The following is a 288,358-nucleotide window of genomic DNA, read 5'->3' on the forward strand; positions in this document are numbered from 1 at the left end:
CTTCATTAAGAGCAGCTTTCATTTGATCTGTGGCTGTCTCCATGTTTTTATCTTTTCCTTTTATATAGTAGTGCTCAGTTTTATTTTCATTACTAGTACATAACAAGCTTAACACGCAAATGATAACTGTTGTCTTGAGCAATATTAAGCATTATTATGTTTTTTTTAATTGCTCACTATTTGCCTACTTCCTGGTTTTTAGTTCCATAAAGTTTAGCTATTTTTTTTCATTGAAAATAGATTCTTTTTCCATACATCCAGACCACAGTTTCCCCACCTCCAGTCCTCCAGCTATGCATTACCTCACCTCTCTTCTAGATCCTCTCCCCAAGTGTTTCCCTTGAGAAAAGAGCAGGCCTCCAAGAGTTAATAACCAAACATAACAGAATAAGATACAATAAAGCAAGGCAACCCAATATATGGAAAAGAGTCCAAAGAGTAGTCAGCAACAAACCTGCTTCCACTTTTAGGAATCCCACAAAAAAAAAAAAATCAAGTTAACAATTATAATATCTACACAGAGGACCTGGTACAGACCAACGCAGGCACTGTGCTTGCTTCTCCAGTCTCTGTGAACAAATAATAATCCCTGCCATTTGATTCAGTGCGCTACATTATTCTGCTGTCCTTGAACCCTCTTAACTCTCTCTCAGTGTAATGTATGACTGTGGGTCTATGCATCTGCTCCCAACAGTTGCTGGGTGATGCCTCTCTGATGACGACTGGATAAGGCACTAGTATTTTTCCTTCCTTTTTCCTTTTGTTGCCAGTTGTGTTTGGATCATTGGGGGCCCCTTGCTGTGGACAACATCCACACAGCTCATTGCATGCAGAGAAGAAGAGCTGGTGCCTATGTGGAGGTTTCACACCTGAGTTCTAGTCTCTTTGGTGCAAGTAAGTTCTCTGCAGGCTACAGAAAGAAATGCGAATACCAACCGGGGCACAAAAGCCTCTGTCCTGTCTGCAAGATGTTCTGAAGCAAGGGTAGCACAGAAATTGTGGGAGTGCCCAGCAATATGTGGTAAAACTTGAGGCCCTTGTCACCAGAGAAAGAGAGACCATGCCCAGCACTGATTGAACCACCAAGCTATAACCATTCTATTGTGACTGAAACAAAAACTTTGGACTGGCTGTTGCATGCTACATATTATTTACATGATTTAACATGATTTTTTTTAAGGGATGACATTTTGGGACTCAATAATCAGTTGGTGTGCCCATTCCTGCGGAAGCCCGTTTCTATCTCTTGGTGGCCATTATTCAACTGTAGTTCTTTGTAGAGGGCTGAGATCTCATGAAATCTCCCCTGTCCATATTACCATGGTTTTGGTGCTGTTCTGGTTTTGGTCATGGTTAGGCATGGTTCGATTACACTTCTTTGTCAGGTGTGGGACTTTGTATCCACTTCCCCTCTTCCATATTGAGGTCATGTCTGACTTGGGTTTGTGCAGGCCCTGTGCATGCTGTCATAGTCCCTGAGAGTTTATATGCCCATGCTCCCCGATGTTCCCGCGTATTGCTGTTTCCTTGGAGTTATCTGTCACCTCTGGATATAATAGTCTTTCTATAAGACTATTATAGTCTATATAAGTCTATTATAGTCTATATAAGACTATAAGAACTATCTATCCCAGGCCAACCACTCCAAATTTCTCAGTCTGCATAATGTCCAGCTACAAATCTCTGTGTTAAGTATCATCTGCTGCAGTTTTCAAAGTCTACATTTATTAAAGAAATGTGCCTGATAATTACACATGTGACAATATTTGATTCATTTTTACTTATAATACAAAACTATACTTTTTGCTGTTTTGTGAGTACACATGTGTAATTAACAATGTTTAAATTACATTTTATATCATCCAATTATGGCATACATTTTTACTATTATATTGTTTTAACCACAACATTAAATCAATTTTTGCCTTTATCAGTATGGTTTGAAAATCAGTGCTTGTTCATTTCACTGCATGAGAAAATTACAAGTTAAAGACAAAAATATGTCTTTGCTAAGTAATAGTATCATTAATGATTAATAAAAATGGAATAGTTTAAAAATGCATGAGTCAATGTCAACTCTTCTGATGGAAAAAGTATTTGATGGAATTTGTGTGTGTGTGTGTGTGTGTGTGTGTGTGTTATTCTCAATGAGATCCTTTTACTAGGTCTTTTAAAATTGCGTGTAGCATAAAATGCAATAAAAATGATAAGTGTTTGAATTACCTTTAAGGTAATTTTTCACTACTCTTGTAAACCATTCTGGAATTTTCTCACTGATGCATCAAAGGTTTTAGATGATTCTAAAACCTGTGGGCATGAGAATCAAGATGAACAATCATCACATATGCAATATATGTGCCTTGTAGGTTTTTATTTTAAGTAGCAATAATAATGAAGAGAGTGTATGTTATTAATTGTATAGAAAAGAAAAGCTAATCATTATTTTAGAATAGTTTCAAAGTTCTATAAAATTATTCTACTTTACCCATCTAATTCACATCAAGGTAAATTCTACTGCATGGACTGTCTTTGTGGGAGCCTGGTTTGTTTGGATGCTCACCTTTATAGACCTGGATGGAGGGGGGAGGACCTTGGAATTCCCATGGGGCAGGGAAACATGACTGCTCTTAGGACTAGAGAGCGAGAGGGAGTTGGGGAGGGGGAGGTGGGGAGAGGGAGGGAAAAGGGAGGCAGGGAATAGGTGGAAATTTTTAATAAATAAAAAAAATGAGAAACACAAAAAATTATTAAAGATAAGGCTCATATAAACAAGCTACATTAAGTAAGTATATATTACTTCTCAGACAGACACACACATATTCAAACACATGTGAGAGAAAAATACATGCAAACACTTGAGGAGTACAAGAATAAGAAAATAAAAATGCAGATTTCATAAATAAGATTGTAAAAATAAAGAAATATGAAGTTCTAAGTCTAGGAGAATAAGAACAGACTGTCAGCAGCTTTCTCAGTAGATCAAGGATCAATCATTCACAGTAAGCTATTTTCTCAGACAATTAGGAAGTCTCCATCATCCTATGTCATTTCATTTTACAATTGGTTGTTCTATTTATAAGGCCAGAACTTCTCTGCAAATTGAGAGTAGTATCCTGGCCATCCTTGATAAATGACAGTTATAAACTTAGTTAACCCTTAAGAGACAGATATGCATGACCTCTAGGTTAGGCACTGTCTCTGTTATGGGAAACTGGCACCATTAAAGGGGAGGCATGAGGCTTCAGTAAACATTGCCTGGAGGTACCAGGAGAAACAGTGAACATGGTGCAAACATCTGGATTGGCTAATGAGCTCTGACAATGGAGGTTATACAGTATGGCAGTCCCTGTATCTGAGTTTTATCTTGAGATAGTGTGAACAACTTTCTTCTGTCTTTTAAGTTCCCAGCCTAAGAACCAATTAATTCTAATGTACTGACCTCCTGGTATTATTAGCAGTCCCTATTCTGACTAATTGCTAAAGACACCTGTTTTCTTGCAATTAGTAACTGTTGCTGTAATCTCCTCTGAAACATATTTCATGATAGCTGCCTAGTTTTCCATTGACATTAGAACTCATTCCCCTCCTTAGGTCGGGAGCAAGATTGTAAAAATTCCTTTGTTTAGACCTAATGCTTGGTGCCTTAACCACAAAAGGTGGTTCAGAAACTAGCCTGTTGCCACAGCCTAACAAATACCGTCTCTGGCTGTGGTCTCACCTAGCTGATAAGCTTCTGTGCCCCACAGTGTATATATATATTTACACACACACACACACACACACACACACACACACACATATATATATATTTAAGTTTGTATCTGGTTTTCCTGGGTCTGGTTTCTGGAATACAGTTTGCTTCAGGTTTATTAGATTTGGTGGTGTTCTCATCTTTGCTGTACCCCCCTGGACCCAACATACTCAAGAGATTGAATGGTCAGTTTATGTTTAAGACCAGAAAGTAGAAGATGAAAATTGGTGTGGGAAGTCCTTTTGTACATGTGTTGCTTATATATAAAAAAAACTATCTTTTTTTTTCATTATATATACCCAATCCAAGTTCCCACTACATCCCCTCCTCCTATTCTCTCTACTTATCCTCCCACTCCACTCCAATCCACGTATCAGTGAAGGTTAAAACACATTGCCTTGGGGAAGGTCCAAGCCCCTCCTCACCGTATCTAGGCTGAGCAAGGTATCCATACAAGGAGAACAGGTTCCCAGAAATCCAGCACAAGCAGTAGGGATAAACCCTGGTGCCAATTCCAGTGGCCCCTCAGTCTGTTCTAGCCATGCAACTGTCAACCACATTCAGAAGTACTAGTTTCATCTCCTGCTTGTTTCTTGCCAGTCTGGCTGGTGTTGTTGAGCTCACATTAGCTCAGGTAGACTGTTTCAGTGGGTGTATCCATTCTGGTTTTGACCAGTTTGCTCATATTCTCATTTGTCCTACTTTTCAACTGGACTTTGAAACTCAGTCCAGTGCTCCAATGTGGCTCTCTGCCTGTTTCCATTAGTTGCTAGATAAAGGTTCTATGATAATATTTAAGATATTTATCAGTCCTACTACAGGGAAAGGCTAGTTTGGGCACCCTCTCCTCCATGGCTTAGGGTTTTAGCTTGGATCATCCTGTGAATTCCTGGGAATTTCTCTAGAGCCAGGTTTCTTGTTACTCCCATAATAGCTTTTTCAGTCAAGATATTTTTTTTCTTGCTTTTATCTCTGTCCTTCCTCCATCTCAACTGTCCCATTCCCTCATGTTCCTCGTCCCATTCCTTCTCCCCTCCCATTCCCATTATACCCTCTCTTCTCCCCACTACCCCTATGTTCCCAATTTTGTCAGGTGTTCATCTCTATTTCAACTTTTCTGGTGGATCTATTTCTGTTTGTCTTAGGGTTCACCTAGTTACTTAGCTTCTCTAGGGATCATGAACTATAGGTTCAACAAGCTTTGTTTATAGCTATTATCCACTTATGAGTTAATACATACCATATTCATCTTTTTGGGTCTGGGTTACCTCATTCAAGATGGTGTTTTCTAGTTCTATCCATTTGCATGAAAAATTCAAGATGTCATTTTTTTTCCACCGAGTAGTACTCTGTGTAGATGTGCCACATTTTCTTTATCCATTCTTCAGTTGAGGGGCGTCTAGATTGTTTCCAGGTTCAGGCTATTACAAACAATGATGCTCTGAACATAGTTGAACATATGTATATCTTTGTAGGTCAGAGAATCTGAAGAGGAGATACAAACTGGGTGAACTACTGGATAGACAAACAGACACACAAGGACTATCCTGAGGGCCAAAGCTTAGTTCTCCATTTTATTATTCCTTCTGTTGCTTCTGGTACTCTACTTGTTTTCTGTTCTCCTCTTCTACCCTGATGCTTCCCTTTCTCTTCCTTTTTTCCCTTATAACTTAAATACCCCAGAAAATTCTTTCAAGCAATATAAAAATTTCAGTGTGGCTACATTCTATTTTTCAAATGAATGATCATAATGAATATAGGTGAAAAACAACATGTTTCTCATTTTCTAACATAATTACCTTCAAAGTAATAATTTTCCTTACCTGATTAAACATTTTATTTATTAAGGTGAAAAGCAAATTATTCTCAAAGATATGCATGCGTTCATGCTTAAGCAACTTGTTATAGACAAAAATGTGCAAACAAGCAAGGTGTTTTTCTCGGCCATTTCTTTTATCGCCAGAGTGCATTTTGCAGTTACAAAGAAAAGATCAGGCATTTTATCATTTCTCTCCAAAGGCAATTATTTTCAAGTTAATCTTATAAAAATCTTAAACTGATCAGAAATATGAAATTTTGTACATGGAAAACAATCAGTTACATCTATTTCAAATCCACAGAGTCCTCACCCACTCCACAGTTTTTTCTTAGATTAACCTGAAGACTTCCAGAAATAGGTACAAGGAATTAATCATTGCCTTTGTTCACCAACCCTTGAAAGTCTCATATGCTTTTGTCAAAATAAATGATGCTTCAGTAACCTTGAGTCAAAATATAAATATCAAATATATCCTTGCTTGTTTTACTGTTGTTATGATAGTATAACATAACCCAAAACAACATGAAAAGGAAAGCCTTGATTTGCCTGGCAAGTTACTGTCTATCATCAAAGAATGTCAAATCAGGAATTTAAGACAGGAGCTTCAAGCAGAGTCATGGGGGAAAGCTGCTTCCTGGCATGTTCCTGTTGGCCACTCAGTTACTTTCTTACTTAGCCCAGGACTACTTCCACTGGCATGGCATTAACAATGGCCACCTGGTGCCCCTTATATCAATGACCAATCAAGGAAATGTCCTACACACATTTTCTAAACCAAGATAAACAAGAGAATTCTTCAGGTGAGGATCCCTTTCCTTACTATGTCAGTGAAAAAAAAAAACTAACCAGAACAACGCTTATAGCCTATTATCATATGCCTTTAAATATTCCACATGCTAAGTTCACTATGATTATGAGGATGTATCCTAAGATATTTCATTTCGGAAAACTGCGATTCTTGCAGAAAATAATCAATATGTAAAGCAGAAATATAGTTATGTTAGACACTATATTTATAATTTTATATTTATATATTTTTGTACACTTGAATAATAGCTGTAAGTTTGTAAATAGCTGAAATTAATCTTTATTAATTGTTAAAAGTAAATCACAATATGTTTTTATTTTTCTATGGGAAAAGAGAAAATTTAAAAGATATAAAACCATTTAAAATGATTTTAGTGTGTGCTCATAGGCTATGGAGTATATTGAAGTTGTTTGAACTCATAATGTTGGAGACTCATCTTGAAGATGCTTGCTTTTCTAGACTGCACCCTTCTGGCATCTATTTAGTGGCATGCTTGAATGCCTGACAAAGCCAAACCTTTTTATAACTGTCTGCTAGACTGTTTAGTTTTAAATTAGGTAGAGAAAGAGAAAAGGGAAAGGGGAAATTACACAATTTTTTTTAATGTTAAGAGGAATAATGAATAGAAAACAGTTGCTGTGTGAATTCGATTGTCTTTGAGTAGAAGTTGCTGTTGGTAAGAGAAAGCACATAAAATGACATTCATCTCTTGGAAATAGTTTTCCTTAAATGTAGCTTAACTTATTATAATGTATGAAATTTTGTTGTTTTTCAAAGTTACTAGCACAGTTAGAATTTTAGGTTGTTTACTGGTGATGAATTACATGTTACAATCTGCTTAGCTTTTTCGGAGGTGACTTTTTTCTGTGATGTATAGATTTGTCTGGAACTGGTAGGCTGAAGTGGCCCTCTTACTTTGGACTATCTAGTCAATGAGAATACAGCTTTGTCATGATTGTTTTCTTCCTATGTTTTAAATTACTACTGGTCCACATTGTCAGTTTAGTACATTGGATAATGCTTAAGTGAAGTAAAGACAACAACATGAAATCATGTTGACAATAAAAAATAATTAACGCAAACCATGCTTTCTTTATTAAAATTTTCATTAAAAAGTCAACTGTTCTTTCAGCATAGCTGATTAATGTTCATATTATGCAATACAAATAAAAACCATTAACCTTTTTTATTTAAATACATCATAAAAACTTGCCATCATGAATGGATTTTGGTGGACTGTACATGTTTGTTATCTTTCCTCATAAATCTGATTATTTCTCCACATATGATTTATACACATAATTTTTGAATGTGGAAAATATTTTAATTATTTTCAGTTGGTTGAAGGAACTTTGAATTGTTGAGTAACAGCTATTAAAAGGTCTTCATCAAACCATAATATTAGAGATGATTAAAGAATTATCTACAAATTTAGGCTATTTCACTGATTCTTGAAAGCTTTTAATTATCTAGGTCATGTGTGATGATTTGTATAAGAATGACTGCAATAGGCTTACATATTTAAACCATTAGCCAGTGACGTCTTTTGTTGGAGTAGGTGTGGTCTAATTGGAGGAAGTAGTGTCACTGGGTAAGCTTTGGAGTTTCAAAGCCCAATCGAGAGGTCCAGTAGCTTTATCTCTTCCTGCTGCATGTTGATCCATATGTAGAACTGTCAGCTCCTTCTCCAGCTCCTCATCTGCCTCTGTGCTTTCTTTCTACTATGATGATAGTGGAGTAAACCTCTGAAATTATAAGCAAATCCAATTAATGGCTTTCCCTTATAAGAGGTACTGTTGTCATGGTGGCTTTTCTCAGCAATAGAAGACTAAGAACAAAATTTATCAAGCATAATACAAACTCTAGTAGACATTTAACTATTCTATCTTTTCTATTTTTTGTTTTCTTTTTTTACTCAAAATAAATTATTCTCTCATACAATGCATCCAGACCACAGTTTCCCATCCCTCTACTCCTCTCAGCTCCCTCCTGCCTCCCCTCTCCTCCAGATCCAATACCCCTCTTTTTACCTACAGAAAGAAGCAGGCCTCCAAGAAAGAACCAATCACAACAAACAGGATGCCAAAAGATAAGGCGAAAGCCCTCCTATCCAAGGTGGACACGGAAAAAGAGTCAGAAACACACCCACTCCCACTGTTAGGAGTCCCACAGAAACACTAATCTAACAACTATAACACACATACACACACACAGAAGACCTACTACAGACCCATGTAGGCTATGTGCTTGCCACTTCAGTATCTGTTGGCCCACATGAGCCCTGTTTAGTTAATTAAGTGGACTACGTTGTATTAATGTCCTCCATCTCCCCTGCCTCTCGCAACCTTTTCTAGACATCTGTGTAGTTTCTTATTCTCCATGGGAAGGGTCCCTGTGAATACCTCCAGTTTATATTCCTTCTTCTTCACATAATGTTTGGCTGTGGTTTTCTGCATCCACTCCAGTTGGCAGCCAGATGAAGCCTTTCTGATGATGATTAGACAAATCACTGATCTATGGATATAGCAGAATATCACAAAGAATCATTTCATCAATTCTTTATTTTATCAGTTCTTTTTGGTTCTGCCCTAGGTCTGGGGTCGCTCCAGTCTCCTGTTCTTGGCAATCCAGGCAGTGTTGGGCATAATCTCCCTCTAGTCACATGGACTTCAAGTTCAACCAGATACTGATTGACCCCTCCCACAAATTTTGTGCCACCATAATCCAGCACCTCTTGCAGTCATGGAAGGTTTTAGATTGAAGGTTCTGCCTGGATTGTGTCCATATTTCTCTTTAGGATAATGATTCTGCAGGCACCAGCTCAATCTCTCTTCATTCAGTGAGCTGTGGAATGTTGTCCATGGCATTGGGACCCTCCAGGTTTTGGAGATCTATACTCTGTCTTAATATCAACCCAATTTGGGGGATATCGCCAAGATACTCAATTGGCCAACACCTCTACTGAATGCAACACATATCTACCACTGGAAGCCTTTCCTGACTATGAGAGATGGCCAGTTCAGAATCCATAACTTTCATTACTAGGAATCCTCACTAGGGTTACTCTCAAAGGTTCCAGGAAGTTTCTACTGCACTAGGTGTTCACACTATCTCTGAAATCTCCCTCAATTCAAGTTTACTTTCTCTGTCAAGGCCACATCTGATCTCTCCATCTCTATGCCCCAGACCCTCTGCAAAATCTATCTCTTCCAAGGGAAATCAGTTCATCCCCCACTAGAGTCCTCTCTTTACCTAAGGACTCTGGGTTTGTGGATTGTAGTTTGATCATTGTTTACTTAACTGCTACAAATGAATACATACCCTATTTGTCTTTCTCTGTCATGTTTCCATTTTTTGGCTAATCCTTTTGCATGCAAATTTCATATCATTTTTAAAGGAAATTAATACTCCATTATGTAAATGTACCACATTTTCTTTTTTTATATATAGTTTGGTTGAGGGACATCTAGGCTGTTTTAACTTTCTGGGTATTATGATTGGAACTGCTTTGAACATAGCTAAGCAGGTGCCCTTGTAGTAGGACTGGATGTACTTTGGTTGTATATCCAAGTGTGGTACAGCTGAATTTTGAGGTAGATTGTTTTGCAGCTTCTGAGGAAACACTTGAAGCTTGTTCCTAATTAGTCTTACTAATAAAAACCTGGAGTCAGTTATCAGGGGGAAAAACTGGAAGATTAAAGAAGCAGGAGCAGCCTCCTGCTGCTTCCTTCCTTTTCATTCCTCAACCCCAAAGGGCCTGAGCTCCTGTCTGCCCTGACCTTATCACCTCAGCTCTCCACCTTCTAAGTGTTGGGATTAAAGGCCTGAGCTTCCCAAGTGTCGGGATTAAAAGTGTGAGTTCTTCCACCCGGTTTTTGTGGTTAACTGTTGGCTAGCTCTGCTCTCTGATCTCCAGGCCAGTTTTGTTTTTCAGAACACAAACAAATTGTCACACAATTCCCATGCTGATTTCCATAGTTGTAAGAGGTCGCTCTCTTTACTACCCATTTTCAAATAATGACACAGAGCCTTTTTATTAATTATGAGAGTTTAGCCTTAGATTAGACTTGTTCCAAACTAAGTCTTAAAACCTAAACAAACCTGTTTATATTAGTCTCTGTTCTGCCATGTGACTTTTACTTCTTCTCATTACCATACATCCAAATTCCTTCACATCGCACTGGCGAATCTCTTTCCTCAGATTCTTTGTCAGAGTTCCTATCTTTCCCTGTAACTCCCCCCTATCCTTTCCTGCCTAGCTATTGGCTGTTCAGCTATTTATTAAACCAATAGGAAGGTGCCTTAGAAGATTAGGTTAAACAGAGACTCATCTTTATACAGTTTATAGAAAGACTGTCCCAGCACATAGTGGCAGTACAAGTTTGCATTCCCATTAATAGTGGAGGAGAGTTCCTGTTCCGCAGCCTCACCAGCATGAGCTGCTACCTGTGTTATTGATTTTATCCAATCTGACAGGTATAAGAGGTTTTTATTTACATTTTTCTGATGGCTAAAGATATTGAACATTTCTTTCTTTTTTGTTTTTAATCTCTTGTAAAACACTTCCAGAACCCTGCAGCTTTCCTTCCATCAATCTCTCCCAGTCCCTCCTCCCTACTCCCCTTCTCCCCCTCTTATCTCACTGCTGCACTATTTCCATTCAGAGAAGAGTGGGCTTCTGCTTCAGGTTTAAGTAAGACTAGGCACAAATTCTCATATCAAGACTGGGCAAGGCAACGCACACTAGGAGAAAACATATCCCAGGTTCAGGCCAAAGAGTCAGATAAACACCCCATTTCCACTCCTGAGCGTCTAACAAGAGCACCAAGCTACTTGAACATAACATATATATGCAGAAGGCCTAGCTCAGACTCATACAGGGTTCTTCTTTGTTGATTTAGACTCTGTGAGCCCCTATGAGCCCTGCTGAGTTGATTCTGTGGACTGTGATATCATGGAGTCCTTTAACTTTCCAAACATTAAGAATCATGTCATTGATATTTGTTCTGACCATGTTTGGTTCTATTCTAGAACTTTGAGCATTCCAGACTCTGATTTCTGGCTATTTAGGTAGTGTCAGAGGTGGTCTTCTCATGGCATGGGCTTCAAGCTGGACCAATCATTAGGTGGCCACTTCTATAAGTTCTGCACTACCATATGCCATTTCACCGATTCCTGAACAGCTTACCTGAAAGATTGCAGGTCATAAGTTTTGTGGCTGGGTTGATGTCCCAGACTCTCTGCGAGGAGTCTTGCCTGCTTATAGTTTTTCCCAGCCATTTGAAATTCCTCTATTGAGAATTCTTTGTTTATATTTTCTTCTCATTTTTAATTGGATCATAGGATTTTTATATCTTCCTCTAATTTTTTTGTATTTATACATGTTTTATAATAATATACATTATTTTGTAATGATACTAGGGAAGGAGAGAATTGGAGAGAGTAATAAAAATAGTAAATGAAGTATTTATATAAATATAAATTATTATTTTGGTTAATATCTATAAAGTTAAAAACTAAAAAAAAAACCTATTTATATATATTCAGACTTCATCACTTAAGTAAGCAAATCATGAGTAAATGTAGTAAAATAAACATTTAAAATAATTGTGTTGAAATTTAACAAAATTTTCTAAGCTAATACAGGATATAAAAATACTATATTGTTCATAATACTCATTGAATATTTCCTTACCTTTCTTACTATGGAAGGCCTAGAAAGAAGGAAGGCAAATTATTATGGACAGAAGTTCAGAAACCATGACCCAAAAATAGACATTTCATTCTAAAAGTTGTTTTTTATACTATTTTGATAAAATATCTCAGATAAAAATCTTACAAGGAGGAATCTTTCACATGAGTTTATTGTCTTAGAAGTTGTAAACAATTTTCACTTAGCCATTTTCTGTGGGTCTGGGCCACAGTGCATGGCTTTCCAGCATCTTCTGGATTGTGGCTTCAGTGATTGTCAGTCTTTTGTAGATGGTTTAGACAGCGCAGCACATGAAAACCTAAGAGTAGCAGGAAGGTTACACCACTAAGACCTTTCCTTATTAGCTCCTTGGGCTATTTACTGTACAGAGCCCATTGAACCCAGTAGCCAAACTAAGTTTTTCAGGCTAAATTTGATTCTCTTAAGTATTTTGTTACACTAACCAAAACCAACACCAAATTTGTGTGCATGTTTATACAAGGCAACATAAAGCAATTGACATGGATGTGATCTCCTTTGCTTTCACATCCATGAGTTAAAAAGCAGCTTGAAAGGACAATGCACACACTATTTTTGTTGACCATCCAAAGTAAGGTTTGGGTTTTTTTTTTTTTCAAATTTAGTTAAAATAAATTTTCATCACCTCCCTAGAGGGAACTTTACTATGGAAGTATGTATATTATATGTGTATGCATGTCAAAACAGTGATACCATTTGGGCTTTGAGATGTAACAAGTGTTCAGTATTTATCAAGTAAAAACAACAGACTTCCTAGATATAACAAGATTGACAAATTGTAAATTTTCAAATATCATTCTAATTTATTATGATTCTTTTATTCCTTTATACTCTTTTTTTTTCTTATTCATCTTTGTTTGTTTGTTTGTTTGATTTTTAAGACAGGATTTCTCTGTAGCTTTGGAGCCTGTCCTGAAACTAGCTCTTGTAGACCAGACTGGCCTCAATACCACAGAGCTCTGCCTGCCTCTGCTTCCTGAGTGTTCAGATCAAAGGCGTGTGCCACCACCACTTGGCTCCATATTTATCTTTTTAATTATAACTTCATCAGTTTTCTTACTCCGCTTTAGAGTCACATTTAAAGTACTTTCCACAGACAACTTTTATTTTACACGAATTGTTCTTATTGGATAAAACATGTCCATATGTTTTTAATAGAATTTTCACCAACTAATTTTCAAATAATAAATTTATTTATTCAGTTTCATACGATATGCTACGCATATCCCCTTACCATCTTTTTTCCCACCTTTTCTAGCAGTCTCTTTTACCCTCCTAGGACGATTTACTTCTGCTTTAATGTCATGTACTCAATACATGATTTTACATGTATCTTTATAAATTGCTAGAACAACAATATTCATTTATATCTTTTTGAGATTGAAATAATTTGGTAAATATTATGATTTCAATATGCACACTTTATTAATGTTTACCTTAAAAATTATTAACTTAATCTCTAGCCCTTATCCTAGCAATAATGGTGAGGATTAACAATGACTTTCAATCCCATGACAAATTTATGTAATCTATAATTCCAATCCGTGGAAAAAGAGCAATCATTTTTTCTTATCTCTAACAAATAGACACAACTAGTTACTTTGAGAGAGTAAGTTACTTTCCTACCTATTTTAATTCACTCTTCTTTTGCCAGAGTCCATTGTCTAGCATAGTGAAAAAAGACAAAATTGCTATGTATAATGGACTCATGGTACTTCTAATATATGTCTGAAGGTATCTGAAAACTACAGTTAACTACAGCCTAAGTTTTTATTTATTACTCATAAATGTCAAGAAACCAATCTTTTGTAGTATCATTTAAAAAAAACTATCTATGAGTTAAACTATTTAAATGAACAATCATTTACGGTGCATCCCAATTAGTGAAACTGCTTCCCAGAGGCAATCTTTCACTTATCTTTCTCCATTTTGTGCTGTAATATATGTCCCTTAGGAACCATGTTTTTAATATTTAGGCTATTTAATATTTAACTCTGAGCTATTGTTCAATCAGGCAGAAATGTAGATACTGAGGACTTGCAGCTAAAATTCTTTTAAGAAGCCAGAGAATCTACTTAGCTTTCAGAATGTTCATCTTTGCCAGTTGCCAATTAAGTGAGGTAGAAAATGTGTTTTAGATGTTTCTATAGTAGATATGATGGAAGTACTTTACTTAAATATAGATTAATAATTTAAAATGTTTTATATGCTTACTATACTCTTTAAGGTCAGTAGTATGCAATCCTTATTTCTGTACTTTTAATATAATGGTAAATACTGGGCACCTACAACCTCATTTCACAGAAATATTTCCCTGTGTTTTACTCACCACTGTCCTTAAGACAGTTGTGAATCTGCTGCTGCTGTATCAGTCTGTGCTATGACAGATCTCACTTCTGCCGTTCTTCCAGGAGAACTTGGTTAATCTACTATCTCACTTTGTCACCCCTTGCATGTTGCTCATGCTACCAGCTCAACGAAACTTCCTGGTGATGTAAATACAACTAGTTTTCATTCATATACAAAAACAAGGGAACTAAAGAAAAGTAGGAAAATTTTGTCTTGAGAAATATTTCAAGAATTATTATCAAATTAAAAGTTCAAATGTAAGGATTTGTCAAAAGATCATACTTGGATGGCATTTTTTCACGCTAGTTGAAGCTTCACTTAGCTTTGTGATATATTAGACTTTAGGGATATTGTGTACAATTTATATTTCCAGTGAAGTCACAGAATTGCACATTCATCACGACATATTAAGGTTGCAGCATTTTCATCTGTTCAAACAGAAACCCCATGTATGCTTGCTGAAACTATTTAACTTGACCACATGACAACCATTATGGACACAAATTTCCCATGGCCTAGAATACATCTCCTCTTTAAAGTTCAATAGATTTGCCTGATATGAATATTAGCTATAAATGTAATTTTATAGTAAGTGGTCTTTTGTGATTATATTATTTTAAATAACAAAAAATTTTCAACTTTATTCTTTTCTAGCTCTAATCAGCCACCACATTGCTTTTACTGTTGATATTATTATATCACACCGAAACTATATATGATTTTTATTCTTTTAGTCCTGGGTATTAATGATATTTCTACTAAAAGGCTCTGGATACAATATTGGCTATATTTTTATCCACAAACTTTCCTTTGATTCCACAGTAGATTTTTGTATTATATGTCTAATCCACTTTCCCCTATTTTGAAGAACCTAATTTCCTAAAACTGTGGAAACCTTTTATTTATTCCTGGTAATTCCATACTATCAGGAATGTTTCTTTTGTTTTTCTTTTCAAATTTATTTATTTATTTGTTTATAAAAATATCCACTTCCTCCCCTCCTCCCCATACCCTCTCATTCCCCCTACTCCCTCTCCTCCTCCCCCACACTCCCTATCCTCCTCCTTCTCCACTACAAAGAGCAATCAGGGTTTCCTGCCCTGTGGGAAGTTCAAGTTCCTCCCCTCTCTCTCCAGGTCTAGGAAGGTGAGCATCCAACCAGACTAGGATCCCAAAAAGCCAGTACATATAGACAAAACAAGACCCAGTGCCATTGTCAATGGCTTCTCAGTCAGTTCCCATGTCAGCATCATTCAGAGACTCTGGTTTGATCACATGCTCATTCAGTCCCAGTCCAACTGGCCTTGGTGAGCTCTCATTCGATCAGTCCCCTTGTTTCAGAGGGTGAACGCACCCCTCGCGGTCCTGATTTCCTTTTTCATGGTCTCCCTCCTTCTACTCCTCATTTGGACCTTGGGGGACTCAGTCCAGTGTTCCAATGCGGGTCTGCGTCTCTATATCTATCGTCAGATAAAGGTTCCCTCTGGTCCTGCCTTTCTTGCTCACGTTCTCCCTCCTTCTGCTTCTCATTTGGACCTAGGGAGTTAAGTCCAGTATTCCAATGTGTGTCTCTGTCTCTATCTCCATCCATCGCCAGATGAAGGTTCTATGATGATATGCAAAATATTCATCAGTATGGTTATGGGCCAAGGCCAGTTCAGGCACCCTCTTCTCTGCTGCCCAGAGAACAATCTGGGGACCTCTCCTTAGGCCTGGGAACCCCTCAAGTCTCTTGCAAACCGTAAAATGGCTCCCTTAGTTGAGATATATACTTCCCTGCTTCCATATCCATTCTTCCTCCCTCCCCACAATCCATTCCCCGAAGCTATCGCCAATCCTCCCCTTCTCCCTTCTCTCTAACCATCTCCCCTTACTTCCACGCCCCCCCCCCCCGTGCACCCAAGTTTGCCTGGCAATCTTGTTTACTTCCAATATCCAGGAGGATAACCATATGATTTTCTTCAGGTTCACCTTCTTATTTAGCTTTTCTAGGATCACGAATTATAGGCTCAAAGACCTTTAACTATGGCTAGAATCCACTTATGAGTGAGTACATACCATATTCCTCTTTTTGGGTCTGGGTTACTTCACTCAGTAAAGCATTTTCTATGTCCATCCATTTGCATGCAAATTCAAGATGTCATTATTTTTAACCGCTGAGTAAAACTCTAATGCGTATATGTTCCAAACATTTTTAAACCATTCTTCTATTGAGTGGCACCTAGGTTGTTTCCATGTTCTGGCTATTACAAATAGTGCTGCTTTGAACATGCTTGAACAAATGTTTTTGTAGTATGATAGGGCATCTCTTGGGTATATTCCCAAAAGTGGAATTGCTGGGTCCTGAGGGAAGTTGACTCCCAGTTTCCTGAGAAACCACCACACTGATTTTCACAGTGGCTGCACAAGTTTGCATTCCCACCAACAATGGATGAGTGTTCCCCTCTCTCCACATCCTCTCCAGCATAGGCTATCATTGGTATTTTTGAGTTTGGCTATTCTGACAGGTGTAAGATGGAATCTCAAAGTTGTTTTGATCCGCATTTCCCTGATCGCTAAGGAGGTTGAGCATAACTTTAAGTGCCTTTTGGCCATTCGAAGTTTATCTGTTGTGAATTCTCTGTTCAGTTCAGTACCCCATTTTTAATTGGGTTAATTAGAGTTTTAGTGTCTAGTTTCTTGAGTTCTTTGTATATTTTGGAGATCAGACCTTTGTCTGATGAGGGATTGGTGAAGATCTTCTCCCAGTCAGAAGGTATCCTTTTTGTCTTACTGACAGTGTCCTTTGCTTTACAGAAGCTTCTCAGTTTCAGGAGGTCCCATTTATTCATTGATTCTCTTATTTTCTGTGCTACTGGGGTTCTACTTAGGAAGTGGTCTCCTGTGCCTATATCTTGTAGACTACTTCCCACTTTCTCTTCTATCAGGTTCAAAGTGGTCGGATTAATGTTGATGTCCTTAATCCATTTGGAGTTGAGTTTTGTGCATTGTGATAGATTTGGATCTACTTTCATTCTTGTACAGGTTGACATCCAGTTATGCCAGCACCATTTGTTAAAGATGCTTTCCCTCTTCCATTGTATACCTTTAGCTCCCTTGTCGAAAATCAGGTGTTCATAGGTTTGTGGGTTAATATCCGGGTCTTCTATTCGATACCATAGGTCGACTTCTCTGATCTTAAGCCAATACCAAGCTGTTTTCAATACTGTTGCTCTATAATAGACCTGTCAGTTGTGAAGAATTAGAAGCTGTTATAAAAAAATCTCCCTACCAAAAAAGCCTAAGACCAGATGGTTTCAATGCAGAATTCTACCAGAATTTCCAGGAAGAGCTAATACCTATACTCCTCAATATACTTCACAATATAGAAACAGAAGAGTCATTGCCAAACTCTTTTTATGAAGTTACAGTTACCCTGATACCAAAACCACACAAAGACACAACCAAGAAAGAGAATTGCAGGCCGATCTCACTAATGAACATTGACGCAAAAATTCTCAATAAAATACTTGCAAACCAAATCCAAGAACACATTAGAAAATTTATCCATTGTCAACCTGTAGAAGGATGAAAGTAGATCCATATCTATCACCATGCACAAAACTCAGGTCCAAATGGATTAAAGACATCAACATTAATTCATCCACTTTGAACCTGATAGAAGAGAAAGTGGGAAGTAATCTACAAGATATAGGCACAGGAGGCCTCTTCCTAAGTAGGACCCCAGTAGCACAGACAATAAGAGAAACAATGAATAAATGGGACCTGCTGAAACTGAGAAGCTTCTGTAAAGCAAAGGACACTGTCAGTAAGACAAAAAGGATACCTTCTGACTGGGAGAAGATCTTCACCAACCCCTCATCAGACAAAGGTCTGTTCTCCAAAATATACAAAGAACTCAAGAAACTAGACACTAAAACTCTAATTAACCCAATTAAAAAATGGGGTACTGAACTGAACAGAGAATTCACAACAGATGAATTTCGAATGGCCAGAAGACACTAAGGTCGTGCTCAACCTCCTTAGCGATCAGGGAAATGCAAATCAAAACCACTTTGAGATACCATCTTTCACCTGTCAGAATAGCTAAATTCAAAAACACCAACAATAGCCTATGCTGGAGAGGATGTGGAGAGAGGGGAACTCTCATCCATTGTTGGTGGGAATGCAAACTTGTGCAGCCACTGTGGTAATCAGTGTGGCGGTTTCTCAGGAAACAGGGAGTCAACCTCCCTCAGGATCCAGCAATTCCACTCTTGGGAATATACCCTAGAGATTCCCTAGCATACTACAAAAGCATTTTTTCAACTATGTTCATAGCAGCACTATTTGTAATAGCCAGAACCTGGAAACAGCCTAGGTGCCCCTCAATAGAAGAATGGTTAAAAAAGGTGTGGAACATATACACATTACAGTTTTACTTAGCGGTAAAAAACAATGACATTTGAATTTTGCATGCAAATGGATGGAAATAGAAAACGCTTTACTGAGTGAGGTAAGCCAGACCCAAAAAGAGGAACACGGTATGTATTCACTCATAAGTGGATTCTAACCATAATTAAAGGTCTTTGAGCCTATTATTCGTGATCCTAGAGAAGCTAAATAAGAAGATGAACCTGATGAAGATTATTTAGCTATCTGCCAGGAGGCAGGAAATAGACAAGAGTCCCAGGTAACCTCGGGTGCATGGCGGGGGTGGGAGGGTTGTTGGAAGGGAGAGGGTTAGAGAGAAGGGAATAGGGGAGGAATGGGGAAAGATCGGTGGACCGGGATGGGGGGGAGGGAGGAAGGATGGATATGGGATCAGGGAAGAATATATTTCAATTAAGGGAGTCATTTTAGGGTTTACAGGAGACTTGATTATATATGGGATCCCAGGTCCAAGGAGAGATCCCCAGATTGTTCTCTGGACAGAGGAGAGGGTGCCTGAAAGGCCCTTGGCCCATAACCATACTGATGAATATTTTGCTTATCACCATAGATCCTTCATCTGGCGATGGATGGCGATACAGACGGAGACCCACATTGGATCACCAGACTGAGCCCCCCAAGGTCCAAACGAGGAGCAGAAGGACGAAGAAAATGAAAAAGGAAATAAGGACTGCGAGGGATGCTATCACCCACTGATTCAAGGGGAGGGATCTAATGAGAGTTTACCACGGCCAGTTGGACTGCGACTGAACAAGGACGCGATCCAACCAGATTCTCTGAATGTGGCCAGATTTTCTGAATGTGGCTGGTCCGGAGTCTTTCTGAAAAGCCATTGACAATGACACTGGGACTAGTTTCCTCTGCATATACTGGATTTTGGGGATCCAGTCTGTTTGGATACTCACCTTCCTGGACCTGGATGGAGGGGGGAGGAACTTGAACTTCCCACAGGGCAGGAAACCCTGACTGCCCTTAGGGATGAAGAGGGAGAGGGGGGAGTGGGAGGGTGTTGGGAAGAAGGGCGTAAATGGAAACTTTTATAATTTAATAAAATTACTTTCAAAAAAAAAGAAAGAAAATTTATCCATTATGATAAAGTGGGCTTCATCCCAGAGATGCAGGGCTGGTTCAACATATGCAAATCTATCAATGTAATCCATCATAAAAATAAACTGAAAGAAAAAAACTATATGATCATTTCATTGGATGCTGAAAAAGCATTTGACAAAATTCAACACCCATTTATGATAAAGGTGTTGGAGAGACTGGGGATACAAGGATCATACCTAAATATAATAAAAGCAATATACAGCAAGCCGACAGCTAACATCAAATTGAATGGAGAGAAACTCAAACCCTTTCCACTAAAATCAGGAACACGACAAGGCTGTCCACTCTCTCCATACCTCTTCAATATAGTGCTTGAAGTTCTAGCAACAGCAATAAGACAACATAAGGAGATCAAGGGGATTCGAATTGGAAAGGATGAAGTTAAACTCTCGTTATTTGCTGACGATATGATAGTGTACATAAGCGACCCCAAAAACTCTACCAAAGAACTCCTACAGCTGATAAACACCTTTAGTAATGTGGCAGGATACAAGATCAACTCCAAAATATTGGTTGCCCTCCTATACACAAAGGATAAAGAAGCAGAGAGGGAAATCAGAGAAACATCACCTTTCATGATAGCCACAAATAGCATAAAATATCTTGGGGTAACTCTAACCACGGAAGTGAAAGACCTATTTGACAAGAATTTTAAATCCTTGAAGAAAGAAATTGAGGAGGATACCAGAAAATGGAAAGACCTCCCCTGCTCTTGGATTGGGTGAATCAACATAGTAAAAATGGCAATTCTACCAAAAGCAATCTATAGATTCAATGCAATCCCCATCAAAATCCCATCAAACTTCTTCACAGACCTTGAGAGAACAATAATCAAGTTTATATGGCAAAACAATAAACCAAAACAGTAGCCAAAGGATATCCAATAGGATAGCCAAAACAATCTTATACAATAAAGAAACTTCTGGAGGCATTACCATCCCTGACACGAGCAATGTTTCTTATCTTTCTTTTTTTTTTGAGCTTATTCTACTAAGTTAGATGTGGCATTTTTTTATAGTATCATTCCATTCTTTGATGACTAAAAACAGTAAGTTAATTTTTATTTATATATTTGCTATTTCAATGAAAGTACTTTGAAAAGAATCTCTTAACATATATTTTTTATTTTAAATTATGTCTCTATCTTTTTTAAATTAGATAATTCTTGTATTTCTCAGAAGGATCACTCTAGAAAGGCTTTTAGAGTGACTCAGTCTTCTAGCTTTTTATCAACTGAGGATCACATACCTTAGAATATCTTAGAATTTTACATTTGTCTTTTGCACTGCTCATTGATATTAAAGCAAATATTATATTTTGCTTTTCTATATAAATAATCTTTGTCTTCAGTTATATATTGAGGTTCTTTCTCATTTACAAGCTTTCAAATACAAAACCACACACTTAATGTTTCTATACAAGTTTGTGCTTATTCATCAGGTTATTGCTTTTGTGTTATAAACACCGAGGAAGGTGCAAGATATCAAATATATTTATATCTACTTATTTAGTATTTTACTTCACAAAGACAAGATTTTCAGTGGAAAATTAACATCATAACAATTTGGATTACATCAGGCCATACACATGTAAGGAAGTTATCTGAACTCTAAAACCCTATAAGCTGTTTAAAAATTTAAGAACATTAACTAAGAATTAGTTAAAGAGAATTCCAACAGCTTAATAACTCCCATAACCAATGGGATTGGAATGAATGAATTAAATTGCCATGTCACTCTGAAACATTTGTGCTCACAGAACCACTACTGTACCTGGAATTTCCAATATAAGTCAGTTTCCTCTTTGCTGAAATTTACTCTCAGTCTTATATCTTCAACTGTAAAACTATCTGTAGAATGGTAAACATATTCACCTGATTCCAAATTTTATCCCTCCCTTGTCCTTGTATGATTTATTTCTGAGGGCCCATCATCTTGACATCCTTCTTTAATTGTCTTTATAAATCCCAAGCCAGTTGAAAATTCTATTTTCCTTTACTTCTGCTCATCACAAGTTCCGTTCTCTTTTATAGAAAACTGCCATGTTTGTGTAACAGTTATTTCTGTGAATTTACTATCAATATCCAAATGGTAACACAGGGCAACTCACACTGATTTTCTTCACACATAACTATTTTCACATTTAACTCTAAAATCTCCACATTTATTTAACTTGATCATTGGGACTTTGAGAGATTCTTAAACTCAGTATGCTCAAAATGTATTATTTCTTGTGAGTAGATATTTGATTTAAAATATTAAATGTCATGTTATAAAAACTTATGAACAGCAGATTTAAAATGTTCAATATATGGGAAAGAGCTTGAATGTAAAATAACTGGCAAAATCTTTCTCCATTGTTAGACCAATTAGCAAAATCATGCATAATTTCTATAATTGCATATCTCATTTTATTTTCAATTTGAGAACTCATTATATGTGCATAAATGACAAAAACAGTTCTAATAACTTCTGTCTCTAATGTAGCCATCTTGCAGCTAAAGCATGGATATGTGCCTTAGCCTTTTCCATTTCTATAGAATAAAATACTGTGTCATTTAATACTTTTAATTTAGAAACGTACATAATCTCATTTAGAAGCACATTATTTCTCTGCCTGTACTATAGTTTTACAGAAGTGTGCGTTAAGTTCAGCAGCACAGGCTTTTGGAGTGACTGTGGAAAGACCTTTGGAACAATTGAAATGAAAAATGAAAATTCTTCAGGCATATTCCTTTAGCGTGATGTGACTAATTGAACAGAGATTCTTTAAATGTAACCCATTTGCAATGTCTCAGACAACTATATCCATAAAAATGTAAACTTTTTCTCCATGTAGGAACAGTAAGATCACAGTCATACAAGACCCCTTGGTTAAAAATATATTAATAAACTACCTACTTGCTTATATTTAGCCTGTGCTATCCTCAAAATATTAAATTGTCTATGATGTGCTAATTGTTAAAATAGCAATGACTTCAGTTAAATATTTTCTGGATATGTAAGAATAATTTTACTAGAGTTTAAAATAAGAATGGTAGGACTTGCAACCTGTACACCTCAGTAACTTTCTAGTAGAGAAAAATTGGAGAAAACCAGGAAAACAAATCTATAAGTGAAGCCAGCATAATGTTCAGCCATATGGTGGCAGGCAATGACACAGCTAAGACAGGGCTTTATAGAAAGATTAAGAAAGCCAGGAGGCTAGAGGAAGAGTTAATAATTTCTCCAACATGAAATGTTGACTGTCCTTGATGCATGCCAGAGCTTCTATTAAAGTCTTATATTCTTACTCTAAGATCTCTATATTTGATGAGATAACCCTAAGACCATTTAGGATATGTGCTGAAACTGATGATAGTTACAACCTTTTTGTTTGTTTGTTTGTTGTTTGGTTCTTTTCGTGTGTGTTTTTTCATTTATTTTTTGCTTTTGTTTCTATTTTGGTTTTTTTGTGAAAGAGTTTCTCTGTAGCTTTGGAGCCTGTCCTGAAACTGACTCTTGTATATCAGGCTGCCCTCAAACTCTCAGAGACCTACCTGCCTCTGCCTCCTGAGTTTTGAAATTAAAGGTGTGTGCCATCAACACCCAGGGACATAACCTGTGTTAAATCAAAATTTAGATATTCCAATTCAAAATTGTTCACTTTGTGGCATTAATGTCTGAGATGTAGTTTGATTTCTGCCCCTCATATATAGCCCCCAGTTAAGGGTGTATATGTTAAATACATAAGAAACCAGGACTCCTTTCTGGAACTCTTTTCCAGAGTAATTGACAATGTCGGGGACTAGTGCTCAGAGCCTTCACTCATAGTCGACAGGTCCCACAGGAGGAAGTAAGAAGTGTGTGGGGGAGTGAGCGAGCCAGGCCATGATGATCTGGAGAATCTTGCAGTCAGACTGACTAGCAGGCAGAGTACTTCTTTATTTGCACAAATTTGAGTAAGCTGAGATACATTCATATTGCTCCAGAACATAGATCATATCATTTTGGGGGACATGTATTTCACTTCTTTTGCTCATCTTTTCCTCATCATTAGTAAACTATGAGAGAACAGAGTTACCATCTCCACTCATTTTCCCTCAAGTTTTGACATCATTGATAAACAGAGTTATCACTTTCACTCATTAACCCCATAACCCATTTTTTTAGAAATCTAGAGGCATATGACAAACAGGCTGGTTACTCTTTAACTACTAGGGCATTTGATCAAAACAATCTTCAAGCCATCCTAGGTATACCGCCATGTCTCAAGCAGAGTATTATTAACTCTTAACAGTCAGAGTGCCCAAGAAATGTCCTCAGACACATGCTGCTACAGTTGTTATTCAAAATTTGTCCTAATATAATATTTATATTTTATATCTTTATTGAGTACTTTTAACATCTTTTCATATCATTCTTTGCCCATCAGTATAAGTCTCTGTGTAGCACAGAGGTAGCTTCAGCTAGTCTAAATTTGTGGCTCTATATGTTATGTAATTTCCTGGGTGCATAGTGGGAAAAGCTTTTAATCTAAACTGTGCCAAGGTCCTACAGCACATCGAATCTTGTTGAGCTTTTTAAGTTTACTTTGTTTTGGTTATCTCGTTCATGAGTAAGTATAGGGACAGCATTTTCAAGGATGTCTCATAGCCTCATAAGGAGATCTCTGGCTTCTTTATATGTGTCTCACAACCTCCAAGGCATAAAGAAGACCTTCAAGTAGATAAAGATCTCTCCCTAAACTGGGAGAAATAGTATGTATGTTCATGACTGTCTTCAAAAAGCTTGGAAATAGCCTTTCTGGAAGAAAGCATGAATGACCCATAAGAAATTTTCCATCAATCCAATATTCCCAAATTGTACAAATATTAAAAGTCTCTCAAGTATGAGATGAAAAGCAGAAGCATCATGGCAGCCATCGTGTGGCTCAGTTTTGCTGTATTTGATCAAACAGCTGTGCTGACATCATGGCGTTGCATCAGGAATGGCTGCGCCAGACTAGTAATTTGGTAATCTGATCCCTCGGTTGTCTCAACTTTGTCTCTTCTGATGCCATTGTTTTCCCCTGCAAAGTCAGAACTCTGCAGTTTGAGAATAACCAATCCAAATTACTTGTCCTGAGTGGAAGCATTCTGTTTAGTGTTTAGGGAGCACCTACAGGATGACTGTCTAAAACAGCGGCCCTCAAACTTCCTAATACTGCGACACGCAAGCACAGTTTGACAAGTTTTGGTGACCACCATTAATAAAATATTTTCCTTCCTACTGCATAATAGTACTTTTTTGTGTTATGGCATTTGATACAAACAGTTGTGTTTTGTGATGATCTTCACAGCTAACACATTGAGAACTGTTGCCCTAGAACACAAAATTTATCCATTGTTTGTTAGTATAATCTCCATTTGTATCGAGGAAAGGAAGTCGTTGACTAATGCTTGGAAAGAGATGTGAGGGGAAAGTTAAGCCACAGGTTATGAACCCTAAGTCTAACTGAGACAAGCCAGAACTGAGGATATTTCTAAAATGCTTACATCAAAGTCATTTGAACTAACAACATCATCCAACCTTTGGATTCCCCTTCATTTGTTCTTTCACTTCCAAGACTGAACCAGAATGATGGAAAAACGATCAGTTCAGACAGTCCATATTTCTAAGAGTGTCTAAAATCAAAGTGTATGGTTTTTCCCACATTTGTCTTCCTGATAGGGACAAGAAGGGAGTTGGAGAACAAGATAGAAAGAAGGAGGAAGGAGAGAGGAATGGAGATAGATATAGAAATAGAGAGAGAGCAAGAATAAAAATGTAAGTTTATTTTTAGTTTAAAATAGTACTTGCATTCACAGTTAGGTACAATTATTAATTGCTTTTTGTTTCAATAGAGTTCACATCACATTTATGTGCTATAAAGATTACCTCAATTGGAATATTTTCATGTTGACTTACTCATATTGACCAGATATACATTTTGGTTAATTTCATTGCAATATTTAATTTGTTATTAATTCATAAGCTAGGATATAACAATTTCTTTAAAATTCTAAAATAAATGCTTTCAAAAGTCAGCGATGCCTCTGTCATGTGTAACTTGAGCTGCATTTGCCTCAAGTTGTCATCTGGAGTCCAGCTACATGGCTGTGTACTCTATGAACTGTGCAGAATGTTTCTCATTCAGCCAGTCTAGGGACTCACACTCTGTGCCATATGGTAGTCATTGGGAAAGTGAAAAAAAATGGAATCATGGGCCATCTTCAAAAGGAAAAGGAAAAGGAAAAGGAAATTGGACACATCAAACCTCAGTAGTCAGAATACAGATGATATACCTTGATACATGTAGGTGATGTCTTGAGAATATCATATATATTCTGGCTACTAATGTACATTATTAGATAAAAGAACCCACTGTAAGAAGGTAATATCAAACATTTATACATAACTAGCAAAATTTCAAATTGAAAAATGATGAGGATAAGTCAAGTACAAAAGAATACTTATATGAAAAGTTGTTTTTCTTGGAATAATTGTAAATATGTGTTAATGAGATTTTGATATTCTCTTGGGCTCTACTAAGCCCCATCTGAAAAAAATACAGAGTGTGATATCTAATGTACTTCTGAAAAAACAAAAATTCCTTTAATCAGATTATTAATGTTAGAGTGTTATACAGTTATTAAAAGGAACATATAATTATAAAAATAGATGATTTTCAAATGAACTGTAATGTACAAATTTGAAAATAATCTACTGTTATGCTTTATCATTGAATAAATCAGTTCAATTTATTGTAGAATTACAAAGTCTCCAGCTTTCTCTGTTCTCAATCCTAAAAGAAATTTTGGATGACAAGGTGTTGTGTTGAAGATAGAGGACAATATGAACAATTAGGTCCACTCCTTCCACCATGTGGGTCCATAAGATTGAACTCAGGTCATTATTTGGTAGCAATGATTTTCCCCTTTTGAGCCATCTAATTGATACAAATGAATATTTTTTTAACAGTAAGATTAAATAACAGAGGATAGAAAGGAAGAACATGTTTTATACCTATATACTATATAGTATAAGGAAAATATAAGACTATAAAAGTCTCATCCATAGTGACATTATTTATGAATTAAGATATTTATCAAATTGACTACAGGGTAAGGCCATTTTATACACACTCTCCTTTATTGCATAGAGCCTCAGCTGGGGTCATCCTTGTGGATTACTGGGAATTTCTCTAAGGCCAGGTTTCTTGTTAGCCCCATAATGGCTCCCTCAAACAAAATATCTCTTTCCTTGCTCTGATCTCTGTTCTTCCTCCATCTTGACTATCCCATTTCCTCAAGTTCTCCTGCCCCCTTCCCTCCTCCCCTCCTCCTTAGAACCTTCATCCAGCAAGTAATGGAAACAGAGGCAGAGATCTGTAGCAGAGCACTAGGCTAAGATCCCAAAGTCCAGTTCAAGAGTGGGAGGAGTGAGAATATGAGCAAAGAGACCAAAACCCTGACGGGTACTGCTGTAGAAAGCCTCACTGCCAGTGGTTACCCACTCACTGGGGCATGACCTCTTATACTATATATGCCAATATAGAGCATCCAGCCTTTCTGTTTCAGTTGCGTATTTCAGTTTCTGATCTTCATCCAAGCAGAGGATTCTGATTTGTGAGTCTGCCCTAAATAAATAGCCATCTATTTTTCAATTCTGAGCTAGTGTGGGATTTCTTTTAAGCGTCCTTCTTTGGGGTACACCTACTGAAACAGTTTACCTGAGCTAATGGGAGCTCATCAACTCCAGCAAGACAGGACAGAAACTAGCATAGGTCCAAAAAATGTTCCTCTGAATGTGGATGACAGTTGTATGGCTGGGGTACACTGTGGGGTCACTGGCAGTGGCACCAGGATTTATTCCTACTACTTGTACTAACATTTGGGGAACCTATTCTTTTTAGATGGGATACTTTGCTCATCTTGGATATAGTAGGGAGAACCTTGGAAGTTCATCAAGCAATGTGCCTTACCCTCTCTGAGGAGTGGGTGGGGGGTGAAGTAGGGTAGTAGGCAGAGGGGGTGGGAGGAGGGAGAGAAGAGGAACTGGGATTCGTGTGTAAAAAAGGTATTGTTTGTTTTCTTTTTAAAAAATATAATAGAAAGGAAATTATATATATTTGATTAAATTTATTAATAAATTTAATATATATTTAATTAAATTTATTAATAAATTTAATATATATATTAAAAAATCTCTTCCAGTATAGCAACATGAAGGTGTTCGAGGAAATAAAGTCATCCTGTGTCATTAAGTTTCTTTTAGTTTTCTTTCTTTTGATATAATGGACTCGACCATTCTAGTTTTGCTACTTACATGTTTTATGACTTTCATGATATCCCATGGTCAGTTTCCTTTCCAGTAGAGTGAGAATACCATGTTACTCATTCCATAAGGTTATAGAGGGTAAAATTAAATTAATGTTCTTAAAGTTTTAAAGGGCATTATCAGTGTTGCATGAAAATGGGGCAAACGTGTACTTTTAGAACTGAAGAATGATAACCTATTACTTGAGGAGCTTACTCTGCAATCCGTGTAAGAAGAAATGACAGCTCAGGACTCCTACTCTTCTGCTCCTTTCATACTATTTTGGAAACTTGAATTTTGTCTCTAAGCGGAGCCTTTCTGCAATATAAAGATGCAAATGTGGTTGTAGATCTTATGTCCACAAATGAAATTGTTTATGGAAGCCTTGCTTTGTTTTTACGCTAAATCGGAACTTATCACACTATCTGCCTGCAGGAAGTAACATTCCCCCTACCACTTGTCCACAGAGAACCTATTTGTGGTTACCAATCATTAAAAAAATGTTAAATTGAAAAGGATAAAAAAAAAGATTCACGAAGCAGCATGATTCAAAATTCAGTAGTTATTTCATTTTGAAATTGCAACTTATGCTATAGAGGATGCAGTATAAAAGGAACACTCCTCCATTGCTGATAAGAGTGCAAACCTGTACAGCCACTATGGAAATCCATATGCTGGTTTCTCAAAGAAATGGGAATCAATCTACCTCAAGATCCAGCAATATCACTCTTGGGCATATACCCAAAGGATGCAGAGCCATACCACAAAGACTTTTGCTTGACTATGTTCATAGCAGAATTATTCATAATAGCTAGAACCTGGATACAACCTAGATGCCCTTCAACCAAAGAATGGATAAAGAACATGTGGTAAATTTGCACAATGAAATACTATTCAGTGGTCAAAAACAATGACATATTAAAATTTTCAGGCAAATGGGTGGGAATAGGAAAAAAAAATCCCAGACACAGAAAGACAAACATGGTATATCCTCACTCAGGTGTGGGTAGTAGACAAAAAGCAAAGTATAAAGCCCACAATCCCAGAGAAGACAGAAAACAAGGGGACTCCTAAAAGAACCATACATGGATGTCCATGGGAAGGGGTCATAGACAAGAACTCCTTAGTTAATTAGCAGCATGAGGGATGGGAGGGAGGATGGTAAGGGCGTTGAGAGGGGAAAACGGAAGTGGGGAGGAGGACATGAGGACTTGGGAAGATTGAGTTGGGTAAAGGAAACAGAGGGAGAGCAAGGAAAGAGGTACCTTGCAAGAGGGAGACATTTGGAGTTAGTGAGAAGCCAAGCACTAGGGAAACTACCAGGAAACCACAAGGATGACCCAAGTTAAGAATCTAAGTAATAATGGTGAGGGTTCCTAAGCTGCCCTTCCCCTGTAATAAGATTGATGACTACCTTAATTGTCGTAGAATCTTCATCTAGTAACTGACAATTGTATGAACTGGTCCTGTGGAGCTCATTCCCTATCTATATTGATATAGAAAGAAACAAATATCTTTCTCAGCCTAGATACAGGGGGGCATCCCTAGGTCCTGCTTCAAGTGATGTGAGAGACTTTGTTGATTCCCATGGGAGGCCTCACCCTAACTGAGGAGTAGATGGGGAGGTAGGCAGAAAGTGGGGGCTGTGGTAGGAAGGGAGGGAGAAGGGACTGGAATTGATATACAAAATAAGATTGTTTTAAAGATAAAAAAGGAACTGTATACAAAACCAGAAACTTTTAAATTATTTCATTCTTAATATTGTTAGTCCATTGATAAATTTTTTTAATGATATGAACTACAAATTAAGTAGAATACATCTCCAGGTATATTATTCTGAATCTAGTATGAATGATAAAGATTATTCTGTAATATAGGTTAAAACTGCATTACATGTATATATGATATGTATATAAATATTATATAGTTAACTGTGTATTGTGTGTTTATAGATGTATTTGCTATAAATTCACATGCTCTCCCCCAAACTTTCTAATTTGCTTAGCCTTGGAATTCTTCCCCAAGTGAACGTTGTTACAAGACAGGACTTTCCTCTTCTACAACTACCCGTTCACTCATCAACAACAGCAACAAAACTTCAGAGCAGAATCTTAGACTGCAAAGAATGAATCTCACATTAATATTGAGAAGAAAAATGATATGATCTTCCTTTGTCTACTTGTGAAGAAAAACCTTATAATATCCATGACTTGAATTTTTGTAATGCATCCAAGAAGCTTATCTCTCTATCAGGTTACCAGGGTCTGCAAAGCATTGTACCTTCTGAATCAAGGAAAAATGGCTTCCTTCTCCTTATTTTCTGAGTTATAATGTTATTTAAAGGTTAAACTTAAGAAATCTATTAGAAATCAGTGTGTGAGCTAGATATTATGTTCTTTACTGCTGCCTGAATAGTCAAGATGTTCCTAAAGTTTTAGATAACATGAATGCAGAAAAATTATTTTGCCTTACGCTCTCCCATATCCCAAATGGCCTTCCTAAATAACTGCCAAACATGCTTCAAGTCCTCTTCCAACAGTCTGGATTGCTTTGCAATCATTTATTATAATTTAATTTACCATGCAATGTAGTGATATCAATTAAAATATAAAATCATAGGAAATCTCATAAACTGTATTTTAAAATATATAAGAGCAATATTTCACAACTGTTTAATTACCTTATCTACTCTTTATAAATGTCAATATATTTTGTATTTGAAAGACTTAGATCTAGCACAGCATATTTAGTAATGTTTGGATTTTGGCATGAAATAAAATATTACTTTTAATTATCTTACTTTACAAAATTGGCACTAATAAAATCATTGCTCATCTTTACCGTAAATAAGTAAATGTTATCTTCTCTATTTGAACCACAAAATTTCTGTGTAATAAGAGCAAGTTGAAATTTTATGTAATAATAAAATTGCTTTAAATATATTCTATATTTTCTTTTTTATGTAATGATTATTTTTATTTCTATTTTTCCATTCAATTATTTACATTACCTCCCAATCCCCTCCTGCTCTCCCCTACATCCAGGTCTAGGGAGCTGTCTATTTAGACTAGGGTCCCAAAAAGCCAGAACATGCCATAAAAACAATTCTCAGTGCCTTTATCAATGACTTCTTAGTTAGCCCCCATTGTCAGCCACAATCAGAGTCCAGTTTGATCACATGCCCATTCAGACCCGGTCCAGCTGGATTTGGTGAGCTCCCATTAGAACAGTTGGGACCAACTGCCTCAGTTGGTGGACCAAACCCTAGCAATCCTTATTTTCATAAGTACAAATATTGAACATTATTGGCCAGATATGCAGTGATAAAATTTTAGTGGATAAGTTTTACTATCACTTAAACATTAGTATTTAGTTAGCTGTGTTTGAAATCATTCCCTTTCTTAATATTAACCATGTAAATATTTCTACTTTTGAGATGTTTATTTGATAATTTTAAAGGAAAATTGCTTAAACACAAGCTTTCATTAAAGCACCGAGATTTAGAAATTAACAATTTCAATGTTTTAGCTTAGTGAAAAAAATTAAAAACAACATCTAGGAGTTGAATAGATAATAATTGCTCTTGGTTTTCTTTGCACGCAGGAAGGAAAATTATCTCAGCAAAAAAATCAAGAATATTATATGACTAAAATTAAGAAACAAGCCATTCCATAAAATACATCTTAATAAGTTATAAGTGAATTTGTTTTTATTCATTTTATCCATTCAGCAATAGCCATATCACATTTACAGCATTCTTCTGACAGTACCTCATGTAGAAAGATATTAATTTCTCTTTCAGTTCTCAAATTGTGCTTACTGCTCTATCATAAAGGCCTCTCTTTCTGAATTTTTAAAGATCTCATTCTGCATATACACCAGTTATGTCTAATGTCAACAAGATTGCTATGACTATTTCCAATTAATGTTACAAAACTGCAATGCCTTTCTATCTTAAAAATGTAAACTTTAGTCAGGCATAGGTGGCACATTCGTTTAATCCCAGCACTTGGCAGGCAGAGTCAGGTGGATCTCTGTGAATTCAATGGTAGCCTACAGAGAGAGTTCCAGAACAGCCAGGATACAACACACAGAGAAACCCTGACTTGGAAAACCTAAAACTAAAAGCTAAAAATTAAAGTTTACTTCATAAGAAAGAAAATATGTGTCTTTTTGCTAGTCTCCTTTATGTCTGAATTTTTATGTCTAATCCCTAAACGTTTGTAGTATTTAACCTTCCTCAAGCAGTTGACTAACGTATCTATAGAAATACAAGCTCCTTTTATGATTTTTGAGGTTAGCTCGTGTGTTGTAAAAGCTCTGTTAACCTACACACCTATTTTAAAGAGAATTATTCATGCTTTCTGCAAAAGCTTTCAGTAACCCAGATTTTAGATTTTTATTTCTGTATAAGACAGATATGTGTGAGCTCCTGAAGAGGCCAGAAGAGTGCACTGGTTCTTGTCTTAGTTTAAATGTTTATTGCTGTGTAACACATCATAGCCAAAAACAGCCTGGGGAGAAAACAGTTTATTTCAAGTTTAACTTGCTGTTCAAAAATCCAGAAAAATCAGGATAAAGTCCCAAAGGAGAAAGTTGAATGCAGGAAGTAATAGTGAGACCATGAAATAGTTCCACTTACTGCCTTGCTAGCCATGGCTTGCCTATCCTGTTTTTTCATACTATTCAGGGCTCTCTGCAGAGCTGTGTCATGAGAGGAACAAGGCCCACCTAAGTCAGAAATAAGACAGTGCCCAACAGGCTTGCCCATGGGAAGATCTGGTGTGACCACTTTGAAACTGAGATTCCACTTTTCCAAAAGACTGTGACTGTATCAAGGTGGCATAAAAGCATCAACAGAGTTATTTTCAGAATGCAGTTACAGGTGGAGCTGAGAGACCTAAAGCAGGAGTTGGGAACCATATGGTGTACCCTGGAAGAAGAGCGACAGCTTTGACCCTTTAGTTCTGGATTTATTCCATTGGTCTGTATATTTTAATAACAATAATAGGCTTTATTAAGAGATGAGTGAATAATTAGAATTTGCAGTGTAAAGACAATAGAATATTATACAGCTGTAAAGAAACATAAAACTTGCAGAGAAATGGACAATCTGGAAAGAACAATGTTAATCAATTCGAAATGAATATTATTTAAAATACTCTAATTAATAGTATAATAACTTCCATTCTGTTCACATAAAATAGATAATATATGCATCAATAAGCACAGGAACATATAAGACACTATTATCACCTTAAAAGTACTACGTTGGCAAATAAGTACTTAAATCAATTTTTTCAAAAGCTCAAAATATAGTAAAATTCTTTAATAATAAATTGTTATAGTGTCATTAAGTTTTCTAAAATAGTAGAATACTGAAGTGGGAAGTTCTTTTGTCTATGTGTTGCTTTTATTAGTTAGTAAATAAATCTGTTTCAGTCAGTGGCTTAACAGAATATAACTAGGCAGGAAAACTAAAATAAATACAGGGAGAATGAAGGCAGAATTGGAGAGATGCCATGTAGCCGCCAGAGGGGAAAAACACAAGCTGCCAGCTGGAACCTTGCCAGTAGGTCACGAACCTCATAGTTAAATACAAAATAATGGAAATGGGTTAATTCTAGATGTAGGAGCTAGCTATCAGTACACTTAAGCTATTGGCTAGAGTACTGCAAATAATATAGTTTCTGTGTGATTATTTTGGGGCTGAGCAGCCATAAACAAACTGGCAGTCTCACTCAGCAGATTGATGGTCCATAGGTCAAACTAAATCCACTTAAACCCTGAGAAACTTTGGGAAGGGATTCTAAGCAGGCAGAAAGACAGACAGACAGACAGACACACATACACACACACACAAACAAACAAGCAAAAACAGAGCTTAATGCATTTTCTTTCTGTGTTTGCTGTCTCTATTTTCTGGTGGCTTCTTTAAGAGGTTTCCTGATTCAGTTTTAGTGGTAAGAATTTTGGAGTTTATTTAAGAGAAAGCTTTCTGATTCACGCTAGTTACAGAAACAGCTCTGGCTCTCTTTTGGGGGGTTGATGTCCACCACCCTCTTTAGGTCTCGATGATTATGTGCCTATCTTGGGTCAGGAGAAAAGTAGCTGAGAACATGGCCAGGGCTCAGCACTCCCCACTGGGCAGGCAGGCATCAGGATTGAGTCTGCTAAGCTTACACAGGCAGGAAAGCATAGCATTTTCAGGTTTCGCACTGCACTGCATGGCATATTTAGCTATTACTCAGATAAAAAGGGTTTATGTGTTGTACACTCCTCAGAGTTAAAGTGCTGAACATGGCTACTACCTGGAAAACCCAGAGCTGGCGGTAATGGTACCTCCGCCATTTTTAAAGTGAAGAGAGACAAAGCCAGAACCCAGGGCCACTGCAACCACGATGCTTATCATGTTACAGGTTTTCCAGGACAGAAAAGGACTACAGATACACAACAGAACAGATTCAGACATGAAAGACCTCTAAATGAGACACAGGGTGTTAAAAAAAAATTTTACTTAGTCTTGGGAGAGAGAATAAAAGGAGTATAGAGTTATAAAAAAAGTAAATAGCTTATAAAAAACAAAGTCTTTAAAGAGAAGATAATAAAATAAATATTAAACATTAATCTATTAAAAACAAGTCATGTAAAGGTGGAATACACAGAGTGTCTGGATTATATATATATTATTGTGTTTTCTTTGACTTTTTTGACTGTGCAGGAGCTAAGTATGGAAAGGCATTTCATTGTATGGGTTGCTAAGCTAAGACAATCTATATATTTTAAAGATAATTTGGCTCCAAAATTTGGTTCTAAAGATTTGTTGCTTTGAAAAGAGGTTCTTCTTTTGTTTCCACAGGAGATGAGAAACTATGGATTAATTCCAGACTAATGTGGTTTGATGGGCCAAGAACCCACAAAAAGTTACTTTTATTGGTTAAGGAATAAATTTGTTTCAGCCAGTGGTTTAGCAGAAGAGAGCTAGGTGGGAAAACTAATTGAATGCTAGGGGAAAGTAGACTGAGTGGGGGGATGCCATGGAACCACCAGAGGAGAAAGACACAAGCTCCAAGCTGGAACCTTTCCAGTAGCCCGTGAGCCTCATGGTAAAAAAAGAAAAAAAAAAAGGAAATGGTTAATTCTATTTTTTTTTTTGTTTTTTGGAAATGGTTAATTCTAGACGTAAGAGCTAGCAAATAAAATGCTTAAGCTATTGGCCAAACAGTATTACAAATAATATAGGTTCTGTGTCAATATTTTGGTTCTGGGCATCCTGTAACAAACAAACAGCCTCCTAATACAGAATACAATGTTTTCAAAGTAATAAAAAATGTAAGCAGAGGTACAAACCAAGATAATTCATCTAATTTTTGTTCTCATGAAAGGAGTATCACTGTGGTAGTGCTCACTGCTTCAATTCTTGAGCTAGTGTGGATCTATAAAAACAGTATGCCATGCAAAGATCCTTAGAAATATCCTGCCACACTGCTTTAAACCTTTAATTCAACACGCTGAGTTTGTTGAGATGAAAAATTAGTGGATTATAGATAATAATAGCATGTCATTAAAATGTCCAAAACATTCTGTATAAGGAAATGCATATTTTATACTTTCTTTGGACATAAAGAATATCAACAATACTTGTTATAATTACAGCTACTTTGGAAATCAGTACTATGATTTCTGAGAAAATAAGGAAAAAACTTATCTCAAGACCCAGCAATACTACTTTTGGATATATAGCCAAAGGATGCTGAATCAGGGCACAAGGACATGTGCTCAACTATGTTCATAACAGAACCTGGAAATAACCTAAATGCTCCTTGACTGAAGAATGAATAAGGAAAATGTGGTGCATTTACACAATGGAGTACTATACAGCAAAAAAAATGACATCTTAAAGTTTTCAGGCAAATTATTGATCCAGAAAACATCAAATTGAGTGACAAAATTCAGACCCAAAAAGACAAATATAATATGTACTCACTCATAAGAGGCTTTTAGACATGAAGCAAAGAAAAACCAGCCTATAATTCAAAACCCAGAGAACCTAGACAGCAAAAAGGTCCTTAAGAGTGACATACATGGATCTAATCTACATGGGAAGTAGAAAAAGGCAAGTACTCCTGAGTAAATTGGGAGCATGAGAATCATGGGAGAGGCTAGAAAAGGATTTGGGAGGAAGAGAGGGGAGCAGAAAAAATTATAACTCAAAAAAATCAATAAAAAATTACATTCCATACTGCAACATAATGCCTAAGAAAATATGATATAATAGGATTCTAAAAACTAACCGGGGAAACAAATGGCTAAACTAATTAGTTTCTTGGATAAATCATTGAAAATAATTAGGATTTTTTATCCTAAGAATATTTACATAGAAATTTTTATAAAAGTCAAACATATGAATAAATAATCTGAAATTTCAAGCTATTTAAATGTTTCCTTAGATATTTTACAATTGCAAGTATCCCTGGAAAGATTTCCAAACATGTCCTTTTCAGATGACCTTTCCCTAAAGCTTGTTCAATTTTTTTTTTATTGACCTTCCCTCTCCCCACAAGAATATTGCCACCTTAATTTTCCTATTCAGAGTTAGTGCAAAAGTCCCCATATGGATCTTCTAAATCCTATTCAAATCTCTGTAAATATCCCTTTTATTAAACTTTCTTCCAATTACTCTCCAGTTTGAATTTGCCATCTGTTTTGTACTGGGAAGTTTACCAATTCAAAGTTGAATCCTGGTAGACATCACAGTCTTAGTCTCCCAAAAGGAATTCTAAAATTTAATTGTTTGCATATTTGAGGCAAGAGTGACTACTTCTTGCTGTATGAAGACACTGTTGATCTATGATGATAGAAATTAATGCTAGAGAGGAGAAACTGATGGCTACAAATATGCAATTCCTTGATGGTATTTTTAAAAGTCCCTTCATCTCCTATAAATAAATAAAAAAAATGTATCTATCCAAAAGGCTTTGGATGGTTTCAAAGAAGTTATATTTTAAATATAGTCTTCTCCATCATGTCTTATGCTACTACAAGTAAAAAGGAAGGAAAATAATGGGCTTTGAAACACTGTTTAATAAAATTTGTAATGAATCAGTTGAGGCTGAAATCAGACTTCCAGATATGTCAAACTCCTTTACTGACATTATTTCTGTGCCAATGTAAAGGGGATTACTGTGGAGAGAAGATTATACACTACTTGGCTTGTAGGCAGTATTACTCAAATATCCAAGAAGCATCATTGCTGAATACATACACACACATGCACTGAAAAGAAAACACATTGTCATGCATGCAGATTACTTAACCAAGACTGCCAGGGTCTGAAGGAAAAATTATTCTGAGCTTTTCCTGGCATTTGCAAGCTACAGGTCTTATAATTTACACTGTTGTGAAACAGAAGCTTACAAAATAGTCTTTTTCATTTTAGTTTACATTTTTACACTTATTCTTTCCTCATACAATGATTCCCAACTACAGTTTCTCATCCCTCCCACAGGATCCACACCTCTATTTCCCATCAGAAAAGAGCAGGCCTCCGAGGGCTATCTGTTGAACGCGGCATAACAAACTACAATAAAACTAGGCACAAACACTCATACCAAGGTAGGAAGAGACAACTCTATAGAAGGAATGGGTCTCAATATCAGGAAAAAGAGTCAGAGGCACCTCACTCTTACTTTTAGGATACTCACAAGAACACCTACCTACGCAATCATAACATAGATGCAGATGAGCAAACTCATGTTAGGCTTTGTGATTGCTGCTTCAGTTTATGTGAGCCCCTGAGTCCTGCATAGTTGACTATGTGGGCCATGTTCCTCTGATGTCCTTGACTGAATGGTTCCTACAACCCTTACTCCCCTTCTTCTATGGGGTTCCTTGAGCCCTATCTAATAAGTCCCTGAATCTGTTTCCTTCAGTTGCTGGATTAATCTTCTCTGATATCAGTTGGGACAGACAATAATCTATGAGCACAGCAGAATATCATTTGGAGCTATTTCATTGACTTTATCGTGTTTGTTTTTGGTTCTGTCTCAGGTCTCTAGGCTATACAGCCTCTGGTTATTGGTCCTCCAGACAGTGTCAAACATGGTCTCCTTCTCATGGTCTGGGCCTCAAATAGGACCAGTCATTGTTGGTCAAGCCCACAAGTTCTGAATTGCCATAACTCAACACATATTGAAGGTAGGGCAACTGACTTTTTAAATGATAACAACTCTTATAGAGAGATGTAAATGTGTAGATTTAATAAGGAAGTTATTGTCAGTGTGTGGCACTTGTCACACCACTTGAGGAAGTGGTTCACCCTGGGAAAAATGGTTTTCATTGTACCTGGGAAAAAATGTGCCGTTGATAATTTGGAGCATCCATATGGTTTCAAGATAGACGATGGTGCTGCTTATACCTCTTGTTCTCATCAGAAGATAACATTCCATAAAAGGCAAAATGACTGACTATAGCAAAATAACTCCCCAATGTTTCAAAAAAAGGAACACCCTAACAATTAGAAACAAAAGGGGAATAAATCTCTATGCCAAAAATTCTATACACAAGACATTATTTATAATACTCTTTTTAAAAGTCCTACAAAAATTGACCTCACTATCAAAATTAGACCTTTGATGTGGTGAGGTCAATTGGTAATTAATAATCCGCCAGACTAGCTTAATACAAAATATACAGTTTTAATAAGCAGAAGAAAGACTTTCACCAGAATCCCAACTGTTCGTCCGGAACGTAGGAGCCAAGCGAGAGAGCGAGGGGAAGCACACCCGCCAGGTTTATAGGTAAATTTTTGCCTTAGGACAACATGCCCTATGGACAGAATGTGATTGGCTGAACTCCCCTATCATATCTTTAATAAAGGACAAGGTAGGAAAACCTAAAGTTTTTATGAAACATGTCATGGCTAATAATTAGTTTGACTCATGCTTGTGTTCCTTTTTAATGATAAGCCAATATGTGTGCATGTAGGCATCTTCCCAAAAAGCGGAGAAGAGTCACTTTTGGTCTAGTAAATAGCCTGATATCAAGCATGAATAAGACTGGGATTTGGATATAATTCAGCTCCTGTATTTCTGAGATGTCTAGTAATCATATACATTCAGATAAGTTTCAGCAGTAGTACTAATAGTGCCCTTAATTTGAGGTCTACTGCTTGGATGCACAGAGTCTCAATGACCTTTAAACTATTTGAGATTGGCTTTGACCCTGCAATTTAAATAGGATTTAACATGACATGAGTTACCAAGACTTATGTGTGACAGCAGCTCCTTAAAATGAGAGCAAATATAATTGGGAATTGATTGTGGTCTAATTCCTCTCTGTTTGGAAACAATAATGATAGTGAGGTCAGACCCAATTTTGCTAGCATGTAGAAAAAAATGCCACGAAACTTGTGATCAGATGATTTATCAAGTTATTATCACAAAACTGACCTTGATGGACTTCACAACTTTAATTAAGTTTGCTGAGCCTTTCTTTTTCATCTGGCTGTGTATAGACTGCTATTTTCTTTCTTCTCATCATCTTTGCAGTCTAGAGTCAAGCACTGCTGTGAAAAGTCTAAGTATGAGATTACATTCTGAGCATCTGAGAAGTAAGAATTCATGCTCTCCACCTGCCCCTATGTGGAGGATGTTCCTGGTCCTGGAGGACTGACCTTATCTCAAAGCTTTCTCTATAACTGGATGCTTGATTTATCTCTAGCGATAACCTTGGCACAGTTTCCTGCTAGAAACCTCCCCTGTTGCACATGTGGTAACTGAGATTTATACTAGGAGCTTTGCTATAAGATCCTGTTGCCACACAGGAAGTCTTGTAATAGGACTGTGCCACTTAATACAAATTAGGGTATGTCCCCGGGTTTCCCAATCCTATATATTTATTTCCTACACTGTGAAATATAGCTGAGTTGATTCGCTGAAGTTATCCCTTAGAGGGATTTCTATGTTGTACCTACATCAACCAAACACTTTTGCTTGATTCTGCTCCCTCCAACCTTGTGGGCCAATGCACCAATGATCTAAAAAAAAAAAAAAAAAAACAAAAAAAAAAACAGAACTATAGGAGATAATTTGGAGACAATTTTTTTTCTCATGGTAAATTAAAAATCGTGAAATTTTTTTAGGAGATGAAGTAGTAGTTTTTATAGATGATTGATTACTCTATACTCGAAAGATTAGGGACTATGGGTTTATCTTCCTGGATTTCTACAGGCTCAGAGGTCAGCCTCCTGTGGAAATTAGCTGAACCCTGACCCTGAAACACACAGAGGTTTCAGATTATGGTGGTAGTATTAGTTAGAGAAGCCCACCTAACCCATTTTCTGAAGACATAACTGTTTGGGAAGTGACATTCTACCTTCTACCCATAGGAATTTCCAAGGACTAAACCTATTCAGGATCCCAAGAAATGTAGAGGTGATTCATGCTTTTCAAACACGCAAAAAGCAATGTGTAGAAAGCTATGAAATTTCACTACCTCCAGGCTACAATGAGACTTAGATTCTTACCCATTCTATACACAGATTAATGATGTGGAATTTCCCTCTGTATGCTGTGATTATCATTGGTTAATAAAGGAAATGCTTTGGGCCTATAGCAGAGCTATAGGGGTACAGAGCTCTGTGGGGAAAACTAAACTGAATTCTGGGAAAAAGAAGGGCAGAGTCAGAGAGAAGCCACGTAGCCCCAGAGTTAGATGGAGCTTTACCTGGTAAGTCACAGTCACATGGTAATACACAGAATACTAGAAATGGGTTAAATTAAAATATGTAACAGCCAATAAGAAGCTAGAACTAATGGGCCAAACAGTGTTGTAAATAACATAGTTTCTGTTTAATAATTTCAGTTCTGGGCAGTAGGAACAAACAAGTGACTCTCTCCTCCTACAGATTAAAATATATTGGGAATTTTGTTGACATAGGTTTCTGTCCTGCCTGCTTCTACAGCCATTCAGTCTCAAAGACACACTCAGAAGTCTACATTAATTTTAAACTGGTTGGCCTATTAGCTCAGACTTTTTATTAACTAATTCTTATATCTTACATTAACCCATTTTCTTATCTATGTTAGCCACGTGGCTTGGTACCTTCCATCAGTGAGGCATTCTCATGCATCTGAGAATTTTGCTTTCTCTGCATCTGGCTTCCTCTGTGATGACTACAAACTGACTTTTCCTTCTCCCCAGAATTCTCCTGTTCTCATCTCCCAGCATCCACTTCTGTCTGGTTGCCCCGCCTATACTTTCTGCCTGTCTACTGGCCAATTAGCATTTTATTAAAATACAAGTGACAGGGTACAGTCCATTGTCCCACAGTATTCTCCTCCCCCCTTTTTTTTCAGAAAAAGCACTCTGAATTAAATCTCCTTTGTTTAGCTTTTCTCCTTTTGTTTAATTTTCTCCATAAAATTTGTAACAAGATTCTAAACAAAGGCAAACATTCACAGTCCACTTTTAGGAATGTGGGCATAATTTTCTAGGCTTCTTTCTGCTGACTGGGGACACTAATAATCTTAATGGGACGTAAAGAAAATTTTGAATTATGATAAAGTCCTGAATAAAATATTCTGTGAGGTTTTATCATCACAGCCTGCAGTCTTGAAACTGTTCTGTATGCAGCACACAGAGGTAACTCCAACAGAGGTTCTCTGAAATGTTGGATTATCTGGACCATCTGCTCCAATTAGAAAGTCAGAGGTTCTTTCTTGATTAAACCTGTGGACCTTAGGCTGTCTTGGAACTCATTCTATAGCCCAGGCTGTCCTTGAACTCAGAGAGGTCTGCCTGCCTCTGCCTCCCAAGTGTTGGGATTAAAGATATGTGTCACCACACCTAACTAATCTCTTTCTTTCTTTGATTTTAAGGACTTTATTCTTTATCATCTCTCTCTCAAACCTACATATATTTTTAAACACACTGTAAACCATTTAGAAGTTTTCTTCATCTGAATCTATCTTTACTGTATATCATTTTCTGACCACATGAGTCTTTAATTTGCTAAGTGATATGGATAGAATTAAAGCCATAGCTTTGGCAGCTGGATCCAGTCCATTTCTTGGTTTTCTGAGAGTCTAACCTCATGGTCATGTTCATTGCCACAATTCTGTGGAGTTTCAAGGTCCTGCCACCACCAAGAAGATTTCTGTTGGTTATTCATAAACACCATTTACATGTTTGATGGTGGAGCCTCTTAGTAGTGCTGCAAAAGGTGAGTCAGGAAGCCTCTCTTAAATGAGGTGAACTTGTCTCTAGCAAACAGAACCCACCTGAGAAAATGCTACCATGAAGCCATGCTTAACTCTGTTCTTTTTGTGTTTAGAATTTCTTCTCAAAATCTCTCAGGTTTTATGTGGATACATTTATCCACATTGGCTCCTATATCATATTTTTTCTTTCTTATTTATTCTTCTCTCACACAGTACATACCAACTACATTTTACCCTCTCTCCAATCCTCACAGCACTTCCCTACATCCTCCCCTCTTTCCCAGATTCATTGATCCCTGTATCCTTTCAGAAAATATATCAGAATTTTCAGGGGAGGCCTTCATTATTTTTTAAGGCATTGCTAAGCTTCTCAACAAATGAAACAGGATAATTTAAGGATAGTTTAATGCAGTAAATATGTTCAAAAGCTCTCCGGTAGTCTGGAAAAGATTCTGTCACTTCTGGAATTACTGCCTGGATGAGACATACATAACCTTGACCGATGCAATAACCTGAGTGTTCTAACACTTATTGGACATAAGTAATGATGCCCCAGAATACTTGAACCAACAAAATGTTGGATTTTGTTTCTACATCTATTGTTCCGTATAAGAAATAAAGTAAACTCAGAGATTTGCTTTGCATGGTATTTGAAAATAATAAAAAATTAATTTTAATTACAAAACCATGGTGTGAAAAGCCCTCCTATATATGTGTTGCTTTTATTGGTTAATATAGCTGTTTCATCCTATGGCAGGACAGAAAGAGTAAGGGAAGAATTCTAAGCAGATAGAGGAGGAAAGAAGGTGGAGTCAAGAAGATACCATGTTGCTGCCAAAAGAGAAAGATGCCTGCCTCAGAACATTACCTGTAAACCATGAGCCTCATGGTAAAATATAAAATAATAGAAATGGGTTAATTTAAGATGTGAGATTTACTTAATAAGAAGTCTAAGCTATTGTAATGCAGTGTTGTAATTAATATAGTTTTTGTGTAATTATATCGGGTCTGGACAGATGGGAAACAAACAAGCAGCTTCTGCATACAAATTGGCATGCCAACGTGGGCTGAATACATCCACATAAAGCCTGAGAGACCTCTGTTTGCTGGCAGTGAGCAGGGGTATCACAGCTCCTTTAAGAGAGGTCTTCCTGACTCAGAATTGGCAGTAAAGTCTGTCTGTCTTCTTTAGGGGAGGGCTTCAAGGTTCGTGCTAATTGCACAAACAGTTTTGACTCTTTCAGTGGGCCAAGCACTTAAATGGGGTCTGTTAGCAGTGAGTTACAAATTGCCTAATGGTGATATAGACTCATTGCAACCCTGAAGCTAGGGCAGACACATGGCTCTCAGAGCCAATGAAAATTTCTCTGCCATGTTGGGCTGGGTGAAGCAATAAGGCAGGGCTACAGAGTTGATCCTAGCCATGACAACTTAACATAAAAAAAAGGCACGCCTGGTCAGAAAATAGTTACAGATACACATAAAATAAAGACAGATTCAGATAAAAAAAACCTCTAAATGAGTCACAGAGTTGGATACATGTATATAGGCTTGGGAGAGAGAGGAAAAAGAGTATAGACAGTTATAATATAAAAGAGTGCAGGCAGTCATAGATTAAAGGAGAAAGAGAAACCCTGTCTCAAAAAAACCAAAAAAGGCAAAAAAGCAAAAAATAATAAATATTAAACTCATAAAAATAATAAAACAAAAATAGAATCCATGTAAAAATAAAATATACACAGAGTCTAGATTAGGTTTATTATTGTGTTTTCTTTAACTTTTTGACTGTGAATGAGCTAAGTGCAGAGAGACAGGACAGGCTGCTAAGGTTAAGCAACATTTGTCTTAAAGGTATTTTAACTTCAAAATTTAGTCTAAGGATATGTTACTTTGATTAAAAAGTTTGCTTTTGTTTCTACAGAGAATAGAAAGCTATGGATTTTTTACTGTATAATGTGGTTTAATTATACAAGACCCCTTAAGCAATGACCAAAATGATCCAACATCCATGATAATTTTAGGCCTGCTCACTAAAATGGACATAGCACACAAAATACTTCATGAAAGACCTAATTAACAGTGTTCCTAATCAGCAAAAAGTAGTCTCAAGAACAATACCCAAATTGCCTAAATGATTGTTCATAATTTTTTTCATTTAAAGGGGTGATAGTATAAAGATAAATACTTTGCGTTGGTATGATCTTTGGTCTATTGATAAAAATTTAAAAATATGCACTGTGTATATTGATTTCTGCTCTTGTTTAAGGTATTGTGTTTATGTAGCTCTTTTAAAAATGTATAGTTAAAAATACAGATGAATAGTTTTCTATAATAAACAAATTTTTAATCATGTTAATTTTCTAGATATATAGAGATATATTTCAGTTAGATCAATAATCTTCAGCACATCAAAGACCTATGGAATACAGTGTTTAAGACATTTTAAGAATTTAAACTTTTCTTGACAGAGAGACATATCTGCTTCTATCAGCACCAATTACTTCAGAGAGGTTGATGGGCATTGAAAAAACTTGCAATAGAATTTGCCTTCAATGTGACAAGGCTAGTCATTTGGGCAAGTAACTGCTCTGCCTAGACTGCTTAATGATATACTGTATGACCTAGAGATGCAAGGCCCACACAAAAGTGAATTAAAAGTTGCTTACAATGTACTTCCTGTTTTCTTAGGTAATAGTACAACCTTCTGAGGTCTCTAAAGAGTTAAAGACATATAGTTATAGTTTTTCTTAGTTATGATATAAAATAAAGTAAATGTAAAACTTTAGATTCACAAAAATAAAATAGATGATTGAGTATTTTCCTTAATTTACTAAATGCAAGTGGGTTAAGTAATCTACATATAATTCTTGTTTGATAACTGTTTTTATATATAATTTTGCTATGTTAAAGTTAAAACATTCCTTTTTATTTGGACAGAAAAAGAGAAGTCCTTCTGTATATGTGTTGCTTTTATTGGTTAATGAATAAAGCTTCTTTGGCCAATGGCAGGGCAGAATAGAGTAAGGCAGGAATTCTAAGCAGATAGAAAAGAAAAGAAGGCAAAGTCACAGAGACAGTATGAAGCTGCCAAAGGAGAAAGATGTCTGCCCCGGAACCTTACTAATAAACCACGAACCTGTGGTATAATATAAAATAAAAGAAAAGGGTTAATTTAAGATGTTAAAGTTACTTAATAAAAAGCCTAAGTTATTGGTAAAGTCGTGTTGCAACTAATATAGTTTCTGTGTGATTATTTCCACTCTCGGTGGCCAGGAAATGAGCAAGCAGCCTCTGTCTACAAAACTATTTGCAAGATAAAAAAATTAAGTGATAAAACTTGGACCAACAGATTGGGTATCCTTGGCATCTTATCTACTCAAACCCTTAGTTAATGGACCAATCAAACATAGATAGGGTAAATTAAGAAGAAACTGAAAAGGTGGTCTATAACACTCTCATGTGGTAAACCAGGAAATTGTCCTGCATATTATGCTTTATAGAATAGAAGTACCCAGACCTTATAGTGGATATTGTGTGCCGTGGCTGAATGAACATTAATCTTCTGTGATTCAATAGCCAGCAGCTGCAACAGAAGCTAAAATCTTGAGATTATTTATTATGAATGTTGATAAGGCCATAACTTATAGTGTGTCCAGATGTAATTTAGGAGATCCAACATAAGCTATGTGCTATAAGCTATGGAGGTGGGATGATATACAAAATTGTAGTTTAAATAACAATTATATTGATTGGGTTCAACAAATACTTGTTGTTTTTTATCTAGTCTAAATATAAAGAGAACATCCAGGCATTTTTTTTGTATGTACAAGATAAAAATATTGATCCTTTACATAAGGCAAGCTATTATTATAATATAAGGTAGGTAGATATGAAATTTAATTCTACATGTGGGTTAGATCCCAGTGAATACAAGAATCTACAAAGCCATATAGTAGTCAGTTAACAAGTGCCCACATGTTTACTAGAAAAAAAACTAGTGCTCAATTAACTGACTTTCATAATTACACATCTTTATCCTCCATACTCAAAGCTACAATAGTGAAGACAGCAAATTAAAGCCCTCTGAAACACAATAAGCCAAAATAGTATTGCATTGAGGCAATAGCAGAATCACTTTACTATAATGCCCCCTTTCACACACAGGGATGCAAGAGTGCTGATACCTACAATTCTTCCAGATGATGCGCCAGCAATGTTTCTGAAAAATCTAGGATGATACTGATAGATGAGGTGGAGTCTTTAGTCCTCAATCAATTACTGTCTCTGAGCCAAAGGAATATTTTCTCGTTACAGCAAATTTAACAAGGTCTGCTTCCTCTGTGATATGCCTATTAATTTAGTTGAAAATCCTTTCCCACTTCTACATAATTATTTAGAGTCAATTTTTATTGGCATCTTGAAATGAATGCAAATTTATAGGAACAGACTTGGCTCAGAGCATTAACAAATCTTTCATTGATTGTCATGATAAGATAATGGACATCAGATTCAACTATGCAGACAGAAGAGCCCACTTTCAATGATAGAACTATTATTACAGGCATCAGAATGGTTGAGAAGTTTGTAAAGCATACTAAAGCCCGTGTCAGCTATCTATATGGCAAAGTTAGAGGAAAATCTGTGATGATGGAAGAAAAGTTTCACAGCAGTAGATACTTTAGGAATTTAGTTGTTCTAAGTTGCTCATAGAAAACTCTCCCATGTGGGTACACAGAAAAATGGTGTCTTGCAAATTATGTATAATTTAAAACAGAAAATATAAGTGATGATCATCAGGAAAAAGAAAACATGTGTGGTGGTATTTTAATATACTACTACAGTAGTCAGAAGCAAGAAACTTAAGACTTTTTTATTATGAATGTGGATAAAGCAATAACTTATAGTATATCCATAATCATACTATTTTTGAGTTCTCTAAGTATTGAAAATTGTTTTTAAGAACACACTTTAATTATGTGTTTTAGTGTGTGTGTTTGTGAATATTTGAGAGTCTTTGAAGGTGCCTGTGGCACCCAGTGGTGTCAATTCTCCTAGAGCTGAAGTTACAGGTTGAAGCAGGTGAATTGTGGTTTCCTGGAAATAGTAGCAGGTGTTCTTAATTACAAAGGCATCTCTCCAGCTTTGAACATAGGTTTAGTTTTTGGAAACTCTATGTTATTACTAGACTATATAAGAAGCCATATTAACTTGATACCTGTGAAGTTGTAACAGCATTTAATTCAATAATAAAATAAGGAATCTTGCCTTAAATGTACAATATGGTGAGGACCTTTAAACTAACTATAATATGTTGCTTACATGGTGGCTAGCTATTAAATACATATGCAGCAATCTTAATGTTTTATTAACTTGAAATGTTAATATACATATGTGTCATTATTTTTTAGTTTTGACAATGGATCTGATATATAATGGTAACAACAGTCATGAAGTACTTTATGTCCACAAAGCATGCCTTAGGTCAACATTCTTGATGTCAAACTGAAAAGAAAATAAGTTTTCAACTTATCAACATACCCTGCACGAATGATCCGATACCTATAGTTCCTCAGAACTTGCCTAGACTTTTTCATCCATGTCATTGTTTATTATTAGTGTAATTCTTTGATACTCATTGACTTCTTACATATTCCCAGATTCATGGAAGTATGGGACGGTTAACTACTATGTCATATCTATTTAACAACAAAAATGACATAGTTTCGCAAAATTATAGAGTACCTATTTTATGCCAATATGAAAATGAAGTAAGTTCAAAATCAGTACATTTTTTGTTGTATTTTTAAATTAGTTTTCTGTCTATAGAGAATGCTTACTTTTTTATTGTATTTTTTAAAAAATTTATAGGTTGGCTCAGGGATTTTGGACTAGGATATATTTGCACATAGGGTATAATTCTTCTTTCCATAAAATACTTCCATAAATCAAACTAGATATTTCCATTTCCCAGAATTCTACATTTGAGTTTAATCATTACAGCTTTAAACATATGATAAAATTTATGGTTCTTGAGAATTAGATAAATGTATAAAATGAAAATGAAACTCAGCTAATGTCTCCTGGGCCAATCTCCTGATTGATAGTCAGATACAACCTGTAGAAAATATCTCATGTAAGTCTATCTACAATACTTCTGTGTGTTATTATATTATGAATGTGCATAGGAAACAAAGTAAATTATTATAGGAAATATGGTAGATGAGCAAAAAATAGAAAATTAACTATTATGTCACCTACAGTTACAATATTTTGAAAATATTCACTGATTTATTAAATGAAAGTTATTTTTATCTGAATTAGCTTTCTTTAGAGAGCAGTCATGAAGATGATTTTCAAGAGTATAATCAGTTCTAAGACAGAATGGAGAATCATCTTTTCATATCCAGTGATTGAATTTCACGCACATATTAAGCACACTTAGCTTTGATACTGCAGCCTTAGCTGTTATTCTCTTTCCAGCACATTAACTCTGTTCATTGTTTTGATTACTTTATCCACCAGTCTCCTACAGTCATGTCTGGGTCTGTAACAGCCTGTGTCTATGTTGATATCCATGACTAATGTTGCTACCAAGGCCATGGGGACCTGATGTGTGGATTGCCACCTGTGGTCATTGTGATGTCCATGGGTTGCACCACCACAGGGTCTGTGATGGTCTGGATAGACTCTGCTGTCACCCAGCGAACATAAAGACAATGATATCCGTGACTCATGCTCCCATAAGCGGTCATAGCAACCAAGTGTGTTGAAATCCAAGTCCTTGCTGAGTTAGCCCTGTCCCTTAATGATCCCATGATAGTAGTGGACAATACAACCATGAGATCTGGTGCTGACCCCACACTCATGGAAGAGTTGATCCCACCACTCAGGAGAGATGGTTCTACCTTGTACCATGGGTGTGGGAGAACAGGTTCAGTACTACTTGAGGTTGTGGTCCCAAAGACCCAGACCAACCAGCTTCACTACCACTTAGACCCACATCCTGGGCCTTGGCTAGTGCCTCATTTTGGCCTATTGGAATACACAAATGCACTGATCCTACAGAACAATAATTGTGGAATCTCCATGACTGGGGGTAGCAACAGGATATCAGAGAGGAGTTTGAATGAGGACCCAGCCCAGTGATGATGGTGTACCAGAAACAAGAATCATTAAACCAGATAAATAACTCATTAAAATGAATAATTTCTAATGGGGCTGATTGGACGAAGGTATTGTGAGACACCACAGCTTCAGATCCTCTATTAGGATGAATGAAGAGATGTTGGAAAGATGAAAGAGCAAGTTAGTTTTTTTGTGTTTTTTTAAAATTAATTTGGAATGCATTCTGCAGGAGTGATGGTTTGAAATGGATGATGGGATTATAAGGTGAGCGGAATTGAGGTGCATGTTGTAAAATTTATAAAGAATCAATAAAGAATTAAATTTTAAAAATAAATTTAAGCTAATAAAATTAAAAGTAGGTTTAAAACAGTTATATTAGCATAACCAATAGCCAACCTAAGAAGAATAATCACAATGTTTAGCAAATTTGTTAATATATATTGCATACTTGATCATAAATATGTTTAATTATTAAATAATTAATTTTACATCATGGTCACAATTTCTTTTTTTTCTTCTTCTCCTAGTCTATCTTCTTGACCCTCCCTTTGTTAACACCTCCTAATTCATTCTTCTTCCATTTCAGTTTATGGACGGACAGGTCTTCCATGAATATCAACAAAACATGGCATATTAAATTGCAACAAGATTAAGCATCTCGCCATGAATTAAGACTGGGCAAGGTGACACAGTAAGAAGGGTATGGACTCAAAACCCAGTGAAAGAGTCAGGCACAGCCATTATTCCCACTGTAAGGAGTCCCACAAAAGGACCAAAATACATTACTGTAACATATGTGGCATGCTTAGGTCAGTCTCATGCAGGCTTCCTGGTTGTTGGTTCAGTCTCTGTGTGATACTATGAGCCCAGATTAGTTGCTTCTGTAAGTTTCCTTGTGGTGTCCTTGCTGCCTATGTCTCTTAGTACCCTTTCCTCCCTTATCTGCAGGATTTCCTAACTGCTGCCTAATGTCTGGCTTATGTCTGCATCTGTTTCCATCAGGTGTTGGATGAAGCCTTTCTAATAACAATTGAGCTGGGCACCAATCTACGAGTAGAGCAGGCTATAGTTAGGAATCATTACGTTGACCTTTTCCTTTTCCTCCAGGCATGTTTGGTTCTATTTTAGGTCTTTAGGTCATTCAGTCTGTGGGTCCCGGTGCTTCAGAAAGTGTCAGGGGTGGGCTTACTCTACTGACAAGCTTTAGGTTAGATTAATCATTGGTTGGCCACTCCCTCAATCTCTGGACCACTCTTGTGGGGATGGAGGGTGAGAGTAGTGAAAGAGACTATTGGAAGAGCTGGGGTGCATTGTAGGGTCAGGTCAGATAAAAACTGGTCAAAGGGACTCCTAGCAATTGTTCATATGTAGCCTGAATTGATCATCTCCTGTCATGAGGCAAACCTTCAAGTGGAGGGAAGGGGAAACCAGCCCCACCCACACAACCTTTGACCTAAAGTCTATTCTGTCTATGAAATATAAATATTTCAATCAATAAATTATCTGTCTATTCTTCACCACCTCCTCCCAGATCCTCTCCACCCTCTCACCCACCCCAAACGCAGCCCATTCATCTCTCTTTAGAAAACAAAGAGATGATTAAAACAAATGAAGTATAACTAAAATAATAACAAAAATAAAAATACAGTTCTAAAAAATAGAAATAAAGTAGAAGAAAATCATAAATATGACAGATAGTGCCACAAGTGTATGTGTTTCCTGTGTCTTGAAAATTTTTAAAATTTTGTCTCTGGGAACTGAATCCTCAAATACAGAGGTGTTTCTGTAAACGTGTCAGTGGATTTCTCAGTCGAAATTTCACAGGCTAGAAGGCAGTAAATGATATATCCAAAATTATGTTAGAAAAAAACACAGTTGTCAAACAAGAATAGCACATCTGGAAAAACTCACTTTCAGCACTGAAGGACTTAAGCTTTCCCAGATAAACAGAGAAGTCCAATATGTTAAATGTTTTTCACAAGTAATGCTTGATGCAGAAATTGCTTTTGGTTGAAATGATAGAAAGGTTAAAGGGAACACAAAAGGACAAAAAAAATGTAAGATAATGTGGGAAAAGGAAATGCATGGAGAATGTATCTGTTCTGCTGTAGAATATGGACACATAGAATTTTAATAGCAGAAAGTCATGACTAAGAAAATGTACTAATTTGCCTACTTTATATTATGACATAATTTAGATGTGAATAATGTAAAATTGAACAGTGCAGCTGTGATGGCTATTCTTTGTTACCAATTTGACTACATCTGGAATTAACTGAAACCCAAGTGACTAAGCATATCTGGAAGAATTTTTTTTTCTGAAGTAAATTCTTTGAATTAAAGTTTACTCTTAATTGAGTTTTTTGAAGAGGGTAGATATACTGTTAAGCTGGGCCACACCTTCTTCTGAATGTCTATGTAAAGAACATGAGGGAATGTAACTTGCTTTCTTTGCCTGCTTGCTCTGCTGTCATTCTCAATAGGAAACCCAGACCTTTACTGGTCTCAAAGACTAATCTTCAGAATTCTGGTATATATTGAAGACCAGTTGAGACATCCAGCACATAGACTAAACAACCAGTGGGCTCTTCTACCTTCTGTTCTTAGGCAGCCATTGTTGGATTAGCTGTACCACAGTCTGTATCTAATCTATAAATTCCATTTCCAATTGTGTGTATATAGATACACACACATAAATAAACACATATATGCATATATATAAATATGCATAAATGGAGATTTATTTTTTTATATTTATACTTCTCCAGAGAACTGGAATTAATACAACAAATACAATGAAAAATTAGAGTTACGATGTAACAAAAACCAAAATGTAATATTTATATAGTAAAGAAGATATCTTCAAATTATACATAAGAGAAAAATAAAGATTAATACATAGCACTAAAACATAAATAAAACAAAGGTGAATCTATCTGTTGTAGGAGGCTGCTTGTTCATCCCATCCACCTAAAACTGAAATAACCACAAAAATAAAATTGTATTAATTAAATCACTGCTTGGCCCATTAGCTCTAGCTTCTTATTGACTAGCTCTTACATATTCATTTAACCTATTTCTAGTAGTCTGTGTATCACCACATGACTGTGGCTTACCAGGTAAAATTTCAGCATCTGTCTTTATTGGGGCTATGTGGCTTCTCCCTGACTCTGCCCTTCTTTCTCCCAGCATTCAGTTTAGTTTCCCCCACTGAGCTCTGTTCTACCATATCAGGCCAATCCAGTCTTTATTACCAATGATGTTCACAGCATACAGAGTGGAATCCCAAATCATCTATCAAAAGTAGACAGGAAGGAGAAAATGTTTACAAAATTTAAAAAATGGCAAAACTAAGATTGTTTTCTAATAATTGTTAATTAAATTTAAGTAGTTTCATAAATCAAAAGATATTGTAAGTGCAAGTAAAAATTGAAGAAACCAAAATTTTGCAGGAGAGCATGATGTGATGGGATAACATACTTTTTTCATAACTGGTAAGAATTGAAAACTATAATAATTAGATCTCAACATCATAGTATATTATTATATTCACTTTATACTATCTTGTTTACATGACTGACTAGGAATTTTGCATACAGGCACTGCAAAAAATCTTCAATGAGTATTGTTTGACCAACAAAGCATCAAGAAATCATCATAATTCAATATTTTAAGTTGATTTCTATTGCATGAATGTTGGTATTTATTTTACCATTGTATACTAGAAAAACCCATAAGTCAAACCATTACTAATCTAAGAATAATAACATGCTATCTGTAAGATATTTGCTTATATTTCAGAGAAGTCTTATATTGACAAGTAAAAAGTTTTAATATCAGAAGATATAACCATAAAGTCTTACAAACATGCCCCCCCAAACATAAGCTGAACAAGGAAGATACAAAACCTCAGACAATTGTCCAGGGAAATAGCCTCTAAAGATGAAACCATACAAAAAGAACTATATTTATCTAAGTAGTCTGGAGATGGAAAATATGGCTATCTCCAATGAAAACCACAACTATTGGCTGTACCATGTCAAATGGTCAGTCCTAAACACACACACATAAGTAACCTTATGTGGATTCAACAAATTATATTTAGGAATATATGTGTCTAAATAAATACAAATTAATTGAAGTAAAAATTGATGAAAAACAGAGGCGATGACTTTGAAGAAGATCAGGGAGTATATATGGAAGGAGGAAAAGAGTAAGGAAGAGGAAAATGTGATTAAAATAATCTCAAAAAAGAAGAACTGATGTTGATAAAAGTTGATGTAAATGATATTCATGACATATCAGGACTACTATTCTTATATCATGCATTATAACCAAAATTCTGTTTTAAGAATCTGAATGTGGCTGACATGGGGGCTGTCTGAGAAGCCATTGATAATGGCACTGGGACTGCTTTCGTCTGCATGTACTGGCTTTTTGGGATCCTAGTCTGTTTGGATGCTCACCTTCCTAGACCTGGAGGGAAGGGGGAGGAACTTGAACTTCCCACAGGGCAGGAAACCCTGAGTGCTCTTAGGACTGGAGAGGGAGGAGGAGAGGGAGTGGGGGGAGTGGGAGGCTATTGGGAGAAGGGGAGGAAGTGGAAAATTTTATAAATTACTAATAAAAATATCATGAAGAACATTTTATAAAATTGTAAAAGGGTATTTCAAAAAGAATGTGTGTTTAATATGCAAACTTAATATTCAAAATTTATTGCTTCTATATATCTGAAAAAAAATTTGTGAAACAAAGTTTGCTTAATAAAGACAACAAAGACAAATAAAAGCTGATGCCAATACTTTATATTCATTAATAGACAAAAACAAGAAAAACTATTTTAATGTAAAAACTTTTATTCAAAGGGCAAATAAATCAGGACACAATAGATTAGTAGGATTTACTGATTGTCATCTTCTCTATAACACTGACATAAGCTAAAATCTACTATTCAGGATAAGCAATGGTGAGAGATACTACTCTTTCAGAAATATAAATTAAAATGAAACAAAACAAAATTGGGGAAGAAAAACAGAGACAAAGAAAGTGTTCTGCAGTTTGGAAGATTCAATAGCCTTACCCCGAGAGCAGCGGTTGGAGCAAGAGAAAGAACAGGGACATGAGAGAAAGCCTCTTTAGTCTCAGAAATGCATCTGCCCTGTGTAGTTCCGTCACACAAGGGACATTTCTGGTATCTGAAAACGTGATGCCATTCGAAAAGTCCACTCTTTCCCCTTCCATGATGATCTGTCAGGAGCCATATTGAGAAAGCTCCGTTTAAACTTTTACCTTTGAGAGAAAATACCAATGCAAAGTAAGGTCCTAAAATACATGTTTTCAGAAATAAAGGAAGCATGACTTGAAACTAAAAATATAAAAGCCAAGAAACATGCCACTATGAGAATGGGAGGATGGGTGAAGGCAGTAATGAGGGAGGGAATATAGAGAGGGAGAGTTAAAACTAAGGACCATTTGCAGAGTCGTATGATGGAGACCTAATACAGTAGAACTTTTCCAAAATATATACGTATATGACCATGATCCAAATGAAATCACAGAATAATCTAGAAGACAGAGCCCCAGTTGGGCATCTCTTTTAATGAACTGAATCACCTAATACTGAGACTGAGTTATATCTAATCTATTTGCTGGTCTAAGAGCCCTGAAAGAAATCTAAACACACCTCTCATTACCAAAATAAGAGCTACAATAAAAATACTTTGATACAAGTTTGTGTGCCTAGAATAAAAATGTAAGAGAGATAGACAATCTGAGTCAACTAATGCATAATATTTTACATTTATCTCTAGTAAAACCAATTGGAGAAAAAAAGTCTCTTTGGCAATCTTTCTGTAACTCATTCCTCTATATTACAGTATATACCTCTTATCATAGTCAAGACCAGACTAGCTGCCATGCATAGATACCTCTATCTGTTAAAGTTTTTGTTTGCTTCTTTTGTTCTTCATTACAGTCTATGTAATGTAGTACTACATTTGCTATTTTAATAATATATATTTTTAATAATAATATAAATAATATATAAATAATATATTTAATATTATTATATATTAAATTTATATATTAAATTATTATATATTAAATTTATTATATATTAAAATTTATATATTAAATATATAAATAATATATATTTAAACTGTACCCAAAAAGTGAAGAAAAGCTGATGATGGCACAAATTCGTCTAAAAAAGAAAAAAAATCCCTGACAAACATTAAAAGTCATAGTCTACAACCATTGTTTTCTGATGCATTTGACTGTGAGAATCTCACCGGATCTAATACTAAAACTACACTCAACTGTTAGAGAAGGATCCCAAAGATTAGCTGGTATAGGCTGCTCTGAGACCAACCGCCCTTAAATTTCCCTTTAGCATTTCTCCCCAGCCTTCCTTTAACAAGATGGATGGTATGTTGTGATTCTTTTCCAGTCCCCGAGTTTTAGCAGAAAGCTTGCTTGCATCTGGAATTTGTAATGCCGTGATGCATCCCAGAGTTTTCTGTGCTAACATGTGGCATTTCAAAGACTTTTCAAAGGGGCCAGCAGAAAGGATCTGGGGACAGCTTCAGAGTGGCATAGGAATCGACATGTGAGGTGCAGTCTTTGAAGAAACACATGGGGCTGCAGACGTCAGAACTTTGGTACATGTGGTATGTTTTACTGAAGAGTCAACTTAATATACAAACAGAAACCTGGGAAGAATTAGAGTTCTGGAGTGTCTGAGTTACTAAGATGGAAAATAAAGTTCTTCCTTATTTAAACATATACAGCAGAACCGAACCTATTCTGATATTTAAAATTGGTGAATGAAACAAAGAAAAAGGCAAAAGAGGAATGAATTCTGGAAAAATAATTGAGCATATATGCTATTTAATTCCCAATTTGCTGCTAAAATGTGTTTCAATAATAACCTTATTTTTATAAATGTAAAATAAAATATCATATTTATTTTCTACAGTTCCTAAGTCATTTCCTGGTACCTCTTTAGTTGCTGAAAATATGTATTAATCCTCTTAGAACACTAGCCAGTCTTCAATCACAAAAATATACTATACATCTGCATCTCATTGTTTGTTCCAATAATCAGTGCTTCCTGAGACACTAATCACTGTGTCTAGGGAGATCTGAATAAAAAGAACATTACAGAAGAGAGATATCAAATCAATGGTTTAAGTCCTTGAACGTAACTGCATTCCTTTATTCTCATCATGGTTAAAGCAGAAACAGGTGGACATTTTTAACTTGTAGAGCCATCTGGTCTACATAAATCATTTAAGGCAGCCAGGACTATATACCATTTATGATTCTGGGGGAGCGGACACAGAGACAAAGACAGAGACAGAGACAGAGAGGAGAGAGAGGAAGATATCATGGAATAAGAAAACAGATGATTGACAGTTGATGAATGATAAGATAGGTAGATACATCCCTGGTAAGTGAGAGTAGATGATAGAGAGACAGACAGACAGACAGACAGAAAGATGATCGATAGATAATATAGTTCTACAAACATTGATGATAGATGATTTTGAGTAGATGACAATGCAAGCTATAAAATCTTAGACTGGCATGCTAATGTAGTAGTAATATATTGTTGTGTCTGACCCTGAGGAAGCAATTCCACCTGCAAACCAGATGACTAAGTGTATAAAAGTGCTCTGTGTGCAAGACACAAATCCTGGCTTTTCTCCCTGGGACTAAGGGTAGAAAGAAAGAACTGACTCTGAGGAAGATGGGAAGGGTACCCTGCCCTCTCTTAAAACTGGAGAGGGAGGGAGGACAGTGAGTGGGGGAGCAGGAGGGGAATGGGAGGAGGTGAAAAGGTGGAAATTTTTGAATGGAAAAATAATTAATTAAAAAAAGAACTTAGACGTTTAACTCTGATCTCTACCTGTTTGGCATGTGTACAATTACATTTACATATGAATTGCGCAACATATATATTTGCCACACTATACTAATAAATAAAATTTTATTTCAAAAATTAATATCACCTAAATGAAGGGAACATATTAAATTGATCAACTGTATCAATCAGCAATTTTGAACACATCCTTCATGGAAAGATGTGGATGTGCTTCATAGCCTTGTCTTTAAAAGTTATTATTATCCATGCCAACATTTATTTCTTCAAATGTGGCATTTATAATGTGAATGTTGTATAGGTGGTAGCATGATTTCCCAACATTTATGAGGCCTGAATTCTAACGCCTTCATTGTATAAGAGAAGGCCTGGTATTATGTATTTGTCATCTGAGGACTCTGGTTGTGGAGAAAGAGGAATCAGAAGCTCCAGGACATTTTTACCTAACTAGATAGTTCAACACTAGTATGAATTACATGAAACTTTTCTAAAAGCTGGCATTTATTTCCATATATATTATATATAAGTACACATAAAATGCATTTTTAAAATAGAAGTATCAGAAAAATAAAAGCCTATGGATGTATAATAAAATATATTATGAAATAGGGTTCTGATTGAAAAAGTTTTATTGTTAAAAAGGCAAAAATACATTTTGGAATTTATTTTAGTTCCTGCTGACTTAAATTTTGAGAGTTAAGTTATTAGATCAAGTGAAACTCAAGTATATGCAATATGTATGTGAGCATGAGGTGGTCTACAGTTCTCTCTCTTTGTAGGTTCTTCCCTCCCTGTCACTTGGCCTGACTGTCTCTCTATGCAAACCTGGATAAATAAAGAGAAATACCACGGTTATTCATTTTATGCAATCAAATGAAAAGTTCGACTTCAATGCATGCATAACAAAACATCACTGCATATAGCCTGGTGTTCACTAAGCATTCAGTTTAGCTTACTATAGTGTCTACAAGCTTCTTTCTTTAATAGGCCATCCCTCCACAAATATTTTCAGTGGTCTTATCCTTAAAAGCCATGGTAAAGACGAAAAATTAGAGAAAAACTCAACCTCTTCCATGGCACAGCCAAACCACAGTTAAGTATTCATAATTTGTCCTCAAAATTCATGCAAATTATAAACAACACATCATATCCCCTTTTTATTAATGTTCAGTATTTTTCCAATCGAACCAGTATTACACACAATAGTCTTAAAAACTGGGTTATTGTGATGGGTTTACTGTGTATTATTAACATCAGCAAGATTTACAAGTCATGTTGTAAACAACTCAATGAAAGATATTGCAAAGAAATATGAAATGATGGAAATATTTTTGAGAAGATGGATATTAACCATAGGAAAAATAATACTACTGTGTGTAAATTTTGTATTAAGAAGGTACAGTAAATATATATTACAGCCAAGGTAGGGAAGACAAAGAACCATTTCTTTGTGATAATTAATTTTAATATTAATTTATGTGAGATGTTATAAAACACTTACAAACAACAAGTTTGTATGCACTTTAATAGTATGCACTTTAATAAACATAGCAATACTATTAAGCAAATTTTCTTTAATAAAAATTTCATGCACTCCAAGTACTCAATGATGTAAATTGTCTCTGGAAATAAAGAAGATTGATCCAGGCACAAGGAGAAATTTGCACACATACACAGACACACACATACATACACATACAAATCCTAAATATCTGAATGTTATCATTTTCCACTCAGCAAGCAGAATAACCACTTTTCAACATATTGAATTTTCTATGCAGAATTTGTTTGGCATGGCAAACTTCATTTTTAAAAAGCATTAAATAAAACAGTGGGAATCAACCCAACTTAAAACAAATCCTTTTTTCTTCAATCTCATTCAATCACACTCACACAGGATGGCAATTATGTCCCAGTGTACATTGCTATATCAAGGACATATTTTTCATGCCCCCAGCCGTGATATTGAAAAGGTTATCACAATGATCTCAAAATGCTGAGAAACACATAAATTAGTACATTCACTTTACCAGATCTTAAAGTAAATGATTTGCAGAAAAAACAGGAAACAATATATAAACAAATATTTACTACTTATTGCGTTCTAGTGTTCCCCCTAGAATACACATACATGTACATACAGCAGATACAAACAATACACAATCACACAACACACACATAACCCCATACATGTACAAACACAAATCTTACAAGTGTTTTCTAACTGTAGGGTGTAGGACGAGCTTTGTTTGTAAGAAATTTCAATTAAGATTGAGTGCTTTGGTTCATTGGTAGTAAGTGAAGGCAAATATGGCCACAAATAAAGCTAAATCTCATTTCACAATAATTCCCAACAACAGATGAATTTTAATCATCACCAAAATTAAATACTAATTTCTTCATATGTATCTTTAGACAAATTATTATACAAACCATAAATAGCAAACTTAAGTCACTAATTTCTTTTAATCCTTATAGAAAAAAATCCTTGCTTTCAAACTCATGGTATAAAGTTTAAACTTGGACTATTTAGGTAAATCTGCATTTGTTCATCAAAGATGGTAAAAGAATTTTCCTATCTACAATGGTCCATATAGATATAATTTTGGGTGTGTGCAGGTGGGAATTTCCATAATTGACCTTAGAACCAAGTAACATCCAGTTGAGGATATTTCACTCAGAAAGTTGTGGGTTAATATGTCTTTAGAACCTAATAACTAGATGTTTGATACATATTACAGGAAACTAGGTTCTTAAAAGCAACAATGAAACCTGTGTTGGGGATATTATAAATGTTAAGATGCATTTGTATATTTGAACAGAAACGTGTTAGCATGCATGTATGTGAATATGAGAATATGTATACACCATTCTGCTGTATAACTATTTCCTCCACAATAGGAACATTCCATACAGCAGGGAAGCTTCTTAAACAGGAAGGTAAACAACTCAAAATAGGTTTAGGAAGTCCCTGAAACAGACCAGAATCTCTAGGTCCCTCCCTCTTGGAATAATCAAGGAAGTCCCTTGGGAGTCTCCCTTAGACAAGCTAGGCAAGCAAAAATGAAGTCTTAGATGAGCCAATCTCAAAGAAGACTCTGAGACCAGATCAGCTGTATAAAGGTGGCAGAAATCAGCTGAGCTGCCTAGTGGAGGTTTGGAGGAAGTGAGTCACTTGGATTAGAATGGGAGACAGCAGTATAAGCTCAGGTAGGCTTTTATAGACACAGGTCAATCAGAAAAAAAATGCACTTCTCATGTTTTTTAGAGATTATAAAGCACATATGTTTTGCTGCTCTGCTGGCTGAAAGTACATATAGGAAACAAAATATTATCCAGTTATGATTTCCTACTACCATTATTAAATAAAATAAACCACTGACGTACAGAAAAAAAAAAGGTTTATCCCAGTGATAGGCCATGGACTCTATCAATGAACCCCATGTCCTGACGAAGAAGCAGCAATGGCAAAATAAAATTGATAGCGTCATTTCATCAGCACAGAAGATCTAATCAGGGGTTATAATGAATAAATGTATAACTATTTTAACAGATAGACAATGGTTTGCAAACTAAAACAGAAACAACTATCTATCCATTGTTAGCATAATAAGTAAATTACTTAAGAAATGGTTATAAAAAGGGATAAAGCACCCAATTTTTCTTCACTGAAGCATTTCAAAATACTTGTTAATATCCCTTGCTCCGTGACTGGATTCACAGTTACCTGTAATTTCTTTACAAATAGTAAAGCAGAAAAAGCACATCTAACTTAGGGTCGGCCTATCCCCAATTGTATGCCTTTCCCAGGGCATGCAGCCAGCAGCTGATCACCACCATGTGTGCCTATCTGAGTGCACAACAGGCTGTTTCTATTATTTAATTTTACTGAAATAGAATTTTTAAATCTGATACATCCTGATTATTGTTTCATCTTCCTCTACTCCTCATAATTATATAAGCAGCCTTCAAAACTTCCTGGAAGCTGTGAAGGTGATCCTAATGAGAAATTCTCGTAATGGGGGATAGAGAGTCTCAACCGTCTAAAATGGATGTCTCTCTTAGCCAGGTGAGGCTTTTACTGGCAGGACTTGGTGCATTCAATTCAATTGTTGGTCAAGGGGGTTCCATGAAAATCCCCAAACAATTCAGACTGTTGCTGTGACAAAGGGTTCTTCTCCAAAAAATTGGCAGCTGGGCCCCATTGCTGAGGATGACACCCACAAAACTATATTATTCTTTTAATAGGATGTTGAAACAATAGTGATTACTACTAAAATTCTTGATGCATTACAATGTGTGTTTAGAAAATGAACAGAAGCTACTTTTTATGCTTCAAATAATTAATACAAAGCTTTCCTTCACATATAATTCATTATATTTATAGCTGGTCAGAGGAGTTAATATTTTATTCACTAGTTTATTTATTTAACAAATATTTATTCAGTCCTTGGTTTAATTTATATTTTTAGAAATTCTCAGCAACCATCTAAAAGATAGTCAGTGTTGTAAAATTCATGTTCTAGTGCAAAAGTAATTAGAAGTACCATAAAAAGTAGGGCACTGAGTACAGTGATGTGGAATTTCAGGAGTCAGGAAGATCTGTTGTAAAGGGTAGATGAAGGAAAGCAGAGAATGCTGTGGAAGTAGTAACATAGGGTTTGATGACTGGCCTGATGTAGAATATGAAATTGGAAGAAATCTCACCTACTGTTTCTTAGTCTGATATTGTGGCAAGGCTCTTGACCTATTGTCAGTAGAAGGCTTGGTGTTTTTACTACTCAGAGCACTGCTTAGCTTCATTATTTAAGTGTGTTAGTGGCCGTTGAGTTTGTCCTGAATTGTGGTAGCAACGCTGTGATCACTGTTATTGGGGAAGAGCAATGGGATGCAGTACCCAAAGCAAAAACTCATTTTCACCTTAGACTTGCATGTTCATCATTCTGATGTGAAAAGGAATAACCAGTGAATCATGAATTGTGATTGGCATAAATCACTTAACAGCCTATGGTGTCATGAAGGGCACATATCACCCATGCTTTGCTGGATAGACATAATCCTTTAATTTTAAAAAATAAAACAACCCAACCAACCATATAACAACAACAAAAACTCTTTATCCAGGCATCATTACACTGTTTGCCTCAAACATAGGATCTAAGAGATAGGATTTTCTTCTCTTTCTTACAAAACATTCTCAACCTATAAAATTCTCAGGCAGAGTATGAGTTGTCTAAGTAGTGTAAAACAAGTTAGCCTTGGCTGGAATCAATTTTCTCATAATTCTGAAAACAGTGATCTGGAGTCCACAATTCCCATGTCTATTGGGGGATCAGCAGGAGTGAGTTCCTTGTTTCTCCCTGCTCTGTTGGTTACGCAGACATGCTCCTGTTTACAGCCTTATAAATCCCTGCCTCCAAATTCTCCTCTGCATAAAATTTCAAGTGCACTATCTGATGAGATTACTTAAAAAATACCAGCCAAATGCAAGACAATGATTTTGGTGTACTCATTAACACAGTCACACATAGACTGTGTATAGTAGTATTTAAATCCTCCACACATTTAAAATGCACGTCTTGGCAGCAATGGGTAAAATTGTCTGCTTAATGAAGTCAAATACTGATTTTTGTATTAAACTTAGGTGATGCTATTGAATGCAAAGTGGAAGTTTTGACAAAATAAAAGAAATTATTTCAAAATTATTTAATTAATCAAATCTCTCTACAGTTAAAAGTCACCTCCATACCTTCCTCTAGGTCCTACTTCTTCCTGCACAATGCAAAGATGATGAAAAATGATGGAAACCACTTTAGTCAAGAAAGTGCCAGCATCCAGTTTACCATTTCTTTTTCTGACTTCAGGATGCTATAATCTCCTTACAAACCTTTGGAATTTATTTATAGTCTTCTATAAACCTGGATTATTGAAGGCAAAAACTCAGACCATACAATTGCTAAATATATAAAAATGAAAACTGATATTCATCATCACAGAAATTTTTTTTGTTTAATAATTTTGTTGAACTCTACATTTTTCTCTGCTCCCCTCCCTGCCTCTCCCCGCCCTTTCAATCCTCTCCCAAAGTCACCATGCTCCCTATTTACTCAAGATATCACATCATTTTCTAATACCCATGTAGATTAGATCTATGTATGTCTCTCTTAGGGTACTCATTGTTGTTTCGGTTCTCTGGGATTGTGATTTATTATGGGCTTTTTTTTTGCTTTATATTTAAAAAATGCTTATGAGTGAGAACACGTGATAATTGTCTTTCTGGGTCTGGGTTACCTCACTCAAAATGATGTTTTCTAGCTCTATCAATTTGCCTGCAAAATTCAAGATGTCATACATTTTTAAAATACACATACATATATGTATGTATATTTTACTGGATGAATTGGGCTTATAATTTTATTTATTTTTATTTGTGTATGAGTGCTCTGTATGTATAACTGCAAGTCAGAAGAAGCAGCATATTCTATTATAGATGGTTCTATGCCACTATGGGGCTAGGAATTCAACTCATGATCCCTGGAAGAGCTGCCAGTGCTCTTAACCCCTGAGACATTTCTCCAGCACCCCTGTCACCATAACTTTGATATTGGGTAAAGTATTATTATTTTTGTGATATTCTCTCTCATTTCTTAACCCTCTGTGTGCAATTAGTGCTGCTCATATGCCTTTGGAATGGGTGGCCAACTAAGGAAGGCATGAACAACTTGTCAGTGACCAAATACTGAAGAAAAGTGGCTCTCTTCCCTTCACCTGCTAGTTCAACTGCTAGGGGTAGAGGCTCAGGAACCCCTCCTCTAAACATAGGAATTTTAAAAACTTGCTCATCTTGTGAAGCTCTTGGGCAGGTAACCACTTTTTCTGGAAGTTCATGCATGCAGCAGCTATGTTAAGCCCAGAAGACAGTATTTCAGTTTTCACCTCTCCTCCAGCTCTCCTACATTCATTCCACACCTTTGGCTGGTGGTTCCTTGTGCCTCATGTTGTGTGGGAGGCACAGGGAAATGTAGAGGTCCCATGTATGTCTGAGCACTATAGTCACTCTTATTGCTAGAACAAATGTGGTTACTGCTTTAATTTTACTATCCACAGCAGTTAGGAACTATGTGATCGAAGCTGTGAGCAGCCTAAGTCTAGACCTATGAACGTAAATGTTCAAGAGATAGCTTGGAAATGCTAAAAATAGTTTTAATAGCTTATGCTAATATATCTTGAGAATAATGCATTAAGTACTTTTATTCATATATTTATATATGAATTAGTTGAACCCTCCAACAATTGAACTGCTTAGCATATTTTGTCCCTATTTTACACATAAGAATAATGTAGAGATCCCAGAAGTTTGGAATGGTTTGGGTACCCTTATTTCAATTTGAAAATGTACTAGTGAATTTGTTATCACATAACATGTCTGACCACGCCCACTCAAGGACAACACTAGACTGGGGCTGATACTGAAAGATGAGTAAGTTGAGGCAATTTTAGTAAACAATATTTAGCTTATTAACTGGGTAAAATGTGGCTGTAAATATAGTATTATACCAAATGAACATGTGTTTTTTAAAGAAAAAGAAACCAACTAGCATATATTGTGTCTTTTGCATGATTCTCTGGATTTAATTTGATATTACAGTCTCATTTTTATTCATAAACCATTTTCTTCTACACGGAGCAGAATCCTGCTACCTCAGACAGTATTTTTGGTTTGTCACATCTTTCTCCCTCAGGCTTTTTCACCCCCAGCCTACCCCAGCTGCTGGGTCTCTTCCGTAGGCCTTATGGTACTGTTTACATCCATCTTCACGAGAGGTTTGCCAGCTCTTATTTGTTCAGAAAATATTGTTCTAGATCCAACTGACTGGGTTTCTCTCCCTGTGACTAGTTTTTAAGGTTAATTGTTTAAATGTCTAATGTATTTTATTGTACAGACATTGTTTTGCCAACATTGCCTATTCATTGGCACATCACACTCTAGTTTAAAAGAAAAAGAGAACATTTTAAATAAAAAAATAAGGCTGGTTTCTTAAGGAACAAAGACGGCAAATGACAGACATCAATACCTAAGACGATTGGGTGTATATCAGCTTCAGCAGAGGCAGAGGGTCTTGTTGCAACGCTGGTGGTTACAGTTCCCATAGCCAGAAGGAGCTGCCTTCAGAGATCCCCTACACTGAACTGTATAGACCAGAAGCTTATGCATGCGTACATAAGAAATCTCTATAATAACACGGCTCAGGGAGACATAGATGCCACCTTTAGGGATCACACTGTGTGGCTAGTCAGAAACCAAGACACTGACAAACTTAAAAGGTTTATTATGCAGAATTTGATGAGTTGGATTCACTGAAAGAGGCTCTGGCCTATGATGGTGCACTCTTGGGTGACTGATCACTGTGTGGACATTGCAGAAGACAGAAAAATTGCTTTTACCCCAAAACTTTTGTTTCCACGGTCTCAGTCAGGGAAGAAATCCAATTATGTTCCTTTATGTACAACTATATCATGAGTCTAAGATCATACATTGAGAAGGGGAGAAGAGGAAAAGTGAAAAGGATATAAATATGGGTGGAGAGAGAGAAAGAGAACGAGAGACAGAGACAGAGACAGAGAAAGACAGAGACAGAAAAAGAGATAGAGTAAATTTCTTCTTACTTAGAGAATCTGAACTGTGTTTTCAAAGCCATTGACTAATTGGATGCATGTGTCACGTATTAGTCAGGCTATGCTTTTTACATGCAAGCTCTATTGATTATAATGTTAATTTTTAAATGAAATTCCTCATCAAACATCCAGAATTGTGTGTGAGTGTAAACAATCATGCATTGTAAGTTCGCTTTGTAAATACATACTACAAACCTTACCGTATCATCTACTTTATAAAATTGGAAGGTATGTACTCCCTTAAAAATGTGTGTATTTTTTGTTTGTTTGTTTGTTTGTTTTCATTTTTGGTCAGGGGAAGAGGCAAAGATCTTGCATTTTGTGCTGAGAAACATTATACCATGTTCATGCATCTTTACATTCTTCCTCCTCTGTTGATTGTAATTGGAAGTCTGTTGCTTTGAAACATGCTTTCCTTATCGTATAACATTTAGGAATTGCCTACTGCCTTTGTTCAGCAAGGTTTAAACATGCAAAGACTTAATATGGGGTTGGTTCCCTAATGACTAATTTTAAGAATGAGCTGTAGGCGGGTTAAGTACAGGCACCAGCATGCCATTGTATGTAATCAGCAACAGTGGGTACAGTAAGAGCATGGAAAATAGCTGGGAGGTAGATTTATTATGAGCTTCTTGGCTTGAACAAAGCAAAGGAAAGAATGTTCTGTTTTGACTTATGGAACCTCTTTTTTAGAATGCCCTTGGAGATAAAAAGCTAAATTGGTTTCAATCCTGTCTGCATCATTAGTGATGCATTCATGCTGATTTAGAGCTTGCCACAATAGAAAAAATACAGCAGCAGTACTTTCTAAACGTTATGAATGAAGCTGTTTGTTTGTCAAATCATTATATGTTATGATTATTTAGAAATTATGACTTTGAAGCAGTTGCATTTGAAAGTCTTTATAACCAGTGATGATCATTCCCAGACTATATCCTGAGTTGTCTTTTCACTTGTTACAAAAGTATCCTGCCTTTTAAGTCTTGGGAACCTAGTAGACTCATAAGATTGAAAATTATAAGCTGGCTAATAAAATTTGCATATGATTTCTTATTTCTTTTCTTTAAAAGTATAGTGTGTGTGTGTGTGTGTGTGTGTGTGTGTGTGTGTGTGTGTGTATCAAGAGTAAACCTGCAGGAGTTGGTTCTTTCTTTCCACCATGTGGGTCTAGTGGGCTATATAGAACAGCAATAGATTGTTTACCCAGTATGTGTGAAAAACTGGATTCAATTCTCAATATCACTTTATTATGAAATGTATTGAGTACAAGCAACAACAATAGGATAGGTTGAGTCTGAAAGGAAAATGAATGGAGATTTGTTTTTCTAACACTTACACAGGGTAGGAATTCCTCTTCACATGTTCTATGTAATTCCTTAGGCACGCTCCCAAATCCTGCAGGGTTGGTTTCTTTCTGTTCTCTCACATTCAGTGAAAACATATTCATTGAATATCTATTGTCAGCTCAGCACGTATCTAGAAATGGAAACATGAATTAAATAGAGAAATTTCTAAAGAGGCTCATGTCACCCTCCACGGGGTTCACACATTCCATGGTAGGGGTATGTAGATTAGAAATATTATGTAGGAGGAAGAAAGATATGAAAAAAATACAGAGACATAAAATAGGAAAGAAATCCAGCGAATCTGGATGCACCTCCATTCATTTTCAATGTGTTCATATACCCCAATCTAAAAATGGGGGAGAAGAAAGCAAAAGCCTGCTTTAACATGACACAAAGAATAAATTGAGTCATTAATTGCTTCAGTACTTGAAAGATCAAGCCACAATATCCTGCAGAAAGAACCCTGTTATTTTAGGCAGTACGTGCAGTGACCACATCTTAGACCAAGTATCCTGTAGGCAACCACACTCTGGATCAAACCTCCTGTCATATTCTTGAAAGAGCAGGAATAGGCTTGAATTCTCTGACCTTTGGTCTGGATGGAATGGATTCAGATCTGTGGGCCTTCTTAATATCCCAAACACCAAGCAATCACACCCTAAGTCAAGATATCCCATTGATAACCTCATCTTGAGTTAAATCTTTTTGTCAATAAACTTGAAGGAGCAAGAATAGGCTTAAACTCTCTCTCTGACCTCCAGTCAAGGTGAAGTGGACCTGTGGGTCCCTGCATATTCAATCAAGATGGAGAAGACCCACAAGAGAGATGTTGTATTTGGATCCATCTCACTGTCCCCATCTTCACTGTTTCTATTTCAAAGAAAAATCGCAAGTTTAATACATCTTTCTATCCTCTTCTTCCTTCTGTCTTTGTCCCTGTCTCTCTCCCCATGTTTGTCTCTCTCTTCATTTGTATCTGTATCTGTCTGTCTCTGTCCCTCAGTCTCTATCTGTATCTGTCTCTCTGTGTCAGTCTCTCGCTCTCTCTCTCTCTCTCTCTCTCTCTCTCTCTCTCTCTCTCAACAAAAAAAAAAACAACAAACAAAACCCACTATGGCTTATTCCCATTACCTCACCACCACCAGGCCTGGTGCTTTTTATCACACTGAAAATACATTCAGATAGAGTCATATGAAAGCTTTTCCCTATAGCTTCAAGAATTGTCATACTTTAAACCACAGAAATATAAGTTTGTATTAGGAAATCTATTCAGAGAATTTATTTCATCATTATTGTAGGGGAGTGTGAATGTTACAGCTCTGGAGCTGCAAAGATATCCTGACTTGTTGGGAAGCCAGGCTATACCTAGAGCCACAGTAGGACAGCTCTGGAGGGATACCATCTCAATAGGAAAGCTCTGGATTGGTAGAACTGTAATAGACAGCTCTGGAGGCTGGAGTCACAGTTGGATAACTCAATCCTGTGGGAAAAAGTGTTCTGAATTGTTGGGAAGCCAGGCTACCTGAAGCTGGGGTGCTGTGAGTGATGGTGTCCCTGCAGTATAGAGCAATCCTGCTCCTCTCCTGGAGAGTCACTCTAGCTGAACTCTGCTCTGTTCCCCTAAGGATATGTCCTAGCAGAGCTGTCAGCTTCTTCACTCTCCCAATAGGTTTCTTCACTTGCTAACACTGCTAAAGGGAAAGCTTCTGAAGACGTGTAACAATCTTCTCCAGCTCCTGTGAATTTTCCCCGTGAATTACTTTATCTGGTAAACCTTGCCCAGCAACCTCAAAAAGAGTGTCCCAGAAGGGTTGTGCTATTTTCTACAGGGAATGAAGATGGCCATCCAAGACTCTTTTGAGGAAGAGATTTATTTAGGAAGAAGTAGTCCAGGAGAGTGACTTCATCTGGCAGGGTGGTAAAAGACAGCCTCCTACTGAACAGACAGAGAGGCATATATAAGACTTCTTAGGGCCAGCCCTTTCCCAGGGAGAAGGATTGGTCATTTTTTTCAGCTCAGGGATTGGCTAGTTTAGTTGGTCAGTGGCAGAGATGGCTCTAATTTTAAGACCAAACTGTGTTTCTTTCACTGGTCCTTTTACTCTAATATTAGGGCCATGACATATTTCTTTCACTGACTCTGATTCTAGGGATAAAGTGTGTTTCTCTGGCATTGGTTTCAGAATCAGGGCCTGTTTCTTTGGCCCTGGGTTCAGGGATAGAGCTGTTTCTTTCCCTGGCTCAGGTCTCACATCCAGGGTATGTTTATTTTACTGGCTCTGTGTTCACAGTCAAGGTGCTCAGTGATAGGTTGATTTCCTGCTCTGGGATTGGTTAGTCTCATTGGTCAGTTGGTTAGGGGGCAGAGATGACTCTGATTTCAAGGCAAAACTGTGTTTCTTTCATTAGTCACTTTTAGTCTTTTGGTCCCTAAAGCAGAAGTTTCTGTCCTGTCCAGTCCTGAAGTCTTTCAGTCCAAAAAATAAATAAATAAAATAAAAATACAACATTCAAAGCTTTATATTAATTGTATACTGCTTTGCCTATCAGAACCCAGACAGCAGCTGCTGAAGAAACAAGACATGTAGAAAATGAGGTAACAACACAGTCACATAGCAATACAAAGGCTAATAGAAATGGGTTAATTCAAGATGTAAAAGCTAGCTAGAAATAAGCTTGAGCCATTGGCCAAACAGCTATGTAAATAATATAGTTTCTATGAGATTATTTGGATAGGGTTGGCTGGGAAACAAGAGTGCAGTCTCTGTTTACAATTGGCTCTGTCTCTAGGGAGAAAGTGTGCATTTGTGGCACTGGTTTCAGAGTTAGGGAATGTTTCTTTGGTTCTGAGTTCATGACTTAAGCTGTTTCTTTCCCTGGCTCAGGTCTCATATCAGGGTGTGTTTCTTTCCCTGACTCTGGGTTTAGAGCAAGTGTGCTCTGGTATTGTTTGGTTTCCTTCTCCAGTTGGCTCTTTAACCCTACACTTACAGCACTAGACATAATAGTAAACTCCCTATTAATACAACCTTATAGATAAGGTTTTGAATGGAATCATAAAACTATAAGTAATAACTGCAACAAGAAGTTATGCAAATTAACAGGGATTACTGATTTCACTCATGCATTTCAACATAATGCATATTTACATATTGGAAACATTTGGTGATGTTTTATTATAATATATGTACCTTTTGGGGTTTATTTGGTGATGTGTAAGCTGTTTCTCCCAATGGTTTAGCCGAGTATAGCCAGGCAGGAACTCTAAACAGAGATATATAGAGAGAGTAGGGAGAGTCAGAGAGACACCATGTAGCTGCTGAAGGAGACAGATAACGGATACTTACTAGTAAGACACAGCCTCATATCAATACACAGATTAATAGAGATACGTTATATTATTTTAAATATAAGTGATATCTAGAAATATGCCTGAGTCATTGGCCAAACAGTGTTGTAATTAATATAGTTTCTGTGTGATTATTCATGTCTGAGCAGTCGGGAAATAAACAAGCAGTCTCGGCTTACAAATGGCATGTAAACATGGGGAAAGTACATCCACATAAAAACTAAGAGAGGTTGTTAAGAAGTTCTAGACACAAAAGAACAGAGTTAAGCACAACTTTGTTGCTGCATTTTTTTCCAATAGATTTTGTTTGCTGGCAGCAAGATCAAGCCAGTTTAAAATTTTATTACATACTAGGGAGGAGCTCCAAATTTCTCATATCCAAGCAAGAACATATTGGGAGTTGGTGGCTAGTAGGAAAAGGAGAATCACATTTCTTTGAAGGTATGATCCCCAACAGAGTCCTCATGCTTCAATAGATGGATATATGTCCATATGTATATGAGCAACAATCAACGGGTTAAACAATTTGACTGAATGTGTTAAATATAATATAAAAAGAAGAAATGAATTGGAAGGGAGATCCTAAGTGGGGTCCTGGGAAAAGTGGGAGGAATTTGAAAATGATCAATTTAGAAAGTTAGTATACATGCATGAAATATTCAGTGCATGAAAAAGAATGAAAATAGAAGTTTATTCTGGCTTTCGGTTTTCTAGGTTTCAGTCAATGACCATGTGAGCTAAATGATTATTAGCTTAAGGGCCAAATACTGGATGGGATCTGTGGTAATGATGAGGCTGTATAGGCAACCTATTAGTCAGGAAGAAAGTAAGAGATTGGTAAGATGGAAGTGCAAGAAGAGAAGCTTGGACAAGAAGAGGATCAGGGGGTGGAGGGGATTTGATGGAGGGAGAAGAGATGAGAAATGAAGATAAGCAAAGGGTCTGTGTCCTAATGTCCTTTGGTACATTCCCTCAAAGATTCTCAGAAAATCCCATTTCATCAAGGTCCAGAGCCCTGGCTACATTGACTATAAGACTAAATTTAGCTTTTGTCTATTTGAGAGACTCTTATTAAAGGCAGAAAAAAATAACTTATCAGAGGACTTAGAAATTCTAAATTTCCAATGTGGAACAATAGCACAGTGAATGAACTTTATTGATCATAATGACCCAAAAGGAGAGAACCTGCACAGTTTTGGAATTTCAGAACAAAACACATTCCAATAAATGGACTTTAATCCAACTCTAATCCTTTTCCTGTTGATATGAGAAATCCTTTTATTCTAAAGAAAAAATATTATAAAAATTTACTCTTAATTTATTTACCTTTACATTACATCATATAAAAGTCTAGTGCATATATTACCTTACTTTTGATTTTATGAAAAATAGATCTGACATGTTGCATCTCAACTGCATGGATGCTTTGCTTGAAAAAGATCCCATTTTAAAATCATAATATTTCCTAAACTTACATATTTCAGGATACTCTAGGAATATTATACTTAACATGTTTGACTTAGGCATGCATTCCCTAGATGTTGCTGGAGTGTAGGCATGCACTCCTTCAGGTGCTGCTGTACTATAGGCATGCATTCCTTCAGGAGGTACTATAGGGTAGGCATGCATTCCTTCATGCATTTCTCTGAAAGCAACTTATCTCTTAATTTACTTTCTGTCCTGCATGTCTGGTAAACTTACTCATTGTGGCAATATCAATATGCTGTAAGTATTAATAAAACTTGCCCTCAGGGTCAACATTAGGTTTCTGCTAAATGTACTAACTGTTAACATCCTCATTACCAACAATTCAGAGCACTGTGGCAGGAGCATGTGCTTATCCGAAAAGTTTTAATCTTGGTACTCATTTATGTAACGAGTGGAAAGACAATTAACAATGGGAAATTATAGTATTTATCAAACTTTTACTTTTATAACAAGCAAAAACAAACCTAGTTCCAAGGTCACATGCCTACAATGTTTTGAGACAGGGTTTCTCTGTGTAGCTTTGGCTGTCATAGAACTCATTCTTTAAACCAGACAGAATTTGAACTAAGAGATTTACATGTCTCTGCCTCCTGGGTGTTGGAATTGAAGGTGTGTTCCACCACTGCACAGCTTGCACCTAATCTAATCAAGTTTTGTCAGTCTATTAAATGTAACAGCAGGGTAAGGACTCATGGCATAAGATTTATCTCATTTGCTGTTATCATGTTATATACCAAAAACATAATTCATGTTCTAGAAAGACAAGAAGATAAGTTCTATGGTCTTTGTGTCTGGGAAGAAATATCAGTTATTATAGTGCTTGCTGCTTAAACCTAGGTCTTGAATGTGGATATCTAGCACCTATATTAAAATGTGAATGTGTCCACTCCAATCGTCCTGTTAAGGGGGCCTAGATACAGATCACCAGAGTGCCCAGCTGTCTTACTAAAGAGGTATATTTAAAGTTCAGCAAGTGACCCAGACTAAAAAATGTGGAGAGAAATTGAAGAATAGATTCAAATGAACATCTATTCAATTAGAACATCTACACACACACACACACACACACACACACACACACACGCACACACACACACAGTTTGCATCCATAGATGCACACAGAAAAATAAAATGTGGTATTTTCCTTAGATGATACTTAAGTTCATAATGGGGCAGTGGCTAGAGTGAGTCATAAAACAGGATCTGAGTAGGATTAGGTGCTTCAATTCACAGAAATTGCCATGTCTGTTCTTGTAGGTTTTGAGGTATTCTCAAAGACACAAGTTAATTTCCTGCTAACTGCTTCCATTAAGCCTCTTTGCAAAGTAGCTGTTATTAATTTGACAACAGTCTGGGTAGCCTATTTTCACACAATGCTTTACATATAAATGTATTGCATACACTTAAAATTTGTAAAATGCTTAGCTGTTACTGTTTCCAGTTTTCATAAAAATGGTAATGGAGTTGGAATGTATTCATTGCTCATCATAAAGACATATTCCACATTGCTTTTCACAACAGGCTAGACCAAAGTGTCCTGTAAACACTTATTATACAGCACCCTGCACAGAGCACTTCAATATAATAGCATCTCAAGAGTGAAGGACTGCATGTACTGATTTTTGTTTTAGAACTAGCTTGTGCAAAATGTTTTTTATTTGAATAAATATTCAGTCTAGAACACATTTTTTTTCTATTTGCCTGCAGCCAAGCTTCTTTGCAGTCAGCTAGGCACTTTTTTATATAAAAAAAAAAACATAAATGTTAAGAAATGTCTTATATAGAATTGAGGAAGAACCCATGAATTCATTTCTTTCCTTGGAGGGCTAGGTGGAAGGACCAGTCTGTAAACTATTGTCTTAGCATAACATAAAGGTCACTGGACTTCCCATGGGGCAGGGAACCCTGACGGCTCTTAGGACTAGAGAAGGAGGGTGAGGTGGGGAAGGGGAGAGAAAATAGAGGCGGGGAGGAGGTGGAAATTTTTATTAAATAATAAAAAAGGTCACCCATGAACCAATGTAAAAGCTTAAAAGACTAAACTGCCTTGAGTGCTTTTAGTCTAGTTATGGGAGGACAGAAACAGATGAATCCCTGGAATCCTATATAGCTGGCATGTTCCAGGACCATGGGCTACAGCATCTGAAATGAAGAAAGATAGAAAGTATTTTAGGATATGCCCTGAGATCATCTGAGTTCCTTACAACTGTGTGCAACATCACACAAGAACTAGTACACATCACTAAGAATGAATAAATAGATGAGCAGTATCTGAGAAATAACCTGAAAGCTTATCCTCTGGCATCTGCGTGCATTAGCGTGTGCCAGTGTACACTAGTACAAACTGTTTAGCCCTTTCCAGAGAATTCATAACAATACAATATCCCTAACACGGTCTGCTATATAGGAGCTCTGCTTAGAATTCAAACAATACAATATCCCTAACACGGCCTGCTATATAGGAGCTCTGCGTTTCTATTTCTTCATTTAGTCTCCAAATAGTTAAATAATATTTTCTAAAACTCAGGAAAAGAAAAAGATTTCCATTTACTTATAGAAAGCATTAATTTTATTATATATTAGTTATCTAGAAGAAATAAACGTGTGCATGTTGTATGCAAATACTAAGAACATTTTTTTCACAAGGTATTTTTAAAATCTTTTACTAATACATTTCTGTTATTTTTCCTTCTATTGTCTAGAACTAAAATTATATTCTTTAATTTCGATTTTAAGTTTTAAAGACTTGGCATATAACTGTATTCATACAGTATTTACCTACAAGTACCTCCACAATTTCCTTAAACAGTGTTCTTAGTCTCTTCCTTGCTGCTGTGATTATCAGAATTCCCTTCCACTTCATGAGTTCTTAATATTCCACTTAATCACACATTACATTTTTTGCATCAATGTATATATGTATATCTACTTAATTTGGGAAATGTATTTAGTTAGTTTCCCTTGTGACAAGATTTTCCAGTCATATTTATAATAAACAGCACTTCAATGATTAGGGAAAGATTATATCTTTTAAACCAGCTGATTTATTTTCTGCTGGAAAATTTTTAGATATGGAATAACTGGGCGATATATTACTTTCACCTTAAACATTAAGTAAAACTTTAATATTCTGTATTTTTTGCATACAGACATTATCTATGGGACTCAAGAAAATAATTGAAAGATCTATACATTAGATACATACAAAACTGAGTTTAAAAAATACAGAAACAAAATTACATATATTTCTGTAATTGAAATGAAAATTCTCATGTGGTTAAGGCATCTGTATTATGTGAAGGGACCAACAAATTTAGTCAAACATCCTTGAGGGTTAATATTGATTTCCAAGTACACTGGAAGCAGAGTCAACTAAAAGACATGACTCTGAGTACTTCTGTGAGGGTATTGTCTTGATGGTTTTGCTGAGGTGAGAATAACCTACTTCTAAGGGAACAGCAGATTCTCACAGTAATGAAATATTAAAAAAAATAATATGAGGTAAAAGCTGGGCTTCTAGTTTTGCTCCTTGCGGGTGAGTGCATCTCCACTTTCTCTCCCACTACTTCTGCTTTATCCTACACTGACACTAGAAGCCAGCATCTTTTGCCTTTCACTACTACTAGAAACCATTCATTATCAATTTAGGTAATTAACAGTTGATTTCCACTGGTGATGTATCCTTCCTTTTGGACTGAGTAACTACCAGATTTGTAGCCTCCTTAGCTTGTAAACAGATGATCCATCTCTGATTCTATAACTCATTCTAACAAATCACTCCTGTGGCTAAAATAAGAAATGTACTCCATTGGTTCAATTATGTGTTCATTCTTTACCCAGTTAGTTGTACTGTTTGAGAAGGTTTTTGAACCTTTGGAAGTAAGGTAAGGTCCTTGCTGAAAAAGTATGTCACAAATGGCAGGAAATGATGTCATATATTCATGCCATATTCATATTCTCTCTCTCTCTCTCTCTCTCTCTCTCTCTCTCTCTCTCTCTCTCTCTCTCTCCTGGGTATTAAGGAATGAGGTCAACCTGCTTCCTGAGTACCAAGTCATTTACAGGCCCCTTCTGCCACCATTCCATCTATAACATAATAGTCTGGAATTCTTCTGGGACCCTAAGTGAAAATAAACTATTTTATCTTTGAAGTTGCTTTTCATGAGGTATTATAATGCAGCACAAAAGCAAACAATGAAATCTCTTTATATTTGTTGAATTTATTAGTTTTCTCTTCTAGGCATCCATTTCTAATATTTTGAAAAAAAACAAACAAAGTCATAAGATTTCACTCCCAAGTTTAGATTTTATTTCAAAGTTGTAATATTCAAAATAAAATGGAGTATGGAAACAGGACAATTAGTAACAGATCATATGAGAAAACTTAGTAAAACACATATGTAAAGTATCCCAATTTTGGACAACAGTACTAATAATATATAATAAGAAAAAAATGTCTTCAATAAATAATCTAGAAAAGCCAGATATCCACATTTAATAAAAAAGAAATCATGTTCATGACTAATATTGTAAGCAAAATTTTTGAAATAGTTTAAGCCCTTATTGTACAAGTGCTATTCAAATATCAATAGGAAGAAAATGAGATTTATCCTTTCAATAACTTAATAAACTTCTACATATCATACCGTAGAATTCACTTCAATTAATAGGGATGACATTTCTAGTTGGACATTAGTTCAAGTTACCTATATTTCATGGCATGAGTAAATTGTGTCTTTAACAATCAGGTATTACCATCAAGCTGTGAACAACCAGTGTCTTTAGCAAAATCCTGTATGTTCAGTGTGTATAAGGCAAGATCTTTTTGGCCAACAATTAAATAAGATGCAACCCATTTTTGGCTTTACTTGGTAGATAGAATATCTACTTGGGGCATTGCATCCTTCATTCTATCATGATCTCATTTAATACAATTTCAAATAACCATTTAGGCAACTTCTAGTCTAGGAGCCTTCCATATGAATTTTCTTTTCTTTTTTTTTTTTAGATTCCATAATGCTTTATTAAACTTGAATTTTCTTTTTTTTGTTGTTTATTCAAGTATCCAAAATCACTCTTTCCACTTCCTCCCCTCCTCCCAATATCCTCCCGCTCTCCCCACTCCCTCTCCTCCTCCCTCACCATTCCCAAGAGCAGTCAGGGTTTCCTGTCCTGTGGGGAATCCAAGTTCCTCCCCCTCCCTCCGGGTACAGGAAGGTGAGCATCCAAACAGGCCAGGATCCCAAAAAGCCAGTTCATGCAGACGAAACAAGACCCAGTGCCATTGTCAATGGCTTCTCATTCTTCATTTGGACCTCGGGGGCTCAGTCAGCCCCTATGTCAGGACTATATAGATTGTTATCGCTCCTCGTACTCTCTCCCTTTCCTATCCTTCTATTTTTCACTTTACAGTGCTGTAAAAACACATAGAGTGAAAAATTCAGATTCAAACAGATATCAATTTGTCTTAAAAAGAAACTTTCTTCTACTTTTGTTAATTATTTCAATGTTCTTTGAAAATTTAACAAATCAGGAATACTCAATTTTCCTTATTTCATATCCTTTTAATTTTTTTCTTTTTTTAAATTTTCTTATTTATTTATTTATAAAAATTTCCACTTCCTCCCTTCCTCCCAATACCCTCCCTCTCCCCTCACTCCAGTCCTAAGAGCAGACAGGGTTTCCTACCCTGTGGGAAGTACAAGTTCCTCCTCCTCCCGCCAGGTCTAGGAAGGTGAGCATCCAAACAGACTAGGATCCCAAAAAGCCAGTACATGCAGACGAAACAAGACCCAGTGTCATTATCAATGGCTTCTCAGTCAGCCCCCATGTCAGCCACATTCAGAGACTCCGGTTTGATCACATGCTCGTTCAGTCCCAGTCCAGCTGGTCTTGGTGAGCTCTCATTAGATCAGTCTCCTTGTATCAGTGGGTGAACGCACCCCTCACGGTCCTGACTTCCTTTTTCATGTTCTCCCTCCTTCTGCTCCTCATTTGGACCTTGGGGGCTCAGTCCAGTGCTTCAGTGTGGGTCTCTGTCTCTATCTCCATCCATCGTCGGATGAAGGTTCCCTCTGACCTAGAGAGTTAAGTCCTAAACTCAAAAACGCCAATGATAGCCTGTGCTGGAGAGGATGTGGAGTGAGGGAAACACTCATCCATTGTTGGTGGGAATGCAAACTTGTGCAGCCACTGTGGAAATCAGTGTGGCGGTTTCTCAGGAAACTGGAAGTCAACCTCCCTCAGGAACCAGCAATTCCACTCTTGGGAATATGCCCAAGAGATGCCCTATCATACTACAAAAGCATTTGTTCAACTATGTTCATAGCTGCACTATTTGTAATAGTCAGAACCTGTAAACAACCTAGGTGCCCCTCAATAGAAGAATGGTTAAAGAAGGTGTGGAACATATACATATTAGAGATTTACTCAGCGGTAAAAAAACAATGACATCTTGAATTTTGCATGCAAATGGATGGAATAGAAAACGCTTTACTGAGTGAGGTAACCCAAACCCAAAAAGAGGAATATGGTATGTACTCACTCATAAGTGGATTATAGCCATAATTAAAGGTCTTCGAGCCTATAATTTGTGATCCTAGAGAAGCTAAATAAGAAGGTGAACCTGAAGAAAATCATATAGTTATCCTCCTGGATATTGGAAGTAGACAAGATTGCCAGGCAAACTTCGGTGCACGGTGGGGGGGTGGAAGTAAGGGGAGATGGTTAGAGAGAAGGGAGAAGGGGAGGATTGGGGTTAGCTTGGGGGAATGGGATGGGGGGAGGGAGGAAGGATGGATATGGGAGCAGGTAAGTTTATATCTCAACTAAGGGAGCCATTTTTGTATTTGCAAGAGTCTTGATTCTAGAGGGGTTCCCAGGTCCAAGGAGAGGTCCTCAGATTGTTCCCTGGGCAGCAGAGGAGAGGGTGCCTGAACTGGCCTTGGCCCATTACCATACTGATGAATATTTTGCATATCACCATAGAACCTTCATTTGGCGATGGATGAAGATAGAGACAGAGATATTCTTTTAAATTTAAATGACAGTGATTAATGAACATATCTGAAAGTAGCAGAACTTGAATACAGAAACAGCATCATTTTCACATTTTAGTTTTTTTTTTGAAATATCATAAATGGCAGAACAGAAGAAAGTAAGTAGGACAGGAATTGGAGATGCACAATAAATTTTGGGGTCAGATGTCAGCAAAGTAAACTACTGTAGTTATCTGACAGCATTGTGCTGACTTTGAGAGTTAATGTCTGAAACAGTACATCTTAGCATTATTTAAATTACTTCTCACCTCAAATATCAGTCAGACTATGTAATCATATTGTGAAAGTTATTCCAACTTTGTAATACATACAGGTTTTCTCTACATTGTGTCACCCTCTACACAGAATCCTGTACCTTCTATAAAGTGAGAATATAATCATAGGAAGCACCTATTTTGAAAATATTACTACAAGTAAGTGAATATATATTTTTCGACAGGCATAACATTTGAAGGAACTGAAATTGCTTCAAAGCTTACAAAGTTATTTTTCACGATTTCCTATGTTTGAGGAAGGAGGACCATAGAGAGTGGTTGTTTATCCCCAGCATAAGTGGGGACAGCACGAACAACGGAGTCTCTATATTTTATTGCATTTTCACTAACAAATGGAAACCTTGTGTGAAATGAGCTTCAGAGCAGCCTTTAAAGGGTCACTTGTTATTTTTTCAGTTAAATGGAGAAGAAGGATTCTAAACTCAAGTCCCAAATCACAAAGTCATATTCACTTTTTCTGTATCATATTCATTTGCATGCTTGTGTATGTACAAAACTTCAATATTTACATTTCACAAGCAACAGTCTTTGTTTTCCTGGGCGAAGTACTCGAACAAATGTATAATAGCTACATTTGAGCCAAAGCCAACTTGAGTATGTCCACTTAGTGGTCGCATTTAAGTAGAAGTTGATAAGAGGACTCAGATGCTTGTAAATCCGAAAATCACATGCAATTTTCTCAGATAAATAGATTAGACACTTTCCCAGAAGATAGTTAGCAGTATTTCTTGTATGCTGCGGGTGGTGTGTATTTCCAGCATAAATCTTAAACTGATCATTGAGCTTTCCTTTTCCCACAGAAGTGTGCTCCCTGACATAGTTTAAACTTTTCTACATAATTTCTTCTAAATTGTCTAGATACTTTTGTAATAAATTATAATTGACATGTATTCCAATACAATTATGCTATCTTTAAATCTTTTTGTAGTTTGTCATACAAAATGGTATGACAGGATGGTATGTAGTCATTCTTCCGAGGTTAGAGATGCAGTACTTCACTCTTATTCAATATGAATTTTTTTCATTCAAATCGATTACTTTTTAGCAGAATCATTTAAGTTAGAAAGGATTCAGGGTGCATAATGAAACATAATTAATATCAAGACCATTTTAACCTAAGTAAATAGTTCTTCGCTCTCAAAAAATATCTAAGCTAAACAATGCATTTTGAATTGAGCTAGATAGTGGTATTTCAAAATAAATATAACATACACAACAACATAAATAAAATGATTATTTAGAAGTTCTGGACTTTGACTGAGAGTAAAGAAAATATTAAAAGTAATTTTCATGTTTCTCTTCTGAAAACATATGCCTTTTCATTTTCATGCCTATTTGTCAGTCCTTGGCAATAGAATCCAACACATAACAGTGTTTTGCTTTTACAAGGGCTTAGCTATATTTTGATATAGAAAACCATCTTCCTTAAATAATCGTCTGACTCATAGTTTCAAATGTTACACTTACAGTTTCCTATCTACTATTCAGTCACTGGCACTATTCTTCCACCTTCCCTCTTTCACCTGTATTTATAAGATCCTGACTGTTTATGCTCATTGTCATGTATCTTGGTTAGTTAGGAATGACAAGAGTTGTTACAAATATATTTTGTCTGTGATAGGAAAAGGCATATAAATCCATGCATCACTCAAAATATCTAATTGATCACAATGATTTTAAAAATATTGCAGATTTCTAAAACTAAAAAGAAAATAAATATTTATAAATAAGTAACTTCTCAGCATTCTCTTCTTCCTTGTGGAATTTCTTAGTTACTGTAGGCATTTGTGTAGCTTAAGAATGCCTGGATAGCCTTTTAACTCACACATTCTATCTATCTTAGCATGTCCACTATTGTTGAATACAAACATGTTTGAAAAATAATTAATGAAAAAAGAAAACATGAATTTGAAAAAGAGCAAGGCATTGTGCAGAGGTAGAGAAGGAGATAAGAAATGATTAAATTATATTTAAAACTCAAAAACTAAAATAAATAAATTCAAACTTTAAAGCAAAAAATGAATTTTAATGACCTTTACTCATTTTGCTTGACCATTGTTAATATCCAAAAATATAACTCTCATAATAATTATAACATTAAGATATAAACATACTGAAAACAAAGCAATGGTCAATACTATGCAACATCTTATAGAGAAGATAGTGTCATAATTAGATATAAATGTATGAAAATTCTGTGTATTGGAAATAACAGTTTAAATAGATCACATAATAGAAAATAATCATTGAAATGTGCTTCTTTTTAAACGTCAATTAAAGTAAGCAAATTTAAAAGAAAACTTGAATAATGTATCAAATCGTTTATATTTACACACAGAGAAACTTTATATATGTATGTGCTATAACACATATTGAATATATTGTTAAACTATAATATTCAAAGAAAAATCAACAGTGCCTTGGTTTAAATTCACAGCTAAAAAATATGTTCCTTAAAATTTTACATGAGTAATTTTTCTTCAAAATACAAGACTACCTTCCTATAAATGCTGTTAAAACACAGTTGCATGCAAAAACAAATCTTCTCCTTCCATTCAATTAATGATTTATAATTGCAAACCCATTGTCTTAGCTACTGTTGTATTTCTTTGAAGAGACAACAAAACTAACACAATTCTTTTAAAAGAAAGCATTTAATTAAGAGCTTGCTACCAATTTTAGACATTTGGTTCATTATTATCATGGTGGGAAGGAAAGAAGCATAGTCTTAAAACAGTCTCTTGAGAATTTTATATCCTGATATATAGGCAGCAGGTAGAAAGGAAGACAAATGGGCTGGTTTTGACTTTTAAACCTTAAAGACTGCTCCCAGTGGCACACATCCTCCAAAACCATGTCAACTCTTCCTTTCTAAAGAGTTCATTAATTGGGAACTAAGTGTCAGAGTCAGCACTTTCCAATGGATACCCAGGCCCAACCCAGGCTGCATGCTTCCTGACCTCAGGGCCCACGAGAAGGGACGATTGTCCTGAGGGTTGAAAAAGAGACACACACAAAAGAGACTTGGCTCATTTACCAACTTTTTAATAAATGGCAACTTTATTAAACTCAAGTCAGGTATTTATACCAGTGGGCTAGAAGGACCGAAAATGCAAGGCCTCCTCCCAACCAGAAGCAGGAGGAGAAGATTAAAGCTTCCTGGCCCCTTGGGCAGGGTCAGCTAGGGGAGGCAGGCTATTGGCCCACTGCTAAGACCTTGAATACAAGTGGAATCACCATAACAAAGAGAACCAGGTTCTAGCTAGGTTATCCCCTCAAGCCAGAGCTAGTGCAGAGTCTCCAAGAGGCCGGAGGTCACACGACCCTGCGAAACGCCAGGAGAGAAGGGAAGAAACTTTGGTAGCTACAACTAAGCTTACAAATATTTGAGCCTTTGGAGTCCATTTTCAATCTTATCACTACATATACGTGAATTACTTTTCTGAAATATATAATATAATTAATGCTACCGTGAGCACTAGCCTCCAGTAGTGCTGGGGCTCAAAGGGGATCCATGGAGTAGGCATACTAAGAGGTTTTTATCTCAGGGACTAAGGGAGGTTTTTATCTCAGGGACTAAGGGAAAGTATACATACACACTCTTGATGGTCTCCCTCTTCTCTGTTCTAACTATCTTTTCCTCCACATCTTATATACTCCAATAAAATCTTTCAGGCAATATATAAATTACATTGTGGTGGCTACATTCTATTTTTCAAGTGAATGCTTACAATGAATACAAGTAAAAAACAGCATGTTGTCCATATTCCTTGCATGGTTAAATATGTTATGTATTACAGGTAAGAAAAAAACAAGTTGTCTGAAGAACCCACATGTATTCATGTCATAGCAGTTCATTATAGATTAATAGAGTATGAGCAAAAAAGGTATTTGCCAGCAGGCTGCATTATGTGGTTACAAAGTATGATGGCTATTTCTGATAGTCAACTTGACAATATTTGGAATGAACTGTAAACCAGAAATGGAGAGCACACCTGTAACCAGAATCTTGAGGGAGGAAGACAGCACACCATTGATCTGGATGTTGAGACTCGATGACACATGCCTTTAATCCAGACCTTAGGGATGGAAGGCACACATTTAATTTGGCCTACACCTTCTTTTGGAATATTATATAAGGACAATGGAAGAAGGGAGGGTGTTCTTCACCTGCTTGCTCTCACCTCTGTCATCCCATCCATTCAGCTTAGATACCCATATTTGTGTGGCTGAGCAGCTACTAGATTCTTGGACTTCCCATTATAAACTGATATTGTTGGGCTGCAGTCTTTAATTCATTCCAATAAATTTCCATCTCTCTCTCTCTCTCTCTCTCTCTCTCTATATATATATATATATATATATATATATATACACACACATATACGTATATGTATATCCCCCTTCTCCCTCTCTCTCTCTCTCTCTCTCTCTTATCTATTTATCTATCTATGTCTATGTATACATATATATTTATTAATAGATATATTTATTAGATATATGTATAGATAGATAAATATAGATATTTCTATAACACTACAGAATCCTGATAAATACTGATTTTGGAATCAGAAAAGGAATATTTCCATGACACATCTGACCATATTTTTGGGAGGATTGTGGAAGAATATTGGAACTTGGAACTAGAAAAACCAATGAGTTTTGAGACACGAGTGAGAAGTATGGACAATGGAGACATGACTTGCAAAATTTCCAAGGAAAGTTTAAATGCTCTATCAAGACCATTTGTCATTTTGAATTAAGATCCTGTGGTTCTGGTTAGCTGAGTCTGAAGAATCGGTTGTGATTAACAAGACACCAGCCTACTCTTGTAACATGAGAAGACTGGGCCAATGATGGGGGCTGGCTTGCTTGTGGGTTTCTGTCCATTCTGTAACATGAAGGGTGGCTACTTGTTTGTGTTTTCTGTCCTGCCTGGTACCCCACAGCCAGCTTGTTGGGGTTTTTTGTCCTGCCTGGCCCCCCCCAGCTATTTAGTCCCAGAGAAAATCACACAAAGAAATCTCTGTAAGTTATAATGCTGATTGGCCCTTTAGGTCAGGCTTCTTATTAGCTAATGCTCACATCTTGATTAACCCATTTTTCTGATCTATGTTAGCCATGAGGCTCAGTACCTTTTTCAGTGGGGCAGCTCACATCCTGCTGCTTGGGTGATTTGGGCAGGAGTGGGAGGAATCAACATCCTCCTCCCCAGAATTGCTCTCTTTGCATCATTTCCACTTCCTGTCTGGTTTTCCCGCCTACACCTCCTGCCTGGCCAATCAGCATTTATTTAAAACATGATTGACAGAATACAGACAATTCTCCCGCACCATACTCTAGTGAAACCTGTGAAATTCTAGGCCAATTGATACTGTGTAGCTGGAGCAATGAAATTAACACTAAGAAGAGACCAGAATAACCGAGGTAAATATCTTTTGGGAAATGTTTCCCAAGGGCACAGAGAATCTGTGTTCCAGAGGTGGCCAATGTTGTAACTCCAGCTGGCAGTCAGACTGAGCACTAAGGAAGAGTCACCAAGGTGGTATTGGTTTGGAATGCATGAGTGATTGATTAACAGCAGCTGAAGGTTGGCACTGTGAGAGGTCAGGAGAGGCCATCCATGAAGGTGCAGCTTTAGTGGTAGTCGAAGGTTCAGGACTGAAGGTTTCAATGAAAAAAAAGTTGAGACTTGACACCATGAAGAGAGCCTAAGAGAGGCTATTGGTGAAAGTGCAGCCCAGTTGCAGCAGAGGCCCCCAATGTTTTGGAGATGCCCGTATCATGGGGCAATCACCAAGAACACCAGTGGTAGTGGAGTGGAGTCAGCCAGAGCATAGAAACCCCCATCAGTTATTAATAATTAGGCTGTTTTGCTTTTGTTTCACTAACCTTTATGAGTCTGTCAGTCAACTATGTGCCCTTCTAAAATTGTAGATTGTCTTCCTACATTTTTCACTTCAAAGCTATTTGACAAATTATCTTAGCCTAACCTTCAGTTATTTTCAAAGCTTTGGTTCCATTTTTGTGCACCCAAAAACCTGTAAATATGTCTCACAACATTATGATCGAAAGAATTTAAGCTGGTTGGACTGCTTGGACTCATTTATTTTCTTAATCAATAACCTAAGTCAGAAACTATACAGTTCCTCAATAGAAACTCACATGTTCTAGCTGTATGACAATTCCTTGTTTGTTTTATTCTTTCCACTGCAGTCTCTGCTTTATCAGAATCAGGGGGCATCATGCATCATTTTATCCAAACTTCATATGTTATTTTTTTCTCATAAACAAACCTCTATCATAAACCCTTAACATATTTACTTAAAACCATCAATCATCAAAGTCCCATTCACATAAACACTACTATTGTATAAAAAAAATCACTGTCAGTTAAACATTACAACCTAGTAAGAAATCATTTTCATAATAATACATGGGTAAATGTGTCCCGTAGAATGGTGTTGAGTCTCATGAGGCCTGGGCATGAGGCCCAGTGTAACTTCCTGAGCATAGCTTGAGTTTGGAGACCTGTCTTTGGCCATGACTTCCACATGAGTCATTTCACATTTGAATGACTCAGCACAGCCTGACCTAAACCCACCTCTGGCTGCCACCCCAAATATGGCAAGATATTGGCCCTTATTTCTTACTCCACTCCACCCCATCCCAAGACTCCTACCCCCTGTCACAACCCTTTATAAGTTCCTGCCTAATACAGTTAAACAAGATCCTGCTTGGACAAGACTCCCGACTCAGTGTGTTTTTCCCAGGTGGCCAGGAGAGGTCTGGATCATCAACACTCACCCTTCTGCTCAGTTTCAGGGAAAGAGGGACCAGCTCTGCCTCAGCCCTATTTGCTGAGAGTCCAGTTGGATCAGATGAGATAATTTCAAGAGATGATAGTGCTACATTAAGGGCACTTGGTATCTTTCCACATCTATTCACAACATGCCAGATACCAGAGAAAAATGACAGCATACAGCAGTAGCAAAAAACATTCAGGGGTCAAGGCTCCTGGGGCTTTTGCCCCTCTAAGATTCAACCATCAAGGTTTTATTTCCTGGTTAGCTGATCCCCTGAAATAAATTGCCATCTTTCGCTCCTCTTACAATGCCATTGGAATATATGGAAAATATTTTATAATAATTAATATTCTAGTCAAAATGCAATCAGATGAATTAATGATAGCTATGCCTATGTGTTCGGGTGGTATAGCTCACCAAAAATCTCTTATCTAGTGTGTGAGACCATGATTTAGATGGTAATCACCAAAAATGTAAATAGATTTCATAAGAACAAGCACCTGTAAGTATAATGCACCTGTAAGTATAATGACTTATGAAAAGGCTGTTAAGGAAAGGAGGAGAGTTAAAAATGCTGTCTTCTGGACATGGTACCTTTTGCACACAACTCACAGCAGCTATCATCACCAGTAAACAAACAGACAAACGAAAAACAGCTCAAGTTAAAGCAGTCAGAGTTCTATGATGGGTGGAAGAAGAGATTCCAATACTCCTTCCCCAGGTGAAGAGTTATTGATGTTTATTAAAGGAGGGGAAGCCACTTTTCTAATGTAGACTATGGAAGTATACTCACACTCCAGGTTTGGAGAGCCAAAGAAATCTTGGGTGATGAATGTACCAGGAGAAGTCCTTAGTGAATGAGTATTGTTGATATGGGCATGGCCATTCCAAGAACCTATGTTTTAGACCTACAGAAATTTGGAAAAGCCTTCACGTTTGAGTGAGGCTAAGAGAGATGATAAAGTTTTCCTTACATCTGAGCACAAGTCTTGAAAAGTTTGTGCAGGTATTTATGAATGATTGACCAGAATGTTCAAACTACTAACTCCAGCATTTTCCCCTAGTATTTACAGTCTAGAGCTACTTGCCTTACAGATATCTCTTACTGAGACCATTTAACACCTCCCACTGTGCTCTGCATAACAAACACCCAGATATTAAGGATTATTTTATAGCTAAGTGTGTTCCACTAGAATAAGCAAAAGCCAATCAATCCCAGATTTTCCATATTTGTGTTTGAGCCTTTCTTTTCTTTATTGCCTCATCACTCAAGTCAGGCTTCTAGGACAAACTCTTGTAAGACATGACACCCACTTGCTATTCCCACACACATCTACATATACTTACCACTCATTAGATATGGATTGGGATAAAATAGCAATAATAGCAATAATAATGAAAGAAGACATGAAGTCAGTAGGGAACATGGTTGGTGGTCAGTGAAGGTATTCTGGTGGGAGATAACTGGAATATAATCAAAGTACATTGTTTACAGGTATAAAAATTTCCAAAACACATAAAAATATTATTTTAACAAGTTTTTCTCTGATAGAAAAAGTAAAATGCAGGTTTTTAATAAAAAGTTTGACGTTCTTGCCATCCTCACAAGTGATCACATAGTTAACACTTTTAAGTTTCACCTGATAGTTTTCTTCAAGGTCTTGGAGGGGTGGGACTATCACTGGGTAGGTTTTTAATATTCTTTGCATTATTGCACTATTACTGCTTGCATCTCACTGGTAAAATTTAATCATACCAAAAAACAAATGAACTAAAAAGTATAACGTATATGTTGGACTTGTATTGATTTAACACCTAGCAATATTTCATCAGCTAAAGGAAATTCAAATATTGATGAGGAATTGTTATATTTTGTGTCAAGAAAGTTGAAGCGAAAATTCAAATATTTGGATTCATATCAATTAGAAAGATTATTAAGTGAAATTGATGCCATCATTATTCACAAGTCCTAAGAAATTATTCATCAGCATGTAAAGAAATTAAATAGGATTTGTATTAAATAATATAAACATATCATCTGGATGTAAAAATTAAAACAACTCAAAATACCAATGAAGTTAGGATATCTTATATAGTAAGTTAAAATATCCATCTGCATTGATACCTTGCCTGTATGTATAATCTGAAATAGTAAAACTCATCCAAACAAGATAGAATGCAAAGCATGAACACCTGAAGAAAGGAATTATATGGCAATGGCAATGCTGATCAAAGGTTATTGAATTTCAAAAATGAAAAAAATGTAAGTTTCACAGATGAAAACATCACTGTAATTGTTATACTCCTTAAATTGGCTAGAGGAGCAAAATATATGTGTTTTTTTCAAATTAAATAGATCAAAACCAAGCAAATCTCTCTCTCAAAATTTAGATACAGAAAGACAAAGAAAAGAAAAAAAGGCAGAGGGAAGAGAAGAGGAAAATAGGTAGAGGGGAAAGCAGAGGAGGAAATGGGGAAAGGTAAATGATATTTATGAAATGATGAATATGTTAATTAAATGCCTTGATGACTGCATCTTCCATTATGTACCAAATCAAGATATACTCCATAATATAAAAAAAGAAGACTAAAAGCCATGGAATATGTATCAAATATATCCTATCTGTGCATATGTATATTTAAAATATTGACTCAATATACATAAACACATGTGTCCACACAAAAATATCAGCCTGCATGAGATAGTCCCATTAGTTTTCTGCAAATGAGAATAAAAAATCAGATTATAGAGTTACTATGCCAGCACAGCTTGGATGCCTATACTGGCGGAGGGGTGATGGGTGGGAAGTGCCGAGATTGAGACTTGGAGGCTTCTTTTTAGGTGGAAGAACAGCAACCTTATTTTCCCCTATCTAGAGCCTTTTCAACCTTTAGGCAGCTGGCCCAAAACATGCTCAGCAGCCAGAGGTCAAGATCAGGGCATTGTATACAGGGGAAAGCTCCTTTGCAAAACAACTTGCAAGAAAGAACACAAATGTCCGTGTAAATTACAGAGTACAAGGAAGTTCCGCTGTCAGTCAGGGAGAGCGAGGGCAGTCAGAACACAACAAAGAGTGATCATATTTTCAAACTTATTTTGGTCTTATTCTCTTTTGATTTAAGAATGACAGAAATACATATTGTGATGACACTTCTGAACTCAGAACATAGAGAAATTTCACATTCCTCTTTGTCAAAATGTTATGACATTATTATTAAGAATTTTATGTTAGCTATTTAATTAAGTGATCCTTATTTACTGTTAATATGAAAATTGCTTGTATGATTGCTGATTTCTAATTCCAGTTCCTATCAAAGTGAATTGCAAGAGAAATTTAGTATCAGAACTCTTTAATATATTTGAGAACTTACAGATCTCCTAGATAACAATAAAAAAAAACCCTGATGTTTTCTACTTGTTTTAACTCCAAGACATTTCAATGAATAAAACATCTTTCTAGGTGGTTTATTCTCTGGGAAAATTATTTTTTATGAGCATTCATCTTTCTTAAACCTGTTTACATTTCAGCTTGCTTGGGAGTTTTTTTTACAATGTGTTGTTTAGAAAGAAACTTCTCCAACCTTGGGGAGTTAAATTTTATATACTGTGACTTGCCCATGAGCGACATGGACAAGTGTCATTACCAAGGTGATTGTAAGAAGGCAGAGTTGAAAACAAATTATTAATCATAAGGGTGAATGGAATAATAGCTACAATCTCAGGTTTTAGAATCAGAAATATGGTATTCTGCATACAAAACACATTGCCTATGGGTTTGGAAGATCAACATTTGTGTTCCATCTGCAAGATATGCTTGGATAATGTTGACACAGAGCTTGTATGATTAACCCAACAGTAACTATTTGACTTAAGCAACAGTCTACAAGTTGGAACCCATGCCGATCATTCTTTGTTGAACTTGATGATAGATTGTCAAGGAACCTATTATAAAATCAAATGCTACTATTCTAACACAAATAAATAGAAAGATGAATAAATAGATGATGGGACACAGATAGATAGATAGATAGATAGATAGATAGATAGATAGATAGATAGATAGATAGATAGATAGGTGATGGATAAAAAAAATTTAAAAGTGCAGCAATAAAATGCCTCCCAACGATGTTCTGTTTTACTCATAGATCAATACTTTGCTCAGCCATCATCATCGGACCTTCTTCCTGAAGCCCTATCTGCTTCAAATGCAGACAAGAAAAACTGAATAATATACAGACAGTGAGAAACCTTAGAACAGCTAGCCCTAAACATATGTCTTTTTTTTTTTTGAAAGTAATTTTATTAAATTATAAAGAGTTTCCATTTACGCCCCTCCTCCCAACGCCCTCCCACTCCCCCCTCCCTCTTCTCCTCCCTCTTTGTCCCCAAGGGCAGTCAGGGTCTCCTGCCCTGTGGGAAGTCCAAGTTCCTCCCCCCTCCCTCCAGGTCCAGGAAGGTGAGCATCCAAACAGACTGGATCCCAAAAATCCAGTATATGCAGAGGAAACCAGTCCCAGTGTCATTGTCAATGGCTTCTCAGTAAGACTGCAGGCCAGCCACATTCAGAAAATCCGGCCACATTCAGAGAATCTGGTTGGATCACATGCTCGTTCAGTCACGGTCCATCTGGCCTTGGTAAACTCTCATTAGATCCGACCCCTTGTATCAGTGGGTGATAGTATCCCTCGCAGTCCTTCGTCATTTTCTTCCTTCCATGTCTTAATCAATTCCCTGTCCTCATGGATCAGAGAACCCAGTGGACGAGGAGGAAGAAAAAGTTTGAAAGCTAGAGGGGATGGAGAACACGAAGAAAAAAATCAGTAGACTCAAAATTAATATGAACTTATAGAAAGTGAAGCCAGATGTAAAGGGTATGAATTTGTCTGTGTCAAATATTGATTCTGGTTTCCAGTTTATAGTTTTTAATGATTTCCCAAGTGTGTGAATGAGTGGGTCTCTGTTCTTCTGCTTTCTCTTGGGCTTTTCATGCTGGTTGTTTCTGTAGTTCAGTTCTAGTGTGTTCATTTTTGTTTTATCTTATTATATTTTATTATTAAAAAGAGAAATAACTCCACAAGGTATGACAACTGCTTTTTAGATTCCCATGTGTCTTAGCTTCTTGTGACAATGATAAAATAGACTTACAGAAGTGATTTAAGAAAGAATGATTTATTTTGCTTCGTACTTCAAGATGATTCCATCATGGATAGAAGTCAAAGCAGTAGCAGCTTAAAACATCTGTTCACATCTTCTATGCAATAAGAAAACAGAGAGAAGTCAATGCGCACTGTTATTCCATTCCCAAACAGTACAGGAAATCTGCCAAGGGAAGAGTTCTATCCAAAATAAAATGGGTCAAAATTTACACTCATAGAAAAATATTCAGCAATGTCCTCTGTGCACCGCTATGACAATTAGTTCACTGCCTGATCTGGAACTTCATAAACTATAAAAGTCCTCTATTAGGAAGGCTTAACCAACCCCTATACTGTGGCAGACATGGTCGATTGATAATTAACCAGAACAATTCAATACAAAAGATTTAGCTTTTTTTTTTCTTTTTTTAAATATTTGTAATGGTCTATTTTATATGATTTTGTTTTTCTAATATACTTGTAATTTTTCTTTTTTACTTTTTTATTTTTTTATTTTTTTGAATAATTTTATTAAATTATAAAAGTTTCCATTTCCGCCTCTCCTCCCAACACCCTCCCACTCCCCCCACTCCCTCTCCTCCTCCCTCTCCATCCCTAAGAGCAGTCAGGGTTTCCTGCCCTGTGGGAAGTTCAAGTATTCCATTCTTGGGAATATACCCAAGAGATGCCCTAACATACTACAAAAGCATTTGTTCAACTATGTTCATAGCAGCACTATTTGTAATAGCCAGAACCTGGAAACAACCTAGGTGCCCCTCAATAGAAGAATGGTTAAAAAAGGTGTGGAACATATACACATTAGAGTTTTACTCAGCTGTAAAAAACAATGACATCTTGAATTTTGCATGCAAATGGATGGACATAGAAAACGCTTTACTGAGTGAGGTAAGCCAGACCCAAAAAGAGGAATATGGTATGTATTCACTCATAAGTGGATTCTAACCATAATTAAAGGTCTTTGAGCCTATTATTCGTGATCCAAAAGATTTAGCTTTTAATAAAAGGGGAAAAACTTACAACACCAGAGATCCCATGAACATCAGGTGAGCCAGGAACCAAAGAGAGAGGAAGTGGCAAGGCACTTCAATCTTTTATTTCTTTGTGCGGCCTGAGCGGGCCACACCTTAAGCAGAATGTGATTGGCTGAGATTTTCCATCACTATACTATCTGAAAACTTTTATAGCATTAATGTATGTTAGATAAATGTTGACACCTTATACATTTATTGGTCTTTCTCAATACTCTTATCTTATCTCAAAACAGGAAAATTGTCTATGAAGCGTCTTTATTTCATATACTCTAATCAATTTGACCTACAAAACATGTAAGTCTAACAATTAGTGTGTCTGCCTTATATGAATGCACTTGCTGGTAAATAGTCCATTATATCCTGTTAATAACAATGCACACATTTCTAGAGATACTTTCTTCCTTCAACTACATCAGTCATAAGTTATGTTCTAAAATGAAAATCTGGTTGTAAGTGTTTGTTCTGAAATGAAAATAAGGTTATGTTCTTTATTAAAACTGCTTCAAGTAAATGCAAATTTTTATTATAAATCACAAAGCACAGCATAAACTTTGCTCTTGGGAGGGAACAGAACACAAAACAACCAACTCAACAAATCCTATAATCATTTAACCTTGCAGATTTTCTTTCCTATGATAAAGAACCACCACAGCCGTTTCATGATATCTCACGTTTCTGCATGGTTTGCTTATCGAATGTGAAATTTTATATATATATAGTTGAATTTGGGTGATATCTTTTCACATTTCTAGACTTTAATTCTAATTTATAGCAACATATATGATAAGTTGGTTGAAACAACAATCAACCATTCCTGTTTGCTGCTCTGGGTTTAGGTTTATTTGCTGTCCACCCAAGTAGAACTCCAGATACCCAGGCCCTGTCCAATGCAATATTCACAAACTTCAGCTTAATGGGAAGGGAGATACAGCTTGACAACTGAAAGTGATTATAATTACCTTGTAGAGTTAGATTAGTTGAGTCTTCTGAATAAGATTTCATTCTGATATCTAAAATAACTGTATTTGAATGTTTGTGCAGATACATTTAAAAATAAAAGTACTGCCTCATTTCCTAGGTACTGAGAGAAAAAGCACTCAGTGTGCATTTGAAGGAGTATTTTTACATTCTAAGGATGAAAGGAAACAATTGTAAGCAGGCAAAACTACCTTAACAGATATTTGTGGTATGCAAATAAAAATTTATTTTCATAGTCAGAAGTGATGCAAATAAAACACTTAAAAATAAAGAGGCATGCTTTTCTTTAGTTAATTAAAATGCACAGAAGTAAAGAGGCAGGATTTATTTACTTAGGGAAACAGAAAGCATGCCTGAGATGGTGAAAATTTTTTGACTTTGTTGCTTGTTTTTTGCTCTCTTGGAAGTCACTATGAAGAACTTGAGCAGAGATCCACTTTCTCCTGCCTTCTGAGTGCTAGAGTTAAAGTTGTGCACAACCTTGTTTGGTTAGAGACACTTTGTTAAACAATAGTTTAGCTATTGGAGAAGGGGTTTTATATTTTCCTTTTTATTTGATATTTATAGGATTTAAGTCAACATGTTAGGTGATAACAACGTGCTTACCAAGTAATATTGAGAGGAAAGTCTGGGGAATGAGAGTTAGGAGAAAATTTAGAAAGCAGATGATGTATGAATATGGCAGGGCTTCTCTCAGAATTATTGCCACACGGCTTAGCCCCCAGCACCATGCCATGGTTTTCTTATCACTAAATTTAAGGGAAGTTTTGTCAATACAATCAAGACGTGAATCAGAAAGTTAATGTGTGCTGGTAAGCACTGTGAAAAGCATCAGGGAAGGCTAACACAGTTCATAAGACACATCCTGCAAGCTTCACAAAATTCACGGGAGATTTACAGCTGCTGAGTGACTAGTCAGCCCCTGGATAACAAGCTCGGCATGCATGACTAAGTACAGGGTAAGAATCTGTCTTGTGAGTTACCTGATGTAAGACTGTAATATTTAGAGTCTTGAGAGAACAGTACATTACTGTCACTTAAGGACTTTAAGAAAACAAGATCTGCAATTATCACAGACATTTAGATTACAGAAACCAATGCCAACTTCTTTTCTGTGACACAGAATACAAGAAACATTAGTAAACTGCTTTGCTTATTCTTAAAGCAATTTTTGTCAAATCAGGAGATTGTTTCTATTAAAATCAAATACTGTGTTTTAACACTTTTGCTTTTAATGTTGCTGGTTTTAGTTTAATGTCATGTTTTTTAAGATGAGTCTATCTTGTTTCCTGGTATCTTGGAGAATCCGTACATGAGAAGACATCTCTTCCAAAACTTGAGCAGCCGCATGTCCAGCAGCTGCCGTTCAGGGAAGATAGTAACACGTATCACGTGGGTCAGACATCCATTTGTGTTGCACAGACTTACTATTGAAATTGCTGCAACATTTAAGAAGAATATTGAGAGTGGGTCATTATCCATTACACAGGACCTTTTCTGTTTCTATGGCTCTTACTATTTTTGACCAAAAACACTCTGTGTCTATCGGTACATTGTTTCGACAGACAGGTCAAAGATCCCCCCTTGAATATCCAGGACATACCACAGTTCAGACACATTTCAAGACGCTTCTGGTATTCTCAGAAGAATTCAAATGGTTTGTGTTGCAAAAGATTACTCATGTGGATTCTAATATTTGCTAGTTTGCCACATTATCTTCAGAATAATTATACTAGGTTTTGTGTTAATACTCTATGTAAATCTGTGGAAGCTGTATTAATGAATCCTTATTTTTATTATTTGAGAGTTTCATACATTTATACAATGAATAATTGTTGTTTTCCCTTCATTAATCTTTCTAATCCACCTCCAATTCCATTAAAATCAGTCTCTTTCACCTTAAACACTATTTTTTTATATGTGTGACCCAGTGAGTTTAATTAATTTCTTGCCAGAGCATGAGTGGGAGGTAATTTACTGCAGCAGGAAAAATTTATCACTAAATTTTAAAACATAATTATATAGAATCCTTACGGACAGCAATATATATATATATATATATATATATATATGCAGATAATAAAAGATACAAATTGTACTGAAATAAAATAAGATTCATACAATAATTGAAAGCTAATACAAAAAGTTTTAATTTTGTATCTAGTTTCACAAAAGTCAAAACCATTATGTAAAAAAAATGAAGATTTTTAAAACATGGAAGAACATGAAATGCTCGAACTGCTCATTGTCAGTTTGATATATCATTCATTATTTTCTGCATTTTGAATTTGAACTTTTATTTACCTTAACATAGTTATCTGTACTTTATTTATCTGTGGTTTTTACTTCAGCATTAGAAGTCTGGCTTCAAATAGATTTATTTTTGTTCATTTTAATCTTCAAAACATGATATAAACATTAGCAGTTCATCATATACAGTTATTGATTTTAAGATAATTTGAAAGCCAGAAAAATGTTTTCTTGAAGTTTGACAGGTATCTTGCTAGATATCAAAGAGCATTTTCTAAAATGTCTATTATGTTTCTGAAATCCAGATTAACTTCACTGCTGTTAGTCATTTAGACAGTTAGGAATTTAATGAACTGAAAAGTTTTGAAGGCTTACTTCTTAATCTCAGGCCATTACTGTTAGTTTCAGTATCTGATGTCTTTCTATCACTATTATGTGAAAGACATTTTAGATAAAATGAGACAAGGAATGGCTTCATCCTTATTCTAAGACAGACAGGAACACACAAAATCTTCTAGGGATTTTCACTAAGAGCAATTTCTCTCTCGACCCCAAGGCATTTTGTACTTTAGCTGCAATCTCTTTGAAGTGTCTTCTTGCTGTAACTTTCCCGAAATCTCTATTTCTTCCCATTCTCTGTGTTTTGCACTTGTGATGTACCAGACTCTTCAACAGAAAGACGCCTAAGATTTATAGCTCTGAACAGGGCACTTTCTGCTCTCGAGATGTCGCTGCTAATGGATTTCATCCCAGCAAGTCTTTGGAACAACAAGTAGGCTCCTGCGAGAGATGAGCTGCTTTCCTGTTTTAGCTAAGTGTAGGACACCCTGACAGCAGGGCAAAGTGTGCTGCCAACGTATTTATGCAAAGACACTTTGGTGTATCGATACTCGCGTATGTTTTTGCCTGGAAGCATCAAATTACAGTGGAACATTTCAACTTGTTCTTTTCAAGTTGAAAAAATAGGCATAAAATGAAAGCTTTTCATCTATAAAAAGACCAGATCACACAAGCATGAATCCAAAGGAAAACACATTAAGATATAAGTTATTCATTACTGTGAATATAAAAATCCTATTTCAATTTATATGTGTCAAAGTGAAAAATATTTTCACCTAAAAGTTCACTTTCATTTTGTCATTTGAATAATGTCATCAATTTTCACTGTGTCAGATCTGAGGCTGCTTCAAACATGTTTAACCTACCTAATTCATTAGATGTTTCTTTAAATTTTTATATTATTTTGTATTAAACTTCATTATTCAATTATTTTTCTATATTATTTCTGTCACTTTCCTTTTCTTCTTTGTGTTCTATGTCATTAAAGCAATATGATTGTAAAAATGCTCTATCAACTCATTGTTTTCATGTACTATACATTTAATAAAGAGGTATAGATTGATGATTCAGACATTATATTTAATTTTCTTTTAGTGTTGTTTTGGGACAGGGTTCTTTAGGCAACCTGGAAGGAGGTGTTTAAGCTGATTGATGCATGGTGATTGGATAGGCTCACTGCTAATTTTACAATACACAAGAACTTTAAAAATAGTCCCATATAATATAAAATATCTTGAGGTAAATCTATACAAGCAAGTGAAATACTTTTATGATAAAAAAATCTTTAAATCTTTGACCAAAGAAATTGAGAAGATATCAGAAGATTGAAAGTTCTTCCATGTACATGAATCGGTATAATTAACAGAGTAAAATTGGTCATTTTACCTAAAGCAACTAAAAGCACTCGATGCAATCCTCACCAAAATTCCAACACAATTCTTTACAAACTTTGAATGGACAACACTCAGCTTCATATTGAAAAACAGAAATCCCAGAATAGCTAAAATTATCCTACACAATAACATTATATCCAGAAGTATCATCAGCCCTGATTTCAAGCTGTACCACAGAGCTATAGTAATAAAAATAGCAAGGAACTGGTATGAAAATAGACAGGTCAAACAATATAATAAAATCAAGGTCCGTGTGTAAATTAACATATGGACACCTAATTTTTGATTACATAACCAGAAATATGCATGAAAAAAAAAACATCTTCAACAAATGATTCTGGCCTTACTGGATGTCTGTATGTAGAAGAATGCATATAGGTTTTATTAACATGCACAAAATCAACTCCGAGTGGATCAGATTTCAACAAAAACCAGATACACTGAACCTGATAAAAGTAAAGGTGGGAATAGTAACAAACTCATTGACATTTCCTGAACAGAATACTGTTAGTACAAGCACTAAGATAGACAATAAATGGGATATCATGAAACTGAAAATCTTCTGTAAGGCAAGGGACACTACCAATTGCACACAAAACTGCTGAGAGAATGGGAAAATATTTTCATCACTTCACAACGATACATGCCCAATATTCAAAATATAAAGAACTCAAGAATCTAAGAATCAACAAAATAAATAATTCAATTTTAAAAATGTGGTACAGACATAAACAGAGAATCCTCAATAGAAGACTCTCAAAATGTTGTGCAACACTTATGGTAATGTTTATTTGTGTTTTGAAGTTCCTATCATTACTCCATTTTCCCTTATCCTTTTCTTGCTTCACATCCTCCAACATACACACCTAGATATCTTTCAATTTCATGGCAACTTTCACATTAATTGTTATAACCTGAGTGTGTATGTGTTTGTGTGTGTGAGTGTGTGTGTGTGTGTGTGTGTGTGTGTGTATTCTTAAATATATAAGAGAATCTGCTCACTCTTTATAATGTTACATCTAGGTGTATGTTTTAACTGCAGAGTTTGGAAAGCTTAGAAATTGACCTCAATCTTTAATCCATTCATTGGCAATGTTTTCCTGTTGTATTCAGAGATTTTTATTTTATTATTATTTGTAACATGACGGGGCTGGCTTGTTGGGGTTTCCGTCCTGCCCGGTACCCCACAGCTGGCAAATCCCAAAGAGAAATCACACACAGGACTCCATAAGGTTATAAACTGATTGGCCCATTAGGTCAGGTTTCTTGTTAGTCCTTATAACTTACGTTACCCCATTATCCTTATCTACATTAGCCACATGGCTCCGTACCTTTCTCAGCTGGGCAAGTTACATGCTACCTCTTCGGTGGTCTGCACAGGAGTGTCGGAGGGAGCTTCCTGTGTCCCAGACTACTCCCAGTCTCTTTGCTCCACACCTACTTCCTGTCTGGCTATCCCGCCTATACTGCCTGCCTGGTCAATCAGCATTTTATTAAAATATGATTGACAGATACAGACAATTCTCCCACACCAATTATTATTTAGTGTTTATTTTTTGCTTTTTAATGTTTATATTTTTATAAACATAATTTTCATCTTCATCGTAACCATCATCATCATTATTTTGTAGAGAGTGACATTATGTAGTGCTTATTGTACTTAATCACACTATGTGGACGAAACTGTCCTTGAATTTCCAATCATCCTCCTGCCAGTGCCTTCCAACTGTTAGTATTAAAGATCTGTGCCACTATTCCGTATTCTTAAGGTAATCTTGATTTTTGTTTCCCATCATGCATAACCTGTAAAATACTTAATATTGTTGTGGTTATTAGGGTTCTTCAAATTTTAATTGAATAGTTCACAAAGAAACTCGCAGTATAAACAATGGAATTGAAGAAAATCTGAAACATACCAATGTAGAAACTGCTACTTGGCTTCGTCAATGAAACACACACACACACACACACACACACACACACACACTTCACTAACAAGTTTGCTATGCACCTGGATTTCAGGATGATTTAAACAGTTGTTAACGCAAAGGAGAACATTCTTTTTTTTTGTTTTCTTTTTTTTTCCTTTTTGTTGAGCTCTACATTTTTTTTTTGTTGCCCTGCCTACACTTCAACCCAAGGTCCCCATGCTCCCAATTTACTCAGGAGATCTTGTCTTTTTTTACTTCCCATGCAAATTAGATCTATGTATGTCTCTCTTAGTTTCCTCATTGTTGTCTAGGTTCTCTGGAATTTTGATTTGTGGGCTGATTTTCTTTGCTTTATGTTTAAAAACCACTTATAAGTGAGTAAATGTGATAACAGTCCTTCTATATCTCAGTTACCTCACTCAAGGTGATATTTTTTAGCTCCATCCATTTGCCTGCAAAATTTAAGATGTCGATAATTTTTTTTGGCTGTGTAATACACCATTGTGTAAATGTACCACATCTTCCTTATCCATTCTTTGTTTGATGGGCATTTAGGTTGTTTCCAGCTTCTGGCTATGGCAAACAATGCTCTTATGAACATAGTTGAGCACATGTCTTTGTGGCATGAATGAGCATCCTTTGGATATATACCCAAAAGTGGTATTACTGCATCTTGAGGAAGGTTGTTTCCTAATTTTCTAAGAAATCGTCATACTGACATCCAAAGGGATTGTACCAGATTGCATTCCCACCAGCAATGCAGGAGTATTCTCTTTACCCCGCGACTTCTCCAGCATAACTTGTCATCAGTGTTTTTGATATTGGTCATTCTTGCAGGTGTAAGGTGGGATCTCAGAGTTGTTTTGATTTGCATTTCTCTGATGACTAAGGATGTTGAACATTTCCTAAAGTATCTTTCAGCTTTTTTAGATTCCTCTGTTGAGAGCTCTCTGTTTAGGTCTGTACTCCATTTTTTAAATTAAATTATGTATTCTTTTGATGACAAACTTCTTGAGTTCTTTGTATATTTTGGAGATCAGACCTCTCCTGATGCGGGATTAGTGAAGATCTTTTCCCATTCTGTAGGCTGTTGTTTTATCTTGTTGACTGTGTTTTTTGCTTTACAGAAGCTTTTCAGTTCCAAGAGGTATCATTTATTTTCTCTCAGAGTCTGTGCTTCTGGGGTTATATTTAGGAAGCAGTCTCCAGTGCCAAAGCATTCAAGTGTACACGCCACTTTCTCTTCTATAAGGTTCAGCATGGCTGGCTATATGTTGAGGTCTTTGATCCATTTGAACCTAAGTTTTGTGCATGGTGATAGATATGGGTCTATTTTCATTCTTCTACATGCTGATATCCAGTTATGCCAGCACCATTTGTGTAATATACTTTCTTTTATCCATTTGATATTTTTTGCTTCTTTGTCAACAAACAGTTGTTCAAAAGTGTGTGAATTAATATCTGGGTACTTGACTCGGTTCCATTGGTCCTCCTGTCTGTTCTTATGCCAATACCAGGCTGTTTTCAGTACTGTAGCTCTGTAGTAGAGATTGAAGTCAGGGATTGTGATGCCTCCAGAAGTTCTTTTATTGTACAGGATTGTTTTGGCTATCCTGGGTTTTCTGCTTTTCCATATGAAGTTGAGAACCGTTTTTTCAAGGTCTGTGAAGAATTTTTTCTGGGATTTTGATAGGCATTGCATTGAATCTGTAGATTAATTTTGGTAAGATTGCCATTTTTATGTTAATTCTATCTATCCAAGGGCATAGGAGGTCTTTCCACTTTCTGGTGTTCTTCATTTTCTTTCTTCAAAGATTTAAAGTTCTTGTCATATAAGTCTTCCACTTGTTCAGTTAGAGTTATTCCAAGATATGTTATGCTATTCGTGGCTATTGTGAAGGGTAATGTTTCTCTGATTTCTTTCTTAGCCCTTTTATCATTCTTTGCCTGAGACCGTGACAATATGATGAAAGTAAGATATAATGTTTCATTTGTAAGTTAGGGAATTCAATGAGTGGAATCTCTGCTCCGGGATGATTAATGACCAGGAACAGTCTAAAGGGATGCTGTGTGAATAAGAAATTTATCTCCTTACAAATGTTCTCGAAAACTGGCATAGGTATTATGTTCAAGTTAAAATTTATGATGTTTATGGAATAAGTATCAAAGCAACATTGTTTATTTCAAATAAGTGAGATAAATGTATTCATTCACAACATGTTATAATTATTTATGTGCTCAAGAAGTTATTTTTTCGTTATAACTTTATATTATTTAATATTCCACCTCTTGCTCATCACTGAGTTATTTTCTAAATCATGCTTGGTCTATATTACTTTACTTACTGTTAGAAACTTGCACATATGAATAAATATATGAGTCTACATACTGTTTCAATTAATATGCACAAAAAACAAAATAGGAGCTGATCACAAGTGAATATTGAGTACCCATCTCTCAGAAGATAAAAGTATCTGTAGCTATTTATGCAATTTGTGGTCTTATGATATTTCCCCCAACAATTGTTCAGCAGATATCAGGTTCTTTTGGCTCTTAGAATATTTCTTCCATCTCTATTTTGCAGTGTTTTATAAGACCTAGGTGTAAGGGTTGTGCTACAGATATATTAATTGTGTCTGGGAAAAACCTACTTAGTTGTTCTATTCATTCCTACACATTTAGGCAAGTTAGAGATGGCTGTAAAAAATGAAGTTTTAATACAGGTATACAAACACACAAACAAATACACAAGCACAAACACACACACAGATTAGATGCCCATTCCATGCCACAGCCCAAGTTAGTATGATAAACTAACAAAATAGCCAAGCATAATAAAATTATAACCAATCATGATTAAAATTTGTAACAAAGTCTAAGTTTGTCAAAAAATAAACACATTGTTCAGTTAAACTTGACAAGCGGTAATTTGCTATAGGCTGAGAACAAGGAGATTATATAACTAATATATTGTTTTTTATGAATCCCAAGATGATAGCATCAATAATTTTAGAAAACAATTAATAGTTTAGAATAAAAGGAAGCATGAATAAATTTTTCCATGAAAATATAGGCTGGATGATATTCAGACAATTTTAATTTTCTCATTGTTTTCATTGTAATTATCAACCTACCACTACATTAGCAGGCAAAGCAATGAAGAGTGAACACGTGCAGTCTTTATATCTGCAAAGGAGAAATAATTCATTAATCACACTTCATAAGAGTGTGTTCAACAACTTAGGGCAAAAGGCTGCTGCAGGGAAGGTTGTTGAAGACTTGAGTAGTGGGTGGGAGAGGATATTATCTCTTTTGGGGACAAGCAGTTTTAAGTTTTCACTAAGTTTCTTTGTAGGTAGTTTTATTGCATGAAATAGAGTCATATGGAACGAGAAATACCATACTGACCTTGATTAAAGTGCTAGGATATTAGAGTGAGGGACTATGCGTGCAATTCTCTGTTGGAAATCTCTGTCATTGATTATAGGGCCGAAAAAAATCTGAGTAATGTGCATAAGAGCAGTACTAGACGATCAAAAGTCTGTGTTAGTCAAAGGGTTTTGTCACTAGGGTCCTGGCTGAAGATCTGCTCTGACAGGTCACTGTTGTTTTGTCTTCAGTACAGTGGCTTTCCTTAGTCAACTGTAACTCAGCTGGCAGTTATAACTCTGCAGTTACTGCTTGCTTCTGGCACCTGCTCAGGCCAGTCTGGCAAGGTTTCGGTTCTCACGAGCAGTGGCCCTGTCACTGTTGCCAAAGGTAACTATAACTAAATCTCTATTTCTCTATTTATGAATAACACACGAGATTCAAACGCTGGCTCGAAAACCTGCGTGTTCACCGGGGCTGAGTAACAGCTAGCTAACCCTCTCTTCTTGCTGCAGTTCACGGAGGATGGGTCCTTTTGCTTCACCGAAAAGCCTGCACCTCTGAGAATCCCAGCCTTACCACTTCCCGAGTCTATCTCCACCCGGTGCCCTCTGAGACTCTATAATAACTTTCTATCAACTAGTTGCTAATGAAGCCTCCTGGCCAAATGTTAATTTTCTTTAATTAACGCAAGAGCAAACTCAGGGTTCAGAGTGTAGTCAAATATCCCCAAGGGTCAGTGTTTAGTAGATATCAACTTAAGAATCCTGACCCAAATTTGCTACAATTCCTATTATGACAAAAGATGCATTTTATGTTCTCTTATTAACTCTCCATCTACAAGTGTGTTTCTGTAAGAATAATAGTTCTCATTGCAATTATTTTCATGAATAGAAATGGGAAAAATGCACTTAAAACATTACCAATAAGGATGGACTAAGATGCTCTGGATTACAATACACGTATCCAATTCTACAACCATAATCTTATCCAATCACTGCACAAAATATTTATGGACTCTCTTGTCAAAATCAAGTAGACAAAGCTTTAGCTTTAGAGGTATAGTGTTCATGGTGAAAGTTTAAAAAACTTACCTTACAGAGCAAAGCTCCTTATTCCTCAAGAGATAAGAAAGATATTTTCTTGGGTTTAGGAAAAGAATTTAAGCTGCACACAAAAAGAGGGACATAGTAATATATTTTATGCTGAAACTAACTGAGTAAGTAATAGTCTTTATTTTTATTACTTATTTTTGTACTGGAATTACCTCAAAAATATATAAAAGATGGTAAAAGTTTATTAACAAGATCTTTGACTTGGTTAGAGCATGTGTTTTTTTTTTTTTTTTCAAATGTCTGTATGTACAGCAAGGAAAGGTCTTTTTTTTTAAAAAAAAAAAAAAAGTGGAAATCCAGGAATTACAAAGGAAAAGATAGCATGAGAAGATGACTTCTTTTTCAGAGAAATGCTGTGGAAGGTTACATGACACAGGAACAAGAAAGAAACTAGACAAAAACCTGCAGTTATAAAGAGAACCTGGGTATGGACAAGCTTAAAGAAAACAGTTTAGAAAGAGATAGTTCGCTCTTCAATTTCTCCTTTCAAATAAAGCTATGTGAAGACTCAAGTGATACAAAATTATTGAGTAGCACAAACCTAGATATACCATCCATACTTTACATTAATAACAGTCATACCACCTGACACTGTGATGTGTTATATTCATGATTTGTGTTTAAAATGGGATTAAATCTATTCAGTTTTGTATATGGTTATGTGTTTCTGTTACATCAATATTGCTGAATAAGAAATGTAAATCACAACTAAAGATAGTGATGAAAAAATGATGTTGTGTGATTGAATTTAAGCCACCGTATATATTAGTTTTATGTATGAGGATTTGATCAGTGGTACCAAGTGTTGTGTTTCCATTAAACCCACTATTTAATGGAGTGACTAAGGAAAGAGGAATGATAATAAAGAGATTTAGTTCAAATATGGCAGGGATGGAAGAATCCTAACAATAAAAAACTCAAAGTGTAGCATAGTGATCATAAATAGACAGGGCATTATTTTGAATCTCAGTTCAGCTTAGAAATATCACATAGGAAATTTCTCTTAATGGATGGAAGCAGTGATTTTGCAATGCAAAAGCATTCATTTTAAGAAGAGGTTTATTAGGGAAATAACACTAGAAAATTCTATCATGAAAATCCACTTTATCAATAAGTGCCCCAAGATAAGTTCAGAAATAGGGCTGGGTAGTGATGGTGCATGTCTTTAATTCCAGTACTTGGGAGGTAGAGTCAGGCACATCTCCATGATTCCAAGGCCAGCCTGTTCTACAAGAGTAGTTCCAGAACAGACTCCAAAACTATATAGACACCCTGTCTCGGAAAGTAAACAAAAAAAAATCCCAAAAATCAAACAAAAAGCAACAACAAAAAAAGTTGAGAAACTATCTCCTCAGGTTTCTACTACTTAATTAAGAAAATCATGACTTCAAAGTCAGGATGAATTTTGAAATATCTGACAGTATCAACCCGTAGGTCAGCCTCATATTGCTGTATGCAGGTGGTACTATTACTGGGAAAACTAAAAATAGAAAAATAGAGAATTTTTTCTGCTCTTCATTTTTCTTATATAAGTGAAAAATATTAGCATCCACATAGTAATTAAAATTTTAAAATTTGTCCATTTCCTATCTGGGTCACACCAGAGATCCATTACTAACAGCTTATCTTTTACCTAACCAAAGTACCTATTCAAGAAAATCATCTGAATAAAGAAACTGTGGTGTCTGTGACTTTGTGTTTGACTTAAAAACGAAAACACATTTTTATACATTTGCTTTAAAAGAAACTGTATTTCAATCTACTTATTGAAAAAATTAGAAAACAAAAGAAAGATAAGACTCTCTTCATAAGTGTTAATTACCACGTGAAAATCTAGGAGGTTTCTTTACAAGAGGTAATTAACACTTTTTCTTTACCAAAGGAGGATCATCTGCTGGAGCTTTCACAAAATGCCTTTTCAAGGTTCATAACCATTAGGCAGTCTGCTGTAGGCATCTACTCAAACTTTGCTTCACAATCAGCAATGAAAAATAATAAACCACTTATCATGTATTGATCATGTTAATCTAAAGTGGAATTAAAGACTGACAGTATTAAGATTGTTAAGTGTGTTCTCATTATTCTTCATATGATCAACACCATTTTACTGTGCTACAGTGATTGGCTGTATCACTCTTAGAGTTTGTGAAATTTTTCAAATGGTATCTGTCAAACTATTATAAATTATTCTTTTTTATTTTTGAGAATCATTCCATCTGATCTGATATAGTTTTAGCAACATTTTATAGTGAAATTAATTTCTTTTCCCTTTGTTTGATAGTGACTACACAGACCTTATGATTATACTTCCTATTCTAAAATTAATTATTATTTTTTATGTGTATGAGTATTTTCATTGCCTGTAACTCTGTGTGCTACATGATAGCCTGGTACACACAGAGGACAGAAAGGCTTCTTTCTGCAGATGGTCTTAAACACACAAGGATGCTGGGAATTGAACTCAGGTACTCTGGAAAAGGAGTCAATGCTCTCAACAGATGAGTCATTCAATTACCATTATACACTATTTTAGAAAACAGAAAAATGCAGAAGTCTTTTGGAGTAGAAATAAGATAAAATTTAAATGAAAAATAAACCTGTCGCTATTGTATAATTTGCATGTTTTATATATTCAAACTCTCATGAAACAATCTTGGATTTGGTCTAAGAGAAGATTTTATAGTAAAAAATGAAATAATTTGAACAATTTGTTTGAAATATTTTTTTTCCTTTTTTAAAATTAATTTATAAAAGTTACCACTTCCGCCCCTCCTCCCAACACCCTCCCACTAACCCCACTCCCTCTCCTCCTCCCTCTCCATCCCTAAGGGCAGTCAGGGTTTCATGCCCTGTGGGAAATCCAAGTTCTTCCCCTCTCCCTCTAGGTCTAGGAAGGTGAGCATCCAAACAGACTAGGATCCCAAAAAGCCAGTACATGCAGACTAAACAAGACCCAGTGCCATTGTCAATGGCTTCTCAGTCAACCCCCATGTCAGCCACATTCAAAGAATCAGGTTTGATCACATGCTCTTTCAGTCCCAATCCAGCTGGCCTTGGTGAGCTCTCATTCTATCAGTCACCTTGTATCAGTGGGTGAACTCACCCCTCGCAGTCCTGATTTCCTTTTTCATGTTCTCCCTCCTTCTGCTCCTCATTTGGACCTTGGAGGCTCAGTCCAGTGCTCCAATGTGGGTCTCTGTCTCTATCACATCCATCATCGGATGAAGTTTCCCTCTCGTCCTGCCTATCTTGCTCACGTTCTCTTTCCTTCTGCTTCTCATTTGGACCTAGGGAGTTAAGTCCAGTGTTCCACTGTGTCTCTGTCTCTATCTCCATCCATTGCCAGATGAAGGTTCTATGGTGATATGCAAAATATTCATCATTATAATTATGGGCCAAGGCCAGTTCAGGCACCCTCTCCTCTGCTGTCCAGGGAATAATCTGGGGACCTCTCCTTGGGCCTGAGAACCCCTCCAGAATCAAATCTCTGGCAAACCATAAAATGTCTCCCTTTGTTGAGATATATACTTGCCTGCTCCCATATTCATCCTTCCTCCCCCCTATCTCATTCCCCCAAGCCATCACCAATACTCCCCATCTCCCTTCTCCCTAACCATCTCCCCTTACTTCCACCACCCCAACCCCTGTGCACCCAAGTTTGCCTGGCAATTTTGTCTACTTCCAATGTCCAGGAGGATAACTATATGATTTTCTTCAGGTTCACCTTCTTATTTAGCTTCTCTAGGATCACAAATTATAGGCTCAAATACCTTTAAATATGACTAGATTCCACTTATGAGTGAGTACATGCCATATTCCTCTTTTTGGGTCTGGGTTACCTCACTCAGTAAAGCGTTTTCTATTTCCATCCATTTGCATGCAAAATTCAAGATGTCATTGTTTTTTACCGCTGAGTAAAACTCTAATGTGTATATGTTCCACACCTTTTTTAACCATTCTTCTATTGAGGGGCACCTAGGTTGTTTCCATGTTCTGGTTATTACAAATAGCACAGCTATGAACATAGTTGAACAAATGCTTTTGTAGTATGATAGGGCATCTCTTGGGTATATTCCCAAGATTGGAATTGCTGGTTCCTGAGGGAGGTTGACTCCCAGTTTCCTGAGAAACCGCCACACTGATTTCCACAGTGGCTGCACAAGTTTGCATTCCCACCAACAATGGATGAGTGTTCCCCTCCCTCCACATCCTCTCCAGCATAGGCTATCATTGCTGTTTTTAAGTTTAGCTATTCTGACAGGTGTAAGATTGTATCTCAATGTTGTTTTGATTTGCATTTCCCTGATCGCTAAGGAGGTTGAGCATGACCTTAAGTGCCTTTTGGCCATTTGAAGTTCATCTTATGTGAATTCTCTGTTCAGTTTAGTACCCCATTTTTAATTGGGTTAATTAGAGTTTTGTTGTCTAGTTTCTTGAGTTCTTTGTATATTTTTGAGATCAGACCTTTGTCTGTTGAGGGGTTGGTGAAGATCTTCTCCCAGTCAGAAGTTAGTCTTTTTGTCTTACTGACAGCGTCCTTTGCTTTACAGAAGCTTCTCAGTTTCAGCAGGTCCCATTTATTCATTGTTTCTCTTATTTTCTGTGCTACTGGGGTTCTACTTAGGAAGTGGTCTCCTGTGCCTATGTCTTGTAGACTACTTCCCACTTTCTCTTCTATCAGTTTCATAGTGGTCGGATTAATGTTGATTTCTCTAATCCATTTGGACTTGAGTTTTGTGCATGGTGATAGATATAGATCTACTTTCATTCTTCTACAGGTCTTTCACTTCCTTGGTTAGAGTTATCCCGGGATATTTTATGCTATTTGTGGCTATCGTGAAAGGTGATGTTTCTCTGATTTCCCTCTCTGCCTCCTTATCCTTTGTGTATAAGAGGGCAACCAATATTTTTGGAGTTGATCTTGTATCCTGCCACATTATTAAAGGTGTTTATCAGCTGTAGGAGTTCTTTGGTAGAGTTTTTGGGGTCGCTTATGTACACTATCATATCATCTGCAAATAACGAAAGTTTAACTTCATCCTTTCCAATTCTAATCCCCTTGATCACCTTATGTTGTCTTATTGCTATTGCTAGAACTTTAAGCACTATATTAAAGAGGTACTGAGAGAGTAGACAGCCTTGTTGTGTTCCTGATTTTAGTGGAATGGCTTTGACTTACACTCCATTCAGTTTGATGTTAGCTGTTGGCTTGCTGTATATTGCTTTTATTATATTTAGGTATGATCCTTGTATCCCCAGTCTCTCCAACACCTTTATCATAAAGGGATGTTGAATTTTGTCAAATGCTTTTTCAGCATCCAATGAAATGATCATATGGTTTTTTTCTTTCAGTTTATTTATATGATGGATTACATTGATAGATTTGCATATGTTGAACCAGCCCTGCATCTCTGGGATGAAGCCCACTTGATCAAAATGGATAATTTTTCTAATGTGTTCTTGGATTCGGTTTGCTTATATTTTGTTGAGAATTTTTACGGCGATGTTCATGAGTGAGATTGGCCTGTAATTCTCTTTCTTGGTTGTGTCTTTGTGTGATTTTGTTATCAGGGTAACTGTATCTTCATAAAAAGAGTTTGGCAATGCCTCTTCTGTTTCTATATTGTGACATACATTAAGGAGTGTAGGTATTAGCTTATCCTGTAAATTCTAGTGGAATTCTGCATTGAAACCATTTGGTCCTGCCCTTTTTTGCTAGGGAAGTTTTTAATAACAGCTTCTAATTCTTCACGACTGACAGGTCTATTTAGATTGTTCACCTGGTCTTGTTTCAACTTTGATATATGGTACTTATCTAAAAAATGTCCTTTTCTTTTACATTTTCCAATTTTGTGGCATACAGGCTTTTGTAGTAAGATCTAATGATTCTCTGAATTTCTGCTGTGTCTGTGGTTATGCCCTCCTTTTCATTTCTGATCGTATTAATTTGCATGTTCTCTCTCTGCCATTTGATTAGTTTGGATAGGGGTTTGTCAATCTTGTTGATTTTCTCCAAGACCCAGCTTTTTGTTTCATGGATTCTTTGGATTGTTTTCTGTATTTCTATTTTATTGATTTCAACACTCAGTTTGATTATTTCCAATCTTCTACTCCTCCTGGGTTAATCAGCTTCTTTTATTTCTAGAGCTTTCAAGTGTGCTGTTAATTCTCCAATGTGTGCTTTCTCCATTTTCTTTAATTGGGCACTTAGTGCTATGAACTTTCCTTTTAGCACTGCTTTCATAGAGTCCAGTAGGTTTGAGTATGTTGTGTCTTTATTTTCATTAAATTCAAGGAAGACTTTAATTTCTTTCTTTATATCTTCCTTTATCCAGGGGTGATTTAATATTTGACTGTTCAACTTCCATGAGTTTGTTGGCTTCCTGGGGGTATCACTGTTGTTGAATTCTAATTTTAATCCATGGTGATCTGACAAGACACAGGTGGTTACTAATATTTTTTTGTATCTGTGGAAGTTTGCCTTGTTACCGAGTATGTGGTCAATTTTTGAGAAGGTTCCATGGGCTGCAGAGAAGAAGGTATATTCTTTCCTATTTGGTTGGAAAGTTCTATAGATGTCTGTTAAGTCCATTTGATTCAATACCTCCAATAATTCTCTTATTTCTCTGTTAGGTTTCTGTCTGAATGACCTGTCCATTGGTGAGAGTGGTGTGTTGAAGTCTCCTACTATTAGTGTGTGTGGTTTGATAACTGCCTTGAGTTCTAGAAGTGTTTCTTTTACTTAAGTGGGTTCCTTTATATTAGGGGCATAGATATTCAGGATTGAGACTTCCTCCTGATGAATTGTTTCTGTTATGAGTATGAAATGTCCATCTTCATCTCTTCTGATTGATTTTAGTTTGAAGTCAATTTTGTTAGATATTAGAATGGCCACACCAGCTTGTTTCTTAGGTCCATTTGCTTGGAAAATCTTTTCCCAACTCTTTACTCTGAGTAGATGTCTATCTTTGTGGTGTAGGTGTGTTTCTTGTAAACAGCAGAATGTTGGATCCTGTTTTCATATTCATTCTCTTAGTCTGTGCCTTTTTATAGGTGAGTTGAGTCCATTAATATTAAGTGATATTAATGACCAGTGGTTGTTGACTCTGGTAATTTTTTGGGGGCTGGTAGAGTGTATTTGTTTCCCTTCTTTGAGTTGTGATTTTGAAGGGTCGCTAAATGTCTGATTTATGGTAGGCGGTGTTGGGAATTTGGATTTCTTGGGTTCTGATTTTCCTTCTATTACTTTCTGTAAGGCTGGATTTGTTTTTATCCTGGAATATTTTCTTTTCTCCATTGATAGTGAACGATTGCTTGACTGGGTATAGTAGTCTGGGCTTGCATCCATGGTCTCTTAGTTTCTGCAGTACCTCTATCCAGGACCTTCTGGCTTTCATGGTTTCCATAGAGAAGTCTGGTGTAAGTCTGATAGGTTTACCTTTATAAGTTACTTGACCTTTTTCCTTTGCAACTCTTAATATTCTTTCTTTAATCTCAATGTTTTGTGTTTTGATTATTATATGGTGAGGGGATTTTTTTTTGATCAAGTCTATTCGGTGTTCTGTATGCTTCTTGAACCTTCATAGGGATATCATTCTTTAGGTTGGGGAAGTTTTCTTCTATAATTTTGTTGAATATATTTTCTGGACCTTTGATCTGCAATTCTTCTCCTTCTTCTACCCCTATTATTCTTAGATTTTTTTTATTGTGTCCCACATTTCCTGAATGTTTTGTGATGAGAATTTGTTGGATTTGCTGTTTTCTTTGGTCAGGGCGTTTATTTTCTCTATGGTGTCTTCAGAGTCTGAAATTCTTTCTTCTATCTCTTGTATTCTGTTGGTTATGCTTGTTTCTGAAATCTCTGTTCATTTACCTAGATTTTCCATAGCCAGCCAGCCCTCGGTTGGTGTTTTCTTCATTGCCTCCATTTCAGTTTTCAAATCTTGAACTGTTTCCATTACCTTTTTAATTGTTTTTTCTTGGTTTCCCAGAATTTCATTTACAGATTTACTCATTTCTTCAAACTTTTTGTTATAATTCTCTTCCATTTCTTTACTCATTTCCTCAATCCTGTTGTTATACTTATCTTACAATTCTTTACGGCAGATTTTCACCTCCTGTTTTATTTCCTCTATTATTTTCATAAATATCTGCTTAGAGTCGATTTCTTCTGGAGTAGGGTGTTCAATTCTTCTAGTTTTGTGATCCCTGGATTCTGGTGATGTCATGTTGCCCTTCATGTTGTTGGAGGAATCTTGCACTGGCGCCTGCCCATCTCCTCCTCTCTGGATAAAACTCCTCAGCACTCTCTGGATAGAACTCCTCAGCACCCTCTGTATAGAAATCCTCAGCACTCAAATTCTAAGGTTTTGAATGTCCAAACAAATATTATTAATTTCAAATAGTCAAATATGCTCTCTAAAAATAAATCCCAGAATCTATAGAAAATTTGAAAGATTCAATATCAATGGCAAATATTGTTATGCATGAAAACTGCAGTTCAAAGACAAAAGCACTAGAAAAATGAAAAGGATATGTGTAAAGTAAAATGTGTACATTAGAATTAAATTAGTAACATTTTCTCTAAAGTAAAGGATTCTGGTTAATTAACATTGTTGAAAAGGGTTTGAATATGTTATTTCATTTTGATATATTTAGCAAGGAGCCTATTCAGAAATAAACAATATTCTCGTCCAATAATAATTGTGATAAATGTATTTGTAATATGTATACTGGCCAGAACAAAAATAATTCCTATTGCCATATTGATTCATTATAGAAGTTTAGTAAAATGATTAATAACTAAAAATGAGAAGAAAACTTCTATGGTTTCATATTTTTGTATTCTCATCTCAGCCCCGTCTCATTCTAAAATGACGCAGAGTGATGAGGAGTTTTGCACTACCCAAGGCTATATCATGGACTATCTCAATTGCTAAAACACAGAAGGCAGAGTAGGAAGTAAAGAAGGAAGAAGAATACAATGAAGAGGAGAAAATTAAAAGGAAGCAGAGAACTAGGGAAAAGTGTGTAGAGAAAAAAAAAAGATAAAGGAGAGGAGGAGAAAGATCAAGAAGTGGAGGTCCAGGAGAGTACAAGATGGAAGAACAGAGAAAAGCTCAAGAAATTAAAATTGTTTAGTTTTTTTTTAAGCTTTCACCTATTTTATTTAGGTTTCATTTCCCTCCCACCCCAAATTCCAACCAGAAGCTAAATACAAACGGAAACCAGTAAGCACTAGTTTTACTCCAATGGAGTAGGATCATTCTGATTTACTCCAATAAAAGTATGCAACCCTTAAGCAAAGCTTTTCTTCATTTAATAGAAAAACAAAAAAAATAAAAATAAAAAAGCTATACAGTAGTCTTTCCTTATGTAGAAGAATGAACATTGTTTAGTTTTTTGAAAATATTTAGAACTTCATGCTAGGTTTCATTGGATTAGGAAAAGCCAAGAAGAAAGAGCAATGACATTATATAGACATTGTGCCTACACAATGGTGAAATTTTATACTAAAAAATAAAACAGCATGGAGACAGACAATATGTGACTAATTGGTGATGTTCAAGCAAGATAAGAAAAATCACTTATTTTTCTCAGCTCAGAATTCTCTTTGCAGAAAACCCTATCTTGTGTCAAGCTGACAAAAATTGAACTGGGACATTATGTAATTATATTTGTGTTGAAACTGAGTGCTTGTGGGCACAAGGAAGTAAATAATAGTCATTGGTATGTGTTCTATTACTTCAAAGGTTATTTGATCTTTAGATCAATTGAATGTTAAATACTTTGGCTCCCTGGCCAATACTCATCCCTATAAATTAGGCATTTGAGAACTAACATATTCATTCAACAGTAATTTATACAATAACTTCCCTGCAAAGAATTTTATCTCAAGACATATATTCCTATTAAACCTCCTTGCTACTTCTCAAGATATAGAGGACTATGTGGTTGTGTGACATTCCCGAAACACACAAATACAGATGGGGGGCGGGTCAGGTTAATGAACTTTTTTTTTTTTGCTTCATTCATTTGGTTTTGTTTTTAGAATTTTCAAGGTAAATTATAAAATATCAGATTTCTTAAACCAAAGACTCACAGTTTAATAATTGCCAGGCATAAAATTTCTATAGCAACTACCACCATGATGTCCATGAACTTGTTTTCACTGGGGTCCATATTGTGTCAGTGACTTGCATAGCACTGGTGGAAGCTATCTATGCTCATGTTGCTGACCTGTGCAGCCAATGGGGACCATAAAGGAGTTGGTGGCCTATGCTTTGGCAGAGGGAACTGTTGACATTGGTGGTCTGTACTCTCAATGAAGACCATGAGATTTGTGGCACTTGCTGACACCTTAGACCATGGGGATGTTTGTGGTTCATGTTGTCTCCAGAAACCATACAGAAGTCCATGATCCATTGTCCTGCTATCTATAAAGGACAAGCTATAAGTACACTGGTCTCAATGACTACACATTCCCAGTTGAGAAAGAGGGATATAAAATGTTTCTGTGACATACCTCCACCCCCTATCTATGCTACACGCTGAACCCAAAAATGTAAGAGAAGGATGCTGAAGTGTAGATGACTACTGGCAGGGGTTCAAGTAGGGAATGACTCTGATTTCTTTAAGGGTCTACAATGAGTATATGGGCAACACTAACTGGATTTGAGTTTTATTCTTTATTCTTTTTGCGGGGTGGTTGGGAGAACTGGGAAGTGAGAGTAATCAAAATATATAATGTTAAATTCCCAAATAATCAATAAAAATTATTCTGCTGAAAGAAGTTTAAAAGAAAATAGATAAACTCAGGTAAACTTTTTTAGAGTAGAACCTCTTAAGCAGAACCGTAGATAACAGAGGAAGGAAGAATTATAAGATTCAGATGGGCAAATTACATCATAAGAAAACAAACAGAAACATGGTTATTTATTTAGGGGTAGACTCACAGATCACAATGGAAAATGACAACCAAATCCCATTGCTGGAAAAGAGAAGGCAGGACGCACACTTTACGGAGGCATATATAGTATAAGAGGCCATGCCCAAGTGGGCGGGTAACTTAAAGGCTACTGGTGGTAGGAATTTCTACAGTACCTCCCCCTTTTGTTTAATTAAGAGAGTTCTAAGCCTAATACAAAATTATATACAATAAGAACAACTATATCAAGCAAGAAACATGATAAATATTACAACAATATTCCTATCCTAATGTGTTTAAGTCTTGGATAAAAAATAAACTTGGCAAAATTATGGGAGAAAAGTAACTACAACTATCTAGTCTTCAACCCCATTGAAGATCCCAGAAAGGAAATAATATGACTTGAGTAACCAGGAAGTAAAATCAAGCAGCTTCCAAAACGTGCAACAAATGACGAAGACAACTGGTTACCTGGGTAATCACCCAAAGTCTCATTTTCAGTGTTGGAGCAACCAACTTTGGCTAAGACCTGAGTAACTGAAGGACCATTAACTTTCCAAAAACCACTTAATAGATCAGTATGTCATACAGGTTAAAGTAAAGTTTCATTGGATTGATTATATAATGTTTAAATGGTCTTCCTACTTCAGTTAAACATTTTATATTCTAAAACTAGTGTAGAAAATAATATTTAGAAAGTGATAGGAAATATGAACACTATTTTCTTTTAATTTAAAGTATTTCAAGTTCTATGTCTAGAAATAAAATAATTTGCATCATATTTGTGTGAGGTGACTCATAATTTACATTTTTCTCTTAAATGTGTTGAATTTCTAATCAACAGTATTTGAAAAGTATGAATATATGTATATGAATGCATATATATGGAAAGGCACTTTAATTAAGCATTCTAGAGTCAGCTGGTCTTTTAATATAATACAACCAGTGTCATTACAAAGAATTTGAGACACTTATCGAAGCATATTCACAGAAAAGGGAGTGTTGCAGGAATGTTATTAAACCACAAAATAAGAAAACATCAGGGATTTCTAGAAAATAAAAGAGGCTGGGCATGGGTACATGGTGTTTTTCAGTTTTTGATTTCAGGCTCTTAATCTTTAGAAGTTTGGGACAATAATTATACTACTTTGAGATAGGATTGTTGTGGTGGTTCATTACTGTCATTCTTCAAAGGAAATATATGGCATACATGCCATTCAATTCAAAGCCAACAATAAAAATAAAAATTGTTTATTTTGAGCCTCTCAGTAAGAATTGTGTGAAGAAATCCATGTGTATTCCATGCTCAAGCCCAGTGTGTTCATATTTAGAGAACTATATACTTGCCTTCTGTAAATGTATGTTTTCATAAAAATTTCAGGTTTATTCCCCTCAAATCCTCTTTGCTTATATACCCTAATTTCTCCAATGCCTTCAAATGTAACAAATTTATGCTGAATTTTGATAAGGTCTTTCTAGGTGCTAAAAAATGACTGCAGTCAGTTTCCTTGAAGACATCTTGTTTTTAAAACACTGATTTGAAAGCAGTGGTTTCCCGTGGAACTTATGAGCTACTTGCTTTTACATAGACAGGATTGGTTTCTGCAGGCATATAAGAATATTTTATTTTATATAACAATCTATGTTACAGAAACATGTATAAGTTAATAGGTGCCTGTATTTGTGTAAGTTTATATGTGGAAATGTGTAAATATCAATATACTATTTAACATGTTTATATTTTATAATACAATTTTAATTGAAACAATTTAAATTTTATATGACTATATCTGTTATGAGAAAGTACTATTCTACATGGATTATCTCCTCTCTTGTCTTCTGCTGGTGTGGTACAGTCTGTGACTATAAATTCCCCTACAGGGAGGATCATTGTTGAGGTATACTCAGTGTTGAGATGGGAGTAATTCACCATGACTACAGTAAAAACTTGGTATTACTTTGTGTTTTTCAATGATTAATTTATTGGTGACATGTTGGAGGTTAGAGTTCTATTGATAAGGCAATTTGGATATAATGGTGATTATTTCTTAGGGTCTAAGGTAGGAATACTGAACCATAAAATTTTCCAAGTTTGTTATAAGAATCACCATCTTAATTATAAGGGTTCTTTCTGTATCATAATGGTAATTCTGAGAATTTGTCTAATTATAAAATGGATTTAGAGAATATCAGATCTATAATTATACATGGATGAAAATTCATAATGCAGTTTTCCCAGGAAGATAGTAAAACAATCAGATTTTATTAATCCCTGTGAGTAACTGAGATTGCTGAATGTGTCTTTGAATTTCTTTAATACAAAATGTCCACATATGTTTGCAGTTAACTCTTTAAGCTGATAGGCGTTTCCATGGCAACTCATGCTCTATTGTTACCTTCACATTTAAAGATTTATATGCTGTTTTTCATTGAAAACTCCCCTTCAGTTTGGGTCCTTTAGTAAACGAGCTAGATGTCTTGGTAAAATTCTTTGATACAGTATGTTTTTTTTATATTTAAGGACTGGTGATCAAATGTTTAATTTTAATAGACTACGAAATATTCTCATGTCTGAACATACATAGAAGATATAACTGGAGAGGCTGAACCATTGCATATTATCTTCATTCTAGTCTATTAAGAAAAAAAATAAGACAATGTAATGGAACCTTTATTTTCATTTTGAAGCCGTACAAAAATATTATCATTTTATGAAAATATTATCATATTTGCAGTTTAAATTGGAGTAGAATTATCTTAATTCTCAGTAGCAAAAAGGCATGCTGAACACTTTAATAAATGAAATCAAACCCAAGAGACATGGTCTCTATGACACTGGCAATATTCAAGAATGCAAATGTTCAATTAGAAAAGTTGTCTGTTTCTTTTATTGAACTAGACCTCTTTGAAAGAATTTTGGACATTTTAATGTTTAAGCCGCCATGTCTATACTACCCTAAACATGCAAGCCTTTGACTTTATCATAGCAGGCTGACTATTTAATTTGAAAATATGTTATATACCACCTTGGCATGTAAGGTAAATTCATGAGACGACCAGTTAATTTATCTTCTCCTATCTACAACTTGTTCTAATTTTTGTTGTTGTTTTATGTTTTCTAATCCTGATGAACTCTAGGAATATAAACTCTCTAGCTCCACTTTTATCCACTGATCTTTATAGAATCCAAAAACAGAGGTGCCACAGAATTCATCACAATTGTTATATTGCATGTCTTCAAAGTCTTACTGTATTGCTCATACACAGCACCAAGACAGAAAACAAAATTACTGCTATGCACCTGTTTCTTTTATTAATATCACTATTCTTAGACTTTCAAGTTAAGATTAAGTCTGATGTAAAATCTCATCTTTGTTTTGTTTGTCTTGTTCCCATAATAATCTGCATCTATTCCAACTACAGACAGTCATTATCTTTTTGGCTGCTCAGACTTTGCTTATATAAAAGCTTCAAAAACCCATTTCATCCTTCTTTTCATCAGCTCATCTATTTGCATGATATCAGACAGTGTCGTGTCCTATTCCTGCGTTTGTTGTTTTAATGGAAGCAGTTCTTTCTTCTCAGCCATAAAACACATGTCTTTTAGCTATTGCTGGTTCGATTTCTGATCATCTGAAACTCTTTTACTTCTTCTTCTTTCTCTCATTTTTCCTTCACAGAGAAACTATCTGAGATTTTCACTTCAAAGTAAATCCCCAACTTTTCATACACATTTTTTGTTTGGAGGTTTGGTGGAAAACCCTGGCTTCTGCCTGTGCTCCAATCCTAAACCAAAAGCTTCTGAATCCTGCCTTGACTTTCACCTGGAAGGGTGCAATGACCAAGGAAAGGACTTTTTGCTCATTGACCTTGTACTGAAGCCATTTAAATCATAGGTGACCATGTTACTGAAACAAACAGTATTCATCACACTGCTTAGTTTCAGTTTTCCTCTGCCCTTTTACATAAGATTATACATTACCAAAAGGAAATCGAAAGACATAGAAAGATTAACTTTTAATTTAAATATGAACTTAAAATATTATGTCACTAGTAACAATACTTATTAGTGAAGACAGAAGTTTCTACCCTTCTCAGTCATATTAAACTGTTTGGCCTCTTGTTCAGGCTTATTACTAACTATGTCTTGCAACTTCAATTAACTCAAAATTCTTGTTTATGTTTAGGCATGTGGCTTGGTACCTTTTCTCAGTAAGGAATTCTCATCTCGTTTCCTCTGCCTCTGGATGATGACTGTGTTTCTGCCTTTCCTTTTCTCAGAATTCTCTTAGTCTGGTTGCCCCACCTATATTTCCTGTCTGAATATGAACCAGTCAGTGTCTATCTAATTAATTAATATGAATGACAAATCCTTACAGTGTACAAGAGTATTATCACACAGTATATTTTCCAAACAATTTTTCCAATATCCATGTCCATATATAAATCTATGGCTTTGATTTAGTTAATTATGTTATTCTAGCTATGTACCAGAAATGAGATATGATGTGTTAACTACTATTACAATTAAGAATATACCTTAAAATATTTTTTGAATTAATCTTTCCCATGTTATCAGTTATTACTTTATTCTAATGCCATTAATTTAGGAGAAATTATTTAAAGTTATCGTGTTTTGTAACTTGTGCTAAATTTTCTTGTGTTTTAATTTATTTTGTTTTACTCGTTTTTATGCTCACATTTTTATGTTCATAGATTTTAGTTGTATTAACTCTTGACATATTTATCATTATCATTAATTGCTAAGCTGTAAAGGAAGCTTATTAAATTTAATCTAAATTTGACATTGAAATACCATATATTTGCAAGAAAAAACATGATATATTTAACCAGAGTTAATGGAAAACTCATGCTAAACCCCACTCTATAAAGAAAGTGTTTATGTACAAATTAGACACCAGTCCGAAGATAACCAACACTGATTTAGAGTAGTTATGTAGCATAATTAAATTTGATTTGTTGTGAACTTTGGTAAATAGTTTGGCATGACTAAATTCAGCAACTTATTTCTGCAAGTATATTTAGAAAAAATACCTAAGAACTGCATGCATTAAAATATATTGCACAGAAATGTGCCTTTATTTCTCTGATATTCTTTCCCTGACTTTTGTAACCACAATGAGAATATTAGACAAACCCAAGATGAGACATACTAAACATGCCTGAAAAATATTCGTCTAACTTACTGAACGTCATGAATAAGGAGAACACAGCACTCATAATATTTGTTCCACATCAGTATTTTCAAGGATGACTGTCTCACCTATGTTAAGTTCTAGCTCCCCCATTGCCACTCACAGTAAATGTATTGTGCACAACAAATGGAGGGACAAATGTGGGATTCCAATAAGGAAAGTGGTGATGTTCTTGAAGATCTGACAGGGCAGGTTGGTTACAGCTCATTTTCAGAGAAATAAAGACACATTTCTGATACTACATTTGGGAACTTGGTATAGGTCAACTTCTTATTCACTTATTTTTGACATTATTACAGAGATAGTTTGCATCTGTATTCTGTACTGTGTTGATTTCTGGGTTTCTGTTTCTGTAACTAGAAAGTAGTAACTAAGCAAAAGTCATTTGCAAGGGAATGGACTGATGGTAAATTCACACATTATTTACAATTATCTTCTATTTGAGAGGTGGATCCTTACTCTTAAATGTTTCATCAGTCATTTTCAACTCTCTGCAACCTCAGCCACGCATTCCAACATAAACAGACAGAGGCACCCAAAACGAATGAGATTCCTACTTTCAAATACTATCCCATACCCATCCTACATACCCACAGTCAGAAACACTCTCACATTCACTGGTAGAAGGGATGACTTTTTTTCATTTTTGAACTGGATTATCTAAGTGGTGGGGACTTTCCATATAGACCAAGCTATGAGAGATTTTCTTGTTTATGTTTCTCTATTGAATGTATTAAGATTATATTTCACTGTGCCCTAACATCAAATGCACTGCTGTTGATAATTAAAGAATTTATTCCCTTGAAAAAGAATATTACACAAGCAATATATTTATATTTTATATAATTTAATTGCTTTCTTTATAAGTCAAGTTGTCAGGTATGTTTAGAACTCTTTGGATTTCCTTAATTTTCATTTTTCTCTCAGATCCATTTTTTCATGTCATTTGCTCTTCAAGAATCTGTCATCTATCAATTCCAGATTATAACTTCTTGTTTTAGTAATATGTATAGATTATGAACCAGAATATAATTTCCTAACCATTATCTTTCTACCTTGATTGACATTCTCTTCTGTATGATGGAACTCTTTGACCATAACAATTACCTCTGCATGTAACATTTGTTTTATTTGTTTGTTTGTTTCTTGATTTTTATTGAGCTCTACATTTTAGTCGGCTCCTCTCCCTGCCTCTCCCCTGCCCTTCAACCCTTCCCCGAGGTCTCCAATTTACTCAGGAGATCTTGTCTTTTTCTACTTCTCATGTAGGTTAGATCTATGTATGTCTCTCTTAATGTCCTCATTGTTGTCTTAGTTTTCTGGGATTGTGATTTGTAGGCTGGTGTTCTTTGCTTTAACTTTATATCTTACTGTTTTGTAAGATTCATCAATTGTTCTCAAGATATTTCCTTTTCTTTTTACGGAAAAATGATCTACCCTTCGAAATCAGTTTCGTTCATAAAATAAGATGCTACACAAACTTTTACTTTAAGTTAAATATAGTTATCTTTCATTTCATCTTTAATGGACATTTCATAATTCTATGTTTAGTTAATGTGATCAAAATAGTTTTCTGAGATCATGGATGTTCTCCCTTCCCATTATGGCTATTGCTTCAATCCATTCATCTGGCTGGCAAAGGACCACTGACTGAATATCATTTCTCTGCTGACCTCACATTATTGTGTTTAGCTGCTTGACCACTTACAATTCAATGACTCAATTTAATACAGCTTCAAAATTTTTGCTTTCATTTTTGCATAACTTTCCTACATGTTTTAAATCCTTTTCTTTGATTCTTAGTCACTCGGTGCTTGAAATAACCAAAAGTCTTTTCTTAGAGGGACTTTTTTTTTGTTAGTAAAAGGAAGGCTTTTGGTAAGGAATCCAGATTATATATGAAAAAATAAAAGAATCATGAAACAGGGTATTTACTAACACACACACACACACACACACACACACACAAATCCTCCTGGATAATACTATTAAAAGACTAATGCAAAAATAACTTTTTCACTGTCATTGCATTGGACTCATTCTTTTCCCTCGACTTGTGTCCATATCAGGATGCAGTTAATCCTTTTTCTGTACATTTGCATATGAGTTTATGTCAATAAGATTATTTTTTCATAATTTGGTATAGTCCTCTTTCTTTCTCCTTATTCCTAATAAAATATTCAAGTTACTTGTTAGAGGTCAACTTATTCAACTCCTTCAAATTAACATTATGAGTATGACAATATAAATGCCTAAAATATCCTTACCAATATTTTTGAGTTATAAACCTGAACAAAAGGTACCCGAACCTGACAACATACTGCCTACTAACCTATAGACATGAAGCTATGATTTGCCAGAGCTGATGTACTACTATTATGGAACTGAGATAATTGTTTTCTAGTGCCTACCCACCTCCCTTTGGGTTATGAGCCTTATCAGGATTGTTGTATGCTTGTTCCTTTTAAAGTAGAAACATAGTTATTTTAAGTAACAAGATGATGGAAGGATTATGTGACATCTCAGCCGGTGCTTGGCTTTGTAAGTGTGAGAACTTAAGTTTGCTCCAAAGAGCAAAATGAAAAGCCAGATTTTGTCGTTTCCAATGAAGCTCCTTGCTGGGAAGGCAGATATAAGGGAATTTGTTAGAATCTTTTGCCAGAGGACCAGGCCTACTTGGAAAATTCTAGGCCAATGAGAGACACTATGCCGGTAATCACAGTGGATAGTATCTGAGGAATAACACCTGGTCCTGGCTTTTGATCTCTACATGCAAGCAAGAACAAATGGGCACTTATAATTGAACATGTATATTTGTGTACACATGCATGTTCATATATACACAAATCTTGGACATGTGAATAAAATTTTAGAGCTTGTGAACAAAACTAAGTGTTCCATACATTTAAAATGTTACCAATTTAATTTCTGGCAATAAGCCTGCTGGTTATTCCTTCAGAAATATGATGAGGTCATATAGGAAATTATTACATTCAGAATATAATATTCCTTCTGAAAATATCAGATGTCTGTAGATAACAAAGTATTATAAGTATTGTGTCTTCATTTGGGAGATTACATTCATACTGTATCTTTTCTATGCGGAGAAATTTTCAATCATTTATAAAATTCAATCACAAATTCTTGTTCTGATTTGTTATATGCAAAGAAAATAAAAATGTTACTTGGTTATGTGTCTAAAACTTGGGGATTCAGTTGACCATTTCTGACAAACTTTCACAGAATAATTATGAATAAAATCAAATTTATTTCTTCAGTTTGTTGTTCAAAACAGCACATAGACTTTGGAATCAAAGTTTTGTTAATTAAATAGATTTTTCTTTAAAAATGGGGCAAGAATATTTCTGAATCTTTTGCCTGCCTTGGGGCTCTTTTATACCTATTGTGTTGCTCAGTCCACTTTCAATATGAGGAGTTTTGCTTTAATGTATCTTGTTTTGTCGGTTTGACTTTGAGGCCTGCTCTTTTCTGAAGGGAAAACAGGGAGAATGATGAGAGAGGTGAGGTAGGTGGAGGGAGGCGAATCTCTGGTTAGGAAATATTATATGAGAGAAGAAACAAGTTTCATATAAAAAATGAATAAGAATAAAAAGTAGATTGCTGCAAAATGGACTTTTATTGTATTTGATTATATTATTTTACAAAGTAATTTATTATATTTTAATGTTTTGATTGGATGTTAATGCTTTTAAAGATATATATAATGCTTTTAAAGATATATATCTATAACTTTTAGAATATGAAGAGACAAAAGAAAGAGATTAAGTAACTTACCTAGTTTTATACAGTTCCCAAAGTTAAAAAACACATATAAAAGAAGGTTTTAGTGTTTTGCTTCCTGATTTCCTAGGTTTTGATCATTGACCAAGTGCTGTGTTTCCTCAGCTTTTTTATAACTCATTATTTCACTTGGATAGAGAAAATAAAAGAAATCAGCCTTTTAATATTCTAAATGTTAACAGAATAAATATTATGTTGTAATTCTATCAAAAAAGAACATGAATATTTCTGGAACATCAAGGAACACAGGAGGAGATCTGCTCAATCAGAAACAAAGGTCTGTTAAGGACTGTACCCTGAATGACAAATAGGAAACTATTTACTACTAAAAATGAACTTGGAAGTCATGAACTGTTATAATTCAAGGGATGTGAACCTCCAATTTCAGAAAATAGGAAAGGCATTATAGTTGCATATGTGAATACACTTTGTGAGGAAAAATAAACATTTTATCCAACATTAAGCAATGGAAAAGCTATAATAAAGTTATGTTTATTTTAATGTATACTTTACATTTATTGGGTGTGCATATTTAAATTGTAAACGTAGAGTGAAATTAATAAGTATCTACACAAAACAATGTAAAAAAACTTGATAAAAATGAAATTTTTTAATCTGGAAAACTCATACTCTAAAACACTGAAATTAATTATTTAAGTAAATGGCCTACTATTCAATTTCAAACTCACTCCTGTATTTAGCAGGTAGAGTATGCTACATTAAATTTTTACACAGAACAACTTTTAGCACCAAGATGTCCTAAGGGAGTTTCAACTCGCTGAAGACAAGGCACTAGCTGATCCTTCATCCAGTGTTATAAATCAGGTGCAGTGAAGGACCCTTAGAGATGCCTACAAACTAAGAATATGTCAGAAGTTACAAATTGTCATAGTTGATTTCTTGTCACTAGTTTTGTTTATTGTCATACTATTTCATAAAGAACAACAAAGAGAGAAATCCCACACGCTTTTATTTATATGATTTTTAAAAGTAAACAAAAAGTTTGATCTTCCCTAATACTGAGAAACAAACATACAACTAGTAACTGTGTAATTTTGAGACTTAGAAGTTGATCCTTAACACTGAAATTCATATCTCTCCACTATGCCTGGTTCCCCAGAAAAGGAATCTCATGGGCCTGGCAAGTTTCTTTGATGTTTTGTTTACAGAATATTTGGTTCCATGCTTTGAAATAGTATTGACAACCAACTATATGATTAATAATTGCTGTTTGTGTTAAGTTCCACAAAGATCAAAAGTAATAGCAATTAAACTTCAAGTTTTATTTCATGTTATTTACCATATGAACTTTGTAGGAACCTGAAAGGTTTTCTTTTTTTTGATTAACAAACTTATATAGTATTTTGAGAGATGGTTCATGGATTAAATTAATGGAACTAATCTGATTGATGTGCACTGAAACCTATACGTCTCCAGAATTAACCTTCTCTATTGGCACAGTCATGAAAAATAATTAGCTGATTTTGAGGGGAGATTTCAAATAAACCAGTTTTTATTAGGAGAATGATCAGATATTTAACCTTTCCTTGACACTCTCAATTCTAACATCCCTTCAAATACAACTTTGAATTTGTATAACATAAATCCCTATAATCCAGATAGATTACACCTTCTACTTTTGTGAGTCCAGTGACTACATAATCTGTCAGAGCGCATGTTAGTGAATTCGCTTCTCTGTGTGTTGCTAAAAGCAACAATTGAAATAGTCACTACTACTATAATGTCGTTTTTACAATTGCTGTAGACTGCTTTTGTTAACTATAGTATATACTTATGTTTTAAAATGTACCGAGGGAGGGTGTCTTTAATATTAATTTTTGATGGTGTTGTTAAATTTCAGGTACTTTCTCCCTAAGAATTGTGATACAGAAGGAAAAGACTGCTGTGGTAAACATATTCACAGACTAAGCATTATGAGATAAAATATCTCTTCAAAAGTATCACTGTGATGCGCTTGCTGACCAGCAGGAATGGACGATCACAAAATCAAGAATCCTTCTCAATCACAATTTATTAGAGCTCCTTGATTGAAAGGGGGAATGGGGAACAGGGATGACCAGAGAGAGAGCGAAAAATCCAAAGACAGCCGCTTTTCTAGGGTGAGAGGCTCGAATGCTGATTGGTTGATGCCATTCTACTAGGACCCAAGGCCATGGGACAGGTCAGGAGACCGAGTCTCTTGAAATGCAAAACAAGGCTCCGAGCACACCTGCCTAAGGCGGCAACATCAAAGGATATGTATACCTCCAGGCTGTAGGACTGCTGGCACTATCTGGCCAAGGCCACATCCTGGCGGCTCCCTACATATCACTGAGGTCATTTTGAGTTGGCCACCTCTGGCTGGATATTGAGCTAAACTTTTAAGCATGGTTTTTGTCTCCAATGAGATTTCACAGGAGTAAACTAATTTTTTTTGACAAATGGTTATTGATTACAGATAATGTCTTTGTTAGTGATGGGAACTCATATTCCCTCTTACCCTCTCAGGGCTGTTGCTTGAACGTGTGCAGGCTCTATGAGTGCTGCCATCCTCTCTGGGATTTCAGATGTTTTAGTCCTGTTGTGGCTGGAAAGTATTGTTTTCATGGTGTCTTCCACCCCCTGGCTCTTACACTCTTTTGGTTTTACCTTTTGCAAATTACCTGGGCATTTGAAGGAAGGGGTTTGAGGGAAACATTACACTTAGGAGTAGGTGTTTTAGGTTGCTACCACTCTACACAATGCCTAGTTGTGGATCTCTGTATTTTCTTCCATCTACTGCAGGTATAAGCTTCTCTGATGCTATCTGAACAAAAGACTTATCTATGAGGGTAGCAAAATGTCATTATGAATGATTATTTCACAATCCTCCTTTAATGGAACAAAGTGCTTGGATTTCTTTGGGCCCATGGCTCATGTAGTCCCAGCTTCAAGGCAACCTGAGCAGTCAGGCATGGATTCCATCTCATATGGTATGTTTTAAAATAGTGCGTCTTGAAATACTGGCTAGTTATTCCCACAAATTTTGTGACTCTATTGCAGCTGTGTATCATGCTGCATTTGTATTTGTATTGTATTTGTATTGTATATACAAATGGATGACTGGTCTCCTTACCCCACATCCTCAACAGAATGAGATGTCACTTGTTTTATTGATTCTGACAGGTACAAGATGAAATCTCAAAGTAGTTTGATATGCATTTCCCTAGCAAATAAAGATGTTGAACATTTCTTTGTTTTTTGGGGGATTTGTGTTTCACCATCTGAGAACTTTCTGTTTTTATCTGTATTCCATTTTTAACTGTTCTATTTTTTGATATACATTTTTTAGTTCTTTATATACTTGAGATGAAAACGCTTCTACTGAATGTATAATTAGTAAAGATCTTTTCCCACTATGAAGTATGCTGCTTTGCTTGAATGTTGCTGTCTTTAGCCATTTAGCATCTTCTCTATGTCATGTGCCTCCATGCATCCTGTGCTATTATTTGTGTCGTTAGTGTCTTGTTCATAAAATTTTCCAACATAATGAGGTCAGTATGTTTCCCAGTTTGTTTTCTATCAGACTAAGGATATCTGGATTTATGCTTAGGTTCTTGATCCATTTGGAGTTCAGCATTGTACAAGGTGATAAATATGGTCACATTTTCAAAATGTTGCATCTATTCTTCCAGTTTGTCTACCACCCTATGTTGAAAGTAATTTCAATCACTTCTAACAATTGTTTACTCTCTCTGCCTCTGTTCTTAAGGAGTTTGTCCTTATTTTCTCTATACAACACTTTCAAAGTTACTCTTCCATAGACTATTTTTCACTAAACAAATATTTTATGATTATCAAGTGTTAACTTATGTTTCTTTTATACTCCTGGATTATTATCTTGAGTGAAATTTACTTTCTAATTTTTTGAGTAGTATTCTTAAACACAACTTCCCTAATGTCTCAAACCTGTGTTTTGGGGATGTCTTTAATCTCTTATTTTGCTAAACTATTTTTAGGGGAATTATTTTGAAAAAAATATGTACTTTGGTAATGTAAAATATTTATGTGTGCTGTTTGCAAAAAAAAGAGTTTAAATGTCTGTCAGAAGTATCATTAATAGTAATACAGAAAGATTGGGAAACATGAAGCACCATGAGTTTTGAATTCAGATTTACTTAATAAACTGAAAGGATTTGTGCCCATAATTTATATTATTATATTTACCCAGAATTTGGACAAATGGGTATAGTACACCAAAAAGCTAGTTATTGAAGACCAATCTAAGTCACTTTATGATTGATCTTTTACCTATGGTGATCATTTAGTTTAGTGTCCCTTCTGGGCTGCTGAGCTGATATGTATGCTGTGAATACCATTGATTTAAAAAGAAACTGTCTTGGCCGGTAATAGGGCAAAAGAGTAGAGTTAGTTGGTGAAAACTAAACTAATTTCTGGGAGAAGGAAGGCAAAGTTTAGTGATGCTATGTAGCCACCAGAGAAGAATGATGTGAGCTGCCAGCTAGAACCTTGCCAGCAGATCATGAGACTCGTGGTAAAATATAAAATAATGGAAATGGGTGAATTCTAGATGCAAGAGGTAGCTAATAATATGCTTAAGCTATTAGACAAACAGTATTGCAAATGATATAGTTTCTCTGTGATTATTTCAGAAGTCTGGGTGGTCAGGAAACAAGTGGTTTCTACAATTCCGAGCTAAAATTACCCTCATTAGTACCTATTAAAAATTATAAAAATATTGTAATTTTAAGGTGAAAAACTTGGGACCATTAAAGGTATTTACATTCTCAGAACAAATCAAAGAAAATGATCAATCAAGCTGGAAACAGCTGTTTTCTCCTAGATCCACAAGTGAGAAATTTTTTTTTTTTTACTAAGCAGAGAGAGGGTATACTGAAAACAAATGTGCATATCCAGACCTTTTAATGGACTTCTAAAACAGAATTTCCAATTTAAAAAATTTCTAGGTAGATAATATTTATATGATTATAGCACTAACAAGAGTGTTTCAGCAAATCAGTAGATGTGAGACTGTAACCTGAAGGTTTAGTTACAAATGACTAAATCCAGCCAAGTTTTGCTAAATGGTTTAAACAGCATACGTATGAGAACAAAGAGTCATATCAATTAAGCTTCAAAAACCATAATTCTGATTTTCAGAATATGTAGTAATTAGTTCCACATTTTAAAAGGAGAATTTTGCATAAATTGAAACTTTATTTAGGTAGGCTAACAAGGATTCACACTTAATTCTATTACAAAATTATATATTTATATTTGAAAATGCACACAAAATTCTCTGGTTAAAATAATATCAGGAAATAGTTGTTTGCAAAAATCAAATTATTACTATTTCTAGACTTCTGCATTTCATCCAAATCTTGAAAATATAGGTAAATGAGAGGTCAGTATTCAGAAAACTCTATTTTTAAGCATTATTGTCTTTTCTACTTACTTTATTATATCTTGCTTTGTTCCTCTTGAAAAAGAGACAAATGTATAAGAAGCAGTAATTAATTGATATCACTATAAGATCCCTTCTGTTTAATAGGATGAAATAATAAACCTTGGACATGTTTATTCCTTCTTATAGGATGACAAAATGATTGAAAACAAAACTCTTTTCAGGACTAAGTTACAAAAAAAATCAATATATTTTTAGATTGAGTTACACTTAGGAAGTACAATGTGAGTGTCTATTCATAGGTAGATTGATAGAGAAAGAGAGAGAGAGAAGAATGAGACAAGTAGAGTAAAGTGAATTCTAGCATAATCATTCCCATCCTAGACATGAGAGACTTTCATTCTTCACAATATGATATTGAGCCTAATCATTATTATCTAACTTTTTTTCACAATGTTGTTCAGACTCACAATACAAAGTATTCCTCAACATTTTCTTAGGATCATCCTCTGAAACTATGTACTTCTTGTTTCAGTAATTCACTCAATAAAAGTAAATTAAGGAGATACATATATTTAAAGATTTTCGAGATGATAAGGTGCTATGTTTAGAAATTTGAGTCTATCAATGCTCAAAGTAAATGAAAGGGAGTAGCAAAATATTTAATCGTGGCATCAATTTAAGGACGTCTTAAGTACTACAGCATCAACTATAGTTTTTATTTCACTGTCTTATTTTGCTCAGGGACTAGAATAATAATAATAATATTTACAGCATATAAATAAGAGTTAAATTTGATTTTATACGCATACAGACACATGAACATACATGTAGTAGGAGGCTACTAGTTAGTTTACAGCTTCTCAGCCCCGAAATAACCACACAGAATGTATATTAATTAAATCACTGCTTGGCCCACTAGCTCTAGCTTCTTATTGACTACTCTTACATCATAATATAACCCATTTCTATTAATCTGTGTAACTCGATGTGTCTGTGGCTTACCGGGTATAAGTCCATCTGTCATCTCTCTCTGGTGGGGCTACATGACTTCTCTTTGACTGCACCTTCTTTCTCCCAGCATTTAGTTTGGTTTTTACACACACACACACACAGAGCGAGAGAGACACAGAGAGAGAGAGAGAAAGAGAGAGAGAGAGAGAGAGAGAAAGTGAGTTTAATAATAAACTAAAATGTAAAGTAGAAATATTTTAAGTGTCTGAAACAAAATATTTCATTTGCAAACTATTATTCTCATTAGAACTTTTTTGAAAACTTAAAGTTCTTTATGTGACTAATACTGTTCATTTAACATGCATGAACACCGTCAATAAAAACAGTTTTATTGATTATAAAATGTTCTCCAAAAATTTCATGTGAAGCTATCAATCACACAAAAAAATATAAAGGAATATAAAGGAATTTTGTATGAATTCTATGAAAATAATTATTATATATCTCAGGCACAGTTTAAAGAGGGATATGCATTCATTTACATGTTCCAAGAACTACATTAAAATTAATATGCAAACTCTTACTATATAAGAAATATCAACATTCATTCTTTGGAAAATTTTATTTATGTTTCTTTTTTCAAAATGATCTCTGTGTAGTCCTGGCTGTTTTGGAACTTACTCTAGATCATGCTGCTATCCATCTGACAGAGTCTCCTTCTGTCTCTGCCTCCTGAGTACAGGGATAAAAGGCATGTGTCACCATGCCCAGTTTAACATTTATTTTTAAGAGAACATAAGCACTTCTTAAAATAACCTTTTCAAGAAGCAGATATCATGAAGAAAGTTCTTTTTTTTTCCCCGTGCTGGTGACTTAGTTACTGAACAACAAAGTGCAGTAGTTATTTAAATCTTAGACACACTTTTAGCAAATTGATAAAATGTTCCTCTATTTTAGAAATAGTTGTATGTATTTCTTTTTTTATAAAAGAATATTTGAAGAGTCATTTGCATTAATTAATCCTAGTAGCTCAATTAAGTATTTTTTAATATTTCTTAGTATATCATTTTTATATACTTTTTGAAGCAGATGGAAGTATGGAGTATTAAACAAAACAATGTTAAAAGATAAGAATAAAATATTATGCACAGTATATTTAAATATCTTTTATTTAATAAGTTAAGTCATAACAACGTTAGTTAGAAATATCAGTCATGTGTAGACATTTTCTTTTATATAAATATAATTAAATTGATATAACCAGTATAATTTGCATGTTTTCATGTGCATTTGACTTACACACTTTAATTTCTTTTTCTTTATGAATAAATTAAAAGTTCTTTCCGTGTTGTTCATGATTAATTCAGTCTCAGAATGTCTTCTTTGCTAGTCTTGAACTTGTCACCCAAATGAGAAGCGCCTAAGTACTGATGGTGTAGGTAGGTTCCACAATATTTACTTGGACTTACTGTGTTTTTCAAATATGAAGTTATAGAGGTCTGTACCTATGTCACAGAATATAAAAGTTCTTGATAGACAAGCCTGAAAACTTGTGTTCAAATGAATTAAATTCAAAACCTAGAGCCCACTGTGGAATATGAGAACCAATGTTCAAAAGCTATGTACTGACCTGGACAAAATGTCATGGCATGGTTTATAGCAGTACACACATATACAAACATGCGTGTTATAAACACACAATAATACTGGAACCATACCAAACTGAAGGAATCATGTTGAGATTTGCAGTTTCCTAATGGCTAGAGATATTTATATTTCTTTAACTCTTTCTCAGTCATTTCAGTTTTCTCTACTGAGAATTATTTGCTTATTCCTGTTCCCCATTTTTAGTGTGTTATACTGATTCAGATATCTTGTTTCTTGAGTTCTCTGTATATTTTGAATATTTGTCCTCTATAAGATGCAAAGTTGGCACACACACACACACACACACACACACACACACACACACACACACACAAACCTCTCAATCTGTAGGATCCCAGATTGTCCAAACAATGGTGACCTTTCCTTTATAGGAGCTTTTAAGTTACATGAGCTCACACTTATTAATTGTTAATCTTAGTATGTCATAAAAGTGTTCTCTTCAGAAGATCTTCTCCTGTGTAAATAAAATCCCTACTTTCTCTTCTATCAGTTTCAGTATATATAGTTTTATGTTGATGTCTTTGAACTTGAATTTTATACACTGTGTTTAGTATGTATCTACTTGCATGCTTCTAAATGCAGCCCTCCAGTAAGACCAGCACAATTTTTAATGGTTTGCCTTTTATTCCAGTATGCATTTATGGCTTCTTTATCAAAATCAACTGTTTTTGAGTGTCTGTATTTATGTCTTTGGCTTAAATTCAGTTCCATTTATGAATGGGTCTGCTTTTCTTTCCCCAATAGCTTTGTATTACAACTTGAAGCTGGAAATAGGCATACTTTACATTTCTTTTATTGTTCAAAATTGCTTTTGCAATCCTTTGTGGGTTTTTTTCTGTATTAAGCTGATAATGTCTATTCAGGATCTATGAAGAGTTGTGTTTTAATTTTGATGTAGATTACACTAAATCTGTATGATTTTTTTTGTATGATGGTCACTTTTATTATTTTAATCCTACTGTCCCATAATCATGGGAGAATTTTCGACCTATCAGAGTGGCTAAGATCAATAACACAAGTGACAGCTAATGCAGACAATGATGTGGAATAAGAGGTACATTCATTCATTGCTGGTGGGTGTGCAACCACTAGGGAAATCAGTCTGGCATTTCCTTAGAATGATGGGAAGCAATCTATTCCAAGATCCCACTACATCATTCTTGGGCATATAACCAAAATCAATTTTAGCCTATAACAAAGACACTTACTCAATTATACTCGCTGCTCTTCATTGATTATAGCCAAAAATTATAAAAGTGTAGCTGTCACTCAACAGGAGAATGGTGAAAGAGAATGAAGTATATTTAAATGAAATAATGTTAAACTACTATTAAAATAGTGACATCAAAAAATTGCAGGAAATTGATAGAACTATATAAAAATCATCTCGAGTGAAATTAATTTAGATCCATGAAGATCAATATTTTGTGTATTCATTTATCTATGCATATTAATCTTTAATAAATGTTAGCTAATCTACTATCCATAGACCAAAACATTTAGGTACAGACAAAGGGACTAGAGGGAACACATGTATCTCCCTGGGAAGATAAAAAAAACAGATTTCATAGATGGACATGGAATGTGGGATAGGGGACAGGAAGAGGAGGATTAGATGTGGAGGGAGATAAAAAATTGGTTTAGGAATGAAATGTGAGAAGACAAAGCTTGAATTGAATCTCAACTAGTCAACTCTTGTAACCAAATAAAGCCTTGAGTAATGAGACTGGGACAAATCCTATAGAGTTGTTGGTCAAAGAAAGCCATGAAAATCCCCAAACAACTCAGACTATTGATGAGACACATGTAGATTCCCACTGTCTGACAGCAAGCATTCATTGCTGAAGACAACACTCACACAACTCTTTCATCATGGAAAGACTGAGCTAGTTTATAAATAGAACCTTCACTCCATATCTTCTCGTTTCTTTGGTACAGGAAGATACTCTGAAGGCTGCCCCCGCAAAAATGGAACCACCTATCGAGCCACAAACCTTTTGATCAATAATGCTATCCTGTTCTCAAAATACGTTGGAACAATGGAGGCATAAAACTTGTGACAGTAACCAGTCAAATTATTATTGACTTAGGCTCATTCCATGAGATGTAAAATACCTTCCACTGTTTCTGTAACCAAGAATCAGAGACTGAACAGCCCAGAGGCCTAGAGTAAAATCACATATTACTGTCCTTTAAAAAGGCAGTAGAGATTCTTCTATACTTATAGATCAATGCCTTATTCAGCTATCATCAGAGAATCAGAGACTTTTCTTCTAGCAGATATGAACAAATACAGAGAATCACAAAAAATGACAGAGAGAGAGAGAGAGAGAGAGAGAGAGAGAGAGAGAGAGAGAGAGAGAGAAGTCTTGGAACCCTTTACATTAAATGGGATACTTTAATTAAATCCATCTCCTCAGGGCTCTGGGAACCCCACAGAAGAGGAGGTAGGAGAAGTGTGAGATCTGGAGAGGATGGAAAACTGGAGGAGAACCAGGCCCTCTAAATCAGCTGCCTAAAAATAATATGAAGTCATAGACTGAAGCAGCAAACACAGGCCCTACACAAGTCTGCACCAGATCCACTGCTTACATATTACAGCTGTCTGTTTAGCATTTTTAGGGTATTCCTGATTGTGTTAATGAGTGAGTCTCTGGTTCCTGGGCTCATTTCCTTCCATTGGTTTGTCATGTCCAACTTTAAAAAACAAATCTTATTCTATTTTGTTTTGTTATGTCTCATTGTTGTTCTTAAAATCCTACTATTATCTAATGAGAGACAGAAAGGGCATGAATTCATATGAAAGGAGAGGTAGAGAAAATTTGGGGGATCAAAAGGGTAGGGAGGAAAAAGTAAGGGAAATTGTTATCAAGTTATATTATTTGATTAAAGCATCTATTTTCAATACTAAGAAAAAAGAGTCATGTTCATCTTAATAGACCATCTACATTTATTTAATTGCTGTTTTATTTCTACTAGAAACAAATTTAAAAGCTATTAATATAAAAATGTATGCCAGTTATCACATGTCCTTAATATTATTCTCATTTTCAAGGTAAGCAGCAAAGAAATATAAATCATAGTTAGAGCTCACTGCATGGCACTCCATGAAACACAAACTTCATCATCAAACACTATTTGAGTATATTCGTGCTTTTTAATTAAATTTTTACCTCTTTTGAGTATGTTTCTTCATAAATTATTCTTTTTCATAAGCCTTAAGTTCATTCAGTGCAAACTGTAATGTCATGGGTGGACTATATGTCCCATTTGAACTTGGCAAGCTAAATTACCATATCCCAGAAGAAAAAATGTCTTCCCATACTTCAGTACCACCAAGTACTAGTAGCTCATTGGCTAGGCATTAGGACTCATGGGTCCCTTATTTTTTGTGCTGGAGCACGGACTGGCACAATCTTGGCTAGATCCTGAAACTTCAAATGCAGTTTCTGTGCATTCTTGATAGCAATACCCTTGTAAAGTCCAGAAGACTTTACTCTGCCCCTATCTTCTCTAATTGTGCTCTAATACTTACAACTCACTTCCTTCAGCTGATTTTTTGCAATAATAGGTGAAGTCAGATGAAGAGGATGTAACAAACATATTCACTTCAAGTCTGGGGAATTCAAAGCAACTTATCTGAGCATTTTGGTGAATTTCTGTTTCTTTTATTGACCACCATGTAATGCACAAAGATATTTCTCTGATAAGCAGTAAGAACTGTTATAGTCTAAGGGAATATGGATAATCATATAGAAGGCAATAAAATGTATTCCTTTAGCAAAATAATGCTAGAAGGGCTAATGATAGTTTTAGGCAGAAGAAAAAATCCCCCCTTTTAAATATCTTTATTTTTCATATGTGAACAAAAGGTTGACTTTAACATTTTCTTTCAAATCTTGTGCAGTTATGAGGAAGTGGTTCATTTTAAATAGTGAAAAACTACTAGAACATTTTAATAAAAATTAAAAATAAGATCAATAAACTTTAATTATGATGAGAAAAATACTATTCCATTAGAATCAAAACAATAGTTTTGCCTCTATCCATTACTCATTTTAAATAGTAGTAGTTAGTAAATAATCTTCACATTTAATCACATGACTTACCAGCAACATGCAAGAAGATAGAAAGCCAGCCTTTAAATCATTGCTGAAATCTTTACTTAAACTTATCTACCTGTTTAATGAGACATGCTAGGGAGAATGTGCCAGATGTCCAGACAGAAATTGCAGGGAGATTCAGCAATTTTGGCGCTAGTTACTCTGAAGCTAAGTATATAAGGCAAAGAGAGAATATGTGGATTTGGTCATCGCATGGATGAGGAGAAGTATTTGTCACTTTCTGTCCCAAAGTCAGATTTCATTTCCTGCATTAAAACAGAGTAAAAGAAAGGCAATCTTTAAAACATAAAGGAAATCCAAGAACATACAATAAAGTTGAGGCTTTCTTTTACTATCATAACAAAATAAATTGTTTTTCTGAGAGTGCACTCATTTTGAAGATTCTCATTTTTTCTTCCCATGCAGTAGAGAATTTTCATCTTTGTAACCTTATCATAAAATTATAATTAAAAACATTATTCAGAATTAGATGATAGATGGAAGAGACATGATGTATTGATTACCTGAACTGAAACTGAATCAAATGTCCTTTTACTAACTGTAGTGGACTTAATTGTGTATAGAAATGCACTTGTCATGGTAGGGCCTATAACTTGGCTTATGCTCTGCTTTAATCACAGAAACATACACTGTCTCTGAACTCTGTGAATGTTGCCCAGTGGAACAGTGACACGAACAGTGACACACACTTCCAAAGAGGAAAGGTGTGTGAGGTGAGTGTGTATGTGTGTGTGAAAGAGAGAGAGATTTCATATCTTTGCATTGTGTACCACATTCTCAACATTGCATATGTATATAATTGGGAGAGACTTTGCTCATGGGTGTTAAACAAGGCTACAGGCATGTGCAGAGTGAGTGTATTGCTTTTGCACTAAGTATTGTACTGTAGACTAACAGGCCACCTCACAGAAATTTTCATTGAATGTATCCTTCCTTGATGGTCCTTGAGTATGTTTAGAGTATAATCAATATTGATATACTTGGATCATATATGGTATACTGCCCAATGTTCCTATTCTCCATGCCCACACATTGCAAATCTCAGTTTGCATATCACCCATGTTCTGCTATCCTGATCTCTTTTAAGACTTCCCATACTCCAGTGGCTTTTCTTACTTCTATAAGTTTTATAGGTACTACTGGTAGAACACACTAAACAAAGCTATGAAGCAGTAGTCTACATATGAGAGAAAACAAGCACTACTTCCATTTCTGTGCCTCGGTTTCTTGTAACACAAATTTACTTGTGGATTTTAATATCTCTTTTTCCCTACAGCTGAAAATATTCAGATAAAAATGTGCTATATTTTTCATTGTCAATTAATCTGTCAATAGATATCTAGGCTGACTCCATTGTCTAGATATTGAAAGTCGAGCAACAATAATCATGGTTGAACAAATATCTATAAAAATAATTATTTATGTAGAACCATTTGATTATATGTCACAAAGCCATATACTTATTCTCACAGTTTCCATACTTGCCAAAAACATAGTAACATATAAGAATGACGTGAAAAAAGCTGAGTCTTATAAATACTAATTGCTATGCATTTGAGGAGCTAGATGAATAATGAACTATAAGGGACTTTCCTTAAAAATAAAAGAAGAGAAAAATTCTCTCCATAGTATATTAAAACCTCTAAGGAGATCGAAGCGTATCGTAATTATTCCCTTGCCTTCACTTGTCATCCAGTCAATCCTACCTGTAAGTTCTTTAAAAAAATACAAAAAAAAAAAAAAAGAAAACTGTGAGTCTTAGTGTTTTTATTGCCATGAAGAGACACTATGATCATAGGAACTCAAATAAACATTTAATCAGGGCTGGCTTACAGATCAGAGGTTCAGTCCATTATCTTCATGGCATAAAGCATGGTGTTTGACTGGCTGACATGGTGCTGGAAAAGGACCTGGATCTGCAGACAATACAAAAAAATGAGACCTCAGAGTCTGACCCCAGTGACATTTCTTTCAACAATATCATACCTTTCCCAAGAACGCTGCACTGCACAGTGGTGCCAGTTCCTCGGAGTCTATGGGGACATTATCATTCAAACCACCACAATGTGTCAGCAGGCTGTCACGGGAGGCTGTCTTCTGACCCATACCCAGAAAAGAGGAGATCCCTGCATCATTTAAAACATTTTATAATTTTTAAGTAATTTGATCCCAATCCCTACTAAAGAGCTCTGAATCATAAACTTTTAAATATCAGAAAAACATAACCAGATAACATTCTAATTAAAATTTTGAGGTACTTTTCAGACTTTCTAATTCAAGGAGAAAGCTCCCAGGTGAAGTTTTCGTATCCCCACTATCTTTAGCAATCGCCAGCATGTCCCAAACATTAAGCAGATACCCAGAGGCAGACTCAGAAATGGGAACAATCAATATTGTCTTTGAGAATCAGCTTTGCAAAGAGGAGAGGTGAGTTAGGTAAAACTTCATGCTTCTGGGAACAGGATTAAGAAAGTTATTTATTTTGTCCTGAAGAAATAAATCATTATGAAAACAAAAAAATAACTACTAGTATTAAATTGTATTATTGAATGAAAATGTAAACTTAGCACTCTTGAAAATTTGAATGAGTTTTATTACAAGAATTTAAAAACCGTCATTCTATTGTTTTCCTTGCAAATTAACTAAAAAAAAAAAAAGAGGTTATTGCAGTCACTAATTTAGGGTTCATGAGAAGACTGGAATCTGGAGGTCTAACTCAGTCTGTAAGATGAACATCACTTAAAGGCAGAAGGCTTTGTAGTTAGGTGTTTGCATTTCATCTCTTGTTTACTCATATACAGATACATGAAAGTATGTGCGCTTACACATGATACACATGCACAAAGATGTGAACATGTCCTTCTTCTCAAGTGTGTGTTTTTGTGTGTCTCTCTCTCTGTGTATAGAGAGAAAGAGACAGACAGACAGATAAACAGAAAAACAGAGATTTCTGGCTTATAAGAATACATATTTTTTATTTTTTTATTAATTTATTTTTTGTTTATAAAAATTGCCACTTCCTCCCCTCCTCCCCATAACCTCCCATTCCCCCCATTCCCTCTCCTCTCACCGCACTGCCTGTCCTCCTTCCTCTCCAGTCCTAAGAGCAGTCAGGGTTTCCTGCCCTGTGGGAAGTTCAAGTTCCTCCCTTCCCCCTCCAGGTCTAGGAAGGTGAGCATCCAAACAGACTAGGATCCCAGAAAGCCAGTACATGCAGAAGAAACAAGACCCAGTGCCATTGTCAATGGCTTCCCAGTCAGCCCCCATGTCAGTCACATTTAGAGAACACATATTTTAATTTAAAATTTTATTTTTTTTTCATACTAGAGGAAAGGCCATGATAAACAGGGCAAATAATTATATGAGTTGTGGATTCATTTGGAAAATAATAGTAAAGAGTGCAATATATACCATAAAGCACTATAGAAAAAGTACATTTTAAGGAAACAAGATTGAATACTATTGTAGTATGAAAACTGGGGCATAATTCAATACTCAAGTACTATGAATGAAAATGCACATTAGCTGAAGACACATATGATTTGCTTTGAGAAAAATAAAAAAAAATCACCTGGTACAGCTTTTTCTTCAAAATATTTTATACATTCTTTTTTACTTAAATAGTTACAAGTAATAAACAGGGTTTACAAAAACTGCGTTTTCTAAGTTCTGTCTATTCTAAGACTATCCAAACATATGTGACTTCGTTTGTTTGGCAGGAGAATAAAAAAAATACAGACTGTTTTAAAACACAATTTTGTGTTGGTATGAATCCAAGTTTTAGTTAAATTCCAGACACTTCAAATCAAGAGTCATTTAAACAACAACAGCACAAACAAAAATAACAAGGGAACAAAATTCCATATGGTCAGAATGGAGCAATAAAACACTTCCTTCAGCTCTGTTTGCTTTATAAATCCATTAGTTAAGTCCTTGCCACACAAGATGCACAGTGTCTTTTACATCCCTTTGAGCAAAGCAATGAAAGTAAAACTGAAAGATACACAATTCTTACACTGCATTCTTTCTTTGACATTTTCTACATTAATCTCAGATGAACATAAACAAAGACAGATGTCCACAGTTATAATGTCAAGTTATGTTTTCATAATTCTTCTCGAAGGGAAGCGACATTGCACATTTGAGTGTGGGGATGATAAAAACTGCACGTTCTTTGAAAGTGCCTGCTTACACTTAGAGGTTTCCAAAATTATCTCAGATGGAGTAAGGTCTTAATAATATAACCAAAATTAAATAGAATGACTAAGAAGCATACTTTCATAAGTAGATGACAAATTTGACCATAAAATAAAAAAATTTGACTAGTTACCAAACTACTAATATTCTCTTCAAAGTTAGGAAAATAAGACATTGGATTAAGAGCACTCCTCAATACATGTTCTTGAGTAAAATTTTTTGGTATACCATAATTTCACAACCCATATTAACCTAGAAATACTTTCTGATCTATGAATGGGCCTTATTGTCACTGAATGCTTCATATGTACTTATTAATTGGTTTTAATGGTGAAACTCCTTACTTTAAAATATTTATTTCTTGTCATATTTAACTATTTGTTAATAATTAGATAAGAGTAATCATGTTTGAAATACTTTATTTTCCATTTCTTAAAAAATTATTCAATTCTAATTTCATATAATTTCTAATCTCATAATATCATATGAGATTTGCTTATATTTTTTAAGTTTTATAAAGAGTATCTTTTAGATAATTAAGTAGTTCAAATATTGCTGATGTCAATGAGAATGATTAACTATACAGGCTTTATTTTTCACGTTAAAATTATATAATATTAGCAAGCTTTTATTTCCGTTGGAAAGTCATGAATTCCTCAACAAACATACTTATTAAGTTCTACTTCCATTTCTTGTCTCAATAACTACGAATGCTTTGTTGACAGGACCTCCCAGGAGAAGAGCATTTTTATACAAGATGCTCTCACCTCTAGTGGTGACACTGAAGCCCCACACTTCTGGAGTTAATGAAGAATGGTTCTTTGTAGAGCTGTGTTACACAGACTTCTAACTTGTCTTGAGCAGTCACGATTCTTCCAAGCCCCCAAACATGATCCATTCTAACCAAAATGTTCAAGACACTGGAAAGAAAATAAGAAAACAGAAAGAGAATTATAATATATTCAACAATTGCTGAAACATAGCATTTAGCTCTATAATATTTTACCATTTATAAATGACAATAGGAGTACATGTCAAAAGTGTATATCTATGTTTTTCTGGAAACAGCATTTGTTTTAAACATTCATACCAAATTCAAAGGTGATAAATTTTTGTTACTGATAAGCGATTAGCTGTGTGTACTGAATCATCTTAATGAGATTGTCTTCTAAAAATTGATGGCATCCAATTATGTTGAATGAAAACAAAATAAGCGTTCTCATGCTCCAGGAATACTAACTCTGTAACTGCACTGTGCATATATCTTAAATCTCAAAAAGAAACAAAGTAGTAAAAAAATACTGAATACTTATTTCTAACATTCCCTCAAAATCGAAAGACAAAAGCGACAATCAACAAACGTTATTTATAAATTTAAGAAAAATGTTTTAATTTTTATGTGAAGTAATCTTTCAATTTGCTTCTAAATAAAATAGATTTGTGTCTTTGCTGACTGAGAACAGCCTGCTAAGAATATGACGCACCAGTTTAGCTGCTCGAGTAGCTCTATTAACTTGTCTTTTGAACATCTCACAAGCAAGCAGCACTAGGGTGCTAGTGATATCTCTGTCATTACTGCATAATTTTAGAGAAAAGGACATGCTTACACAGAAATAATTTTACTATGTTTAATTAAAACTGGTGTGAAGCAATTCACGATGTTGTGACTTTAAACAAAGTTTAAAAATAACTAAAATAAAAAGCTGCTTCTTTCTCTACTTATTAATAAAAAATAAATAAACTTTACAGAAACTGTTAAGTGAAATGAATATATATGTATATATATATATATATATTTATATGGAGTAAAATTAAAAGTAATGAATCAAAATACTGTATCTTTATTCTGCTTCATATATTTTTTATTTGTATACTTTATCATCTTAATTGAGTTATACATTTTTCCCTACCCCCTTTCTGTACTCCTCTCTTCCCTTCCACTCTCCCACTTTGTCCTCAAATTCTAAATTTGATCAGCAGATCTTTTCTTTTTCAACTTCCTAGGCATATCAATATATTTCTCTCTTTGGATCTTTGTTGTCTAGATTCTGGGGTTGTGGACTGTAGGCTGATTATTCTTTCCTGTATGTTGAAAAGCCACTTAGGGCTGCATAGATATTATATTTACCTTTCTGGGTTTGGCCTACCTCAGTGTTTTTTTTTTCTCTGTGAGTTTTTATATGTCATTATTTTTTACATGATCATTGTGTAAATAGAACACATTTTCCTATCCATTATTCAGTTGAGGGGCATCTAGGTTGTTTCCAGGTTATGGGTACTATGAATAATACTGCTGTGAACATGGTTGAGAAAAATTACTTGTGGTATGATTGAACACCCTTTGGGTATATGCCTATGCGTGGTATTGCTGGGTCTTGAGGGAGACTGGTTTCTAATTTTCTGAGAAATCGCCATACTGATTTCCAAAGCTACTGTACAAGTTTGCCCTCCCACCAATGGAGAAGTAGTCCCCTTATTCCACATCCTTTCTTGCATACGTTTTCATCAGTATTTTTGATCTTGGCCATTCTGACAGGTGTAACATGATGTCTCAGAAGAGAAAGTGGGAAATAACCTTGAATGCATAGGCACAGGAGACCACTTCCTAAATATAAGACCAGTAGCACAGAAACTGAGAGCAACAATTAATAAATGAGACTTCCTGAAACCGAGAAGCTTCTGTAAAGCAAAGGACATGGTCAACAAGACAAAATAGCAGCCTTGAGAATGGGAAGGATCTTCACCAACTTCATATCAGATAGAGGACTGATCTCCAAGATATCTAAAGAATGCAAGAAACTAGACATCTAAAGAAAAAATAATTCAATAAAAGTGTATTACAGACATAAACAGAGAACTCCCAACTTAAGGAAATGCTCAATATCCAAAGTCATCAGAGAGATGTAAATTAAAACAACTATGAGATATCTTGTAGTGAGGGGCTGCGGGCAGGCCTGCTTTTCGCCTCACCCGGCTCCCGCACGGCTAGCTTAGTCCCAGAAATAACAACACACAAATTGTATTCATTTAAGCACTGCCTGGCCCATTATCTCTAGAGAGTTAGTTACTGACTAACTCTCATATCTTGATATTAACCCATTTCTAATAATCTGTAGCACCACGAGGTGGTGGCTTACCGGAAAAGATTCAGTATGTCTGACCTGGTGGCTGGCTCCATGGCGTCTGCCTCATTGCCCTCTTCCCAGCATTCTATTCTGTTTACTCCGCCTACCTAATTTTCTGTCCTATCAAAGGGCCAAGGCAGTCTCTTTATTGACCAATGAAAATAACACAATAGACAGATAACCCTCCTCCATCATTTCCCCTTTTTCTGTTTAAACAAAAAAGAAAGGCTTTCATTTTAACATAGTAAAATTACACATAACAAAACAGTTATCAAGCAAGAATTACAGTCACAATATTTATAACTAAATCTTTATCATAATAATGGAAAGCTATAACTACGACTATCCATTCTTTAACTCCATCAAAGACTCCAGAAGGATATATTACCTAAGTAAACAAGAAGTAAGCAACTTCCAAAACTCTAGAAATGACAGAGACATCTCGCTGCCTGGACAGTCACCCAAAGTTCCTCTGTATCATTGGGGCACCCATCTTCTGCCTTCAGGCCCATAATATCCAGAGACATTTTCATGAAGCAGGAAATTTCAAAGGCAATTCAGTCACTATCTGCTGTGTCCTGCAGAATGTCTCGCAGACTCTTTCATGAATCAGGAACCCCGAAAGATCATCTCACCTTTAGGCAAGTTCAGCAGTCCTCTCTCTGCAGGTTCTCTGTGTCCAGTTTATATAACAGTCCAGGCAAGAGCTGTTTCTTGCCCAAATGGCTAACTAACTCCATAAGGAGCCTCTTCGATGCCCATCTTCCTCTTGAAGTAGATTGGTGCTGCCAGGAGCAGACGTGTCTCATTGTCATGAAAAGTCCTAAGTTATTAAAACATTAAATGCCATGTTCTGTAGTCTTTGAAAGATATGAAAAATGCATATCTGAAATATATCTATGCACCTCTAGAAAACCAAACTAACATTACTACAAGCTTGACTATTATCGATAATTATCCATTAACAACCTATATTTTCTAATTATACATTACATTTTTAAAATGAACTACACAATCACAATATATCAGTCAAGATCAGAAATATATATATACATATAACAAAATTGACCTTAAAGTCCATAACAAAGCAAATTATTCATATCTATACCATATCCCCCTTTAAATGTAAAAGAACATTTATAAACAATATTTGGGAATATGGACGTAGTTATTTCTCTCCAAACTTCTTCCTGCTGTATAGGGGCGCAGTTAATCAGGTCTTTCATGGCATAACCTGTCTGCCAGGTTCATCTCAGTCGGCAGTTGAGTGAAGAAATTTTTTGAGGGTGTTCACAGAAACCTTTCAGGAGGGCGTGGTCTATCATACCATATTGGGATAGAAGCAATCAACAGGGTCTCATCCTCTGTGAAAACAAAAGAAGAACCTCCTTTCCAAAGTATCATATCCTTAGATCCAAATTCAGAAGTCAAGGTATTTTCAACATATCTATCTTGGATTAGTTCAGCAGCATTTATACACAAAAGTCTTTTAGAAGCTGTTGCTCCTTCCTCAGCATTCAAACAATTCAAAGAGAGCATAATAACACACATTATCAAGATTGTCTGTGTATTTTCCATCTTTATGCAGCTTTATTTTTAACCTCTATTTCTTTTATTTTTACTTTTACTTTTTGACACAGGTTCTCTGTATATCTTTGTCCTGGAATAACTCTGTAGACCAGGCTCTCCTTGAACTCACAGAGATCTGTCTGTCTCTGCCTCCCCAGTGCTGGGATTAAAGGCATGTGCTACCACACCTTGAACTCAGAGATCTTTCTGTCTCTGCCTCCCAGGCATTGGGATTAAAGGTGTGTGCTACCACACCTTGAAGTCACAGAGGTCAATCTACCTCTACCACCCAAGTGGGATTAAAGGTGTGTACCACCACACCCAACTACTTTCTTTCTTCCTTTTTTACCCTAAAAACTTTAACCTTTAGCATGCATATATTTTTAACACATAGTAAAGCATTTAGAGGTTTCCTTTGTCTTTGAATCTCTCTTTACTGTATATCTTTCTGACTACATGAATCTTTTTGGAGATGATTAAAGCCGCGGCCCATTCCTTAGCTTTCCAGCCTTGGTGGAGGTACTGGCTGTAGCCATTTTTGTTGCCACAACTCTATGGCGTTTCAAGGTCCCTGAGAGCAAGCAACCTGCAACATTCTGCTCACAAACCACACTCAGTTGGACTGCCTGCCTGAAAGAGTCAGAGTTTTCCCTGGCAGGACAGCCCAGAAAGCCAGCATTTTAAAATGGCACAGTTTTTTTGTTTTTTTTTTTTTGCTACAACTGACAACCGAAAAGCATGTGTTCAGCTTTTCATCAACACAGTTTAAGTGTTTCATGGCAAGACCTCTTAATGAGCTGCAGGGTTTTGCAGCTAAAGCTGAGTCAGGAAGCCTCTCTTAGATGAGAGCATTTGCTTGCCTCTAGCAAGCAGAGCACACCCGAGAAATTGCTGCTACCAAGAAAACATGCTTTACTCTATTCTTTCCCAAGCTTTTTAGGCTTTCTGTGGATTCAGTTATCCATGTGGGCGCCATCTGTAGTGAGGGGCTGCGGGCAGGCCTGCTTTTCGCCTCACCCGGCTCCCGCACGGCTAGCTTAGTCCCAGAAATAACAACACACAAATTGTATTCATTTAAGCACTGCCTGGCCCATTATCTCTAGAGAGTTAGTTACTGACTAACTCTCATATCTTGATATTAACCCATTTCTAATAATCTGTAGCACCACGAGGTGGTGGCTTACCGGAAAAGATTCAGTATGTCTGACCTGGTGGCTGGCTCCATGGCGTCTGCCTCATTGCCCTCTTCCCAGCATTCTATTCTGTTTACTCCGCCTACCTAATTTTCTGTCCTATCAAAGGGCCAAGGCAGTCTCTTTATTGACCAATGAAAATAACACAATAGACAGATAACCCTCCTCCATCAATATCTGTTTCATATTTTTATGTGAGATTTTATGGAATACAAACTTCAATTTGCTAATATGTAAAAAATAAAAATACAACCTATAACACACTGTTTTGTGGTATGTTTGATATCAAATCATTCAACCATCTAGGAAAACAACCCTGTTCTAAGTTTGTTGATCATTTCATATACATTACCGTGTTATATCTACCATATATAAATTCAATATTAAAAAAAGTTTTGCATTAATTGGAAAATTTGAAGAATATATAATTTCTACCCAACTCAAACAACTGAAAAATATCAAAATCTAAATCAATGTTGGGGATCCACTATAAAGCTAGATAGGGGACCGAGAGAGGAAAAGATGTTTACTAAGTGTATGGGTTGGACAAATCCTCATACATAATATTCAGTTGGAAATAGAACTACTATAGGGCACAGGGGATAGAGGTAAGATGGGAAAGAAAGAAGGAGAGAATGAAACAAATTATATCTCAGTAATGTAAAACAAAATACTTATATACTATTAAGTAATACATAACTAAAATTTGAGGAAGCTCATCAACTGTATGCTATGATGTATGATTAGAATATTAATACACGTGTGTGTGCTATCTGTATAAAACAGTCTGTGACATGTAAGTAGATGATGAAACAAAAACACAAGAATTCATAAATTGAATAGTAAACAATGCCATGTCAGGAACAGTTCATCAAAGTCATATTAAAATCTTTACAGTTTTGTACAAATTAGGATAATATATTTATTATAATTTATGTGATTTTTCTGATATGCTAAACAGAAAGAAATGCTATTGCTCTAAATGTAAAAATATATATTTCCCAGATCTTTTCCATGTGGTTCAAGGTAAATTTAAATAATAAGTATCATAAGTTTGCAAGAAACAGCCTTGTTAAATTTCTATATTGTCATTAAATTAGTGTGGAGAAAGAAATCTTATCATTGCACCATCAGTATGATAGGGGGCATAAAGCAGGGTCTGAATACATTAACATATTCACTGCTTGGCTTGACAAAGTGTTCTGTCTCATTCTAACATCATAGTATTTTCTCAGAGAGTGTGCACTAATGGACAAGTTCTGGAGAACTCTATCTTTTTGCTTTAGTTAGCTATAAAGTTTTTATAATCATGGATTACATCTCTTCTATTAATCACCCTAAATGGGAATAAGGAATTTTAAAACATATAAAATTTACTTTTCTACAAAAATGAACTTTTTGTGTAAAAGTCAAATATGTAAAAGTCTTTTTTAAGAAGCATAGTAAAGTTCTACTAGAGATAAACAAAGATAACCTAAGTATTTGGCTAAAAATTAAAAATATCTTAAATAGGGTGTTCTTATTAAAGAAAATAAGCTTTATTAAACATGTTCACATGGTGCCAGGTGGTGGGGGCACACGTCTTTAATCTCAGAACTCGGGAGACAGAAGCAGAAGTATCAATCTGAGTTTGAGGCCTGTCTGGTCTACGAGAACTAGTTCCAGGATAGAATCCCAAGCAACACAGAGAAACCCTGTGTCTCAAAAAAAAAATGCTCATATGGCAATACAACAATACAAAAGACAAAGCAAAATGACACATCTGAAATTAAAAGAAAAATGGACTTTTAACAATTTTTAGAAAGCAAGGACAAAGCAAAGTAATTAAAGCAGCTGTATCAGCTAAATGATTACTAAAACAATGGAATGTGATAAAGATTTTATCATTAGAGCAAGCCAAGCAAAGTCACCTGATTTTTGGCAATAGAGTAAAAGTGAATGAAGAGACAGTGTGTTAGATTTTTCAAGAAAGACTGTCCAGTAACTTAAGAAATGCCTATAAAATAATTAATCTGTAAATTTAAAGTAAATTTGATACTTCTCATGAAAATAACAAATAATGGAACTGGGACCCATATTAAAGATGTAGAACACTAAAAAAATACACAAAAGTCAACTAACAACAATCCATATGACCTTGATATTGAGAATAAATTTTATACACACAACAAAAAAAAAATGCATTTGCAAAGCTTTAAGTAGGGAGGGTGTGGAAATGAACAGCAATGATCTTGCCACTTAATAGAGAGGGAAGGATACTCAGTTCTGAGCAGGTTAATGATAACAATAAGTCAAAGGCCCACAAGCTGTACATGAGTTTGTGCCAAGCACCCAAATTCTGAAAAAGAAAATATTTTGCATGTTTGGTAGCCTAAATTTAAATATACTATATATTTGTCTCGTGTAATCTGAGGTGGAGGAGGTTGTCACATTATCTGAACTAGAGATACAATTAACTATGAACCTACTGATAAGATTCATGGAATATGAGTTTACTACAAAATCAGTGAGTTATCTTAATCTCAGAGTCAAATATCCAACTTGCAAATAGCCACCTTAGATGTAAAAATTCATTAAATTGAATTTTATACACCAGAAAGCAATCAGACATCTGAGAATCACATGAATGACAAAAGAAGGATATTAAGAATATTAAAAAAGAGATTTGTAAAGGAATTGCAGCATGTCCAAACAAGCATCTCACTGCAGATGAATAAGCATTTGTAGAATTTTCAATTATGCATTATTATGACACTAGAGAAGCAGTACAATAAAGAGCTACTACAATATTATAAGTGGAAAAGCTAAATTCTAAACACTAACAATAGCAAAATAGCAAGGAACTGAGCAATGATCCTCTCTTGCTGGTGGAATGGAAAGGATTGCTTGATGGTTTCTTGAAAAATGAGGCACATTTTTTATACATTGTAGGCATTATAATCTTCATAATTTGTTAAATTAGTTAAAATATACAGTTGCAAAAACATTGTTTTATTTTTCCAAATGAGGACGTATCCAATAAAGCTACAACAGATCACTTTGCTTATTGATTTATTTATCCTTTACAGTTTCAAAAAAATGATAAATTTTAGTAATTTCCATACCTATTATGTCCTATTATTCTCTTCTTTCTGTGGATTCATTTCAGTTTCTGAATTATCCATTTTACAATGATGTCTTTTGTATCTGATCAGAGATTAATTACAGTAGCTAGCATAGGCATAAGGGTATTTCCTGGAGTTTGAGTAACATTTAAGTGACTACATAATTGAAGGAAAATACACTTCCCCTCTCATTAAATATTCCCAGTACTTGTAGGACCCCACCTCTTCTGTGGATACCCACACCCGAGCCAGGCGCGTACTTTCCCGAACTTGGGCCCACGAGAATGGACAACTGTCCTGAGGGTTTAAAACAGACACACACAAAAGAGACCTGCTCACTTATCAAGAGTAAATGGCCACTTTATTAAACTCAAGTCGGGTATTTATACCAGTGGGCAAGGGGGATCAAAAGGGCAAGGCCTCCTCCCATCAGGAGCAGGAGAAGGAGAATACAGGCCCTGGCGCCTCAGGCAGAATCAGCTGGGAGGGGCCAGGCATGTGGAGCCCACTGCTAGAACCTTGATTACAGGTGGAATCACCATAACAAAGAGAGCCAAATTCTTCCTAAGCTATCCCCTCAAGCCAGTGCTAGTGCAGAATCTCCAGGGAGCCGGAGGTCACACGGCCCTGTGACTAGCCAGGAAGAAGGGAAAAAGACCTTGGTACCTACAAGTACTCACGTGCCAAAGTAGACCTCATGCTTTCTTCCCCTCCATGATCAAACACTGATAGATTTAATCTAATGCTGGTTTTTTTTGTATTGTATTTTTGATATTTTACCTGAATCAAATTGCAATCTGATGTGGGATTCCTCTCTGTATGCGGTGAATACCATTGGTTAATAAAGTAACTGTCTTGGGCCTTCACAGCGCAGAACAGAGCTAGATGAGGAAAACTAAACCGAAAGCTGGGAGAAAGGAGATGGAGTGAAGAGAAGCCATTTAGCCCCACCAGAAACAGATGCCAGAACTTTACCTGGTAATCCACAGCTTTGTGACATACACAGATGAAAAGAAATGGGTTAAATTAATATGTAAGATATAGCCAATGAGATGCTAGAGCTAATGGGTCAAGCAGTGATTTAATTAATACAGTTTCTGTGTGGCTATTTTGGGAGTCTGAGTGGTAGAGAATCAAACAAATGGCCTCCAACAACAGCAAACACATTTAGGCAAGGAAATAATAAAAAGTAAAGATAGATTGTGTAACTTGGACTTGGTGGTTAGTGCCTGCAATTCTAGGAAGGATAGAAGGATAAGAATTTCAGGTCACCGTTTACTTCCTAGAATTGTAGAACAGCTTGAGATTCATGAAATACTTAAAAAAGAAAATGAATCATGAGAGAAAGAACCAGAAGAGACAAGAAGAGAGAAGAGAGGAAGAGAAAAAAAAAGAAAAGGAAAATGGATTCAAGTAGACCCCAAAAGCTTTTAGTTTTGAGTAAGTCTAATATCTAAATAAATGCATGATGCATGGAACATCAACTTGTGTTGATGCACTCCCAATCCGATTTATATTCTCTCGTCACTATAAAAAATTCAGGATGATTTTTTAAAAAGTATCTTACACATATGATAAGGAAAATATGATAATAATCTTTCTGTATTTCTTATTTTACTCAGCTCTACACCCTTAATATCCATTTTGTTACAAACTAAATTTTATTTTTTAAAAAATAAAAGTTTTTAAAACTAAATTTTAAAAGTCAGAATAATATTGTGTTATATTTCATTTTTTGTGTATAAATGTGTGCCATGCTTATTTTATTTATTCATTTATTATTAATAAATGTGGTAGTTGGAATGTAACTTCCCCCGATAACCTCATAGGGAGTGGCAATATTGGGATATATGGCTTTGTTGGAGTAGGTATAAACTTATTGGAGGAAGCATGTCATTATGGATATGTGTGCTTTGATGTGTCATATATGCTCAAGCTTCACCTAGTTCACTTCCTGTTGTCTGACTGAGAACAAGACGTAGGACACTCAACTCCAGGACTTTATTTGCCTGCACACCACCATATCCAATCCTGATGATAAGAGTTTAAATCTCTGAAAACTATAAGCCACAACATTAAATGTTTTCCTTTATAAGAGTTGCCATAGTCATGGTGTCTGTCTTAGATAGAGTTTCCTTGTTGTGAAGAGTCACCTTGACTATGAAATTTCTTATAAATGAAAAATATTAATTGGGATGGCTTAGATTTTTGAAGTTTTAGTCCATTATCATCATGGTACAACATGGTGGCATGCAGGCAGACATGGTGCTAGGCAATTATCTGAGTGTCTTATATCTTGACTTTGCAGGAAAAATAAAGTGATCTGAGATACAGAGAGGTCTCTTGATCATTTATGAGATGTCAAAGACTGACTTGACAGGTACACACTTCCTCAAAGAACATACCTCCTTCAACAAGGCAGCACCTCCTAATAGTGCCACTCTATTTGCTGGCCATTTTATGTAGGGGCTGAGGAATGAAGGCCCATTTCCCACATTGTCTGGCAATCAGAGAATTTGAGAGACTAACAGGCACAATTTGCACCTTTCATACATGAAGTGGTTGCCTGACTCTTTTGAAGGTGGGTAAACTCCGTGCCATCTTGAGGTGGTCAGGATATGCTAATATGATTCCGCTCCTTCCATTGCAACTATGAGGTCACCTGGGGAGGAGATGTTTTCTGCCTACATGACCAGGCTGACTTGATTAAAACGTGACTTGAGTCATCCAGATATTTAGGCAATAGAATGTTAATGAAGCCTCTTCTTACCTGCTCCCCCAGTTTACATTTGTTATAAAAGGTGTTGAGAATAAAAGGGGGTGATTTTCGGGACCTGAATAATGCCTAAAGCTCCCTTCCAATACTGTCTCATAGTTTGTGGTTTTTTTTTTTCCCACATGTCTACCTTGTAAAGAAGTGGGGTTTTTTTCTTTTTTTTTGTTTTTGGTTGGGACTGCTCCCCTACAATTTTCTTTCAAATCATCACATTCTACTCCTGGTCTACCAAAAGTTTTTAGCCATATCATAATATAAAAAATTGTTCAGTCCAAACTCAATAGTACCCATAATCTATAACAGTTCCAAATTTGTTTAAAAGTTGAAACTTTCTTCTTTAATAAATTTTAAATGAATCTCATCACATAGTCTCTTCACTGTAAGACCCATAAAATCAAAATTAAAAATCAGAACACATATTTCCAATATTTAATGGCAAATGCTGTATAATACTATTCTAAAAGATAGGAAAGGAAGCATGATAGGAAAATACTGGATCAAAGTAAAACCAAAAACTTGTTGGGCAGGCACTAAACTCTGTATCTGATTGTCTGATATTGCAGCTCTCTTCAGACCTCAAAATTCGTTCAACTTTGTTGACTGCAGATCCTTTCCTTTTCTTGGTTTCTTTCCACTCCCTGTTTGCAGAATTTTTTAGCTGGTATACCATGGGTCTTGGATCTCCATCATCTTTGGGTCTACAGTACAATTCTGGGTTCATCTTCACAACTTCTGCAGTGACATCTCTAGGCCTCCATTTAGGACATCACTGATACATGCATGACCTCAACATCTTTTCTTAGTCATGGAGGAAGTTTCCATAATTCCTTTTTTTTCTATCATTGATTCTAAAGATTTAACCACATGGCTAAAACAATCAAGTTTTGCTGCTTGCATAGAGTAGAACATGCCCCTCCTCATTTACTTAAATCTTCACCAGCTTTTGTTTGTTTGTTTTTGTATGGTTATCTTTATTGCCTAAGTAGGGATATTCTAGAACTTGCTTGGTAGAGCAGACTAGCCTCAAACTCAAAGATCCATCAGCCTCTACCTCTTAGAGTTATCATACCTGATTCTAGGTTTTTACATTATTTTTCACAAGTTAAAAAGTTAGTTGGGTGGAATATTTCATTAAAGAAACGACTCTCTTTATTCCATTTCTTAATCTGTTTATCTCCTTAATGCAGGACTGAGTTCTATTCCATTTCCTCATGATCCTTTTATCTAATTACATTTTGTATTTCTATTTGCTTATCTTGTTTCTTTTCAGCATAAATCTTGATCAAAGTTAACTGCAATAACAATACAACGTAGTCTATACTAGACTGTTTTGAATATTCCTCTATGAACAGAATTAATGCAAAACTGTTCACATTAGCTTCAGGCAGACATCTTGAACAAGGGCAAATGGAACCACATTCTTCACAGAATATCACCAGAAAAGTCTTCAGGCCATACACTGAAATTCATCTCCTCTGAAAGCTCTTGATCCAGAAAACCACAGTTCAAATCACCTACAGCACCACTATCTTCCATTCTCATATTAGTATAACCCATTAAGCATCATTGAAAGCTTTGAAATTCTTTTCTGATCCATTATTCCTTCAAGCAAAAGCATGAATATATCCATCAATACATCATAGCAATACCCCAATCCTGATACCAAGTTCTAAGTTGATCTTTCTACTGCTGCAAAGAAACATCATGACTAGATCAACTCATATAGAAGAAAAATATTTAATTTTGTTGGCTTAAATTCAGGTGTTTATTCCATTATCATCCCAGGACTACATAATGGCAGGCTAGCAGATATGGTTCAGGAGAAGTAGTCAAGTGTCCTACATTTTGAATTGCAGGCAACAGGAAGAAGTCTGAGATACTATGCAGTCTTGAGCATACCTGAGACTTCAAAGCCAGTCTCCACTGTGACAGACTTTCTCCAATAAGATCACACCCACTCAAACAAGACAATACCTCCAAATAGTGCCATTATCTTTGGGAGTCACTTCCTTTCGAGTCACCACAGTGTCTTTTTATAGCGATAGAAACCCTAATTAAAAGATAAGTTGGTAGAAGGAACTGGAGTATTGTTGTGATAGTGTTGACCATGTTTTCATTTGGAATAATAGGGACTCTGAGAGTTTGGGTTAAGGAAAACAATGGAATGCTTAAACACTGCTTACCCAATCTTACTCATAGGAACATGGAAGGCGGTGGTATTGCATTATTTGAATGGAGGGGATCTGATTCAAGCAGTCTCAGAGGAGAAGATTATTAACAATTGGCCTAAAGATCATTCTTGTGGTATTTTGGTGAAGAAGGTGGTCACTTTCTGCCCTTGTCCCAAAAGTCTGCCTCATTTTAATTTTCACTCCATTTTCATACAGCTTATTATTTTAAGAATTTAATTCATGTATTTGTTTGTAGTTTTTTATTTCTTCTTACAATAGACTATTTTCAATTTTCCTGCTTTGAGCTGCATATCAGTGCATCTTCTCTTGATTGGTTTTAGTTGCTTTTAGCCCTTTTATATTCTGGATACTTATCCTTTGAGAAGCATAATTGGAAAATATTTTTCTCATTATTTATGATTGTTTCCTTTTTAGTACAGGAATCTTTTATATTTCTCTTTAAAATAATTTATCCCACTTTTTTGTTTGTGTTGTCATTGTGTGTGTGTGTGTGTGTTTGTGCCTTTGTTTCAAGTGCTTTTGGAGTCATATCTCAACAATAAAGATGTATATCAATGCCTTTAGTGTATTTTCTTTTATTTTCTACTATGTTTTTTCTTACATTGCAATAGTTCATCTATTTTGAAGAAATATGCTCATGGAAAGAATTAGGAACAACAGTTCAAATATATATATATATATATATATATATATATATATATATATATATATATATATTTAAATGTACCATTTCTTGATATTGTTTTAATCACATTATAGTATAGATCTTTTGGGGCTTCTCATGCAAAGACATTTACAACAAAATATTAAAAACATGTTAATCAAGTGGTAGAAGCTTTAATTCTCACAGAGCTTGAAATTTGCATAATGTTGTGCAGTTTGTTCTTTTTGAGATCATTTCCTTTTTATATATTGCTAAATGCATTTTAATAGCAAACATACAGGAGTACACAGAGGACAAACATTAAAAATATATACTTGCATGTAAGACAACCCTGGAAAGTATAGTGAATGGATGGAAGCTACTGTATGAAAAATAAGCTACCAACATCATGTATTTGCTGTCAATAAGAAATTAATTTATTTTTAAAGAAACCCAAATGCTGGCATTATCCAGAAAATTTTAGCAGGTTTATTTATAACTGTTACAAAGTTGAACTGTTGAAATGTGTTCCCTGCAACATTTTGCTTGCATTAATGCTTTACATTTTGCACTTATATTAAAAATCCACACACAAATAAAAATGGAATGCTTTCAGTACCTGATTTCAGTCTCCTATTTGTTCCACTCGCAATCATATGCTTAGGTACCTTTTGATCCCATAGAAGAAAATATGTGCTATTCAGAACCACTGATAACAGGAAAAAGAGGAAAAAAATTGAAAATGAAATGGTTTTACTCATAGTAGAATCTTAGGCACGTTCCCCGAGTATGTGGACTGCTAGCTCGTTATCTTTTGGCATAACTGTTGCACATTTGGCATGGATAGGGTACAGGATGTTATCTTCTAAAAGGTCAAACAGGTAGGCCTCATGGGCCTCCTGCAAAACACAATGCCTGCATGCTGGAAGTGAGGATCTCTTTGGAAATCCTGAGTAATTTCTCCCACCAGACACCGGAAGGGAAGTTTGTCAATCAGAGGTTCAGTGGATTTCAGATACCGTTTGGTTTCTACGAGTTGCTCAGTTCAATAACTGTAATGATGAGGATTCTTCATCCCTCAAGTGGAGGGTGCACTTTTGTGAGTGGCTTTTGTAGCCCGTTGTTTCCTGAGTGTTTTACCATCGGTAGATTTGCGAGTAATAAGGGTACCTTTTTACTTACCCTCCTCCTCCTTCAGCTGGAGTTTGCCAAGTAATCAAGCTCCTTTTTGTTTTGTTTTGGTTTTTTGAGATAGGTTTTCTCTGGGTAACAGCCCAAGCTGTCTTGGAACTATCTCTTGTAGACCAGACTGGCTTCGTACTCACAGAGATCCAACTACTTGTCTCCCGATTGCTGGGATTAAAGACGTGCACCACTACTGCCCTGCTGAGTCCCTTTCTTAATATGAATATATTAATAATTTTACATGTAGATATGAAGTAACTGTACATACTTCATGAAGTATTAAAAATCAAATCAGTTAATACTAGTCTTATTACAAATAGAATTACTAATACTTCTAAATATTAAGTTTGAGGAAATAGGTTTACTGGTTCATCCCAATATTGAAATCCCTCCTGAAATTCACCCTGTCTCTTGGCTGATATTGTTTCTTACATATCTATCTCTTACATCATAAACTTTTTAAACATATACAATCAAAAAAACACATTTTAGGATATAAAAGAATAATGAGTTCTTATTGTTACTTTCTTTAGACCTAGCAAATATAGTCTCTAAAGCCACAGGAATTTATATTTCCATTAAAAGTGATATACCAAATCTACATATATTATTGCTAGGTTTTCTTCAGATTCAGATTGCAAAGCATTGTTTGTGAAATAATTCCCATGAACTCTTGTGACACGTTCTTACTTTGATTAGTACAGTGTGGTGTTCGCATTGATTTACTAATTGACAATATGGATATTTTTAAAGACTGGAAAGTTGCTTTAAACTCATATCATTAAAATAAAGATTGGTCAGGTTGTTTTCTGTTGACTTCTTTGTCAATGATTTTCTTCTCATTCCTAGAACTCAGGGGAATAAACTTGATCTGTTTCCTTGAATCAAGTCAGTACCACCAAATGTGAAGTTTATTTTCAATTTAAGCATCATTTCATATATGAAAACTAGATACCTTTAAATTGTTTTGTAAGTGGAAATTAAGAGTACATTTGTTTTAAATATCACTGAATAAAAAGGGGTAAACTATTGATATTTCCATGGAGTCAGTTATGTAGAAAATTGATTCCTTCAGTCATAAACATAGACACATATGTCTGAGTTGAACACATTACACATACCAGTTTTCAATAATTGAAGGAAAAAGTCAGTTCATGGAGAACGGTAAAATGTAGAAAAAGATGGAATGCTGTAGTGGATTTATTGCATAAGAAAAAGAAAGTGATTATGACCCACCCATTTCTAAGGAAAGATTACATTAAGATAATAAGGAAGTCATTGAGAAGGAGACAAAAACACTTCTGAAAATATCAATTTTGATAAGTCTATGAATGATGGGATTTTTGTTTTTAGTATAATGAGTTACGTTAGTCATTATACTAAACCATTCAAGCTGGTAGGATCACAACAAGTGGTGATATTTGTTTGTATAAATAAAGTTTGTCTAAGAATCAGAGAGTAGCTCTAGCCACTAGCTAACCATAGAAGTCTGAAGGTCTGTATAGACAGATATGAAGTGATATGTTCGTTTCAGGTTAGCTTAAATAAGCAAAGGTTCAAGATTAGATCAATAGAGTTATATAAAGGATAACTTAAAATAATTGCCCTTATCATGTACATGTTAACACAGATAAAGAATACAACTCTCTAAGGTAATATGCATGTTATAGTAACAGCCTTGTTTGCATAAGTTCAAACTCAGAAACTTCTATATGTTAATTATTGCAGTGGCTCTAAAGCATCTTTATTTCAACAAGTATTCAAATTGTTGTATGCCTTAACTAATAGCATAAAGTTTTTTTTTCTTTTTGGTGCTGCTTTCTCTGTGAAAATATTTCAGACATGAAATACTGTTTAATGATTTCATTTAGCTAAACATAGCCAAAGCAAAGACATAGTAAAATAGCCCGACAAAGAGTACTGAAGGAAAAGTAATACATAGTGAGCTTATGTTTTCTATCTTTTAAAGTTTAATGACTATTAAGGAAATAAGAACATTCTCATGGGAATGTTGAAATTCCTTTTTCCTCAAAAAGGCTAATGTACCAGATTGCCCCAGTCAGATATCATTCCAATGACACTCTGAAAATCCTGTAGGTTAGAGTGTGCTAAAAACACAACAAAAACGAAAAAATGATGAAATTATGATATTTTTGAGGATGCAAACTCTTTTGTGATGCACAGGTAGTAACTGAACTGTGTTGTGGCATATTAATTTTTGATACAGTAATAAGAATTTGAATGCATTTTCCAGAATGTTTCATCACTGAAAGAAATTCTATCAAAAGATAGCTACCAAGGCACAGCTGCAGTCTCCTTCATACTCCCATACCTAACATCATGCTTAATTGGGGAAAAACAATTTTCAAAAAAGCAGCTGCAGTTTCCTTGGTACACTCATGTCTAACACCATGCTTAATCATAAAACAACTTCCAAGACACAGCTGCAGTGTCCTTAGTTCCTTCACAGCTAATACGTTTGTTAACCAAGACACACAGATGCTATGGTTTAGCTGAAGATTTTCCTTGATTACTTTTTATTTGAATTAATGCTTCCTGATCTCATTTCTTTGCTAGATCTTGTACACTGTTCCATAGTCCATCATTTGAAATCCCATAAAGGAAATATACCCAATAATAATCCTACATTAAAATATGCAGAATATATATTGACATTTAAGCAAAGGTGTGATTGACCTTCTTTTCATTTTTTATTTTTTATTTTTATTTTATTTTTTATGGATTATTATTGAGATATACATTTTTCTCTGCTCCCCTCTCTTTCTCTCTCTCTGCTTCAGAGGTGTGATTGACTTCTATGTTGATACTGATACCAGGAACAAGAAAGACCATTAAGGTTATCAGAAAAATATCAAAACTAGTATAGACCTGTGATTAAAAATATAACTAAATTATTTTAAATTTCAAAGAAGTTCTAACAATTCCACTATCACTATTTCCTCTGAGACAAAGTATACTACAACAGAATTAATGTCATACATAAATCTGAAAACTTACTCTAAATTTCGTATATATGAAATATGAATAAGAAAAAACATGTAGACATTCAAGATACCACCACCTGCAATACTACTCTACTTATCAATAATTGTAATAATCATGAATCCTATAATGATTTACATTAAGTGATGTTAACAAACATAATGGCTAATAATGGAGACATGGCTGTAACACACCCTATTAAACTGTGTGTGTCAATTCTGCACAAAAAAGGCACATGAGAATGAATTTTGTACTTATGCAAAAAAATCCGTATCCAGGACGCATGTGTTCCTTATTGGAAGAAATCAATATACAATAGAGCAAATACTTCTTGGTATTAGAAAATGAAACATAATAAATATCAAACTCTGAAAGATAGTATGTCATATTAAATTCTTTGTTTCAGAGCACTTTAAATATTCTTCTCGCATTAACAGTTTTATCTGAATCTGCAGAATAAACTTTTGAGAATACATTTTAAAGTTGATTCATTCTGTCAGCTAATACAGATAATTGAGATTACCAGTAAGATAACAGTTACTCTTCATGATGAATGCTGTATTAAATTTAACAATAACTTTAGGGAGATGGGGAGAACTAAGGAGATTCCAGTGGATATGACCTAAATATATTACACTAACATTTTAAAAATAAAAATGTATAGAGAAAAAGGAGGATTCTCACTAGCATGTTACTTTTATTTCTTTTTTACTGTGTTTATTCATTTTCTTTGACAGTTTTAGTCATATAGGCAATGAATTTTGATCTTTTCTATTAATCCTGTCTCAACTCCTCTTTCCTTCTGAAAATGACAAATCATCTTGCTTTTTCATGTATTCTTTCTCGTGAGTGATCTATGTTGTTTAGTAGATATTATCCACATTAGCATGGGTGGAAGATATTTACTAGTGTCTGTATAATATATTAGTATGAGTGTACCATTGGAAAAAATAAAACAGGTCCTCCAAGCAACTATCAATGGGAATAATGGTGGTTCTGAATTTTCATAGGCTTGTATTTAGTCTATGAGGAAATTTATTTTTAATTAAAAAAAACTATCCTTTCTCATTTTGCATAACAATCCCAGTTCCAACTCCTTCCAGTCCTCCTGCTCCCTCCACCTTCCCCAGCATCTCACTCTCCATCCACTTTTCAGGGAAGGTAAGGCTTCCAATGGGGAATCATCAAAGTCTAGCACATTGTTTTGAGGCAGGACCAAGGCCCTCCTCAGTATATTTAGGCTGAGCAAGGTATCCTTCAAAGAATGGTTTAGAAAGAGACATTACATTGTCAGTGGGTTTTTAGAAAGACTTCGGGTCAGCCACATTCAGGGAATCCCGCCTCCTCCAGAGAATCTGGTTGGATCAAGTGCTCCTTCAGTCTCAGTCAACTGGCCTTGGTGAACTCTCATTAGATCAGTCCCCTTGTATCAGTGGGTGATCGCTCCCTTTGCGGTTCTGATTTCCTTTTTCATGTTCTTCCTCCTTCTGCTCCTCCTTTGGACCTTGGGGCGCTCAGTCCGGTGCTCCAATGTGGGTCTCCGTCTGCATTGCCATCCATCGTCGGATGAAGGTTCCCTCTGATCTTGCCCTCAGTAAAAACCCATTGACAATGACTATGGGACTTGTTTCCTCTGCATATTCTGGATTTTTGGGGATCCAGTCTGTTTGGATACTCACCTTCCTGGACCTGGAGGGAGCGGGGAGGAACTTGAACTACCCACAGGGCAGGAAACCCAGACTGCTCTTAGGGATGGAGAGGGAAGAGGAGAGGGAGTGGGGGGAGTGGGAGGGTGTTGGGAAGGGGGGCGAAAATGAAAACTTTTATATTTTAATAAACTTTAAAAAAAAAAGAGAGACATTACAAGCAGTAGGGATAAATACTGATCTCACTGCCTGTGGACCCACAGTTTTTGCCAGTCATACAGCTGTCACTCACACTCAGAGGGGACTAGTTTGGTCCTTTGCTACTTGCCTCTCTGTCAGGCTGGAGTTGGTGGGGTCCCATTGGCTCAGGTAATTCGTTTTTATCCAATGAAGAAGACTTCAAGTTACACTAGAAATCAGTTGATTACCTTTATAAAATTCATGCCATTATAAAGCCAGAGAGAATATTCTGCAGTGCACTGGAGAGTTCACGGTCGGAAAAGAGTGTTGATGGCTTTCTTCCTGATAGCCAGCAAAACACCTTTTAGCACTATGAATGCTAATTGGCCATAACGTCGTTTCTCACTCATTTCTACCTTGATTTTCTTATGTTTATGAAAAAATGTGAAGTATTCAAAAAGAGGAAGTTATCAACAAGCTCTGGAGGTATAATTGGTAGCTAATAGAATTTCAGTGAAAAGTACTGAGGAGGTTCTAAAAAAGAATAAAAAAAATCACCATATGGCAGCTTCACCACTCTTTGGTATAAACCAAAGGATTTGCTACGCCCTGATAGACATAACTGTACATCCGTGCACAGTAATGATATTACAACAAAGAATGGAAATAATCATACACGTCCATGCATAGAAGAACAAATGATGGAAATGTAAAACATACAGGAATAGAATTTATTCAGGCAGAAATAAAATGAACTTATGAAAGTTACACAAAAGTAAATTTAACTTTATAACATTATGTTGGGTGAGGTAACTCAGTCCCAGAAACTCAAGTGTTTCATGTTTTCCTCATTTGTGTATTACAGTTGTGAATTCTTAGAGTCATTTATGCAAATTTCAGTCCATCTAAGACCATATAATTAGAGATAGTGGTTGCCCAGTCCTGCATTTCCCTCTCTTTTCCTTACTAACTGTTAAGCAAATAAGTTAACATATTGAAAAATTATGGATTTGGCTACTGATTTTATTGTTATTTTTCTGTATGAATAATGTTCTCTGAATATTATATCATCTGTTGTATAATGAGGGAAGATGCATGTGCTAAAAAAGGCTGTGAAATTACAGAGGTCAGCTAATAAATTTCACCTTTCTTCTCTTTCTCCTGCATGTTATAAAAGTTCCTTTGATTATTTATGGAGATAGTCAATCTCCTTACACAATTACCTATGTTTGTTGACAAGCTCTGAGCAAGAATACTGCATACTATATTGTTTTCCCATACAACTATTTTCCTTGGTACCCTCATATTTCTGTTATACTAGTGGTCAAGCTTTGATTAGAATTTATAAAAGAAAAAATGTATTTAAGAACTCTTCTACTTCCTCATGAATACTGACTTTAACTACGTTGCTATAGTTAAAGATTTTAAAATTCTCTTTTTTATGTGTGGTTCTTAAGAAGAGGATTAGATACTTAAATATTATATTTTGTGCTAGAATTTCAAAGGTTTATTATGTCATTAATGAGATATGTTATTTTCATTCTATAATTTACTTAGTTACTTTTAGCTTTATTATTCTCCCAATTCATAATTCATCATTTTAAATTAATATTATTAGAGCAAGTCATTGGCTAACTTAATAAAGTGCTTAATGCTCAAGTCTGAGGATCATAGCCTAGATCCAAAAATCCATGAGAAATATCCAGTATGATAGTATGTGTCCATGATCCTTGTACTATAAGGATCATTACTAGTGGAACCCAGAAGTCTGCTAGTAAGCCAACCATCTTAATCAAATAAGTCAACTCCAGATTCAGTGAAAGTCTCTGTCTTTAGTAATAAATACAGAGGGTGAAAAGGTACTTGGAGTCTGCTTCTGGTCTCTATATCAACATAAATTACAACTACAGAAACATGTGCCACTAAAAACACCCACGCAAAAATTACTATTACTTCATCTTATATTGTGATTATATTTTTATAAATTCATTAGTGTTTTATTGTCTATAGTATCTCTTAAGTAACTCTTGTTTTAAAATTTTTTCATAATAAATCTTACAAAAATAAAACTCATATTCTGCACACTGCAGAGATTTTGTGACTATTAAATACTCAGACTTGTAGAACAATAGGGAGGCAAAAAAAAAAAATTAAGATCCAGCATGCCGACATTTGGCTAGAATGTAAATAAATCCATCATATCCCAACCTTCTCTGTCTGTCAATGTCTTTCTTTCAACAAAGGCTTTAGATGCTTGAACAAAGGCAGATTACATCAAAAACAAATCTCTTTTGCTTCAATACACAACTTTCCTTTCCATCCTTGGGTATAAACAGAAAAAAAAAGATTGTAGTTCAATAGAGAGAAGTGATTTAAAATTTTGTTTCAGAGATATATAATCAAATTTAAATAACTGTCATATATTTTTAACTAAATCAGTTGTTTTGATTTGTGGAAAGAATGTTGGAAACAGGTTAAAAGAGCAGGACACACAATCTCAAAAAATTGACTCAATAAATTTTAATTTGAGATTGTTATTTGGAATTTTATGTGATCTTATGTGTTCTTATATCAAACAATTTGCTTCATGAGATCATTGAAAAAGAGATTGAATAATTGACAATTGACAATAATGCTAAAGGTCTAATACCAAGAATAAATATTAAGGATCATAAGAGTGATATGTTGAAATGTCTCTATTACATGGAATACCTTGTCAACCTAGTCATAAACTCTGAGGGTAATATAAACCAGTCTACTTTAGTGAAAATAAGTATCCAAGTACAGAAAAATAGGAACAATGAGAAAAGTACAAATAAGCAAAATGAAAGTTTGGGCATGGTCACATATGCCTATAATGTCAGCAGTAGGTATAGATAGAGAGATGGGCACATCATTGTTAGTTCAAGACCAGACTGGTCTACATAGCAAATTAGGGGCCAGTCAGGGATACATAGTGAGACACTATCTCAAAATAAAGTGTTATATTTTCTTTATCCAAACCTGTGCTTTGTGGCTTATTTGTTGTTCATTCCTTCATCTGTTTACAAAATTTCTGTGCCCTCCTATTAAATTGAACTCCCACATTCACAAGTCTGTCTCCTTCCATGGAGACAACTAAGTTTTTCATGCAGGTTTTAAAAATAATATTACTTTATTTATGTTATCCCATAGAGACAGGTTAACCACTTAGAATTCTCTTTTGTCTCATTGCATATGACCTTTTTTGAACAGTTTATTGTAAACAGATTCCTTTGTTGTGCATGTCTTTATGTATATTCTACATGCATTCTGTCTTTTTGTATTCTAACAGCCTGTTTTTCTCCTAGCTCTACTTAGGGTGGCTTTCAGACAGAGAGTAATGGGATGCCGAGGAAAATTAGAATTGGTCTCTGAATATGTCCATGTCTACTCTCCACAAAACACTTTGGACAACTTTCTTCCAGGTGTCTAACTCTCGAAAGCCTCTGGTAGGATGGATACCTTCTCTTGCTTTTAGGGATGACTGATCAATAAAGTATACCCATGCCTCAATAAATCACTGCCTCTTCTTGTTACCCCTAATTTCCACTGCCCTCTGCACTTATTACTGTTCATGGTCATTTTGGTTGAAAAAAAAAAAAACTATGAAATTATTCCTGGTGGAACCTTGAGAGTTCCCTACCATTTTTCTGGTATGTGATTTTTGAAAGCATATAGAAGGACAAGAGCCGACAAGCTTGCGTAGATTGTGTTCCACCTTTTGTAACCTTAACCCTGGCAATACAAGGTTTTCAGTCTTTGAGCTCTTCAAAGGACTCTATATAAATCCAAGGCTTCTACTTCTAATCCTTGTTTGCTTTGAACTTGCTAAAGTTTAAATCCCTGCAGCAGTGCCATGCAGGGGGGCTCCAAACAGAACTCTACAGCTTTAATAAAAAGGAACAGAAAAGAGACTATAAAATAATGAAGCAAAAGGCCAGGAGATGCGACTCAATTGTGAATCTGAGATGTGTGTAATGGAGAAAAAATTCAGTAAAAAGAAAAAGTAGCCCGAAAGCTGGAATTCTATCATAATTGTATATTTAAGTAGTCTTTTAGCGATTATATTCTTTTATTATTTATATACAAGTTGAACTTATATATATTAAGAAATTAAAATATCAAAATATGAATAATAGTGTGCTTTAAATTGTGCGATGCTATATATAAACTATAAGTGTTTTAATCTCTGTGGGTATTGAAATCACAGACACTGTAGGGGAATGGTGTCATTATATAAAGCAAGAGAGATTCGGGCCTTATTATTTTTACCACTTTGTTCTTCTCTGCCAAATAGGTTAATAAAGTAAGAGAACCAGGGTGGATTTCTTATCCAGTAAAAAGCATAAAAACAGAATTCAGTTGGCTAATTCTGAGCCGTTATAAGATTAAAGAGCAGCTGAAAAGCCAGTTTTATCCACATGAACATCCAACAGGGTGGTGACTGAAGGCCTGGATTTCCATGCTACAGACAACTCTTCAAAGAAAAGAACATGGCTACAATACCTTGGTCAAATGCTGTTGGAGAGCTGAACTTTCTCATAATTTTGCTCACAAAACTATAACTAATGATGTAGACCTTTGAACATGAAAAGGAAAAGGGCACACAGGGATCTTGAAGCCTAGACAAAGAACTACAGGCAACTAGGGATTGCTGAGAGTGGGAGAAAGAGTCTTCCACTTGGAAGAGCTCACCAACCGGTTCTGCAATTCAGTATGGAAACTCTGAAAACATACACATGAAAGTCTCATTATGCAGACTCAGTGGATTCTATGTATGCATAATCATTGAAACGAGCCCAGAGGAAAAAGGTCATGAAACTGAAAAAGTACAAGGCAGAGAATAGGGATAGTAATGAGAAAGGAGAAAGGTGGAATATGTTAATTGTAAAATTAAAAAAATATATTTATGAATTGCTTTTAAAAATTAGCATATATAGAAACACACATATATTTGGAGAGAGAGAAAGAAAGAAGGAAAGAAACAGCAATCCTTTGCAGTTTCAATAATCTCATGTTGGTGATTCTCTGTCCATCAGATACTGTAGGCTACAATGATAAAAAATAACTACTTCTACTAAAATTGAAATTTGAAATTATTCATGTAATTTAATACACATCTACCAAATAGAACACAAATACAGCATCCTGAAGTGATCTAAACATAAGACATTTATTACAGAGCAGATTAACCTGGAAGACATTATGCTAAATGAAATAAACAAATCATAGAGGGACATACATAATGCATGATGCCATTTATATGAGAAAGCTAAAATAGTAACAAGAGTAAATTAACTTGAATTAATGATATCTTTACCTTATAATTCTGACCTTCTTTGGAAAATTGGTTGTACTTACAAAATTGGTGTCACATGACAATTTGCATGTAGGAATAATAGGCAAAATTTAAACTTGTGTGTTAAGATGAATTGTTTTAACTTAGTTCACATAAACATGAAAGATATGTTAGGGTATCTCAGTAGGTGCAGATATGTGTTCCCAAGCCAGGACCTCCGATGAATACAATTTCCAGGAAGCACATGTTGGAAGGAGAGAACCAACTTTGGCAAGATGTCTTCCAGCTTCCATGAATGTTTTATGTTATATAAGACCCAGAAAAGAAATAGTGGAGTGGGGTGGAGGAAAGGGAGAGGGATAAATAAAAGATAAAACACACTAGAGTGACTGCCTGGTTTGGTATCATTGCATGTTGCATTTCTACACCAAATTTCAATACTCATATTGGATTTCTAGGTCAAGAAATATAACAATGTCTCATCATAATTTTATTCTTTTCTAGGAGATCTTTTATGTGACATCCCATCTCTCAGAGGTGTTGAAAGTTAGGTTGCTGGCAAGTAGATTTATTTACACATTATTAGTTATCTTCAGATTCTGATACTCATGCTATAGAATATAAACGTCAATTATCTATTTTTGTCTAAAGTATTGATCAAGTGACATAAGTTTTTATAATACATTGAACAATTTAATTTGCAACCATCTTTTTGTTTCTTTCAAGTAATAAAACTTTAGTGCTTTTATTTGAGAAAAAGAAATCAATTACTATAGTTTTCATTTTTTTATTGTTGACCTAACATTTGAGAGGGAAAAAAAGCAGATTTCTTCATGCAACAGATGTTTTATTTAATTCTAAGGCTTTTGGTCTATCTTTAGTGTCTGACATAATGGCACAGGAAACAATTATCTGAAAATTGTTAAGACTACAGGAAAACAGCATGAAGTACCCAAGAGTCAGCTTAAATCAAATGTACCAACCAAATTGAGTGACAGGACACTGATTATTCTGGATTTAGTATCAATATTTTATGTATCAAAATGACTAACTCTGTCTAAGTAATCCTCCACTTCTGATCTTGCCTCAGTTTCCAAGAGGCCACTGACGAGTCTTCTTTAAAAGTTCTGATAGAACTCACATAAGGAAAAAAACCATAGAGAACATTTCCTGATAGAAATATGTCTTTCTTAGATAGATGATAGATAGATAGGTAGATAGATAGATAGATAGATAGATAGATAGATAGATGGATGGATGGATGGATGGATGGATGGATGGATGGATGGATGGATAGATAGATAGATAGATAGATAGATAGATAGATAGATAGATAGATAGATAGATAGAGATTGATAGACGATATATAAGAAAATATAAGACAAACTTTCCATGAAATATTGTACGCTAGTATTTAATCCAAGCATTTGTTTTCCCCCATAGCATGCTGAGATGATTGATTACTGACATCAGTCTAGCAGAGTTAAAACACCCGACTTTATTGTTAGGATGATTAAGACTTAAAAATATGTGTCTTTAAGAGAAAATTTGTGGGAAAGAAATAACAGAATTAGATTTCTGTATAAAAAATAGCCACGGAAAAAATACCAGTAACTTTCACAGCCCACACACATATTACTGTAGTTCATGAATAAGTAGGTGTTGTATTGTCAAAGTTTGCTTGTTCCCATCACCACAAACACATTAATAGTAAAAAGTCATTATTTCTATTACTTGCTGATCAACAAGGGAAAAAATGTTTAACTGTCATTTTGTTTGCTATTTGTCCTTTTTACATAGCTTAGTAACTGCTACTTTCTGAACTGAAACCTTAGCAGAAACATTGCATATATCCTAGACATATTCTAAACATCAAGAATGATCTAATTTAGACGTTTTTATTGGGAACTGGTATATCAATAACATTTATGTTTCCAAGTAAATGGTAACAGTAATAAGATTAGTGAGTTCACAGAAAAACCCTAGTGCAAGTAGCCAGAAATATTGTTATACGTTTTAGCTAAGAAAAGTAGTATACAATCCTTATTTAAAGAAAACGTTTTCCATCAGGAGGCACAGGCTATCTCTTTCAGTATGATTTATTTTAAAATGCTCAAAAATTTATATGTAGAATTGTGACGCGCTTCCTGACCAGCAGGAAAGGACGATCACAAAATCAAGAATCCTTCTCAATCACAATTTATTAGAGCTCCTTGCTTGAAAGGGGGAATGGGGAACAGGGATGACAAGAGAGAGAGAGAGAAATCCAAAGACAGCCGCTTTTCTAGGGTGAGAGGCTCGAATGCTGATTGGTTGATGCCATTCTACTAGGACCCAAGGCCATGGGACAGGTCAGGAGACCGAGTCTCTTGAGATGCAAAACAAGGCTCAGAGCACACAGGCCTAAGGCGGCAACATCAAAGGATATGTATACCTCCAGGCTGAAGGACTGCTGGCACTATCTGGCCAAGGCGACATCCAGGCGGCTCCCTACATAGAATTTTGGATATTTATGATTCCATTTAAAGTTTTATTTTAAGCAGGCATAATTTTCCTGCCATGAAATATGTTATATATTTTCCCTTGATGATTTTTGTAAAACAAGTGCAATGTGAATTATCTTAAATAGTAAAATTTTTCCAGTTATTATTTAACTAATTATTGGATGCATGTAGAAAATAAATTAATGAAATAATAAATTAATTAATAAGTAAATATTTTCAGAAATAAAATGAGATATAGTACTGTCTAGAATATATTTTAAAGAATATATCGATAATATTAAGATATTCACAATATTAGTTCTATCATATTAACATGACAAATATTTTATTTTTAAACATTATTGTTAAATTGTATGTATGCGTATTTTTCTATCAGCCTTGAGATTGGAATCAAGATAAAGTTGAAAGGTAGGGAGGATGGTAAGATATCGAAGACAAAGTTGAGTTAATTTAAGGCTGGATAAGAAAACCAGAAACAACAGCATTGTGAAGTGGACATATTCCCTAAGTTCAACTAAAAATTAGGAGAGATTTGCCCCGTGAAACTTTTCCTGGAGACATTAACACGGCATAAGAATATAGCTATACAGAAAACGTCAATGATATGAACAGGGGTACCATGATGTTCAGACTTAATGTCACCTAGACTAATTTAGTCTGTGGCCGTGTCATTTAGAGATTGTTTTTATTGTGTTCTTTGAAGTGGGAATACATTCCCAGTGTCAAGGGCACCAGTCCTCACATAAACAGTTCTTAATTCGATAAGGTTACAGAAAGGAGCACCACATAAGCATTAATTCATTTTATTCTATCTGCTTTTGAGAAGGAATGTCTTGTGGCTGTTCGAAGCTCCTGCAACCTTGAATTTCCCACAATGGTAGACTGTCATAGGAATTCAGAACTAAATCAATGTTTTCTGCCTTCTGTTGTTTTTGTGAAGCTATTATTTTTTTAATCACAGAAACACATAAAAAAATAAACTGAAGAAGTAATCACAGAATCTGGAAGTAATTTCTCATGTTTAATGTCATGAAGTAATTTTAAGGTGATGGAAAAATAGAAAATATTTCATATACATAAGGGCATCAGTAGAAGCCTAAACTTTCCTTTCAGTCACTTTCTGTTTCTTTAGGTAAAGAAAATAAGAAAGAAAAAAAATTATGCTAACAATGACAGGCTAAGAATGCCATAGTTATTGAGATAAAGCAAAAAGGATGCATACATATATGGATACATACATGTTTTATGCCTAAATATTTATATCACCCAAAACTGTTGGATATCTATTCCAGCACAATAATACTTAAACTTCCTTTTCTATTGATATTTTCATGTATCTTAACTTTGAATTCAAACATAATTCAAATTACTTTCAAGTTAGAATGGTAATGTTTCTTTTCCCTTTCACACAACCTCTGAAACTCTATTTCAAATATTGTCAGTATTTTACTTATAAAGACAAAGGCAGAAGAAAGCCACTGCTCTCCACAAAATTTTAATAGTACCTTTAACACACATTTCAACTTCATAGTCTACATGTGAAGCTGGTTATTTTATCTAAACATGATGTACAAAAAGTCTTAGTGTTAAATTTTCTACCATGCTGGGTATTACAGAATAATGAGTAATCTTAGAGAGTACAATTTTTATAGAATTGGGGAGATATTGTTCTGGTTTCGGTGACCTCCCCAACCCTCTACCAATTTATCAGCATTATCAACTGTTTTGTCAAAACTTTCTAGTTTTACTGTATTTCATTTGTTAGGACTGCCTTATTGGCTTTTATTTATTTATTTATTTTGAGACAGGGTCTAAGTCTTTAAAACGAGATGGTCTGAAATTCACTAAATTATGCATGCTTGGCTGGGATTTTCCCATAATCCTCTGTTTTAACATAATTTGTGTTGGGATTGCAGGGATCACCCATTATACCCAAGTCTTCTTTGGTTTTTATATTTTTTAAATTTCTTTTTATTGGCAATAAAATCATTATCATTGAATTTATGACTTGGTACATCTTAATTGTATATTTTAAATTTATTGGTCAAGAAACAATCAAAATTTTACATTGGGATATATCATATTTGCCAAATGTATGTAAATTATTATTATTTTTAGTCTTTTGTTAATATACCTGTTACAAACATTCTGTATATTATGTATTTATATTGATATTAGCTAAATGTGACCACAAAAAAGAGGAGAAAAATTACATGGGTTAAAAGATCCTAGAGTAGGTTTTCAAAAGAAACAATTTAAGGCTATAGAAATAATCTCTGGTAGTATAGTCATAAATAACCAAATAAATTGTATTTTGGGTTCTATCACTTTGCAAATAAATTAATATAACTTTCTTGGTTTTCTTTATTTCATTATTCACAAACATAATTTTGATAAAACTTTCAGGTATCAGTATCATGTTTAGTTCTTCATTGCATGCAATAATTTTGAGAAGTGATTCTTTATTTTGTAGTGTATCTAGTCTTGCACATTGTTCAGTTTAATAAGATCTTTTTTGAATCCTGAATATATCAATGTTCATGAGTGAGATTGGTCTGTAATTCTCTTCTTAGTTATGTCTTTCTGTGATTTGGTTACTAGGGTAATTGTAACCTCATAAAAAGAGTTTGACAATGTTCCTTCTGTTTCTATTGTGTAGAATAATTTGAAGAGTGTTGGTATTAATTCTTCTTTGAAAATCTTGTAGCGGGGCTGGAGAGATGGCTCAGCAGTTAAGAGCATTGCCTGCTCTTCCAAAGGTCCTGAGTTCAATTCCCAGCAACCGCATGATGGCTCACAACCATCTGTAATGAGGTCTGGTGCCCTCTTCTGGCCTTCAGCCATACATGGAGACAGAATGTTGTATATATAATAAATAAATGTGTGTATTTATTAAAAAAAAAATCTTGTAGCATTCTGAGTTAAAACCATCTGGTCCTGGGCTTTTTTTTTTTTTCTTTTTTTGTTGGGAGACTTTTGATGACTGTTTCTATTTCTGACCACATACTAATTTGAATTACTATCACGCATTTGGAAAAAGGAAATATCTCAAATGGTAATAAATTAAAAAAATATATCATTTTATGGGGAGAACATGAGGAATCAAGAAGATCAAACTGGGTTAAGTACAAAGTGAGAGCAAGGAAAGAGATACTCTCAAAGAGGAAACCATTGTGGGGTTAGCGAGAAACCAAACAGTGGGGAAACTCCCAGGAAACCACAAGGATGACCCCAGCGAAGAATCTAAATATAGTAAAGAGGATACCTAAACTGCCCTTCTCCTGTAATCAGACTGATGGCAACATTAATTGTCATCATAGAACCTTCATCCAGTAACTAGCAAAAGCAGATGCAGAAATCCACAGCTAAACACTGAACAGTACTGAAGTCTAGTCATAGAGAGGGTGGCATGATATGAGCAAAGTGCCCAAGACCATGATGGTGGGAGCTCACTGATCCCTGTCTGACAGCTAGGGAACCAGAACCAGCATAAGACCAAACTAAAACCTCTGATTGTGGATGACAGTTGTGTGGCATGGGCAGGTTTTGGGACCACTAGCAATGAAACCAGTATTTATCCCTAGTGTATTTACTGATCTTTGGAACCCATTCCCTATGGAGGAATACTTTGCTCAGTCTAGAAACAGAGGGCAAGATCCTTGGTCTTGCCTCAAGTGATGAGACAGACTTTGTTTATTCCCCATGGGAGGCCTCCCCCTCTCTGAGGAGTGGTTGGAGGTTGGGGTGGAGAAAGGGTAGGAGTGGGGCAAACACAAAAAGAAGAGAGTGCTGGGATTTGCATGTAAAAGAAGATTGCTTTAAAAAAATATAAGAAATAAAATTTTTCATTTCAATTATTGATAGAATATACATTTTTAATCTGATACAACAAAGGACAAGATTTTGTATTATGATGTTAGTTAAACTTTAATTAAACTTTGTAACTTTACAATGGAGATCATTTTATGTTCAGACATTTTCAGGATTAAATAAAAACAATTTAAATTAATAAACAAAGAGAAAAATGAATTAAAAATCCAAATACATTATTGCACAAGGGTATACCTCATCATTAAAAGCACACAAAATTAAAAATAACGGCAGTATGTTTCCACACATCCAACAATTTTTTTTTTATTTCTATTTCTACTAACCCAGACAGCATTTCAGGACTACATCTAAAAATAAAGTTTTTGAATCTTTACCTCACTATTGAATTATTCTTCCCCCAGTCACAGCCTATTATCATTTATTTAACTCAGTGGCTCATAAAACAAAAGCAAACAATAAGACATTATTATAGGAGGGGAACCAGAAGAGATTTGAAGGATCAGCATTTTCCTGAGGGTTTAAGAAAAAGACAGGATAGTGAAGGAGGGTCACCATGTCTTACATACACACATAAACCTGTCAAAGAATAAATCGATTTTTTTTAAAAAACCCTGTAAAAAGAAATAAAAATAGTGAAAAAAAGAAAACCTAATTTGATTATTATTGCTTTTGTGCAAATAAGTAAATATGAATTTTGAACTTTGCAGTTATAGTGACAAAGGTTTCAATAATTTCTGCACCCTTCATAAGAATCATGGATCGTGATATATAATGAAAAAAACTAGCATGAGATAATAAAATAATAATAGCAATAGTAATAATATTAAATGTATTAAATCAAGTCTTATATGATATGAGACCTTCCCGAAATGAAAATTCAAAGACTGAGAGAAGCTTCTGTATTTATGCTTGGGTTCCAAAGAGAACAGGCAACTATGGAGAAACATAATTGTTAAAAATAAAATAGGTTGTGTAAGGAAATGTTTACATAATTTAAGAAGCCCAAAGATTTATGAGGGTCTTTTCCTGTCTGTGTGATCTTTTTTTCCTCTCTGACCTTTGGTTCCTCTGTATGTGACTAGATGCAAGTTGATTGAGGGTGTGCAAGAGAGGAAACTGAGGAAGCCAGGAGCAATTCTGCATTAGTTTTATGATTTGATGCAGAAAGAAGAGTTCTATGATATGATTTGCCTTGAAGGTGAAGAATTTTTGTTTCTGTATGCTGTTTTCGGGGTGTAGCGATCCCTGCTGTTACAGTTTAAAATAACACGCTGTGAACTTGGATAAGAAGGCACTTGGTACTGCTGCTTCCCCAGCAGTCTGTGATCACTGCAGCCACTGCTCGCAATGGTTACTACTGGAGACAAATTTCACTTAAATTTCTTTGTATTGTTAGTTTATTAACACATTGTCTTTACTATCTTATTAATAAGGATACAAAAATAATATATACAGAATTATGCCTTCCATGACAAAGAAACCATTACAGATTTCACTGCATTTTAAAGTATTTTTATTTTTTTGTTAAAAACATAATCAATTTTGAAACAAAAAATGCTGCTATAAATTAGATATTGTTCTCTCCATCTATTATTTTACTTTCATTAGTTTCTCTACTCTTAGATTTTCTCTAATTTTCATCTTCATTATATTATTGACTCATGTATGTTTTGTTACATAAGACCTGAATAAGTTTATGTATTTCCCATTCTATGGGAAAGCTTGTTTATCATCAGAAAGAGAATTTTCTGTCCTCCAGATTCAAATTTCCTCCGAGGAAGACAAATACCTATTACCTCCTTTAGTTTCCCAACCCTAATAAATAGTTTGCTCTCTAAAACCCACATGCTCCTGCTGCCAACTTCATTCCCTAATACCTTTAATTATCAAACTGTCCAGTCAATCCATTACATTAGTAGCAAAACCTAATTTGAGTCTGGAGAGATGGCTTGGTGGCTAAGGAACTGGCTGTCCAAACATGATAATAGAGCCAGAACCCCCAGTCCCCACATGGACTGCAGGGCATGGTGTCACCTGCTTCAATCACAACAACACTCACAAAGTCACAAGATAACCAGGTCTTTCTGGGCAGCTAGAAAGAGATGTCAGTGTATGTTGAACTTTTGTTGCATATGCACATGTGCACAAGTATGCATATGACACATACACATACACACATGTGCAAATGCATGTACATGCAACACACACACACAAACACACACAATCAAGTAGATAAATACACATGAGTGAGCTTCCTTTTCTTTGGAATTTATTTTAGGTTAGGATACTGTGACCATCTCCATCTCCTGTTCCCTCTCCTCCATTCCCCAGCACTCTCTCCGCTGACCCTCTCTCCTTTTTTTCTGATCTATTCCAAAAGCTTTTAAGATGTCATAGAATTTTATTTGGGAAAATCGCCTTTCTGCTTTCCATTATGGAGATTTATAAAGCATCACATTAGGAATATTGTAAAGGGGCAGCCTCTTCTCTATATCCACAAATCACAACTGAAAGATTAAAGATATCTGTGTACCTTCCCACACTGAAACATTCACAAATATGCTAACCTAAAAATCTAAAAATAAATTTTTATTTCTTGTTTTTAACTAACAATGCTCATATATTGCCTAGAATGTCACACATAAAAATAAGAACCACTTAATGCTGAGAAATCCAAATTTATCTACTATTTTACTCTTTAGCCTATGGAAATCATAGGTTTCTGTTCTAGGTTATTTTATGAACAAAATGATGTCTTGAAACGGAATTAGGGACAATATGAAATTTTTGGCATGTTAGCATTGAGTTTTTATGCCACGTAAAAATGTACACCAAAAAATTTATAACATTTTGTTTGTTTTTCTGAGCAGGTTACCCAAAGCATAAATAGTTATTTCATTTAACCTTCATAGGGCTTATGAAAAATAGCTACAATGTATATCATGAATTCAAGAGTGTCTTTTGATCTTTTGAAAGAAGAAATAATTTACAGTATTTGCTGCCCATTGAGCAGTACTCTTAAAACACTTTTAATGGGGGGTTTTCATTTTTGGTTGCTGACAGATCTCAGGTTTATGGGTCTTTATTAAAATTTAGTAGGAAAGATTGTGTGTTCTGTTCTCCTCAGCTATAAATCAAAATCATAGGCCACATTCCTTTTTCTACCACTACAATGTAGCACTCTTTTAATAATGTTTCGTTAAAAAATAAAGCCAGGCTTCAAGCCAAAAGACTCATGACCATTTTTTCTAAAATCAGCCTACATAAAATAGAGATAACCTTCTAGTGGTCTAAATTTGGCTTTGATCTTTTTCTCAGCTTATTATGCATATCTGAACCTTAAATTTTAAGAATGTATTTTAGTTCCTCCATATTATTTAACCATATATCTATTTGAGATCAGTTTGTCTATTTAGCTAGAACCTCATGCATTCTAGCTTGACATCCGATTCACTGTCTGATTTTATTCTTGAATTTTTGTTTCTGCATTCCCAACTCTTTTAGTACTAGGATTACAGCCTTGTGTCACTTAGATTTTTTTGTTTTGTTTTTGTTTTTGTTTTTTTATAGTTCTGGGGATTGGATTTTGAAAGATAAATAGGAGACAACTTATGAATCTTGCAATATCATAATTTATTAATTTACTAGGCAAGCATTCTGTTGAACCTTAGTATTTTTGTTTGCTTGGTTTTTTTTTTTTTTGAGACAGCATTTCTCTTTGTTAACCATCCTAACTGTCTTGGAACTAGCTTTTATAGACCATGTTGGTCTCGAACTCATGGAGATCTGTCTGCCTCTGACTCCTGAGTGCTGTGATTAAATTTGTTGGCCACTACCACCAGGATAATTATCTCTCATTTATATTCTATTTGACTAGATAACATTTTAGTTTATCTGTGTGTCTTATATGTTCCCTTCCTGGGTTCAGAGTACTTGCAGCAGGGAGACATAATAATATGTTTATTTCCTTACTAATAGCATATTTTCTATAAATAAAATAAAAAGTTGACTTCCCTTATCTGTGGGTTTGTATGATGAGTTGAATAACTATAAAACTACGCCTCCTTCCAAAATTCTTTTTTTTTTAGGATCCAGGCTCTGTGTATTTTCCATTTTTATATGGCTATTTTTTTTGAAAGTAATTTTACTAAATTATAAAAAGTTTCCAATTACGCCCCTCTTCCCAACGCCCTCCCACTCCCCCTCTCCCTCTCCTCCTCCCTCTTTGTCCCTAAGGGCAGTCAGGGTTTCCTGCCCTGTGGCAAGTTCAAGTTCCTCCCCCCTCCCTCCAGGTCCAGGAAGGTGAGTATCCAAACAGACTGGATCCCAAAAATCCAGTATATGCAGAGGAAACAAGTCCCAGTGTCATTGTCAATGGCTTCTCAGAAAGACTCCAGGCCAGCCACATTCAGAGAATCCGGCCACATTCAGAGAATCTGGTTGGATCACGTGCTAGTTCAGTCGCAGTCCAACTGGCCTTGGTAAACTCTCACTAGATCCGACCCCTTGTATCAGTGGGTGATAGCATCCCTCGCAGTCCTTCGTCATTTTCTTCCTCCTTCTGCTCCTCATTTGGATCTTGGGGGGCTCAGTCCGGTGCTCCAAAGTGGGTCTCCGTCTGTATCGCCATCCAACGCCAGATGAAGGATCTATGGTGATAAGCAAAATATTCATCAGTATGGTTATGGGCCAAGGCCGGTTCAGGCACCCTCTCCTCTGTCCAGAGAACAATCTGGGGATCTCTCCTTGGACCTGGGATCCCATATATAATCAAGTTTCCTGTAAACTCTAAAATGATTCCCTTAGTTGAAATATATTCTTCCCTGATCCCATATTCATCCTTCCTCCCTTCCCCCCATCCCGATCAACTGAGCTTTCTCCATTCCTCCCCTACTCCCTTCTCTCTAACCCTCTCCCCTTCCATCAACCCTCACACCCACCCCCCCATGCACCCAAGGTTACCTGGGACTCTTGACTATTTCCTACCTCCTGGCAGATAGCTAAATAATCTTCATCAGGTTCGTCTTCTTATTTAGCTTCTCTAGGATAACGAATAATAGGCTCAAAGACCTTTAATTATGGTTAGAATCCACTTATGAGTGAATACATACCGTGTTCCTCTTTTTGGGTCTGGCTTACCTCACTCAGTAAAGCCTTTTCTATGTCCATCCATTTGCATGCAAAATTCAAGATGTCATTATTTTTTACCGCTGAGTAAAACTCTAATGTGTATATGTTCCACACCTTTTTTAACCATTCTTCTATTGAGGGGCACCTAGGCTGTTTCCAGGTTCTGGCTATTACAAATACTGCTGCTATGAACATAGTTGAACAAACGCTTTTGTGGTATGATAGGGCATCTCTTGGGTATATTCCCAAGAGTGGAATTGCTGGGTCCTGAGGGAGGTTGACTCCCAGTTTCCTGAGAAACCGCCACACTGATTTCCACAGTGGCTGCACAAGTTTGCATTCCCACCAACAATGGATGAGTGTTCCCCTCATTCCACATCCTCTCCAGCATAGGCTATCATTGGTGTTTTTAACTTTAGCTATTCTGACAGGTGTAAGATGGTATCTCAAAGTGGTTTTGATTTGCATTTCCCTGATCGTTAAGGAGGTTGAGCATGACCTTAAGTGTCTTCTGGCCATTCGAAGTTCATCTGTTGTGAATTCTCTGTTCAGTTCAGTACCCCATTTTTTAATTGGGTTAATTAGAGTTTTAGTGTTTAGTTTCTTGAGTTCTTTGTATATTCTGGAGATCAGACCTTTGTCTGATGAGGGGTTGGTGAAGATCTTCTTCCAGTCAGAAGGCAGCCTTTTTGTCTTACGGACAGTGTCCTTTGCTTTACAGAAGCTTCTCAGTTTCAGCAGGTCCCATTTATTCATTGTTTCTCTTATTGTCTGTGCTACTGGGGTCCTACTTAGGAAGTGGCCTCCTGTGCCTATATCTTGTAGACTACTTCCCACTTTCTCTTCTATCAGGTTCAAAGTGGAAAGATTGATGTTGATGTCTTTAATCCATTTGGACTTGAGTTTTGTGCATGGTGATAGATATGGATCTATTTTCATTCTTCTACAGGTTGACATCCAGTTATGCCAGCACCATTTGTTAAAGACGCTTTCCTTCTTTCATTGTATACCTTTAGCTCCCTTGTCAAAAATTAGGTGTTCATAGGTTTGAGGGTTAGTATCTGGGTCTTCTATTCGATTCCATAGGTCGACTTCTCTGTTCTTATGCCAATACCAAGCTGTTTCAATACTGTAGCTCTGTAATAAGAGTTTGAAGTCAGGGATAGTAATGCCTCCAGAAGTTCCTTTATTGTATAAGATTGTTTTGGCTATCCTGGGTTTTTTGTTTTTCCATATAAACTTGATTATTGTTCTCTCAAGGTCTGTGAAGAAGTTTGATGGGATTTTGATGGGGATTGCATTGAATCTGTAGATTGCTTTTGGTAGCATTGCCATTTTTACTATGTTGATTCTCCCAATCCAAGAGCAGGGGAGGTCTTTCCATTTTCTGGTATCCTCCTCAATTTCTCTTTTCAAAGGCTTAAAGTTCTTGTCAAATAGGTCTTTCACATCCTTGGTTAGAGTAACCACAAGATATTTTATGGTGTTTGTGGCTATCGTGAAAGGTGATGTTTCTCTGATTTCCCTCTCCGTTTCTTTATCCTTTGTGTGTAGGAGTGCCACTGATTTTCTGGAGTTGATCTTGTATCCTGCCACGTTACTAAAGGTGTTTATCAGCTGTAGGAGTTCTTTGGTAGAGTTTTTGGGGTCGCTTATGTACACTATCATATCGTCAGCAAATAACGAAAGTTTAACTTCATCCTTTCCAATTCGAATCCCCTTGATCCCCTTATGTTATCTTATTGCTATTGCTAGAACTTCAAGCACTATATTGAAGAGGTATGGAGAGAGTGGACAGCCTTGTCGTGTTCCTGATTTTAGTGGAAATGCTTTGAGTTTCTCTCTATTCAATTTGATGTTAGCTGTCGGCTTGCTGTATATTGCTTTTATTATATTTAGGTATGATCCTTGTATCCCCAGTCTCTCCAACACCTTTATCATAAATGGGTGTTGAATTTTGTCAAATGCTTTTTCAGCATCTAGTGAGATGATCATATGGTTTTTTTCTTTCAGTTTATTTATATGATGGATTACATTGATAGATTTGCGTATGTTGAACCATCCCTGCATCTGCGATGAAGCCTACTTGATCATAATGGATGATTTTTCTAATGTGTTTTTGGATTCGGTTTGCCAGTATTTTATTGAGAATTTTCGCATCGATGTTCATGAGTGAGATTGGCCTGTAATTCTCTTTCTTGGTTGTGTCTTTGTGTGGTTTTGGTATTAGGGTGACTGTAGCTTCATAAAAGGAGTTTGGCAGTGACTTTTCTTTTTCTATATTGTGGAATACATTAAGGAGTATAGGTATTAGCTCTTCCTAGAAGTTCTGGTAGAATTCTGCATTGAAACCATCTGGTCCTGGGCTTTTTTTGGTAGGGAGATTTTTGATAACAGCTTCTAGTTCTTCACGACTAACAGGTCTATTTAGATTGTTCACCTGGTCTTGGTTCAACTTTGGTATATGGTACTTATCTAAAAAAATGTCCATTTCTTTTACATTTTCCAACTTTGTGGCATATAAACTTTCATAGTAAGATCTAATGATTCTCTGAATTTCCTCTGTGTCTGTGGTTATGTCCCCCTTTTCATTTCTGATCCTATTAATTTGCAAGTTCTCTCTCTGCCGTTTGATTAGTTTGGATAGGGATTTGTCAATCTTGTTAATTTTCTCCAAGAACCAGCTTTTTGCTTCTTCATTGATTCTTTGAATTGTTTTCTGTGTTTCTATTTTGTTGATTTCAGCCCTCAATTTGATTATTTCCAGTCTTCTACTCCTCCTGGATAAATCAGCTTCTTTTTTTTTCTAGAGCTTTCAAGTGTGTTGTTAAGTCTCCAATGTGTGCTTTCTCTGTTTTCTTTAGGTGGGCACTTAGTGCTATGAACTTTCCTCTTTGCACTGCTTTCATTGTGTCCCATAGGTTTGAATACGTTGGGGGCTGTGCTCTCTTCCTGGGCAGGCAGGCTGCCCAGGTGAGCACCCACTCACCTCTCTGGGAAGAACCCTCCTTCCAAAATTCATATGACAATTTTAAAATCCACTGAGTCTAATTAGTGCTGCCAGAATGCTAAAGAATGAGAGTCTCTCAGCGAGCAAGAGCTAAACATTCCTGTAGAAAAGTTACTCTACTTCCCCAGAAACCATCAATTGTCAATAATAGTTTTCAATTAATTTTCACTATATATACTTGTGCTATATGTGTGTGTGTGAGTCATGTGTGTGCATGTGATTTGTTCATGTGTGTACATATGTTTGATGTTCATGTATGTGCACATGTCATGTGTGTATGATGTTTACACATTGCTTGTCCAATTTTAGAATACGCCTTAAAAACAGAGGTCACATGTCACATTACTAGATTTACGAGGCAAAAAACTTTATTCTCTAAGATATTTCAACAGCACTAAATTTAAAGCCTTTGTGTGTGAAAGTTGTGATTGGAGCCACTTATTTATTTATTTATTTATTTATTGTCTTTTTTGAGACACATTTCTCTGTGTAGCTTTGGAGCACGTACGCGAAGTTGTTCTATCGACAAGGCTGGCCTTGAACTCATGGAGATCTGCCTGCCTTCCAAGTGCTGGGATTAAAGGTGTCACATACATACATTTCTACAATAATGTTTCACTCTGACTGTCAATTACCAATTAATCATGCAGTCACACTGTTAAAAGCTGGTGTGTCATAGTGTGATTAAGCTGAGATTAGATAGGTGGTATCTAGAAGTAAAAATTGTACTTCTTCTCTCTCCAATTAGATTACAAAGCATGCCTCTCCAAAGTAAAGATTTCCATGCAAAATTTGGGTGCACGGGAGTGGGGGTGGGGGATGGATGTAAGGGGAGATGGGTAGAGAGAGGGGAGAAGGGGAGGATTGGGGAAAGCTTGGGGGAATGTGATGGGTGGGATGGAGGAAAGGTGGATAGGGAGCAGGGAAGTAAATATCTTAATTAAGGGAGCCATTTTAGGGTTTGCAAGAGACTTGACTCTAGAGGGGTTCCCAGGACCAAGGAGAGGTCCCCAGATTGTTCCTTGGGCAGCAGAGGAGAGGGTGCCTGAACTGGCCTTGTCTCATACCCACACTGATGAATATCTTGCATATCTCCACAGAACCTTCATCTGACAATGGATGGAGATAGAGAGAGAGACCCACACTGGAGCAATGGACTTAGCTCCCAAGGTCCAAATGAGGAGCAGAAGGAGGCATTATGAAAGAAGTCAGGATCACGAGGGGTGAGTTCACCCACCGAGACAGTGGGACTGATCTAATGGGAGCTCATCAATGCCAACTGGACTTGGAGTGATGGAGCATGTGATCAAAATGGACACTCTGAACGTGGCTGGTAATGAAGGCTGACTGAGAAGCCAAGGACAATGAATGGCACTGGATTTTTTTTCTACTGCATGGACTGACTTTGTGGGAGCCTGGTGTTTGGATGCTCACCTTTATAGACCTGGATGGAGGGGGGAGGACCTTGGACTTCCCACAGGGCAGGGAACCCTGACTGCTTTTAAAGCTAGAGAGGAAGGGGGAGGTGGGTGGGGAGGGAGAGGGAAAAGGGAGGCAGGGAGGAGGTGGAAATTTTTAATAAACAAAAAAAATTTAAAAAAGAGAAAAAAATAAAAAAGTAAAAAAAGAAAAGAAAGTTTATATACATGAATAAAATTCTCAAAGACTAAAAAAAGAGTTTATATACATGAATAAAATTCTCAAAAACAAAAATAAAAAAATAAATAAGAAGAAGTATGTCACTCTATTTATGATATGTAAATGTATGTTTATATTCTTTTTTAAATTTCTGAGAACATGAAGCTATTGCCATTGTATGAATGCTTACTGTCTAAAACAAGATCTTCCAAACACAACATTCCAAGGAAAAATGCTGAATATAGGGGATTCTGCCATACAGCAAGATATTTTAAAATCACTAGTTCTAAAACGCATTTTTTTATTCTTATCAATCTAATCAGATGAGAATGAATTTTTCAGAACACCACACACCGCAGCACTGAGAAGACATTTCCTATACCTCTAACAGTATTTCTCATATACTTTTGTTTGTTGCAATTGGCTGTTTAATTTTAAAATTTACTACATATTTGCCTAACAATTTTAGTGTAACAGGTTTCTTTTTTATGATTTTTGGTACTTTTCAAGACAGCAAGAAAAAAAAACTGATTTGATCCCATTCCTGTTTTTTAGTATTTCTGAGGACTGTACATATTACATCCTGGGAATACAGTGTATTTCCAACTATACTCACAGTTTTAGTACCTTGAGTTGTTTTCTATTACTGTCTGCACTAGGAAGGAATCCAGTAACTGCACTGCAGGCAAACTGATAAGAAGGAGAATTGAGGAGCTGTTTCTGTTTTTATTCATCTGTAGGTTAAGCTTTTTATGCACTTATAAGATTATCACATTCATGAGAATTGCAAGCCTAATGTCCATGCATGCAAATTTCACAGTGAGCGATTCCAGGACTAATTGGAAAAAGTCTCTAAATTAATTTCAAACATTATGAATACATTAAAGATATAAAAAATGGTTTTTGTTTGTTCCTTTAATTTTTTTGTTACAATTCTTCCAATGGACAATATTCCACCAGGATTTGCATTTCAGTGATGAAAAACATAATTCATGGGATGCAATTCAGTGGTGATATTACTATCTTCACTATTTATCATCCTCCTTCGATATTTCAGAGTTAACGGGATAATGAAATGTCTTTTTCCCTCTGCACAGATTGATTGAATATTTCTGAATTAAATCAGTCATTTATCACAAGCCTTGGATGAATCCAGCCAAGAGGAAAATCATTTCTAAAGTCTTCACTGATGCAGTGGTTACTACACTGCTATTAGTTCTCAGACTCTATTTATCACAAATGGCCATAATTCTAGTGTCATGCAACTTCTACTACCCTATGGGAAAAATACTATTTATATACATAATATGTCACTTGGAATATTAAGCTGTCTCATCATACTAATCATGTAATATAATCATGCCAGCTCTATTACTGTAATGCATTTTGCTGTATTAAATATGACAGAATATAAATTTACCTGGGAACTTATTAGATATCTACTTAACTTTCTTTAATAGTGAAAGTTTTATAGGATATATGTTGGTTATATTCATTCCAAATTTAATTCTAAATACTATGGTGATGATTGAAATGTCTTCACTGTATAATGTTCAGAATCAAAGGGAACCATATCTGTCACCTAAGACGTGGTATAAATGCACAAGCATTACTCGGTGTGGAAAGAATGTTTTGATACAATTCTGTGCAAATCTGAAAATTATTTAAATTTGATTGTAATCGCTAACAAACTTTTCCAAATCCTCTTTTGCCTGCTCACTTATACCTTCCCTCCCTTGTCCCACTGTCTTTATCTTATCATGTCATAGCTGAGATTGGACTAACTCAATTTTCTGAGACTATCTTCTTCACATGTGACAAATAATTGTACTTAATGTATAAGTTTGTCAACCTCGCATTATATAATACTCTTGGGCTTCATTAAATATAAACTTGATAGATTATTTTGGCAAAAACTATGTATAGCATACAATTGATGCCATGTTCTGCTGATTTTTCACCCCTTCGTTCCCTTCTTCTTTTTGTTTATGCATCCCCACCGTCCTTCCAGCATGTGGAGAATTGAATATCAAACTTCAAAATAATATTTACCTATCATTATTAAGGTGTGTGAGATTATCTGTTAATATTATTCACTTAACCATTGTTTTTTCCCCATACTTTAGGTCACAATATGCTAGTAATACAAGTGCCTGTCAGTTCCCTTAAAAAAGAAAAGAAAAGAAATTTTTTTCTTTTTTTTTAACAGAAATTATGTTGTGTTTCTTTGTAACTCACCACTCTTGAGAAAAGTTTCATTTTTATTAATATTTTAAAAAGATGTTTCTTACAGTGCTATTAACAATGGTTTAATAACAGAACCAACCTATTCATCTAAAAACAAAAGGTAAGATAAGAAAATTTCATATACAAACACTCTGAAATTTTATTTTTCAGCCATAAGAATACTTCATAATCAGAAGGTATTCTCTCACAGATTAGTTCACAACCTTAATTATAGAACTTTGCAAAATGAATTTCCCCCACACTAACTCACTGAAATGGAATCTATGTTTTTATATTTCATTATGTAGCATATGTAGAATATTGCAAATCCTTTTGACAGAGCTAACATTTTATCATGCACAGTTCTAATGGGCAAATCTAACTTTTTCCTGGGTGATCATAAGACAGTCTTGTAGTTGAGAAACAGGACTGTATTTCAGGAGAGATTTGCATGCATCCATATTCATATAGTTTCCCATGTCCACTAAGACTCGGGAGGAATCCGTGGATAAAATATCCATGACATTAAAAAAGTATAGGTGTTGGGGAGGCAGTCGGCAGTTAAGAACGCCTGCTGTTCCCCACAGGAAGGCAATCATATCCCAGAATCCATGTCCAGCAGTAAACAGCCCCCAGATGTACCAGTTCCAGGATCTGATGCTCTCTTTGGCTTCCACTGGTATTCCACACAAGCAGTTTACATACAGATAAGAAGGAACTCAAACACACATGTATACACACACACACACACACACACACACACACACACACACACACACACAGACGCATGCACATGAAGGAAGACAAACATTGTCAAAAATACTTGAAGATAAAGGCATAAACATTAACATTTCAGATGACAATGTAGCACAAATGTTTTTCCCGGAACTTTTATTTTGCTTGCATCTCGGGCTTCATATAGAAATTAGTATGTTAAAAAAGAAGTCTATGAAAATGTATGAATTTGATAAGAATAAACTGATTTTTCAAATACCAAAAATGACAGTTAGAGCAAATCAGTAACTAAACCCAGTGATTATATTTAAAAATGGAGGCCTTGAAATTGTTGTCAAAACTTATAAGTAATGTGCAATTAATCCACTTGAAATTATCTTAACAATAAAATTCCTTATACATATTTTGAATAATAATAGGTCATATGGTCTAACATTTTTCTATTTTCATTATGAGCATGAACTTCACCGCAGATTATCCTTTATATAAACACAAAAGCAAAAGTTATTTTTAGCTTATTGCATATATATATATATATATATGTGTGTGTGTGAACTGTTCACCAAAATATGAAAATATTATGAGATATAGTGGGATATATATAATATGAGTTTTCAATGCTGACATCAGTATATACTTTTCTATAACCCCATGTTAAAGTCAAAATCAGACTTTTAGTATATGTTTTTATGTTTTATATATTTTTAAGTAATCATTAGAGAAGTGTTCCATTTCTAAAAAACCATTTTCAACCATAATAACAAAATAAAAATGCTGAATAGTAAAATACCATTTTGTATTTGTTTTCCATAAGTGTAAAATCCATTTAAGATACTGGCAAACCGAATCCAAGAACACATTAGAAAAATTACCCATTATGATCAAGTAGAATTTATCCCAGAGATGCAGGGCTGGTTCAACATACGCAAATCTATCAATGTAATCCATCATATAAATAAACTGAAAGAAAAAAACCATATGATCATTTCACTGGATGCTGAAAAAGCATTTGACAAAATTCAACACCCATTTATGATAAAGGTGTTGGAGAGACTTGGGGTACAAGGATCATACCTAAATATAATAAAAGCAATATACAGCAAGTCGACAGCTAACATCAAATTGAATGGAGAGAAACTCAAAGCCTTTCCACTAAAATGAGGAACACGACAAGGCTGTCCATTCTTTCCATATCTCTTCAATATAGTGCTTGAAATTCTAGCAATAGCAATAAGACAACATAAGGGGATCAAGGGGATTCAAATTGGAAAGGATGAAGTTAAATTTTTTTTTAAATTTTAATTTATTTAAAATTTAAGATTTAAATTTTGGTTTGTAATAATAATTTATTTTTTTATTATTCACAAAACAAGGAACTGTAACAATAGGATACTTTTACAATTATTAACAACAGAAACAACAAACAAAATGAATGCTACCCAAGATTTTAATGCCAGAGTGACAAACATTGTATGATGTAGTGTTTGCATGGAAAGAGAAGAGTTGGGAGACTTAACCTAAAATTAGGTAATGTGTAAAGAATAATACCATTAAAGACTGTAACCTAATAGTCAGTGGTTTGTAGGTATAATATTTTCCATAGCACCACCCTCTTCTCATGATGTTTTTTCAGGTAACATTATCTAAAATTATTAAAAAGAGCTATTTCCTGTTGAGAGATCAAAGCTCATCAGTTTTTATGACATTATATTTCAGACTTACTGCATGTATCGCCTCCACTGTACAAAAAAGTTAAAATAAAATATATAAGCATGAGAACAAACTAATGTTTATTTCTCTAAAAGCAAGTGGAAATGACCTCAATGTTAGCCATATGCTGGAATAGCAGATCAGAGCACCAAGGCTGCCACTGAGCACCCACACATACTTAATCTTCACATAAAAGCTTGTGCTCCACTGAACATCTGTATAATTGTATCACTAAAATAGAACCACGTGTGAATTACAGAACAGAACACACAATATCAGAAAGAAAAGTTTGGCTTAGTATCCAGTCACAAAAGAGCACAGTGAAAAAAAGAATTCATTGATTTAAAAAGCTTAGAAAACAATTAATCCATGTGGAAAATACTTAGCAAATTTAAGAAACATTTTTCAGTAAATGGGAAATTATTCATGATTTGTAAGAAAAAATTCACATATATTTGTGATTATGTGCATAATATACACAAACATATATGCATATGTTGGTAGTCTGAAGGTAATAGGGCTCCATAATTTCATAGAGAGTGGCATTATTAGGATGCATAGCTTTTTAAAGTGGGTGTGGCCTTTTTGAAAGAAGTATGTCACTGTGGGGCTGGACTTTGAGGTTTCTGCTGGGCTCAGGATACTATTCAATGAGTCATTAGACTTCCTGTTGCCTGCAAGATGTAGGACTCTCAACTCTTCCTACAGTACCATGTCTGCCTGCAGGCTGCCAAGCTCTCTGTCACGATGATAATGAATTGAACCTCTGAAACTGTTAGCAAGTCACAGCAATCAAACGCTTTCCCTACTGTGGCCATGATATCTCTTCATGACAATGAAAACCCTAAGACATATATATGTATGTCAAAATTTCAAAGAGATAACATGTTTCAATTATACAAATGTAAAATCATGAGTGTTTAAAGGATGAAATAGTGAAAAGACAATGAACTTTATGTGCTGTACTCATATAGATTAAGTTTGGTCGAACAGAATTCATATAATCAACATCTTCCTTGTTCATGTATTCAATATTTCCTGCTAGGCATTTCACCAGGAAATATTTTAAAATCAAATATATAAAGATAAAATCTTAGTCCTAGCCAGAGAGAGACAAATTACTGGCAGGATTTACAGAAGAGATAATAAATTACCCTCTTTGAAGGATCAGAAAACATGTAATACCATAGTCAGAAAGCTGCCATTATGACTTGAAGTATGTGTTCTGATTTCTATGTAATGAAAACACTTTTGCAATTAATTAGACAGAAAAACAAAATTTCAGGACCAGCACATTTTGACAAGATGTTTCAACATTATAATTATACGATTAAACAGTAACCCAAACTGTAACAGAAATATTTCAGTGAAGAAAAAAATAAAGCAGATGGAGACTGAATTATACTTAGTGGAAAAGAAAAATCCCTGATGTGCAATGTAGCAAGAAACTGCAGCAAAACATTGTCAAATGTTTGGACTAGCAGAGATGACAATGAGTCCAAATCCTATGGTGCCACAAGTTCTGTACTGTGACAAGTGTTTTGCACTATGTAAGAAATAATTTCAAAATAACAAAACAACCTTACTTTGTGATAATTAGAGTAGGAATAGTATAAACTATATGATAAGACTAATTAAAATCATTGAGTTATAATGAACATCAACAAAATTTTAATAAAATCATATAAATTTTTCCTCCTGTAGAAGCTTTTACATAGAAAAAGAGTCATTAGCTTTCTCAATGAAGTTGATCTCATTTCAAATGTGTTTAAATTTGAAGTTGGGAGACGTGGCTTAATAGTTACAGTGCTTGATAAATACATTGGCCTTATTTCTACTTACCAACCATGTACAAATACTGTTGCCTACCTATGCATACATACACACAAGTACCCCACACACCTGTGCACATGCACATATCCAAAGAAATGCACACACACACACACACACTCATACATACACCCATACTCGTGAAACTCATTTGTAGAGTTATAAATTGAAGCTTCAGATTGGTGGATTCTTGTTTTTCAGCTATCTTTTCGGTCTTCCCAGAATAGATTTGAGTGGGCATTTTATTTGTTTGTTGGTTGGTTTGGTTTTGCTTTTTTATAGTAAAATTGAATACAATAAACAGAAACTAACCCATTAGTATTGTGGAAAACGACACCAAAAAAAAAAAAAAACAAACAACAGTAAAAGAAAAAGGAAAAAACCCAAGGAAAGGTACAAGAGACTGAGACCCACTTATTCACACACTCAGTCTCCCATGGAAACAGTCACCCGGATGCAGTAATGTATATAGGAAGACCTATACAAAAGAAATGGAAAAATAGAAGTAAAATAAATTAAAATAAAAATTAGAAATAAAGGTTTTTTTGTTTGTTTGGTTGGTTTTTGGTCTTTGTTTTTCTATTTTGTCTTTTGGGTTTTTTGTTGTTGTTGCCGTTGCTCTGAAATAGCATTGTAAAACAAAATCCTTCAAAAATACCACTGAGTTTCTTTTTTTTTTCTTTTGGTCATCTACTTCTGGGCCTGCAACCTATCATTACAACTATTTTTTTCCAGTCATCCTGGGTGAGGTAATCTGGACTCAGAAAGACAAACATGCTATTTACTCACTCATAGATGGACATTAGCTATAAAGTACAGGAAAACCCTGCTACAATCCACAGACCCAGAGATGTTAGATAACCAGGGCTATTCAGGAGTGCAGGGTGGATTTCCTGGGGAAGAGGAAATAGCGATTCCGTGGATGAACTGGGGACAGGTATGTAAGGAAACATGAGGAGATGTGAGGGAGAGTTCCGAAAGAAACAGCTGCAAGGATGTCTTCCCAGGGTCCAGTAGAAACCTGATACAATGGAAACTTCCAGGAATCTACAAGGATGACCCTGTAAAGGTCAGTGCCAAGTCCAGTTGTCACTGGAGAAAATTCAGATGCACATACCCACTGCTGAACATTAGGCCGAGCTCAGGAATTTCTGCTTAAAAGGGAGAGAAAGGATTGCAGGAACCAGAGGGGTCAAGGACATCACAGGAAAACCTACATAATCAACAAAGTAAGGCTAATGGAAGCTCTTAGAATCTGATTGATAGCCTGGGAGCAAGCATGGGACCAAACCTGGCCCTCTATATATGTGACAGTTATGTAGCTTCAGCTTCTTGTGGGATGCCTATCATTGGAAGCCGTGGCTGTCTCTAATCCTTTCATTGGCTTTTGAAAGCCTCATCCTCATATGGGGTTTTCTTGTCCATCCTTAATACTGGGGGAGGTTCTTAGGCTTACTACAACTTGATATGCCATGTTTTATTGATATCTATGGGAGGCCTGCCTTTTCTGAACAGAAACTGAGGAGGAATAGATTATGAGGGGGCAGAAGAAAGGTGGGGGGGATGGGAGAAGAAAAGGCAGTTGAGATGTAATATATATATTTTTTTTAAAAAGCATTTTTCTGCCCAATGAGACTATCTTGTTGGAATCATATTTTCATCCTTGTGAAAGTCAATTGGTGGTGTGGTCTGGGTCAACAATGCAGGTGTGTGTCCACTTCTCCCCTCTGTTCTAGGTTACCATCTATTACAAACCTGTGCAGGTTCTGTAAATTCTGCCTCTGCCTCTGCCTCTGTGGTTTAATTGGAGTTTCAATAAGGTTGACTTAGAAGACCGTGGCTTCTTCCAGTACTCTGGTTTCTATAATTTTACTGCCTCTTCTTCTACACGGCTTCCTGCTTGCTGAAGAGAGAGATTGATGGAGAGACAGTTTAGGAATGAGTGTTTCAACATCTCTTGCACTATGCATCATATCTGAATCCAGGTCTAACTATTTGTTCCCATATTCTGTTAGTGGAAACTTCTCTGATAATGACCAAAAATGGAACTGGGCAAGTTAAGCTTTTGTTGTAATTGATGTTTTGTTTTTAATGGTGATAATATCTTTAACCCTTAAGCTGGATTTTCCCTATCTGTAACTGTTAAGTGGCTCATTCTCTTTTCCAAGTCAAACCACATATTTTTAATATCATAACATTCCACTTGTTGTTCTCCTTCACTGATGGCCTGGGATAAAATTGGAGACCAATAACCATGATACCACCTAAATGCTATGGTATCATAATTTTATTCTGAAAAACTGTTAGTTCAATCATTCTAACTCAGCAGGACTGAAATTCTCAGAATAGCATTTAAGGCAGACAGATTCTCTACTAGAATAAAATACACAGATGTCCCTTAGACCAATTTCCTATAGAATTCTCGTCCCCCATTGATCCACTATCCTCATTTGTGTAAACACTCTGGTCTTTCAAGCCCCTACCAGAATGGTCCACCTCTGCATTATACAGGTGCTCTAGTCTACATCTGTGACTTCTATGTTCTTCCAGATAAATGGTGACTGAAGGTCTTGCAAGCATGTATCCAGGTTTATCATGCAATGGCCATTGCTCTTGGTACCAATTTACTGCATCATTCAATTACTTTTTGTTCTTGGTTCTGTTACAGCAATGTTTGAAGGGAAGGGTTCATTCAGGCTCAGGTAATCCCCCATGGCAGGAAAAGCACAGAAGTAGTCAGGGAGTTTGTAAATAGTTTGAGAGCAGAGAAGATGTAGAAATTAGAGCTGCTACATGATCCCTGTTTTATTCTTTATTCAGCCTCAGACTCTAGCTCCCCAAATGGTATTGTCCACACCCAATGTGACATTTCTCACCCCAGTCAACCTCTCTGAAATTTCCCTCACATACTGAAACATTGTTTCCTGGGTCGTTATCAATCATGACAAGTTGTCTATCAAGATTATCCATTGCAGTCACTGTATAATGACATAATGTGGCTACTAGAGAGCAGACATCAAAAAGATTCTGAGAAAATTATGAGACATCTGATAAAGACTAATTTTGTGATATAGCTGAGTGCTAATATGCAGCTAGGTTGTAGTTTACTAAAGCCTTATTTGCGACGAGCTAAATTTACATGTAGGGTAGCACAAAAAATTTTAAAATATTTAATTTATAAAATACACATGACTATCCTGACACTAGTGATACATCATTTAATCCCAGCTCTTAGGAAGCAGAAACAGGCAGATATCTGGGAAGGAAGCCAACCTGGTCTACATAACAAGTCCCAGGGCCTCCAGGACTACACAGTGAAATATTGTCTAAAAAAATGAATAAAACAAAAGAACATCAAAAGACAAAGCACAAAAAAATGCAAAAAAACGCATATGGCTTAAAATGATCACATAAAATCATTTAACATTTATTTTCATCTCATACCTGGGAAGTATCTTCTTCATTTTATTTAGTACCAGCGTCAACACTGCAGATATTTGTCTAATTCACTTCCAACTTGTTATCTGGAATCAATTTGATTTTTTAGTTATACAGACTAATTTTGAAGAAAACCTGATGAGTAAAAACCTTTACTTTATAGAATTGCTGAACTGAAAACTACTGAATAATGTGCTTTAGTCATTTGGCTTATTTTGTCACAAAACTGATTACAACATTTAAAAGGTCATCATTTCATCTCCAAAAATACAAATTGCACTATGAAGATAATAGAATATTAATTCAGGACTGGAGAAATGGCTCAAAGATTAAGAGCATTGACTGCTCTTCCAGAGATTCTGAGTTCAATTCCTCGCAACTACAAGGTGGCTCACAACCAGCTCTAATGAGATCTTGTAACTTCTTCTGGAACAACACTGCGTGCTTATTAAATAAATCTTTAAAAAATGTTCATTCAAACTTATGTAGAATTAAGATAAAAATTTTGCTTGTTACAAAGTGTTTTATATAAAATAATTAACAATGAATTAAAATTTTAATGTGAATTTTCCAGATATCTTAATTCTCTACTTAACTGAGAATGTGTGAATATCTTTATAGGACACAAAACAAAAAAAAAATCTGTATTATATATCTGTTGGTATATTTGTGTTTTGCAAAAGTCAACATCTTATACTTAATTTGATATACTAGCAAAATATGACTTCCTGTCTTCAATAAAATGTAGCTTATAAACTACTCCGAAATTCTGTGCACATCAAATATTTTATAAAACACAGTACTTTTTAAAATCTGAGGGCAAATAGATCAAAACCATATGACAACCCTTTTCTTAAAATGAACTTCATATGGTAAAACCAGAAAGGAAGAAAGTCCTGGGTAGAAACTCTTATAAATGTAGCCAATGAATTTTTACAGCTGACACTGTGCTTTTTTTGCTGAGCATACACACATACATAAACACACACACACACACACACACACACACACACACGCACACACACACACACACTCACATATATATTTACTGACAGGAAGGACTGTTCTCCTCATCCTAGATGGAAGAAAATGCTGGCTGAGAAATAGCAAGAAAATGAAGAAGTTCCCAGTATTTGTATGATATCAGTGTGCTTTGTAGATTATGTCTAAATATATAATTGTTTCCAGATATTTCCTTCCTCTGCAGAGTGGTTATAATATGGACATGAAAAAGATGTATGATATGAACATGATTTCTAGGGAAAGAAGCATTTAGACCAGGAAGTTACTTTGGTAATGGATGTTCCAAATTAGAAAGAAATGCTATTATAAAAATAATCTTTTAAGAAATTTTTCTTGAATATTACATACATATAAAACATATATGACTTCATAGAGGCATATAAATAGAATGGTTATTCCTAGAAACTTAAAAAAAGAAAAGAGAAGGAAAGTGGAAAAGAACATGTGACATTAGGTTTGAACTATATTATGAAGACACGACAAAATTAAAAATCAAAATCAGAAGCTTTGGAAAACCCACAGAAGAGGAGAAGGAGGAGTTTTTAAGTCAGAGGGGTTGTGGACAGACAATACCAGAACACTATCAGCAAAATCAATTTCAGGGATCATAGGGGCTCACAGAGACTGAAACTGCAATCACGGAGCCTGCATTGGTCTGTGCTGGGTTTTCTGCAGATAAGTTATGAATGTTTAGATTGGGTTTTTATGTGGAACTCCTAACAGTGGGAGTGGAGGTGTCTCTGATACCTTTGTATCACTGTGCTTGGGACACATTTCCTCCTACAAGGTTGCCTTTCCCAGCATTTATATGAGGGTGTCCATAGACTTATTTCATCTTAATATAACCCATGATTGGTTACTGTCCTGGAGAGTCTTGATCTTTTCTGAAAGAAGAAAGAGGGGATAGAGGAAAGGTGGTAGAGGTACCTAGAAGACGGAAGAGAGGGGAAGATGCAGTAAGGACATATTGTATGAGAGAAGAAGAAAGTTTTAGAAAAGCAAAAAATAAAATTGTTTAAGGTAGAATAAATTTTTAATTGGATGTCTCTACATATAACTCTCAATTCACCCCTTACCAAATAACTGTCCTTAAAAATGTTAAATGAAAACAAATAGAACTGACTGAGAATCACTACACTTAGTTCCTTCACAAACATTTTGCCTACTCTGATGTACATTGTACAACATGGGGTTCACCAAGAAAAAAGAATATTATTGATTTAATATTTATAATTTCCACTTCCATCACTTTTGGACAATCTTTTTGTTATTATTATTACTGTTTGATTACTTTAAAAATATCAATCCAAATTCTCACTCCTTCCCCTCCTCAATCTTTAAATTACAAGTTTTGTGTGTATCAGCTAAAGGCATTATTTTCAGTATCATATTACTTTAGTTTTGAAAAAAATAACTCAGAGAGAATAGGTCCTAGCTATACTCTTAATAGGACTATGAAAAATGAAAATGAAGGGGGACTGTGAAATACAAATATGAGATTTATTTTTGTTATTATTTAAATGACCTGTTAAGTATTTTTATTTTAAAAATTAATTTTACATACTAGTCCCAGTTCCCCCTCCCTCCCTTCTCCCTCTTTCAATGCCCCACCCATTCCACCACAACCCACCTCAACATAACTCCCAATACACTGAACATGATAGAAAAGAAGGTGGGAAGTAGTCTTGGAATCATTGACATAGTAGTCCACTTCCTAAAGATAGCACCAGTACCACAGACACTAAGAGCAACAATTGATTAATGGGACCTTCTGAAACTAAGAAGCTTCTGTAAGGAAAAAGACTCAGTCAATAAGAAAGAACTGCAGGCTGCAGAATGGAAAAAGAAACTAGACATCAAAATGTCAATTAATCCAATTTAAAAAGTGGGGTAGATATCTTAAAAGAATTCTCATCAGAAAAATCTCAAATAGTCAAGACTTTTGGTTTTTAATGTAAGATGATAACTATTGTCATAGTTCCAAGAAAAATATTTTTAAAAAATAATTTAAACTAAATCTCACAAAATTTCTTTTTTATTTTTTGATAACTAATTGCAGGGGTTCTTTATTTACATAATTTCTTCCTTCTTTGTCTTCCCTTCGTATAACAGCAACGATAGTGCAATTATAACTTGTCGACTAGGCAACATCTAGAATTAACTAAAGTGCAAATGCACACCTTTGAATGCTATTTCTCTAAAGTAAATCATCTTTCGATTTTTAATCCAGATCTTCACAGTGAGAAAATCCAACTTTAATCAGTACCACACTTTCTGTTGTTTGCGTTTATAATGGGAAATTGAAGAAAGTAACTGATTCTCTGTTTAACGAACCTGTTCTCACTAGCAAGTCCATGCTTTCTCTGGCATTGGATCCTAGCCCTTCAGGATTCTATTGTATATTGAAGACCAGCTGATACATCCAATTACGTGATCTGAGCACCTACTGGATCCTTCCTTCTTCTGTTGGAAGTCAGCCCTTGTTGAATTAGCTGAAACAATGTCTCGAAGTCATCTTAGTAAAACTCTTTTCATTCTATTCATTCATTATATATTCAGTCTATAAGTTTTTTCTACTAAGAACGCTAAATAATAAATAGTGAAAGAAAAAGAAAGAGGTCAATGATTGGAGAGCAAAAAGGGAGGAAAGAGTGCAAGGGAAGGCTGGAGGAAGAAGAAAGGAAAAATATGATTGGATTATAATTTCAAGAAATAAAATAATATTATCAAAAAGTAATAGTTCACACAAATGGATTCAAGAATAGAAGTCATATGATCATCTTAATAGAGTTAGAAAATTTTTTGAGAAAATTTAGGATCAGGGGCGGTGGTGGCCCACGTCTTTAATACCAGCACTTGGGAGGCAGAGGCAAGGTTGATCTTTCTGAGTTCGAGGACAGCCTGGTCTACAAGAGCTAGCTCCAGGACAGGCTCCAAAGCTACAGAGACCCTGTTTCCAAAAATAAAAGTAAATAAATAAATAAAAAGCCTAGAGACAATGGCTGGAGATGGTAAAATGCTTAAAGAGACTAGGAACAGAATTAAAACATCAACAATTAGTATAAACTGTTTATGTTAAAACTATATTCCACACTGCATAAATTTGTGAAACTTTAAATCATTTCTACTAAAATAAAAACATGATAAGGGTGTTCAGTTTTCATAATCTTAGACAATACATTTTTTAAAATCTTTGCTATAGTAATTAGATAGGGAAATGAAATACCATGAACAGGAATGAAAGAGGAAGAGCCACAATGTGCACTCATTGCTAGTACATCTAGTTACATAGTTGCATAATCCCATCTGCAAGAAATCCTAATATTCCACAAGAAAATTTTAGATTAGATAATTCTTTTAGAACAGTGACAGAATACAAGTACAGCTTTTATTTTTTCTTATTTTAGATTGTCTAATGAAAATTATCTTTCAGTAAAACTTTGAAATTGATACTGCACCTACCCTTTCCATAGATTTTTCATGATTTTATTTACTCTATAGGAATTAGAGGAGCAATTAAAATGACAATAAATAACTATTGGATAATTATCAGCAAAATGTCAAAGTACAGCTTTTTTTATCAATATGTTTACTTTTTAATATTAACCTAATATTTGGGATTTATGAAATTCCAAGAAAACTAAGTATTTGTGAACTCAGTACAGAAATTTTCCTAATGGAAATAATAGTCCTTTAAGTTCAACTGGATTGGATTGCGATTGATGACATTATTAAGTTTTCTTTAGATTAGCACTGGAAAAAATGTTTTTACTACAATTAAAACCCTGTGGAAACTAAACTCATTTAGTGCTGACAAGTCTTATTATTTGGCTTGTCAGAGAAATTCCTTAAGGTAACCACCAAACACACTTGTTTAATTATTGTTAATCTCAAAAGTTTAGAGAGTGTATAGAAACAAAAGAAACCATTATAACATCATGGGAACTTCACAAAGCAGAGCAGATTTCTATTGCCAGGCTCCAAAATCAGGTAGCAGTAGTAAATAGAAAAATGTACCTATGATTTAGTAATCATTTGACAAGAGGGGCTGGATAGTGATTTTTTTCTCATGAATTAACACTGCAAAGAAAGTTAATTGTGTTGTAATTTTAGTTTTTCTATGCCTCTTCAAAAATATATGAACTTATCCATTATACATACATACAATTCCTGTACCTCATAATATGAGATATTTCTTTTTTAAAAGTTAGTTCATTTGAGTAAAAAATTATGAAAATTAGGTAAAATAATGTACTGTCTTCTTATCTAGTAATATTTTTAGAAACCTTATCATAGATAGAAGAATTTATGGTCTGAAAATTTATCTTGTATGGTAACAATATTTCTTAATTTTGACTCGTATAATTTTTGTTTATGTATTGTATTAGGTTATCAGAGATAATATTTCTTGATTAATTATTTTAAAAATAGTAGCCGTGTACATAATTTCATCTATTTCTTGTGCCTTCCTCGATCATAAAAACCCATTTACTGCTTACTACACATCTGTGAAATCATCAGGACAAGCAAGAAGCTATCCTAAATATTTCAGAATCTGATTGTATTGTTATCATCTACAAAATGACTATATCTCCAAAACTAATTGTTTTAAAGAAACATGATTCTAGGGCCTTCTCTTTATTTATTTATTTATTTATTTATTTATTTATTTATTTATTAAGAATTTCCACCTCCTCCCTGCCTCCATTTTCCCTCCTCCTCCTCACCCCCCCTCCCTCTCTAGTCCTAAGAGCATTCAAACAAACCAGGCTCCCACAAAGTCAGTCCATGCAGTAGAATAAAAACCTAGTGCCATTGTCCTTGGCTTCTCAGTCAGCCTTCATTGCCAGCCAAGGGCCTTCTCTTCCCTACTAAAATTAGAACCATCTAATGGTCATTAGGATGTGGATTCACTGTGGCACTTGGTTATGTGGTACATAGCATCTGGTTTCTGAGTGACTTGAAATGGTCCTGTCAAATGTATTTGCTTTGAAGTGAAATTATAGAGTGGGGCATAATAGTAGTGTGAGGAATCATGAAATCTCAGACTTTAATTGTGCTCTCTGTGGCACACTGTCTATTGGTTCTGATTGGGTAGCACTTTTCATCAACCTTGAAGTGGAATTGTTTCTTTTAATGAAACAGGAATATTTGGAGTTTAGGCCACATTTTTGTGTAAACTTAGATTTCTGCCTGCAGCAGAATGGCTTTGGGAATAGAAATCCTTCTTTATAACAGAATAACAAAGCTTTACTCCAAGCACACTTTAATACACTTTGTAAGAATATGTGGCAATGCATAAATGTACAATTTCGGGAATAAAAGTGTGGAAACCATCAGACTAGAAATGTGTAAGAGAATAATGCTGTCAGAGTGAATGCAAATACCACATTGACTAATAGAAGGAAAATGGGCACATTTAAGCTTCACCTTTCTATTGCTTTTGTGATGTTGACAAAGAGATACATTACTTTGGAGGTGGGCACAATTTTAATGGCAGTAAAAACAAACTCATTTATTTACAGTTCTCACATCAAGATATTATTAAAGATGGTGGAAAACACAGATATTTCCTGTTTTTAAAGTGTGTTAAATTTTTGTTATAAGAGTATGATTGTTTGTATGCATGTATGTATCTGTACTACACTTATACAGCTCCTGTGGAGGCCTGGAAGCAGGGTCAGAGCCCTCAAATCTCATTACAAAAGTTCTTGTGATTTCCAGAAGGTTCTGTGAGGCAAATTCAGGATATCAGAACAGCAAGTACTTTCACCACTCCTGCTCTGCCCAAGTTTCTAAGAAAATATAAAATATATAGGATATAATGCAATAAAATATAATAGAAGGTAACATATAAAATACCATGAGCAACATCAGGGAAATTATGATTTTCAAGCCAGGAATTAACTCTATGATGTATTATTTCCCTTATTTCCATCATCCCATAATTATAGGCTTTCAGTAATTTTTAGTATGGGAACCAGACTTCTGGATTCCAAAGAGCACTATTGAATTCTAAAATGAGGATAATCAACTGCATGATTGAGCCCAGGCAGAGAAACACATTCAGATAAAATGTGAACATATAATCATCACCAAGACTAAAATGACTAAAAATAAATTAATATATTGACCTGTATCTGTTTTTAATGTTACCATTTTTCTAGCATTAGATTCTTCTAACTACATTTCCTTCTGTATATTTCTTTTACAGAAATTTGTTTTTTTATTTCTGTAATTTATAAACTTCCTAATAATTAAAACTTATTAATAACAGTTGAAATTTAATAATTTAACATATAATAAAAAATAAAATAAAAATAATTTTAAAATGTAACTTGCTGCAAATATTTCAGTTTTTCTTAACTGACAGAAATGAAATAGAAAATATTTTTTACAAATTTATAAATTTTTCTGTTAAGCTGAAAGATCATGCACCTCAGATATGGGACACCGTGTTTCTTAATGATGTGACCTGAAATTCTCCTGTGGAAAAACTGCCATCAATAGCACCATAGGGTCCTACACAAGCTTCCATGGGAGGGAAGCAAACGGCAGTGATGACTGTAAACTATAGTTCCCAGCACACCGTGATCATTCTTTGTGCGTGGTGTGACTCACCTCAGTGTTTAATTGTACTCAAGTTCAACTCAACAAGAAGGAAATAAGTAAAAATTTTTAGCAGTAGATTAGCATTTTATACTTTGTCTGCAGAGTTTATTAAAATATATTTCAAATTTTGTAGTGAAGAACACAGTTTAAATTTCATTTTCTGTATTTGTAAAATATTTATTTTGTTTTTTCTTTATAATTTATTGCACACATAATAATTTGAATTCAACAATATCTTTTTATGTCCCAAAATAAAACATATATGTAATTATATTTCATGAATAAGAAAACATAAGTACAAAAATCTCATCTCATTTGATATATCCTTTAACTTTAAGATATTTTGTAGAGAGATTCGAAATTGAAAATAAGTCTGTAACTGTTTATATTTCAAATCCAACTAAACCAATTCCATTAATATAGAGCAGCTGACAGGGAATCATAATGATCATGTAACATATTACTGACATGAATTGAGAAGACCTTCTAGAAGAATCAAGCAATTTCTTAGCCTTGATGATCCATTAGACCCATGAAAAATTACTTAAATGACCTATTCTTTACACATCTTAAACTATACCATATGTTGACAATTAGAATGGGAAACTAGTAAAAAACCTCTTTCCACAAGGATTTTTAGTTTTCTGTTCTGCTGATGTGATAATCACCATTGTTATGGAATATTATTTTAACTCTGCAAAGATGTGTCAAATTTGATTATTTTGCATTTGTTTAATTATGTAAAGATGTGCTCCTGTTTCGTCTTGCCAGCCTAAAGCTGCTGATTGGTTTAATAAAAAACTGAAAGTCCCATAGCTAGGTAGTTGAGGGAAAGGTGGGGCTGGCAGGCAGAGGAAATAACTAGGAGAAATCCTGTCTCAAAGAACAAGAGCAAATCTTGAAGAGAGAACAAGGGAGAAAGAGAGGGAGATACCCAGGCCCAAAAGCCAGGCAGTCACCAGCCATCAGCCAATCAGCCACAGAGCAAACATTAAAATAAGATATACAGGATGAAAGAAAGGTAAAAGCCCTGAGGAAAAACAGACAAAGAGAAACAGATTGAAACAAGAGCAAAGATAAGACTGAGCATGTAAACTAATAGAAAGTGTCAGTGTCATGATTTGGGAGATGGTTGCTGGCCAAAAGGAAAGCCAGTGACACACAATTATTAAAGGTAAATTAGGTGACAACAGAGTGTATTAGTTTAGCCTCCTATGTCAAAAGCTGGGGAAAGTTAAAGCACGAAACTCAGGAAGAAATAGAAGCAGAAACAGAGAGGAATACTGCTTAGTAGCTCATTCTCTGCCTTGTTCAGCTTTCTTTCAATAACAGAAAAATGCCTAGAATTGTTACAGAGCAGTATGGGCCTACCTCACCAATGTGCAATGAAAACTATACACTATAGATACAACCACAGGACAATCTGATGGAGCCAGTACTTCAGTTGAGGTTTCAGTTTTTCTGGTGACTGCACATTGTAACATGCTGATTAGCAAAGCTAACAGTACTGTGACTTTAATTTTCAATTATGATTCAAGGATTGTAGAATTATAATCTCAGGCCTTAACTACAATTGAATATATCATTAGCAAAAATTATTATTTATATTCTTTAAAAACTGAAAAATACTTATGTCCTCCAAAAGAAATAACAAACAAGGTAGAAACAAGGTTGTATTGGTTATATCACCGTACATACAGTAGGTACATAACCAGGCAGCTTCCAAGTGTACAATGATCCTTCTCAGGGTAGCTAAAAAGTAAACTGAAGGCACAGAAACTTTGGAATTAGGTGTCTTGGTCAAGTTTTCTTACTACCTTTAACTCTGGGATCCTTCATCACTCCATGTTTCACTACTTAGGCAGGTGTGGAAATTTGAATGAAAATGTCATCCTTAGTCTGATATGTTCTAACACTTGGCCAATATTGGAAGATCTGTGTGTAAAAAAATTGGGAGGTGTAGATTTGTTGAAGGGACTGAGTCAATAGGAGGTGGCTGTTAGCTTATAAAATATTCATACAATTCCCAGCACCTCACCCCTTTCTATCTGTTTCTATGTCTGTCTGTCTGTCTGTCTATCTATCTATCTATCCATCTATCTATCTATCTATCTATCTATCTATCTATCTATCTATCTATCTATCTATCTATCTATCTATCATTTATCTATCTATCTATCTATTTATCTATCTATCTATCTATCTATCTATCTATCTATCATCTGTCTGTCTGTATTTCTGTCTGTCTGTCATTTATCTCTCTCTGTCATCTATTTATCTATATATCTGTCTGTCTGTTTCTCTCTGTAGCTACATATAACCTCCATCCTGCTGGTCCTCATGGACCAGTTTTTCTCTGTCTACCTGTCCCCAAAGCTGCTGATCAAATAACCACTCTGAGGCTTAATATTAATTACATGAGTGTCTTGCTAAGTTTTCTATGTAAAAAGGGAAAGACTTCCCATATGACATGCTTTCTGAGAAAGACTAATAAGCATTACAAGCATACCTGTATATTAGCACATATCCTTCCTAATCACATAAAAGATTTTCTGAAAGATCAAGTTTACAAGAATTTTCTCTATTTTCATTCACATTTCTCTTACATTTGAAGGCTACTTATATAATTGACACTATGAATAGTATAATAAATTTGTTAAGCCAAGAATTTCATGAGAAAAATATCTTTTTTTATCATAAAATTTGGAACACATACAATGTAATGTTAGACAAATGATCATCTTTCATGATATTTCTTTTTTTTTCTTTAAGGAGAACCACACCTTTTAGTCAATAAGGCATTTTTTAAGCATTATGTGTTTTAGGAATTTATTTTCATTTATTTCATTAATGACTAAAGTTAGTCATGTATAGATTTATTTAAATATTTTTTATCATTTTTATGATACCGTGTCACATCATACAGTGATTTTAATCCACACCTTCTGTCTCCATCTCCATCTCTATAACACCAGTCATACATACTTATCTCGGGCTGTGAAAATTGGTTATAAAGCATATGATTTAAGGAGACTACATTCAATGATGTCAAGTTGCTGTAATGGTTATCTTCTTGCTCTTTATAGAGAAATTTTGATAAATTGTGAATTGAAAGAGACAGGATTCTCTATCTTTTTGAAGAGGCAGCAATATTTCATTTTCTGAATACACCTATAGCCTTCACAATATTTTGAATAATAATCCTTGACTTTGTATTTTTATTTAGTATGTTTGTGAGTAATAATTTTACAGAATGAACTTTGTCTGAATCGTTGGACTGCTATTCCTTCTTAAATCTTTAAGATAGAAATAAATGGTTTCTGTGCTCCAGAACTCAGAAAGCATATTAGGAATTGAGCAATGAGCAGAAAGTAGCCATTACTGGAGACTGCTTTAGCAGATAAGCTGCTGCTCTTGAGGTTAACTGAAATAACGGTAGAGAAATTTCAGAGCTGAGGTCACTAAAGACCAACTATAGTGGTCATAGATGCAAGTTTCCTTTTTAAATTAATAATTTTATCAAGTTATGGATGTTTTTTTAAATGATACTGCTTCTACAGTGTGTGGAAGCACATATTTATGTAGCAATATTCAGTTTTGCACTTAGGATGTTCAGGCAACTCCCTTTTTTTTCAAGTGAGTTCTTATTATGTGTTCTGCAGCTATGAGAGGAGACTAGAAAATTACTTGTTGGGGATCTTTTGGGTTTTAAATATGAAAGGATTAGAACTCTGTTCACAATGTTTGTCAAGACAAAAGCTATATACGAATATTACATTGTTGGAATAATGTTTTATTAGTTGGTAATCATCATTTTCTACTCTGATGTTAGCAACTTACACTAATCTATAGAAACATTAAGACAAACTATTGAAAAACATACTAACACTGCTTTTCAATTTACAAACATAGGTTCCTTTTGCATTTTATTTGCAGATAAAATAAAAATTCTAAAACTGAAACTTTAAATCTCACTTCTGTGGTTATATATATAACACTCTGGATATTACGTCCTGAATTTGGCCCTGCTGACACTCCTAGGTTAGTGTTAACTTACCTAAATCCATCAACAAATCTTTCTCTTTTGATTTCTGTCAATTTGTTATCAGTCTATCTTGTTAGTTTGATATATAGAATTTGCTTCATTTCAACATTTTCTCAAGTAAAATAAAAGTGTTTCCTGCTCCTTTTCCCCAACCCATGCACATTTGTCTATTACTTACACATGTATATTATTTAAAAATTGGTCTTCCCTAAAAATAAGAACTAAGTTCAGACTTAATTGTCAATATGTAATTGGCCAGATGTGTCCTATTCACATTCAGCTGTGGAGAAACATAGTTTTTCTGAGTCATAAAGTTTACCTTGGCAAATAGAATGAGTAGATAAGAAAATATGTGAAGTTTGGCCTTTCTCCTCTTACATTTGGACTTCTCCCATGAGAAGATCTTGTCTTATTAAGACAGAGGTTTTGAATGGCATGAGTATCAGACCAGAGACCAGCATATGCCAAGAAAACTATCTTTCAAAACCCCATGATAACCTATTAAAGAAATCTCAGTAAACTAACAGAGACAGGGAAGCAAATATGTATTGTACTGTCACTGAATTGTGTACAAACAGTACTGCTGTGCTTTTGTTTTTAATGTTATCTATTCGTGTATGAAAACATATATTACCTATCTATTTCTAAATTTTTGTTTTAATAGTGTTGCTATAAACTCTAAGAAAATGTTTGAAACATGTTTACCCTTATATAAATGTTCCCTAAAGGTAGCATGCATCCTAAAATCATGCATTATATAGAATAGTGTGTGACTTACAAGATCATTTTTGGCCTTGCCAGTGTGTGTTTATTATCCATAATCATCACCTAGAATTAATGAAAAAGATAAAACTTGAAGAGTTGTTTATGTCTTTATTTTCCAGATTTTGTTTGATCTGAGTGCTTTGTTACTTTGAAATTGGATCAATTTACTTAGGTACTGAATTTCTTACCACTTTGTTTATTATCTATGACAACACTTTAGATGTAGAATATTAAGGAACACCTTCCTATCTTAATCTAGCTGAGCATCTACTCCACATGACAACTCTATAGATCATAAATACTACTTTGATGTTAGAATTTAAAGATCTCATTGATTTTAGTCATGAAAGTGTCATAAGTTCTTAGACTGTCATATAATTTAATATTTCTTATTTTCCATATTATACTCAAGGGGGTAGCTGTGTATTTGGTAGTTATTCTTTAAACCAAAGTAAAACATTAAAGTTTGCTTTTGTAAAGTTCATTCTGTCTGTTATATTTACCATGAAGTTTTAGACAGTATTTGTTCTGTTACAGTGAGGCATGGCATATGTGTCATTATATATTATAACATATATTGCCATTGTTCAATTTGAAATATTTCCTTGAAATATTTTTGCAGCAAAATACTAAGGATCTTAACTATATTATTTCATATACTACAAAAATATATAAATATAGGTATCATATATATATGTATATATATTTAAATCAGGACTTCTAAATTATTTGAATAATGAAGATTAATTATAGTTTATTTAAGTAACTCCTGGATTTTTATCAATAAGAATTATTTGCGAAAATAGACTTATGTAAGATGTAAATCATCCTGTTGGAGTCTTACATGTTATTATTTTAATTAGGAGTTCATCTTATTGTGATAGTTTGAATATACCCCCCCTAAATTCATAGTGAATGACAATATTAATGAATATATTAGGAGATGTGGCTGGTTGAAGGAATTGTATTCTTGTTGGAGGAGACTGGATAAGATGTGCCTTTAATCCAGATCTTGAGGCTGGAGGGCACACCATGCCATCAGGTGGAAGTGTGTCCCTATGGAGCCGGCTTTGAGCTCTTTTTCTCAAGCTTTGTTCGGTGTGACAGGCAGTTGATTTCCTGTTGCCTGTCAGACATAGGACCCTTGGCTCTTTCTCCAGCACCAAGCCTGTCTCCATGGGGCCATGCTCCCTTCCATGATGGACTAAACCTTGAACTGTGCACCACAATGAAACATTTTCTTTTTATGAGTTGCCACCATCATGGTACCTCTTTGCAACAACAGTAAGCCCTAAGACACTTATTATTATGTATGACATATTGCAACACAATTTCTTTATGTTTTTGTAGAGTAGGTCTTTTACAATGAAAAAATGAGCCTAGATGCCATAAACGAGGAAAAGAAGTTGCTATTTTTCAGAGGATTTATAGTAATCTACCTATTTCGTTTTTCAGCCATTGACATTAAATATTTAATTACCTTATATTGCATTTCAACTATAGCTACTTCAGGAAAGAATGAATATAATAAAGTGCTACTAAAATATTCAAAAGAACCAACTTTGCTTTAGCATGATCATAGTGCATTAGTGATGGGAATAGTGGCTATGACTGTACAGTGTTGGTTTGAAATAATAGTGCTGGCACCAGATTATTCTATTGGGCCTTTATCTAAAATCATGATTTTCCCATATCAGCTTTGTGAAATGAATATATAGTTTTGTACATTATTTTTGTTTCATTATTTTTTACTTATTTATTTCTCTCGTAGATTGCATGTAGCTAGTTTCCCTCCCTTTACTCGTCGGAGTCCTTTTTCTTCTCCTCTCCCCTAGAACAACTACACCTCTTTTCCTGTTCACAAAAGAGCAGGCCTCCAGGAAATATCAATCAAACATGACATAGAAATTTATAATAAAATAATAATGTTGTCTGTGCTTCTGCCCTGCCTGGTTCCGGTAATCATTAAGACCCAAATAAATTGCCTGGACTGCTTAACTGGACATGCAGGATCCACAGAGCAATGACTGCTGAACTTGCCTAAAGGTGAGACAATCCTTCGGGGTTCCTACTTCATGACAGAGCCTGTGAGACATTCTGCAGGATACAGAAGAAAGTGACTGAATTGTCTTTGAAATTTTCTGCTTCATAGAAAAGTCTGCTGAATACTATAGGCCTGTAGGCTGAAGATGGATGTAGAAGAACTTTGAGTGACTTTCCAGGCAGTGAGATGTCTATGTCAATTCTAGAGTTTTGGAAGATGTTTATAATGCACTTCCTGTTACTTAGGTAATATTATATCCTTCTAGAGTCTTTGATGGAGCTGAAGAATAGATAGATAATTATAGTTATAGTTCTCCTTAGTTATGATAAAAGATAAAGTAGATATAAATGTTGTAGCTGCAATTCTTGCTTGATAACTATTTTGGTATATGTAATTTTATGATGTTAAAGCCTTGCTTTTTCTTTTAAACAGATAAGGGGAAATAATGTAGGTGTTTCTTCTGTGTGTTGCTCATATTGGTTAATGAATAAAGAAACTGCCTTGGCCTGATAGGACAGAACTTAGGTAGGCAGATAATACATAACTGAATTCTTGGAGGAAGAAAGCAGAGTCGGAGAGATGCCATGGATCCGCTGCTGGAAAGGGATGTGTTGAAACTTTACTGGTAGGCCACGATCACATGGTGATGCACAAGTGAATGGAAATGGGTTAAATTAAGGTGTCAGAATTAGTCAATAAGAAGCTAAGCTAATGGACCAGCAGTAATTTAATTAATTCAGTTTCTATGTCATTATTTTGGTTCTGGGTGACCGGGATGAATAAGTAGTTCCTTCAACATTATAGGGCTTAATAAATCTCAACAAAAGATTGCTTGGACTTGTCTGCAGTTTATCTACAGATATATAAGTAAATACATATCATTATTTCAGCTTAATTTATTTGATTGTGATCCTTGACAAGCTGTTAGTTATTACAGATAGAACATTTGTCTGCATTTTTAAGTTGTGATTTGGCTAAGAACTGTTATTGTATTAAATTATGAACAAAAAGATCTTCTCTACAATATGTCCTTTGACATATTGTATCAAATATCAAAGAGATACTTCTGCTAGTGTGATTTTGGTTGCTATGCTAACACTTTTCTATCAATGTGATAAAATACCATGGCAAATACAATGTGTAGAGAGAAAAGAGTTTGTTGGTGCTAATGGTTCCATAAGAATAAGAGTCTTTCATAGAAGGGTTACATGGCAACAATAAGCAGGCATGGTGGTAGAAGCATAAAGTTCAGCTCTCACATCATGAATCATAATCTGAAGGCAGAGAAAGTAAACTTGGCATGACATGAGTCTTTAAATTCTCTAAGCCCAATTCCAGGGACATTCTTATTGCAAGCAAGAACATAAAACCTAAATTTTTCACCACTAATTGTACAACACTGTGGGTGATAGTCCATTAAAGTCACCATGATTATTAAATATTTTAATCAGAGTTTGAAATTCTGTCCTCATTAAAGTTATGTAAACTGCTGTGTAACATTATGACACACTTCATAAAATTACTCTGTTTAAAACTATAATCCTTGATAAAACTGCTATGAGAATGTTTTCCATAAAGAAATTAAATATTAGTGTTTTAGGAAGAGATAATACACTGTGAGTTATTAACTTCCAGTAAGAATAAAGTAAATTTCACAAGAAAAAATATTGGACCTTCTGAAAATCTGACTGACTTGAAGTTGTGGAAGCATCTTGTGTTCTTTGTTACTAATATTTTTAAGTTTCCATTTATATAAAAGCAATTATTGATATTAAGGAATTGGCTTAAAAGATTCAGCACTCTCAAAAGCTTATCTGAAATTCTTTAAAGATTGTTTTATTTTGCAAAGAGGACAGAAGAACAGCACAAAGCAGCTGGGTATTTGTGGGAACACATACAACATCCAATCATCCTGGGGTTTTGATTTCTGCAGGATGGAAGTTTGTTGCAACCAATTAAAATCAAACCTTTGAATGTAATGAGCTTGGCCTCAGAAGAATAGTGTGCCCTAGAAAGACATGGTTTAAAAACTATAGGAAAATCTGAAGATTGCGTAACACAATGATTGAAAAAAAAGAAAATTTTATAATGCATAGAAATAAGCAGTAAATTGAATAGTTACATGTACTCTGGACATTTTAAGCTAGTGATGTACTTTCAGAATTTTTAAATGTTCAAAATTTGTTTAAAACATGGGTCAGTCATAATTTTGCACATGGGAGAAACTTAATCAACAGCATCAAGTTAAGATTTCATAACTCAAACTTAAAATCTCAAATAAACTCACTGCTCTGGCAAAACAAATGAAGAAACTGACACATGAATGTTTTTTCCTCATTAGAAAAATGTATCATTTCTTCAATCAGGGTTAAGAACTATGCTTGATTATCAGTATCATGAAAGGTGAAAATGCATTTTGATGACTGCTGCAAATGAAGAGTTCAGCCTGCACCATGCACAAATTTGACTTCCATTTTAATGTACAAGCTCTGCACCATGTACAAATTTTTCTTTCACTTTAATGCTTTAAAATATTACATGGTTCTCTAAATGACCATACAGAATGTGCTAGATGTTTTCAATGAAATATTCTTTAATAGACACAGACCAAAAATATATTATTTAGGGGTTATGAAAGATAATTTTCAAATACAGCTATTTAATTGTCATGGAAACTGCAAATATGTTCCATAGTGCTAGCTATTTTTCTACACAGTTCTAAACAGCAATTGTTTAACAATTTCAGTGATCTTATCAATAAATTTATCTAAATTTTATATTATGGCCAATCTGTATGACACTGCAATGTATTTTTCCTTTGTGTATTTCCTGAAGGCAAAATTAAACTAAGCTAATCACAGTATTAAATAATAAGCACATAAAACAACAGGAATGTAGTTTTACAATAGTAATGGAAACATACAGAATATGCAATATTTTCTTTAAATAATTTGGTGAAACTTTGTTTTCAAGATTTTTAATTATACATTTAATATATATGCAAATAATATATATAAATAAAATATACTTATTATATTAACTTATGATATATATGTATATTTACATCATTCTCTCAATCTCCGTTCTCTCTCCAATTTCTCTCCTCTCTATGCACTCTGAAATTCATGCTCCCACTTTCTTTATTAGTTTTGTTACATATCTGGATACATATATATAAAAATGAAATGTGCTGAGTTAATCTAGTGTCACTTATATATTTATGCTTTCAGGGCTGACTCCTTGCTATTGGGTAAACATTTAGGTAGTGTATCTGTAGTACAAAATTGCCTGTTTACTGTGTAGTCCACGCCACACTGGAAATCATTTCATAGCCCAAACTGTTTCCCACAATCATGACAATTATCTAGCCTTAGTGTCCCCAGAGCTAGAATTGAAGAGATGTGGCATCTCATCCAAGTCAAATTTCATGAAAGTTTCCAAAAAGTGTTTGAATAAACCATGTACTTTCTACAGTGTTCTGAGAAAAAAACTGTCTTCTCAATTCATAACAGCTCTAATGCAGAAAATGAAGAAATTCCCACTGCCTTGCATAAATGTTTTTGAAAATAAGCATATGAACATTTTTAGATTATTAAAAATGACAGTTTTATAATTTATCAGAAAATGTGCAGAAGACATGAAAAGTAAGTATGACCATGATTTATGACACATCTTTGAGTCATTGTCCAAGATTCCTCCTGCCTTGTGTTGTATTTATCTTGCACCTTGTTTGGTAATGTTTTTTAAGAAGACATTTTCTTTTTAATTTTTGGAAATGGTGTCCAGATCTTTCAGTGTTCTCGGCACATTCTCTTTAAGCAATCTCTCTCAGTTAGACGGTCTTTCTAACTGATATAAGTTTGCAAATATGGCAGGCTTGTGATGACCTTTTTAGCTATTTCTCATCCTTATTAGTGATAGGCCCCGGGGCCTTCTGAATTTTGAGCAATTACTCTACCAAAGACCTATGTTCCCAGAATATCCTAACTCCTCTTTGTTCTTTCATCCACTCCTCATGTGTACCAGAAATCAAATATTGCAGAAACGCGATAATAGGGCTTTTCTTAAGTCCTTATTTCCCATTAACATCACCTCATTCATTTCTCCTTCATTCCCTTCCTCCTCCTCAACATCTTCCTATTCTTATTCACCACCCTCCTGTTACTTACTTAATTTACAAGATTTCACATCATCACAAAATGGCACAGAATATAAAGACAATTGATACAAAACACTGGTTATCTGAGGTCAGTCCACCAAAAAAGTTGGAATAAAAGAACAAATCAACAAAGTTGCCTTTTGAGGTCCACGCAGGTACCGTGATGAGTGCTCTCTGTCACAAATAGCAAACACAGAGATGTATAAAATCGTAATGATGAGAAGGATCGTGATGAAAGAGTAAAATAGTCAGACAATGTATACCTTGAGAAACATCTCCTTCAAACACCATGGTGTGGTTTTTCTAAAAATAATTAGATTAGTATTTAAAATGTCATGTTTTTTCCCTTAAAGTTGTAATTTGATATATTTTGACCAATTTCTTGGTCAGGTTATGGAGACTCAAGTCACTATGTGCTCAATGAATTTGTTTCCTTTGATTACTATCTCAGCTAGAAATTTACTACATTTATTTTCATGAGAATTTCTGTGATAGCTTAGCCTTTTGACATAATTTCTATTTGTAATGATCATTTGAAAACGAACTTTCAAGACTATATGCATTTTCCTCAAAGGTGAATCTATGTGCCTGAATGGGGGTGTTCTCCCTTGAGCCCTGGAGTGACAGATAACAAAGGAAAAAAAAAGATTATGTATTGACTTGTTTTGTTTTGTTTTGCCTATGAATGAATAGGATGAGAGAATACATAGATCATACACACAAAGAGATAGAAATGTATCAAAACTGAACCCAAATAAACTGTATAATATAATATAATTATTGACTAGGAACATAGATTATAGACTGTTACAAAATATATCTGCTTTGTAAAGATTGTAACTTTGTAACCAGAATGATATCAATATTTCCTCTAAAATGGTGTTCAAAACAAAATCACACTATCAGTATAAGGCTGTTTAATGCTTCTCTTTGAATAATAAAACTCTTTATGTTCCAAGAGCAATGATTAAGTTTAAGAAAAGTTACATTTTATCAAGATATATTGCTTACATCTTAATGATACTTCACATGTTTAAACAACAAATTTAAAAATCTACAAATGCACAAGTATTTTATACAGATTTTATTATTTCACATTTAGATATGTCTATTTTATAGAAAAGGGATCCTTAGTTTTGACCTGTTCTGAGAGAGATTAATTTTCCTTAACAACACAGCATGTGTGTATCTGATTTCAAGTTCAAAATTTCTTTCCTAAGAATAGGCATTGGTTTAAAAAATTAGATATTTCAATTTTCAAATAAAACTCCTTTTTGATCTTTGCTTACAGACTTTTTTGAAAACATTTATCAAATATTTTATTCCCTAAATCTTAAAAAAAGGTAATATTGAGAACAAAAACATTGCATCTATAAATTGCCTGTCCTAAATATTTAGGGTAAAAATACTACATATATGTACACAATTATCAAAGAATACATTAAAAATGAAAGTTGATATGCAAGAGATTCATCAGTGTGTCTATGGGAGAAGGTCAGTTCAGGCAACCTTTTCTCTGCTGGCCACGGACCTAGTTGGGAAATACTCTTGTATACCTGGGAACCCTTCTAGAGCCAAGACTCTAGCCAACCCTAAAATGGCTCCCTTAGTTAAGATTTCTTCCCTGCTCCCATATCCACCCTTCTTCCATCTCAATTATCCCGTTCCCCCAAGCTCTCCTCAATCCCCCGTTTCTCCCATCTCTCTCCCCATCTCCCCTTCTCCCCAACCCACCCCACACTCCCTGCTCCCAACTTTTGCCTGGCGAACTTGTCTACTTCCAATATCCAGGAGAATAACTATATGTATTTCTTTGGGTTCATCTTCTTATTTAGCTTCTCAAGGATCACGAGTTATAGTCTCAATGTCCATTGTTTATGGCTAGAATCCACTTATGAGTGAGTAAATACCATATTACTCTTTTTGGGTCTGGGTTATCTCAGGAAAGTGTTTTCTATTTCCATCCATTTGCATGCAAAATTCAAAATGTCATTGTTTTTTACCGCCGAGTAGAACTCTAAAGTATAAATTGCCACACCTTCTTTATCCATTCTTCTATTGAGGGGCACCTAGGTTGTTTATAGGTTCTGGCTATTACAAATAGTGCTGCTATGAACATAGTTGAACAAATGCTTTAGTAGTATGATTGGGCATCTCTTGGGTATATTCCCAAGAGTGGAACTGCTGGATCCTGAGGAAGGTTGACTCCCAGTTTCCTGAGAAACTGCCACACTGTTTTCCAAAGTCGCTGCACAAGTTTGCATTCCCACCAACAATGGATGAGTGTTCCCTTTACTCCACAACCTCTCTAGCATAGGCTATCATTGGTGTTTTTGATTTTAGCTCTTCTGACAGGTGTAAGATGGTATCTCAAAGTCGTTTTGATATTCATTTCCCTGACCGCTAAGAAGGTTGAGCATGACCTTAAGTGTCTTTTGGCCATTTGAACTTCTTCTGTTGAGAATTTTCTGTTCAGTTCAGTACCCCTGATGAATATCTTGCATATCACCATAGAACCTTCATCTGATGAGCGATGGAGATAGTAACAGAGAGCCACATTGGAGCACTGGACTGAGCTCCCAAAGCCCAGATGAAGAGCAGAATGAGGGAGAATAAAAGAAAGGAAGGCAGGACCACGAGGGGTGCTTCCACCCAGGGAGACTGCAGAACTGATCTAGTGGAAGCTCACCAAGGCCAGCTGGACTGGGTCTGAACGAGCATGTGATCAAACCAGACTCTCTGAATGTGGCTGACAATGAAGTCGGACTGAGAAGCCAATGATAATGACACTGGATTTTGATTCTACTGCATGGACTGGTTTTTTGGGAGCCTAGTCTGTTTTGATGCATACCTTCCTAGGATGAAGCGGGGTGCCTTGGACTCCCCACAAGGCAGGGCACCATGACTTCTCTTAGGACTGGAGAGCGAGGGAGATGGTGTGTGGGAGGAATGGGAGGGAAATGGAGGATAGGAGGATGTGAAAATTTAAAATAAATAAATTAATTAATTAAAAAATAATAAAAATAATATGTAACTAAAAAATGAAAATTGAAGGACATATCAATTTAAGTTGTTTGATTTTTTTAAAGGACACATCCTTTGGAAAATATAAACAGAAGATTAAATATTAAGTATTCTGTGTTCCTTGAAGTAAAACCAAATGACTAATACTGTTGCAGGACCTCTTCTTCATAATTTATTTTTTCTCATGTCAAGTGTCCACGTAGTAAGGGCTCATCTTCATTGCACTTCTTTCTTTACCTTCTCAGATTTGGTGTTTATGTAACAAGCAGTATTCATGTGGCATTAGGCCAATGAAACCTCTTTTAGCCTGAAACTCTAAGGGTTTCCACCTTCACCATAGTTTTCATTCTTGTTTATATGTGGGTCCATGTAGATTGAGGGTATGCATGTGCGTACATGTGAATATGTTTGCGGAAGTCAGAGGACAACTTCCAGTGGAGATTCTTTACTGGAATCTTCCTCTGTTTTTGTTTGTTTGATTTCTTTTTTGTTTTTTTTCTTTTTCTTTTCTTTTCTTTTTTTTTTTTGTTTTTTGTTTCTCCTTAACCATAGTCTCCCATTTGTCTAGAGTCTGACAAATAAACTAAGCTAGCAGGCCAGTCAGTGGATGGGCATCTGATTGTCCACAGCTCAGCAGTGCAGAGAGATTAAGTGAGTGCCAGCATGCCTAAGTTTTAAATATGGAATCTTGGTGATGAACTCAGGTCACTCACTATGTTTGCATAGCTAACATTTTCTGAATAATCAATCTTTCCAGTTTATTTCCCAACTTTTAATCTATAAAGTTAAATACTAATCAACAAGCTAAAATTTAAGTAACAATGTCAGCTATGTTATCAAGTCTTGGGGAATGAGTATCAACTATATACAGAAGTATTTGTGCATACTAGTTTTTGTTTCTCCCAGTCCTGCAGCCGTTCAGTCCCAAAGAAACACACAGAGGCTTATATTAATTGCAAACTATTTGACCTGTTCCTCAGGCATATTATTAACTAGCTTATACAATTAAATGAACCCATAATTATTTTCTATGTTTAGCCACATGCCTTGGTATTGTGTATCAGGGCAGCATTCTTGTCTTGCTTCCTTTGAATTTGGCTGTTGACTGCAGACTGAGCCTTTCTTTTTCCCAGAATTCTCCTTGTCTTTTTGCTCTACCTATACTTCCTAAATGGCTCCTGGACAATCAGCATTTCAGTAACCAACACAAGTGACAAATCTTTGCAGAATAAAAAAGCGTCTTCCCACAGCAATCAATATAGTTATTGATATAGAAATAATTACGAACCCTCTGTTTATGTTGATAGAAAACTAAAATTTAATTTAAAACTGCTTTTTTTTCTGTTTTACAGCAAAAAAAAAAAAGAAGATAAACAGTTTTCTTTAATTTTCATGATCCATGGCTGCTGTAGGAATTCCTACCACCAGTAACCATTAAGTTGCCCACCCACTTGGGCATGGCATCTTATATTATTCATGTAGATGTAAAGCACTCTCTGGTCTCTCTTTTCTGGCTGTGGGATTCGGTTGCTGTTCTCCGATCCAGGAGAAGATTGTGATTTGTGAATCTACCCCTAAATAAATAACCCTCTATTATTCTCAATTCTGAGCTAGTGTGGGATTTCTTTTAATGGTCCTTATTCATATGGAAATTTACCAGAAATACGTAAACAAGTGTTACTTTCCTATATCCACATATATTTATATGTGTATGTATATGTGAAAAGTTAGTCTTGAATAGACTTATATATCTTCTTTAACTTCTACACACATTGACAAACAGAAGCACAACCATGCAGGCACAGGTTTGCACATGCAATCACATATACACAGTTTCCTTCCCTATAGACGTCTAAGTCTTTAATCTGGGAAAGAGTCTCATATAAATTCTTAAATAAAAAATATTTTAAAATTGAGATTTAGGAAAGTACTTTATTAAAAGTAAATTATGCTCCAAAGTTTTAAATCAAGAATTATTTATTAATAACGCTTAATAATATAAGATAATTAATAATTATCTTATAACAATAGTTATTGTTATAAGATTGCTTAAGATTTTATATTATTACTATAATTTCATTTTACTTAAAAATTCACTTAATCAGTCTACATAAATGAAAGTTCTTGGGAAATCGAATTTTAATGGATTTTAGGGTAAAGTTGATTATATTTTATGTCTTAGACAACTACATTTAATAGAGGAAATGTGAAAAGAAATCTGACATTTAATCATTTAGCAACAAACTAAAATCTATAATCTTGGTTTGCTTTGTAAAATAAATACATTTCATCTCACTAGTGTTTAGGAGAAAATTCTTTATTTGTTCCAGATCTGAATTCTTAATAACTTAACTACCTTATAAATATGATCTAATAAAAGTAAACAATACTATTTTGAGTACATTTAAGTATCCATGAATAGCCATGAATTATACAGTTATTCTCTATTGATATTTTATGTTTATTTTCTTGCCTCACTCAATTAAAATGCATGTGTTTTTTATGTGTACTTAACTTATGTAATTCAAGCTAGATGCTGTCAAACTTTGCAATAGTAATTAGTGAACATCTTATGTCCTCCATTTTCATGGAAATTTTTACGTTTGTGTATTAATTTTTCTGGTTTAACAGAACTTGTAATATATACTTGCTACATACTCCAGCTTCATCATCTTTTAGGAGTGAGAGTTACTGCTGTCTCTCCTTATCTCTTTCTATCTTGAGTATTTTCTTTTATGATCTGTTTTGGCATAATCGTTTTAACTTCTTAAAATGAATAGTTTCCACAACTAGCTAGCAAACATGCCTATCATGATTTAATTGATTGTTTTTACTATAATCGATTGCAAAAAAAAATGGAGAAATCTTTCTTTAAAAAGTGTCTTATAATGAAAGGACCAATCAATTGATTTTGGCACTTTGAAATCCAGCAATGTATGAAAATCAAGGATTTATTCGAATTTTGACATGTAGGAACAGTAAAGTCTGAAGATCCTTGGCGGTCTTAAGAGTATATTGTTGGAGACATTGCACATCTGTTCTCACCCACCATATCTGTGTTGTACCCCCTTTCTGTCCCTCATTCATAATGATCCCCAAGCCTATGTGCCTAGAGGTTAGGGTTAAACATTTATTATTTTTTGCACACTGGAAAATTGTGAGCCTCTGTGATTAAAAACTATCTACTACAAATAGAAGTTTATCAGGTAGAAACTGAAATTTGCATTGATCTATAGGTATTACAACAAGTCATTAAAACCTTTTCCACTGCTATGATAAAACACCATGACCAAGGCAGCTTATTGGACTAAATGTTTGTCTCAACTTATAATTCCCCTGGGTTATAATCAACATTAGCATGAACAGCTTGACAGCAACTCCAAACAAGGAAACTTGAACGGTCACTGAACGCTCATATTTCCAACTCCAAAAGGGTAGAAAATAGACTGGAAATATCTCATGGCATTTCAATCCTCAAAGTCTGCCTCTATTTACAAACTTCCTCCAGCAAGGCAACTCTTCCTGAGCATCCCCAAACTGACCATTAACTGGGTACAAAATATTCAAATACACAAGAATATAAGGAATATCTTACTCAAATCACCACAAATACTGTCTCTAGTGGCACAATAACATTAGGGTATCTTCCAAGGCTTATTATCTGTTTATCCATAGTTTCTTGATCAAATAATGATATCAGATATGTATTTTAAACTGTGGAGCAGAACATAAATCTAATGGGGAAAAGATTGGTTATGCTCCATTGTTTTCTCCTGTATGGCAACACTGGACATGTGCTGTTGGGCTCATGGCATTACATCTCTCTAGATTTATAGCTGGGTACAATGATTGCTTCATTCATCCTCTGGGAGCACCCAGACCACCCTTCAGTACAACAAAGTAATCAGGTATGTGTGAAATTCCATGTTTATAACAGTTTAATTTCCTTATAATATGTGACTCAAGTAGGTGGCTTTTCTCATATATAAGACCTTACTATGAAGTTTTGGTAGTTAGTGTTAAAAGAGGCATAATAATAATAATAATTAATTCATTAATTAAGTGTTTATGAGTGTCTATGAGTACTCAGTAGCCAACAACTCCTAAAGAAGAAATTCATTCATAAAAAGTGCTTTTTATTTGTAAGCTTGTAGTGTCTAGTAGGAACATGTCCTCTTATAAGATAATTCGATTTTAACTCTTTTTAGGTATCTGTATACACACATATACATATATATATGTATTAAGAAGTCTCTGTAATAGTAGATATCCATGTATTTTTGAGAATGTATAGTGTTACCTATCCCAAACTTACTTCTCTACCATTTCCTCTGTTTCCCACCTCAATTATATTTAGAAAATGGACAAATAAGCAAATTAAAAAAAAACATTCTTCTACTTCACTGATTTCAATTTCTTTGGAGACATTCTCAGCATTAAAACAGTAAAGAGACATATCTATGTGTGTACATGTGTTTCTAAATGTGCTCATGCATGTGCAAGTGAATGTCTTTGCAATATAAACATCATATGCATCCATCACGAAACCCAAGTTTCCAGATATAGAAATCTCATTAATGGGAATTTAAAAAGATTAAAAATGGAGTGTAAACCAAAGCAATGGAGGGAAACAACAGAGACTTATCTATGAAAATTAAACACCCTTTAGTAAGCTAAAAGAACAAACAATTTGAAAGGCAAATTATATGTCATACCAACTACATCATATCCTTAAAACAAGAAACTTTGAGTATTCTGAAATGATCACTGAATTTCATGAAATACGTGGGAAGAAAAGGTTAAGAAGAGGAACCGTATTAATTCAGTAAATTCATTGGACATGAAAACACAAGGCTAAATGTAACTCACACATAGAAATGGTATCTTTTCAATAAAAATTACAAAACCATGATACACAAAACTTACTACTAATCAATGATATTTTCTGTAAAATAATTTGTTAAACTTAACGTTAGTAAATTTAATAAATCACTCCCTTTCCTGATATGTTCTTAATCTCATAATGGCCTTTTTAATTTTAGATTATTTTTCCAAAATTAATATGTTGTCTTATACATTTTTAAATAATGCATAAAAAGAGCAATAGAATATGTGTTTTCCCATCTATATTTATTGCTTCTCAGAAACATGCTCATTTTCAATATGAATGTAACTTGTCCCCATTTATTTTGCTATGGTGTGTACATGTGTCATAATGGTTCAATCATTTGTTGTATATTTCTTTCTCAGCTTCAGTAGAGCATAGCTTCCCTTACCTTGGAAAAGGACTATTGATATAAATGTCTTTCTGTATCTTAATATAGATGCTTGCGTCTGAATTCAATTTTCTGAAGTATCACATTTGTATCTTCTGTTATAATGCAAAAAAGTAGCATAATTCTGATAGATTTCTATTAAAACTTTAAAACTAATGTATCCTTAAATTTTTTATTCAATAGCCAAATACAAAGATACTTCATTCTTCTGTTGTTTAGAACATTTAGTGAAAGCCACCATTGTCAATATTCTTGATAGAATGCATGTGTCATGAAAAATATATTTTTGTTGTATTTGTGAAAAGGCAGCTCAAAGAAGGGGCATATATTAAAGTCAACTTTAAAAAAATTCATAACTGGAATTTTAAGAAAAAATTTTTTTCTTTATGTTCTTTTAAGACTCTTGCAATTGCTACAAAATGTGCAAAAGAATCAATTAGACTTATATTTGCTCTCAATAATATTTAAATTATAAATACCAAAATATTTAACTCAAGAGAAGAGATGAAAAACCTACCCTTGCCTAGTAGACACTTCTACAAAACACATCAGGATCAGAGAATACAGTGGAAGAACGGTCAGGAAAGATTTTAAGTATAATAGAATTGGGAGTTCGCTATGAGAGATATCTCCTAGTAATAGAACAAGTTACTGATAATGTCTCACCAATATGACTGCCCAGCAAGACTTAAGCAATGATGTTACGAGTAGACTTGTAAACTAGATGGAAAAAAATCTATGATGCCTTGACTCAAAGTGTAGAAGTATGGCAACTGAGAAAGGCTGAGCTCAGATGTAGTAGGAAAGGCTACTTGTTTGTTCTTGGCTGCTCAGTCCTGAAATAATCACACAATAACTGTATTATTTAAATCATTGCTTTGCCTTTAGCTCAAGTTTCTTATTGTTTATCTCTTACATTCTAACTAATCCATCTCCATTATTTTATATTTTACCACGAGGCTTGTGGCCTACTGGCAAGGTTAGAGCTGGCAGCTCCCACCTTCCTCCTCTTGCGACTCCATGACATCTCACAACTCTGCCTTCTTTCCCCCACCATTCAGTCTAGTTTTCCATGCCTAGCTCTACTCTGCCCTATTACAGGCCAAGGGAGCTTCTTTATTCATTAACAAATAAAGGCAACACATATACAGAAGAACTTCCTACACCCAATCAGAAACATCGGTCTACCTCATGGGAAAGTACACAATATGCTGTCTGGTTCCAAGAGATCAGCCCTAAAAGTGTGCACCCAAGTAACATTATATGGAATAAAGAGGTAATATTTGGGCATATATATACTATGCACATATGAATATACATATTGCATGCAATAACAATGAAAAAAGAGGCCCTGATTTTGAAGTGGAGTGGGGAGGTTTATATGAGAGGATGTGTAGCAAACATATGGAAAGGAATGCTATTGTTTTTAAAATTTCATCTCCAAAAGCAAACTAAGCAGCAAGCTAATAGCCCATTTCTAAGTCAATCGTTTGATGAGGAATGAACAGAGAACAGGAGAATTCTGGGAAGATGGAAGTCCTGTTCCACAGTTCTGACGTAATCACAGAAGAAGCAAGATGTGACTGCCTTACCAAATAAAGTACCGAGCCATGTGGCCAACATAGACAAGAATAATGGGCTAATGTATGTTGTAAAAGTTAATAAGAAGCCTGAAATACCAGGATAATCAGTTTATAACTAATGTAGACCTCTGTGATTTCTTTGGGAATTAACGACTATGGGAACAGGGCAGGACAGAAAATATCGGTCAACACATGGGCTCTTATTCCCCAGTGAACATGAAGTCCATAATTGGCTTTCTTAATGTTCTCACTTTGTGATTCTTGATCTCCGTTACCATACTGGAACATAATATCTTCAATCTCTATTAAAAGATATTATTTATAAAAATCTATTTATAGTTTTATACAAAATAAAAAGTCAATGAAGATGAGTTATCTTTTATTGTTCAGATGAAAATCAAACTTTAAAAATACAAAATTTTAAGCCAATATGAATGATAATTCTGCTCATGGTTTGAAGTATAATGGAAATGGTAGTAAAAAAATGCATGTGGGATAAATATGTTCAACAATAAGAAAGAGAAAACAATACTTTCTCCATGTATATGTAATAACTATGAGGCAAGCAGAAGTATATCAATTCAAGAACAGCTTTATGAAGTTACAGAAATGGGCTGATAGGCATGCAGTCCTATGCCATCTGCCTGTTCTTAATTAGCTAGAGGAAAAGAGATCAGTTGACACAATTTTCAGTAGCTTGTGAAAATGTCTTTGTGGTCACTGGCTTGTTTTAATACGGCTCTGTCCACTGACTCAGTGTCTGATCTATGTCTTAGATATGTCAAACATCCTTGTACAACTTAACGAATTACCAGTAATAAAAATTCTTTAGGACATTCAAAATCTCATTTGTACATTTGACTTCAAATCTTTATTATATTTTTTTCTCATAACCATTCCAAAAAAACTTTATATTCTTTAATAAAGTATAGGAGAAAAAAAGAAAGAGACTTAAATATTTATTTTGACTTTTCTTTCCTCTCTCTTTACTCCACCTTTCTCTCTCTCTGTCTCTCTGTCTGTCTGTCTCTGTGTCCCACCACTGTTTCTGTCTCTTTATCTTAATCTCTCCTCCCTTCCTCTTTCCTCTCTTCTCTCCTCTCCTCTCATTCTTTCTCTGCATACATGTACACAACAAAAAGGGATTTAGAATGATCTATGTTTTCTTTATTAAAAAACATTCAAAGCACAGGGATTTCTGTGACAATTAGCAATTAGGCACAAGGGTCTTTCATTTCCAGGTTTAAATTTTTTATTGTTCTATTTCTCTGTTCGTAGGAACAAAGAGCTACTCAATTGTTTTCTGTTTCTGTTGTGTACCCCATAAAAACATAGTGTGAGAGTACTCCACTGCAAAGCTGACTTTCAATGAATACAAGTATACTCTTTAGTTACTCATGATGTGCAAGCTGTCATAATACTTAAAAATACGCTTAATACATGCTTCCTGTTACCCATCATTTAGCAGTTTTTCTTTATTAAAAGGATAGGTCCACTCAGTTCATTATTAGGAAAACTGAAAATACCCAAAATAGGTAAGTTATACTTTAATTGCTTATTTTAGTTCAGGTTTTTAAAAGCAGTATTTTGTGTATATGGTCCTAGCTCATTCAATAATTCAAGTTACCACGGCATTTGTTTTGTTTACATAGGCATGACTGAGACAGGCATTTCATATCTACACAAAGAATGATTACAAACTAATTTACCAGGGACCAGAAATTAAAGACATTAAATTAAAAATAATAAGTTTTTCTCTTTGGGTTTGTTACATTTTTTTATTTATACTACTTCAAGGTAAATATACATCTTAAGATGTTGTTTTGGGTGGAAGAATGCAGTGGCTAAAGAAACTAGGTCTTCATTCTGGGGAAAATCTTAATGTGCCCGCAGTACCCACCATATCAGTCCAACACTAATTGGAGAAGTCAACAGAGTGAAAGCATACATTCTCTCTTGATTTTTTTGCAAAAAAAACATTTGACCTTGTTCCTAGGGAGGTGTTCAGTTAGCAAGCAGAGATAATTAGTCCACATGGGTACGACAATGGGGGAAGGGGAAAGCTGCCTGTTTCTTGTCCAACAGTTCTTTAACAGTTGAATACAGAGTACTGAATTGCAGTTTTCCTTTCATGGAAGAATCTTAGCGTAATAAACAGAAGTTTATTTCTGGCAGAGACATTGTCTCCTGCTGTATCCAAAGCAGTTGTTTTTTATTGGCAGTACTTCTGAGTATATTATTCACTTGGCATCTTCTCTAAACACACACATTTAAGGGTACTTCCTAACAAAGAGTCGAGATGGTACTAATAGTCTTGGTCCAGCAATAATTACCTATTTGTATAGCAGATAGCATGACCAGCATCTCATGTCAAAGTTACATGCTCTACTGTCAGGCAAATCAGATAGAAACTCAAGAATGATCTGTGACAACTCATCCTCAGCACCTCTGGTAAATATTACTGAAGTTTCAGTATGTCCCAAGCATTTTGCCAGACAATTTTCATGAAGTGACTAAAACATCACTATAAGCCTCTCTTAAGATAAATACACATGAAAGAATAAAGGGAAAATTAGAGTAAATGTTCCAGCCAAAAAGTGCCCATCAGTGTTTCAGAGCATACAGACCTCTTCCCTTTGCCCAGAGAAGGGCCAAGTCAAATTTACAAGAGCAATTTCACTAGACTCTGAGTAGTAAAATGGATATAGTTGACACAAATATTTGAGAATGTTATAAAAAAATCGAGATAAGTCCACATCAATCTTAAGGGAATCCGCAGATAGATATACGGCTGTCTCAAAGGTGATGACATAGAGCATAAACTCAGGGTCTTTATTAGTAAGCCAAAAAAAAAAAAAGGAAAAGGAAGAGTAGAAAGTAATCAAAATCATGTCAAAACACAGTGTGCTTGTTGCACTGTTAGTCATTTTAGTTAGAATGCCACTGGTTAAGTGTCAGCTTCCTGCTTCTTATCAAAATATTTCTTTATAATTAAATACTTGACACAGACTTTCCCACTCAATATCAGCTAAATATGTTGGACATGAACTTGAATGTCAGATATCTGTTTAACATTGTTTAGGAATGGGAACACTGTTTGGCAAAGAGACTTGAAGTTTAAGCTCTTTATAAAAGGCTTTCTATTGAAACAGGAGACCCGTGCTACTTTGTCAGGCATACAACAGAGGAGGTTTTATGTCTGGGAAAATAAGCATAGCACTGGCAGATGCCATGACTTTTAGTAGCTTAAAGTGTTTCTCCTGAACAAAGCATTCATCAACAAGCACACAATGAGGACTCTGGATGTCAAAGGAAGAGATGGTTGGATGATTAGCATGCCATTTCCAAAGAAGACAGATGACGTTCATTCGCATTCAGTGTAAGCATCTCTTTCCTTTATTTCATTACACTATCTCTCCGCTTTCAACAAAACAAATAACAAAGCTTTGATGTTATGAACTGCTTTTCATCATTGTCTATGCAGAAAACTTCACTAAATTGTTAAGAAAAATACATATGAGTAATTTAATTATGCTTGGCTATTAAAGTAAAATGTCAAAGCCAAAATTATTTTATTCATGAATATTGTGTGTAAACCTTTCCAACAGAAAAATTTCTAGTATGAAACATTATTGTAATTCTTCTCAAGATGCTGAAATATAAAATAATAAAATAAAAAAGCTTCAGTAGCTATAATGCGGCATTCTGTATGAAGGTCTTGGAAATAGACATTTATTTTCCTCATGTGGGAGATAGTACTTTTATTTTGAATAATAACTTCAATATTTTAATTTGTGTATTACCGAAGATGTTACTTCTACATGAAATGATTTGAAATCAATCATAATTATTTCTTAAATCCATATTCTAACATAATAAATAACATAGAAGGCAAAAGTTTCGAAATTTCTGGAAACCAAATCAAATCCCCATGATGAATTCAATTTTTTTACCGAATGAATACCTTAAATCACATGAAACTTATCATTTGCTGATTTTTCTTGGTGTTAAATTATTATTTCTTCATGCAACTGTTTCATTTTATCAAAAAGACACTTCTTAATTTTCAAAACAATAATGTTTGCAGTCCTTGTAAAATTAGTACATAGTTTCAAATTGTACATTTAAATAAATAAAAAGCTTAGTGAATGGCTTCATCTGCTATACCATTGGTAGAATGATTTTAATAACTGACATGTCAGAGAGCTTGATGCTATTAGAATTTGATGGAACTGCCTTAATTAGCTAAATCTTCTGCTTACTCTGATTTATTACTGTTATAAAACCTACAAACACAACCAGAGCTATTTACCACATTGTGTAGAAATAATTCAAAATGCACAGAAATATGTCATTCATTCAATTCATTATAATAATTTTTGGCCTAAATACCAGACCTACAAGTGTATAACAGTGAAGAAGCATTAATTAATTGCTTAATAAGTTTAGACTATTTTCTAACCTGTTTCTCACAACATTTTTTACATAATAAAATAATATATATTCATGTACTATGCAAGACATACGAGTTATATATACATATATATGTTTGCATACACATGTATGATATATATATATATAATGGGACATAGCCAAAGATCTCAAGAATTCCAATGAAACTGAACTTTACAGGTCACAAACTGAAAATTTAAATAAATGTTTTAGATTGAAATAAACTGTAATTTCAGAACAGTTCTTTCATATGACCTGATTAATCAATGAAGCTGATCACTACCAAGGACTGACCTAACACTTCTGAGTATGAAGCTTTATAGTAGAATCTGGTAATAGTAACATTGAAGATGATTTATAAACAGTATTTTATTCCACAACTGCATAAAATGTCATCTGTACAATGTGATGTCATCCTTTCAACAGTAAGTCACACTCACAGAGATAGGTATGGTTTATTCCTGCTATTACCCATGGGTAAAGCTTATTCACTTAATGACATTACAAAGGGGAAATGAGATTTCTTATTATACAGTCCCTCTAAAGACCCATATTTCTTAAATAGGCAAAAGTAGGGTATAAACAATATTTAAAAGGTGTCCAGAAAACAATTTTTTTTTTGGAATTTAGGAATGGTTGAAGAATGAGGGTGGAGTAAATATATAAGCAACCATAAATATCCATAAAAACATATGAACAATGTAAAAAGTTCAACTAAACTCACAGAAAGGTAATAGATCTCTAGTGAGATTAAAATCTTTTAATTTGAATTCTTGGAATATAATGTATAATTATACATTATAATAAAATTGTAGAAAATGAAGATGGTAAGGGTTAAATATGATATATTCTTTGAATAGTAGCCCTTGGAGTGCCCCTTTAGGGAGACTCAGTCAGTTGATAACACTAGGTAAATTTAGGAATCAAGTTAATACAGGCTCTAGCTTCTGATAGCTTTACCACCCATATTCATACTTATGAAATGTATTGCATAAACAAATATATACTTAGAAACAGACAAAAAACTTTTCAATTCTCACCACCCAGTAATGGACATGATTAACTACATAGAGTTGTGAGGATTCAAAAGAAAAAGCACAGTCTTTGCATTTATTTTCTAAGAGAAAATGCATGTAGTGGCACTTTGATATATAATAACAATGTATACATTTTAAAATAGAAAGTTATCATCCAGTGTAATCATAAATATAGGAAATAAGTTTATTTGTTTAAATGGGAACTATCCTTTTGGAATGTGATCTAGGTTACAAGAAGCTATAGACCTTCTAATCAGAAAAAATATATATATAGCAAATTGGAGAATTCAGAGGATAAAAAAAATGATTTATTAAAGATGTTTTAGGAAGACTGAACAACTTGTCGGTTCTGCATGGGAGCTCATCCTCTGTAATGGATGATAACTACAAAGACCCAAAAGACATTTCATTATAATACTATTCCACAGCTGCTTCAAAAATAAAAAGTTAATTTTCAAAACATTGTAATGCAAATGAAATGCCTTAAGAATTCCCAATTGAACATAACATTGTACACAATGACTTGGAAACATCTTAAAATTTCTGAGTGAAAGCAGTGCTGTAATTATTGCCATTATGACTCTTTGAAGATGGAAATGGGACATTTATTGAATGAAGGATAATGGATAAATTTCCAAGTCCCATTACTTCATAAGATGCCAGCACAAAAAGTAGAAAAATGACATTTATAAAAAGGGAGTTTATGATTAATAGAGTAAAATTTGTGATGATTTAAAATGAAGTTCTACGGTGGGATTTTTATACAAAACATCTGACAAAAATATTTAAATGGAAACAATGTACTAATGTACTAAAGAAAGAAATATAAAATATAGGAAAAGAGAAAACAGTAACAGACAAAGGTACCAATGCAGGTGAAATGTAGGTGGAAAGGCTATTACTTCATTCCTGGCTGGTCAGTCACAAAATAATCACACAGAAACTATGTTATTTAAATTACTGCTTGGACAATCCTAAAGCGTATTGCTAGCTAGCTCTAATATCCCGAACTAGCCAATATCCAGTAATCTATACATCACCACGAGGTTGTAACCTACCAGCAAAGTTCCAGATGGTTCCAGCATAAGCATCTGTTTGTGGTGGCAGCGATATGACTTCTCACAACTCTGCCTTCTTTCTCCCAGCAATCAGTTTAATTTTCCCACCTAGCTCTACTCTGCTCTATCATAGGCCAACGAAGTTTCTTTATTCATTAACCAATAAAAGCAACACATATACAGAAGAACTTCCCATACCAGTGAACTATAGACATATTTTATTAATTTATTCATTTATTTAAAAAAATTTCCACTTCCTCCCCTTCTCCCTATACACTCCCATTCCCCCCACTCCCTCTCCTCCTCCCTCTCCAGTCCTAAGAGCAGTCAGGGTTTCCTGCGCTTTGGGAAGTTCAAGACCCCCCCCCCCCCCAAACATCCAAACAGACTAGGATCCCAAAAAGCCAGTCCATGCAGACAAAAGAAGACCCAGTGACATTGTCAATGGCTTCTCAATCAGCCCTCATGTCAGCCACATTCAGAGAATCCAGTTTGATCACATGCTCCTTTAGTCCCAGTCCAACTGGCCTTGGTGAGCTCTCATTAGATCAGTCCCTTTGTATCAGTGGGTGAATGCACCCCTCGCGGTCCTGACTTCCTTTTTCATGTACTCCCTCCTTCTGCTCCTCATTTGGACCTTGGGGGCTCAGTCCAGTGTTCCAATATGTGTCTCTGTCTATATCTCCATCCTTCGCCATATGAAGGTTCTGTGGTGACATGCAAAATATTCATCAGTATAGTTATGGGCCAAGGCCAGTTCGGACACCCTCTCCTCTGCTGCCCAGGAAAAAATCTGGGAACCTCTCCTTGGGCCTGGAAACCCCTACAGAATCAAGTCTCTTGCAAACGCTAAAATGGACTACCTTAGTTGAGATAAATACCTCCCTGCTCCCATATCCATCCTTCCTCCTTCCCTCCCATCCCAGCACCAAGCCATCCCCAATCCTCCCAATCTCCCTTCTCTCTAGCCATCTCCCCTTACTTCCACCCCCCACCCCCGTGCACCCAAGTTTGCCTGACAATATTGTCTACTTCCAACATCCAGGAGGATAGCTATATGATTTTCTTCAGGTTCACCTTCTTATTTAGCTTTTCTAAGATCACGAATTATAGGCTCACAGACATTAAATAAAGGCTAGAATCCACTTATGAGGGAGTATATACCATATTCCTCTTTTTGGGTCTGGGTTACCTCACTCAGTAAAGCGTTTTCTATGTCCATCCATTTGCATTCAAGATTCAAGATGTCATTGTTTTTTTTACCGCTGAGTAAAACTCTAATGTGTATATGTTCCACACCTTTTTTAAACATTTTTCTATTGGGGGGCACCTAGGTTGTTTCCAGGTTCTGGCTATTACAAATAATGCAGCTATGAACATAGTTGAACAAATGCTTTTGTAGCATGATAGGGCATCTCATGGGTATATTTGCAAGAGTGGAATTGCTGGGTCCTGAGGGAGGATGACTCCCAGTTTCCTGAGAAATCGCCACACTGATTTCCACAGTGACTGCACGAGTTTGCATTCCCACCAACAATGGATGAGTGTTCCCCTCACTCACTACACATCTTCTCCAGCATTGTCTATCATTGGTGTTCTTGAGTTTAACTATTCTGACAGGTGTAAGGTTGTTCTCAAAGTTGTTTTTATTTGCATTTCCCTGATCGTTAAGGAGGTTGAGCATGACCTTAAGTGTCTTCTGGCCATTCGAAGTTCCTCTGTTGTGATTTCTCTGTTCAGTTCAGTACCCCATTTATTAATTGGGTTAATTAGAGTTTTAGTGTTTAGTTTCTTGAGTTCTTTGTATATTTTGGAGATCAGACCTTTATCTGATGAGGGGTTGGTGAAGATCTTCTCACAGTCAGAAGGTAGACTTTTTGTCTTGGTGACAGTGTCCTTTGCTTTACAGAAGCTTCTCAGTTTCAGTAGGTCCCATTTATTCATTGATTCTCTTATTGTCAGTACTACTGTGATTCTACCTAGGAAGTGGTCTCCTGTGCCTATGTCTTATAGACTACTTCCCACTTTCTCTTCTATCTGGTTCAAAGTGGTCAGAATAATGTTGATGTCTTTAATCCATTTTTACTTGAGTTTTGTGCATGGTGATAGATATGGATCTACTTTCATTCTTCTACAGGTTGACATCCAGTTATGCCAGCACCATTTGTTAAAGATGCTTTCCTTCTTCCATTGTATACCTTTAGCTCCCTTGTAGAAAATCAGGTGTTCATAGGTTTGTGGGTTAATATCTGGGTCTTCTATTCGATTCCATAGGTCGACTTCTCTGTTCTTATGCCAATATCAAGCTGTTTTCAATTCTGTAGCTCTATAATGGAGTTTGAAGTCAGGGATGGTAATACCTCCAGAAGTTCCTTCATGGTATAAGATTGTTTTGGCTATCCTGAGTTTTTTGTTTTGCCATATAAACTCGATTATTGTTCTCTCAAGGTTTGTGAAGAAGTTTGATGGGATTTTGATGGGGATTGCATTGAATCTATCAATTGCTTTTAGTAGAATTGCCATTCCTCCTAATCCAAGAGCAAGGAAGATCTTTCCATTTTCTGGTATCCTCCTCAATTTCTTTCTTCAAAGACTTAAAGTTCTTGTCAAATAGTTCTTTCACTTACTTTATAGAGTAACCCCAACATATTTTATGCTTTTTGTGACTATCACGAAAGGTGATGTTTCTCTTATTTCTCTCTCCTCATCCTTATCCTTTGTGTATAGGAGGGCAACCGATTTTTTGGAGTTGATCTTGTATCCCGCCACATTACTAAAGGTGTTTATCAGCTGTAGGAGTTCTTTGGTAGAGTTTTTGGGGTCGCTTATGTACACTATCATATCGTCTGCAAATAAGAAAGTTTAACTTCATCCTTTCCAATTCGAATCCCCTTGCTCCCCTTATGTTGTCTAATTGCTATTGCTAGAACTTCAAGCACTATATTGAAGTGGTATGGAGAGAGTGGAGAGCCTTGTATTGTTGCTGATTTCAATGGAATGGCTTTGAGTTTCTCTCCGTTTAATTTGATGTTAGCTGTTGGCTTACTATATATTGCTTTTATTATATTTAGGTATGATCCTTGTATCCCCAATCGCTTCAACACCTTTATCATAAAGGGGTGTTGAATTTTGTCAAATGCTTTTTCATCATCCAATGAAATGATCATATGGTTTTTTTCTTTCTGTTTATTTATATGATGGATTACATTGATAGATTTGCGTATGTTGAACCAGCCCTGCATCTCTGGGATGAAGCCTACTTGATCATAATGGACATTTTTTCTACTGTGTTCTTGGATTTGGTTTGCCTATATTTTATTGAGGATTGTCGCATCGATGTTCATGAGTGAGACTGTCCTATAATTCTCTTTCTTGGTTGTGTCTTTTTGTGGTTTTGGTATCACAGTAACTGTAGCTTCATAAAAGGAGTTTGGCAATGACTCTTATGTTTCCATATTGTGAAATATATTAAGGAGTATAGGTATTAGCTCTTCCTGAAAGTTCTGGTAGAATTCTGCATTGAAACCATCTGGTCCTGGGATTTTTTTGGTACGGAAGTTTTTGATAACAGCTTCTAATTCTTCGCGACTAAATGGTCTATTTAAATTGTTCACCTGTTCTTGGTTCATCTTTGGAATATGGTACTTATCTAAAAAATGTCCATTTCTTTTACATTTTCCAATTTTGTGGCATACAAACTTTTGTAATAAGATCTAATGATTTTCTGAATTTCCTCTCTGTCTATGGTTTTGTCCCCCTTTTCATTTCTGATCTTATTAATTTGCATGTTCTCTCTCTGCCATTTGATTATTTTGGATAGGGGTTTGTCGATCTTGTTGATTTTATCCAAGAATCAGCTTTTTATTTCATTGATTCTTTGGATTGTTTTCTGTGTTTCTATTTTGTTGATTTCAGTCCTCAGTCTGATTATTTCCAGTCTTCTACTCCTCCTGGGTTAATCCGCTTCTTTTTTTTTTTCTAGAGCTTTCAGGTGTGCTGTTAACTCTCCAATGTGTGCTTTCTCTGTTTTCTTTAATTGGGGACTTAGCGTTATGTACTTTCCTCTTAGCACTGCATTCATAGTGTACCATAGGTTTGAGCATGTTTTGTCTTTATTTTCATTAAATTCAAGAAAGACTTTAATTTCTTTCTTAATTTCTTCCTTGACCCAGGGGTGATTCAGTAGTTGACTGTTCAGCTTTCATGAGGTTGTTGGCTTCCTGGGAGTAGCATTGTTGTTGAATTCTAACTTTAATCCATGGTGGTCTGACAAGACACAGGTGGTTACTAATATTTTTTTGTATCTGTGGAAGTTTGTTACCGAGTATGTGGTCAATTTTTGAGAAGGTTCAATGGGCTGCAGAGAAGAAGGTATATTCTTTCCTATTTGGGTGGAATGTTCTATAGATGTCTGTTAAGTCCATTTGATTTAATACCTCCAATAATTCTCTTATTTCTGTTAGGTTTCTGTCTGATTGACCTGTCCATTGGTGAGAGAGGTGTGTTGAAGTCTCCTACTATTAATGTGTGTGATTTGATGACTGCCTGAGTTCTAGAAGTTTTTCTTTTATATAAGTGGGTGCCTTTATATTAGGAGTATAGATATTCAGGATTGAGACTTCCTCCTGATGAATTGTTCCTGTTATGAGTATGAAATGTCCATTTCCATCTCTTCTGATTGATTTTAGTTTTAAGTCGATTTTGTTAGATATTAGAATGGACACTCCCTCTTGTTTCTTAGGTCCCTTTGCTTAGAAAACCTTTTCCCAACCCTTTACTCTGAGTATGTGTCTATCTTTGTGGTTGAGGTGTGTTTCTTGTAAACAACAGAATGTTGGATCCTGTTTTCGTATCCAATCTCTAAGTCTGTGCCTTTTTATAGGTGAATTGAGTCCATTGATATTAAATGATATTAATGACCAGTGGTTGTTGATTCTGGATATTTTCCTTTTGGGGGGGGGTAGTAGAGTGTGTGTTTTCCTTCTTTGAGATGTGCTTGTGAAGGGTCGCTAGATGTCTGGTTATTGTAGGCATAGGCAGTATTGGCAAGGTTGGATTCCTTGGGTTGTGATTTTCCTTCTAATACTTTCTGTAAGGCTGGATTTGTGGCTACGTATTGTTTAAATTTGTTTTTATCCTGGAATATTTTGTTTTCTCCGTTGCTAGTGAATGATAGCTTGGCTGGGTATAGTAGTCTGGGCTTGCATTCATGGTCTCTTAGTTTCTGCAGTACCTCTATCCAGGACCTTCTGGCTTTCATGGTTTCCATAGAGAAGTCCGGTGTGAGCCTGATAGGTTTACCTTTATAAGTTACTTTACCTTTTTCCTTTGCAGCTCTTAATAGTCATTCTTTAATCTGAATGTTTTGTGTTTTGATTATTATATGGCAATAGGATGGTTTTTTTTAATTTTTTTATTCATTTATTTGTTTTGATCCAGTCTATTCAGTGTTCTGTATGCTTCTTGCACCTTCATAGAGATATCGTTCTTTAGTTGGGGACGTTTTCTTCTATAATTTTGTTGAATATATTTTCTGGGTCTTTGATCTGCAATTCTTCTCCTTCTTCTACTCCTATTATTCTTAGATTTGTTTTTTTTTATTGTGTCCCACATTTCCTGAATGTTTTGTGATGAGAATTTGTTGGATTTGCTGGTTTCTTTGGTCAGAGCATTTATTTTCTCTATGGTGTCTTCAGAGTCTGAGATTCTTTCTTCTATATCTTGTATTCTGTCGGTTATGCTTGTTTCTGAAGTCTCTGTTCGTTTACCTAGATTTTCCTTAGCCAGCCGGCCCTCGGTTTCTGTTTTCTTCATTGCCTCCATTTCAGTTTTCAAATTTTGAACTGTTTCCATTACCTGTTTGATTGTATTTTCTTGGTTTCCCAGGGTTTCATTTATGGATTTACTCGTTTCTTTAATCTTTTTGTAGTAGTTCTCTTCCATTTCTTTACTCATTTCTTCAATCTTTTTGTTATAGTTCTCTTCCATTTTTATGGCATATTTTCACCTCCTGTTTAAGTACCTCTATTATCTTCATAAAGATCTCTTAGAGGAGCAGTTCTTCCCAGAGAGGTGAGTGGGTGCTAGCCTGGGCAGCCTGCCTGCCTCTCCGGGAAGGGAGCACAGCCCTGCCCCCCTCAGCTTCTGCGGCAGGGTCTTCGGTGTTCCAAGGGACCCCTCCCCTCCCCCCACTGCTGCGGGCCCTTTGTCTCCTGAGTCCTGGAAAGACCAGCTAGCCCTGTTGCCCTGCTGAGCAGTTCTTCCCAGAGAGGTGAGTGGGTGCTAGCCTGGGCAGCCTGCCTGCCTCTCCGGGAAGGGAGGACAGCCCTTCCCCCCTCAGCTTCTGCGGCAGGGTCTTCGGTGTTCCAAGGGACCCCTCCCCTCCCCCCACTGCTGCGGGCCCTTTGTCTCCTGAGTCCTGGGAAGACCAGCTAGCCCTGTTGCCCTGCTGAGCAGTTCTTCCCAGAGAGGTGAGTGGGTGCTAGCCTGGGCAGCCTGCCTGCCTCTCCGGGAAGGGAGCACAGCCCTGCCCCCCTCAGCTTCTGCGGCAGGGTCTTCGGTGTTCCAAGGGACCCCTCCCCTCCCCCCACTGCTGCGGGCCCTTTGTCTCCTGGGTCCTGGGAAGACCAGCTAGCCCTGTTGCCCTGCTGAGGAGTTCTTCCCAGAGAGGGCTGAGGAGCTCTATCCAGAGAGTGCTGTGAAGTCCTACCCAGAGAGTGCTGAGGAGTTCTATCCAGAAAGTGCTGAGGAGTTTCATCCAGAGTGGGGGAGATGGGCAGGCGCCAATGCAAGAATTCCTCCAACAACCTGAAAGGCAACATGACATCGCCAGAATCCAGGGAGCTCGAAACTAGAAGAATTGAACACCCTACTCCAGAAGAAATAGAAGAAATCGACTCTAAGCGCTTCTTTATGAAAATAATAGAGGAACTTAAACAGGAGGTGAAAATCTGCCATAAAGAAATGGAAGATAAGTATAACAAAAAAAATTGAGGAAATGAGTAAAGAATTGGAAGAGAAATATACCAAAAAGTTTGAAGAAATGAGTAAATCCGTAAATGAAATTCTGGGAAACCAAGAAAAAACAATCAAACAGGTAATAGAAACAGTCCAAGATTTGAAAACTGAAATGGAGTCAATGAAGAAATCACAAACCGAGGGCCGGCTGGCTATGGAAAATCTGGGTAAACGAACAGAGACTTCAGAAACAAGCTTAACCAATAGAATACAAGAGATAGAAGAGAGAATCTCAGACTCTGAGGACACCATAGAGAAATTAAACACTCTGTCCAAAGAAAACAGCAAATCCAACAAATTCTCATCACAAAACATTCAGGAACTGTGGGACACAATAAAAAAACCAAATCTAAGAATAATAGGAGTAGAAGAAGGAGAAGAATTGCATTTCAAAGGTCCAGAAAATATACTCAACAAAATTATAGAAGAAAACTTTCCCATCCTAAAGAACGATATTCCTATGAAGGTTCAAGAAGCATACAGAACACCGAATAGACTGGATCAGAAAAAAACATCCCCTCGTCATATAATAATCAAAACACAAAGCATTCAGACTAAAGAAAGGATATTGAGAGCTGCAAAGGAAAAAGGTCAAGTAACTTATAAAGGTAAACCTATCAGACTTACACCAGACTTCTCGATGGAAACCATGAAAGCCAGAAGGTCCTGGATAGAGGTACTGCAGAAACTAAGAGACAATGGATGCAAACCCAGACTACTTTACCCAGCCAAGCTATTGTTCACTATCAACGGAGAAAACAAAATATTCCAGGATAAAAACAAATTTAAACAATACGTAGCTACTAATCCAGCGTTACAGAGAATACTAGAAGGAAAATCAAAACCCAAGGAATCCAACATTCCCAACACTGCCTACATTAACTCAGACATCTAGCGACCCTTCACAAGCACAACTCAAAGAAGGAAAACACATACACGCTACTACCCAAAAAAATGACCGGATTCATCGATCACTGGTCATTAATATCACTTAATATCAATGGTCTCAACTCACCTATAAAGAGGCACAGACTTAGAGATTGGATACGAAAACAGGATCCAACATTCTGCTGTCTACAAGAAACACACCTCAACCACAAAGACAGACACCTACTCAGAGTAAAGGGTTGGGAAAAGGTTTTCCAAGCAAATGGACCTAAGAAACAAGCGGGTGTGGCCATTCTAATATCTAACAAAATCGACTTCAAACTAAAATCAGTCAGAAGAGATGGAGATGGACATTTCATACTCATAACAGGAACAATTCATCAGGAAGAAGTCTCAATCTTGAATATCTATGCCAATAATATAAAGGCACCCACATATGTAAAAGAAACTCTTCTAGAACTCAAGGCAGTCATCAAACCACACACACTAATAGTAGGAGACTTCAACACTCCTCTCTCACCAATGGAAAGATCAATCAGACAGAAACCTAACAGAGAAATAAGAGATTTACTGGAGGTACTGAATCAAATGGACTTAACAGACATCTATAGAACACTCCACCCAAATAGGAAAGAGTATACCTTCTTCTCTGCAGCTCATGGAACCTTCTCGAAAATTGACCACATACTTGGTAACAAAGCAAACTTCCACAGATACAAAAAAATATTAGTGACCACCTGTGTCTTGTCAGATCACCATGGATTAAAGTTAGAATTCAACAACAATGGTACCCCCATGAAGCCAACAAACTCATGGAAGTTGAACAGTCAACTACTAAATCACCCCTGGGTCAAGGAAGAAATAAAGAAAGAAATTAAAGTCTTCCTTGAATATAATGAAAACAAAGACACAACGTATTCAAACCTATGGGACACTATGAAAGCAGTGCTAAGAGGAAAGTTCATAGCACTAAGTGCCCACCTAAAGAAAACAGAGAAAGCACACATTGGAGACTTAACAACACACTTGAAAGCTCTAGAAAAAAAAGAAGCTGATTTACCCAGGAGGAGTAGAAGACTGGAAATAATCAAACTGAGGGCTGAAATCAACAAAATAGACACACAGAAAACAATTCAAAGAATCAATGAAGCAAAAAGCTGGTTCTTGGAGAAAATTAACAAGATTGACAAACCCCTATCCAAACTAATCAAACGGCAGAGAGAGAACTTGCAAATTAATAGGATCAGAAATGAAAAGGGGGACATAACCACAGACACAGAGGAAATTCAGAGAATCATTAGATCATACTACGAAAGTTTATATGCCACAAAGTTGGAAAATGTAAAAGAAATGGACATTTTTTTAGATAAGTACCATATACCAAAGTTGAACCAAGACCAGGTGAACAATCTAAATAGACCTGTTAGTCGTGAAGAACTAGAAGCTGTTATCAAAAATCTTCCTACCAAAAAAAGCCCAGGACCAGATGGTTTCAATGCAGAATTCTACCAGAACTTTCAGGAAGAGCTAATACCTATACTCCTTAATGTATTCCACAATATAGAAACAGAAGAGTCACTGCCTAACTCCTTTTATGAAGCTACAGTTACCCTAATACCAAAACCACACAAAGACACAACCAAGAAAGAGAATTACAGGCCAATCTCACTCATGAACATCGACGCGAAAATTCTCAATAAAATACTGGCAAACCGAATCCAAGAGCACATTAGAAAAATTATCCATTATGATCAAGTCGGCTTCATTCCAGAGATGCAGGGCTGGTTCAACATACGCAAATCTATCAATGTAATCCATCATATAAATAAACTGAAAGAAAAAAACCATATGATCATCTCACTAGATGCTGAAAAATCATTTGACAAAATTCAACACCCATTTATGATAAAGGTTTTGGAGAGACTGGGGATACAAGGATCATACCTAAATATAATAAAAGCAATATACAGCAAGCCGACAGCTAACATCAAACTGAATGGAGAGAAACTCAAAGCCTTTCCTCTAAAATCAGGAACACGACAAGGCTGTCCACTCTCTCCATACCTCTTCAATATAGTGCTTGAAGTTCTAGCAATAGCAATAAGACAACATAAGGGGATCAAGTGGATTCGAATTGGAAAGGATGAAGTTAAACTTTCGTTATTTGCTGACGATATGATAGTGTACATAAGCGACCCCAAAAACTCTACCAAAGAACTCCTACAGCTGATAAACACCTTTAGTAATGTGGCAGGATACAAGATCAACTCCAAAAAATCAGTGACCCTCCTATACACAAAGGATAAAGAAGCAGAGAGGGAAATCAGAGAAGCATCACCCTTCATGATAGCCACAAATAGCATAAAATATCTTGGGGTTACTCTAACCAAGGAAGTGAAAGACCTATTTGACAAAAACTTTAAGTCTTTGAAGAAAGAAATTGAGGAGGATACCAGAAAATGGAAAGACCTCCCCTGCTCTTGGATTGGGAGAATCAACATAGTAAAAATGGCAATTCTACCAAAAGCAATCTATAGATTCAATGCAATCCCCATCAAAATCCCATCAAACTTCTTCACAGACCTTGAGAGAACAATAATCAAGTTTATATGGCAAAACAAAAAACCCAGGATAGCCAAAACAATCTTACACAATAAAAGAACTTCTGGAGGCATTACCATCCCTGACTTCAAACTCTATTATAGAGCTACAGTATTGAAAACAGCTTGGTATTGGCATAAGAACAGAGAAGTCGACTTATGGAATCGAATAGAAGACCCAGATATTAACCCACAAACTTATGAACACCTAATTTTCGACAAGGGAGCTAAAGGTATACAATTTAAGAAGGAAAGCATCTTTAACAAATGGTGCTGGCATAACTGGATGTCAACCTGTAAAAAAATGAAAGTAGATCCATATCTATCACCATGCACAAAAATCAAGTCCAAATGGATTAAAGACATCAACATTAATCCGTCCACTTTGAACCTGATAGAAGAGAAAGTGGGAAGTAGTCTACAAGATTTAGGCACAGGAGGCCTCTTCCTAAGTAGGACCCCAGCAGCACAGACAATAAGAGAAACAATGAATAAATGGAATCTACTGAAACTGGGAAGCTTCTGTAAAGCAAAGGACACTGTCAGTAGGACAAGAAGGCTGCCTTCTGACTGGGAGAAGATCTTCACCAACCCCTCATCAGACAAAGGTCTGATCTCCAAAATATACAAAGAACTCAAGAAACTAGTCACTAAAACTCTAATTAACCCAATTAAAAAATGGGGTACTGAACTTAACAGAGAATTCACAACAGATGAACTTCGAATGGCCAGAAGACACTTAAGGTCATGCTCAACCTCCCTAGGGATCAGGGAAATGCAAATCAAAACCACTTTGAGATACCATCTTACACCTGTCAGAATAGCTAAAGTCAAAAACACCAATGATAGCCTATGCTGGAGAGGATGTGGAGTGAGGGGAACACTCATCCATTGTTGGTGGGAATGCAAACTCGTGCAGCCACTGTGGAAATCAGTGTGGCGGTTTCTCAGGAAACTGGGAGTCAACCTCCCTCAGGACCCAGCAATACCACTCTTGGGAATATACCCTAAAGATTCCCTAACATACTACAAAAGCATTTGTTCAACTATGTTCATAGCTGCACTATTTGTAATAGCCAGATCATGGAAACAACCTAGGTGCCCCTCAATAGAAGAATGGTTAAAAAAGGTGTGGAACATATATACATTAGAGTTTTACTCGGCGGTAAAAAACAATGACATCTTGAATTTTGCATGCAAATGGATGGAAATAGAAAACGCTTTACTGAGTGAGGTAAGCCAGACCCAAAAAGAGGAACACGGTATGTATTTACTCATAAGTGGATTCTAACCATAATTAAAGGTCTTTGAGCCTATTATTCGTGATCCTAGAGAAGCTAAATAAGAAGATGAACCTGATGAAGATTATTTAGCTATCCGCCAGGAGATCCTTCGTCTGGGAAGGACGGCTATGCAGTCGGAGGCCCACATTGGAGCAACGGATTGAGCCCCCCGAGGTCCGGAGGGGGAGCGGAAGGAGGAGGAACATGAAAGACGAAATCAGTACTGCGAGGGATGCTATCACCCACTGATACAAGGGAACGGATCTGATGAGAATTTACCAGGGCCAGTCGGACTGGGACTGAACGAGGACGTGATCTAGCCAGATTCTCGGAATTTGGCCGGATTCTCTGACTGTGGCTGGCCCGGGGTCTTTCTGAAAAGCCATTGACTATGACACTGGGACCTGTTTCCTCTGCATATGCTGGATTTTGGGGATCCAGTCTGTTTGGAAGCTCGCCTTCCTGGACCTGGAGGGAGGGGGAGGGAGCTGGAGCTTCCCACAGGGCAGGAAACCCTGACTGCCCTGGGGGACGGAGGGGAAGGAGGGGGGGGAGTGGGGGGAGTGGGAGGGTGTTGGGAGGGGGGGCGGAAATGGAAACTTTTATAATTTAATAAAATTTACTAAAAAAAAAAAAAGATCTCTTAGATTCGATTTCTTCTATTTCTTCTGGAGTAGGGTGTTCAATTCTTCTAGTTTCGTGATCCCTGGATTCTGGTGACGTCATGTTGTCTTTCAGGTTGTTGGAGGAATTCTTCCATTGGTGCCTGTCCATCTCCTCCTCTCTGGATGGAACTCCTATGCACTGCAGCAGGGACACCAGGTACTCCAAGGACACAGGAGACAGAAGGGCTAACCTCTCTGGATAGAACTCCTCAGCACTCTCTGGATAGAACTCCTCAGCACTGAAACAGTGACAGCTGGTATTCCAAGGACAAAAGAGACCAAAGGGAGACAGTGGGAGCAGGGAGGAGTACCGTGGACTACCGAAGACCCTGCTGCAGAAGCTGAGGAGATCTGTGATTTAGTGGCTAATACTAGCAGTCATTAGTCTCCTTAAAGTAACGATAATAATGTTTTTTTCAGAGAGGCACTCAGTTTGGTTTTAGTGAGTCTTGAAAATATTTTGCAGTATGATAGGATATTTCTTGGGTATATTCCCAAGAGTTGAATTGCTGAGTCCTGAGGTAGGTGGACTCCAAGTTTCCTCAATAGAAGAATGGTTAAAAAAGATATGACACCTATACACATTGGAGCTTTACTCAGTGTTAAAAAAACAATGACATCTTGAATTTTGCTTGCAAATGGATGGAAATAGAAAACACTTTACTGAGTGAGGTAACCCAGACCCAAAAAGAGGAATATGGTATGTACTCACTCATAAGTGGATTCTAGCCATAATTAAAGGACATTGAGCCTATAATTCGTGATTCTAGAAAAGTTAAATAAGAAGGCGAGCCCAAAGAAAATCATATAGTTATTCTCCTGGGTATTGAAAGTAGACAAGATTCCCAGGCAAAACTTGGGTGCACGGTGGTGTGGGAGGTGAATGTATGGGGAGACAGGTAGAGAGAGGGAAGCAGGGGAGAATTTGGGAGAGCTTGTGGGATTGGGATGGGTGGGATGGAGGAAGGATGGATATGAAAGCAGGGAAGTAAATATCTCAATTAAGGGAGCCATTTTAGGATTTTCAAGAGACTTGACTCTAGAAGGGTTCCCAGGTCCAAGGAGAGGTCCCCAGATTGTTCCTTGGGCAGCAGAGGAGAGGGTGTCTGAACTGGTCTTGTCCCATAGCCATACTGATGAATATTTTGCATATCACCATAGATCCTTCATCTGGTGATGGATGGAGATAGAGACAGAGACCCACATTGGAGTAGTGGACTTAGCTCCCAAGTTCCCAATGAGGACCAGAAGGAGGGAGAACGTGAGCAAGGAAGTCAGGACCAGGGGGGATGCGTCCACCCACTGAGACAGTGGGACTGATCTAGGGAGAGCTCATCAAGGCCAACTGGATTGGAGTGATGGAGCATATGATCAAACCGGTCACTCTGAATGTGGCTGGCAATGAAGGTTGACTGAGAAGCCAAGGACAATGGCACTGGGTTTTGATTCTACTGCATGGACTGACTTTGTGGGAGCCTGGTTTGTTTGAATGCTCACATTTATAGACCTGGATGGAGGGGGGAGGACCTTGAACTTCCCATGGGGCAGGGAACCCTGTCTGCTCTTAGGACTAGAGAGGGAGGGACAGATGGGGAGGAGGTGGAAATTTTTAATAAATAAATTAATTAAATAAATAAATAGAAAATATTTTTCCTTTTAGAAGCAGAAATGAAAAAAAATATAGTTATAACGTTTTTCCACTGGATTTTTTGCAATATTCTGGTTTTATATTCACAGACAAGACTTTTACAGGATGACTTATCTTACTTACATGGAAAAAAAATTGTAATATTTAGAAAAAATGGAAAGAGACAACGGTCCTTGTTTTAAATTGCCATGGGAAGATACTACATTATTTTTCAACTGAAAATGAACCTGATTAAATCAATTTTCAACTACTGAGAAGGAAAATCTAAGGTATATTTCATTTTGTCAAAAAAATAAATAAAACATCTAATATATGTCACCAAATTTCATCCAAGTGACAAAAAATTTAGAAAATAATGTAGCTTCTAAATTTTTTTTATTGTAAAGACACCTTAATACTGACAGGCTATGGTAATATTATGAAAAATTGTGGGTGAAAACTCTACTTTTCTTAATTTGGAAGAATGTAGCAGCAGAGATGCCGCTGCAGAAGTAAAGTCACACTCTCTTGTCAACTGGCTTCCCCTTAAGTGAATTGTTTCACCAGTATGTTTTGTCTTTTTTACTTTTCTCGTAATGTGTTTTCAATAACTTGTTAAATACAATGAATAATATTTTTTCAGAGTCAAGAAAACTATTACCTAATAATGAATACCTTTGACCCAATTAGTACTGCCAAATTGACGTAGTCTTTTTTCTCTACTTTTGATATTTTGTCTGAAGAAAATGAAAATGATGCATGAGAATTAATGTAGAAGAGAATACTGGAAGATGCTATTTTCAAAGGTCTAGTAAACTGATAATGTGGGAAGTCTAAAGTGAAAGAACTGGGTGTAAAACTGTGTACTTTTCTGTCCTATAAGAGACCAAACTACAGGTGATGAATAAGTGAGTCAGGTTACAGAAATATTTACACTTTTAACTTTGATTTTAATTAGTTGCTAATAATTCTATCTAAGGACTTAGAAAATTGAAACTAAAAATTCATAAATCACATTCATATGAATAGCCCCATGATATAAAGCTAGAAATGGATATTTACATTTAAAAAGGGTACTGAGTTCACTTCACTTTTTTTTTTTTTTTTTTTTTTTTTTTTTTTTTTTTTTTTTTTTTTTGGTTTTCTGAGACAGAATTCTCTGTAGTTTGAAGCCTGTCCTGGAATTAGCTATTGTAAATCAGGCTGGTCTCAAACTCACAGTGATCTGTCTGCCTCTACTTCCCAAGTGTTAGGATTAAAGGTGTGCACCTAGTTCTCAAAGTCAATAGAAACTATTTTAAAAGGATAAAGTCAGAAGAGAAAATGAGAAGATGAAGTGATAAAGTTAATAGCACTGGCTGCTGCCTTGGAGAATGCTGCTTTGGAGGCTGCTGGTTCGATTCTCAGCAATCACTTGGCAGCTTTCATTTGTATGTAACTCCTCTTGCAGTGAATCTGATGCCCTCTTCTTGCCTTTGAGGACAACAGGCATGTAATTGGAATGCTGACATACATTCTGGTGAAATACCGTAAGCATTACAAATAAACATTTTATTTTAATCAAAACAGAAGAATAGAAAAGGTAATGACACAGTTGTCAGCTGACTGGACACACAAGTAGGAATCATGAAGACCATTGTTCAAACACCCTGAACTCACGTCAATGTTATATGAGTGTGGCAGCCCAACTGTTATCCCAATACTCAGAGAGGGGATAGGTGAAATTAGAAGGTCCCTGAAAGCCCTAGCTGGATAAACTACTTAAATCAAGTAGCTCTAGGTTCAGTAAGAGACTCTTTTTCAGTATATAAGTTGTGGAGGAATATAGAAAGAGTTCTAAAATCAGTCTTGAATCCCCTATATGCATGAGAACATACAGGTACAGTCATGCACATCCAAATACATATACATACATGGTTGTCCACTACACACACAGACATATGCAAAAAGAGATACTTATTTGATTTTATTATTTTTACAAATCAGTTAAATTTACCTAGAAGGAGACATATTTAACATTTGTAAATCGTAGCACTCTTTTTATTTAATTATTTTAAAATAGTGTATAATATAATGTTAGATGTGACAAGTTCACTTAAAACTTAAACTGGTGTACATATTTTAAAAATCATCACACACAAGCAAAACACAATAAGTTTATCTTTAAAATAATGTTTTTGTAAATTAAAAAATATTTTTTTAACTTGTAACCTGTTTTGCTGAAATACATATGATTAAATTTAAATCTGACAGAATAATGGTTGAATTTTGTACTGAAAAGGTTATTTAAATGGCTAAGTGCTTGCCTAAAAGGGCAAACATTTATATTTCTTGGAAAAATCCCTATGAGCTCATTAAAGGAATTCATTTACTACATGCTAGAGAGCGGGTTTCTAAGCTACATTTTCCAATCCACAATTCCACAAAGCCTCATATTATGGAAATAGAATTCATCTTTCCCGGAACCTATTAGAGTATTGAGATCTCTATCAAATCCCACTTCTCTGATTTCCGTTTCCCAAAGAAATGCTGACTTATTTTTGGCAAAAGGCTGATGAAACACCGTGACTCTATTAGAGCTATGTTATCTCAGTCATCAGGAAGATAAAATCCTTTCACTACTATCTCATATTTCCTGCCCAGCTGCATTCTTAAGAAAATTGTTCCCACTGAAGTTTTATAGTTTAGAGTCTCAGGATGTAAAAATTTTCACAGTCAAAATTATCTTTGAAGTAACTTCTATTTTAGGGTTCCAACCTCTGTGGAGAAAAGAACAATTAGAAATAGTGTCTGTTTGTTGTAAAATGAATGTTTTAAAGCTCACTGATATGCATTTCACATAAATACAAGTACATATAATGTGTCAATGTGTGTTTGTATACACATTCATATAGAGAGATGCTTAAACTGACTTTGCCTCCAGTCTGATATTCTCAAGCTTGCATGCTAACCATGCCCTATAATGACAATGCTACTGATCACAAAGTAGAATGTCACAATCTTAATATAAGTGGTTTTAAGATTTCTATGCTAATAGTTTTTATTAAACATACATAACACATGCCTCTGAGGTTAAACCAACATGTATGAAATGGTGGGAACTTTTCCAGTATACTTGCATGCATATCGTTTTACATTTGTGATAGTTGGCAGCTGCTACTTTTGAGACTTTAAAACTGATTTTGGCATACTTTAGAAACTAGAATCACAAAGGAAATACAGATACCAAAGCTATTGTTTTTCCTGCTATCTTTGAATGAAAAGAATGTCTATTTAACAACATAAATTGACCATTGAATGTTGAGAGTTCTTAGTCACAGCATAGCCTTCAACAGTATTGTAATTTAAGTAATTATCTTCTGTCACCCACTTTTATACAAGTTTAAAGAGGAGTGGAGGTTTACTGTCTGGGCAGGTAGTGCTCAATATCCACCTGGAGAGGTCATGACGTGTGTACTGATTTGATTTATATATTGTAGTTTGAATAAAACATTCATTTTAATTTTCTCATTAAAAAGAAATCCAGGAATATTAAGGTAGTAACATGATATCTGATTTATATTATTACATTATTATGTATATATTTCTTTTCATTGAATGATCAGTTAAAATAATTGCTAAAATTGTGCAAAGCACATCCACATGCCCAAACTAGTATGATTCCTCATGGAGCAAACATTCAATTTTTAAAAGTCCAGAGTCTTATTGCCATTTGCCATCTAGATTGTTCAACAGCACATCTCTGATTCATGTCCTTGCATGTTGCTTAGAACCTACTGATCCACAAGTCCACATTTCCTATTGTGTAAGATATCTTACATTTCAAAGGCACAACGTTGGCTAGAGTTTATGTTCTATTTTTACTTTAAATAGCTTTAGAAGCAATTGTAATTTGCAAGCATGCATTGACCTTCTTTGGCAAATGAAATGGTTCTCTGATCATCATTGCAAAGTACAATAAAAAAAAACTCCTTTGTATTTTACATGAGTGTGAAAGATAAATTAACAAATGGTGACATCTCTTCTCCAACACAAAAATACAATCCTAAATTGCAAACTATCTAAAGTCAGATTTTCTTACCATAATACCATATTAATCCCCAACAAATAAAACTCAAGTGTGATCAATACAAATCTTGAAATGGAGAGATGACTCTGTGGTTGAGAACACAGGTTGCTGCTTTTCCAAAAGACCTGGGTTCAGTTCCCAGCAGTGACATAGGTCAAAACAGTCTGTAACTCCAGTTCAAGGGGATCTGACATACTTGCAGGAAAAACTCTAATGCACATAAAAATAATATTATTTTCTAAAATTTAAAATATATTTAAAGAGTTTTTTTAAAAAGTGGAATGTCGTAACAGCAAGAAATCAACATATATTTATAACATTTTAGAGTTACTTATTAATTATTGTTTTTAGTGAATTGTTCTTGAAAACAAGTTGTGACTATAGAATGCTTGGTATTTGTGTATATGTGCCTATGCACAATTTATGATAGAGTGTCAGCATATCTTCATCGGATTTTTGAGTGACATTCCAAATTTCCTTCATTTTCCTCTTATATATTACCTTTAAACATGTTTTATGGCCATATCTTCCTTTTCCTTAAAGTGTCTATCTACTTGGTTTATAGACCACAACCCTACAGAGAGTTAGTGGCTTTCAGTGATACTAGGTTTGCAAATGCAGGAGTGCTGGGATAACGAACCTCCATACACACATTCTTTCCTGTCTCGCCCTTTAGTTTACAAGTTTCTTTATGATGAACAACTTCCCATTTATTTTATAGTTAATAACATTTTCTAGAAACACAAAACAATGTGATAATGATCTGAAATCGAAATCTTGAATCGAAATGCTATTTTCTTCTTTGTTAGTTGATTAACTCAAATAAATTTTATAGGTATTTGTGTAAGTTTTATATACAAATTAGGTTTGATTTGAGAAAAATACAGAAATGTATTATGTTTTCCAATGACAAAACTGACTTGTTAATCGACAAAGAAAATTATATTTGGGTAATAATTTAACAAAAGTATGGCAAAGAATTGTTACAATCACTAATTCTACCTTTTAAACTTTCTCTCTTCAAAATTGTGCTGTATATGAAGGTATATCAAAGTGGCACCATTTTGTTTTGAAACTTTTAAAATTAGTATTTTATGTTTAAAGATCTCACTTTCCATGACTTTAAAACTATTGTCATTGCTTGAGGTACCCCATAAACTTGGTACTAAGAGTACACTGCTGAGGAAAAGGCACATTTATACTTATTATATGATACAGGGAAACCCAACTGAAATTGAGATGGGAACTGCCTGTTGACAATCACTCAAGGGTGTAAAGGTGCTTGTGTGGGCTTTGTGCAGAAAGAATCATCATCAGAAAAAGCTAACAAGAGAACTTGTGTGCTCCAGAAACTAAACTGTCTGGAAAGCTGTGACCACTAGTCTATATCAGCATGAGTGTTCTGGAGGTCCGAGTTGTCCGAGTTGTATCTAAAGCACACTCGGTGAGGAAGAATCCGTGCCTGAGACATTTTGAACAGTATTTAAAACCCTAAGGCTCTGGAAGTCACAAGCCTTATAGTGAAATCTTTTTCTGATTATGTTTTTATCAGGCTAATACTAATTAAATTAACTTATAAATATTTATATTTATGATCATAGACTAGTCAATTGTCCCCTTTGGTCAGAGAAAACATTTTAGCGTTAAGTGATGGTCAAAAGAGGGACACATCACAGGTCAAAGTGCTAAGAGAAACTGACTATAGAGAGCTTTGCTCCAAACAGGAAATAGAAATCACTGGTCCTGATGTCCCAAGATGGTCAGATAAGAGGGCATGGAAAGATTGTGGGAACCTAAATACAGAAAAGAGATGCAGTGATCACCATTTGTCTGATGTATATGGTTATCATGATCTGAACATGAAAACTAATATTTTCTTTCATTTATATTTAGTCATAACACAGGCCAGTTACAATAACATAGCATGGATTATCAGTTTTATAAAACAATAGTAATTTTTCTTGACAAGTTATATTTACATAAATTGCAGAAATATTTAGGGATTCAGACTGACTCTTCAAAATTTAGTGATATAAAATACAATCATGTTATTAATTTTATAAAAACAAGGGGATATTATAAATTTTACTATTTTATAATTGTATATAATTATAATACCATTGTAATTTATAGATATATAATTATAAAATGTTATAGATGAGTATTGTACGGTACAAAACACTTGTTTGCACGAAAATTGCATATGTAAAGATGCTTTTTAGCATATCTTAAAATACAGAAAGTTTCTAAAAATAAAAGTTTCTTTGTAAAAGTACATTTATGTGCTTTGTATACTTTGATTAAAGTTCACAATGTACTCAAACATTGTGATTTAAGAACACTCAACAAAATAGCAGACTTATAGGACATGTCTTAACTGTTAGTATTGGATTTAAACTTGTAAATAAAAACTATTAGTAGTGCTTATTAATTTTATGCATTCATAATGCAGACCAATACACAAAGCCAAAAAAAAAAAAAGATGGTTCTGCAGTGCTATTTCATCATCTTGCTTCAAAATTTGATTTTATGGGTTAATTTACTAAATCCATTTTCATGTAAATCTGTATTCAATAATTCTTTTCATTGAGGTCCAAGATATTGCTTTGCTAAAAATAGAGAAACTGAATGTTGCATCAATCTTCAAAATGCAATATATATCAATTGAGATCATATAATTCTTTGCAGAGAACTAAATTTCCTCTGAAATACTTCATCTGAAAGTTCACATCAGTTCAGAGTCAATTATCTGTGTTCTCCCACGGGAAAACACATTTAGAATAGATAGTTCATTGTAAATCAAGTGAAATTGCCTTTGATTTTCATAAAAGCCATTCTCTTAATATGAAGAAATTCTAAATATGGGGTTTACATCATACATACCATTATTTGTAACTTGAATATAATGTGTTCTGCAAAGATAAAATATTTTTAAAAATATGAGCTAGATGAAATGATATAAGCAGAATGTATTTATAGGCATATATCTCACAATTAAAGAATTAGAAAATATGAATTTTAGAAGTGGGAAGGACTGGAGAGGAGGGACAAACTGAGGAGAACGACAAACCAATGCTCAGATTTATTCTCAAGACAAAATATTAAATGAAAAATAAACAGCATTTTAACTTCAAAGCATGGATTTCGGAGAAAAATACAGCATTTAATTTATTCTAGAAAATGAACGTAAGTACTTCACTTATATTTGTGAATTCATTCATTAAAATGTCTAATTCTTTGAGAAATTATAGTTATTTTCATCCTCCATTTCTCTCTCTCTATTCTCTCAACCTCCTTCTGGAATCCTCAACAAGCTCAACAACTACTTTCACGTGCTAGCTTTCACGGGTCTCACTATTAATTAATTCTTCACGTCACTAGAGTCAAGGAGCTTTCAACCGTAATGAAGCCGTTGCATAATTAGAGTAAGAGGATTGAAAAAAATACACAATGTCAACTTTAAGAATAAACACAACAGATTGATTGGAATGTTCAATGAAATAAATCTCTTTCTTGAAAAGCAAGAGGACCTAAGCTGATATTCTAACACCCATTTAAAAGCATGAAATGACCACTGGTTCCTAAAACCCATACTTTGGAAGTAGAGACAGGAAAGTCCCAAGAAATCAATGGCTGCTTTAGAGATCTGGTTCAGTCTGGGACCAGATATTATGTTATTAGTCCACTACTCAAAATTATCTTATGTCAGGACCGCAAAGACAGCCTTATGGTAGACAATGGAGCTATTTTTCTCTCTACCTGATGTGATGCCAGGAAATTAATCCCTTTTCTACTTTCTGCTACAAACACAAAAACAAGACTGAGAGTAACAGAGATGTTGATCTCCTACACTGAACTGAATGTGAGTCTTTAAAAAATGTATGTAGACACATAGTCAGTCATATGTATACAAGATACACACCATGCATAGCACAACGAAAGAATAAACTAAAGTTTGTTGAAACAATTTAAGGCACATTTTATATAATATCTCTTGTCTTGGGAGTAAACATTAAACTATTACGCCACTTCCCATTTATTTTCATGGTAATTTTTCATTTCAGAATCTGACTTGAAGAAAGTAACAAAGACAATAAAAGCCCAAGGCAAGTGTAGTTTCATAAGTGGTAAAACAACAAATACAAGAAAATTACTCAGAAGGGCCTTTTAACATCACTATAAAAGTCAGCTTTGCATTTTACTTCAGAGCATTGAAATGTCAATTGCCATAAGTTCTAATTTCAGGTCGTTCATGTATTTGGGAAAATTTACGATGAATATTCTTCCTTAAATAATATTTTTTAGATATCAGCTCTTGTAGAAAGAGTATCTTTGGTTTCAAAGAAGAGAATAGATATAAATAGATCACTCAATTTAAAACAAAGCAGATAATTAATTCATGGTGTGTACACTGAGTTTTTGTAAAATAATCTTTAAACATCTTATACCTATTTTAGAGAAGAAATATTATTATTTCTCCTTCTGATATGAGCAATAACTCTTGTAAATGAATTTCAATTGATGAAAATTTGAATATACTTATCATGTGGATCACACACTAAAAAACATGTATGTGGAACAGTTACATGCTCTATTTTGTATGCATAATTTCAAACATACTTTTGTTCTACATTTGAAATGTATTCTTAACTTTTAGAAATATAAAGATTTTATTAGTTATAATCAGTGTGCCAGATAAATGAGTAATTAATCCAAATAAATAGTTGAACATGGACATAGTTTAATAATACTTTTTCATTCTTCCATACCACAACTGAAAACTATCATTCTACTCTCTACTGCTATAAATTAGCTTCTTTAGACTAAATATATATTAGGTTTTATATTGTTTGTCATTCTGTGCTTTCTTGATTCCTTTAAATTAATATTCAACTGTCACACCCACGTTTTCACAAATTACATAATCTGATATCAGATATCCATAATTAGTATATCTGACTAGTATATATATATATACACACATACATATTTGTGATACTAATATACATATATGTGATACCTTAGTTTTCTTCAAGATCTTCTTGTTAATGAACACTAGGACTGATAATATACTTCCTATTGTAATAGTTCAGTGAACACTGAAATTCAAGTGTTCCTTACTCTTCAGGACTTAGTTTCACTTGGCCTTGTATTCACTAGAAGCAATACTGCACGTATGCAATCCTCTCTTTTTTGTTGTATTTTCGAGACAAGGTTTCTCTGTTGTTTTGGATCATTAATCCTCTTTTTAAACTTTTGAGGTCATAATGTTTTTATTTGTTTTTTATTGTTGTTTTGTTTTGGGAAAACACATTGTTTTTCACAATGTATGTACTATGTCATGTGCTCTTTTCTGAATATCTAATCTTGCTAATGGAATTATTTGTTATTTTTGTAACAGTTTTAATTTCTGTTCCTTATTTTTGTTTATTGACTACTCTATTAGCTAGAGATTAAGCAATACATTGGAATTAGGGGGATTTTTATATGTCTCTCTTGCAAAATTCTAATTCCATTTTCAAGGATTTTTCTCAAACCTGGTTGATCCATAATGGTTAAATCATGCCAGTATTACACAACATGGGGAAATAAGTAGAAATTGTTACAATGACACAAGGATTAAGCAATCAATTTTAGATGGGGCTATGGATGATGAAAGAATGCAATGCAAGTTTTAAAATTTATGTTCATTAAAATTTATCTAACATTTTGAGGAGAAGCTTCTAAATTGTTTAAATTCAAGGTGGGTCCAGAATAGGGTGTGGTGGTACACACCTTTAATTCCAATGCTTGGGAGGCAGAGGTACATTGACCTCTGTGACTTCAAGGTAACACACACCTTTAAACCCAATGCCTGGGAGGCAGAGACAGACAGATCTCTGTAAATTCAAGGTGCTGTAGCACACACCTTTAATCCCAGCACTTGGGAAGCAGAGACAAGTGGACCTCTGTGAGTTCATGGACAGCCTGGTCTACAGAGTTATTCCAGGACAAAGATATACAGAAAACCTGTCTCAAAAAGTAAAAGTAAAAATAAAAAAATAGAGGTTAAAATAAAGCCTCATAAAGATGGAAAATACACAGAGAATCCTGATACTATATGTTATTATTCTTTGTTTAAATTGTTTTAAGGCTGAGGAAGGAGCAACAGCTGCTAAAAGACTCTTGTTTATAAATGCTGCTAAACTAACCCAAGACAGGTATTTTGAAAATACCTTGGCTTCAAAACTGAAGTCAAAAGGTATGTTACTTTGGAGAAGAGATTTTGTTTTTGTTTCCACAGAAAATGAGAGGCTATAGATTCATTCTGAGTTAAGAAAAATCAGCTTTGATCAAGGGAGGCCACCTAAAAAATTTCCGACAGGAACAGATGGCCCAGATGTCTGAGTTCTTCATCCAAAACAGGTTCAAGACTGCTGCCTGAGATGATCAAGACTCACAGGATACTCCAGTCAAAACCTGATTATAACTCTAAATTTTCTTTAGGTCCCCATAAGATCATCAGCACCCCCAACCAGCAAAAAGTAGCCTAAAATACTACACCCACATTCCCAACAAATGGATTATGGGTATTTTCCATTTTTTTTTTAAAAAAAGAAGAAATTGATGCGGGAGAATTATCCGTATTCTGTCAATCATAATTTAATAAAACGCTGATTGGCCAGACAGGCAGTATAGACAAAAAAGCCAGACAAAAAGTAGAGGTGGAGCAGAGACTGGGAATATTCTAGAAAGCTCCCTCTGGCAGTTCTGCCCAGATCACCGGAAAGAAAAGATGTAAGCTGCCCCACTAAAAAGGTACTGAGCCATATGGCTAACGTAGATAAGGATAATGGGGTAACATAAGTTATAAGAGCTAATAAGTAGCCTGACCTAATGGGTCAATCAGCTTTATAACTTATAGAGATCTCTATGTGGTTGATTCTCTCTGGGACTTGCCGGCTATGGGATACTGGACGAAAACAGATACCCCAACAAGCCGGCCCTCATACTACAGTCCAGTAGTGTTTGGTTCTATGTTTGGTCTCTGGCCTATCCCTCCCTTGGTCCTGGCCCTCAGATTTAAGCTCTCTCTTACAGTATGTGTCCCATGCTAGGCCTGTCATTGGATGGCAACTCCCACAATTTCTATGCCACCTTTACTCCAGCACATCTGGTAGTGAATTGCCTCCTCTGTCCTTGATAGAAGCAGAACTGCCTAGTCTCACTGAAACTTGATATTCTATGGCTGAAGAGAAACAGAGGACTGGAAGGGGTGGGGGAGTTGAATATAAAGAACGAGTAGGAAAGGGAAGAAAAGAAATGCTGGTCAGGATGTAAAACAAAAGAAAAAATAACAGTAACAATAAAACATACAAAAGTTAAAACGATTGAGTTCTGACCTTTAATTCAACATACTAAGTTGAGTTATTTATTCCAAAATACAGTGATACATGAGATATTTTTAAGAAATTGTATATAATACTCTTTATGGAAAGTTTCAGAATGTTTAGTATATTTTTACATTGTTGCTAATTTTCAAGTGTATTGCACTGATAATTAATATATATTAAAATATTATATACTGTTACCTGTTTGACATGAGATAATTTCAAATTATTTCAGGAGTATGAAATTAACTCCCAACACTGACACACACACAGTTTAAGTCTGAGCACAGTGGAGGAAGAAAAACCATGTGTGACTTGGTCATGGGGCTGATAGTAGAAACATTAAAATGCAACTTCAGGAGGATTTACTGTCCTTTAATACTGCATGAATCTTAGAGATTTTATTTAATGCTACTAAGTGCTTAATGTTTTCTTTCATGAGTACATACTTATCTTTATGCATTTCTTGACACCAGTAGCTCAAACCTCTCAACATGAAGCTCTGTGTAGTTAAAAGAATTTTTGCTGACTACATTTCATGCTTCTTTGTCTCTATTTTCCCCTTAAGCAGAGGTGTTGTCTAGAAACTAACAACCTCCTAAATTCAGTGTAATTATTCTGAATTGATATTATGTCCCTTTTTACTATAGACACCTTTTCAGTTTATGAAACCTAAAATTCTCTTAAGTATACATGCAGTCTGAATGACTTCAGATCTCCTTTACTTTGGATAGAAATTATGTTCACAGAGTCCCAAATTTTAATCATGTTGGATCACTCACTGTACCTTCTTCCAGAGATCTCAAAAGTTATAATATTTACTGTGACAGTTTGCAACAGTAAAGAAAAAAATTAAAATGGAATAATTGTGCACAGGGCAAAACACATCTTTTTGTCAAGCATGGACATGTGTTCTCTCACTGCAGGACAACTTCAAGTTCATATAGAAAAATCATTCCCACAAAGTCAAGAATTTCAGTTCACCTCGTTGATTTTGGTAAAATCCCATTAAAGTGCATAAAAATAAAACATCCAAAAAAATGCATCCCAGACACTTTTTTGTGTGTGAGAGAGGGTAGTGGGTGAATGTGGAGACTGAGGGAGGGTGGTGTATGCAGGTAAGCATACAGACGTGTGGAGGCCAGCAGGATACACATAGCGGTATATCTTTCCACAGTCACATTCTACCGTATTTGCACAGTCAGGGTCGGCTCTGGAACCTAAGTTTAAGAGATTCAGTTAAAGTGTCTGGCTAGTGTGGTCATGTTTTAGGCCTGTCTCTGAATTCTTAGTGTTGGGTACCAGAAGTTTTTACATGGGTAAAATGAACTCAGGCCCACCTACTTATAGAGCAGCTACATTGCTCACTGAGCCATCTCTCCAACCAAAGTACTGTTTTAATTGGTGAACAATTGCAGAAGTTTGAGAAATCTCTTCTAAGACTGATTATAGTCTGCAGTGTTTCTGGAGGTCAGTGGTATCATAAGGACCCAAATGTACACCATAGTATAAAGTTAGCTTGTAGCAGTCATGATGCAGAAAGTCTCAAAGTTAAACTTTAGAGCTATTATCAGGAAATGCACTCCATGTGATCTGAGATTACATCACCATCTAAAAGAAAATCCAAGCCCTATTTTTGCCAAGATTAATTTTACTGCCAGTAGCTGCAAGTTGAATGGGCTGTATATACATAGAGCTTGTGAAGAAAGAAAGATATTTAGACATGTTTATTAAACCAAAACATTTTTATCTTTCTTTAAGACTGCTAAACTTAAATAAAAGCTATTTCACTATAACATTTAAGTTTATTTTTCTACCATTAGCTTAAAAATAAACAGATGAGCATACATAACACTCTTTCAACTGTACACATCAATTTTAATGTTCTGTCCCATAACATTTTACTCCAAACTCTTATGTTGGAAAGAAAATGGCATGAAGCAGTCTAAATAAGAAATTACAGTTTTAATTTAAAAACTGTTGCAATAATTAAGAGACTGGGAGTCATATCTTGGCTTTGTGACTAATTTGATATATGATTTGAGTAAACAGCTTAACCTTTCGAGAACTCAATTTGCCTATCTGTAATTAGTGCATAGATTAAACTAGATTGATTTAAAATCCCTTCAACCAACACCTTCAAAATTCTGAATAGTTACACTCCTCAAAAGAGAATAACACCGAGCTTATGCAAGAGTTACTTTAATAGAGCACAAAGCCAGCCACACAAATATTACGGGAAGATGTAAAATGTAAGGAAACTAAGAAATTACAATATACTGTAGCAGTATTCACCTGATTTTATTTGAGTGAGTAAAATTATATAACACAAATATTATAATTAATTCTTTAAATTAATTTTCCCAATAAACTATACTATCAATGTCAACCATGTTAAGATTCATACCAAAATTTATATAGGTACATATTGTAAAACAAAACTCCATTTTTTGTCTTTTATGGAGGCCTCTATTAGTATTCCTTGTACTTTAGTTTTAAAATGGCATATTTATTTCATCAAGAATTCATGGAGTAAAATATTTATTTTTGCTAAAGAAAATGTTTAATCTGAGTATTTCCTTATTTCAAATGTTTGTTTCAGTAGCAAACATTTGCTCTTCCCGACACTGCTCACAAACTAGACTCTTATTTTCAAGGACGTTGGCAACTGTGTTAGCTTCAGCAAAAGGCTTGGCCAACTGTGTTCCATCTGCTACTCCAAGCTTTTGCAACTCTAGTTTCCAATAACCCAGAAAAACTTAAGGGATCCCAGTGGCCCCATTAGAAAAAATATTAAGTATTTGCTGCATTAGAGTAAATCAAGGATCTGCAACAACCCTACAATTAGTAAATAAAACCTTACAGTGGAAATGATTACACATTGTTGAACCTTTTTAAGTTGAACAAGATTCCATAATATTTTTTTCAAGTAAGATTAATCTTTGTAATATTTTATTTAACAATCAATCAAACATTCTGAAGTTTACATATGCATTGAATTAGAAAAAGTCACTTCAATTTTCGAAATTTTCTGATTGAATTTCCAGGAAAATTATGACATTTTGTATTGTTTTAAATAAATACATGAGTTTACATATTTAAAACAAAAAATATTATATTTTTTCAAAAGCACACATAAAAATAAACAAAACTTTCGAAATTTATTCTATTTTGCTTTCTTCATAATTTTAGCAGTAATTAGTGAAATTACAAACATATATTACTGAAACCTCTATTGTTTTATATATTTCTGTAATTTCATTTAGATGTCTATTAATATATAGCTGACAGCTTGGGAATCTGCATGAGATTGAACTAAGCCCCCTGAATGTGAGTGGCAGCTATATGGCTTGATCTGTTGAGGGGGACCCTGGCAGCAGGACCAGGACTTGTCCCTTGTGCATGAACTGACTTTTTGGGACCCATTCCCTATGGTTGGATGCCTTGCTCAGCCTAGACCCAGGGGGCAGGAGGCTTGGTCTTGCTTCACGTTGGTATGTCAAACTTTATTTACTCCCCCCAAAATGCCTTACTCTAGGGTCGAATATATATCTGACACATCAAGGTTACATTAAGAATCAATTTTATGTTAATAATTATAAAAATAAAGATAGAGATTTAGGGTGCATAGTCATGTTCATTAAGAAAGAAGCTGACAGAATTGACTTGGTAAGGAGGATTTAAGCTCATTAAATTATCTCTTGTTTAAAAAGAAAAAAACCTCTATGAGCAGTTCTGGCAGTCAATTTATCTCTAGCATCAGAGAGGACTGTTCTCCTTCTACTTGTTTTCAATACCACTTTTCACCCATGCGTCTTTCATTCTTTGGCTTCCTTTTTCTGTACACTGAATTTGCTTTCAATCCTGTTCTCATTCATGCTTTTCTCTCTGGTGGTATTCAAACTCCTCTGGTCAAACTCTAAATCATAGACTCATGTAACAGTCTTTTTAATTTAATTTTTAAAATTGAAATAGGTTGTAATGCATTCATGTGGTGGATTGTTGAGACATTTCAGTCATACATGCAATTATTTTATTAACAGTTGGTTGTGTATTCACAAAGCATGCCTCTTTTCAATATTATGGGTTACATACCTTTTATTTTAGTTGTAATAGTTGAATAAACATATTTTCCACTACTTCATTATAACTTGGCTGTGAAACAATTTAATACATAGTTAAAAAAATTATAGATCATGAGGCAATTGCCTATAAGCCCAGAGAACACTGGTTTTGGGTCAAATTGAGCTTTATATATTTCATTAGTTTTGAGCTAGATTAAGAATTTAAGAAAACTTTTGTACAAGTTAACATAAAGCTTACTTAACCAATTTATTCAAAACAAATTGAAAATTGTGTAATTAGGAAGCACAATATGGTCATTGTATTATTAACTGGGCTGTCTCTCAGTGTCTCAGCAGACATACATAAGTTCACAGACTTATGATGTTTTGTTTGTGTTTGTTTTTTTTGTGTATCGTGCTTGATCCTTTAATTGGGCAAGCTTCAGATTCACAAGTCTCCATTTTGTGTTCCAAGTTTTTGTTGTTGTATGACAATTTCCTCCAAAATAAACAATTCCATTCAAGAAGGAAGCTCTTTACAATTCAGAAAGTATATAAAAATGTTGCATATCTAGAAGTAAATGACTCACAAGCCTCAAGAAGTTCCTAAAATTTACTAAGAACCCACCTAATGTTATGTGAGTATGAAGTAACTTCCTACAAAGAATAGGCTATCTGTGAACTCTCACTAGCTTAGGTCAGCTGTTTTTGTGGGTATCCCCATCATGGTCTTGACTCCTTTGCTCATATTATCGTTTCTCCCTCTATTCGACGAGACTCTAGGAACTCCATCCAATGCTTTACTGTGAATCTGTGCATCTGCTTCTATAAGTAACTGGAAAGAGGTTCTATGATGAGAATTAAGGTCGTTATCAGTTCTCAAAAGTCATGTGCCAAACTTTGTTGGCTCCCCATGGAAGCCTTACCCTCTCTGAGAAGTAGATGTGTGGCTTGGAAAAAGCTGGTTCTAACTGGAGGCAGAAAGGGAATGGGAACAGGGATTTGTGTGTAAAATTGAAAATATTATTTAAAAACAAATAAATAAAATTGAAAAAAAGGAAAGATTATCTGCCCCCAAAAGTGCCTGCAATTGTAAAATGGAGCACCAGTTATGTAAATTCCTTGAGTAGTGGGTCATACTAGTAAGTACCGAACTTTGAATAGTCCTTGTTCCTATAAGTAACTCCTTGCCCATACTCCTGTAAGTCATCCAATAAACTCATTAGTTTGCATACTTGGAGTTGAGAGAATTGTTTCTTTGTCTATGGTAAATTCTCAGTCTGGGATGAGTTGTCATTTCTTCTTCTTTCCCCAGAAAATTCCAAACACTAGGATGATTGGCATTTACCACCATGCCTGTATTCACATTTCCTAATAGATTAGATACATTTGCATCCAACTCATGAATGAACATATCCAATGAAGCAATTCTCAATGTAATGAAAACAATAAAGAAAAAAATACTGGTGTAAGAGGTCCTTCTGTTTATGTGTTGCTTTAATTGGTTAATCAATAAAGAAACTGTTTGGCCTGATAGGGCAGAACTTAGGTAGGTGGAGAAGACAGAACTAAATTCTGGGAGAAAAAAAAGCAAAGTCAGAGAGCTACCATGGAGCTGCCAGGTCAGACATGCTAAATGTTTCCCGATAAGCAACAACCTCGTGGTGACATACAGATTAATAGAAATGGGTTAAATCAAGATGTGAGAGTTAGCAAATAGGAGACTAGAGCTAATGGCCAAACAGTGTTTTAATTAATATAGTTTCAGTGTGATTATTTCAGGTTTAAGCTATCTGGGTGGCCAAAACGAGGAGCCCCGATCCCTCCCTTTCAACACAACACATTCTCTGTCATTAAAAGAGGAAGTAGTAAAAGAATGAAGGGAATTTCAAGGATTTCCCTCTTTGTTTTCCTCATGATGTTGCATGTTTGTTTCATTGGTTTTGTTTTTTCTGTATTGTTTATTTTGTTTTGGCGAATCAGCACAAAAAATCAGCACAAAAATTCAGATTTCCTTCTTTGATATTCTTTTTTTGGTTGTAATCTTGAATGCCCTTCTTTTATACACTGTAGAATACAAGCAGCCCTTGCCCTACATTGAGATGTAGAGTAAAGTTCCTGCAAGGGATCGCTATTAAACTAGTGAATTTTTTTCTTAAAAAAATTCTGAGATAGGCTAAATAATTCAATTGCCAAGTAACAAAGTAAACTATAAAAATACTGTTTTACCATTTTGAAATGCATCATAACTGCCCCGTGTGTGAATGACAGATTGAAAATTTCCAACTCCACACCATTGTCATTTCTTTCAATTAGAGATATTATTAAAATCCATATTCATTTCTTCCTTGTCTCTTGGGTCTGAGATCCTGGAACTCATATTTTAGAAGATCACTAGCTACATTTCTCCTGTCTTCACTGTAAACTAATTAGAAGACGATGTGGGATGAAGCAAATTGAACACTGCAGAAAGTTGATGATGACTCTTAGTGTATATTTGTGTCTGTGAAGAAATATGGTTATGCAATATTCAAACACAAAAGTAACCACACTGAATAATCCTTGTCTCTGATTTAAATTATTTAGATGAAAACTTTCAGAAACACTTTGAACAAAATTGATTTTATTTTTATTGTACATTTTTTTCTAGAAAAATGCACACTATTAGATTAAATGCATCCTAGGCTTCCCGGATTAGAACTCCACCAAATTATTCAGAAAGCTATCGTTCCCCCAAAAAAGATCTGTTTCAAATTTATCATAACCTTCCTATTTTTATCAGTTCTAATGTTTCCACATTCTAGTTATTGTATACAAACAATGCATCAATAATAATCAATTGAACAGTAAAACTTAATTACTTGTAAATTGGATGAGTCACGTTCTTATAAACTCTTGATCTTATAAAGAAATAAAGATTTAAGTCATTATTTTTCTCACTACAGAGTAGAAGAGTCTGAGAAAAGCAACACAAGAAGACAGGATTTATTTTACTTGAAAATGTAATATACTCTACTACGGTAGAAAAATCAGGAAGAGTAGAGCGGGAGATGCTGGTCACAGTGCATCTGCAATCCAAAACATAGAAATGTTCATCTGGTGGTCAGCTTCATTTTATTGTATCTAGTTAGGAACATGAGTGTATAGAATGGTATTTCAGCCATTTAGCGTGAGAGTTTCAACTTCAGTTATTCAAATTAGACAACTCCCTCACGAATTTGTCTGATAGATAATTTAAAATTCAGTGAAGTTGACCAGTAACGTTTATTATTCAAGGAATTAACTTCATGAAGCATCTAACCTTTTCACAGACTTGTTTTGATCATGAATGCAGTTGATATTTGTCTTCTCAGTATTCATTTCTCATAATTTGAAGATACTTTATCTTTCATTTCATGTTTATAGATAAATATGCTTATTTGCTAAGTTCCCAAAACTAAAATTATGGAATAAATAAAACTGGTTCATTCTTGGTTAAGAAAAGTAAGGTTTGATTAAGGAATATCCCCTGAAAAATATCAAATAGAAACAAATAACCCTGATGATCCAATATTTCAGAGGAACTATGCTGCAGTTTATTATGTATTCTGCATCCAAAATAGTTTCGTGGCTGCTGGCTGAGTTTATTCAGTCTCACAGTATAAGCCCCTCAGCACTTGACCATAATCTTAAATTTTCTTTGGGCCCCAATAAGATTACCAGCACATCAATAGGCAGGAAGTAGCATAGAAAAGTAAAACACATGATCTCAAAAAAAAAAATGGATTGTTGATGTTTGTCTTGGTTTAGTGTGTTGGATACAAGTCACAAAATATAATGATCAGGAAAATGCTAAACAACAGAGATTAGATTCAAGATCTTGTTTTGAAAAGAAAGAAATGGGGAGAAGTGCTGTGTAATAATGCTTAAGTATACTGCAAATATTTATCACTCTTATAGGTTTAATAAAACAATTACTGGCCAGTAGCAAGGCAGGAAATACAGGCATGGCAACCAGATTAAGAGAATTCTGGGAAGAGGAGAGGCAGGGATGCAGTCACCAGTCAGATGGAGAGGAAGCAAGATGAGAATAATGCACTGAGAATTTGTGCCTAGTCACATGACTAAACATAGAAAAGAATTATGGCTTAATTTTATTTGTAAGTGTTAGTTAATAATAAGCCTGAACTAATATACCAAACAGTTTATAATTTATACAAATCTTTGTTTGTTTCTTTAGTACTTAATAGCTGTGGGACTGGGCAGAACAGTAACTTCAGACTACAGAATTGGAAATAGATAAGCTATGATGACTGTTATGACACCTGCTCTGCCTTGCTCTTGTCCTGTTTGGAATAGATGTGAGGCCAAAATATCATCTAATCAATTTTTAGATTGGACTAGATAACAGAGGAAATTAATGTACATAGCAAAACTATATCAGATATATCTGAGACCTGTTTTGAAAGAAACTGTAATAAACCAAAAAGCAACCTCAAAGCCAATAATCATATGCCTGTGGGTTCACACTAATCTTATCCATATGCTCTTCTTGATGCATGACCATGATATGGTAAATTTAAATAGCTGATCAAAACACAATTCTTCTTTGACTTGTGTTTTGGACAAATGAGAAACAAAGCTGTTGAAACATATTTTCAACTTTTTATACTCATAAACCTTCAGTAGAACACACATTTTACATGTAGCAGATGGCCTACTAACTGCTTCTATACATAAATCTCCAACCTGTGATGCCAGACCAAAAACTGCATTTGCAGAGGAGAACACTTTAGACATCTTAAACAGATGGTTGAAAATGGAGAATAGTCACCATATCTTCAATGTCAAAAGTCTTAGCACAATTAGCTCTATCCAGCAAAACATCATAAAACAAAACATATTTCAACATTAAAGAGCATACGAAGGGTAAAGGTGGCACACATGGTGTGTATACAGAAGAAACACAGCCATATAAAAACTGTGACTTTTGTCTGTAATTGTTCATACTTTTCATCAAGTCTCACCTGTATCCCACAAAAAAGAAGAATAAATCTCATTGCTACTATGTGGCAGTTTCTCTTGAGGAGTAAAAAGCACATTCTCCCTTATTTTTGAAGAATTGTTTTTTGCGTGTTCAAACAGTAGGCTAATTATATGTATCTGTAAACTACCAAAGTCATCAGTAACAAAATAAGGCAGAGTTTCAAAAATCTATCAATACCTGGTTCAACTAAGTGTGTTTTTCATTTTCTGAGGATCTCAGAAGAGACATATTTTCAAAGTTGAGGGTGTGAGTTGGAGATTTTAACTTTCAGTCCAAGGAATTCCTGATAAAAATTTTATTCCTATTATTTTTTAAAATGACATTATCATACATTGGCAAGCCTAAAGAATCAACTCAGCTAAATTTTTAAATGTGAGTGCTAGAAAATAAATTATTTAATATAAACCACTGAAATTAAAGATGCTGTTCCAGATAACATTATGTAATAGTAGTCAAAATCAATAAAGCTAATAAAGTTATTAATTTCTTGTATTTTTAATTCATAATGCTGATAGACTTCGTTCAGTTACCAGAGTTTATGAGTTAAAAAGGAGCAAAAATGTTTAGAATTAAAAGAGTAAGGTGTATGTAATTACCTACATGCAAAGATACACACACATCTATATAAAGATGTATATCTTACATATGTATATAATCATATATATGATTTAATTACAAATAAAATATATACATGATAAATAGTACATGTAGTGTGTGAATTTAGTAATAAATATATTTATGTATATATGTATAATCTATATATTTAATATCCCTATATTTACAGAACATATATTAACCATAAATTCTGAAGAAAACATTTCATTTAATGTCATTAATTTACAAATATCTTGCTGTCAAAACTCTGTTGGGAATATCACTTGAGGAATAATGACAGTAACAAAAATACTGTAAAAGCATGTTCAGTATAATATTTCTAATGTGATTATTTTCTCTTATCCCCATCAATTTATTCTATGATGCTTTATTATACATTGTGTGCATTTTAAGAACATGAAGTCCCTTCCCCTGAAGTACTTAGAAACTCAAACCTTAAGAGAATAACATCAGAACTGCAGAGATGGTGTAGCAGTATAGTGAATATGACTCTGTCTGATTTTATTTTATTTTTTTATGTTTTTATTTTTGTCTGCTCACCTCCATCCCTATCTCCTCCCCTTCTACCCTTCCCTATGGTCCACATGCTTCCAGTTTACTCAGGGTATCTTGCCTTTTTCTACTTCCCATGTAGACTAGATCCATGTATGTGTCTTTTAGGGACTTCATTATAGTCTAGGTTCTCTGGGATTGTGATTTGCGGGCTGGTCTTCTTTGCTTTATGTCTAAAAGTCACTTATGAGTATGTACATATAATATTTGTCTTTCTGGGTTTGAGTTTCCTCACAAAGTACAATGTCTCCATATCCATCCATTTGCCTGCAAATCTCAAAATGTCATTATGTTTTCTGCTGTGTAGTACTTCACTGTGTAAATGTACCACATTTTTCTTATCCATTCTTCTGTCAAGGGGCATTTAGGTTGTTTCTGGATTATGGCTATGACAAACAATGCTGCTATGAACATAATTGAGCACATGTTCTTGTGGTATGATTGAGCATCCTTTGGGTATATTCCCAAAAGTGGTATTGCTGGGTCTTGAGGAAGGTTGTCTCCTTATTCTGAAAAATCACCACATTGATATCCAAAGGGACTGTCCCAGTTTTCACTCTCACCAGCAATGTGAAATGTTCTCTTTACCCCACATCCTCTCCAGTTTTCAACAATGTCTTTTATCTTGACCATTATTACAGGTGTAAGATGGAATCTCAGGGTTAATTTGAATATGGTTCTTACAGAAGACCAAAATCAGTCAGCCAAAACCTAAGTCATTATTATTTTGGCAGAACTGAACCCAGTCTAAAAGAAAATAGTGTGTTGTGAAACATATTGAAATAACAAAGGAATTGTGAATTTAATCTTAAAGAACAATGATATTATATTCTGATGTAACACTCGTTTATTCTTTCCCTCTTTTCATCCAGACTTTCTTATTTATTCTAATTTATATTTTAGTATGTTATTTTTTTCTCCTTTAGATATTTTTGCTCTCTGGAGGCCACTTTAACTTACACATAACCAATATGATCACATTAAAAATTCTTAATAAAATAAAGAATTTCAATGGGAATTACCAGGAGGAGATATAGATATGACCTATTGTGTGGAAAAACAATTTTGAGGAAGAAAAGGCTCCCACTGATATTGTCAAAGAAACTTTGTTACGCACCAGTATGATGTTAGAGTAAAAACCTTGGTTTTACTCTGGTAAAGGAAGAAAGTAATTCTTTATTGTACCTGAAATAGCATACAGACAATGAAAGCTACCACATTCGGGCTTCGTTCTATACTGTTTGTCTCAGAAAAATCTCAAAATCACTCTGAATTTTTTTTTATATAAAGGACATATCATGCTTTTTCCTCAGCTTATTACTTGTGATGTCCTCACAGTGTACTTCACATTTTCTGTTGTCAGTCGTAGGCTGGCTCTGAAATTGATTGCCGAATGGAAAGCAGCTTTTACAGTTCTCTTCCTACCTAACTGGACTTAGCTGTAATATTGTTTTATCTCTTGATTAATGACCTGTCAAGGTGAAAGTCACATTGTTTGTGATTTCTGTGCTTGATAGCATGAATCATGTTTGTAACAAATGCCAACGTTCTGAGCAGTGTCTGTGTGCACTGCCTTGCCAGGTGAGGGGCAGTAGTTCGTTCAACTGAGAGATCAATCTTCTTTCTGTTTACTACAAAACCACCTTGAACTAAACCCCTATTGATAATAATGGGTGATGGAGAGATATAAATATTTCAATCGGTCTGTCTTCTGGTTTAGATGTCTTTGTTTCAAGAACACTACTTATTTGAAAATGTAAACATTGTCTAAAAGCCTCCTTCCCCAAGTATAGTAGCATGTTTGTGATACTTTTTTTCTGATCTAATATAAACCCTATGTTAATTTTTAGCATATTATTTTTTTAAAATTTCTTTATATATAAAAATTAGAAATAGCCCAAAGCTTGAATGTACTACATATATGTGAAAAACACATGAGAAAACTGAGATAATTTTTCCTTTTCTTTTTTTCCTGTCCCCTTCTTCCAGCCTTCCTTCCTCTGCTTTTGTTTCTTTTTCACAATGTTAGTTGTTCCTTTCTGGGTTGCAAAATAAATTTGTTATTTAATTTAGTTATGTTTCTATTAAGAAAAATTATATTTTCTACAAAGCTGTTTTCTCTTTCTAATAATATTCTGGATCAAAATAGACATGAAGTTGAAAAATACATCTTTTTTCAATTCTTCTCTTAATTGAAATGTTAACATGATGAGAAAAAAGATGAATTTTGTATAACCTGGTTTTAATCATTTTCTGCATTTTGGGAGCAAATGTTAGCTAAAGTCAGGCATACTTCTGTTCTCAAAATTTTGACTTTCTTTACTGCATGTGAATTCATTTTCCTTTATATGACTTGTATGCACTATCACATGCGCTTTGCCTGTATCTTTAGTTTGTATTTTTCCTTGATACAGGGTCACGTGCTAGCTACATAGTTAGCATGAACTTGAATTTCTGATCTTCTCCCACTTCGACTGCTTAAGTAATAGAACTGTGGGGTTTTCAGCTCTACATAGTCTGTAGATGTAATAGCATATGACCAGAAGCTTTGACGGGAGTAGACAAGCACTCTGTCAACAGGGCTATACCTCCAAACATTTTACCTATAATTTATTTTATACTCCATTGCAATACATTTTTATGAGAACTGTTTAGTTCGTTTAGATATCTTTTCAAAAAATATTGGTGACAATAATTTAAATAATTCCACCCTTTTAAAACCACGTCAACAACTGTATATTCTAACAATGCTCCAGACTTTTTTTACATGTTCACAGTTAAAACTACTATTACATATTTTTAGTTGAGACAGGGTTTCACACTAGTGCCCTACACACACAGGATTGTTTTGATTAGCTTAGCAAGCTCTCGAAATCTACTTCCTCAAACTAATACCAGCTGATGCTACAGATATTCACCTACATACCTTATTCATTTTCATTATATTAATTTCACAATTCAAAGGAGAGTACTAAAAGGTTTTAAAGTCTTCTATCCTAACCACACAATTCAGTTGTGTGATAAGATACAATTTTCAGGCCTTAGCTTGCATATATTTTACAGAAACTGAAGTTCAGACATTTTATCCATGGAAAAGAGGTACCACATTTACCCCCTCCTTATTCATTGGGAACACAAAGGGAAATGGGGGATAATTAAGAGGAGAAGATGATTCCTCTTTGAAGTTGAGTTAAAAGAAAGCTACCTCCTGTGGGGACTGATAAGCTACTGTGGAATGGAAAATAAACAGGGCTTCCTTTATCCACAAAGATTTGAATACCTTAATTATCTGAAAGATGCGGGAAGTTGATAACTCCTGGAATCTCCAGATAAAACTTTGCCTGATATATAATTTGATTTCAGATTCAGAATAAAATGAAAGTCTCAACAATAGTGTAGGAGACTTAGTGAAAAACTGAGAAGTAATAAATGACATTGTGATACTATTTTACATTCCCAAAACTGTGATGACTTTTTACACAATAACAAAAATCAATACAAACACTTTATAGAAGGCACATGTAATGATTTGGATACTGTTTATACAGTCTTCTAGGAGTCTAGACATTTACCAGAGAATATTATATGTACTAATGTTCAGTAAATATTTTTGAATAGATAATATTTTCCATACATTAAAGATCTCTCAAAATGCAATCAGTAGTCTCTTTAGAAATTCTGATTTTCTGATATTAGTTTTTCATCCTCCATGTGTAATAATCCAGTGCTTATTCTGTTTATATTATTTTATTATATTTTTGCCCATCCTAGAAGAAAATAGTTAGTATACTTCACTTGTCTAGTGAGAAGTATTTTTCTTAGAAACTGATTATATTTCACAATGGTTACTTTGATGATAATAAAACTTTACCATGCATGTGTATTATAAAGGAAATCCACGTTTAAGATTTTTCTTTCTTTTTACTCCCTTCCTCCTTTTCTTCCTTTCTCCTTTCCTTTCTTCCTTTCTGTCTGTCTTTTTATATAATATGCAGCTTTTTATTTCTTTAAGGAATTGGTATAGAGAAAAAAAATGGTGTAATGACTCATGCTCTGGTGAGATGAGAGGAATATAAAGCATGGGAAAATGTAGAGAATTCCCACTTTCTAGCGTCTGCCTTACCCACCCATTCTCTGGGAAGGGTGGGAACCCGGAACAATTCCAGGAAATCATACAATGTAATTATATTATTATCAGGAATAAAAAGATATTATGATGTGACACTGACAAAAAAGAATGTGTTCGCTTCTTACTTTAAAAAAGCTAATGGTAGAACAAGACACATTTGCAAATTTTTTCCAGCTGTGGATTCAGTAGTTTCTACCTGTACACAGGTGAATAAAAGAATTAACAGTACAAATAAAAGGCATTGTGCGGAAAATTAACGTAGCACTTGTGTCGTTATTTAGGTGCATTGCTCTTTATGTCTGTTCACCGTGCCTGTTTTTCTTCTTTCTCTTCTTTGCTACCCCGTGCTAGTCAAGTCCTTATTAAATCGTGAAAGAAAGATTTACTGACGTGAAATATTATGTAGGATTGATGGAATGTGTAGTACGAAGTGCCGTTTGTTGGTTCCTGGCTGCTCAGCCCCGAACTATATTATTTATATCACTTCTTGGCCCATTAGCTCTAACTTCTTACTGGCTAATGCTTACATATTAGTGTTATGAGTCTGTAAGGACAAGCAAGTCCAGGAGTATTAAGAAGCAATATTAAGTGAAATGTTATAAGTTTGTAAGGACAAACAAGTCCAGGAGTATTAAAATGGAATATTAAGTGACACACAAAATGAAACTAAAAAGCATGAAGCAATGTGTGCAGTGGTGATAAGAGTTTGAGCTGGTGAACAAGTGTGACGTAACTATATGATAAGCAGACATGTGTGCTAATCTAGAAGTAAGAAAGTAAAGTAGCCAGAAACAGTATAAAAACTTGAGGCTCACGGCCAGAAGACATTCTCAAAATGACTGGCCAGACACGCTGTCAGAAGCAGTCATAAGAGAATCCAACGAACCAGCAACTTCACAGCTGAGACCTTCCAAGAGCCAGAGAACTAGCTCTTGCCTGCGGATCAAGACTTGCTGATCCAGAGTCTACGTCGAGAGCCACGAACCATTATCAGGTCGTATACACCAATGCCTCAGTAAGATAGGATAGAAGAACTTGCCTAGGACATAGGAACCCTTGCTGAATATGCGATGTGATTGAATGTGTGATGTGACTGATTGACTAGGATTGTTATAGTTTTGATGTTTGCTTATATTTGCCATAGGAAAAACTAGAGATTTAAATGATTGTTATAGTTTTGATGTTTGCTTACACCTGCTATAGTAACAATTGGAGATTTGACTATTGGCATAATAAACTTGTTCCTAGAACAAACACTGTGGTCATCCTGAGTATTTGCTTGCAGACCTCAAAGTAAGGGCAGAATGCCTGCTCACGAATAGGGCTCGCGACAATTAGTTTAACCCATTTTTATTAATCTGTGTATCATCACGAGTAGTGGCTTACTGGGTAAAGTTCCCAGCATCTATCTCTGGTGGTGGCTCCATGACTTCTTTCTGACTTCACTTTTCTTCTTCCCAGCATTCAGCCTAGTTTTTTCCACCTTGCTAAAGTTTGCTCCGTTAAAGGTCCAAAGCAGTTTCTTTATTTATTAATAGTAATCACAGAATACAGAGGGAAATCCCACATCAGGGAAGAAATACTATTAAAATTCATATAGGTTATAATAATAAGTCTCAAATGCTTCCTTCATTTACTCTTTTAACTTGTATCTTTGTGGTTCTAAAGAGAAAGGTAAAATAGAAGGGTTAAATTTTTTTGATTGGCATTTATCCATCAGAAGTCTGTATTTTTATATTTCCTAAGTTTATATTTAAAAAATAAAATAATCTCATAAGATTTCTGTACATATAAGAGGAAATTAGTTATATTGACTGTGAAAACTACCTTGTCAGAGTGATTTCCACTGCAGAATAGCAATACATGATTGTGTTCATACTCTGTGTTCTACATATAAAATCATAGATTGTAAATGTCTGAGCTACATCTCCTCTATGCATGCTATGCACATGATTGCAGTATATATAGTGCATTTTGTATCCAATTGTAAATCATTACCATTAATATCGTCCTTCATAAATTTTCTTTTGCAACAAGGTAATATCTATGATATTATTCCCTGATAAGAAGCATTGAAATTGTTGTACCAAGCTCCTGGAAACTCTTGAACACTAGACCGACAGCTGTGGATCCTCCATGGTACCAAACTAGGGCCTCCATATGTGGGAGACAGTGTTGAAGCTTGGACTATCTGATGGGTTTCTGGAAGTAGGACCAGAATCAATCTGTGATGCATGAGCTAGCTTGTGGGAACCATGCTCAGGCTTATTGCAGAGCAGACTTTGGTGACTCTACATGGTAACCCTTGCCTGTTGCAAGGAGGGAATGGGGAGTAGGTTGTGGTGAGAGTTGAGGAGGTGTGGAGGGAGATATGTAGTTTGAATGTAAAATAAAGAAACAAATAAATATATTTCGATACAATCTTGGAATAGCAAAACTTGAGATAGAACTGTTTGGAGAAGTCAAGTAAAGATAAATCTTTAAAGGACTCTGCACATAGGATCAGGGTGGATTTGACACCATTAAAGAGATGACAAGCAAGGAGTTTCTGCAGCCCCAGGCAGGCCCATCTTCACTATATCTGCATCCCCATTGCTTTTGTCTAAAAACTTTTCAATAGATGAAAATAACTCCTAGCAAGTCTTTATTGAGGATACTTTCAAGCACAATGGGAATGACTCATATCAAAGTAAATATAAGATCTGATTTAATTTATTACAGTTAAGAATGAGGCATTAGTATTGGTATTTTTTTCTGATATTGGTCTTTTCTCCCAACTATCTGTCTCAAGCTTAAAACAAAGTATTTAATTGACATATCAATGATTTAAATATGTAAAATTTGTTTAGAATATATTATATGTATATTGCAAAGTACTTTCTCAGCCAGGTAGTGGTGGTGCATGCTTTTAATATCAGCAATTAGAAGGCAGAGGCAGATCTCTGTGAGTTCAACACCAGCCTGATCTTCAAAAGCCTCCAAAGCTATAGAGAAGTCCAGTATTGAAAAATTAAAAAGCAAAACAAAAAAGAATACTTTCTCAAGTCTGAATTGAACCATTTAGATGTGCTCACTTTTATCTAATTCCTTTGTGTAACTCATTCTGTTTAGAATATTATGCACATATGTGTGATATGTATTGTGCAGTTATGTGTAGAACTACATTCAGTCACATATTTGTACAATGTATTCTACCAGTGGAGAAAACTAATTATCAATCAGTGAATTATAAAACCTGTGACACTCCTACAAGATACACATGTGCCATAGTGCCCACAAATGTTACAGAAGTAACAATCATGTTTTCAATGTTTGTCAGATTCACTCTGTGCTATAAAGCCGCACCATGCTTTCATTATATGTAAGGTTCACTCTATTGGGTGGAGTCTACAGTTAATACTGTCCATGAGGCCAAGAACCTGCTACTAGAAAAGTCATAGATCCTAGAAGAAAACCAACTACTATTATTCTGCCAAATAAGCATAGCAAAAATCAATTAATAAAAGCACCTTTTTTACATATTTCTACACCCATATATGGGTACACTGTTAAAAATCTCATGAAAGGAGCTTCTTCCTGTAGTTGATAGTAACTATACAGAGACCCATCATTGGACATTGTGCTAAGAGTGAAAGGCCTTGGGACACTCAGCTTTTTAACAGGGATGCTTTCTCAAACTCCTTGTCAAAAGACTAGGGCATCTGTGGAGAAGAGGAGGAAAAGAAAATCAGAATAATAAATGGCTCCAGACAACAGGATCTTTAGACACAAACTGGGCTGCTAACACACATGAACTCAGAGTCTGTGAGATGCACACTGCCAAGAAAATGAAGAAATACAAAACCCCCTCAAAGAGAAAGTGCAGTGGCAAAAAGGCCCACTCCTAACCAAAGGGCTATGTGTAACTGATACACACTAGCAAAGGGACAATCAGTTTTCTCTAAAGGCGCCACACTCCAGGGCCAGCCTTATACTCAAGAGTGCTTGACCCCATCTTTCCCTCTGTTCTTTTAATGTTGGGGTCTGCTGACTTTTGGTTTTTGAGAGAAAAAGAGCATGAAGTCAGGTTGCAGAGTATCTGGGAGGAGACTTAGGAGCTGAACGTCTATAAGCAAAATATTTCGAAGAAAACTTAAAGTGATTTTAAAAAGTGGTAAAATAAGGATATTTAGATAAATTCATTATATGATATAATTTTACAGTTTCTCCTCTTAAACTAGGGGCTTTAAAATGAGGAAAAATTACTGCCCCTGAAATTACTTCAAAGACAAAACTTGTATGTCAGACTTGAAAACTGCCATGTCTGAAAATCGATTAATTTAACGTCATTTGCAACATTACAGTTCTATAAACCAAGAAGATAAGCCAATTGTATGCCAATGAATGACTAACTATGACACTTCTAACCTTTTTATGAATGTCTTTATTTTTCCCAATAATTTATACAATTCATAGTATCACAGAAAAAAAATGTAATATGCAATGTTACTGGTGTGTGTTATTTTTATTAAAACTCAAAAACTGAAATGTGAAATTATTTTAGTCTGATCTGATATCAATTTTCATGGAGTTCTCATATCACTAAGTAATGGTTTTTGAAGATTTAATTTGAAGTCATAAGTAATGTATGTCATGGTAATGATTTATGAGAGCTGAAGGGAAACCTAGAAGTTTCAGATAAAAAAGAAACACAGTGCCTACTTTCCTATTCATTTTCTATGCATTATATATGGACTTATTATATTAGAACTGTGTGTGTGACAGTGAACACAGGATATTAATTTGAGAAACTGGAACAAACAGCAATAAATTTTCATATATTGAATGTATCACTATTCATTGTAAACATTTATATTTAATTTTTAATGTATGAAATTGAAACTTTAGATAAGGATATTAAAAATGAAAGATCCATAATATCAGATGAAAACATACAATGTTTCACTAAACAAAATATTAAAATTTATTGTCATAAATATATTTGCCTTGTCATATTGTGCTTAGGTCTGAAAATATTTGAGAACAATAACTGTATATGGATTTCCAAACTTGGGTCAGTGGCTTTGATGAAAGGAGACGCTTTTAGGGTCCATTGCATACATGGTTAAATAAAGCCTGTGGAACTTTTAGCTCAGTGGATTTGAGAAACTGCTGAAATTGATGTGTGTTCTTCATTTGAAATTGAGGAAGATAATAGATGAACACAAGAAATCACATTGTTCCAAATACTGTTTTTCAACTAAATATGCTTTTGAAAACTCATATTTTTGGTGTCCATAAAATTCTCAAATTTCTTTCTTTTTATTAATTTTTCCAACTATAATCAATTTAATTTTCTCAGAAAATGAGGAAACAACCTTCCTCAAGACCCAGTAATACCACTTTTGTGTATATATCCAAAGGATGCTCAATTGTGCCACAAGCACATGTGCTCAACTATGTTTATAGCAGCATTGTTTTTAACAGCCAGAACCTAAAACTTATATTTTTAAATTTTTTGTATTATTTCAGGATAATAATACGTGACATATAAAAATCAAAGGTTCTTTTAAATATATCATGTATATATATATATATATATATCAAGTAAATTTTGTATATTGCATATATTGCAAATAGATAAAATAGTTACAGAATCACATATGTAAGCATTTCACATGAACCTATCAAATTAATTATGAGATTGAACATCTACACCACATACATTTCTTCTCTCCCATTGTATTTCACCATATCTTTTCCAAACTCGAAACCCAAATCTAGGAAAAGTGAGTCATTATCGATCACAGCATATTAATTTCTCTTTTCCAGAATTTACAGTGAATAGAACCATCTCTATATACTGTGTATTTCTATTTTTTTCACACATCGTAATTATAGATACAGATGTCATTAAATCACTAATATATCAATGGTATAGAGAACTATATAAATAGATTGTAATTGATTGTATCTGTAAGATACAGCATATTGTTTTTTTTTTTCATCTCAGTGGGCATTTTCGTCCCGTCTACCTTTCTTTCACAGAAGACATTGCATGTTACAAAACTTTAGTGGTTTTTCTTTGTAGTGTCTCATTGTGTGTTTTTAAATCTGGAGTTCTAACGATTAATGATCTTCTGAACACTTTTAGTGCATTTGTCTAAAATATTTATGTCTCCTGAAAGAACTATTTTCTTAAATATCTGTATAGTGAATACTCTAAAATGGCTTGAATAAAATTATAGGGTAGTTTTTATTAAGAAAAACATGGCTATATTTTTAATTTCTCTTATCTTCCTAAACATTAATATTTTAGTATTAATATGTGTAGATTAAAAAAATCAAAATTGAGAAAATTCACAGAGAGCTAGAATCAAGTAAAGAGTTGCTATTTTCTATTACCATTTTGAATTGCTATGGTGTAATCATAAAGATAAGACTATTTTGCTTTTAAATCTGTATTTTCTTCTCCTTAGCATTTTAGCTAACATTATTTTTGTCTTAAAAATCAGGTTATGATACCATTTTTATTCACTTTTCAAATTTTTAGGATTTATATCTCTAAAATTCTTGTTTTTGGCAACATCCTGAGTTCTGGGATTGCCTACTGTTCCTTATAAGACATTTCCACTGTAACATTTTATTTTACTCTTGAAATTGCCAAGATTATGAGATTTTGAGAGGGAGAAAAAAGAAGGTGCTCATATCCATCACATTATGCTACATTTACACATTGTCAATATTTACTACTGCAGTGATCACTTCAGAGTTCTAGTGTTACATGATAAACATTCTGATAGGAATATTTTATTTATTAAAGTTCTCATTTCCACAGACTGTGCACTGTAACATAAAACAGTATCACTGAAATTTGAAGTTTCAAACCCAAAATCTATAGTTTTCCCCAACAGAAAAAATAAAAAAAACAGGTACAGTGATGGGCTATGACCAATAAACAATTTTAATTTATCTCTTTTGTTTTATTTTAGGTTATTCCTCTAATATTTCAAATGCGCTTTTATAATAACTTTCAAATCACAGAGTAGAAATACTTTCAAGTTATAAGCAGAAGCTTATTTTATCAGTCTTTTATGTGAGAAAATTACTATATATATGAATTCAATGCTTTTTGTAATCATCTCAGCATGCAGTAATTTGGAAAAAGTGGCATAGAAGCCAGGTGGTGGTGGCACATGCCTTTAATCCCAGCACTCAGGAGGCAGAGGCAGGTGGATCTCTGTGAGTTTGAGGCCAGCCTGGTCTACAACAGCTAGTTCCAGGGCAGACTTCAGAGCTATAGAGAAACCTTGTCTTGAAAAACAAAAACAAAAACAAACAAAAAACGTGGCATAGATAGCATGTGAGGCAAGGTATGAAAAATTCTCTATGATAAAAAGTGCACACACCCTAGAAATATGATTAGTTTGAGTGCTGTGAAATGAACAAGTTACTAAAAAGACAATGAAATCCTATTAATTGTGTTTTGCTTATAATTGTATAATAACTAAAAAGAGAGGATCCATAAGGTTTTATTTTTAAATTCCGTATGTCATGGCTACTCAAAATTTGAACATGAAAATTATATAGTTGTCTCACAGTAAAACAAACATGTGCATTAAAATTCATTGTTTATAATAATTATTTTTCATATCTTCATGGTTTTCAATTCATCAGTTACTCATATTGGCCCTAGTTCAAGCATTTCCTATATGGCGCTTCTCAAGAATTCAATTATCCATAATCTTAAAAGTAAAGTCATGTTTTATTGTCTTCCTTCTTTTGTTCCTTTCATTTCAAATATACTCAGAGAAAATAGAATAGATATGTTAATAGTTTTGAAAACATAACTGGTATGCTGAGAACTATATCATTTCTTCTTCTCCTCAAGATAATGCCAAAGGATACAAAGTCAATAAGTTAGTGCCATATGTTGGCCTCATCATCTTTTGTTGGCTTCATCTTTTTCTTATTTGTAACCATATTCAATTATTTTAATGACTAAACTTATTTTTGCTGCCTTTAATGTAACAGAGAGGCTAACATTAGAGTTTGTATTGTATCCATTAATATCAATTTTAATTCTTAAATCACTCAACATCATGATAGACGAAACTGCTTCTTTCAACTGTAATCTAACGTTTAGAATTTCCTTTTATACTCTGAACAGTTTGCAGGGATTATTGGAAGTTTTGAAGGAAGTACAAGTACAGTAAAAGCTTTCAAACAGCAATAACAGCATTTTTCCAAGAATCATGGTCTCAAGAAGTGTTTATTTTGTTTTGTTAAAAGTTGTTTATAACAACTTTTTATGTTCACTCTGTTTTAAATCAGAAACATATGGCCTTATTTATAGTTTGCTTTTATCCCCCTCTTCAGATTGTCTGGCAAATCTCAAAAATTTGATTGCTTTTAATCAAGAAGATGAGGCAACATTTGTTCAATCTTTTGGTTAATCAGATTTTTACAAATGTCCATGAATAATTAAGAGTCCTAATCCTCAAATCTAGGTCTGTTGAACTTAGCCTTATCAAGATTCTTCTTTAACCAAATCTGCTTTTTAGAATAAAATTGAGTATTTTCCAAATGATATCAGTAAACAAAAATTTTAAGGAAGAAATTAGATAGTGATTCTCAAAAGTTCCCTAATTCTTTTAAAAAAGAACTAAAACCCTTAAATATATAACATATATGTATACATGCATTATCATAATTTACTTTATAGAAGAAATTTGTCTTACAAAAGTGTGTATTTGAAAAAGATATGAAATAAATTAACATAGAAACATGATCAAAAATACTTGAAATATGAATAAATATCATGCATAAGAATGATGAAAAATAATCACTTGCCTTATTAGGGTTGAAAGATTTAATGGACCTTTGACATGGTATGTATATTATGTAAGGTCTGACTCATAGCAATATTAATTTATCATGAAATATGCATTATAGCCACTCATACCCACACTCATACTCATATATATATGAATGCTTTGTGTGTGTATACACATATGTACATAGACCATGTCAAACAAATATATATATATATATATATACCTTGTAAGTAAGTATAAGAATATTTAGAATACACTGAGCAATTATATTATATTACCAAAAAATAGATTCTTTCCTAAGGCTCCTGACGAGCCTTGCAAGCAGGCTAAGTTATCTGACCCCACAATCTTTCCCTCTTGCTGTGTTGAGCATTAGTTCAAGTGGAAAGTTGCTAATTACTGGAAGTATTTTAGTGCCACTCATTCTGCATTTAAGCATATCTTCCCATGGTGATTGTCATGGTTCACATGTGTTGTAACTGTTTAGTTGCTTCCCTCCATTGGGAGATCACCTACTATTTTCTTGAATCATGAAAGGTCAACCACTGGCAAGAGACTTTCAAATCAGATACAGCTGTAATCACCCAAACCATTTGGCCTAATTGTGTTGTGCCTTCCACAAAATCCATGGCATAAATCAATAATCTGTGTATGGTGAATTACTAGGATTAACCTGACCAACCTATAAAAAAGCTTTCATGTGTCTGATACTAGAGGTCTTGTTAATCTATGCTTCTTGTGGGGAGTACAGTATATACATACTATATATATGTACTGTAATTCTATTATTCATTTTCATCTTCTTTATGTGTGGCTCAGGGAACATCATTTACTTGGGTGCAGAAATAATGTGAGAGCCAGAATACCAGAAACTCTGCTGTGATACACTGTTTTCTAGAAATGGTTGAATAAAAATATCATAACAATGGAATACACACCGTCAATATTATAGGCAAAATTTTCGAGCTCCTTCACCTCTAAGCAAAGTGGTATAGATAGACACTGAACTCTGGGCATAGAGTTAGCATCTTAGTATCTTTTTCTTTTTTTATTAAAAAAAAAAAAGAAAGAGAGTGGATCCTGATTGGGGATGGGACTGGGGAGGAACTGAGAGGTGGAGAGATATGAAAGTTTAATCACAGTATATTGTATGAGAAATGAATCTATTTCCAATATAAAGGAGGAATTACATGAAGGAACATTTTTTTTAAAGTTTATTAAATTATGAAAGTTTTCATTTCTGCCCCTCCTCCCAACACCCTCCCACTCCTCCCTCCCCCTCCTCCTCCCTCTTCATCCCTAAGAGCAGTCAGGGCTTCCAGCCCTGTGGGAAGTTCAAGTTCCTCCCCACTCCTTCCAGGTCCCTGAAGGTGAGTATCCGAACAGACTGGATCCCAAAAATCCAGCATATGCAGAGGAAACAAGTCCCAGTGTCATTGTCAGTGGCTTTTCAGAAAGGCTCCGGACCAGCCACATTCAGAGATCCGGCCACATTCAGAAAATCTGGTTGGATCACATGCTCGTTCAGTCCCAGTCCAACTGGCCTTGGTGAACTCTCATTAGATCAGTCCCCTTGTATCAGTGGGTTATCGCACCCATCGCGGTCCTGAGTTTTTTTCATGTTCTTCCTTTTTCTGCTCCTCATTTGGACCATGGGGTCTCAGTCCGGTGCTCCAATGTGGGTCTCCATCTGTATCGCCCTCCATCGTCAGATGAAGGATCTATGGTGATAAGCAAAATCTTCATCAGTATGGTTATAGGCCAAGGCCGGTTCAGGCACCTTCTCCTCTGTAGAGAACAGTCTGGGGATCTCTCCTTGGACCTGGGATCCCTTTTATAATCAAGTCTCCTGTAAACCCTAAAATGACTCCCTTAGTTGAGATATATTCTTCCCTGATCTCATATTCATCCTTCCTCCCTCCCCTCATCCCAGTCCACCTAGCTTTCCCCATTCCTCCCGTACTCCCTTCTCTCTAACCCTCTCCCCTTCCAACAACCCTCCCACCCCCCCATGCACCCGAGGTTACCTGGGACTCTTGTCTATTTCCAATCTCCAGGCAGATAGCTACATGATTTTCAACAGGTTCACCTTCTTATTTAACTTCTCTAGGATCACGAATAATAGACTCAAAGACCTTTAATTACACATGAAGGAACATTGAAGCTAAAAATTCAAACTGCATTACTATCTATCTATTCTTTCATAGATATTTTCAAGACAAATATTGGTATAAATAAGAATTGGGAGGCTTTAGGGATTATGTTGGGGAAACGGATTTATTTAGGTGTCTTTTCTCTTTTATTTTGTTATCTAATGGTTCAGTTTTGTCAGGGTAAAAATATTGCAACTGCATTTTTAATAAATCTTAATAAGAACACTATGTTTTGTAACAAATTGGCCAAATGTCTACTCTACTTACGAATTATAAAGTGAGTTATTTTCTCAAAACATAAGGTTTTAATTTAGGGTGAAAACATTTGAGCATGAAGTAAATTATAAATATGTGTTTGGTTGTTTGTATGCACGTAATACCATGTAATTAGCTCACTTAATTTCACAATTCACTTCTAGTCAGTAATTCAGCCAAGTTGTTTAGAATTATACTAAACTGGCTAATAATTAATTATTTATATGATACTTTAAAACACCTCATGACCATTTAGTATTAATCTTCATCCCATCTTTCCAACTTTGATTAAAGTTAAAACATAAGCTACTTATTTTTTTAAGCTTAACTGATATTTCTCATGAAAGTTGTAGCATAATTTATGTCATTTATACTTGAAATATTTGCCATTTTATTTATAGCTATTATGATACAAACTATTTTTATGTGAGTTATTTCAATAACATGTATTTGTTAAATATTTATACCTCATGATAAATTTATATTTAATATTTCACAATTTACCAACAAGCCCATTTTGATAGTTACAAAGCAGTAAAGCCATAAAATTTTAATTTACGGTTCAGAAAGATTAATACAGGTCATCTTTCCAGGTGATAATTTCTCTCTAGTAAATCTTACGTGTTACTGTTAATTATTTGTCTCTGATGAATATAAGTGGACATCTTTGTTTAATACAAGTTATTTTAGTGAGTTTCTTCTAAAGAGCATATTAAACAAAATCTACTTTGAGATTGTCCACATTGAGATTACTTCTTCAGAGTAATATACAAAAATAAAAATTTTGATGAGTCTTAAATCCCATGCAATCTAATATGACAAGATTTCCATGATAGCAATGTGTGCTGTATAGTTCAAACCAAACTATAATATAATATGTATTTGCTCATCTATATTCATATTTTTAATGGTTATTAATAAAATTGTCTTAACCTTATTCTTAGGAGTATTTTAAGCATATGTTTCTCATTCCACTGAAAATATAAAATAATATCTCTCTAGACATTAATTCTGACCATTTGCCTTGAAGTAATAAATATGAAATAGCAAGATATTACTTGAAACTTCCAGCTCAGGACTGATGACTCAAGAAAAAAAATTAAATTTATTATGATCTTACATAAAGTGAGTAAGAATCTTTTTTTGCCAATGTATCCTTAGGTACATGTGTGTATTCACAAAGGCATAATATTCTTGCTTATTAACACACTGGTGAACTTTTCTGAAACTGTCTGGAAAATTAGTGACATGATTTCCAAATTCTCATTACAGATTAGAAACAAAACATGCTTAACTGAAGCTTAACATTGCTACTTAGAATGCTTCAGTAGAAAATAAATAAATTTATTTTGGTAACATGATATTTCCATAATGAATAATTAACTCATAATTAATAGGAAGAGTACAACAGTGGAAAGTATCACAGTAAAACTCATCCAAGCATTTGAATTAATGAATTAATGTATATAAACTCATGGAAAGAACTTAAGAATTACCCATAATGGAAATAAAAATCTTGACCAAGATAATTATTTTATATCTGGTGGTCAAAAATTAAAAGTGAATGAAAATAGGCTGCTGGGGTGCATTGCTGATTATATTATAAATTCAATTATGGCTGATAATTACAGCTTCAAGATGGTTAATATAGTTAAATAATAATGATATCTGGAGAAAACATAAATTAAGCTTCTCGAAATAATCAAGAAAAAATTTTATATTGGGTGCATAAATCCCATAAACATTTTTTATATGTATGGAAGAAGACATATGTCAATATAGTAATAATAACAATATACATAAAATTGGACTTCTACAAAATCAGAAATGGATGCTAGCATAATGGAAGCATATCACACACACACACACACACACACACACACACACACACGCACACACACACACTCACCAAAAATAATTTTGCAATGAATAAAGAAATGAAAATGATATTCTTAAAGACATAAACATATTTTAATCCTTAAAATCTAAATCTTATGATTGTTCTTGACTATATATATATATATATATATATATATACACATTATATATATTTTCAAAGAAAGTATATATTTTACTAGTACATTGTGCAAGATAAGACTTCATGTACAGTGACCATGATGTTTGGTGCATTTCTCTGTGTATCTTAAAGTAGCTAGTATTTGAAGAATGATTTGTTCATTTCGTTTCATAAAAAAACGTTGTGTGATCATATGTAAAACACCTCATATATTTCATTGACCTAAATGAAACATTTATGGTAAATGATGTTTTATGCTAAATCTGTAATGTAAAATGATCATTAAATATCATTAATATGTATGAAATATAAGCATACAATCAAGTTTGTCTTCCTGATTTTCAAATAATTATCACTATAAGAGGTTAGATCAACACAAGACTAATAACTAAGAAAGAAGGTGGTTTTACAATGAATTTTATTCATTTTTATATGTGTATTTTAATGGATGGAAATTTTAGATTACTTTCAAAACTGACCCTTGAAAACATTTTGATTGAATTTTTTATCATTACTATTTGACTTAAAATAGTTTATCCTTTGCATTACTTTTTTGTTCCCAATTTTTTCTCAAATTTCTTTATGCAAATATTTTTCAACAATTCATTTACATAGAAACTCAAAAAATAACAATTTTAAAAATATGTTCTAATTCAGCAATCTTGAACATTACAATCTAAACTTCCAAATTTATGTTCAACAACATGTATTACTTGAATTCATTAAGCAATGCCAATAAAAATAATTTTTCAATGACACTATGGTTTATGAATTTAATAACACTATTAATGCCTTATAAATTTCTGCTCAAATCACTTGCATGTTTATATTACTGGAACAATTTAAAACATTCAGTTAAGATGGGAATGGAACTAAGAATTAGATCAGAAAGTGAGTGTCAAGAAAGCAATTATCATGACATGATCTAATAATGTTAAATTTAATAAAACTCTAATGATTACTCCCTGATTCTAAAAGAAAAAAATAATAAAAATAGTCACTCTCATATATTATGTTTGAAAATGAAACATTCTGTCATGCCCTAGAGAATTGTTATCTATTCCTTTACAAATTGTTATAGTTCTATAGAATTGTCGAGGCACAATAAATCTTTGTATTCATTCATGGACTGAAAATAAACAGATACTGTTATTTCAACTTTATCTCCTTCCATACTTTGTATTTTCATATTGGAAAAGTAGATGACAATTCTTTAACTTGATAAATAAATGCCTCAGAAAAATCACATTCAATAAATTTGGAAAACACATATACACATTTGGTCTTAGAACAAAACTTTGGAATTTTTGTCCATGAATAAAAATAATAAAATATTAAATTTTAGTTAGACCGCATGGGTACATATTTTCATAGAATAATGAATAGCGTAGTTTACCTCAAATAAATATGTAGAAATCTTAACTGCCTGCATAATGGCGTTTGGACATGGAGGCATGGCAGGTAATCAGGTCTCCTGGGTGGAGGCAGCTCTCAAAACGGTATTAATAACACAAAACAGTAGAACATTTTCATCTCACTTTTTTTTTTTTTTTTTTTTACTGTGGTGGAAAGTTTTAAAGAATTCAGTTTGGGGAGGGGGTTCCACATAGATCCTGAGCCGCTGTCACCTTATGTACTTGTCACCTCCTGATTCAGGGAAACCACTTCTCTGTTTTATTCACCTGGTCTTATGTTCTGTGACAGAACCTAAGAAGTAGTATGGGGAGGTTTCTCCTCTGCTGACCTGAGTAGTAGTATTACTAAATTCATCATCATGAAGAAGACAGAGATGGGTATTAAAACAGGCTATTCATGAAATTATTGTTTCAGAACAAAACTTGTATTAAATGAGGATTGTAGAATGAGTATTTTCTTAACAGTTATCAGTAGATTTTGTAAACGTAGTTCAAAATTGTTCATGTTTAATTTTATGACAAGTTCTGTATGAAAGAGAGTTATGGCACAGCCCTCCCCGCCTCAGCTTCTGCTGCAGGGTCTTCGGTGTTCCAAGGGACCCCTCCCCTCCCCCCACTGCTGCGGGCCCTTTGTCTCCTGAGTCCTGGAAAGACCAGCTAGCCCTGTTGCCCTGCTGAGCAGTTCTTCCCAGAGAGGTGAGTGGGTGCTAGCCTGGGCAGCCTGCCTGCCTGTCTGGGAAGGGAGCACAGCCCTCCCCTCCTCAGCTTCTGCTGCAGGGTCTTCGGTGTTCCAAGGGACCCCTCCCCTCCCCCCACTGCTGCGGGCCCTTTGTCTCCTGAGTCCTGGGAAGACCAGCTAGCCCTGTTGCCCTGCTGAGCAGTTCTTCCCAGAGAGGTGAGTGGGTGCTAGCCTGGGCAGCCTGCCTGCCTGTCTGGGAAGGGAGCACAGCCCTCCCCCCCTCAGCTTCTGCGACAGGGTCTTCGGTGTTCCAAGGGACCCCTCCCCTCCCCCCACTGCTGCAGGCCCTTTGTCTCCTGAGTCCTGGGAAGACCAGCTAGCCCTGTTGCCCTGCTGAGCAGTTCTTCCCAGAGAGGTGAGTGGGTGCTCACCACTGCCCAGGAAGAGAGCACAGCCCCCCCCCAGCATCTGCAGCAGGGTCTTTGGTGTTCCAAGGGACCCCTCCCCTCCCCCCACTGCTGCGGGCCCTTTGTCTCCTGAGTCCTGGGAAGACCAGCTAGCCCTGTTGCCCTGCTGAGCAGTTCTTCCCAGAGAGGGCTGAGGAGCTCTATCCAGAGAGTGCTGTGAAGTCCTACCCAGAGAGTGCTGAGGAGTTCTATCCAGAAAGTACTGAGGAGTTTCATCCAGAGTGGAAGAGATGGGCAGGCGCCAATGCAAGAATTCCTCCAACAACCTGAAAGGCAACATGACACCGCCAGAATCCAGGGAGCTCGAAACTAGAAGAATTGAACACCCTACGCCAGAAGAAATAGAAGAAATTGACTCTAAGCGCTTCTTTATGAAAATAATAGAGGAAATTAAACAGGAGGTGAAAATCTGCCGTAAAGAAATGGAAGATAAGTATAACAAAAAAATTGAGGAAATGAGTAAAGAAATGGAAGAGAAATATACCAAAAAGTTTGAAGAAATGAGTAAATCCGTAAATGAAATTCTGGGAAACCAAGAAAAAACAATCAAACAGGTAATAGAAACAGTTCAAGATTTGAAAACTGAAATGGAGTCAATGAAGAAATCACAAACCGAGGGCCGGCTGGCTATGGAAAATCTGGGTAAACGAACAGAGACTTCAGAAACAAGCTTAACCAATAGAATACAAGAGATAGAAGAAAGAATCTCAGACTCGGAGGACACCATAGAGAAATTAAACACTCTGTCCAAAGAAAACAGCAAATCCAACAAATTCTCATCACAAAACATTCAGGAACTGTGGGACACAATAAAAAAACCAAATCTAAGAATAATAGGAGTAGAAGAAGGAGAAGAATTGCATTTCAAAGGTCCAGAAAATATACTCAACAAAATTATAGAAGAAAACTTTCCCATCCTAAAGAACGATATTCCTATGAAGGTTCAAGAAGCATACAGAACACCGAATAGACTGGATCAGAAAAAAACATCCCCTCGTCATATAGTAATCAAAACACAAAGCATTCAGACTAAAGAAAGGATATTGAAAGCTGCAAAGGGAAAAGGTCAAGTAACTTATAAAGGTAAACCTATCAGACTTACACCAGACTTCTCTATGGAAACCATGAAAGCCAGAAGGTCCTGGATAGAGGTACTGCAGAAACTAAGAGACAATGGATGCAAACCCAGACTACTTTACCCAGCCAAGCTATTGTTCACTATCAACGGAGAAAACAAAATATTCCAGGATAAAAACAAATTTAAACAATACGTAGCTACTAATCCAGCCTTACAGAGAATACTAGAAGGAAAATCACAACCCAAGGAATCCAACATTCCCAACACTGCCTACATTAACTCAGACATTTAGCGACCCTCCACAAGCACAACTCAAAGAAGGAAAACACATACACGCTACTACCCAAAAAAATGACCGGAGTCATCGATCACTGGTCATTAATATCACTTAATATCAATGGTCTCAACTCACCTATAAAGAGGCACAGACTTAGAGATTGGATACGAAAACAGGATCCAACATTCTGCTGTCTACAAGAAACACACCTCAACCACAAAGACAGACACCTAATCAGAGTAAAGGGTTGGGAAAAGGTTTTCCAAGCAAATGGACCTAAGAAACAAGCGGGTGTGGCCATTCTAATATCTAACAAAATCGACTTCAAACTAAAATCAATCAGAAGAGATGGAGATGGACATTTCATACTCATAACAGGAACAATTCATCAGGAAGAAGTCTCAATCTTGAATATCTATGCCCCTAATATAAAGGCACCCACATATGTAAAAGAAGCTCTTCTAGAACTCAAGGCAGTCATCAAACCACACACACTAATAGTAGGAGACTTCAACACTGCTCTCTCACCAATGGACAGGTCAATCAGACAGAAACCTAACAGAGAAATAAGAGATTTACTGGAGGTACTGAATCAAATGGACTTAACAGACATCTATAGAACACTCCACCCAAATAGGAAAGAGTATACCTTCTTCTCTGCAGCTCATGGAACCTTCTCGAAAATTGACCACATACTTGGTAACAAAGCAAACTTCCACAGATACAAAAAAATATTAGTGACCACCTGTGTCTTGTCAGATCACCATGGATTAAAATTAGAATTCAACAACAATGGTACCCCCATGAAGCCAACAAACTCATGGAAGTTGAACAGTCAACTACTAAATCACCCCTGGGTCAAGGAAGAAATAAAGAAAGAAATTAAAGTCTTCCTTGAATATAATGAAAACAAAGACACAACGTATTCAAACCTATGGGACACAATGAAAGCAGTGCTAAGAGGAAAGTTCATAGCACTAAGTGCCCACCTAAAGAAAACAGAGAAAGCACACATTGTAGACTTAACAACACACTTGAAAGCTCTAGAAAAAAAAGAAGCTGATTTACCCAGGAGGAGTAGAAGACTGGAAATAATCAAACTGAGGGCTGAAATCAACAAAATAGAAACACAGAAAACAATTCAAAGAATCAATGAAGCAAAAAGCTGGTTCTTGGAGAAAATTAACAAGATTGACAAACCCCTATCCAAACTAATCAAACGGCAGAGAGAGAACTTGCAAATTAATAGGATCAGAAATGAAAAGGGGGACATAACCACAGACACAGAGGAAATACAGAGAATCATTAGATCTTACTACGAAAGTTTATATGCCACAAAGTTGGAAAATGTAAAAGAAATGGACATTTTTTTAGATAAGTACCATATACCAAAGTTGAACCAAGACCAGGTGAACAATCTAAATAGACCTGTTAGTCGTGAAGAACTAGAAGCTGTTATCAAAAATCTCCCTACCAAAAAAAGCCCAGGACCAGATGGTTTCAATGCAGAATTCTACCAGAACTTCCAGGAAGAGCTAATACCTATACTCCTTAATGTATTCCACAATATAGAAAAAGAAAAGTCACTGCCAAACTCCTTTTATGAAGCTACAGTCACCCTAATACCAAAACCACACAAAGACACAACCAAGAAAGAGAATTACAGGCCAATCTCACTCATGAACATCGATGCGAAAATTCTCAATAAAATACTGGCAAACCGAATCCAAGAACACATTAGAAAAATCATCCATTATGATCAAGTAGGCTTCATCCCAGAGATGCAGGGATGGTTCAACATACGCAAATCTATCAATGTAATCCATCATATAAATAAACGGAAAGAAAAAAATCATATGATCATTTCATTGGATGCTGAAAAAGCGTTTGACAAAATTCAACACCCTTTTATGATAAAGGTGTTGGAGAGACTGGGGATACAAGGATCATACCTAAATATAATAAAAGCAATATACAGCAAGCCGACAGCTAACATCAAATTGAATGGAGAGAAACTCAACGCCTTTCCACTAAAATCAGGAACACGACAAGGCTGTCCACTCTCTCCATACCTCTTCAATATAGTGCTTGAAGTTCTAGCAATAGCAATAAGACAACATAAGGGGATCAAGGGGATTCGAATTGGAAAGGATGAAGTGAAACTCTCGTTATTTGCAGACGATATGATAGTGTACATAAGCGACCCCAAAAACTCTACCAAAGAACTCCTACAGCTGATAAACACCTTTAGTAACGTGGCAGGATACAAGATCAACTCCAAAAAATCAGTGGCACTCCTATACACAAAGGATAAAGAAACGGAGAGAGAAATCAGAGAAACATCACCTTTCACGATAGCCACAAACACCATAAAATATCTTGGGGTTACTCTAACCAAGGATGTGAAAGACCTATTTGACAAGAACTTTAAGCCTTTGAAAAGAGAAATTGAGGAGGATACCAGAAAATGGAAAGACCTCCCCTGCTCTTGGATTGGGAGAATCAACATAGTAAAAATGGCAATTCTACCAAAAGCAATCTACAGATTCAATGCAATCCCCATCAAAATCCCATCAAACTTCTTCACAGACCTTGAGAGAACAATAATTAAGTTTATATGGAAAAACAAAAAACCCAGGATAGCCAAAACAATCTTATACAATAAAGGAACTTCTGGAGGCATTACTATCCCTGACTTCAAACTCTATTACAGAGCTACAGTATTGAAAACAGCTTGGTATTGGCATAAGAACAGAGAAGTCGACCTATGGAATCGAATAGAAGACCCAGATACTAACCCTCAAACCTACGAACACCTAATTTTTGACAAGGGAGCTAAAGGTATACAATGGAAGAAGGAAAGCATCTTTAACAAATGGTGCTGGCATAACTGGATGTCAACCTGTAGAAGAATGAAAATAGATCCATATCTATCACCATGCACAAAACTCAAGTCCAAATGGATTAAAGACATCAACATCAATCTGTCCACTTTGAACCTGATAGAAGAGAAAGTGGGAAGTAGTCTACAAGATATAGGCACAGGAGGCCACTTCCTAAGTAGGACCCCAGCAGCACAGACAATAAGAGAAACAATGAATAAATGGGACCTGCTGAAGCTTCTGTAAAGCAAAGGACACTGTCAGTAAGACAAAAAGGCTGCCTTCTGACTGGGAGAAGATCTTCACCAACCCCTCATCAGACAAAGGTCTGATCTCCAGAATATACAAAGAACTCAAGAAACTAGACACTAAAACTCTAATTAACCCAATTAAAAAATGGGGTACTGATCTGAACAGAGAATTCACAACAGATGAACTTCGAATGGCCAGAAGACACTTAAGGTCATGCTCAACCTCCTTAGCGATCAGGGAAATGCAAATCAAAACCACTTTGAGATACCATCTTACACCTGTCAGAATAGCTAAAGTTAAAAACACCAATGATAACCTATGCTGGAGGGGATGTGGAATGAGGGGAACACTCATCCATTGTTGGTGGGAATGCAAACTTGTGCAGCCACTTTGGAAATCAGTGTGGAGGTTTCTCAGGAAACTGGGAGTCAACCTCCCTCAGGACCCAGCAATTCCTCTCTTGGGAATATACCCTAGAGATGCCCAAACATACTACAAAAGCGTTTGTTCAACTATGTTCATAGCAGCAGTATTTGTAATAGCCAGAACCTGGAAACAGCCTAGGTGCCCCTCAATAGAAGAATGGTTAAAAAAGGTGTGGAACATATACACATTAGAGTTTTACTCAGCGGTAAAAAATAATGACATCTTGAATTTTGCATGCAAATGGATGGACATAGAAAACGCTTTACTGAGT

The 288,358-nt window shown here is 35.2% G+C and overlaps 1 pseudogene; it reads right to left on the minus strand.

Annotated features, from left to right (window-relative positions):
* Positions 1–155,771: 155,771 nt before the first annotated feature.
* On the minus strand, positions 155,772–156,904 carry LOC148120288 (histone H3.3C-like; annotated as a pseudogene).
* Positions 156,905–288,358: the final 131,454 nt, after the last annotated feature.

Source organism: Myodes glareolus, chromosome 12, assembly GCF_982192425.1.
Source record: "Myodes glareolus chromosome 12, mMyoGla1.1, whole genome shotgun sequence".
In the NCBI taxonomy this organism is placed as follows: Eukaryota; Metazoa; Chordata; class Mammalia; order Rodentia; family Cricetidae; genus Myodes; species Myodes glareolus.